Source organism: Mangifera indica, chromosome 1 (genome assembly GCF_011075055.1).
Source record: "Mangifera indica cultivar Alphonso chromosome 1, CATAS_Mindica_2.1, whole genome shotgun sequence".
Taxonomy (NCBI): domain Eukaryota; kingdom Viridiplantae; phylum Streptophyta; class Magnoliopsida; order Sapindales; family Anacardiaceae; genus Mangifera; species Mangifera indica.
The window spans coordinates 23,566,697-23,845,172 of NC_058137.1; the positions used below are offsets into that span (position 1 = coordinate 23,566,697).

Below are 278,476 nucleotides of genomic sequence, written 5' to 3' on the forward strand. Positions count from 1 at the left end.
AATTTATACATGATCACTAAACAAGATAGACGACCATGCTAATCTTTATGCTCTCTGAGTAATTATCGTTAAAATTGAATGAATACTATCAACTTAAAAACTCAATAAATATCATAACAAATATTGTACAGTTACCTAAATCTATGGTTTGATGTGACACATTGATACAACTAATCAAAGTGAACCATCAATTGCACTATAAAATGATGTTATGGATGAAATACCTTAGTTCTGGACTTGAGGTTAACAATATGAGAGGTGCTTTTTTTTTTCTTATGATTGGATGTAGATCTCCAAAAAATTTTGAAACTTTGGTTAATTCAAATGACAAATCCAATAACAAAGCATATAAAATTGGAAAAAAAAAAAAAAAAACACTTCTTACCCAAAACAATATCAATTAACCTTAGACGAAAAATATCAATTTATCCCTTGACGACAATGTCTAGTCAAATATTTGATAAAGCCACTAGGGGCTGCCTTCTTTCGTCAATAGACTTGATCAAATTTATTAGACAATTGATGCTTACCAACAAGATTTTAACAATTTCTCGTTCGAATATGAAATTTTTTACCAAATAACACGACCTAAACCTCCTTAAATTACTTTTTTTTTGTTTAACGATGAACCAATTTTAACTTAAAAAACAAAATATTCATAATAATAATAATAAAAAAAATCCTAAACCCCAAGTTAAAATGGAAAACACAAATCCTTTTCCATAAACATCACAACTATCACAAAAAACTCTAAAATAAATTGATCAAACGCTTTATACTAACTTTTATACTTATTTTCAACAAAATGTGATTAACAGACAACTAATTTTTGATCAAAAATTCTTTGTGAGTGTCAAATGCAAAATTCAAGTCTGGTCAACTTCAGTCAAAACTTCCTTATTATATCAAAACAAATTCGTTCAACCTTATTATACTGATTATATATATGTGCAACCTCGAAAGTGTTGGTAAAATCCATACAGCCTCTTAAAATACTCATGTACGTAACGATGTATACATGTTAATTTCATTAATAGCCTCAGGCCCAAAGGCCCAAGCCCAAGCCCAAGGGAGATATCAAATAAAGTGATCCTAAATGCACCCCACCTATTTGCTCAACCTCCCCCTCATTATTTTAATTTATTTTTATTTTAAAATTATATGATTATTTGTTATAAATACAAATAATTTTATTAAATAATGGTTAAAATTATTTAAAAAATTCAATATAAATTAATATATTTATTAATTGTTTGAAAATAAGTTATTTAATATAATTTCTTAATAATAAAATATAATTTGTGCTATTTGAAAATAAAAATCACGTTGAAACTATTATCTATCATTTGCCACCTAGGATAGATGTAGAAGCTTCAATGGATAACGCGCTAAGCTAAGACTACTGAGAGACAGTGAAAGAGAGAGCGCCCACAACGCAAAACACTTCCTTCTGTTCGAACACACATTACAGGAAAAAAAATGGCTGCACTTTCCACTCCATTGTTTCCCAACACTTCATCTCTTCGCAATTTGCCCTCTGCACGCCACCGTTTTAACTTCCTTGCACTTCGTTCACCCCTCCGAATCACTTGCTCTGGTAGGACTTCCACCTCTCTCATCAAACTGCAACTTTGCTTGCTTTGTTTATTCTTATTGTTGGTTTGAATGATAGAAATCAAGAAGAATGAAATACCCTTTTCGTATATTTTGTGTGGCTAAGCGTGTGATAGCTTATTGTGGAACTTGTAAATAATTGACTAATCTTTACTCTGTTTAAAGAGCAGCTAGAAGACATGTTTCAGAATCGAAAGAAATAATTTCTCATTTAAAGGAGCTTAGAGGCGTTGTTTGTGGCATTCTTGCTTCTTGGGCTGTGACTTCTGCCTCTCCTGTAATTGCTGCTAATCTGGTAAGGTTCCATTTCACTGTATATTGAGATTAATAATAGATAATTTTTATGTTTGTATTTTTGTTATAGATTTTGTTTCAGTTGTCCTCAAAGTTTAATATTATTAATTAGTTTATTTGGAGAAAATCTACAAATGGTTTTGCAAATGTATTAATGTCTTAGCCTTCTGGCCCCTTTGGCAGTTTGAAGTCAGAAGGTGTGCTATTAAGATTATGAGAAAAGAGACGTGTATTTTGTGTTAGGGATGCTTGAGCTTTGACATTTCATAACAATCACTTGCTTTTTGCTTCTTCGTTTTATAAGGGCTTAAGATCATGCTTCTTTGTTCTATTGAATTGGGAAGCGGTGGTCATCAATATCAGGATCAGTTTTGCACATTTCTAATGAGAAATTGATTTTAGGTCTGATATATTTGAAGGTGATTTATAGATTAGCATGTTATTACTTTCCTTTAGGAGTTTTCTAGTACTTTATGTTTCTCTTGCTATGCTTTACATTTAAGTTACTATTTCTATTTAAGTTAAATTCTGGTTCCAATCAAAGCAATTAGCTGTTGTGATGTGCTTCATTGAAACGGTAGCATTTGCTTAGAGTTTATGGAATCATATTATGTTTACCTTGCAGAGATTGCCTCCACTGTCAACAGAGCCAAACCGATGTGAGCGTGCTTATATTGGTAACACAATTGGTCAGGCAAATGGCGTTTATGACAAGCCAATTGATCTCCGCTTCTGTGATTACTCAAATGACAAATCCAACCTGAAGGGGAAGTCTCTTGCTGCTGCTCTGATGTCCGACGCCAAGTTTGATGGTGCAGACATGTCAGAAGTGGTGATGTCAAAGGCTTATGCTGTAGGAGCTAGCTTTAAGGGTAATTTTCTGCTACATCATTTTAGTATTGGTCTGTTAAATACCTACTTCTATGTATAGCGCCGCCCAGTTTTAGCTGTGACTTGATCTGCAGATTACAAACTTTGAAAAACTCACTTATTCAGATGCCCCTTTTTGGACCTTTAGAAATACCACGAAAGATCGTATAGAGACACTTCAAGTACAGTTGAAAATTCTATCATTTCCATGAGTTAGGTTGCATTACTGCATTTAAATTCCTATATTTAGTTCAATGCTATGATGCTGGTGTGAATTTTGATTAATGCAAGCAACAGAAGATTATGTGTAAGTTTTATGCTGATTTTGTCACATCAGGTACCATTCATAAGATACATTTGCTATATTTTCAGTAGGGCTTTGCATCAAGATTCGATTTTTGATGCAAGAAATCAAAGTTTCTTTCTTTATGTAGAATGATCTTCTTGTGCTTAGTCATCCTAATGTTGAATACAAAAAACCATAACATATTTTGTCCCCGAATGATTAAACAGGTACGGACTTCTCTAATGCAGTATTAGATAGGGTAAATTTTGAAAAAGCCAATCTCCAGGGAGCCGTGTTTAAGAACACTGTATTATCTGGATCCACCTTCAATGAAGCTCAACTGAAAGATGCCAGTTTCGAGGACACCATTATAGGCTACATTGATCTCCAGAAACTTTGTACAAATACAAGCATCAGTGATGAGGGAAGAGCTGAGTTGGGATGCCGATGACCTTAATCTATCTTCTGTTTTGCAGTTTTCCTTTTGATAAGATCATTATGCAGGCTACTACATACAATATTGGCAAATTTCTGTAGTCCGATAATGGCAAATAATGTACCCTGAAGGCAATTTGTCACTGGTTCTTCCGGTTTCTTGTTGGTTATTGCATTGATTGACTGAACAGCATGAAGAGTATTGTAATAACAGTTTGTGAACATGCTCTAATTAAAAACTTAATAGTTAAATAATCAGAAATTCATACATGTTTTTAACGTTTTTGTCTTCAAGACTTGAACTCAAACAAGAATAAGAACTTCGAATATATATATATATATATATATATATATATATATATATATATATATATATATATATATATATAAAAATTTACTTTTAGATATAATAAAGAAAATAAATAATCATTAGGAAGCTGTAGGTGATAATTAGCAGGAGCAGATGATGTGAGCGTATCATCGTCCATGGTGAATTTATTGGTTGGGTATATTGTTTCTATATACTATCAAACTCATCATCTGATTGGATGTATTGTCACTTAGTGTTACAGCCAAATTAGTTTGTTTGCCTGAATTATTTTAGGTTATTAGGTGTGCTCATTTGATTTTAAACTCTAATATTATATTAAAATATATTAAATTTATAAATATAAAATATAAAATTTATATTTCACAAAATTAATAAATTTGTGTTAACATCCTTTTATGCTCGCGGAGCTCTAGTCTCCAACGTAGGTTTAACCCCCTGCCAAAACCCAACCGATAGAAAACGAAGAGGACGAAGCATCCAGCTCTTGAAGAGTTGAAGCTCATTTTAAATTTTATTGCGATTTTATAAACTGGGCCGGGTAGTTCTCTTGTATTATCTTCAATCGATTTACAATCTATTCATTTCATCTTCTTTTCGCCACCGCATTTAACATGGTAAGTACTGATTTCTCTTTATATTTTCGGTTCATATCATGCCTAATTTTTTCTTCAATAGTTATTATCTCACTTATAAGAAGGTGGAACCTAATTAAGTTTTATATTTGCTGAATTAGAATTTTTGTTTCTGAGTTTAAAGTAGAAATTTGAAGTTGGTATTGCATGTCAATTTTCTATTGATGGATATGGAGTCGAGTTAGGGTTTTTTTTTTTTTTTTTTTTTTGTGGTTTCGTTATACGTTATATTGTGTTGTTGCAGCCAATTGCTACTAATTAGACGGGCTTTTTGACATAGCGAAAGAGTAGAATGTGACCGAAAATGTGTTTAATTTTATTCCCTTGTGGAAATTTCATTTCGTGAATGTTTGTAACATAATAGATGCGTGAATTTATACTAGTTAAGTGTTTAAAAATTAAGGTATAAGGGTACTAAGTGTAATGTTTACAGTGTGTTGTTTGTATTGTAGATGGAGCAACTGGTTATGGCATATGATTGCCCTGAATTGTGATTGTAAATTGAATTTCTACATACACAAAAGGAGCAACAAGAGTGAGGTTTGATGTTTCGTGGAAACTATCTTACTTCCTCAGTTACTAAAACTAACCCTTTCTTATCAGTTCTCTCCAAAATCCCATTGCTGTTGATGTATCAGAATAATTTGTACACTTACCGTCCACTTGTCCATTACCATACTTATAATTGTACCAAACCCATTATTGATACTCTGCACAATTCTATGGACAAAAGAACACATTTTTGCACCCTTGCTGTCTCCAGAACGTCATCCACTCCTGAATCCTCAAGGACAACTACTGTGACAGTCTCAAATAAATCAAAGAAGAAAGCACGCCGAGAATCACCTGAGGGTTTACTTAGAAAGAAGCTAGATATGTGTTCCAAGCATGGTGATGTTGTTGAGGCGCTTTCCTTATATGATGAGGCACGGAGTAAGAATATCATGCTTAGCCAACACCACTATAATGCATTGCTCTATTTGTGTTCCTCTGGCGCCAATGTTGAATCCAACAGAGATGGGAGTGATGTGGAAGCCTCTAATTTGGTCCTCAAAAGGGGCTTTGAGATATTTCAACAAATGGTCAAAGATAAAGTTTCTCCAAATGAGGCTACATTGACGAATGTGGCAAGGCTGGCAGTTGCAAGAGAAGACCATGACATGGCTTTTGATTTAGTGAAGCAGATGAAAAGTTTCGGCATTCCACCAAAGTTGAGATCATATGGACCAGCTTTATTTGGCTTTTGTAAGGTGGGGAATGCACCTAAAGCTTATGAAGTTTATGCTCATATGACTGAATCTGGGGTTATGGCTGAAGAGCCTGAGCTTTCTGCTCTTTTAAAACTCAGTGCTGATGTAAATAAGGTAGATAAAGTATATGAGATGTTGCATCAGTTGCGAGCTTCAGTGAGGCAAGTCTCGGAATCAACTGTTGGGATTATCCAAGATTGGTTTAACTCTGAGGAGGCTGCAAAAGTTGGGTTGGTGGATTGGGATGTCAGCAAAGTTAGAGATGGAATTGTTATGGGTGGAGGTGGGTGGCATGGACAAGGATGGCTGGGGAGTGGTAAATGGAGGGTTGAGAGAACTCAGATGGATAAGAATGGTGTATGCAGTTCGTGCAGTGAGAAGCTTGTTTCTATTGACATTGATCCGAAAGAAACTGAAAACTTTGCCTGCTCGTTATCGAACTTAGCTTGCCAACGAGAGGTTCAGGCTAATTTTATTAAGTTCCAGGTTTGATTTCTCTTTGAATTTTTATATTCAAGTAATGTTTTTCTTGTGATGCACATGAATCTTTGATGTATTACGCATGCTCCAAATCATCCAAATTTCAAAATGGAACTTGGAAGAATTATATTCTTACATATCTACAATTGAAGTAAGACCTGCAGTATGTGTTCATGAGTGTGTCTGTTTTTTAGGAACAGTTTTCTATTTAGAATTTAAATATGGGAAGTGAAGGAATAATGCTTCGGTGCAGTCTTTTGTGATTGTTTCCTTTTTCGCTTGAGTGACATATGTGTCTGTAACATGAAATGGTGATGAACCTTTCTAGTTAAGGTTAATGGAAAAGCATATGTGCTTATGAAGGCCCCTTATGAGGCAATGTTGTTCCTAATTGAGATATGACTCTAATTACTATATCTTTCACCGATAGGATGTTGTTAAAATTGTGGTAACAATGAGGAAAGATATGCTTGTTCATTTTTAAATCATTAATCAGATACACTCTTTGACTGCAATTATCCAGACTTTTATATTTGCAATGCTCAGTGTCATTCAAGTTCTGAAATTCCATTCAACATTTAATATTAAAATCCTTACAAAAGAAACAATCACTCATGCTTCAGCGGAGAGTAAGAGGACTAATGATCTCCTGGTTGTTATCAATACAATTAGCTGACTAATTTTAAATTTATATTAATATGTGATCATCAGCAGATTCAGAAGTACATAATGGTTTTCTAAACTATAAGGATGTGTGTGAGCCAAGCTGCTGATTTTAGCTGAGCTTGGCTTAGTTTGCCAAATAACCAGAATCCTGAACCCAATTGAAGTGTGGCGTGTACCCATAACGAAGTCACAAGAGACACATCTTGTATGATTTACTTCAAATTTATAATAGACTGATATGAACATTGTGCTATGCTAATACACTTCTTGTTATATTATCTTTTACTAAATTATTACACTTATAGTTGTTTGGGGAAGTACTTGCTCATTTTTTATGCTTCTAGAAAGTGATGTATCAATTTTTTAGTTGACATCCTGACTGATCTAATTTAGGAGTGGCTGGATCGGCATGGTCCATTTGATGCAGTTATAGATGGTGCCAATGTTAGTCTTGTTGATCAGCGTGATTTCAACTTTTACCAGGTAAAGCAAATGCCCACAGTAAGCTTATGAGAAACATATCTGGATTTCATTGAAACATATATTCCTAAGGGGTTTTGAATGGTTTCTTTGGTTGTAGCTTAATAATGTTGTAAAAATATTACGATCTATGAGTCCATCAAATAGATTGCCACTTGTTATTTTGCATAAAAGTCGTGTTAGTGGCGGTCCCGCTCGGAATCCTAAAAACATGCAGTTGTTAGAGTTTTGGAAAAAGTCTGGTGCTCTTTACACTACACCACCTGGTTCTAACGATGATTGGTAAGTCTCGTTTGGTGTAGGATTTAATTTTGCAAAGCACTATTGTATATATTACTTATCAAATATGTTTTTGTCAGTGCATCTTTTCATAACAATATGCTTCATTACCATTTAGCTCTTTAGCATTTTATATACTATAAAATTCTATGATTAATAACAGATGGTTGTCTCTGTTTACTGTGATATATGCTGTCTGTTATTTGTTATATACACAACTTCTTTAAGTTTACTAGAACTTGTGTTTTTGAAATTAGTAGTATGGGTCTTAGCAGTTGTTTGGTTGTGGTACTTTTAGTTACTTTATGAAATGAGAGACCAAACTGGGGCTTTCTTTTTCAATTGCCTAAAGTTGCTTCAATTAATTGCAGTTGTTGACTTTGAGTGGATCAGCAGCAGTTCCTAGAGTAAACAACAGCAGATCTCTGAATTTGTGTGATTCATTGGAAACTTAAATATCACATATTCTAGCGGTTTATTTTTTAAATATTTAAACCTGTAGTAGTTTTTCAATTGAGAGCTATGATTCATGAGATCAGTTCGTAGTTATATTAATTTTCATGGAATGCATATGACCCTTATGACATGCCATCTGTAATCATGAGATTCCAAGTTATCCTTGCTGAAATTTGTTGACATGTTTATTCTCAGGTACTGGTTATATGCTGCTGTTAGTAGTAAGTGTTTATTGGTGACAAATGATGAGATGAGAGACCACTTGTTCCAGTTGTTGGGGACTTCATTTTTCCCAAGATGGAAGGAAAAGCATCAGGTATTAACCTATTGCTTTTATTATTACATTATCTTCAAATTAATACACTTAAGTTCCTCAATTTTTTTTATTTGCACTGACTGAGTTCTAATTTGAATACTATTGCCAGAACTTGCAAGATTGTTTAGGAAACTTGTGGCATTTAATATTCTTTTATATTCATATTTTATGTTTTCTTTTTGGAGTTACAATGATGAATTCCTCATGTAGTTAGTCTGTTATGCATGAACATGAGAGTGTCCTTGGTGAGGTAATGCAAAAGCCTGAATTAGGATTCTTTGGTGACAATCCCTATTTTAGACTAATGGCCATTTATTGATAATAAACCAAGCTCCTATACTACTAATTGGTTTCTACTGTTACCATTTCAGGTGCTCAATTTTGGATTAAATATTACATAAATCATCTGATTCTGTAATAAATACTTCCCAAGATAGAAACAATCAAAAGTCATATTGGGTTTAGGAATAATCAGACTTGAACTGATGACCTCCAATGTCAAGGCGACACTTTGCTGATGAGTTATATCCGTTCCTTGCCCCCACTGAGAAATAGAATCCACTAATCCTATCGAGAACTAAATGCTACTGTTCATAATAACATGGAACTGCACTATGACATTTGAATTTAATGGAAAAAGTTGGATTAAATTTGTCAACTACTTGTATAATTAGGATTGACTTTGGATTTGAAACTATAGCATATGCCTATAAAACTGTGCATTTGTCCTAATTTAAATTTAGTTGGTGTTACAGAGATTTCGCTTGAAACTGATTGTTGCATTCTGAGATTTAGAAATTGGTTACAATAGAAGCTCACATTGTCGAAAGCTTGTTGAGGAAAATTGTCAGGACATGGGGGACACATGTCCTTCAATTATAAGTTAGAGTTTATTCTATAAATATTGTTTAAGTTTCAAATAGGGGGGCCACTTTTGTTATTAGGGTTTTTGTTATTTTGGGCAGCCACTTTTGGCTGATTGTGGAAGGTCTCTAATGCCTCAAACAATTGGAAAATTAGAGGCTTCGGACTTCTTAAATTGTTTGGTTTATTTTTGCAATCTTTTCTATTAATAAAATCTATGAAATAGTTTACATTTTAGTTTGTTTGTTGTTTTATTTTCATTTTTGTTGAATAAATTGTTGGGAATCCTAACAAAAATTATATTTGCTAGATGCCTAGAACTGTGGTTGATCTTAATGTTTGAAGTAGCTTGTACTTGCATGTTTGCTTAGTACTAACAATGATCGTAGTACATATTCCATGCAAGGCTACCTTATCTTAATCTTCAAAACTGAGGTGGAATTATCACCACTAAAAGGCACAGATAATCTAAATGTTGCTTCATTTTTTATTTCGAAAAGATATGATGAAAGTTGAGTATTTGTTTACAATTTGCAGGTTCGGCTGTCTGTCTCAAGTGGAGGACTTGAGCTGCACATGCCACCTCCTTATTCAATTGTCATTCAGGTGAAATAATCAGCAACTGTGACTTTGTAATTACTTACCATTATCAATACTAAAGATACATTTTCTGGCTACCGAGATTAATCATTCTTGGGTAATATAAATGCAGGAATCGGAGAATGGTAGTTGGCATGTCCCGACAAACATAGGTGATGACATTGAGGCTCCAAGGCAATGGTTGTGTGCCACCAGAAACAGAGATTAATTATTTGCATTCTGTGTAAACTGTTATGTATTCTTGCATCCATATAAAAGAGGTTGGTCTGAGGAAAAGAGAGAGCTTTGGCAAGATTCAATTGCAAGTTCTGAAGAATTATTTAAACTAAATATTCAATAAATAAATATTGAGAAATTGATTGAAGAATACTTGGAAGGTCAATGGAATCAACTTTAAGGTATTTATGTATTCTCATTAGTTTTGACCTTAGCCCCTTTGTTGGGCTAAGAAATTACTGCTTCATTGTTTTATTTGTATGTTTAGACTGAATTATTACTTTTATAATATAAAAAACTTTATAAAGAGGGATTCTTATTAATCATGTTTCAATTATTTTCATTTTTCATCAATCCATGTATTAATTTTCATTACTGGAGGAGCATTTTTGCCCAATGAGAATAATTTTTTTTTTCTTTCAAACCCCAATTTTTTAGAGTAACCCACTTAATTTTTATGAAGATTGAATGATGTTACATTTGTAAAATATTGAATATAATTTTAATCTAGGATTCTTAAGAAAATTATTCAAATATTTTCGATGTTGCATAAACCATTATCAGCTTACTCTTAATGGTGTCTTTGTCATTTTGGTTGCTTAGAGGGTATAGAGGACCACACTTTTCATGAAAGAACAGTTTATTATTATAAGAGGCAAGCATTCATCTTGAGAAACAAATAAAATCAGGATTAGTAATTGAGCAAGCCAAAATCCTACCAAATTGGCATTTTAAAGGTTAATAAAACAGATAAAGTATTAAAATTTCTTAAGAGAAAAAATAAGTTTAAATTTTTATTATAGTTATAAAATTTTAACTTATTTAATATATTGTTTGTTAATCTGATTATTATATTTTGAAGTTTATTTATTTAATTAATTCAGATAATAATAAAAGTAAAATCCTATAAAATGTTTATTGATCCTCAGAAAGAGTGAATTAAGTTTTCAGTCTTTTACCATTAGATCAAGAGAAAGTGAGGAATGTTTAGATAGAATTTGAGAAATCTCACAATACAAAATTTCATTTAAATTTTTTTGGGAGCATTATGAATATTTTTTTTTTAAATAAAATGAAAGGCAAATAAATGAAGCAAGACCATGTGATTGGGGGGAAAATCCTATTTGAAGACAAAAATGGATGGAGCCTACTGTTGGCAATCATTATTCAACGTACAAAAATGATTTTCTAACAACTCATAGTTCCTGAAATTTCTTGTCAGATGAAAGCAACAACTCAATAGTTTTCCATTCCTCTGGTAATGGGCAAGATAGAGATTCTTCATGGGTCATGATAGGGTAAGAGGATATTAATTAAATTTTTTTTTTTTCAAATTTTATATCTATCTGATCATTCTTGTCTCATCATTCTTTATATATATATTTCAAAAATATAAAAAATACTTTTAATTAAAAGGGGTGAAACATTATTTGAGTAGTTTATTTTTTATTAATTATATTATATTATTTAATTTATAAGTAATAAAAATTACAGTAATATTTTATTATCAATGGTAATGTGATAGACAATATAAGATATTAAAAAATTACTAAGATAATTCTAATTTTATTATATATATAATTTATTATTAATTTTTTATGACAAAAATAATCATATTTTTAATTAATATAATAAATAATATAAAAAATATTTTAGAATAATTATATTTAAGGGTATTTAAGTAAAATAATATATTAGTGTTTTTTTATTACCTTTAACTAAACACAATAATTATTTATACCTATCTATTTTTATCAAACATATTAATAATTTATACGTAGTAATCTTTAAAATAATTTATCATCATGGTAATTTTTTAATTGAGTAATGCTATGTATACCTATTTTTTATACATAATTCATGTATATAATGATATATCATTATATAATTATGTGATTTTAAGATATGTGTTATCATATGATAAAAAAAATCTAATCATATGATAACATTTCATTTATATACATAAATTATGTACAAAAAATAAGTATACATAATTTTATTGTTTTTAATTTTAATAATAAAATATTCTTAGAACCAAATGCGCTCAAAATGTCTAAAATACTTTTAAATTTTGTATTTATTCAACTAAGGTATAAAATTCATCCAAACAGTACATAGAACACTCTCAATTAAAGCGTAAATTTATTATTTATAGAATTAATTTGTAGTTATATGATATGGTTTACATAAAGTAAAAGTGGGTCCTCTAATTTCACTATGGCATGTTCTATGGAGCATGAAAAGGGTAAAGCTAAATTCTAACAACCTTGTTTTCTGTTTTTTTAGTGTGGGGTAGTTTTAAAACAATCTTTGCAAGGAAAGAAGTGAAGAGTGAACAAGTAGAAAGTGAAATATACAGTGAAAATATGAAATTCTTTAATGATTTTGATAGTGAAAAAGTTGGTAAGGTAGTTGGCTGGTCAATCAACTATCTAACTAATCAATTTATTTTAAGAAAATTAGTTGATCGAAGTGATTGGCCAATTGGCTAAGCATCGAATCAATCAATTTATTTTTAAAAATTTGGTTGACTAGATACTTAACAGGTCAACCAACCCACCCAGTCTATCCCAAATTTTAAAATCTTTTTCTTTTAAAAGCAAAGTTAAATTAAAAATTGCTATATTTGTATAATGAGAAAAAAGTGAATATATATGTATAAAAGATGAAAAAAAAAGTGATTATTTAAATTAATATCTTGTAGAGTAAAAGTATATTCTTGTTGAGTTTGATTCAATATAGAAATATACATTTTTTTAACCGAGATCTCACCCTTATTGATATACGGGTAATTTATGATATATATTGTCTATACTCATAATTTTTATATCAAGTAAACTAAGATTTTATAAACATACTAGGGATTTAAACCTTTATTAATTTTTAATGGTTCTATCATTAAAAAAATGGTAATTAATTTTAACATTGATTAATTTTTATTTTAGTAAGAAGTTGTTTTAATTAGAAATTCATTTATAGAAGAAATAAAGTATATATTTAAAAAATGGGAATAAAAAGTAACCGGAGTTTCAGTCTATGTATTGATACTTCCTCTCCAACTCCCTTCTGAACCAGTAAGGGTAAAACAGTAATATACAATTAATTTTTGTAATTTTTCATGGTTAATACCTTTACAACCCCTAAAAACTTGTAAACACTATTTTTGTCCCTAAAAACTCTCAAAAAAAAAACTATTTTTTGAACAAGTTTTACAAATTTTTATAATATTTCCTACCATTAATTTTTTTTTTGAAATTTTAATCTTGTTTTGGTTCTAAAGTTATCTTTTTAAAACGTGATTTTTTTTTCCTCTTTTGTTACGTTGAGTTGGTTAGACATGGTTGTAAGTCACATTGGACATATTAGATACAACTTGTCATGCCCATAAGCCGTGTTATGTCATAGCTTGTCAAATGGCATGTCTTATGGGTTGTAGCTTATTGTTATGACAAGGCTCAAGACTCCCTAAGTCATGCTTTTAGGGGCTTTAACAGGCAAACCAACATGTTTTAGTGGGTCAATCTATCATATTATGTATATATTTTTATATTTTGAAAATAATAATTTATAACTTTTTTAACATTAAATGAAACAAAAGCAATGCCTTTGAAATTTTATTTAAAAGATCTCACCATTATACAATAGAATAATAAAAATAAATCGTAAATAAAAAAATAAACATAATCATAAAATTTACAAGTATCAGTATCAATCTCACATACTTTTTTTAATTATCTTCAACATCAAAACTCTTGAAATCTTCAAATATATCTTCATCTGCTCGATTTTGCAACTTGAATTATGAAGTCAATCAATCTGTCATGCACATTATGATCTTAACTATATTTTAATGTAAATTTGACCTTTTATCATTCCGAAACTTATCTAACTGCACTAAAAACTTATTTTGATACACAATGGATATCAATGATGTTAGTAGATCATATTTAAAGTTGGAAAGTATAAGTTAAGTTTTTTTTTATGTATTTTCCACTATGCTAAAAATCATTATGATCAATATTAATATATTTTATAAATTTACTAAAATTAGAATTTTAACTTATTGATTGTTTACCATTTGTCAAAACTCAAAGCAGCACAAGCGCATCTTGCCTTAAGATAACCTATTGAACTTATCTATGGGTGTGAAGTGTATAATGTTTTTATGTTTATCTTCATAAACATTATACATTTTAAACAAAAAAAAAAAATTAACATATTCTACTGTTAAAAATAAATGTTCTAACAAAATATTACGTGTATAACTTCTAACAATTTTTTAACTTTGAATAATTTAGCCATATGATCTAATACAATAGATGCAACAAAGAATAAATGTGTATCCTTCCAAAAATTTTTAAATTTATCTTCCATTTGTTATCCATGAATAGGTAATGTTTCATGTTTCATCATTAAATTAATAATTTTATCTTTAGATTTAACATTATCAAATATAATAGAAAAAATATGATAATTTATTCTATATTCATTAAAGATTTCAACTAATGTTGTATAAATATACAGAGGATATTCTGATACTTAAAATGTGATTTTTTTTTTTTTTTACATAACTGACAATCAAAATTAATAAAATAAGCAATTGTACAAATACACCTCAAATTTTGAAATATCATTAAAATTACTTAGTTTATTTATAATTTTTATTTTTATCAATTCAAAATTTCTAACTATATCATATTTTAATGTTGTCCTAGGAACTCTTTCATACGCTAGTTGAATACTATTTTGTATTATTCATTCTAATATAGTATTATTAACATAAGGAAATTGTTGATCAATAACAATAATGTATCTGATCATATAGTCTTGTATTACTTATTGTTTGTATGTGAAGTTGGACATTTCTCCCATGATGGAACCAAATGGATTACATGAAGAAGATTCACAAACTAATCTTGATCTTATGAAAACAATTTGTTATTGCCCTTTCATTGTCAAACCAACTCTGGTTTGCTCGAGGTCACATTACAATATTTGGTCATATTTACCCTTTGTACTTGTTTAACCATAGATTGCTCTAAGTTTGTTTCTTGTGGATCGCACCCACTTTGTTCAACTGAGTGAATACACGAATAACAAGAGTCTAGTTGTTACACTCACTTAAGTGTAATGAAAAGTTTCATCGCTAATTCAAGTAGCCTATTTGTCAACTTCAGGTCACTGCTCTACAACAAAAAGGAAGCTTGAAATTTCAAGATTCACTCTGCACATGGTAAAAGAGAAACTAGACTTTTTGAAATAGGCCTTTAAGGACAAATTAAAAAAGTTTTTTTCTTTTCTTTTTTACCCCTTGAGCTAGACCTACTATGGTGTCCTACAAAAGGCTCAAATATTAGTAGAGGATGGAGAAATTTCAAACAATACAACGCCCAAGGAGATAACTAAAGACTTTTTCAAGAAAGAAATATGGAGTAAGAACAAGCACAAGAAGCTAGACAAAATTAAGGAGAGGGAAAAACAAGAAAAGAGATGAAAATTTGAAATTGCTAATGCGATAAAAGCATTAGAGAGAGACTTGTTTCAAAATAGAAGTGTAGAAAGAGTGAGTAGTTCATATAAAATTTCCCAAATTGAAGAATGAGCAAAGGGGACCCAAGAAGGATTAGAAAAGTTCGAGCAAGGGCATATGCTCTTACTAGATCAAGGAAGAATTTCACCTTTCACGGTCTCAAGTATTATCTCTATGCATGAAAATAGGGTTAAATTCGAGCAGAGCCGAGCTCAAGCTCATTTGAGCTCGAGTTCGACTTAATTTGTATGAAATCGAGCTTGAGCTCGAGCTCAGGCTCATCGAGCTCACTTCATATGAGCTCGAGCTCGGCTCGTTTCAAAAGAACTGAGTTTAAGCTCAAATCAAACTTTTAACTTAACTTATTATTAAAATAATGTTGTTTTAATATATATTAGTCAAAATAACGTTGTTTTATATTAAAATTTTTAAGTTCGTGAGCTAAACATCCCAAAATTTGAGCTCAAAACTGTTAAACTTTCAGGCTTGAGCTAAGCTTATTTTGGACTCGTTTGAGTCGAGCTTGAACAAGTTTGATTCGAATTTAACCCTAAATGAAAATATTGTTTTTGTTCTTTTTTTTGTTTTTAATTTAAACATTATTTTCTATTGTAAACATTTGCTAATACTTTAGGTGTTGTGCCTGTGACCTTGATTTTGAAATTGTGTTGCTAACTTGTTAGGCTAATCATTGCATGTCGTTGAAGTGCTGAAATCACCTTGCTAGCTTTGCCCTTCTTTTTTGTAGGTTGTGGTTGAGTGCCTGCCTGTTGTAGGTTCACGAGTTTTTTCTCTTTTTAACACATTTTTGTTTAGTAATGTATATATAAATTCTAACGGCTGAGAGATACCCAAATACTACCTTTAGTAGGTTTTAGTAGGGCTATTGCTAACATCTCAAATCCCAAACAAGGGTGGAACTTCGTATGGTTTTAGTAGGTGGGGGTTGAGGAAGCGGTTTGCTGACCATTTTAGTCTACTAGGTTTCCTAACTTTTTGTTCGATTGTGGAGAAGTGATTTGTTTGCTGATTATTATTATTTTTAATGGAAGCTATAGAGATGATTTGGTCAGTCAAATGGTTGGTGCGTCATGATTATAACGTGGGAATTAGAATATATTTTAAATAATAAAATTATAGATATAATTAATATATATAATTTTATATATAAATAATAATATATTATTATATAATTAAATATTTTTTTAATTTAAAATTATTTAATTATATTAAAATATATTATTATTTATATATAAAATTATACATATTATTTATACATAAAACATCCCACTATTTTAAAATGTGAAAAATATTTATAACCATATTTTAGTGAAAATTGTGAAAGAGATAATAGTATGAACTCATGATTACTCTTTGAAATTGTGATTTAATGCTTGATATTTTATGTAAACAATAATTTACTATATTTTATTCAACAGGTAAATCCCCTGCTCCCAAAAAAATAAAAAATAAAAAGAAAGAAATCCCCCATTTATAGTATGCATTTCGGTAAAAGTGTTATGCTTACGTCTAGAGTAATACTGTATAAATTGTATAAAGACACTGTTATATGTATTATTTTATTTATAAATAATGACATATTATTATATAATTGAATAGTTAAAAATTAAAGATAAATTAATATTTAATTATATGATAATATATTATTATTTATATATAAAAATTATATAAATAATAATATTATTATTATATAAATATATTTATATAAGTAGAGATAATAATATTTAATTGTATAATTATAAAAAAAGGAAATATATATAATTTATTTATACAAATAATTTTATACTTAGAAATAGGAATAGACATGGATAAAGTTGTTGCGACCAGTTCCTTGAACTGCCATTCCATGGACAACTACAATTCTTTCTATTTACGCTTCCCTTTTAAACAGACTGTCAACACTCAACTCTCACAGTATTTACATATGTACCTTCACCTTGAACTACAATTTTTGTTTTTGTTTTCCATATATAACCTCAATACCAACGGACCACAACTTCATAAGAAAGGTAATTTTGTCATTGAAATTGACCGCGTCACTGGACCACCACCTCCACCATTATCGCCGAATAATTCATTTCTTCAGGACTGATGGGTTTTTCGTAATTTCATATATCTGAACCTGCATGAGCCCCTCTATTTATTATGACAGCTTTGGACGAATGATGCAGAAGACAGACAAATTACAATACAAGAAGTCTGAGTTCACTTTGTAATGTTTCTTGCTCAAATGAGTATTCCAAAAACAGATAGCTATCTACCTTCTCCATATATATATATATATATTGCTGATGCTTCTGTTGCTGAGATGCTCATTTGAGCGAGAAATATTATAAGTGTTTTATTAAATATTTAATAATTGGATCGTCGTCACCGTCTTCTTCTTTCAGCGGTTAACGAAGGCGGCTTTGCTCTCAGGGTTTATTTCAGATAAGTTAATCTTAATCATCCTCTGAACTCTTTCTTCACTGATTACCTTCTCAAATTTCCTTATTTTGATGGTAAAACAATTTCCTAAAATTTAATTTAATTTTCAGTATCTCTTTGTGATTCCTGTGGATAATCGTCTGTAAATCTTCAAATTCCTAAACACTAGTGTAAAATTTAAAAATTAATAAAAATCATCTTTGGAGTTGAATCTGAAATTACTCTAAATTATTATATCAAATATATTTATAAATATTAGAATATTAAATATATATAATTAAAAATTTTGAATCACATTTTAGAATCTTAATTTGTATTTGCATAATTTTTATAACGTATTTTTCTTTGCAGGAGAGACTTAGGGCGACCGATGTCGTGTCTTTGTTTGATTTTTTTTTTTTTAATATTTCCCCTTTTGATCTGGAAGTTTTATTTATTATTTAGATATGCTTGAAAATTGATTGGGAAGAGAAGAAGAAAGACTTTGTAGTAAGACAGCTACTTACCATTAAAATAATAATTGAACGATTGTTGAGCAACCAGAAATATGGATAACGGTGACCATCTACTTTCATATTATTTTGGGGACGTTTTATTTGGAAAATATTTTATTATTAAAATTAAAAAATTATTTTAAAAATATATTATTTTAAAAATTATTTAGTATAAATTAATTATTATATTTATTAAAATTTAATAAAATTGGATATATATGAATAATTATTATATTTAATTAGATAACAAAAGAATATTAATATATTATTTTATTTAAATACTTTTGAGAATAATTATTCTAAAATTTTTTTATGTTATTTGTTATATAAAATAAAAATAATATTATTTTTATCTTAAAAAAATTTATAAATAAAGATATAGTTATAATATAATAAAGATTATCTTAATAATCTTTTAATACCTAATATAAATATGATAATTAAATTGTTTTTTATGTTATTTATTATATTATCATTGATAATATAATATTATTAAAATTTGTTATTATTTATAAATTAAATAAAATAAAAAATAAAAAATAAAAAATAAATTACCAAAATAATTTTCAACATCCCTGCCCAAACATCCTGTTAAATTCATTTATGGAGAACGCATAGCTGACTAGTCTCTTTAGTCATAGGGTGGGTGAATAGACAAGGGTGGCTACCAAACTTACATCTATAAAAAGTAGTTTTTAAATTTCATATATATATATATATATATATACACACACACACACATTGTGCTTCCATTGGATAAAAGATTGCCCAATTCACATGTTATTTATTGGATGATTATTGAACTTTTTGTGCATAAAAAATTAAGAATAAATTTATACATAAATGATAATATATCATTTTGTGATTAAATATTTTTAAATTAATGATAAAATAATATCTAATTATATTATAACATATATAATTTGTGTATAAGTTTATCATCATTATTTATATATATAATATTATTCTATGAACGTAAAAGTTGAATTTGCATTGGTTTGAAACATTTTCAGCAATCAATTTAATCCAATTTATGCCAATTTTCATAGTGATTAAGTTGGCAATGGTATTGACTATCGAGGGAGAGATGAATTTGAAAAGTAGTTCAACTCAAGCCTTCAAGCCTCTGTTTATTTTTCCTCCTTCAAACTTTTGTACTATTAATAAAATTATATATATCTATTTTAAATACATAAATAAATATATATTTATGTATATCATTAAATAGTTAAATAAATATAAATTAAATATAAAATAATATTTAATTATATTATAAAATATTTTTTATATATATTGATTTATATAAAAAAATAAATATACGTAATATTATCCTTATACTATTAATTAATTAATTTACCCAGAAAATTCTGGAAGAGCTAGCTTAAAAATATAGTATTTAACACTTTTTTAAATGCCATCTCCTCGCTGGTAAGAAAAGACTATTCCTTCGTTCAACTAAAGCAAATGATAAACAGTTTCTGATTTGACAAAAGTTTAGATACATATTCCTTCCTTGTACCTTTTAGAAAATATATATAAAATTTATTTATTTGGGATAAAGCTTGTGCTTGATGTTTTAAGGCTTTTAAACGTGCAAATTAACTGGAGTCTGACTGCTTTTTCAATGCATCTGATTTGACAAAAGCATAAACAAATACAAGGGAACAAGAAGACCATTATCATTTTTTATATAAATTAATCATTTAATGGATGCATTAATTTTGTTTAATAATAGGCCAAACGACTATTTCCCACCCAAGGTATGCTGTAATGACAAGTTTCCCCCCTTTAACTATGGAAATACCAAACACCCACCCATGGCCAGTTAAATTTAACAGAACCCTAACGCCTGAAAATTTTATCTCCTTTTGCCCCCCTAAAGTTTGAAAAAAAAAATTTCCCCCCAGCCTAAGTTTAAGAAAATGGCAGTTTCACCCTAGGGTTTGGTTTTGCAATCTCCGGCGACCTCTCCGGCTCCGTTGCCGACGGCTTCTCCCTCCCGAAGAATCCTCTCCTTCCGGTGATCGGTTTCCTCCCATTTGGAGGTCCGATCGTCGCCGGAAAAGCGGTGGGAGACGAAGAACTTCGTCGGGGAAGACGAAGTTCTTCGTCTTCCCAGACGAAGACGAAGCCGTCGTCTTTGTCTGGGAAGACGATCGTCTTCCCAGAAGAAGACGGTGACGACGAAGAACTAATTTTGACTTATTTAGTTTTGATCATGATCGTATTAACAATATAATCAGTTCTGAGTTATTATTTAAATTTGAATTTATAACCGATAATATTATAGCTCATTCATTATCATACAAATATAAAATATTACTAAAGAAAAATTGGTGATCCCTAACATAGATAAATATCATATATCTCTATACTTAAGATCAACATTGTTCTATCATAAGTTCGGCAACAAGAACCCTCGAATCCAAATACCTTTTTGAAGGTATCCCTTCACTTTTAATCCCCTATAAAATATTCTTTTGCAGTCTTTTATATTCTCACCACCGGTAATTCTTTTAAAGTCATCAAATAACCATAGATGTTGGTGGGAAAACGCACAAACATATGTAACATCCGCTCAATACCTTGAGCATTGGTACTATAACTGGCTTTGACAAATAAGATGATGGTGGTCACCAAATCTCTAAGTTGGACTTACCACTTAAATGCATGTTGGGCCTTTACGAAGAAGGTGGCTAAATGCAGATTTTTGGAATCTATTCTAGAATTGTAGAGCAAAACTTGCATTAACAAAGGTTTGTCCCCATATGTATATACCCCTTAAAAAGTGAAATTAATATATGTTTATAATTCATAAGAAAACATATGATAAATATATAATTATAAAAACATTAGAGTGAGTAAAGAAATATATGTATTTTTATTAAAGTTTGTCATGGTTATTGGTGCATAAAATTAATAATGATAACTGGGCTTTAGTACCTTCTTTTGATCCATCGGTTTTCCGGCTTGCAAGCTTAATATAAGTTTTATACATATTTTTTTAGAAAATAAAGATATAATAAAAGTGTATATGAAAAATTTTAAAATTTTAAGAGTATTTGTAATATTTTTATAGCAATTGACGTGTTAATTATAATTTATTATTATTTTATTTTTGAAAATATGTATATGATATATAATATAAAAAATTAAGTTTTTAATATACGGGTGTCATAAATTGAGCAAATGCAAATGGAGAAAAAAAAAAAGAAAAGGAAAAGCTAAAATTCGGAAGATGATTCCAACTTCTAAAGCAGACACATTGACTGCTAAAGTCTAAAGCTCTCGCACAACCCTACCAAATTCAAATTCCCCCATTCTCCAAGCAAAGAATCTCAATGCCCACTTATTCAATTTCCGTCCTGCATCTCTATCTACTCCCATGCACCACCACACTTCCAAATCATGGCAAAACTCTCGCCACCTTTCTTCTCTTCCACACCTCTCACACTTTGGCTGCTTCTACTTGCATTCATACTCACCCAAGGTATAATACTGTAGCTATTTGATTCTAATCTTGGGCCAAATATTATAGCTAATTTATAGCATTATTGTATGCAGGAGTTGAAGGATCTATCGGAGTCAACTATGGCACGGTGGCAAACAACCTCCCTCCACCATCACAAGTTGCAAATTTCTTATTAGAATACACCGTCATCAACCGTGTTCGCCTCTTCGATGCCAATGGTGAAATCTTGAAAGCCTTTGCTCATACAGGAATTGAAGTCTCAGTCACTGTCCCCAACGGCCAAATCCCGCAGCTCACTAAGCTGACCGCCGCTCAACAATGGCTCAAAACTTACATCCAGCCCCACATGCCCGCCACTAACATCGTCCGCATTTTAGTCGGCAACGAAGTCCTCTCAACCGCAAACAAATTGGTCATTGCCAGCCTTGTTCCGGCAATGCAAACGCTCCACACAGCCCTCGTCGCCGCCTCTCTTGACCTTCAAATCCAGGTTTCGACGCCGCATTCTTTAGGCATTCTTTCGTCTTCAAGCCCTCCTTCTTCCGGCAAGTTTCGACAGGGATACGATATTCATGTGCTTAAACCATTGCTCAGCTTCCTTAGAGCCACCAATTCCCCTTTTATGGTGAACCCATATCCATTTTTCGGCTGCTCGGCGGACACCATTGATTATGCTTTGTTTAGGCCTAATTCAGGAGTGTTTGATGAAAATACAAAGCTTCTTTACACAAACATGTTAGACGGGCAGCTTGATGCGGTCTTTTCAGCTATGAAACTCCTTGATTTTTCCGATATTGAAATTGTCATTGCCGAAACCGGGTGGCCGTCGAGAGGAGATGCTTCACAAATCGGCGTTGATCCAGAAAGTGCAGCTGAATATAATAGAAATCTAATTCGCCATGTAACATCAGGAGAGGGGACGCCACTGATGCCAAATCGGACGTTTGAAACTTACATATTCGCTCTTTTCAATGAAAATCTCAAGGTCGGACCAACATGTGAAAGGAATTTCGGATTGTTCGAGCCCGATGTGAAGCCGGTCTACGATGTCGGAATCCTCCGGTCCACGGTAGCCGCCGCCGCTGTTAATCACCATGTTGCATATTGTTTCTTAGTCATTACAATCGGCCTTCTAGTAATTAATAATCACGGTGAAAACTGAAAATCAGCTAGAATTATAGTACATTTTGTACAATTTTTATATGATAATTTGATTGATTTGTTAATGTGCTTGATTTTTTCAGGCTAGATCTTACAATCCCACCAATCCAACACCAGGGCCGATGGTTGCTCCTGTGACTCCGGTGCCTTCAGGGCCAAAGGATAAGGGCAAAAGGTGGTGTCTGCCGAAAACAGGAGCCGAAATTGATGCTCTGCAGAGCAATATTGATTATGTGTGTGGGTTGGGTTTGGACTGTGGAGCAATTCAAGAGGGTGGTTCATGTTTCCTTCCAAATTCAGTTCAAGCTCATGCTGCATACGCCATGAACATGTACTACCAAGCTATGGGAAGGAATGATTTTGATTGCGATTTCAAACAAACTGGAGCAATCTCAGACGTTGATCCAAGTATGTTATTTTTATTATTATTATTTTTATGGTTTCTTTTAGGTTTGGATTTGAACCAAACCCTATTTTTAACTTTGGTTTAATGAACTCAAATAAAACTATTTTTTATTCAAATCAAACTTGATTCAAAAGATGTTCAAACCCAGTCCCGATTGTATCTATTCCTAGTTTTTATATATATATACACTAATTAGCTGATCATATCTTTCTGTTGCCCTTTTATTGACACTGCAGGCTATGGAAGCTGCAAATATTAATTTTGATATGGAGTGCATGAATTGCAAATTTGCAATGAAGACCAAGGCATAATTTCTATGTTAGTTAATTTGTAATTTTGCTTTTGTTTTAGAATAAGGAGTACCAGGAATATCAAATTTAAACTAGCTACAGCTTAGCTTAAAGATTGTATTGATCAATGTTTTCCAGAGTCACAGCAACGTTACAGTTTGCTTTTTGTTCCCGGCATTTAAATATTTATTTTAATTTTTAGTACCATGAATATCATCAGTTATGTTATTATATATTGACTTTTTTCTATGTAAAACTGAATATTGCGCTTGTGCTATGAAAATTTTCCCACAAAAATCAGTTCCTTTTGTAACATTTCCCTAAATTGTCCTTATACATTGACGAAAAAATCAATAAAATTATGTGTATATATTTTAAGTTTATAAAATAGATATATAATTATGTGATTAAGAAATTTTAAATTAAAGATAAAATAATATTTAATCATACGATGATATATTATTTATGTATCTATTTTGTGTATTTAAAATTTATGTATATAACCTTGCTCAAAAAATATGATCATCTTTATTTATAATATTAATGGGTTTTCAAATATTTATTATTGAGTTACAAATTATGACTTTGAATTATAATTATAAGAATAATTAATTATGTAATGGTCATTTATTATATATTTGGTGTTATTGGATTGTAGATAATCATAATTAATTATGATTGTTGATAAATAATCTAGAATAATTGATTATGTATATTAAAATGTCTAATATTAGGGATGACAACGGGAAAAGGTGGGGAGTCTCAATCCTTATCTCTATTCCTGTAAAAGATATAAATCTCTGTCTCTGATCTGTTCTCGTTAAGGAATGAAAATAATTTCTCCTCTCTTCCCCCACAAAGAAAAGCCCTTGTTATAAATATCCTTCTCGTACTCACAAGGAAAAATCTCCTTGTTATACTCTCTAAACACAATATAAATATATTAAATAAACAAATTAAGTAAAATTAAAACAAATCCACTATTTGAAATGTCACAAATATAATATATTACCACTTTAATATGCACAACAAAAATCTAAATAAATTTAAAAAACATAAATAATCTAAAATTATAAAAATATGTTAGTATTTTAAGTAAATATATTAATATAAAAAAACAGAGACAGGGTCGAGACGAGGAGAGGACACATTTATTCCAGTCCTTGGACTGCCCCCTATTACGAAAATTTTTTTCACCCTCGTCCCGTTTCCTTTCCCGTTTCTATGGGAGAATCTCCTCCTCGTTAGGCTCAAGAGGGTTGAGACTCCTAAAATCAGATCGAAATTATCATCTTTATCTAATATACGTAATATTTTAGTTCTTTATTAGAAATGTACAAATCACATTAAATCTAATAATTCAATAATTAAAAAAATAAGAAAATATTAATCCTATTAATTAGTAGATTATAACTTAAATAATATAAAAATCTGATAATAATCCATAATTAGATTATTTACATTAACTATTTTTAAAATGTTATAATTGATATAATTTAGGATTAAATAAATTGTACTAAACAAACACTAATAAACGAACTAAAAATTTAGAGTTACATAAATGGTAATGTCCGAAAATAATAAATGGGACACTGAACTCCTATCCACACTCCACCCCCCCCCCCCCCCCCCCCCCCCCCCCCCCCCCCCCCAAAAAAAAAAAAAAAGAAAAAAAAAATTCCGTAGAAACGATTCCCCAGGTGTTCGTTTTAACTCATAAATGAATTTGCTTACATGCATGAGTAGGGAAACTTGAGCCCTCAAACCCAAGGGGTTGAGCCACGGACAACGTGTTTTGTAAAACACTAAACAAAAAAACATTATTAATATCTAATTGATAAAATATCTATTCTTCATAGATAGGAAGTGTTAACATAAGTAGAGTCGATTTGATAACTAAATTAAAAGTCTCATAAAAACCTATAACATATGGTTAATTAAATATGTATGCAATAAAACGAACCTTTTAATGGGTAAGAGGACCATCAACTTTATACTTGACCGTGAACACCTATTTTGAACTACCAATATTCATTCAAGGATGTGGGGGAACCAAACTCCAAGTCTAATTTTTGATCACAACATTGATCTCATCCTGCATTGCAACATGCCACTCCAAATCTTTGTTAGCTTGACTAAAACAAATAGGAATATGAATAGAGCTCACGAAACAAGCAAGCACAATAAATGGATGATTACGATAATTCGACTTGGTCGGATTAGGAATACAAATGAGAAGGACTAACAGGGGCGTCAAAATGAATATGCATAGATCGGGGAAAAGAGACGCGATAGGATCCATAAAGGCAGGATTTGTGGAGGCAGACGACAACGCAACAAATACAGAAGGAGCAAGGCTGAAAGGATATAAAAAGAAGAAGGATCCTAAGATTGATTAAGTTTGAAATCAGCATAACATAATGGACGAGAACAAGATGGAACATATAAGGATTGTAGCATGACCCAAGGTTGAGATGGAACTTTATTTAAATGGTAGGCAACATTATCAGGGACAAGGACATTGGAAATTCATCCAAAGGAACATGACGGGCAACATTTTTTTATTTGTAACGAGAAAAACTTATTTTAGTTGAACTATTTTTTTTATGTTGAATCAACTATGTCAAATAGGTGAAACTCAGGTTTAATGTTTAATTTTAAAATGTTTAATTTTAAAATATTTTTTCTTTTTTACTATTTAAACTATTTTTAGGCAAAACGAGTATCATATAATTTCCCTCTATTGAACTAAAAACACATATAACCCAAATGCAATGAACTATAATCTAATAAACACAAAGGGAAAATGAAAATTCATTTTATGAGAGGATAAGTAAATTGTTAAAATCAGGACAAACTAAACTATATGTTAATAAAGACAAACCAATTTCAACAATATGCTAATGTTGTCTTATTCAAGCTAATCATTTAGTGATACCAAAGAAAAAGAAAAGTTGTAAAATAAAAAAGAAAAATTTTTCGAAAAGATAAGGAGTCGTAGATGAAACAAGATTTAATGTAATTATACCAAACAACTATCTAAACCTAAACCGACTTCGTTTACGTCCACCCTTAGCTATGTACTCTTTTACCATTAATTTCAATATTTGAATATGAACAATGGGGTGGTACTATTACTTTTTGAGACTATGAGCAATATGAATGTGGAGTTAAAATAAACCAAGAGCTAGCGAAACTGATGAAGTATTAAAATTTTTAAATTGTAGACTTGAGTTCAAACCTTTATTATGATGATAAAATCTTATCTTATTTAACCTAATAATTATAGGCCTCACTATCCTTCAAATTTACCCAATCAAATTATAAAAAAGCAAGAAAAAGAAAAAAAGGCACATGTGAATGAATGGTGTGTCCTAAACCGGCTTCTCCTCGACCTTACTACTACCAATATATAGAGGATGCGCTCCGTTCCGACGGCGCCAAATTAATTCTCTCTCGCTTTGTCCACCGAATCAAATCCACTCTTCTTTCAAATTTCAATTTCATCTTCCAAGCCTCTCCATTTTCTAGGGTTAGGGTTCTTTTTTTTCAACTTATTTCATGGCTATGAGTGAGTGGCAACCACTGCTGCAATCAATTTTCATCGGCTTAATCTTCTCTTTTCTTGTCGCCAAGTTAATCTCTATTGTTGTTTCATTCAAGGACGACAATTTAACAGTCACTCGTAATACTGAGTCTAATTCTCAGTCTAACAAATCCGTCGTTCTACTTGATGAGAATCCTCTTGGGCTGGAGGCCGATTTGGGCCTGCGCCTTGCTGACGAGACTGAATCTATGATCGCCGAACTTGGGAGCGTGAGGAACGAGAGCTTACCTTGCAGTGATTATGGCGACGACGATGACGACTGGGAGGGTGTTGAGAGTACGGAATTAGATGAGATGTTCAGTGCTGCGACGGCTTTTGTGGCGGCCACTGCTGCCACTTCGTCCGGTCAGAAGGTTTCGAGTGATGTGCAGCTACAGCTTTATGGCTTATACAAGATTGCCACTGAAGGACCCTGTAGTACTCCTCAGCCTTCTGCTTTGAAAATGACGGCTAGAGCGAAGTGGTACGCTTCGTTAATTTCTTCTTTTAGTGCAGTTGAGTAATCTTTATTGGCTGATTTAATCAAATATAGGTGTGATTTAATTGATTGATTAGAAGCAAATAATAGATATGATTAAGTTATATTCACTGATAAGTGAAGTTACTCTGCCTGCAACCTCCAGGGTTTTAAGATACAGTTGTACTTAAAACAAGAATGTTGTTTGCTTAGTGGGGGTGATATTGAAAAATTTTCACTTAGGGGGAGTTGGTGTTGCGGTTGAAGTAGTTGAAATTATTGGGTTGGAAATTGAGGAAGAATTCATTTGATTAAAGTACATGATATGATTTTATAATGAAAGTTATCTATCAATTGGAAGTTTTAACAAGACCTATGTATAATTCATCCTTCATTGCAACCATAAGACTGGATGTGTACTGACTGTTTCGGGTTAAAGATCTTGTGGTTGTACATTTAATATATTTTATGTTTATTGGGTACTTTGATTCCTGAAGTAGCAGTGCAGAAATATATTGGTATTCTTGGAGCCTATGTGCATTTAATTGTCACAATTGTTTCTGGATTAAAGTATCATGGTTGGATGATGAAGTATATAAGTTTTTTTACTTGCTTCTAGGCAAGCATGGCAGAAATTGGGTGCTATGCCTCCAGAAGTAGCAATGCAGAAATATATTGATATTGTTACAGAGCTATATCCTACATGGGCTGCTGGCTTATCAGCGGTGAGAATTAATCTTTTTGTTTATCATGTTTCTGTTTGTCTGAAACTGCCACAAATCTGTTACTTTATCTAGGTTATTAAGTGATTTCTTAATCCCTTTTTTCTCAACTATGGATGACCAGAAGAGTAGAGGTGGAGATGATGATGCAGTAACTAGAGAATCTAAAGGACCAATGGGGCCTGTTTTCAGCTCTCTTGTGTATGAGGAGGAACCTGGAAATGAGTTGTAAGGTTTTAAGAACTTGGTTTCTGAAATGGTTCGTATTAAATGCATTGATTTTTTGAGTGGCATTGGGTATGGTCTTAACTCACCTGAAATCAGTTAAATGGTATGGAATTCTTTGAAGGTTAGGGATTTTTTCTTTCAAGTATATTGAATATATGGTCCATTTTTAAGAGGGGTTGGCTTTATTTTGTTTCAATTCATTTCCTATCTGCATCTGCTTTATGCTATGGCGAAATAAGAGCTGCAATTTTATTTTATTTTATTTTTATAAATTGAGCAGGATCTGCTTTCTATTTGACTTAATTGCTGCATTTTGATGAGTTATAGATTTATGGTTTTGTGGGGGTGTCTTTTTATCGGTGATATAAGTTGAACAAACATATATATGAGTGTACACTTCGAAAAGAAAGAGATATTTCCAAAGAGTAAATTAAAATTTGTGGCTTTTGGTTTCAACTTCATTCCTGCTACTTGTCCCAAAGACAAAGATCCTGCTAATATATTTTCCCTCCTTGTCATACTGTAGTGCATGCCTTCAAATATTATATTATTGAGTCATCAGTTGTTCTTTTGCTTGACTCTCAAGTCTTTTATATGCACACTTCTTTTATTCACCATGATATCAATTCTGCACTGCATCTAGAGCTGCTTAGCATTGAATTGTGTGCTTTAGGTGATCTTGCTAAATAGAAGGGAATAAAATGCTATGTAAAGGAGTATAAGCTGTACTTCTGCTAGGTTTAATGTGATTAGTCATTTCATCCATGTTGGAAGGGGCAGATCTATGGAACTCTTTGGTAGTTTTCTCTTGATCATATTTTCTAACTGTTATATGTGTAACTAATTATCCCAGAAAATAAAGAAGAAATAAGTAAAACAATGTATACTTATTTATTGTATGTTGTTGCTTGTTTAATATTTTCAATACGCTGTTGTTTCTTGGTGGTTTTATGGTCATTATAACTTTTTTCTTTAAATTAGTTTGATGTTATTAGTTGCCCTTACTTACCCAAAAAAAAAAGTTACCCTTGCACTGGGTTGGAGGGTTTTTACCAAAGCGAACTGCATGCCTGTGGATACATGCTACTATGAGGTTCTTCAACCAAATTTATGTATATTGGGGATTGAGGGAATAAAATTGAAATGCTAACCATCCATTGCCAAATGTCAGAAGTACTGAATCATGTTGGTATATAGAATGCTTTTGTTGAAAGAAGTAATGTTTTTGAAACAAAAAATTATGGTGAAAAGCTAAAACTTTGTCACCTTTCAGGAGAATGGATGCTATACATGCCTTTGCCAGAGAAGGAGATGTGAATAATTTGGTTACATGTATTGAAAATGGTGTTTCAGTGAATTTGAGAGGTAATATTTTTTTTTTTATTTTATCATAGTTTACTTTTTTCCTAGGCATTGGCATTGTTGACATGGATGACAATGGTGCTAACACATTGACATAATTCCTAGAGATGCCGAGCAGTCCAGCTGCTCATCTACAGAACAGCTCCCCTGAGCTTTTTGTGGAGCTCATTGACCTATTGAGTGAGCGAAACACAGTATAATGCCCAATACATAAATGTATTTCTGCCTAGTTTAATCAGAAATCAAGGAATACAACATTTATATTACTTATTTTAACGGTTTACTGGTGATATTCTAGATAGTGAGGGTCGCACTCCTTTGCATTGGGCTGTAGATCGTGGCCACCTCAATGTCTGTGAACTCCTTGTTAGCAGGAATGCTGATGTAAATGCTAAGGTAAGTGTACACACATATGTACGCACTATTTGTTATCAATATTAGGTTGCTTTTGTCTATTGAGGATTAAACATAATTGAAAGTCAAGTTTTCATCTGCCATTGGATTCTAATCACTTCTTGTGTGCTTATTTCAAAATTAGGAAATCTACATTTCCTATCGGTTGAACTTGAGGGATAATTTATCATCCTAATTTGGACTTTTAACATTAGTCAGCTTTCTTCTAGAAGTTGTTTGTGTAACTTATGAGATTCAACTAATCTGGTTGTTTAGTAATTAATGAAGTCATATTTTGGAAACAGATGTTTAAAAGCAGAACATCTGAATTTGCTTTGGTTCTTTAATCTTGGATAAGTAGAAAAGGATTGTGTGCTAAATAATTTTTGAGAAACGCATGAATGGCTTTTAAGTCATAAATTTTAGTCTGACGCTAATTTTTATGGAATGAATTTTTGTTTATTCCAAATCATGTTCTCCCAGTGTAATTGGAAGACATTATTTTAATTTTAAGAGCCCAAAACAATTTTAAAAAATACACTTCTATGATCAACTTTTTATTTCGTCATTTCTGTGTTACATATTTGCCCAAGGCTATGAAGATCAGGGATTTTTGCTAGTTTTTATAATATGAACACCCTCTGCAGCCAGTAGGCCTGTACATCCTTTACATGCTTGAGTTCCATTGTTTAAAAATCTGACGTATGTCTTTCAGGAGCTTGTTTAGAACTTATTTTCTCAGTTACTCCTTTGTGTTTTACTGATTAGTGATGTTTGTCAGTTAACATTTTCGTTAACTTTGGTATTTCATTTTTTCAAATGGAAGGACAATGAAGGCCAAACTCCATTGCATTATGCTGTTGTCTGCGAGAGGAAAGCTGTTGCTGAGTTTCTTGTGAAGCAAAATGCTGACATAGACATACAGGATAACGATGGCAACTCCCCTTGTGCGAACTGGCCTTGGATGCGAGGTGAAGTGAAACAGAGTGACTGAAGGTTGTGTTTTGTTGTGGTAGCTCAAGTATTTTTCTGCAAATTTCTCATGCTTGCACAGGGCTATAAAATGATATAACCTCTTTCAGCCTTTTTATCTTAATGATATATCAGGGTTTATATTTTCGGCCCTCTTGTAATCGTGATTCCTCATCTTCATCCTCTCAGTAAGTGAGGGAATATGAAAAACCAAGTTTTATCAATGATATATCAGGGAATATGTTTGATTTAAATAAATTATTACTGTTTAGTTAAATTGATGTGAATAAATTATTATTGTGTTTGATTGATAATAATAAAATAATATTGAGATATCAATTTATTGAAATGTCCCCAACCGTGACAAGTGGCGTGAAGGCATGGGATACTGCAATAAATTAAAGGAGACTTACAAAAAATGAAAATAAATGTGGAGACAGAGGGAAATGATAAGAGAAAACTAGACTAAATCAGAAGGTGGGGGTTGAATGAAAGAGTTTGATGACTTCTGCTTAAAGACTATTACTGGTGCTTTAGACAATAGATGCATGTGTGGCAGCGCCTAGGGCCTACTTTCCCATCATTGATGGACGCTACAAGAGCAATGTTGTGGAGGTCAATCAATTTGAAGGCAATTGCTTTCATATTTGCAGTGTGCAAAGTTGCAGGCTTGGATGCGATTAGACAAGGTGGTGACTTTGCACTTGAGTGCTTATGTAGGTGGCAACTAAACACCATTAGTTGGCAGGGGTGGCCATTGCGGGCAAATTTGATAGCCAAAAGCTCCTATAATAATCTTCTCATTCCTATCTCATACAATAAGGAGACCAGACACTCAAAGAGGATAAAATAAGTGAGAGATCCAGTGTAGATGCAGTAGCGTGGCGTGTAAAAGTGACACGACAAGTTTTTTCTTCTCAATCTCGTACAACAATGAGATTCGTCACTCAGAGGGGATGAAATCAACAAAATCCAATCACAAATTTAGATGCTTGAGGCTTGGGTGGCTCATTTTTTAATTGAAGTAAAAGTTTCTTTGCATTGGGAAGCTCATGAATTTAATTGAAAACAAAAATATTTTTCTCTTAAAAATTGAATAAGAATAAAACAGTTACAAAATTAAAATTTCTTTATTAATATTTTTAATATGATGGGTGAATAATATTCAAATTATCTTTTATATTATATTTTAAATTACTTTGATAATGGAAAATTATTAAAAAAAATTTATTATCCAGTAAAATAGACAAGATAAATTTAATACAAATAATTTAGGTTTATTACAATACTAATAAATTAGACTAAAACTATTTTGATATCCTATAAAGGGCATTTGACCATTTTCGAATGTTTTCGTAATTTTTCTATTATAAGGTTGAGTTTGTGCTAAATGTAATTTTCCCTTTTTTTTTTTTTAATTTAGAGATGACATTAAAAACAATTTATTTCTAGGATACACTATAATTATATTAAACAAGTTCATAATAAAGGGATAATTGATTAACATGTGGATAAGAAATAATGAAATTCAAAATAAAATTATACCAAATTATTATTCAAGTAATTAATTAAATTATCCATTTTTGTAGGGATAGATACAAAAATAATCAGGAACTCAAGATATAAATTTTAAGGTTTTTTTTGAATAAAAATTTATATTTTAGGTGATGATTAATATGTTAACAAGAATGGCAATGAGAAGTGTGTAAACATATTGGCACAAAATTGAATTTATCCTAAGACTAACGGTGCAACACTATTGAATTTCGGAGTTAAGTTGTGTGTAATAATACATTGAGATGAGTTAAGTTAAACATAATATCATCGAAAGAATTGACAGTTAAGAAGTTTTATTAACATATACTATATGCGAAAATTACGCTATTTCTAAGTTTTGAAATGCTAATATTTGTTCGAGTTATGTACATATGATGATGTTCGATAAATCACTAATTTACTAAATGTTTTTAATATTTATACATTTTTTTAATTATTTTACATATAAAAGATAAATAATAAGTCAATAGAGTTGATTTACACGAGAGAAACGAGAGTTTGTTTATATGTCATGACTTAACTGTAATTATGAGTTCAATATTCTATTTTTTTACGAATTATTTGCATATTTGTTACTTTTAAGAGTTTCAAAGTTTATTTTTTTATTTATTATGAATATTTATGTATATGAGACACATTTTACTCGTTTTTTAATTGATAAGTATTTTAGACTAATTTATTTTATAATTTATTTTTGCTCCATTTGAACAAAATATCTTAAAGATTCTTAAGAAAATAAATTGATCCATCTGCTCAAATTCTTTACAGTGAGTATGCATATAGAGCTGAGTGTCCTAAACTATTAAACTTTCAAGACAAGCTTAAAATACATCTCCATACACACTTGGCCATCTAGGTATTTTTGTGATGTTGATTGATATGATTATGCATATTTACATATGTATGTATATCATATTTGTTTTGTTGACATGTATGTTAAATATATATATATATATATATATATATATATATATATATATATATATATATATATATATTTATTTATATATATATACACACACGCATAATGACTTATTGATGTGTGCATATGGTATTATGTAACTATAATATTTTATGTTTCTAAGTATTAATATATATTATTAAAGTAGTAGGTTAAGTCGATGTTAGTGTGGCCCATTAAATCTATAAGTCAAGCCAGGTCTAAAACTTATATAATTATAAATCTTACGAGTCAAGTTAATTCGATAGAAGTATAAAACTTACGATCCAACTTTATATATATAGAGTTGGGTCAGGTCCTCTAATAACAAGTTAGTCTATTAATTTTTTAAAAGTATTTTTTATTAATTTTTTAAATTATGTTTTTTTAAATTATCAATAGTAACAACCCATATTGAGCTGACCCACGAGCCCTCTGTCTGATCCAAATGGTTCATACGCTGAATCTGATTTGTTAGAATAACTAGCCAGACCCTTCAATATTGGGTTTTTTTTCCTGAACCATTGGTCGATATTGGCCCTTTTTTTCGAACCGTAGGCCAACCTAACCCAATTAACGTCTGTATATATTATCAATATGTGAGTATTTTATTATCAATAACATTCCACGTATAATAATAAAAATCAGTAAAATATAAAAGAATTAATTGATAAGACATAACAATCAATCATCTATGGCGGTTAATTAGTAAGATATATATTTATAGTCCTTTTATTATCTTTTATTTTGAACTACACTTAAAAAGTATTATGGTTTATTTAAAAAAGAGCACAAGAGTATTTTTGGTCTTTAAATTTGAATTTTAGTTATGTCCATAGAGCCCCAAAAGAGTTGTCAATTTCTATGCGCCTATAATTTTTTTATCATTTTTATAAACAAACCCTTATTTGATCACTCTTGTTTTAATTACAAAGTACAGTTAACTTTTACTGAATTTATATTTTTGCCCCTATATTTAATGAATTGGGCTAGGTTATTATTATTATTTATTTTGAGAGGCTAGCTTTGCTCTGCCGAAATTTTGAAAAAATATAATACTGAGAAATTCTAGATCCACGTGACGTCTCCCTTTTTCGAGATATCTCCCTGCTTTTTAACTGCCAGTGTCAGCAGCCAACCGGACGTCGTTACCGAATTGCTACTGATCGTCCTCCGGCCGTCGCCGACCACCTAGCCGCCGGTAGTTTATGTTTAGCTTTACTTTATTTATTTATTTATTTTTAATTCCAACAAACTTACTTTCATTTCTTTAAAATTAATGTGTTTTTTCATTATCTTTTATGATTGTTTTTAGCTAAATTATTTTCTCCAGGTTCGATTAAACAGCATGAATGCAAATTAAAGAATAAAATTGGCGTGGTTTTTCGTTCTTAATTAAATTGTTTAGGGTTTATCTTGCTGAAATTTTGAAAATTTTCTTACCTGTTGTTAAAATGAAAACTTAAAAATTAGTTTGAGTTTGGAAAATGTTTTACTTATTTGTTTAGGGTTTGTGTTACTGAAATATATTAATTTGAGTTTTAGGGCTTCCCTTTGATGATATATTTATTCATATTTTTTATGGATTTTTTTTGTTAATGGATATGCAATGTAATAGATAGCTTTTTTGTAAATCTTATATCAGAGCGTGATAGCAATGATTTTTTTGTTATGTGAATGTCAATTAGGTAGACTCGCTTAGCTTCTGGAAGCAATTTTGTAAACCAAAGCGTAATAAACATTTCAATATTGCTAACTGCTCTAGTGCATAAAATAATTGTTAAACAAAGTTGCGCATTTTTGAATATTTTGATAAACTTAAGTCTTAGCGAAAATTCATGTCTGCATGACTTGTGTCAGCTTGCAAGATAAGTTCACTAGATTCTTTAAGCATTGAAATATAATCTCTGCAGTTTTTGCACACATATTGCCTCTTTTTGCAACCTCAAGATGTCAAATGGAACTGTGAGAAAGGTCTCACGTGATGATTTACAAATGGTAAGACATTGAACTTGTATATTATTGACGGACTATGATACACTGCCTACTTATAATTCTTGTATTCGTTTATTTAATTTACTTGTAAAACCGTGTGATTTCTTTTTTGGAGAGAAAATTTTCCTGCAACAATGGGGGGAATGAAGCAGAGAATGTTGTGTCATGAGTAGATTGTTCCATTGACATGTGACATGTGAGGATTTCTCTTTCAACTTAGAAAAATAAAGAATTAATTTTATTGGTGAAAGCCTTGAATAAAAGAAGTATATTTGGTCACCAATAGCAAAATTTTGATCAGGACTCTGTTATATATTTTGGTTTCCTTTTTTGGGGAAAAAAAAAATGTTGGAGCATATCCTGTACTAATTGAGCCAAAAGGTCTCCTTGTTTGTTATCCTCTCCAAAATGGTTCTGCATTTATTTTGGCCAGATGATTCAAAGCTAAATAGAGTTTCATTTTCATACTATTCTAGAAATATGATAAGTCTAAGACAATATCTTTATCAGAATTGTTAGGTTAAACTGTGTTGATATGTGGGAGTGTTTCTAGTTCAAGAACTGGAAATATGAAAGTATAAATACAGAGTTGTTGATCGTGTGAGAGAAAAAATATCAGACCCTGGAGAATGGTCCTTGAACAAGAACTATAATGAATTTTCTCATGTCAAAGTCTTAATTGATAAACTCTGCTTATAGTTTTGTCTCTCTAACATGCATAGTTAATCAATTAAAAAGTCGCTTCTCTTACCTGTTCTTTTTGGAACTGGGTTAACAGTTTCCTTGTCAAATATCCATTTATAAACCTGTATCTCCGGGAAATTATATGCTGGCATGATCTCTTTTTTGGTTAATTGATGTCTAATTTCAGGTGCAAAATCTTATTGAACGCTGTCTTCAATTATATATGAACCAGAAGGAAGTGGTGGAAACTCTCTTGGCTCAGGCAAAGATTGAGCCTGGCTTTACAGAACTTGGTAACTAGCTTATTGTTTTGTGGAACTTAAGCTCCATTTATGTGATTCAAAGTGATGCTATGATTGATTTTGGTTGCCTAATGCTTTGGTTTATAATTTTTGGCCCCTGAATTTTCTTGTTCAAACCTTGTCATTTTTGTTATTGTAGAAGAAAATGTATGGGTGATAGATTTTGCTTTAATTATCCATTCATGGTTGCATTTTGATGATTTAGATGATAGCATAACTTCTCCAAGATGTAATCTATTTAGGTGAAACCTTTGAATTATTATTATTATTACATTTTTGCTTTCAACATTGAAGATTCCAATGATAGTAGTGTGCTTTCCCTGGAAGGCAAGAGAAAAAAGCGTTGTGTAGCATGATGGTTTATGCTTTTCAGTGAATAGAGCTTTTTTTAGGTTTCTGATTTGATCAAGCGTTATCTGTTGATACAAAAAGTTATGAAAATGGTAACAGCTTAATTCTAAGCATCTATCTGGGAACAAATGGCTTCTGATAAAGTTTTGTAGTTAATGAGTCTTGTGAGGTGAAACTTGGTTTACTTGTGGAGATGGGAAAGGCTATTATGTACTCAAGGTGAATGCAAAGATTTGGCAAAATATTACTCAAGCTGCTAGACTTATGTCATAAAAAGTAATATTATTTGACTGTTATTTGCTCATTGCGAGAACTAGTATTCTAAGATTGATTTTTGCATTTGAAACTCATTTTTGTTATTGTACCAGCTTTGTTATTTATTTGTAAATAACTTCGTATCAAGAATATTCTTTGTTGATTTTTGGCTACTGATTGATGTTTTGGTTTTATCAGCTAACCCTTTTTCATGGGTGATTTGTCCTTCAATTATGATATCCATAAAGACGCTTGATTTTTAGCTCTCTTTTGAGTCTACTAAGATGGACATAAGCAGTGATTGTTTATCAACAATGATTAGCTGTATCAAACCATCTGAGAATTCAATTTTTCTCAATATTGACATGATAGATAATTTGTGATGCTGAGGATGCATCTTTATTTTTCACCCGTCAAAAAGTTGTATGCAATTTTTCTTGTAATTTTACTCTTTAATCTCCTCACAAAGTTTGAAATGTTTCGTGCATTCCAGTTTGGCAAAAGCTTGAAGAAGAGAATCAGGAATTCTTCAGGGCTTATTATTTAAGACTGATGGTCAAGCACCAAATTATTGAATTCAATACACTGCTTGAGCAACAGCTGCATTTAATGAGTCAAATTCACCCACAGGGAGTTGCTCCATTTCCTAATTCTAATGGGTCGCATGTCCCACCACGTAAGAGTGCTTTCTGTTGAGTTGAACATTCTTACCTTGCCTAATAGATCATCGGCTTGGTTTGCCTTATTGGGAATGTGCTTTGCCAAGTTGAAACCTTTTATCGCATATTTGTCACTTATTGTGCAGCTATTGATGTCATTTCATTTGTCAGTGTCCCAGAATTTAGCAGGCTATCCAATAGAGCACTCTGTACCAGCCATAAAGATGGAAAACATGCACCATCCAATAGGCTCTGTTGTACCTAACGCATTTATTGATGGAAGGTCATCATTACGCACAGGTTTACCGTCTGCTGTTGGAGTGTCTTCCCAGGTGAGCAGTGTTGATAACACAACAAATTTGCTTTCAGCTAAGGGCAGAGATCAGATTGAAGGGATGAATGGGGGAATGGTCAAATCAGAAGTGGAATATTCAGGAAGCTCCCTGTACATGTTTGGTGCTGATGGCAGTGTCCTGGAAGCCCGTCCATCAATTGCAGATGCAGCTGTTGCATCTTTCAGCAGTGTAGAGTCCACCTCTCAGGGGCTGAATGAACCACTTCTTGGTGCAGATACCTCTTCATTTGGATTTTTGGGTCAGATTCCTCGAAATTTCAGTTTATCAGATTTGACAGCCGACTTTTCTCATAGTTCAGGTTTGTCCTCTATGCATGTGAGATTTTATTTAATTTACGTTGGGAGTTTTGAAGGATTTTTTAACCAGTTTATGGGTGTTATAGTAGGATTGAATCTCATTTCTAATATTTCCAGATCTACTGGAGAGCTATTCTACGTCACCATTCCTAGGTACAGATACTGAAAATTTCCTTAATTCTTGTGAAAGAGAGAGTCAAGGTGAGTTCTAGCCTCTTTGCTTCCTGCTCATCATCCCCAACCTCTCCCAGTGTTCTTTTTGGTATATAAATGTGTTTCATGCAGATACAGTATCTAAATTGGGGTCTTGGCCTACAGGAGAAAATGAAAAGTTGGACATCAAATCTGAAGGCTTAGGTCATGGCGATTTTGGAAGTGAATAGTCTCTAGAAATTGGTAAATGTTCTCACTTTCCCCATGCTAATTTTTCTCAGTTGCCTTTGGGCATACGGTTGAGGTTTGACAATCTGATTATTGCTAAGCTATACATACTATGGTTTGCTTGGCAACTTCGTATTTAACCTGTGCCTGGGTGCTGTATTATATTTCTTTGAGCGAACCTTGCGGGGATGAAAATATTGGTTACACTTTTTCCATTTCACCATCAACAGTTTCAGATACCGAAACTCTTGTTTGAGGTTGCCATGATAGGCACATAAACATGTAGAGTATTTCAACCTAATATTATCCTAAGACTTGCACTTCCAGTGTGAGAAACTCTCACACTTATAAGTGTCTTTAGTGCAAAATAGCATATCTGCATCTATTTTTTATTCAGAGAAAAAGAATAATTTCAATAATGTTGACACCAAAAAAAAAAAAAAACCGATATGTTTTCATATGACTAGGAAGCTGTCAAATTATAGAAAAGGTAAATAAATTAAAAAGTAAGGATGTTTACTATTGTGATGCAGGTCTAACTGGCACATACATCTAAGACAAATGGGTCTGTATATAATATCTAATAGCTGCAGAAGATGAAGATGGAGGTGAAATTTTTGAAGATATGAGTTTATTTGGTTTGTTAAGAGTTCACTGATTTTGTAGATTGTTGAATTGACAAAGGTTGTTGATAAAAAGTAGGAATGTTAAATATCATAATATTTGTTTGCCTTTTACTTTATTAAATTAAAATTATTGGTAATATTTGTCACATTCAACCTTCTGTTGGAAGTTTATGTCACTTAATATTTTACATTTTGGATGCAAGTTCATGTGAGTGAGTGAGTTTTGCCATTTATGAAAAATTGAACTTTTTTAATTGTTGAATATCGTATCGAAACGAAGGGTGATGTTATTTATCCCCATTTGTTATCTAAGGAGACTTTGTGACTTTTTTTTTTAAACATAATTTCTTTAAGATTGAATTCAAATTGAGCTTATTTGAATTCAAATTTGATTTGAATACACTTAAAACGAGTTTAGTTTAAACAAGTTTAAGTCTAAAAGTTTAATATTTTTTAATTCGAATTCAAGTTTGAGTTTGAACTTTAGAGATGTTTGACTTGTTAAATTTGCGAGCATAAAAAATTTGATACAAAATGATGTCGTTTTAATCATTATGCATTAAAAGAACCTCATTTTAGTAATGAGTCACGCTTAAACCTTCATTTGAGTTTGAATTTGAGTTTAACTCTTTTGAAACGGGTTGAGTTTGAGGCTTTTAGAAACAAGTTTGAATTTAGTTCGAGTTTAATTTGATTTAAATTTAGCTCTAAATTTATCAAGTGATCACTTTTCCTCCCCACTTTAATGGAATTCATCAAGGGTGATGTTTATGTCCATTTAATTAAGGCCAAACAACTATTTCCCACCCAAGGTTTGATGTTTTCTCAAGTTTTCACCATTTAACTATAGAAACACCAAATACCCAATCATGGCCAGTTGGATTTAACAAAACCCTAACGGCGGTAAATTTAATCTCATTTTCCCCTCTAAAAGTTTAAAAACTAACATTTTTTTCCTAAGCTAAGTTTGAAAAGATTACATTTCCCCCCTAGGGTTTATTTCCAAACCCTTTCACTTTCTCTGGCATCATCACCAGCCGTCTTCCCTTCCCGACGGTTTCTCTTCCACCGACGGCCGCCCTCAACTCTTGCACTACGCATCCAATGCAGAGAGAAGTCGTCTAGGAAGAGAAATCGTCTTCCCAGATGAAGATGACTCATCTTCCTAGAGGACAACGAGTCGTTTCGTCTTAGTCTAGGAAGACGATCGTCTTCCCAGACGACAACGATTGGGAAGACGAAGAACTTCGTCTTCTCCGACGAAGTTTTTCGTTTTCTATGGCTTCTCTGACTCCGATCAAACGTCCAAATGAGAGGAAAGAGTTCGCCGGAAGGAGAGGAAGCTTCGGGAGGGAGAGGTCGTCGGCAATGGAGCCAGAGATGTCATCGGAGATTTCAAAACGAAACCCTAGGGTGAAACGACAATTTTTTAAAACTTAGGCTGGGGGAAAATTTTAGTTTTTAAAGTTTAGGGGGGTAAAATAGATTCTATTTTAGTTTATTTTTAATATTATAGCAAAAATAATGATTTTACCCTTACTACTGTTAGGATTTTGTTAAATTTAACCGGTCATAGGTGGGTGTTTGGTATTTCCATAGTTAAAGGGTGGAAACTTGACAAAACATCAAACCTTTGGGTGGGAAATAGTCATTTTGGCCTTTAATTAAACTCACCAAAAATCATTTTAAAACACATCAGTCACACCCCAAAATCTAACACCGTTAGACTTCAATTAGGAATGAGTGAGCATTGTCCATTTTACCCCTAAACTATACTTGAACCCATTCTTTATTGTGTATCTAATTTAGGCATATTGCACTTTTTTCGCTCGAGCCTTTTCAATCACTCAAAGAATTATATAAAATGTCTTGAATAAAGTGTTCAACTAACATTAAGTATGTTTATTTTTATAAGGCCAAAGGACTTTTATTCACCAAAAGATTACTTTTTTGTTTAACCTCTTATTTATCAACTTTACAAAATTTAAATACTGACTTATCTGTAAATTTTAACGATTATTATTAAAAATAAAATCATTTTTTGAAATTTTATTTGCAGAAAATATAATTTATCCTCGTTTTCCACATTAATTTTAAAAACTAATAATTTCTTCTTTATTTTAATTAAAAAAATTTACTTTATCACCCCACCGTTTAGGGTTTTTAGTGTTTCATATTTTAGGGTTAAGCCACCCTCTCAAAGTTTTAAATAAGCCAAAGGACTATTTCCCACCTAAGGTATACTTTTTCTGTACATTCTTATCCGTTAACTTTGAAAAACTCATTTACCTACCTGTGGGTTGTTAAAAAAAATGGATTCAAGGGCAAAATCATTATTTTATCTATAATATTAAAAATAAATTAAAATTTAATCATTTTTTCCCCCTGACCCTTAAAAACTAACCATTTTCCCCTAGCCCCTAGACCAAGTTTTGAAAAATAGCATTCCCCCACTAGGGTTTAGTTTTCAATCCCCGACGCCAAATCCAGTGCCATCGTTGATGACAAAGCCTTCCCGACGCACCACCATGCTCCAACGACTCTCTTCTCTCCTCTGGAATGCCAATCAGCCCAGATCTGGAGTTGTCTTCGCCTGAAAATTTGAAGAGCTTCGTCGGGAGACGAAGACGACGACCTCATCTTTGTCTGGGGATCGTCTTCTCAGACGGAGACGAGGTTGTCATCTTCGTCTACCGATGAAGCTCTTCAAATTTTCAGGAGAAGACAACGCCAGATTTGGGCCGATCAGCGTTCCAGAGGAGAGAAGAGAGGCTGTCGAAGCATGGTGGTGTGTCAGGAAGGCTTCGTCGTCGAATTTGACATCGGGGATTGAAAACTAAACCCTAAGGGGGGGGGGGGGGGAATGGTATTTTTTAAAACTTGGCCTAAAGGAAAATAGTTAGTTAGTTTTTAGGGGTTAAGGGGAGAAAAAGAGATAAAATTTTAAGATGTTAGGGTTCCGTTAAATTTAACTACTCATGGGTAGGTATTTGATATTTTTATAGTTAATAGAGAAACTTGAGAATGCAGCATACCTTTGGGGGGGGGGGGGGGGGGGGGGGGGGGGGGGGATAATCCTTTGGCCTTTTAAATATTACACTTACACTCTTAAAATTTTATTTCTTTTTTTATGACCATTTTTTTCGGCAATTTTTTTCAGTTTGTCGTGAACCCTACCACCAGTAATTTCTCTCCCTCACTAGTGGTTTTTCGATTTAAAATCATCAAAAATCTGATTAAAAATGGTAGATTTATCCCACGAATCTATGCGTCGACCAATACACAACTTAACTGGAAGACAACTCACGGAGCTAGCATAAGATTGAATATTATTTTATTTTTAATTTAAAACTATTCAATCACATGATGATATATTATTATTTATATATAAAATTATACATATTATTTGTATACATAATACTACTCTTTAAATATTAATTCGGGTATCTAGCGGAGTACCTCTTTTTATTTTTAATTTTTGTAACAAAATGATATTTTGTTGAAGAATAAAAGAAAGTCATTTTGTTTTAAAAAAAAAAAACCTCATTATTCTAATTCCATACATCACCCTTGCACATGATTTCCTTACCAATCTAAAACTAATTGATTTCCTGAATTAACTCAATTAAGCCTAAACTCGATTTCCCGACCTCCCTAAACCCATAACTCCAATTCTTCAAATTTTCCCTAAACTTGATTTCTGGAACCTGCATCAACAATTGTGGAATTAGTGAAAGATAATAGACAGGAAAAAGGCTGTGTTTTTGGACTTTGTTACTGAATACAGAGATAGAGGGTTAAGTCTGGACCTTCAACATAATTTAGAGGTTGTAAAGACGTCTGAGATGTATCTGCCAGGAAGAGTATATTACAGAAGTGGCAGAAATCGGTTCCGTTTGGATCATTCGTGTGATGTTTGCCGTCATTGTAGCCTATAGCTGCCACATGTTAGTACAAGCACAAAGCATGAACAAAATTATCACCCACCCACCTGGCGGCAACTTAGTGTTAATTCAGCTGCTTCTTTCTTGGCTTTTGAAATATAAATTTGGAGTCACAGGAACAATGGTATTAGCAGCTATGACGTTTTGGATTCTAGACATGGGTCAACTTTTGTTCATTATGTGCGGTGCTTGCAATGAAACATGAAAAGATCTCTCAATTTTGTATGGCAGATACTCTCGAGTCAATCTGTATTATTTCGTATATTATGTATCTTATTAACAATTCTTCACTGGTATTTCACATTTGTAATAAAATAAATGTTCTTAGGATAATAAAACTGTAATAGAGAATCTATATGTATCTTTGATTGTGAGAACCATATATATGCAAATAGTGGTCACGCCAGAAATGTTTGCAATACTGATTTTATTCAAACCTAGGATAAATAATATAGTTGGGACTTTTATAGTATTAAATTTTCATACCAAAAGATAATGACAGATCTATTATGTCACAGTTATTTATTGACAATCTATTATAACATATGAGTGCATGTTGAATAAATATATCCGTCAAAATGACCTATTAAAAAGATTTCATATAGATTGTAAGTTGGTAACCCAATGTATATAAAACATATCTCCTAAAAAACTATGATATATGTGATCGTTTAACTTAAGACCCCAAATCGTCTTGTACATGAGCAATTTAATGTAATTGTTGACAAATGGATATTAAAACGTTGGTAATTCCCTATATTGAGAGGCATATAAAAATTATAATGAATTAAATATACGACAATAGTGAGATTGAGTTGTTGCTAAGTTCAATACCATCTCTCATTACTACGAAAGTCAAACAATGTAAATCGAAGATAATTTGAGATAGATACTATTTTCTAACCTTAATATCAATGAGACATTGATAATTATTTTATTTATTAAAAATTATATCATATAATATAATATAATATTTGATAAATGATATATAAAATTAAAATTTTAAAACACCTATACAATTTAACTCCCATGTTCAAATCATCGGCCAACAATCTTCATCACTGCAAGTTGACGTCGGGGTTGGCATTATCAATTGCTTGAAAAAAATCTTTAGATCAAATAGGGGGAGTTAATGAGGACATTAAATACCGCATCATAGTCAAAACCTAATGAGTTGAACTTCTTCTTTTTTTTTTTTATAGATGCACGGATAAATTTGAATTGAATTTAAACTAATTAAGTTTAAATAATTTTGAGAAATGTTTAGTGAATTTAAGTTTAAATTTAAATTTGACTCATTTTAAATCAAGTTAAAATTAGTTTAACTTGAATTTGAGTTTTATCAAATCAAACTTATTATATATATATATATATTTTATAACAAAAATTCTTCAACCGATTGCAGGGTTTTCTTATAATTTTTTAGGTGGATCTAGCTCTTCAAGAATACATAAAATTTTATCTATTAATTTGTACGTTTCTTGTACCATCAATAATCGTTCTTTGCATAGAAGTTGAATATATATCATAATTAATAAAATTATATATATTTATTTTATATATATTATTATATAATTAAATAATTTTAAATTAAAAATAAAATATAATTCGATCAGTAATAATCATTCTGGTATAAACTTTAAATCTCATTAATAATGAAAACGATAGGGGATGTTTTTCAGAAATTTTTTATATTTTATTCAAGCACAATTTGGCTCCACTGTATCTTGATTTATCTCTAATGGACCCGGTATGCCACGGTTGCCAATATGCTAAAAGTCCACTGTTGAATAGTTTTCACAAAATATAGTCAGGATACCAAGCGTGGCTTCTTGTTTTCACAATATGCCACACGAACAAGTGTTTTGTTGTAATAAAGGTCTCAACCACAAGCATTGCAAGTTGTTAAAAATCTGGCTTCTTGTTGCATATATACTCCTCATATCTATTTGTTTGTTGTTGGTTGACGCATAGCTCCATTGTATGAATTTGTGCAATTTTGTTATATAAATTTGTACAATAAATCTAGTCATTTTCATAGGATTTTTTGCGGCTTTTGTGTCAAAAAACCACTAACAAGAGAGAAAAGATGTCGGTGATAGGTTGATGATGCATTAGAGTGAAATGTAGATAAAAAGAATTGTCAAAAAGAGAATAAATTTTATAGGACATAAGTGCAATATTTTAAACTTTGAGGAATGACTATTAACTCTAAAATATAGAAACCTTAGATAACATATTAAAAATATAACTTTTTAAAATAAATTTAAAAAATTATTAATTTTTAAAACTATATGGATAAAACTTACAAGTTTGTATAATTTTTTTAAAATCAAATTTTCCGTTGTTATTTTTAAATTAACCAAATTTATATTATCACACTAAAATTGGATCTAATCACTAATGTTGTTAAAAATTAATGGTATTAATTTTTGTTTTTATTTAAAATTAATGACCAAAATAATTTTCACTTAGGTAGATAATTTAGGGATATCCACAAAGTATCCAAATTAACTTCTTTCCCCCAAGTTTATTACAACAAAAACCATAAATATTACTCATAATAAACAAAATCTATCCCGAATAAGCATAATTTTCAACTTAAAAAAATACCAAATAATAGAAAAAAAATTTATATATGTGTTCCTTGTTGAACCCAAATAATAAATAAACTTCAAACTTTCAATAAAAAAATCCTTACCACTAAAAACAAAACAATAAGATAATTTTAATTGGGTTTTGCTTTATTTTGGATAGCTTCCGTTTATTTTAAGTGTATTTGTGGTTTTTATAGATATAAATTTGGGGGGAAAAAAAGGTATAATTTGAAATTTAAGATATGTTCCTTCAAGATTTAAAAAATAATAATTAACCCTTTCATAGAAAAAAATATATTATAATTCAATATCTCGTGTTTGTTATCTCTTTATCTTATTGGTTGAAAAAATTTACTTCTTCAACCTACATTTTAATTTTTTTGCTCTCTCTAAAATTTTTCTATCTAAAATTACAGTAAGTTTTAAATTTAAATTATATGATTTAACTAAAAATTATTTTTAAAAATAATTTTGATTAGTATTGTACCTCTAATAATTTGATTTCGTTTGAAAATAGAATTAAAAGATATGTTATAATATGTGTATGATTTTGAGAATTAATAAATAGTATTATTTAACTTTAATTTAAAATTATATTATCTTATTTATAGTCCAATGTAACCAAAACCATAACAATCAAACAAAGGAAAACAAAAATAAAACTAAATCAAAATAAACCAATCCCAAATAAATGCAGCTTCATAAGCCGAGAAGTTGTTGCTTTGGTCGGTCATAAAGCCTCGGCACCACAAGGCCCAAGGCTACGACAAGTAAGGGTGGCAGAGCAAGCTTCGGCATTTCAAGTTTATGGCAAGGTTAAACTTCCGAAATGGATGAGATGGAAAGGAAGAATGAATGGGTTCAAATTTTGAGACGAGAGGATGAAAAGATGAGATGATTTTGATTGAAAATTATAAATGAATTGTATTTCTTTTGTGTGTAAATTTATGTACCAAAAGTTATTATTTATACTAATATACATTGAGTTATAAGAAGAAATAAAATTCGAAAAATCGGTTTCTTGATTATTTAATCTTTGTGGTTGATAGATTATTTAATTTATGGAATTGATTGATGATTGATTATTAATTTGATTAGTGAGATTATTTAATTGCTTGATCTTTTGGCTTGATCTTCGAGATTCATTGATGATTGCTTGCTTGCTTGATTGATTATTGTTTGTTGGATTCTACTTGATTGATGATTAATAATTGTTTGCTTAATTTTTGTTTGTTTGATTTATAGTGCATTGAATATCTTCAACATTGACTATGTTTGAAATCATAGGGTTTTAAAGGAAAACATTGGGGTGAAAATGTTCTCTTTAAAATAAATTAAATTCACGCCAATTTTAAATTTAAAATATGTCACTTTTTAGTGGTACTTGACAATTTGACACCCAAAAAGTATAATGAATTGCGCATCTCTACAGGATTGTTTGATTTAAAAGATTTAAAGTTTATTTTGATAATATATTTTTTATTATTTATATTATCTTATTTTTATTAATAGTGATATGACATATAATATAAATAGTAATTTAATTATTATATTTTTTTTATATATTAAAAGATTACTAAAATAATCTTATTTTATTATATTATATTATTATTTATTAATTTTTTGAGATAAAAATAAATTTATTTTTAATTAATATAATAAATAATATAAAATTATTGAAAAATAATTATATCTAAAAATATTTAAATAAAATAATTTATTAATATTTTTTTATTATCTTTAATTAAAAATAATAATTATTTATATTTATTAAATTTTATTAAATATACTAAACATACCAAACGCCCTAACAGAAAAATTGAAATAATTAATTAAAAAGGCGAGCTATAGGAATCGCGCATAGTGGATGGGCTTTCTGTAACGTGATGCCAAACTTGTCTTCCATATCCATCTCTTCATCCTCAAGCTTCCAATCAAAGGAGTGAATCAGAGAAGCCAACATTAAATATAACATTTTGATTGCCATTAACACAGCGGGGCATATTCGCCGTCCACCACCGAACGGGATGAGCTCAAAATGTTGGCCTTTAAAGTCAATCTCCGAACCCAAGAACCTCTCTGGTATAAAAGAGTTTGGATTGTCCCATGTTGTTGCATCTCTGCCGATCGCCCATACATTCACCAAAACTTTTGCATCCTTTGGGACTGTGAAACCGCTGAGTTTTAGGCAGTAATAATGGAGTTGGCGGGTGCAACCGCAAAGTTTCTTTGATAATTGCTTGTAAATAAGGTAAATCGGAGATGTCTGATTCTTCAACTTGGCTCCTGTTGCCAATAGTTTGCTCCAATTCCAGTTGAGCTTTTGATAAAGCTTCTGGGTTCAGGAGCGGTTCTGCCATCGCCCATTCCAATGTGCTTGAAGTTGTGTCAGTGCCGGCCAGAAACAAATCCTGTTAATTAATTTTTAAAAAACACAAAAACCATTAATATTGAAAAATAATAGTAGAGATGGCAATCAGACCCCTAAATTGGGTTTTTGTCCCATTTTTATGCGGTTGGAGATGGGATACTTTGGTAAGAACAAAGATAAGGATGGAAATGAGAGCAGAAATAAGAGTAGAGTGGAAACTGAGATGAAAATATCTTGATTCGTCTTCTACTTGTCTTGTCCCTTTGTGGTTTATTCTTTCTTTTATACTTATCTTAAAGACTTATCTATTGAATTATCTTTAAAATATTGGATTATTACAAATATGTTTTAACAAAGGAATGAGAGGGAAAGTTTCTCCAAAGGGATGAAGAGGAGAAAGAGAGATAATTTTTCTTGTGGGAAAGAGACAAGAATTATCCATTATCTCCATATTAGGGATAGGACACACATGAGAAAAGGTTTAACTTACAGGAATAGGAGCAGAGACAAAAATTAGAGTATTCGTTTTCTATTTGGCCTGATACCATCTCTAAATAACATGGGGTTTTAAAAAAAAAAACTCTAAATAACATGGGGTTTTTAAATAAAATAGAAGTAAAAGAATTAACCAGAAATAAATGTTTGATGCAATTTATATCGATCTCTTGGGTGATATTGAGGAGAATATCTAGCATGTCTTCATTATTACGACCATCTCGTAGCTTCAAACGTTGATTAATCAAGCGATCAAAGAGCTCAAACATCTTTCCGATATTAGTTTCCATGCGCCGCCGAATACCTTGCGGGTCGATCATTTTCAGCACCGGAAAATGATCGGCCAAATTAGGTTTCCCCATGTCCATCATAATATTCCACACAAGCTCCTTAAACTCTTGAGCCGTATCTGAACTAGTATCCGCCAAATCAACAGAGAAAATTGTGCGAGACAACATATTAAGATTAGCAGTGAAAGCCGCTTGGCCGATATTTATTGCTCTACCAGCATCACAACTTTCTTCAACATAAGCAACGAGCTCTTGCACTTTCTTGCGCCTTAAATCTTGATCTTCTTCAACTTTCTTGCTAGAGAAAATATACGAGTTGCATATTTTTCTGAGATTTCTCCATTCTGCGGAGGCCGGCAGCCATGGCATGCCAAATTCATGGTGTTGGTGGGCAAGGAGAGAGTCAGGAATACTTCGGTCACAGAAAGATTTGTCATAAGTTTGAAGGACTTGTTTGGCCATGGATTTAGAAGAAATGACGACGGTGGTCACCTGGCCAAGTTTCAGAGTAATAATGGGGCCATGTATCTTGGCAAGTTTTGCTAAAGACTTGTGAGGTTTGTTTCCTAGATCAAAGAGGTTTCCGATGAGTGGATATTTTGGAGGCCCTGGAGGAAGCTTTCTTGAGCCTGGTTTGAGTCTTCTCAGGGATATGATTGACAGCCATGGCAAGAGAAGCCACAACATGCAGAAGAAAATATCCATTTTTGATTTTCTTATAGCTGAAAGCCTTGGAAAACAGAACACTGGCTTAACACTGGATTGGTTTCAGGCTAATGCCATTGGAGAATTAATAGCCAGGGAAAGGAGACAGCGGACATCTATGTTGAGCAAATTGTCAATTAATTTTGTTACCTGTAAAATTACAGATTGATGAGTCCATATCAGATGCAGGTATACGTCTTTGTAGGAATCGTATTGTCAGCGACTTCCCGATTAAGGTTAATTTAACATGAATAAATAAATAAATTATATAAATCTTATTTATAATTTAATATGATAACATTTGATTGAATAATTTTAATAATAAAATAAATAAATAAATAATTATATTACTCAAAGATAATACGATAAATGGATAGGATCAATATCATTTACAGATTAAGGTTTTGTAGGAATAGTATTGTTGTCAACGATTCCATTTAACTAATACAAATGATAATACAAATGAAGATTCCGTAATTTGTATAAATAAATTATATAAATTTTTATGTATAAGTTGATATAGTAATATTTGATTAAGTAATTTTAGTGATAAAACAAAGTAAATAATTATATTTGATAAAGCAACGACAAAATGGCTTTAGATTTTATATACTGAATAATTGTTTCTATAAATTAAAAGGGTACAGAGTGAATACATATATTTTTTCAAATAAAATAATAAAATATTTTATTTTATTTTTTGTTATTAATCGTGATTATCAAATAAAACAAGAGATAATCAAATATGGAAACCAACAAAGACAAAATTTACATAATTTAAACTGAAATTAGGACAACAATTGCAGAAAATATTATATAAAATTTGGAATATAAGTATAAGTTCGCTGATAATACCTAGAAACACCCACACTTTCTTTTGACTCACTGTTAAATGTTATAAAATTATGGTTAATATTTTATAAGATTCATTTCAAAAAACTATTTTGAATAAATTTTAAAGGTTAACAAATTAATGAAATATTATAATTTTTAAGAGAAGATATGGTTTAAATTTTTATTATGTTTATAAAATTTTAATTTATTTAATACAATAATTATATATTTAATTATTAAATCTAAAATTATCTATTCAATCAATACAGGCAACTGAATACAAAAAAATAAAATTAAAATGTTTTGAATGGCATTATTTACCATTGTTCATTATCATGTATCTATTTGGTAAAATGATTATCATCATGTTTATTATTAGACCAGACAAAAGGCACAACGAATATTTCCATAATTACGTGCTCTATAAAGGGTAAAAGCTTAAGTGTCGTGTAGTTATGAAGGCTAAATTCTGAAGCATGACATACATGATGAAACATGAACCAAGGCTGGTGGAAAGTTGTAAGATTAGTGTTTTAATTATTATTTAACAATCTACGGTGGGATCCACACGTTAACTCTTTTTTTAAAATTTGGATGTCAAATCAATATATATATATATATATATATATAAAAGGGGCGTTTGGTTTTTCGGTTTGATTTGTCCCGAAAAAAAAGAAAAAGTAACTCTTTCTTACTAAGGCCAAAAGACTTATATCCATCCGAGGTACAGTAAATTCTTACTTTTTAATTTTTCTAAACCTAAATATTTATTTATAAATAATTTATTATTAAAAAAATTTAGCTATATTAAAGATAAAATTATCATTTAATAAAAATTTTAAGTTTCATCACATTTTTCTCTTCATATTTAAAAAATTCACAATTTTTTTAACTGAAAGTTTAAAAAATGATAAATATCCCCTAAGATTTGTTTATTTTCTCTTCGACATCGATTAACAATCTCAGACCTTCGACTGTCCTCCCTCCTACTTTATCTCTCCTTCCGATCTCTCTCCCTTACCACTTCAATTGTCTTCGATTGAGACTAAGACCAAATTATATAAGAAATAAAGACGAGGCGCATTCGTCTCATACGAAACCATTCATTTTTGTCTGAGATAAAAATGACGTCTTCGTCTTGGTCAAATATAGTCAGAGAGGTAAGAGAGAGATTATAGGGAAATATAAGGTGAGAGAGATGACGACTAACTACCATAGATCATCACTTGATGTTGGAGATGAGAGAAACAAACCCTAAGAGGGTATTTTCAAACTTTGAGTTGGAAGAAAAATTGTGAGTTTTTTAAACTTGGGGAGGAAAATGTAATAAAATCTAATTTTTTATTAAATAACGATTTTACCTCTAAAATTAACTGAAATTTTTAACGAAAATTTACTTATAGGTGAGTATTTGAATTTTTGAAAGTGAAGAAATGAGAGTTTAAGATTTTACTATACCTTGGATAGGAATAAGTCTTTTAACCTATAACTAATAGTAATGTGATAGGTAAATAAGTGATTATCTAATTATCACTTTTATATTAGATATTAAAATATTAACAAAATAATCTTAATTTTATTTTAATTTTATACTTATTTATTAATTTATTAATACTAAAATACCTTCATTTTTAATTAATATAATACAAAGACATCTAAACGAAATAATATCTCATTTTTAATTAATTTTTTATAACAAAATCTCAAAAATATTTAAATAAAATAATATTTTATTATAATTTTATTATAATTTTTTAAATATAATAATTATTTATATTTATTTATTTTAATTAAATATAATAATAATTTATTATTAATTTTTAAAATAATTTATTTTTTATAGTAATAAAATATTTTTCAAACCAAAAACTCATTACATAGTACAATTTTTGGTCGGCTTTGTCCTCTGAATAATGTCCATCCAATTTTCTAAATATATAAATAAATTCAACGGTAATAGAGATGGCAACGTGGAGGGGCGGGGAGGGGATCTCAATCCTCGTCCCCATACCCGTAGGGGATATCAATCCCCGTCCCCGTGCGGGGATATGAATTCCCGTCCCCGCAAAGAAAAATCTCATCCTCTCCTTGTCCCCGTGGGAAAAAATTTCCTCCCCGTACCCATAAAAAAATCTTTTTTTTATACATTCTAAATACAATATAAATATATTAAATAACAAAATTAAGCAAAATTAAAATTAACCTACTATTTCAAATATCATAAATATAATATATTAACTACTTTAATATGCACAACAAAAATCTAAATAAATTTTATTTATTAAAATTTTCTTTTTTTTTTCTTTTTCTTAGAACATCACTGCCTTGGCCACATTGTATAATAAGAAATTTACAAGTAGACATTTTGATGTTAGTCATGTTTTAGCTTTTTTTTTTTTTTTTTCTTGGGTAAAACAAGAGACAAACCTCAAAAATAAAATAAATAAATAAATCAAGGAGGAGTTAAGATTCATCTAAAATCATATTTTAGGATTTGTTCAAGTTTAAGAGAAACCTCAAAAAACATTAAAAAAAAAAAAATCTGTGAAAGCAAGACACTTTTTTGCAATCTAATCTATTGCATGATTTGTTTCTCGAATAAATAAAAAATATTTATATTTTTATTCAAATAAAACATATTTCACATATTAGTAATAAGATTGCCGTTAAAATAATTATATATAATTAAGTCATATACCACGAATTCTTCTAATAAGTGGAGTATCAAATTGACAAAAATTCTTTTTGAGGTCTTTCTTATGCGTTAGAATAAAAAATTCCTCGTGTTAAGTTTTAGTGTTAAAAGACTATTTTCTATCCAAGGTTTGATAAAATAACAAATTTTTATCTTATAAATTTAACAAAGTTAAATTTTGACTTGTCTATGACAATTAATAGTTAGTTTTAATTATTAAAGATTAGTTAGTTATTTTATTTGAATATCATAATATGCTCTATAAATGAGGGTGTAAATGTTATTTTTTAAAACTTATAAGGGGCATATAGATATGTTTTTCTATCTTGTTTAAGAAATTACATCTTCCTTTCATATATTTTAAAAACATATTTATAGTTGTAATATTTTTAATATATCATTCATATCCCTAATTTGCTATAATCTATTCATTTATTTGGAGGTGTAATTGTAATTTTTAAAACTAAAGAGAGACATAAAATTTTTAAAATAAAAAAAACCCCTTAAAAATTTTTAAACTAGCAATTTACCCCACATAAATAATTATATGTTATTAACATCCATATCTATACTTATATTAGTAATTAAGGGTATAAAACTTGTTTAATAAACTTTTGTGGGTACAATATTATTTAACTAGAGGCTTTTTTTTTTTTAAATCTTTTCAATGTTTTTATAAATTATTTAACAAATTCAACATATAAGTGAAGAATCTATTTTTCAAACTTAAAATAAAAATCATCATTTTATCAAATCTTGAATGGAAAAAATCATTAGGCTTAAAAGAAAATAGTGATATTATATACATAATTTTGTATATAAAAAATGACGTATTTTATGTGATTTGATAATTTAAAATTAAAAATTAAATAATATCTAATTATATAATAATATATCATTATTTATTTATATAATTATGGATATAATTTTATTTAAAAAAATAAAAATGATAGCATATGTTTTCTACGTCTCACTATCAGTCTACAAACATTATTGAGAATTTTATGATTTTATTGAAACTTTAAAAAATTTAAAATTATTCTCAGATGATAAAAAAATCAAAATGAACTGTTGCTGACTTCCTGATAAAGGTAAAAGCGAGGGTGTAGAAAATATTTTAAATAGACCATCAGTATGCGATAAGTCCCTCGAATTTTAACAACAAATTTTCAGATTAGTTTTATGCAAGCACAGCTTCACTTGACGTCCGCGTCTCTCACTATCTTTCATCTTTCTTTGTCTTTCTCTTAGGGTTTCAGTACGCGCCGTTTCACTCTTCTGAATCAGTGACAGCATTGCCGCAATCGGTTTCGTCATCTGCAGGTGATTCCATCGTTTCTGCTTTTGAATTCCTAATCATGCTATTCAATAACCAGCATTCAGTCGGGTTTCAGTCCTTTTATCGCTTTTAGTTTGGATGAATTCATAATTGGATCTGAAACTTTCTACTAATTTAGCTGTATAGTTTCTGTTTTAATTGTCTATTTATTTGTCATATTTTAATTATTTTGACCCAATTGTAAGATGTTTTTCGGATCCAATCTGATTTGATCTTTTATTATAGTTTAATAAATTTTCTGGGTCTTAATGGATCAAGATTTAAATTTATTGCAGATTTAATTGAGCTTTATAGATCTTATAGAATTTTATCTAATTGATTGATGTTGATTGATTTATTCAGTGTTTGCTGTAGCTTAATTTTGGCACAAGAATTAAATAAGAATAATATTACGATTGATTGATTAATTAAAGATGATGCGCTTACTCTCTGATTTTGTAGTTTTTTTCTATGATAGTATGTTATTTCTGACAGTATGATAGTGTGATTGTGTGATTTTTTATTTTGATTTATGTATTGATTGCTACTAAGGGCTTGATTTTTAATAGTAGAGTATGTTGTTTGGTTTTTGTAGAAACAAAATGTATATAGCTGATTTTGTGATTCATGTGCAAACTTATGTGATACTGTTGTTGATTATTAGTTCATCTATTTAATCTGCTGAATTTATTTTCAACTTTCTCCTATTCAGTGTCCATAAGTTTAGTATTCATTCATATGTTGAACGGGTAAATAATGGATGACTTTTAGCCCATTCTGTTGATACTTTTAATTCTGCTCCATTGGGGCATTTGTATGCTTGGTCATTTCATCGTATTTATTCTATGCTGTTTTTAGTTCTTTATTGGTTTGTGATTGGGTTTGAGTGTTTTTTTCAAGTGTAGTAAGTTTTGAAGGAAATGCATCAGACTGATTAAATAACTGATGCTTTCAGATAAAATATGGCAATGGAAGTTACCCAGGTTCTTTTGAATGCACAATCGATAGATGGAACTGTGCGGAAACATGCAGAAGATAGTTTGAAACAATTTCAGGAGCAAAATCTTCCTGGTTTCTTACTGTCTCTCTCTGGGGAGTTAGCAAATGATGACAAGCCTATTGATAGCCGTAAATTAGCAGGTTTGATTCTTAAAAATGCCTTGGATGCCAAGGAACAACACAGAAAATTTGAACTTGTGCAAAGATGGCTGTCATTGGATGTCAATGTGAAGACTCAGATCAAGGCATGTTTGTTGAAGACCCTGACATCTCCTGTACCTGATGCTCGCTCAACTGCATCTCAAGTTGTTGCCAAGGTTGCAGGCATTGAGTTGCCACAGAAACAATGGCCTGAGCTGATAGTTTCACTTTTATCAAATATTCACCAGCTGCCAGCTCATATTAAGCAAGCCACTTTGGAAACTCTTGGTTACTTATGTGAGGAAGTGTCTCCTGATGCCATTGATCAAGATCATGTAAATAAAATACTTACCGCTGTGGTTCAAGGTATGAATGCTAATGAAGGGAACAATGATGTTCGCCTTGCTGCTACTCGAGCCTTGTACAATGCCCTGAGCTTTGCTCAGGCAAACTTTAGCAATGACATGGAGCGTGATTATATCATGAGGGTTGTCTGTGAGGCAACACAATCGCCAGATTTGAAGATAAGACAGGCAGCTTTTGAGTGTCTTGTGTCCATTTCATCAACATACTATGAAAAATTAGCACCTTATATGCAGGATATTTATATCATCACAGCGAAGGCCGTGAGAGAAGACAAGGAGCCTGTTGCTCTTCAAGCCATTGAGTTCTGGAGTTCAATTTGTGATGAAGAAATAGATATCTTGGAAGAATATGGGGGTGATTTTACTGGGGACTCTGATATTCCTTGCTTTTATTTTATTAAGCAGGCACTTCCTGCACTTGTTCCAATGCTTTTGGAGACACTCCTTAAGCAAGAGGAGGATCAGGATCAGGATGAGGGGGCATGGAATATTGCAATGGCTGGGGGCACTTGTCTGGGTTTGGTTGCACGGACAGTTGGAGATGATATAGTTCCCCTTGTCATCCCCTTCATTGAAGAAAACATAACAAAACCAGATTGGAGGCAAAGGGAGGCAGCCACTTATGCTTTTGGTTCAATCTTGGAGGGTCCTTCACCTGAGAAGTTAATACATGTTGTTAATGTTGCTTTAAATTTCATGCTCAATGCTTTAACAAAGGATCCAAACAACCATGTGAAAGACACTTCTGCTTGGACCCTAGGAAGGATTTTTGAATTGCTTCACAGTTCGACCATAGATACACCCATAATTACACCGACAAATTGTCAGCAGATCATCACAGTTTTGCTGCAGAGTATGAAGGACACTCCGAATGTTGCTGAGAAGGCCTGTGGTGCTCTCTATTTTCTTGCCCAAGGTTATGAGGATGTGGGCCCATCATCTCCTCTGACTCCCTTTTTCCAGGAAATTGTTCAGTCCCTTCTCACTGTCACTCACAGAGAAGATGCTGGTGAATCACGATTAAGGACTGCTGCATATGAAACATTGAATGAGGTGGTTAGGTCTTCAACTGATGAAACAGCACCCATGGTGTTACAACTGGTACCTGTCATCATGATGGAGCTTCACAAGACTCTTGAGGGGCAGAAACTTTCATCTGATGATAGAGAAAAACAGAGTGAGTTGCAAGGACTTCTTTGTGGTTGCTTGCAGGTCATTATTCAGAAGCTAGGGTCAGCGGAGCCAACTAAGTATGTCTTTATGCAATATGCGGATCAGATCATGGGACTTTTCCTGAGCGTTTTTGCTTGCAGAAGCGCAACTGTCCATGAGGAGGCTATGCTTGCCATTGGAGCCCTTGCCTATGCAACAGGCCCTGATTTTGCTAAATACATGCCAGAGTTCTATAAATATTTGGAAATGGGTCTTCAAAATTTTGAGGAGTATCAAGTGTGTGCTGTTACTGTGGGTGTGGTGGGAGATATTTGCAGAGCATTGGAGGAAAAAGTTCTTCCTTATTGTGATGGGATTATGACACAACTTCTCAAAGATTTATCAAGCAACCAGCTGCATCGGTCTGTTAAGCCACCCATATTTTCATGCTTTGGTGATATAGCACTGGCAATAGGAGAAAACTTTGAGAAGTACTTAATGTATGCCATGCCCATGCTCCAGAGTGCAGCTGATTTGTCTGCCCACACATCAGGTGCAGATGATGATATGACAGAGTACACCAATTCTTTGAGAAACGGGATTTTGGAGGCTTATTCTGGGATTTTCCAAGGGTTTAAGAACTCTCCAAAAACCCAGCTCTTGATTCCTTATGCACCTCATATCCTTCAGTTCTTGGATAGCATGTACATGGAGAAAGACATGTGAGTTATACTTAAAAAATCTTTAGTTACCTACAGTTTGTGGAGTGTGTGTGTGTGTGTATTATATTCTGTTATGGTTTATAACTTTCTTTTCTTGTTCAACTGTAGGGATGACGTGGTGATGAAGACAGCTATTGGGCTTCTTGGAGATCTTGCAGATACACTGGGAAGTAATGCAGGTTCTTTGATTCAGCAATCTCTTTCAAGCAAAGACTTCTTAAATGAATGCTTGTCTTCTGATGACCATATGATTAAAGAATCTGCTGAATGGGCCAAGTTGGCCATTACTAAGGCCATTTCTGTTTGAGGCTATTGCCACTGTGCATATTCTTTTCCTTTTACAAGTCCCTGCATGCATTTGGGTGTGTTGAGTTGTGGTCAAGCATTGCATGTGTCAGGTCATCACCATATTCAGACAACAGAAGTCATGTTCTTCTAGTTGTTGCTAACTCTTGCATCAGCACCAAGGGTCGGGTCGTTTTAAGTCATGGAGGAAGTGGGTAGTGGCACATTGATGAAGTTGGTGAATTCCTCCATACAAAAAAAAAAAAAAACTTAAATCAAAATAAAATTATTATTGATCAAGAAAGATTGAAGTTGGGGGAGTAAGAGAAGGAGCTAACAGCGAAATGCTTCGTTATACAAAGTAGTACATCATCAGTGGTAGATTTGTTGGCTCTAGTGGTGGCACCAAAACTTTATTACAGATTAGACCGTATTGGTGCGCATTACCCACACGGTTTTAGGTGGCTGGAATGAACAACTGCGAGGAGTTGGTTACCTAGTTGTGACACGTGAAAACCACTGGCATTTTGGAAATCTTCTTCCTTCAACCAGTCCTCATTACTGATTGAGTCCGCATCATCTGTCATGGTCGGGTTGTATTCGATCTCCTACATCTTATTTTTGTAAACTTGGTGGGAGTGTGTTTCACCCAAATTGACATCATACCAATTTGCATTTAGCTGCATCATTCATATCTCATATTCATAGCATCATCCTCAGTCAAACAGGTCGAATACATGCATTTTTTCATAGAAGGTTTTGTTTATCTTTTTTTCCTGCAGTTTGTCTTGCTTCATTTTTATCAAAGTACAGAATTTTATTTTATTCGGGGGTAAGTTTCTGTAATCGTATTCTGTGTTTGCGATTGTAGAGGGAGTGGTATATTGAAATGTCACGAACTGTGATGACATTTCTAGGTCTGAATGAGGCATTGTATTTGTGGTCTTGCCTCTTATCATATGTTATTTTTCAAGTTATGTTATGAAATTAAATTTTTGTGAATTCTTTTATCTTTGAATTATTTTATTTTATTTTATTGATGTTTAGTTGTGCTCGATGTTATGCACGTGTCAATAAGATTTAATTTGGGAACGTTTAAATTGATTTAAGAAATTTATAATCCATGTTTACGATGTTTTATTTAATTTTACTTCCAGCCTTAAGAGGGTCCATTTTAATATAATGTAATTTTCCATCTTCATTGAAACATTATTGTGAAGAAATAAAATATATATTTTCTAAATGGACCAAGATTTTTTAATTGAAAATTTAAAAGTTTCCATCGATTATTAAAAGGGAATTATTTTTATAAAAAAATTAGTTGGATAACCAAATTCTAAAAATAAAATGAACAATTACAATTTTACCTTGTTCTTAGCTGAAAATTTGAACGACAGTTTGGTCATAAGTGAAAATAGAGGTTTTTCATCTCTCATGGTGTAGGTTTGAGAATAACCTAAAAGTTGGGTAGAAAATAGTCTTTTTCTCTAAAATTATATATATTTATTCTAAGAATATAAACATGTATACCTAATTTTTGTCATTATATAATTGAATAATTTTGAGTTAAAAATATATTAATATTTAATTATATGATAGCATATATAAGTATATATTTATTTGTATATTTAATTGATACGAATAATTTTGTGATCATGGTATGGATTATACTTGAAACATGGTGTATTAAATCATATACACCCTTAAGATTTATGGTGGATAGATCCAAAAGTGTGATGAAATGAACTTCGAACCTAAATATTATATATAGTAACGTTTTCATCCAAATAAAAAGGACCGTTTGTTTAATGTGTTAGATGGGGGTAAAATTAAAAATAATCAGATTAAGAAAAAAAAAGGAGTTAATACCGACAACAAGAAAAAACAAACAAATAATGCACCCAATAACATATACCTATGTATTTTGTTTAAAATTTTTTATTTTCTTAATTTCTTAATTTACATATTTTATACTATTATTTTTAAATTTTATATAATTTAAGAATTCTATAATAAAAATAATTTTCTCTGATTTAAACACTTATTATTTTGTCCATTTTTTATAAGAATTATAATTAATTAATGCTTTGTTCATTTTATTTATAATCAGATCAGGAAAAAAAGTATTTATGTTTTTTGCCAGATTTTGTATATTAAACAACAATAATTATTTTCTGAAGACAATACAACTATATTACAATATTTGAATTTCTAATGTTACTTGTTTGAACGCAGAAAATGTAATAATTTTAAGGCTGAAGGACTATTTCCCACCCAAATTTTAATGCTAAAATAAATACACACCTATAAGATTTAAAAAATTCAAAGTCTAACCCATACGCTAATTTATATTAAAATTTTCAGTTAAAGATAAAAATAAAATCATTTTTTTATAAAAATAATTTTAAAATACAAATTTCATTATATTTTCTCCACTAAATTTTAAAAACTAACAATTTTCGTTTTGCGTAAAATATTTTAACTTTGAAAAGTCATATTTTTCTCTCAAACCTTGGATTTTTTTTCTTCTCCCCTGCAGCCACCATCTCCAGCTCCAACGAACTCCCTTCTTTACCCTAAAAGGTTGGCCAAAGCACTACAAAGGATGAATGCATTTTATGATTTTGCTTGTAAAAAAACTAATCAAAGAAAGAGAATAATTTTGAGCATCCTTCCACGGATCTTAATATCTAGTTCACCACATTCACTTTACAATCAAACTATGCTTTTAATTTGTTCACAATTTGAGTATACAAGTAATGAATCTTTATGTAATTTGATGATTTTGAATTAAAGATAAAATAATATCCAATCACATAATAATATATCATTTGTGTATTCAAATTATATACAAAAAATATATATACATAATATTACTTTTAATTTTATTCACTCGACTAATTGAAAGTTGACAATGGAAAATAGACCGATTATTAAGAGGTATGAAACTTGGATATTTGATGGTACCTTGAATGATTTGGAATGATGAATTGAAGGATCTATCTTTAGAAATGTTGAATACAACTTCTCAGCGACATCATATTGAGCCATGACCAAAAAGATCTCACTATTAATGGTCAATCTTTGCTACAAGATTTATTGCCAGTGAATTTCGTAAAATAAAAAATTATCATAGATACAAATTATTTAAATAATTACTAATTATAAATTATTATTATATTTAATAAAAAATAATATATATAAATAATTATTATATTTGATTGAATATAATAAAAAAATTAAAATACTATTTCATTTAGTATAATTATTTTAAAATATTATTCGCATAATTTGTAATATTAATAAAAAATTAAGAAAAATTATTTATTAGAGATAGTGATTTTTTTTTTTTGAAAATTCCTATTGGAGTGCTACAAGACTAACACGTCTTATGTTGTGAACAAACTGAGCCAGCTTCTAAAGGCTCCCACTCGGTTACAATGGTAGAGGTAGGCTCTCTTATATCAGTGGTTGTTGTGTGTTTCTTGGGAACAGTCTGATCCAATGTTCTTCTTGGAAGCAAAAGCTAGTAACCCTCTCTTCCACAAAAGCTGAATATAGAGCTCTAAGTTAAAACTCCATTGAAATAGCTTGGCTTAAAAATCTTTTTGCAAAATTTCAGGTGAGTTGTTTCTCCCAAGTTGTTATATGGTGTGATAATTTGAGTGCAAGAGTCTTAGCTTCTAATCCTATGTTCCATGGCAGAACCAAACATATAAAGCTTGGTGTACATTACGTTTAGTGATAGCCAAAATTCTTGCTGTGCATTGCTGAACATTGAGGACCCTTCACTGGAAGAACATCGAGAGGTCTTGATCAACATGAAAAGTGACGGAGAACGCAACAGATTTTCTGTGATTGATATTTTTAGATGGGTGGTTTGGAGTTTGGACACCATCTGCGGCAGGAATTCATTCGTTTTAGTCGAAGTGGAAGAGACTATTCATTTTGGATTTTTACAGTAACTACTTTTCTTCTCTAAATCTTTGATTCAATTTAGTTCACTGCATTGTCTTAGTGGGAGTGTGGTTCTGAAATCTCATAAAAAAGGACTTCAAAAAATGAACAAAATCGGCAAATCCCATCCTCATCCACTGCTTTACTACATACATACATGGTGGCACTCACATCACATTTATAATGGTAGCCTAACGTCATCTCTTTTTTTTTCAATCGCGTTTGAGTCGGATCACATCACATCAAATAGGAAAAACCTCAAATCTAGTAACCGACTTCATAACCACTACACTATATTAGATAAGTCAAAAGTTTAATCTTGAAATATTATCAGATGAGATTTAAATTTTTACTCTTAGACTTAAAATCTCACTCATTTACCACTTAAGTTATCCTTTAAGAGTAGAAGCACAACATTTCATCTTCTTCCTCAAAGCTCTACCCACAGTTTTGGTGGCCTAAAACGGTGTTAAAATGATTTGATTTGATCAAAATCATCCATTAAAACTGATCTGATTTTGCTTTGATACGAATTTGAATAATATATAAATAGGTTTTATTTCTCTTTGCCTTATCTTATACATAATTTAATCGACTTCACATTGATAGGGTCAAATTGTATCATAATTGTGTAGGTGTGAGCTTGTTTGCACTAATAAAGACCGTCATTTTGTTGCCGACAACCTAGAACTCTTTCTAGAAATAGAATCTGATCAAGTTTTATTAGTGAATCACCAGCCTCATTAGCTTAATTAAGCATTATAATTAAAAACATATTGTCTCCTAAAGATGATTATAACCAGACATTTTAGTGTCTAGATAAATGATTAAAAATAAATTAGTGTTGGGGAGTTCTAATTTAATAAAAAATTAGATAATGTTTTTGTTAAAAGCTTTTAGTAGTGCTCTATATATTTATCTCTAGCCCCCCACTAGATGAAAATTCAACCCTTTGAAATGGGTTCATGTGAAGGCCACTCACAATGTTTGCCTTGTCTCCATCTAATTCTATTGACTTAAAAAGTGATTATGAAAGCAGCGAAAAATGGCTTTTGGTACCACGGAAAAGGAAATCTTAGAGGAAGATTTGGGTTTGGACAACACTGCTTGATGGTCAGATCTCATACCATGTTCATATTATACACAAAGTTCATCAAATTTTGTTTGGAATGATAGCTTGAACGGTAAAGAAATGATACTTTGAGCATAAAAACAAAATTTTAAATTCTCTTTGATTGATTTTGGGCCGATTATTATAGTTAATAATTAATATTTTATTAGAGTTATTAGAGTAATAAAACCATAAATAATTTTTTAAGCCAATCATATAAAAACATAAATAATTTAAATACACTAAATTATATAAAAACACATTAATTATATACCCAATTATATAATTAAAAGTATACATACATAATTTTATTTTTAACCTATTATGAAAAAATAGAACTTACCTTTTTATTGTTGTCTAAAGTGCATACATTCTTAAGCAACTTTCCATTGTTTTAATTGTTACAATTAATGACTAAATATTCTTAAGTAATTAATTACTAAGCCACTTGAAAGCTTGAAACAATGGGAACCTGAAGTTTTACAAAGAAGACAAAATGACTAGCAATAGTGATTCGATAGTGGAGCATTATAATTAATTATTCGTCTTTTACAGAGAGATGGAGAAAAGCAAATTGACTAATGCAATTTGATTTTGAATAAGTTGATGGCAAACAAAAGATACATGCCCAAAAGCCTTGGCTTTCAATTGTGAGCCATGCAGGGGACTCTTTTCTTTGTCCACATGCATACAATTTATAAGCAAAATGGTGTGTTTTATTTATGTTATTCCTTTTTGCTTGATGTAACGTGTATAAAAAAATAATATTATATATACAAATAAATCTTATTAATTTATTCATATAATCTAATGTGGTAATTTTTTATTGAGTTATTTTGAAGTAACGAAAAAAAATAAATATTCATATCACGCAATCATATATTGTCACGTTAAATTGTATAAAAAAATTAATAAAATTTGTTTATAAACATAGTTTTCTTCGGTATGAAATAGTGCAGTTGACTTTATTTTGGCTAATGCATTTCATCATAATAATTCTGTTGCTATTGGGTGGGGTTCATCCCACCATTTCCCACCACCTTTTTTTCATATATATGAAAGCACATCTCCCTTCCCCAATCTCCTCCTCTTTGAGGAAATCCATAGCTTATTGCTTCATTCACTCATGGCTTTAAAGATCAATGCATCTCTTCTACTTTTCATCCTCCTCCTTGTTCCTTTGTTATCTTCAGGTAATCATAAATAACACTATAAGCTTAAAAATAAAACTAAACTATAAAGTTTATTTTACTTTTATTCGGATTGTGACAGCCAGTCTTTTCTCTCTTGCAGGCATGGATGAAGGCTTCAAAGATGGCATGATCCCTAAACACTCACTTTATAAGGTACCCTTAAACCCCATAAAATTTAGCAAAAGCGTTTTTTTTTGTATGTGTGCATATATATATATATATACACACGCACACACAAGTGATAAAAAAAAAAAAAAAAGGGATCTCTTTGTATTTATTCCTCACATACTTCAAATTTTTTAATGCATTAATATAAAATGTATCATTTCAATTTACTATCAAGATATTATCTTGAAATTTGTCTCTTTCCCATTTTAAATATCAGGGTTTAGTGTCCGTTTTATTTGATTTAAATCAATTGATACTCTTGATTCTTTTCTTATGATGAAGTTATGGGTTCAATTCAAAATGATGTACATTGAATCCCACAATTTGAGATGGGTAAGAGACAAATAGTATAACAATGTTTTGATAATAGATTTGTATATATATGCACCCCAAGTTCAAAGATGTATTTAGTGTTATGATAAACGATAAATCTATGTTGTTTTATTATTTGTAGTATGAAGGTGAGCGAATGAATATTGCAAGGAAGCTTCTGGTTTCAGAACATGCAGTAGGGCTGGATTATGATGATGCAGGAGCTAACACAAAGCATGATCCTCCAAAGAAAAAACCTCCAGTTGGTGGAGCCAAGCCTTGAAGATACTAATCAATCAATTAATTAATTAATTAATAATAAGATAATAGAAATTATTAATTACTGCTTCTCAGTGTCTCTGATCCCAGAGGTTTTGATCATCATGTATGGGAAGAGTCCAAATATTATTATTTGCATATTTTAAATGAGATTATTCGGTGACAATAATATGCTCATTCCTCACTACCTACTACTTGTGGGGTGTATAAATTAAAAGTCTTTAAATTATATATGATTTTGCATTGTATTTAATTATATATACAACATATGTAAGCTCTTATTTGGCTACTGCGACATGTTGTAATATTACAATAAATGAAGTTCTTGAATATCGGTGCCTAATATATTTTTTTAAAAGTAATTCAAATTAAAATTTTATAAATATGTCTAATTATATCTTTAGTGCCTAATATTTATATATATTTTAATATGTCATTATATGATTAAGTAATTTTAAATTAAAAAAAATATCCAATTATATAATAATATACATAAATTTATATTTATTTGTCTATTTAAAATAAATATATTTTTTTCAATGAATAAAAAAATATAATAATAAAGAAATAACAAGTCTATAAGAGAAACTCAAAAAGAATTCACAAGTCTATTTTTTTCAAGTACAACATGTTGTGAGAAAAACATTCCATAATAAGTGATTATATTGTTTAAATAATATTTTTATCGTTTTATCGACTCCATGGTTATAGTTATGAATATAATAAATTTAATTATATAAATTTAATTAATAATAATATATTATTATATAATTAAATGATTATAAATTAAAAATAAAATAATATTTAATTAAATAATAATATATATATTTATTATAAGCTTTAAATTGATACACATATAATATTATTCTAAATAATTGACTAATAGATAAAACCCACATTTTAAGACTCCAACTGGTGAGAATTGAGAGGCAAACATTTGGTGGAAAATAATCATTCTATTTTGTATTTTTTGGTTCGTACCAGCATAAAATAACCAGAGCAACCCCTTTCTTGTCCTTCCCACAAAAAGAGAGAGGGTGAGTCATTCTCCAGCACTTAGGAAAGTCCAAAAGGGTAGATTGGGAGTAGTAGTGTTGATGCAATAATTCAAGGCATAGGGACCAAAAATGTTGCTCTCCATAGATGACACCTACATTTTCCCACCTTTCATATCTTCTTCCTTCTCATCATCACATATTTTTGACTATATACTATTGACAATTGGAATTTCATTTGCTCAAGTCAAAATTCTACAACTTTTTATGTTAGGTAATGTTTAGTATTTGATAGTTCCCATCCAATAAATATAAGCTATTACAAAATTAATATTGATGTGAAATTAAGGTTAACTTAATTTAGTAACTATAAATACTATTTATACTTTAATTGGAATGATAGTGGGGGGGTGAGGCCCCAATCACTACACCATAAATTTGTGCTTTATTTTGTAAGGTATGGTAGTTCATTCAAATCATGTAACGAAAGTATACAAATTATGTATCAAAAATAGGTATATATAATATTATTTTTTTAATTAATATAACTATGTATACTTATTTTTTATATATATTTTGTATATACAAATGATATCTTATTATATAATTAAATAATTTTAAATTAAAAATAAAATAATATATAATCGTATGATAATATATTATTTGTGTATATAAATTTTTTTTTAAAAAAAAAGTCTTCTTGTTTTGAAGAACTCATCACTAGCATCCCTTTAAGATAACTTTGTCTAACAATTTTATATTTTTAATTTATGATATTATACTTAAGATTTGAACAAAAAGACAATTTTAACCTTAATCGGTGGGCTGGTCGCTTTCACGGTCTCACGGTCAAAGGTAATACTAACACCTTTGAATAAACTTGAAAAATACAGTAACATATAAATTAAGACTAGTTTCCACCTTGGAACTTAAAAAATGGGGTCATTTCATTCTTTGTCAAAATTTTTTGTTAATTTTAATGGTAAAAGGGTATTTAGGTAATGTTTACAATATAATTTTAAAACTTAATTTCTTTTCTATTTTATTTTATTTTTCTTTTTTATCATCTATTTTTCTCATTATCTCCTCAATTTGTGAGGTGTTAACGTGGACCAATGGAGATAAAGTTGACAATGCTGTTTAAAGAGCCAAGACAAAGTTGACAGGCTAGTAGGGGTGGAGCTAGCCTTACATGAAGTGGGATAGGTAGGCAAGAGAGTGAAGGAGGACAATAATAACAATTTTGATCTTGCTATCGGATAACTAAGTAAGACATATTCAATGAAAACAACATTGACATAGGAGTCTTATTGTCAAGTATGACATTGTTGTAACCAGTTTCCATGATTGTTGTGTGCTTAAATTGTTTTTTGTTAATATAGTGGCAATTTGTTTGCAAATTCTGATGTCGGTAATTGTTTTTGATGACTCTTTACATGTATTTTTTCATTTGTTAAACTTAGAAACAAAACTATTATGAAAAGTTGGTTTCGATAAGTTGGTTTCAAAATAAAAACAAAATTTTATTTCAAGATTTTTTATAGCTATCATTGAAATATGCAAACGGAAATTCAAAGGTTAAAAACTAAGAAAACAGAAGATCTAAATCTTTAAAGTAATTAAATTAATCATAAAAGGGTATTTTTGTTATTTTAACCTTATAATAAGTGTTTAAAAATAATTAAAATTATCACATTAATATTTAAACTTCAAAAGTCAATTACTGAAAGTATTTTTGTTTTTTTTATATTTTACCTTAAAATTTAGTAAAATTTACTAACAAAATATGACAAAAGCTATAGTTTGATGGTGGGCAAGCAAATTCAAAAAGGGTGGGAAATAGTCATTCTCCCATTTAGAAAATTATTAAACTAAATGAAATTAGTTGTGAATTTTTTAATTTATCACATTGGACCTTGCTCAATGGCAATGTGATAAATACTCTTTTAATAATAATACCAAACCTAAAAGATACTACTGAGAAAGGCAAAAGCAACAAAATCTAAATAAAAAGTTGGCAAAAGATTGCAAAAACATTTGCCAAACCAGACTCTATTTTCCTCAAGTCCTAACCCACATTTTTTGGCTACAATGAAAGACACTGAGAATTATATATTATCATGACTCAGAATCCCTTCCCACTCATTCAACCTGAGTCTACTCCTATTCAATTAGGTAAAGGAATAAACACCAAACTTTCCATCATTTGGCATTAGCCCTGAAAGCAGAATTTACAGAAATCCATTTGCTGCACAAAGTAGTAACATATCTATATTGACATTATTGGCCATTATTGCCAAGATCTCCTTCAGTCTGACCAAAACTTATATGCTAGAAAGATTACAATGAAATACAGAAGAACTGTATATGCATGAAATGTGTGTGTCGGAGCGCAAGCATTTCACAGTAATGAGCATTTGATTAATTTTCAAAGATGAAATGAGATACATAGAATGAGAATAATATGTTCTGTTCTTTTTTCTTTGAGATGGTTCTCAATCACCTAAAGCAATATAATGAAAGTGAGAGACTAGTACAACAATCTATATTGGCAAAAACATGGAATCTAAGTGATTATATACATTTCCAGAAGCCCCCACATTCACAAAGGAAGCTGAGACGACATCCATATTGCTAGCAACACAATTCCAATGGTAGCAAAAGCCTGCCCAAATTCGTACACAATATTTTGTTCCTGAAGTGGTAGATTTTGCCAGTCTGTTCGCCTGAGTGCCAGTCAAAGCAAAAGGTTACCCATATAGTATGGCATAGTAAAAAGTAAATATGAAGGTATAGAACATAGAATATGCTGCAATGACAGCAAAGAGAGTGATGAACAGAGTGCAACAAGAAAACACTCCATTTGCAAGTGAAGGCTAACAGCTGCACATTACTTTTTTGCTATTACCTTATTTTCACCTTTCAGGTAGGAGATAGTCCATGGGAATAAATTTTGAATTAATATCAAATTTGCAAATTATAGCTTAAGCTAGGCTGAAAATCAGCAAATACTTTCAAGTTCAGCAGCATAAAGGAAACATAACACTGTTACAGATATGTGCATACCCTAAGTCGGCAATGACAATACTGACATTATCTTGGGAACGTCGGTCCTGCAGAACATTTCCAGTTCTATCATATATAAGTTACCAAGTAAATTATGACTATTTTGTTTTGAAAAAAAGACAACAGAGAAATATTCCACATTACCAGAGCTGCCTGCGCAAGTGCTTCACAAGCTACCTGAAATCAGATGAGAGGAAAATGAACACCAAACATGGTCAAAGAACATTCAACAACAGAGAGATATACAATTAAAAATGAGCTCCACGTACAAGACTGTTATGAGGATAAACATAAGCACAAAGCAGAATGATTACCTGTACATCTCCATGTTGCCGAAGCTGATTCCTCACAAAAGTAACTGCTTCTGAGCTGAAACACAGATGGTTAACATGTGAGTGGTATATTTTGAGCTACCAAAAGTACCGCCTGCTACTTAGCGGGCACTTCAAAAATATATATTAAATCAAGACTGAAGGGTTGACAACAAACTTATTCATGTAATCCCATAATCCATCAGATGCCAACAGTATAAATTCTGCATCTGACCCAAGATCTATTTGGAAAATATCTGGCCACGCAATAACCAGGTCCTTGTTGAGTTTCACTCTGTACAATACAAAGAATGTATTCATAATCAAGACAATCTTGTAATTCCAAAAGTGTCCATTAGTATTATTTTGCTATAAAATATCACATATATTACTGCTGATCAACCTGAATTAGAAATTTAAATTGCTGAAACTCTGTGCGCCATTATTTACTACGTCAATAGAAAGCAAGAACAGTTTGGGCATTTGTTATAAAAATAATTTAAAATTTAGCTGACATGATGTGATTGTCAATATATGTGTATCTCAATCTAGATCAAGCTTAAACCACTCAATCAGTAGTTTCTGAAGTAAAAACAAAAGAACCACAATCAATTTCAGACTGTAAAAAACTGCATAATATTATGTCTTCCTTCTGGTGTTATCCTTTGAACTAGGCAAGTTGAACCTTAAAATATAACCCCTATGGTGCAATTCAAAGTTGGCCACAGGTAAAAATTTCAAATTTATATGTCTGCTCTGATTTTCCCTTGAGATGAGGTGGATCCAATTATCAAATAAGCAAAAATTTTAGACATAACACCTACCGAGAAACAAATTTTTCAGACCACCTTCCTTCATCGACACCCTTCTTCAGCATCCTGTGCCCATACAAAACATCCCAAAATCAAAGGATTACACATACAGCAGGCCACTCATATTCAATTTTAAGAACAGTGAGAGTCCATCCTTGAACAAACAGCATAAAGGGACATACTCATTCTTCTTTGTCTTGAACCGGATGTCACCAAAAGCACGAGATACAGCAATGTCTCCACAAATTCTCCCATTGGCAATCTATAGACATTGTATATGTAAATTAGCACAGCCATGCAATGCAAGTTAGACTATACATCAAGGAAACAACGGACTGTATGATAAGGATAAACACAAATCATAAGCATATCAGAGTTTTTTATTCAAATACCAACTCTAATAGCTCATAAAAGAAGACAATTAAGATTTAAAATAGGTGAGGATCATTTAAGAAAATATTCCTTCATAAAGCCAAAAAATATTTGGATATTCAGATTATGAAAAAGAATGGCATGTTGTTGTATGCAGAGACTGCACAAAATTGAATATCAAATCCTAAAGCTCTAGTTGTTACCATGTGATCATTGATAACACTAAAGAGAAAATTTCAAGAACCCAAAACAAAAACATCAAGCAACTCTGTTTGCACAATTTAACAGATCCTGCATCATTTTTTTATGCTGCAATTCCTCTTCACATTGAAGAGAATTCGACAGTAGAAGAGAAGGCAAATGAAAGAAGTGAAACAGAATTCAAAGAACAGAAAAACACACCCATCCACCTGCTTCTCTGATTCTTCTGATTTCTTGAAGGGAGACCTTGTTGCTTCCATAAGGCCGATGAGGATTTGTCAGTGTTTCTGCTTGCCCAGAACGAGATAGCACCTGCATCAAAAAATTAATTAAAGGTATACATTTTTATTTGAGTCCTCAGATATTATTATGCAAAATGAAGTTCAGAGCATCTTAAGCTGCACAAATGTTGGATACATACCAAACATGAGTCACCAACATGTGCAATGAATAGCATGTCTTTTCCAACCAACATAACTGTGGCCGTTGCACCAGATTCATCTTCCTCCGCATTCATTTCAAGCCTTTACAAAATGAAACACCATCTAAACCTTCAATGCAATAATTTAGAATATAGAATTATATTGAGAGTATATACTGTATACATATGTCTTCGAAGAAAAGAGCAATGTTTTTTTTCTAAAAGAATCCATCCGCTCACCAATTCAACAATTTCTTATCAGCATTTTGAAAAGCTTCCTCTAAGGCCTGTTTAATTACATTGTAATCTTTTCCACTCAACAACGATCCACCTTGTAAAGCTGCAACACACTCTTTGTATAGCTCATCCCTGTGTTGGAAAATCAGATTAATAACAACAAGAAAAGAAACTATATAATCGAATTAATTTCATATTAATTTTTCATTCCATTCTTTTCAGATGTCCCTAAAACCACAAATCACAAGAGATTCAGCACTAATCAAATTTAAAGCATCCTTCTAATTAAAGGTTACTTAATTTTAATATGGAAATCATCAACTGATACTTCTATTAATTAAGATTTCGCTTACTTTACTAAGAGGGTAGTACTGAATCTTAGTTTTGAACTCTATCATAAAACATCAAACATTACATTTATAAAATGAAATGTTATATGTGCAATAAAATAAAATATAAATGTTACAAGCTCTAAACTTATTCTTCCTAGCAAAATTCCCCACTCAAATTTCAACCTTATTCGAGCAACAAGACCCCTTATACGATTCCAAGAAATCCTAGCACCTAAATTAGTTTTACCAATAAACTTACTTAACCTGAGAACTACCCAGTAATCCAAATAATCTCCGTGATCGAATTCGAAGAATAGACCAACCTAAGAAAGTTGACAGAAGAGACACCGCCGTGGCCATCAAAAACCGCAGCAAAGGAGAACCCATCAAGGCCATCGGATTGTATAACAAGATCATCCTCCATCTCTTCACGCAGGCCCTGCAAACTGGCGGAGCCCCATCGGATACCGGCAACGCCACTCAAAGAAGAGGTAGCGTCGATTGCAATCGCGGAGCAGTTGAGAGTTCTAACTCTTGTAGAAGCAATTAAAGCGTTTGTTTTGTTGGCTGGCTTGAAGTTAGAGTTGAAGTTGAGCTTGGATAAGAGAAAACTCTGCAAATACTGTTGGCTTAACAAAGCCATTAAGACAGAGTTTCAGTGAATTGGAACAGCAGTGAGTTGAGGGAGTTAAGAGAGAAGAGAAGTAGTGGTGGTGGTGAGTTGGATTAAAGAAGGATAAGAGAGACAGAAGGAAAGCCTTATAACGGATTTAACGGATTATTTTCTCATGATTCGTGAGATTGGACTATGACTTTGTGTACTTCTCCTGTCTTAGTAAATCACTAATTTGTCATTAAAAACCTATAAATACAAACCTCAAAACTAATATAAAAACAGAAAAGTCTTTTTTTTTAACTTCTAAAATAATTTTTACCTGTGTAATTAAATTAAAAAATATCTAAATGTATATTACAATTTATTTTAAATAATTTATAAAAAACCGTTGTGTTCTTTTTTATCTTTTATTGGATTACTCTCAAATTTTAGCAGTATTTTAGATATCTCTAGTACTAAATTATAAATGATGATGATGTATGTTTGATGTCTAGAACTTGCGATATAATTGTATGAATTTTGATATGAAATTTTTTATTTTCTTTAATAGTGTTTTTATTGTGTTTTATTACATTTAGAGGGCTAAAAGTTGTGTACCCTCATTGTTAATTTAGTGAATTGTGTTTTTGGGAAATACCCCATGATTTTGCTTTTCTTATCAAAGAAATTTCATCTCATTCAATATATGATTTTTTGCCTTTTGGCTTTGTTTGTTTGTTTTTTTTTTTTTCCCCCTTTTAATCTATGTGAATAGGCTATTCAACTATGGCTTTGTGATACATCTTCTGAAATGCGAAGATCCTGATAAAATGCCCATCATCAACCACATCAATCCCAGGAACAATTACATTTCCTTCCAAGTATTTCTCTCTCAAACCTCTGTCTTATATGCACATATATAACAAATTCATGGCAAACACAGAAGAAGTGTAAATGTGAAATAGATTAACAATATTGGCTTTTGTTTGCAGTGTGACAGCATGATAACAGCAGAAAAAGACATTAGAAAAGATGGAGATATAATATATGAAGAGTGTAGAGTCTGGGAGGGCAGAATCTCCATTGGTCAGTTGTATCTTCACAACCCAGATGGCTCAATGATTGAGATGAAAAATCTTGATTTATTGGGCATAAATAACATAAGAAATTGTGAACTATTATCAGCTCATGATTCCAACATCAATGTTAGTTGAGATTTGTAAAGAAAAAGGAATGAATTTGTAAAATATGAAATATTTCTCAAGTGTGCTTGATATGTCACACTTTCTGTCGTGCATTTGGTTACACTACCCAAAAAGCACGCAAGTGTGATATGCTAAAATGAAAAAGGGAGCTATATTTTCTCCAGAAATCCTAGTATAATGATCCACTTAGAATTCAGGTAAAAGAAATGAAGAATATATTTTTATAGATTTCCCCCTTGTCTCTTTGAACCCTTCTATTTTCTTTAACTTTCTCGTGTTTTCTCAAATTTCCTGATCAAACAAACACTACAAACCGTTCAAAACTAGGGAAATCAATGAAGATAATCCTGGGATAGTCAATAGACAATGGAAAAAACTCCTGCATTTGCATTGATGAAATTTGGAAAATAAGAGTATAAGAGAATCCATATGCAATGTTTCTCTACTTAGAGACTAATTTGAGGCATTCTATTGCCGTTAAGCTTAATATTGTATTTCCATGACACAAAAATTTCATTATTACCTTTCCTAATTAAAGAATTTTTCCTGCTAGACTAACCCACATTAATATCAGGAGAATAAAGGCTAAAAACCCATTCCATTAACAAATACTCTGCTCCCTCTTCATCTAGTCTTTTGCCTCTCAAATGTACATCACTATAATAATGTTCTTAGAGATACAAGAAGCTCTAGGGAAGAACATCAGTAAAAACATATAGATTAATAAATCCAAATCCCAACTATATTTAGACTACATGTAATTACCAAAGTCAGCCCTACTGCACAAACAACAATAGGAGAAATTTTTGCAAGACAGGCTTTGCATCTATCAGCTAGTTAGTGGGGAGATAACTTACCAAGACAATGATAAAAAATCAGTCCGACCCCTCTGAGAAGCAGCAATTGCAGGGAATTCACTCTCTTTCATATTACTGCAATCTTTGGGATCCAAAGGGCACAGACAAAATAATCAATCAAAACATTTTTTTCCCAAGAGAAGGTCATATAAGGAATAGTATTATGCCCTTAATAAGCAATTTTTTGTTTGTATTTCATCCTGAGATTGGACAATCTTTTCAGCAAGGGAATTTTCTCATCATTCCTACCTAGTTTGTTTAAATAGAACACAACTTTTTTCAGAGTTGACATAACCTCCTCACTATCATTGCCAAATTCTTTTTCTTGAATTCTTAGAACCCTCTTGAGCATTTCCAGTAACTCAACCTCATCCTTCCCTAATCTTATCTGAATGGCAACCAAACAGTCAAGTGCCTCCCCTGCCATACCAATTAAATAACATAGGATGGACATATGAACAGAGTTAGGCAAGTTGAGAAAATATATCATAATACAGACACAGCAATATTAAAACAGAAAAGGCATACCAACAGGAAGAGAATCTTTTCCAAAGGCCTTCTCACGGGTGCGCAGAACCTCCAGCACTAGCTTTTCAGCTTCTTCAACCCGATTTAACCGGTAGAGAGTGACTCCAAGCTGCAACATTGGAAAAGTGATGGACTGATCATCAGGTCCAACAGTCTTCATCATGATCTCCAAACTTGTCCTAAGTAGTCGCTCAGCCTCCACAAAATTCTTTGATTGTGAATAGGAGGTTGCAAGATTTATAAGGTGTGTTACCGAACTGGGATGCTCCCTCCCCTTGTAATTCTCAGTAATCAGCAAGCATTCCTCTAGTAGCTCTCGACCTTCTTTTCCTCTGACAAGCAATACAACAAAAGCACTAAAACACTTAATTCTCATAAGCTTAGCAAAATGCAATAGTGAAAAACATAGTTGCTTAACATTGCAGTATGCAATCCAGAGTCATGAGAGTAAAATGACTTGTAAATGATAAGGTCAGCAGAGTAACCACAGGTCACCAGACAATGAAGTTACAAGTTTAACTCCAAACTTGAAAAGTCAGAAGGGATATTCATGAAAGATTTGACGAACCATCAAGGTAAAACATCAACTTCATTTAGCCAGCCCACCAATTCCTAGTGGATAATGCCAATTGCCAAGACAGACAATCTACCGACACATTATGAAGGTTGTCCCATTAGGAAACAAAACATATTATACAGCCAATGTGTGCTTATATTGGTCTGATCAGAATGCATTCATGTTCCCTATGTAAATCCAATCTTGCATCAGACATTACCTTCCAACCACATGAAGTAACTCCGCCAAATCAATCCTCATTTTCTCCATTATACTGTCATCCAAAGTCATATATTTTGAATCCTTAATGACCTGGAGACCTTTCTTGTACAGATCAATGGCTTCATCTGTATTCCCTGGCAAATTTACACACAAAGCGATACTTGAGCTTTGGTAACATGAATTTTGAGAGAGTGATAATACTAATTTATGAAATAAAAACAGTATAATGAATCTAAAATTCTAGAATAAAAGCTGTTACACATACAAATATTTCTGCAATATATATAAACACATCAAACAAGTTCTGTCCAAAAGTAGGAAATCCACCACATATGGAGAGAGCATAACCTTTTGCACAGTTTGCATGCGCTAGAGAACACATAGCCAATCCAACTCGTCCATCATGTTCCCCATATTTCTTTGTATAAATCTTTTGAATTCTGAAAAGCAAACATGGTAAATAGGAGAATTATCAAACCCAAATTCTGCAAAATCCAAAAATACACATGAAAAAGACAAACAACCTTATAAAAGCACTTTCTGCATCCACAGCTTTTCCTTCCTTAATCAAGAGATTACCAAGACCAAATAAAGGTAGTACCAAATCCTCACTTTCAGCACCTCTATTTGATTCCAATATGGTAATCACCCGATGGTAGATTTCTACTGCTTTTCTGACTCTTCCAACAGAGCCAAGAACTTTTGCTGTCCCCAATAATGGTGTGATAAGAAAAGTACTATCCTTCCCTATAAGGAAAACATCATTTTGAGGAAAACATTAATTTCTGGTTTGCTGCTTTTAGTGAATTACAAAAACAATAGAAGAAAACCCCAAAAATGCAACATTAGAGATAATGCACTAAAATTGGAAAAGAATGACAAATCAGCAGAGCAGCTTCACACTGGAAAGTGGAGGAAAACACATATTACTTGATCCAGTTTCTAGCCTATTTAGATATAGCATCTTAAGCAGCATAATTGCTAAAGTGTTCCTTGTGAAATTGCAATTTTGTACCCAAAGCAATCAAAAGTCCCATTTTACGAAAAAAAAAAAAAAGCTCCGAAAGAATTTACAGCCAGGTATGTATGACCCATCACATGAAGGACAAGTTGGCAATAACGTGATTTTCAATTTTTGAATTTGCGGTATGATCTTCCGGAACAAATAGTACTAAGATCAAAGCAAGCAATTTCTTGCAGTTTCAACCATTAAAAAAAAAATGGATTTTGAGTAGGAAATTAGAAAGAATTTAGAATCATAAGGCATACATTTCAAACTGTAAATTTGGTTTTGGAAAGCATCTTAAGAGTGCTTAATCCTAGTGAAAGGTTTATTTGACAACTAATGTAGAAGTACAAAATTGTAGTGATGCAAAAAGAGGCAATATAATGGCCAACTTTATAACAAAGAAATTGAAAGTCTGACAGCCAACAAAAGGCTAAGATTCAAGTTTTTATGCTACTTCAACAAGTAAAAGAGACTGCACAGACAAGTTTCAAGGCTGTACTTACCATATATATTCTCCAAAATACTAATAACTCTACGATAAACGAGAATGGATTTCTCAAACTTCCCCAATCTTGAATACATACTTCCCATATGGACGAGTATTCCATCTAGAAGAGGTTCCTCATTCTTCAGACAATCAACAACCTCACTCATCTGGCCATATAGACAACACATCAATAAGAGAAAGATGAAAAATAAAATTTGAGAATCTCAAAATTTACATATCATAAGCAAAAAATATGTCAACTTCCACGTTAATGTAGGACATACTAAATGAATTGAATATGCATAGAATTATAATATATATGCAGGTTTAAAAGAACCACTTTTTCAACACAAATCACAGACTATTATTGAAACATTTGACTAAGGCACTTTGAATGGTGGAGACTTAATGGTGAGTGCATAAGTAATGCATCTTAGAAATGGCACAAGTTAGATGCAATCCAACCATTTAAGTGCCTTAGCCTAGGGCTTAAAAATTGTGGTAAAACATGTGTACAAAAAATATGGGACTCTTGAACCAAAAGTCCTTTTGACATTACTCGCTGAGGAAAAGAATGTTACCATATTCAAAAGATACCCAACAAAGTTCAAGTCTCCAATAGCCATATATCCCAAGGCTATGATGTCAAGAATTGCAGCTTCTTCTATGCCTTTAGTGCCTGCATTTATCTGTTCTTTTACAGCTTCATAATTTGCTTGAAGTAGATCTATGGCATCATTTTTGTTTCCCATCATAATCATAGTTTTCACTTCCTCAAATAACTCTTGCAGCTGTCTCTCAAAATCATTAATGCCATTCAAATGGCTACTTGAGTGTTCAAGCAATGTTTTATACCTGTTAATTGCATATTTCTGGTAGTTAACTTTCTAAGGGGATATTATGCAAATTAAAACTTCCTTCACATTTTCAAATAAACGAAACATAGCAAAGCATTTATCTAGAGATAACAATCAACTCTTAACAGCACACCCAAAGTCTTCATATGTCAAAATATAGATGTTTCAGGGGAAAAAAAACCAAAATCAATAATTTCTTGAGAATGATACATTACTAGCCCTTGAGTATGATCTCACCTCTGGAAGTCATCCAGATCTGAAACACCAGAAGAAACATCTACATTGGTTTCTGGTGAGCCAATTGAAGCAAACTGTCTTGACCAGTGGTGATGGGCAATGGCTTTACCAGGTACCATGTAAAGCTTAATATTACAGTTCTGCTTTTGACGACAATTGTGGAAGAATGTAATGCAATTAAGACAGTGTTCTGAATACAATCGCACACCCACTTGTCCCTTCCTGAAGCCATATCAAAACATTGAGGCTTGTCAGATAACAGTATATAGGAAAAGTGAACCTTCAAACAAGGTCATGAAACACTCAAAAATTGAACCATGCAGACTAAACTGTCTCAAACTAGAGCATCAAATTCGAGCAGAAATGCATAGATAATTTTAAAAAAATCATTAAAGTGACAAGGGTAGCACACTGGCTTTTCAAAGACCACTTAATGCGTTGGAAAAATCAAGTTGTATTGTGCAGTACAAAGCCTGTCCGAAAACACTCGGAGAAACACAATCATACAGATTATACAAACTCCTCTTGCAAATATTTCTTTCTCCTTGACAAAATGATACACACTTTTAAAAAATAAAATAAGCAAAAACAAAAATAAATCACTTCTCCATGCTATCACTGCAAAATTAATTGGAACTACACCAACCAGAGACTCCAACTTAAGTTTTTTGCGATTCCTTTTCACATAATTTCTAGATGACCAGAACAATTCAACATAATCTAACAGACCTTAAAATTCTACGTACTCACTATTTACACACACACACAAAAATTATCAACATACCCTTTCAGTCAAAATCTCATATACTTCATCTACGTTTATAAAAATGAAAAACTAAAATTATTTTCCCTTTAGAATCTAATACATACTCTTAAAACGGCTGTCAAGGGTATAATGAAAGAAAGTGTATGCATAAACTGATAAGAATGTCCATAGCTCTAAGAGTAGCCACTTAAAACAAGCAAAAATATCATAATTCCGATTGTAGCAACTACAAGAAACTCAAAACAAAAATCATTTTATACATACAAGAATTAACTGAAGAATAGAGAGTTAAAAGAGTACATGAAATTGCTGAGAGAAGGAGAGAGAAGATGGAAGGAAGCTGCCATGGGAGAGTTGCGAGGCAGAATCTGAATAGAAGTTCAATATTGCAGTGAGTGAGTGCGTAAGTTGGCTCGGGTAGTCGCGGATTCTCCTTCTAAAAATCCTCAACTATAGAAACCCAATGAGCTACGCTTATCCTAAATTTCCAATGTAAGTACACAGCTTAGACGCAGCACTATATTTTCTTGGTGATTATACTAATTAACAATATTCGCCAAAAGCCCCTCCGACATTGGAAACAACTCTATTCCTCCGGGGGGTCTTTTGAGATATATAGACTTTGGTGGTTTATTTTTTTATCTTGAAGAATAATTCAGTAAAGAGTGAAGACTGGGGTTGAATTCGAATTAAATTTATTTAAGTTCAAACTCGATTCAAATGCGTTTAAAATAAGTTCAACTCAAGCAAGTTCAAGTCTAAAAGTTTAATATTTTCGAACTGAAGCTTTAGGGTGTTCAATTTATCAAAATCACGAGTTTATAAATTTTGATACAAAATGATATTTTAATCAATATGCATTAAAACGATGTTATCTTAATAACGAGTTAAATTAAAAACTCGATTTGTGTTTGAACTTGAGCTTAGCTCTTTTGACATGAACCAAACTCAAACTTAAACTGGGTTCCTTTGATAAGAGTCGAACTCCAACTTGAGCTTGACTTCTTTGACACGAATCGAATTCAAGTTCAATTCTATGTAAAACTTCTCTCAATTTAAATCTAACCCTAATGAAGACAGAAGAAGAAGGTTTGTCGAAACTTTCGAAAAGCAATTATATATATACATTTTTTTTTAGTGCATAACTAAATATTATACAATTAAATATTATTTTATTTTATTTAAAATTATTTATTACTTAATAATATATATCAATTATTTATCCAGTATACGAAATCAAAATGTAAAAACATAATTTTTTTATTATTATTATAATTTTTTTTTGCTTCAGTTTGAGTAGAGATGGGACTGCAAGTTTAAACACATGAGACATGGCTTTAAACACAGATCTCAGAGTTACCACTCGAAATTCTAACAGGAGCAAAACCCCTTTGAAAGATAACTAAAACATACTAATTGGAATAGTAATAACTCTCAATCACGGAAATTCTAGATACTCAAAACTAAATACACATTACAGTTACAGCAATCTTATTACATGAAACTTAAAGACTAAACTGCAGACTGCCTGACATTAAGTCCCTTGATTACATTTCTAATAATACTCATTGCTAAGCTGGAAACATCCTTAAAACATGAAACATTAACCCTTCTAATATTTGCGAGGGTATGAAGCTCATTGCCTTAAATTTGTGAAGGTTTGGTTCCCACTAATGTTAACCTTCACAAATACTGTAACCAGCGCCAAATTAGCTTAATCACAATGGATTCAGGAAAATCTGTAAGGCATTGGAATCAGTTTATGTCCAGTGACAATTGCAGGAATGTAACCAATAAAAGAAAAGAACTTGGCATTACAAAAAGGAATCATGGACATTACAGCACTCCAGACAGCTTCCTAGGGTATCCATACTGTCAGCGAAATTCAAAGTATCTAGCTCATCAGTCAGATTATTCTCAATAGAATAAACAAAAAAAAATCCTCTGATATAATTGGGAAATTCCCATCATTGTTTATTTGCCCCGGATTTTAACTTTGAGTGTCCATTGAACTTTTCCTTCTGGTAAGGGGATGGACTTTGGCAACCGCAAAGGCAGCTCATACTCTCCATAAGTTGATAAAGGCGAAGGTAGATGAAGATTTTCAGGTTCAATAACTACTGAAAGTTGTCTTGCCACCTGAAACGTTATAAAATTGTATCAGCACAGTAGAAGATGAAAGATAAATAGAAATTTGAATAATGAACTTGTGTAACTGAATCTAACATGATAAAATTGTACCAGTGCAGTAAAGGATAAATGATAAATAAAAATTCAAATAATGAACTTTCGTCAATGGAATCGTATGTGGTTCAAGGATCCAATCCCAAAGTTTTATAGTACTGATCTAACAAGGAAGAACAAAAGCTACACCTGGATTAAATACCAAGCAAATTCACAAGAAAATTGATAAAAAAATCATCAAAATTCAAACCACCACTATGTGATTCATAGGCCATAAATGACAAAAAACAGTGTAATCTGTGAAGAAAACCAGATAAAATTACCATAAAACTCAAATTTTACCTGCACTTGCATATTGAATTTTCAATTTAGATATACAGGAATTATATGTTCATAATGACTTCTAAATTTGCATTCCCATCAGTTTAATCATCCAGCAGCAACGTTCTCTAATCACTAAACTATGCTTTTTATCCAATTAAAACAAATCTGTAAATTTGTTTTTCTAGATTATGGATCAACACTGCAACTCTTTCTTATTTATAGTGCTCTGCATTCATCCACATACAACATGCTTAGCAATTATTTTAAAATTTCAGTATGCTAATCATTCGCAATTTTCTCCAACTTCACATACAAAGGTTGAGACCTAACAAATATACTACATAGTAAACACCAGACTCCTATGAAAAAATAGTTCAACTGTCTAAACTGGATAACATAATTAGATAAATAGAAGAGCAATCATTTCAATTGTTGGCATAACCTGAAATAATTAGATAAATAAAACAACAATCATCTGAATTATTGGTATGACCTTAAAGGTTATTTACCTGACTTATATGTAAATGTATGGGCTACCCTAAGAAATATGTTTTTTTCTGTATCCTATATCAATGTTTAACAGCCATGAATAGAAATTACAAATCACAGTTTCTGGGGTTCAGGAGATCTCCAATTAAATGATTACTCAAAGGTTGGACATGTCATAAGAACAAAGCTTGCTTTAGAATTCTATTAAAGAAACAATTAAAAACAAAGAACACACTAATACCTCAGCCACAATCTCCTCTTTTGTAACAGGAGATCGCACTTCTATCGGGTCATCTTTTGATGCACGAGAACGTAATTTTTCAATATTGGGGAACCTCCTCAACACCTACAAGTGCAAACTAGTTACATCAATCAATGTGTTCAACTCTAACAGCTTTATTCGTTTTCTTTTTTCTCAATTTTTGTAAAAGAAAACAAAGCAATCACATCTTTGAAGATATATCTCCATCTCAAGTATAAATTAAAGGAAGAAAATAAATTTCAAAAAGGCATGTATAAGACCAAAGATTTATACATCCAAATCTGAAATATGTAAAAGACAGGACACAAACCAGTCGAGTATTCAATAGTCGTTTTGCTGCCTTTTCATATTCCTTTGTCTTATCGTCCTCGGTCTTTTTGTCTACTTTAACCTCTTCCTCTTCCTTGGGTTGATAAATCTGATAAAAATAGATCACAACAATAGCAAGTTGCAATTGAAATTAAAAAGACAGGATGATCTGGAAAGAAATAAAGATTATAACAGAAAGTCAAATTTATAAAGCAGTTAAATATGAATGCTTTTAAGAATCAGAAGAAACTAAAGAAAATTTTCTGCATGAGTGAAATTAAGTTCTTAAGACAGTACAAGGTCACCAGCAAAAGGGAGAATGTGTATAAAAGAATGCAAATAACTAACACCAAAATAATTAACTCATGTAGTGAAAACATTAAATATTTCCATAATACAGCAGATAAGTTAACAGTTAAGAAATGGTATCACTTGCACCATAACGAACACATAATTTGAAAATTCAAGAATGCTCTACTTTAAGCCACAAGCTTGGGTTTTTTCCACACATCATACCCCAAAAAAATTAATTCATATTACATAACCAAAAATTATATGTGGTCAAGTACATGCACATGCACATTTGTATGGCGATAAGTGCTTGTGTACAGTTCAATATATTTAACAGACAAATACATACCCTGCGCTGCTCTCTGATGAGATAAGCATACTTCTCAATATTTGGGACTGCAAGCAATTTGGGCATCAAGTGGTTGCGAAAATATCCAGGTGCAACCTTCACCACCTCACCCGCATTTCCAAGCTTTTCTATTTTCTAAAAACATGAAACTAATCAACCAATTAGTTAAAAAAGAAATATACAACTTAAAATAAAAATAAAATAAAATCTTTAGTTGATTCAAAATGCACTCACCGTTGTGAGAATAACGTCCAATCGTCTATATCTAACTCCTTGACAGGCAAACAATATGGGATGATGGAATGCACGATCAGCGCCCTCTTTCATAATCTGCCTGAGGACATTTCTGCTGTGTTGAATATAAGCCATCCAATGCCTGTTTCAAACTACCTACTTCAACAAAAAAGTTGATAAATTAGTCGTATAATCCAACCATCTGAACATTCCAAACATAACTACTAATGAATTAATTTTAACATTTTACCACAACAAAATCAATTAAAAAAATTCTAAACATTCAATCAAAATTACTAGTCAAACTGATAAAAACCCACATAAAAAACGATCTTTAATTACTGAATATTCAATCAAATTAATTACTCACAGTGATAAACACTCAGAAGAAATGCTAATTAGAAATAAGTCAGAAAATTAAATATTTTCTTCAAATACCCAGAAGAACAAATCATTTTACACAGGCAAAAAGAGCATAACCCCATTATAATAAGCATACCCAAGGAGAAGAATATAAACCCGCTAGCAAAGCTCTTTTCAATGGAGTGAAAAAAAAAAAATTACTCTTTTTAGTGTTGTTGATATGAGGTTTTCATTGATACTGAAACAAGGAGATTAAAAACGAGATTTAGAGAGAAGAGATATGCAAGAGTTGTGAACACCGCTGTTATCCGTCACCGGCTAGACGGGGCAGTAAGAGGTGTAAGGCCAGTATGTTTGAGGCAGCTAGGGTTTTGGGTTGAATAAAAACAAAAGAGGAGCGTAGGGTTTTTATTAAAACATTTAAAAAAAATATTAATAATTGAAGTTTGTTTGTTATTTTCAATTAGAAATGACTAATATTATTATAATTATTTATTTTAAAATATTAAGATAATTTTAACACAAGAAATGATCATATCAAAATAATTTCAGTATTCTGACAACAGGAAATCTTAAAAAGAGTGATACTATTTTATCACTTTTTATTAAAAATTTTAAACACTTTGATATCAATTAATCACTTTTATAAAATATTATTTTGATAATAAATCAGATATAAGATAATTCTAAGTTATTAAAAATTATTATAACTAAATTATTTTTTTTAAAAACATTTTAATTTTAGTTATGAAATAAAAAGATTATTTTGATAATAAATTATAAAAATTTTAATAATTTTTTATTATTATTAATGATATAATAAATAATATATGAAATAATTTGATTATCACTTTCACAATCTTGATTTTCTTATAATTATATTTTTATTTATTAATTTTTTAAAAAAATAATCACATTTTTAATTAATATAATAAATAACATAAAAAATATTTTAAAATAACTATATCCATAAATATTTAAATAAAATAATATATTAATATTTTTTTATTACCTCTAATTAAACACAATAATTATTTATATTTATATATTTTTGTCAAATATAATAATAGTTTATACCCAATATTCTTCGAGATAATTTTTTAATTTTAACAATAAAATATTTATCAAACCAAACACCTCTTTAGAATAATATTATACATATTCATTTTAGATACACAAATAAATATATATATTTATATATATTATAATATAATTAAATATTAATTTACCTTTAATTTAAAATTATTAAATTATATAATAACATATGTTACATATATACACATATATCTAAAATAAATACTCATAATTTTATCATTATTTTTATTACCCATAATAGATTTAGAATCAATTTTAGAAGGCCAAAATTAGAGAGGATAAAGGTTAAATATCTTAATCCTAGTTTCATTCCAATGAAAAAAAATTTCTGTTTCCATCCTATTCTTATCCTCTCTGGAAAAAATTTCTTCTCACTTTCTCCCTCTGAGAAAATTTCTTAATATTTTCTTTTAGGAATTATCTCAAGAACAAGATTCAACTTAAGAAAGCATTGTGATTTAGGAATAAAACTTTCTCTTTACAAATTACTTCATACATAAATACAAACTGATTACATAAAGCCTCAAAATTTCACACATCATTTACTGAATTTGAACATCAACGACCTTGCGTTCAACTTTTGTCTTAGGAATGTTGATATAAAGAACACCATTCTTGAGCTCAGCTTTGATATTCCCCTTGTCACAATTTTCAGGAAGTTGAAGACGAGTATCGTAATTACTGACGCTTCTGCTCCACCAAGAATCGTTACCATCGCCGCCTTCCTCTTTTTTGTGCTCTCCTTTTATCACAAGGACATCATCCTCCACCGAGATTTTCACGTCTTCCTTGGTCAATCCTGGCATATCGAAACGCATTTTGATCTCGTTTTCCTCGTGTTTAATGTCCCATGGAGCTCGCACTTCCCCCATCGTTCGATTCCGGCTGCCGGGGAATGTCATGGTGTCCTCGAAGAGACGGTCCATTGTGTCCAACATTTGACGCATTGTCCTCATTGGAGAAAAAGGATCCATCAAACCTTTAACCACCAAAAATTTAAGAAAATTAGGTCAACAAGATTGAGTAAATTAAAATTTTCCCAAAGATTTGGAAAATTACAGATGACACTTACCAAAAGGTGAAATGTCTACAGCCAGTCTCCTCGGTCGCCGCTCCACAGAAGAAGAGTTCCCTTGTTGTCCTTGATTAACATGCACGTCCACGGCGTTTTCCTTGCCATCCCCAGCGGCCTCAGCCCTAACAACAGGCAGCCGAGAGCTCCTCCTCGACGATAGGACAACTCGACAGGGCGTTACGTTCTTTCTTGGTGAAGCTTTGGGCTTGGTTGAGAGGAAAGGTGAGGCTGAAATTGACAGCGCTGAAGCCATTGATCAATTTGTAAAGAATTTTGTTATACAAAATGATGCAACACGAACTCAAACTGGAGTATTAAATTCAGATGGTCTTGAATTGAGAAGAATACAAGTGTATTTATAGATAGGTTAAAAGAAAGTTGGGGAAGTTTGCAGAGAAATCTTGAAGGTTATGATTTGACTGTGGAGTCGCTGGGCCAACGTTTGCTTTGCTTTCTACTATTTTCTCGTTCTTTCGGGAAAACTCTGCATGTTGTGACATCTGGGAACAAATGAATGATTTTACAATTAGGTCCTTCTATTTTTTTCATTTTGGAAAATTGAAACCACTTTAATGGAACAATCTTTGATAAATTTATGATGATGAGAGAGGGTATAGCAAATCAAATTGTTCATCCGGACTTGTTTTTTAGAATCTCACGGTTGAGTACTTTAAAAAGTGTGTAAATAATATATATAATTATTATATAAATAAATAAATAATTTAAAATTTAAAATAAATTAATATCTAATTATATAATAATACATCATCAATTATATACAAAATTATATATATAAATTATACACATAATTTTATGACTCATGATAAATACCCTGAGTTCCTTAATTTTGTGTAACGGTAAAGCAGAGAAGCTAACCAAGCTCAACACAAAAGTTTGTATGAAGGAATAAGATGTTATCTCACCGTCAAAGTATTCTTTTCTTTATAACTAAAAAAAGTAATATTATATGTACAGTTTTATATTCATATAATAATTTATTTTTTATGATTAAATAATTTAAAAGTAGAGATAAAAAAATTTTAATTACATGAAGATAAATCTTTATTTATATACAAAATTATACATATTATATATGCATATTATTATTAAATATTAACCAAAATAAAAATTATTTATATATACCAATTATATTTTTTAATAATATATTTTTATAATAATATTTTTTATATCCGAACTAATTATACTCTTATTTATATTCATGGTTGAAGTGAGAGTCAATTAGAGTTAGATTCAAACTAAACCAAGTTTGAGTTTATCTAAAAGTGAGTTCAACTTGATTTATGTAAAACCAAACTCAAACTCGAATCGAGTTATTAGTTTAACTCATTATTCAAACGATATCATTTTAATACATATTAATCAAAATAACGTCGTTTTATATCAAAAATTTTAAACTTACAAATTTGATAAACTAAATATCGAAGCTTTAGTTTGAAAATGTTAAACTTTTAAATTTGAACTCATTTAAACTAAACTAGTTTTAAATTCATTCAAACCAAACTTAAATTAAAATTCGAATAAGTTCAATTCAAATTTAACTACACGGCCAACCATGCTTTCTACTATGCCCATTTCCTAAGAATTGTTCCAAATATGTTATTATCGAGAGTTGAGCCAAAATAAGCTTAACTTCACGTATTCATGAACAGATTCGAATTTTAGATTTTTGTACGAGTAAAATTAGCAAATCAAACATTTTGAGATTTGCCCAAAAATAAAACACAAGCTGAACAAAAAAATAAAAGGGTAATGACAAGAGGACCAAAAGCGAAAGATGCTTTGGCCTATTTTCGTTGATATGCTTGAAGACGACAACTTTAATCCTCCAGAAACTCCCCGGAGTCCACCCATGAGAATAACTATGCCATCAACCAAGTCCATCCAAGTTCAAATTTAACATTGGACTTGTGAGATGTAAAGACAACACATGTAAAAGCACAAAGACAAGGGAAATTTACTGCAATTGTTGTATTGATACACCAATACTCAAGTATTTAAACATAAACTTGGATAGGAGCCGTTTACGTTAACATTTACAGAGAAGCTCCTTCCCTCGATAATTCATCATCCAGAACACCAGCCAAAAGACACACATAATTAGCATTCTCGTTTCTTAGATAAAGGCTGAAATCATTCTAGCTCCGATAACATACATTTTTGGGTCAAATCATAGATATATTCGAACATCCGTTGCCGTTGTATTACCTGTGTGTGCATATTCAGAGGACTAACTTATGGTCCGTCTTCTTGTGCTGAATCAAAGAAAATGAGCTAATGAACATTCAAATGTTTACATGGAGACATTCGGGGAAAGAAGAAAAAAAAGAATGATTATCTATTGTTAGAGATGAAACTGAAACACTCACTGCTCAAAATAAAGCCTTGTAGTAAACTCTGGGCTTTCTCAGCTTGCTCCGGTGTACCTGATATTTGAATGATCTTCTGTGTCACCTCTGGTCTATCTTCTATAAGAGTAACCGTGGCACCAGACAGCTATTCCCATAATCCAGACACAGAAATACATATAAGTCAATCATACTAGACCGAATTAATAAGTAGATTGACAGCCTGCCAAAGGTAGGCTCACCTCACTGAAAAGTGCAAGCTTATTTTTGGACTTTGTTATAAGCTTTGGCACTGCATGCTCCGGTATGACAACTTCAAGTGTACTCCTAGTGACAAGCGGTATCGGGATTCTAACAAGATATTGAAATATGTGACAAGTTGAAATTACTTTCATTAATGACATCTAAATAAATAAAACAATGACTCATGCATAATTTTCAGAAAATATGAACTACAACTTAATTTGTAGAACACCCAAATAAAGTAAAACTGCATTTGCTACCTGTTCATTGCACTTGGCACGTCTTCGCGGCGATCAGTTTCATTCTGTTTCTCACTGATAGACCCTCCAGCTTCCTACAATACAACAACAAAAATCTAAAGATACAAAACAAGGAAGAAACCACCACATAATAGATTGATGGGTCACAAGTCATGCCAAGGAAAGTCACCTAGTGGCATTTAAATAAATTTTGACCTTAAAATAGAAGAGAAATGTATTCAAATTTGTGCTTCTCGTTTAAAATGAACTTGACATTTTACATTTGAAAACAATATTAGTAGTCTGGACCATCAATAAACTGGACTAATCCAGTGTCCTAATTTCCCAAAAACCAGATAATCAATCATAATTCAACAGTGAAGTGATTGAATGTACTGCATCCATTAAATAGAAAACAACAGAAAAAAAGGAGAAAAAAGAATCAGTGAAGAGAAGCTAATATTAACACAAAAATAGCTCCAGATCCACCAGTAAGAACCTTTGATAGTTGTGTTGTTGCCACAGTTTGCACATTCTGATTAGTAGCAGCAGGAGGATCACAAGCAGCCTGACCTTCACGAACAGGAGTATTGTTATTAGGAGAAGTGGCCTCCATTCCGGAAGAGCTACCAACAGGACCTGCCGCAGAAATAGAAGAAGGCGGTGTATCCTTCTGAAAGAAATCCCTATATAAGTAACTCCGCAATCTTGTCGTCACCTCAACAAGAGCATCTCGAGCGGCTTTGATATCCCCTACAATCTGTACGATAATAATATGCCTTTCAGACAAAGAGAGAGACGGAGAGAGAGAATAGGAAAACTAAAACAGTAGTGAAGTGAGCAATTTTGTCCAACTCTTTATTTAGTGACCTACAGAGACAGCGGGTCTTGAAGCCTTTTTCTTTTGTCAAAACAATTCCAATTGATGAATGATAATAAAGTCCCCATTGACAAACAAGCAGGTGTAAATAAGCATCACAAGAATCAGGGAAAGAAGCATATCCAGATATAAGAGAACTTCTAAATTATCAGTAGATTTTTTTTTCAATCTTTTTCACAAGAATCAGGGAAAGAAGCATAGCCAGATATAAGAGAACTTCTAAAATTATCAGTAGATTTTTATATTTTTTTCAATCTGTTCACCAAGAAAATTTTCACATCCACATGTGAAACAGGGGCTACTGTTAAATCCTATAACCTTTAGTAGCCAGGAAACTCATTGGTTGAACTTCCAAACTCTTAGTTCAAAACATGGGACTAATCATTCAAGTTCAACTCACCCACTTGGATTGATGAAAAAGTTGGATACAGATTAGAAATGCTAACATATAGCATCTCCTAATCATACAACAACAATCAGATAGAGAACCAACCAGGGAGTGAACAAAAACTATTACATTTGCCAGTTCAATTTTTCAAAATTAGAACTTCTAAATCATTGCTGATTCCCTTCCTCAGGTATTGATACATAACATGGAACATCAGTCATCTAACAAGTCAGAGCTACAAAGAAAATTATTAGTAATTAAATGAAAAACCTGTACAAGCTCATCTGTCCCAGATACACATGCTGGAACTTTTTCCCTTGGCAGAATCTGTATTTTTGCACCAGTTACTTTCCTCATTTCAGTTAAGCATCCATCTTTTCCCTCTAAACACCCAATTTCACTCGATGGTACAATTAACCTAGTAGTAATGAGATCATCCTTATCAGCAATGAGATCAACGATGCGGGTCTGGATATGCAGCAATGCTTCTTGGGCTGGAAACAACTCATCGTCAGGACCCTAAAACAGCAATCAAAAGATCTGTTAGAGCCTTCATTGAATTTTTTTTTCTCTATTTCTTTATTAAATCAATTCTTTAGTTCAGGAGGATAGTACACACAGCAAATAATACTCATTTGTACTTACAAAAATTTCAAAAAGAATTTGAAAGGCCTACGTTGGACATGGTCACTAGGCCAGAGAGGAATATTTTAAGACATACAAGCATTCTAAAAACCAGATAAAGAAAGAAACAGAGACCCATTTGTCCACAACATGGCAAAAAAAAAAAGCATGACATATACCTCCTCAGAAGAGACTGTGATTATTTGTTCATCTGAACCAGTAACAGGATCGGCAACCTTAACATCAACACCAATTTCATTCTGAAGCAATTCTACTATGCCCTCAGACTCTCCGATAACTCTATCTATCTTGTCGATTGGACAAAGCATTCGAAACACAAGGTCCTCACCATAAAAGGGCTGCCCACTTTCTGAACCAGGAGCAGCACCAAGTTCCATAGAATACCCAGAGTTGCGTGAATTATAGCTATGACTTCTATAGTTGGAGCCAGAAAATCTTGCCCCATCCATGGCTGACCGTCGTGCCGTGTTGTTCATATGAGGAATATAATCCTCATCAGGAAAAAATCGTTCTGGTGAATGTAATCGTCCATGGAAATGACTGCGGTCACGATGTTGACTCTCTCTCAAGCGTGAAGAAATAATTGCTATAGCATTTTTCACATTATTAATATCACCTACAACCTGCAAGAGAAAAGAAAGGTCATATGATGAATCAATTTCTAATGTGTCATCACTAAAAAGGAGTATTAAAAATCAAAAGGAAACACATAAAACTATCAGATTTTAATCTTTAGATTAGCAGATGGCTCTATCTAGGTACTGATAGAGGGAGAATGTACCAGGCAATACAGTAGCATAGAAACCTAAAATTGTTGCAACATATGCAATTATTGCTGATTACATGATTTGACCAACAAAATGGCATAGAACAGATAGTGAGAAATTGATATTTTTAAGGCTCGAAATGGAACAGTCATATCAGCAATGGCTACATAATATTGCAGGGAGGTATCCAGGATGGCATTGTAGTCATTAAATCTGAATGACGTTAAAACGCTATAGTTGATATCAATGAGCCCTTGCAGATCTAAACATAGAGCATTAAAATAAGTAACTCAGCATAAAAAATACACTGTACAACCATTCCTTTGTCTACAAATGGCAATTACACAATACAAACCATACTGACATCACTGTACAAAGCAATCAACCAAATCAAGGACCCAACAAAGTGATAGAAAATCCAAGGTAGGCGATCAAGAATTTGATCATCTGCACCAATACTTGAACATTGATGTCTAAGTATTGCACATCAATTCCTCCATTGTAGTACGGCTGATACCAACACAATACTATTTCAACATAATATATACAATTGCAACTGAATTCTAGATGCAAAGAAAAGGTGCATTATGGGTGTAATGTCATAAAAAACTAATGATGAAATCTTTTTGACACCAAAATCTTGGATAAACTTCATGTATGAAGCTCTAAAATCAGATCTCCAAATGGTAATAAAAAATTTAGCCGGAAAACTGTCCCAAGTCATTTCACACATCTGGTTTTCAATTCATTAACAACTAATGAGCAAATCAAATATATTAACCCTCTACAGGTGAATAAACACACCCACGGAAGAACCCAAACAGTCCATGGTTTTCCAAGGCAAAGCATACACTTTCAGCCAAGTTCTGGCAAGTAACCATCCATTCAGCTACAACTAACACTTGAAATGAAAATTCTAATGATCAGTCAGTAGTCACCAAGTAACTTGAGAGTTCAAATGGGCGATGTGGTTCTAATATAAAGTTCAATGCAGCAGAAATGGTTAAATCCAGTAATTTCATTCTTCAGATTCATTCACAAGAGATTCACCTGAACAATCTCCTCTGACATTGAAACACAACGTGGCAAAGAATGATCCCTAGGTAAAATCCTAATCTGAGTCTTAGTCTCCATCCTCATTTGCTCAATAATCTTCCCTCCTTTCCCTAACAAACACCCCACATGCATTCTCGATACCACCATTCTCGTCGCCACTCTATTCCCCCCTCCTCCTCTAAATCCTCCACCATACTCGTCCTCCTCCTCTCCACCACCATAACCACCACCACCACCACCACCATCACTCTCCAATATCCTATCATGAATCAAAAACAACGCCTCCTGTGCCGGACTAAACGCCGGCATTCTCCCCTCGGGGTCCCGCCGTCTCGTGTCCGATATCTCAATAATCCTCTCCTCATCCCCCTGGATCAACTCGTGCACGTTGATCCACGCGCCCGTGTGTTGCCTAATAGACTTGATAATGCTACCGGACTTCCCGATCACACCTCCGGCTTTCATATCGTGGCACAAAATGCGGTACGTGGTGGTCACCATCAACGAGTCCTTAGGGTTTGCGGATGCTCCCCTGTTATTGCTGTTGTTATTGTTCACCGAATTGGCCCCGCCACGCTGGCGATAGTTATTGGGAGCATAATGGTGGTTGTATCGAGGTTTGGTCCTTCCCATGGTCGGTTCTCCATCGTAGTCCTGGTGATCGTAGTAGTAGTTCCGCTTAGATCTAGATCTATCCATGGAAAAAAAGAAGATAATCGTTCTTGTTCGAGTTCGAGTTCTTGTTCGTGTTCGTAGTTCTGAAATTGAATTTAAGTAAGCAGTTGAAGTAGTAGAAGCTGTGATTTATCATGCAAAGGATCGTCTAGGGCTTGTTGGTGAAAATTGAAAATGTTAAAGCCTAGTAGTTCAGGAAATAAGTTCTTGTGCTTTTTCTGCTTGTTTCTCGAGAATATGCGAGGGACTTAAAACCCTAGGAATGAGAATCTCGATCTCAGAGGTGTGTCAGAGTGACACAGAAAAAGAAAGACCAAAGCCAAGCCACAGTCGATGGTTTTCCAGTGTAGTGTTGGTGTGATACTTTACTTCTTTCCTCTTTGGAATTATTGAAAGCATCCATGCAACGGTGTCGTTTTTAGAGAAACTAAACCTTACCCTTCCCACACTCCTCGTCCGTTGAAATACGTCTTTCTAAGATGAATTTCCAGATTCCAACAATGACAGAATTGAGGTAATAACTCAAAGTCTCTGCCTCTAAACCACGTCGTTTTGCAAAGTTATTTTCCATGATAGCTATTTAAAATTTTATTTAAAAAAATTAAGTTGTTTAATGACATTTCAGAAGTCTTTTTAAATAAGTTATTTTATGGCCAATAAGAAGCTCTTTTATATACCGAAACCCTTTTTGATAAATTAATATTAGAAAACTCTTTTATACTTTTCAAAACCAAACAACTAATCATTTTTTTCAAAAAAAAATCTCTAATTAACTCTTCTACCATAAGTTAGATTGAAAAGAAACTATATCAAGTATGTGGTTGGTTCTGGTCTAATGTGATGATCTTATTTGAATAAATTTTTTGTTTTCAAAAAAAAATTCATAAAACTCTATATAAGTTTTAACATCTTACAAACGTATAAAATAGGCCGAAGGACTTATTCCTCCCATTGAAAGAAGTGATGAAGATAATCTTGTTTTCCTCACCAAATGTTTTTGTCCAATGACAAAGATGAGAAGAAGTCATTGAAAATTATAATGAAAGGGAGGGATAGAAAACCAATCGATAATGAACCCCAAAAAATGGGAGAGCGAAGAGAAAAAACATAAAAAAAAAATATAACATTTCAAAATTTAATACTATAAAAAATTATTATTTTTTAAATTTAGAAATAAAATAAATAATATTAATTAGTGTCGTTAATTTTAACTACCGAGATGTTTTGAGTTTTCAATAATTAAAAGACACCGCTTTAAGAATACAATAAACTTTAGATGGGAATAAGTCCTTTGACCTATAAAATAATATAACTTATGACATTTTTAAAATAACATATTAAATTACCTTCTAAATTTAATTTAATACAGATAAATTCAATCCGATTTAATTATTTTATGATTTGTTCATTCCTCGGCAACACCTTTTAGGTAATTTCAATTTTACAAATTAACATGGATATTTATGAACCAAACCACAGTTGATGCTTCAATGTAATATGGTGGATATTTTACTTTCTTGCCCTTTATTAATAGAAAATAATTTAAAATAAAATTGAAGTGCATATTTTATTTTATGAGGGAAGATAAATGAGTACAAAACCAAATAAGAAATTGAGTTATTATTTAAGTTTGTTGTTGGGAAGAGAAACAGAATTGTTTTAATTTAAGAATTTATAAAATAAAAAACCAGTGTTAAAAAATGAAATTAAATTTACCTATAATCAAAAAATTATTATTTTTAAACGATATTTTCATGATAGTGTAAATGGTAGAGATATATACAACTTAGGAAACAATAAAATTATATGTATATAATTTAAATACATAAATGTTATATTATTATTAAAGATGATAATTTCAATCTGAATTTAGAGTTTCAACTGTAATGGAGAGAAAATTTCTTAATAAAAACAGAGAAAGAGATAAAAAATATCTCTACAATCAGAAACAGATATACATGTATCCCCTCCCCACTTGCCTCTTTCCTGCGTCGCCTTACCCTAATCTCTGTCCTCATCCTTATTTTTGTTTTTTTTATATTAATAAATTTATTTAAAATACTAATATATCCTTAAAATACTCAAATTTATTTATATTTTTGTTGTATATATTAAGATGAGTAATGTATGATATTTGTAACATTTGAAATAATTAATTAATTTTAATTTTAGTTAATTTTGTTATTTAATATATTTATGTTGTATTTACAAAGTACAAGGAGAAGATTTTTTCTCATGAGAACAAAGAGAGAATTTTTCTCTACGGGGACGAAGAGGAGATTTTTCTTATCGAAAAAGAAATGGAAAATCATTATCATTTATATAACAGGAACGGGGATTGATATCTTCTGTAGAGATGGGGACAAGAGTCAAGGATTAAGATCTCCTCCCTACTACCATCCCTAGTTATCATGTGAGTGATTATTTTAAATTAAATATAAAATAACATTCAATCACAAAATGATATATAATTTATATATCTAAATTATATATAAAAAAATTGTACACAAAATTACATTACCTTGAAAATGATACAAGATGTAATATCATAAATTAATTTTGAATAGTATTATATACACAATTTTATATGCAAATAATAACATATTATTATATGATTAGATAATAAAAAATACTATAAACTAATTCTAATTTTAATTATATTATATTATTTATTATATTTAATTTTGAATTATTTTATTTCTTCTCTACTCACCATCTCTTCTCTTGTCTTGTCTTCACTGCCAACACATTCTCACCACACACTAGTAGCAACCACTGGAGCTTTACAATCTTAAAGTTCCACAAAGGCTTTGGTGTTGAAGTTCTAGCACTACCTCAGTGCATTCACTTTTTGTCTTCCCAATTGTCAAAATAACATTAAAACAATTTAGTGAATACTCATTGTCTACGAAGAGAGAAGACAATTCTTCTCTCTTCGTTAACAAAGCGATAAAGATGAATTGTTTTGGTCTCTTTCTCAATAAAGACAACATCTTTGTCGATGAAAACGAAGACACATTTTTGTCTTTGTCAACTTTTTCTACCAATGAGGGAGGCGGTCGAAAGAGAAAAATGGTAGAGATGGTAACAGTGGTCATCCCGTCACAAGAGAAAAGAAAACCTTAGAGATGTGGGGAGTGGGGGAGTCACTGTTTAAAGTTGAAGTTGAAACAAAATTTTCAATCTTAAAAACTTATGAGAAAAATGAAATAAAATTATAATTTTTTTTAATATAAAAAGTAAAATGATGGTTTTACTCTTAACCCAAATAGAAAAATCTAATAAAAGCTGGATGATAGATGAGTATATAAATTTTTAAAACCTATAGGTGGGCATTGTATTTACACTAAATCTTAGATGGGCATAATTCTTTTGGCCCACTTTCAAACCATTGAAGTTATCTAAAGGTAAAAGAGTTTTGAAAAACCAGTAGGTAAATAAAGTAAAACAAGGTGAACAAATTTCACATCTTAGGTAAAAAACTAGGCCAGTTGTAAAGTTAGATTAGTTATAAATTTATGCCAATGATTCTATTTTAAGACTTTTAATTGTACATTTGCGCGTGTAATACTTTAAGTTCTTTTAGTTTAACAATTATGATTTATATATTTTAATATGTGCAAATCAATTTTAATAAGAGGTAATACTCCTAAAAATTATGATCATCAGAAGAAAATATGACAAGAATTTTCATGTCATACGTGTTTTTAAGAATAACTAAAAATATAACCTCAAAGATAATTTAAGTGATAAAAGAGAAATCTCAATTTATAATAAAACATAAGTTGTCTTATTTGACAATATATTAAGATCAAACTCTTAATTTATCTGATTTAATAATTGTATCTATTTAAATTAAAAAATCATTCAATCATATGATAACACTCAATATATCATTTACGTTATTCACAAACACTTACCAACAAAAAAAAGAATGCTACCTAAATGGGGCACATGAGGTGAAATGCAAAAGTTTGAGCAAACGAAGCATTGCATGATTGCTGTTAACTTATTCATGAGCCGAAACTGAAAAAAGCCCAATTTTTTATGGGGCAGAAAGAAAGCCCAAGATTCACCAAGCTACGCTTGTGAAAATGAATTCAATTATAAACAAGTTATTATTTGATGGAAATAGATTTTTTTTTTGGGAAATTAATACAATTAACCATATCTCATGTGCCAAAACGAAATTGACCACATTATTTTGGATTTAAATGAAAATGACCAAAATTCATAGGAGTTAAACAAAAATGACCAATATACCTAAGATTTACCAAAATTACTCTTCAAGTATACTATATAAACTCTAACCCTATATAAGAAAAAATGCATTAACATGGGGACTTCGAGTGAATTTTAGATTTGTTGGACGTAAATTGAGTGCCAATTATTATAAAGGAGTAAATTTGGCGTGACCCATCCTCAAATGTTACTCTCTTTTATAGTCCAATAATATTGTTGGGCCTTTCATAGCCCTTGGATCAATGTCAATCCAAGGCTATGACTGACCCATACAAAATTTCTGCCAAATAATTACCCTTTTTAACTTTTTCATTAGATCCTCACACAGCCCAAACTTCTTTAACTTAATTTATAATTGTACATTGATGTGCCAAAATAATGTTGAAGAAACTCAAATTTTCCTGCACATGATATAAATATTTACATATTTAATTCTTTGTATAAGAGTTGATCCCTAATTTTACTCAAACTTGAAATAATATCAAGAAGAACAAAACTAGGCTTCACTAGCATAAGAAAACTTTTTTTTTTATAATAAAAAAGCTTCTTTAAGTTAGATTTTTTTTTTATTTTAAACTGATCATCTCAAATAAGTAAAACTTCAGATCTTATAATTAATCTCATAATTACTATATTTAGATAAATCGATAAGTTTCATTTTAAAATATCATTAGAGAAAATTTAAATTTTCACCCACATACTTCAAATCTTATCACTCAAATTATCATTAGGACAACTAATACAACTTGGATAGTTTCCAAAGTTGAGGGTATTAGTCTTTTCACAAAACTTGGAGGGTTATAAGAAATTTCCCTTGGAATTTCGAGTCGCACGAAAGATTTCTGTCGATGGTGGCTGTCAGAAGTGTTCACATGATGTGGTCGTATTGGAAACGAACAATCATTCCACTCTACGGTAGGGTCCACACAATACAGTACAATTTCCACCATTCACGCCACTGATTACATTTCAAAAATCAAACTTTTTATTTATTTAATAATTTTACTAAAAAGCAAGTTCAAACTCTTAAGTAAAACCCATACCCACATGGCCGTCCATCTTATCAGATCAATCATCAAGAGCCGTTCTATTTTCTTCAACTACCCAAATGTAGGGCCATGATTGAATTTGAATCCTCCTTTTGGTCAAAATTTTATCAAAATTGTGGAAAATATATGACTTTTGTTGCCATTCGAGAAGAATTATAAGCTTCTTTTGCATCACCCAAATATATCAGAAACAATGCTTTTTTATCACTTTTGAAAAAGTTTTCATAAAAAAATGTACCTTTTTTTTCTAAATATATTTCCCAAAATAAATTAATTAATGTATTCCTTAATGTAGATATTCTAAAATTTTTATAATATATATTATGAATTTATGATCACGATGAATATATTTTTAAAATATTAAAAATATTAACATAATTAAAGTCTTTGAAGCTGAATGATCACCTTCGCCGCTTTTGTCTGTTTGCATTCACAGGACAGGACTGGGTAATTCCGACACCACGTCTCTCGAATTCACGTTACCCACTCTTCTCCACAGAACGTGAAGTCACGCTCCTTATTACCCTTTTATTGTATATTACAAGTGCATATATTAAAATTTAAAAAAGTCTTATTTAATTATATATTAAAATTGAATTTTTATTTATTTAATTAATAATAACAAGACTGATTATTAAATTTAAAATTTTTTATATTTTATATGATTTTTTTATTCTGAAAATAATTAACTAATTTGGATAAAGTCATTTATTATAAAAAAATTTAAAATTTTTAATAATTCAACCAAAATATTTTATTTATACTTATAACCTTATTCACTAGATAATCAAAATTTTAACTTTATAATATTTCTAATATTTGATATTAATCAAACCTTCATTTCGTATACTCAATGGTTGACGTTAAATAAATGAAAATTTAAATTTTTATCATTAAATAAGTTTATTTATATAAAATTATCATATTTTTTAGGTATTAAATATTTATATCATAAATATAACATAATATCTAAACTGTCTTTATTTTTAACTTTAGATAAAAGTAAAATTAATAATCTTATCAACTCATTCTTTCACAGATATATAATTTAGAATTTTAATTCATTATTAATTTTTTTCGATTAAATCATAGATCTAACTAAAAAATTCAATCATTGACAATCAACAATCTAAAATTTGGGTTCATTCTCGATGTCTTTACATAGACAAAAGAAATATACTCAAAAGATATGACAGAAATATAAAAGTTTTTGTGTGATTGAATAATAGTTTTGTACGGGTTTTACACTCTAGTTAAATGCCAAAATATTTTAAAAAGTGTTCAAATTTTATGGTATCAATGTTTAGTGTATAAAAGTATAATAAATTTGTATAGACAGATCCAAAGAGTACAATATTCAAAATATGATAATATATTATAATTAAAAGTAATATTTTATATATACATATATTTTAAATATAATTTAAATACATAAATAATATATTATTATGTTAGTATGTATTTTTTTTTTTAATTTATCATCTAATTGTATAATAATATATTATTTATAAGAATATGTAGTATAATTTTATTGAATTAGTAAATTCAAATAGGGCGACGAAAATTTTAATTTTTGTTTTTTGCTCTAACTTTAGATTTTTTGAAGCAAGGATGAAGGCATATATGTTTCCGATGAGATTTCAAAACTAACCTTTGATGGCCTCATAGAGAAATCTCTTAAATTCTTTTTTCATTTAATTATAAATCAAATATTAATCATAATTAATAATATATTTATATCTAGGGCAATTCTCTCCTGCTCACTTTTAATCTCAGAATATTCCAAGGATTCATATCTAACATGACACAGTCCTTTATACTCCAACCCTGCAGGATTTTTCGATCAATAAAGATAAATAAAAGCGGTGGGGAAATAAATTCTTAGCTTATACTTGAAGTGGTTGTGGCTTTAACTTGAGTTAAATAATGAAAATAACACTGCACCAGCAGCACCTAGCCTTCCGTGAGCCGTGCAACGATTAAATCTTTCAATAATTTAAACAATAAAAAGAAGTGTTAGAGATTTAAGAGAAGACTCTTATATTTAATAAAATTAAATAAATAAATAATATATAATTGTGATGGGTTAGATCGTAATATAAATTAATTAATTTTATATAATATAAATTTTAATTTTTATACTTATAAATTTAATATATTTTAATATAATGTTAGAATATAAGTCAGATGACAAACCTAATCATTTAAAATATTTTTGGATATAAGTGACAATACATTCATCCAAACAAATTGAACCAAATAGCATGTCTATTAACCTATAATGGTTGCACTTGAAACTTGAGAAAATGTATTGTAAATTAAAAAAAAATAGTCTCATATCTAATAAAAATAAGTAAAATGATTGGTATATAAGTGTGATAAATTAAACTTTAACACAAACTAATTAGTTTTGTGTAATATATAATTTAATCTCCATATTTATATGTTTAATATATTTCAACAAAAAGACTCTATATATTAAAGTGAATGAATTTAAGGCTCTTCACTACATATAAAAATTTAAACTCTTACTTAAATAAATAAGTAAATTAAAAATTAACTATTGGTATATATTCTTATTACAAAAACTTTAATACATTTGCATTAGAGATTGATTAAGAAAATTCTCAAGTACAAATGTCTTGATTATATATATATTTTTTTTAATATAACTTAATGTCTTTTAAATTGATCTTTAGTTAGACTAAATTGGAAAATACTAAGAAAGCAAAATATTACACTTTGTAATATAAAAAAATGTGATTAAATTTGTATACTTTAGTATTTAGAACATTAATACATCATTTAATAATACCATAAGCAAGAGGTTAACAATAATGTAAAGTAGAATATAAGTTTAAGTCTCTTTTAGTAACATATTAAAATCAAACTTTTGATTTATCTGATTTAATGGTTATGAGATCGATCATTAGATTTAGAGTTTATCTTATTTAATATAATTGTTTTTTATTCAATATAATAATTTAACTTATATGAGATTTCTTGTACTAAAAAAAAAACAAATTATATGGGATAAACTTCATGGCCATTTAGAACATGATTAATTAGAGATAGTTGAAAAGTTAAATCAATCGGTTAAAGATTCCACCCCAGTGAATGGCAGAAAGGCAGAATTGAAAGTTGAGAGATAGACCCACTCGACACCAGCTTATGGATATTTTATAATCAACCCTATTAGCTAGTATTATGTGTCAAATTTTACTTCATTGGAATAAAAATTAAATGGGAGTTTAGATGCATATAATATAAATTAGGGTAAAATATGAAACATCGGGTAATTGCCCCACTCACATAAACTTATAATATAGTAAAAATATCGTAAATATATAAATATTTTGTAACTAGGAAATTTTGTCCGAATCTTTAGTTGATTAAAACATCATAAAAATTAGTGGGGGGTCGTAATTCTGTTTGCCCAGTGGAATTGATCTCCTAATATAATAGAAATAAAAATAAAAGTGGGCAAACCAAATGATGAGCAATGGGTTACATTTTACCAATTTTAGTTTCTAATTCTCTTCAACCATGGAGCCTTAAAGGAGACTAGGGTTGAATTCGAGCCAAACCGAGCTCGAGCTCGTGGAAGTCCAGTTCAAACTAGGTTCGAATTCAATTCGGCTTGTTTCAAACTTGAATTTTTAACTATTTTGTTATTAAAACGATATCGTTTTAATATATATTAATCAAAACGATATCGTTTTGTATCAAAATTTTTAATTAAGAAATTTGATGAATAGCTCGAACTCGAGCTTGGTTGAGCCTATATAGGACTAGCTTATTTCAAGCTCGCTCGAGCTTAAACAAACTCGATTCGAATCTAACCCTAAAGGAGACTAATGCCTCAATAGTTTAGTGATTTATTTGCTTTGCCTCTTTTTCTCTCATATCAATTCAATCACATTGGTTACTAAATACATATTAAAACATCTCTTTTTAAAAAATGATAAAATTATATATATATGTTTTTTTATTACATAATTAAATATATATGATTTTGAATTAAAAATTTAAATTTGATTAATTATAAATAAAATTATATATAAAAATAAATTATATAAATTAAAATAATAAATTATAATTGAATTATATAATTATTTATTTTTTATTTTATTTTAAAATCATTTGGTTAAATATAATTTTTTTTGTAATAAAAAACTATTACAAAATTCTACTCAAGGGATCCATCTGATGAAATTACTCTACACCTACTCCTTACCTGAGATAATTTCACAATACCATTTAAAATTATGTTTTTTTTTTTAGTAAGAAAGAAAATATAATTAAAAAAAAAGGAAAAAAAGTCAGAAGAACTCCATTTTAAAATTATTTAATAAAATATACTTAGATAAATTTCAACTCCTATTATTCTATATATTCTATTTTAGAGACCCAGAACATGGAGACTTCGATGTCCTAGAATGAAAGGAAGAAGTGCTTCGTGATTCCCTGCTTGCCTAAACAGACGTGCTGGCCGTGATGATGATTTCTGCCGCTGCTGGCCCATCGCTTCCTCTTTCACTCTGCTTCTTTTTCTTCGTCTTCTTCTTCAACAACTAATAAAACTACCTCTCTTTCTCTTCTTCCCCTTTTCTTCTTCAACTCTAAACTTACCCCCTTGTCCTTTTCCTCTTTCTTTCTTTGCCGAACCATATTTGTCTCCATCACTTTCTTTGTCCTCTTCATAGTCCATTTCCCCGGCTTTCTTCACCACTTGGCCTTCACTCTTTTCTGACAATTAATCCTCATTGTGAATGGGTTTTGTCTCATACACTTCCTAAACAAGAACTAAATTTCTGTGCTTCAGTAAATCCAGGTAGTTAACTGTCCAAGTTCAGTTTTTTTGTGTCAAAAAAGTGAACTTTTGATGTTTTTTAGGATTATGTGTCATTTTCTTTCTGGGTTTGCATTTTTTTAGTATCTTAATTTGTAATTAGGGTGTTGCTCAAGACTTAGACAAAATGAGCTTTTTGTAACTGTTGCAGTTGTATAAAATGTCCAATTGTTTTTGCTTTCTTGGTTAGCAGCAGAACTGGCAATGTATTGTATGACTTATTTTATGTTGATTTTCCTATTGTTTTTTGAATCAGTTTTTAGCATAGTTTATATTATTGTCTGAAGAGGATTTTGGCATCTTATTAGTTGTAACTTGTTCTTGAAGACTGTCTCTCCATATCTCATGCTTGTTGGTTTTGTTGTTGTTGCTGCATCATTGTTGATTCTTTAAGGATTTTTAATTTTAAAATCCTTAGGGCTCAATTTAGAATTTGAGTTTAGGTTCTATCTCCTTGTCTTGTCTCTTTCACTTTTACTCTTTCACCCAACACACTCACTTAATTAGCAGTTGCTATTATTGTTAATTGTTTTCATAAAAATGTAGTATTAGGCTGAGGATCAATACCGGTTTGTCTCTTTTGCTTGGTTTATTTAGTTTTAGTTTTGGATTGGATTTTGATTCGATGGTCTTAATTGTTATAGAATAAGGGCTGCTGAGTACAATTTTATCCTTCATGGGTACTATGACTGCAACTTCTGCAATGTCCATGACTCGAGATGCTTCAAATTATGATGAGGTTTCTATGCAGCAGAGCTTGCTCTTCTCAGATAGTCTCAAGGTACCACTGTTTCTCTTGTGTAGATTTTATTCATTGGACTATAAAGCCTAAATATTCTTTCTTGGATTCTTTTTAAGATTGCTAGCTTTATTTATGACACTATTGTTTTAACAAAATATTCCACCTTGGCACCGTCAAAATTTGAATCCAATTCACCTTTTTGAGGAAAGGAAACAGGAAAGTTGCAAAGTAAGGGCTTGTGTTTCTCAAATTAGTTCTTGTTTAATCCTATGCTCCTTTTTTTTTTTTTAAATGATTTAAGTGGTGGAGAGTGTCATATCTAATTTATTCTCTCTATTCTCAAAGAGTGTTGTAGAAAGAGAAAGCATTTTTTATATTCATAATGAATGTAAATTAATCTATTTGCCATAGATTAATCGGCTTTAAAAAACTTGCACTAATGTTCTGTATTTTTATTCATTTGTTTGCTTTATTTCTCTCAGGATTTGAAGAACCTGAGAACACAATTATACTCAGCAGCTGAGTATTTTGAGCTATCTTACACCAATGATGATCAGAAACACATGTGAGTTACTCTAATAACAGCTGATGTTTTCAACCATGGAATTGATTTCATCTCAATCCTCTCATGCTCTTTCTTTTTGTTTGAACAATCTACTCTGTCTGCAGTGTGGTAGAAACATTGAAAGATTATGCCATCAAAGCTCTTGTGAATACAGTGGACCATTTAGGTTCTGTGACTTACAAGGTTAATGATCTCTTAGATGCAAAGGTTGATGAAGTCTCATGTACAGAGCTCAGAGTATCTTGCATTGAGCAGGTATGCTGAATTCTGCTGTGGATTTGTCAAATTATTCTGAGATAGAAATTGCTATCTTTCAGATTTGGAGAAGAAATTTTACTTTGATGATTATTTATAAAAAGAATCAAGTAACAATCTATTTTGTCTATGCTGAATTTTACTTTGATGATGATTTGTTTCTCTAATAGCCAATTCTTTCCATCATGTCAGTTGGGTGAACCAGTGGGGTCCATAACATTATTACAATTCTGAAAACTGTATAATCTCCAGGGTTAAACTGAAATTCACCTGGATAAAATAAATCACAACTGGGTCACTCACGTTTAAATAGAAAGGCTTTGCTGTTAGATTTACTTGATTGTACCAAGCATCCTAGCTGATGGCAAACCCTTAAATTTTAGACTTCAGATCTGGGCATAAAATTGTTATCAAATCTTAAGTAGATATCGCATGTATATTCAGCTGGGAATGACTGTTCACTGTGATTCTAGTTTTGAGTTCTGATATTACTGGATAATGTGTATGCATTGCATTCTGGCCAATATGCAAATTATGTGTGTCTCTGATTTGAGGCAAGCAAAATTAACACCATGCTCTGTCATTCCTGTTACACTGGTGTGGCATTTTAGAGACTTCGGACTTGCCAAGAGTATATTGATCATGAAGGTGTCTCCCAGCAGTCACTGGTGATAAATACTCCAAAGTATCATAAGCGGTACATTCTGCCAGGTAGTCATATTTCTCTTTTAGCCTCTTTTGCTTTTACCCCAGTAAACATTTTTTGTTCTGCTGTTTTCTTTTTGTAAATTATATTCTTCTTGTTAGCTGTACAGTTAAACATGGTTTGATGTTATGATGTCTTAAAATTTGTGGTCAGTTGGGGAGACCATGCATGGTGCCAACCGGACCAAGTCAAAGTACCTGGGATGCAGCCTAGATGATGAAGATGACTGGCATCAATTTAGAAATGGTAGTATGCCTTACTTTCCATTCATATCATATTTCATGTTGCAAGCAAGACTTTAATGTAATTTTATTATAATTTTCTTGATTCCTCGAAGCTGTCCGAGCCACACTTAGAGAGACCCCAAGAGAAACCCCTACGTCTTCAGTTAGGTAAAATTTACAGTTATGTTTTACATTGCATCACTTAACTAGAACCACTGCAGTTGACTGTGGCATGTGAGTTTGATGATTAATGATATCTCATGCAGGAAAGGGCAAACTCCCTCACCTTCACCTCAACCTCCACAGCGATCTGGAACATTTTCCTTTGCTAATACTATGCCCAAAAAGGATCTAGGTCCATATGCAAATTGAATTCTGTCGTGTCTTCGCATTAAAATATTTGGTATGTAATCATTGTTGTCTATGATGTTCAACTAATGGTTTTGGTTTTCTATACTTCAGAGAAACGAACGGTGTCACCACATCGATTTCCACTTTTACGTTCTGGTTCTGTCTCAAGTAGACCAACAACACCAAGTGCTAAAAGGCCAACAACCCCGAATTCTAGTAGGCCAACTACTCCAAATGGTTCTGATGCCAGACGACGGGTGAGCATAGGATATATTTTAATCTGTCATACACTAAGTTCAATCGGACATGCAAACTAATGGGACTATAAATTTTATTGCTCTGCCTTTTTTTAATGTTATCAGGAAAACATTTAGTGTTTTCCTGCTTCCTTTTCCACACAAAACCTGCTAAAATCTTGCAATTGTCTCTTCTACTTTGCAGTACCCTTCAGAGCCTCGGAAATCTTATTCAATGCGCCTACCAGCTGAGAGAGATACCTACAAAGAAATGGAACAATACCCTAGTAAAAGTAAGCGTCTTCTGAAGGCATTGCTTAGTAGGCGCAAATCAAAGAAAGATGACATGCTATATACTTATTTGGATGAATACTGATGAAATATAAGCTACAGATAAATAGTAAGAATCGAAATTAGACACATAAGGGGTCAACAAAGCAATGAACAACCTTATGCTTGCACTTTCTGCTCTTCCCTTTGTTTGAAAGTTTTTTCTTGCTTGTAGTTATATATTTTTTCTTGTATTGGAATGAATATATTGATCCTTCTAATTTACCATTATTTCGAGTCATCAATTGCTGGCTATTCACTATGCAAATTATAGTGCTACCTACATTCTTGTTAGGTTATATTGTAAGGGAATCTGCTGATTTTATCACTTCCTAGAATAATTACCAATCTTGTTTCCAGTCTTGTTTCATTTTTGGTTTTTATGTAAGCTTTGCTCATCCTTTGAATGTCTAACACATTACTAATATTCTTTCCTATTCATTTAACATAAAAAACAATGCATTTAGCATTTTTAGTATTTCTCATACTTATTGGCATATCATTTATAGAGAAATTAAATTAAATGATCATTTTACCCTTTTATTAAGCAAAAATGTCTATTTTTCCCATTCGTAAGCAAAAATGTCTATTTTTTCTATTCCTAAGCAAAAATGTCTTAATTTTTTTTTTAAAATACCAAAATTACTCTTCACCACATCTATATAAATCCTCTCACTCTCACTATTATTACATACACTTTTCATATCATTTAATTATTCACTCTCACTCTCATTTTTACTTAATATTAATTACTATGAGTTCGTTCGAAAGAAAAAAATTCGTATTTTTGAATTTGAATCGAAAAAATCAATTCATGAAAAAAAGTATTTATATGAATTTTAATGCAAAACTTAATTTTATTTGTTAAATATAATTTGTATGTCATGTAAAAGGGTATTTGGATATATAATAATAATTTAGGTGTTAAATGAAATGTTTGAAAAATATTGAAGGTATTTTGATATTACACAATATATAAAATATTTAAATAATATATTAAAAATAAATAGATATATTGAAATACCTTAGAATGTCAATAATAAAAAACTCACTTGAAAATCTAAAAAAACATATCTAAATTTTGAAAACTATACGTTTTTAGGAACGAGAAAACCAAAAAATGAATCTGAAATTTCGTAATTACATCGTAAAATGTGTCTAGAAAAGCATAAAACTAAAGAGATAGATGTTAAATTTGAAAATTACATATCAAAAAAGTCTAGCTTGATTATAAACAAGCTCAAAATCATAAAAATTACATAATACACACTAAAACAGTTTTATTTGGGTCTTCAAATTGGGCACAACCGGCGAAGCTAGTTGTCGTTATACAACTCGAAACGAGCATTACATTGATATATTACAGGCCCTGTAACTCCTCTTAAATGAAAAGTTATGGTCGTTTAAAGTCTGTCTCATACAGCTCCCATAGTTAAAAAAAAAAAAATCAATTTCCACCCAACCAATTGTTTTCATGGACTGCCCATAGTTTAGTGTAAATATTTTTACGGACTCCTATGGATTTCCCTCTCTTCCCCCTCCCCCTGAAATTTTGAAAACGCTAAATTTCCCCCTACCCCACGAGCGTTTGTGAGAGATTATCGTAACGCTGACAAATGTAACCCATTTTTCGATCAAAAATCGTCATTTCAGCCTCTAATTTCAACACAAATCAAATCTACACATCTAATAACATAAAATCCCTCAAGAAATTCAAACAAAACAATCAAGAATCAAAATATTTTATGCATTGTTCAAAATCGAAACTCTAAACATTCAAACCTCAAAATCTCTTTCAAATCTCAATACTTTTAATAATAAATTGATTTAAACAAGAAGTAAGATGATATACTATCCTTACTTGTCATTTTCGGTTATCGAAAAATATGAAAAATCGATAGAAAAAACAAAAACCCATTACGTTCGTGGAAGATCCAAAATTTTCTCTGAATTTAAATAGTAAATCGTGAAAAATGTGAGGTTTATATATAAAGACAGTTTAGTTAATTTTCAAATTAATGATATTTTTACTTAATTCTTAGAGTTTTAAATAATTTCGTTTAACACCATTTAATTGTAGGCATTTATTATAATTTTCTTTATTTATATGTTTTCATACATATTGAAATGACGGAGATACTTACCAGAAAGTGATGAATTGGATTCCTACCTTATAAAAGTACCTTTTCCTGCACAATTAGCAGAGTTTGACATTTTACCCTCTGTTTTTTATTTTTTTGTTATTTGACATTGGATATCTTTTGTTCATGAGGGAGGAATTTTGAATCTATTATTTTTGTATACTAATTGGTATAGAAAGTTGAATAATTCATATTGCTCATGGCTTATCTCATGTTTTACCTATATTCCTTTATTATTGGATAATAATACAAGAACACTATTACTTTCTAGTTTCTCCTAACATCTCGTCTCAATACACTATTAGTTTAAAAACATTCTATCAATTAATAAAATTATATATACTCACATAAATATTTTGGATTATACCCTATTATTTGTCCTCATCTGAAAGCATTTTTTTAACACAATAAAAAAATAATATTATATGTATAAATAATATATATAATTTTATACATAAAAAATAATATATCATTATATGATTAGATAATTAAAATATTATTATATACTAAATTTTATACACATAATTAAATATTTAAAAATTAAAAATAAAATTATAACTAATCGTTTAAGAATATATCATTATTATTTATATATATATAGTATTATTATTATTATTATTATTATTATTATGAGTAGTTGTGAGATTTCATGGCAATAGCACCTGTAATTTATAAGCGCCATTCCTGATGATTCTGTACCTAACCTGAAAAGAGTTACAAGCGCAAAACTACATATTTTATCTCGTCTTCAGCCACTCTCAGGCCAAGTCTTGAACCGTAACATTATGTGACTCAGTAAAGTTAGAGATTGCTCATGGAGATTGGATCCCTACAAGGAACCATTCCATTGATGATAATTATGAACATTTCCTACTGAATGAATGAGTTCAACAAATTGCCACCATAAATATAACAAGAATCTTACAAAGCTTTCCTATGATTCTAACTTCTTGGAGCCAATGGCCTAAGAGTGTAAACTAACACTACAAGTCTCCACAGACATACATCGCTAGGGGTACGTGATCTCAGAAGTTAAATTACAAATCATACTTAGCGTAAACCACAATAGCAGATTGCTGATTGAACTTGAGCTCAATTTGCTAATGAAGCATCACAACTGGTGATCCAAGTATCATTAAGCGTGACAATCCATTCCTTGACCAAACTGTTCAATTGTTTTTGTTGCAAGTGTAAGCACATCCGCAAAGGCAGAAAATGATGCACGAAGAAACCTAGCTTCAACTGCCTCGAAGTGTCTGTCCAGTAAGCAGAAAAAGAAGCAAAATGAGAAACCTACTACAATGCAAGGTCCAGTCCAGGCAAAAGAGAACAAAACAGGATTTACTAAACATGCCACAGAAATTTTTTCCAGTGAAGATAGATTCAAATAATCATTACATTCAAGACCTAACAAAATACATTTTAAACAAGACTACAAATTTACTTGTTCAGTAAGGTTATTCCATCCCAGAAGTATGAAAGAGAAGAAGCTCACACTGAAAGTTTGCCATTAGCAACTGACATCTGCCTTTTTACTTTATCTGGCTGCAACTGCACTCAGAAATTGAATTCAATAATTTAGCTTTAAATTAAAATTGATTAAGCAAGAGGTTGTCAGAGTGTTTGGATGTGTCACCTCCTTATCAACAGCTAATGCCGCAAAGATCATGGAAGCATTCTCCTCAGACTCATAATCTATTTCAAAGTCACTGCAAATGGGAATCCATTTTATAATAACATACCAAGCAAAGATTTTCAGTCCAAATCTACTCTATAACAACAAACAAGCCAACAGGTCAAGTTTGGTTTCCAGATTAAAATCTCATACGAAAATAATGAGCCTTTAACAGTTTGTGTACACTGCTAGTAATTTCACTTGACCAAAATCAATTTCATTTCTTTTAATCAAATTGAATTGGAGTTGTTCTATTTAACTTTAGAATGTTTTTCTGAGTTCCTAATAAGGTTTTAATGGCTAGACTTATGCCAAGTTTAATATTTGGTTTAATAGAAAACATAACTGTTTTTTAACTTAGGATCCCTCATCTATTCTATGCTCAAGAGATCACATAATATATCCATGGTACTTATACAACACAAATAATTGAAGCAGATTTTAATCCCAAGAATATCTCACATCTATGTTTAATTTAAAAACCAAACCAGGGCCCTATAGTATTTTCAACAATCTTAGGGCTTGTTTTGAAAATTAGAAGAAGCATTTGATTGGATAATTTGCATTTGCAGGATTAAAGTCCCAATAGAATTACTTTAGAGCTAATAATGCTGATGGCATATATATTAGGGGCCTTTATGCCAGTGACATTAAAAAATGTAATTCCATCAAGATGAATAATTACTGATCTGAGTATCATGAGCTAAGCATTTGCCATCAACAGAAAGCAACTATTAGGCAGTGTAGTTTATTTATAACTGCTGTGATCTCATATCGAATAGAGATTAGTCAGAATTTGGGTGTATAAAGACAAATAGACAACATCAACTAATATATATATATATATACACAAATTCATTATTATTAATATGTGAGCTACCTATTTCCATACTAAAAGCCTGAAAAGATGGTCTAGACAAACAAGGTGAGATACCAAGGTTGAGTAGGCCTAACTAAGAATAATGTCGAATGTGACATGGGATTGGCTAGGGATAGCACCAAAATCACATGGTTGGGCGAGAAGGGATGTTGTATTCTCATAGCAATTAAAAATGGGTGGCGATTTCGGTTTACAAGAGGTGGGTGAATAGCATCATCTAATGGACTAATCTTATCGGTAATTAGTAAGCACCTAACCATGAGAAAAGGCTATTGGACATTATAAGATTTCGTGCATGATATAATTCCTTGCTGTATATGCTGAAGGCGGCAAGACTAAGTAGTTTCTAAGATGAATTTTCTACTCTAGAATGAGGTCAGTGTATGCTTCCAAATGGGAAATTTTGAAGAAGAATTTGATCAAGGAGAACCAAGAAAAAAATGGAAAAGCTACCCACAATGAAAATGCATAAGAGCATGTTTAAAGGCAGCCTATCTTTAGTAAAAATTGTGGAATGACTAGTAGCAATGCATGAAATTTGTCTAGTTTGTCAACAAGACAAGGCATAAAACTAGATTAATGGCAATCCTTAATCATGCTCTTTTGCAAATTTCTCATCTCATACATGCACTCACCTCTCATAGAGAAAAGACTAACTTCAAACTGTGACTATTTGGCTTTACCTTTTTGGAAAAAAAAAAAAAAAAAACACAATAAGTTGCTTGTAAGGAATTGTGCTACATATCAACCAATATACTAGCAAATCTCCTTATATCACAAATTAAATGTTAACCAACTACCCAAAAGACTATTCTATTAGATGGTACAATCATTACCTTATAAATCCAAAATCTAACTTTTTTTTATCTAGTGTTGTATTTCAACAATATTCAATCATTTGATACAATCTTCACTCCATCCAGTGCTACATTTAACAAATTTGTCTCACCCTTGGCCAACCTTAACCTATCGGGTTGATAAGGACTTGAGTTTGTTATGATACCACTTAGTCATGTGCTTTTGTCAACTACCTAAAAGAATAACATATTAGGTGACATTATCTACTTGTCCTTACAACCAAAAAACCAACCTACTTGATTTGCGATCATGACATTCTCTGTCACCCAATCATGTAACACCCTTGTCAATTACAATGCTATTCTTATCATATTCCTTAACAAACAAATCATTGAAGTTCATAAAATTTTATTCATTCAAACCAAGATATTATAACTTTCCACCATGTTAATTTGTTCCCAATTTTTTTTTTTTTAAGAATGTGCCCCAATATTCCTGCGTAATACTATTGACTTTACGGGTGTTTTTAACACAACTTATAACATAAGAAAAGCTTCCTCAAACACTCCCACATACTTGTAATAATTATAACAAAATTGAATAGAATCAAAATTTTGAATACTATGCAATATACAAATATGTAAATATGTGCGTTTGTGTGTATATTCAATTAAAGGATTAGCTCTCTCGCATTTAAAAAGTACAACCAATATTTTTTAACAATTTCCATCAATTGGAAATAAAACAATGTAGAAACAGAATCATAAGAAAACCCACATCTAATCATCAACTAAAACCGTTTTGATAGGAGAAAGTAAGAAGATAGAATGAAATAGAGAAGAAATTTTACAACCCACACTCAAAATAACCAATTCAAGTATTAATTTAAATTATTGAGAAAACAAAACATAAATTCACTGTAAAATTAAAGCGAGGACAAGTACGGAGAAATGAAGAAATAGTCAGCAATAGGAGGGAAGAGAGAAAGTTATAACCAGCTAAATTCCCATTTGGAGTCATCTGAAGCTGCTGTAGAAGCCATTTCTTCTCTGCTTCAAGGGCTCAGTTGGAGGGAGAACTGAAGGCAACTGGCAATTCTAAAACAAGGCAGTAGGGTTCAAGATTTTAGTGGGATGAAAACGGCAGCGTATTAAATTTATGTCGATGGTTGACTAAAATATGGTTGACTTAAATAAAAAAATATGAATTCAAAATTTAAAATCGAACTCCTAATTTCATTGATATAATAATTAAAAAATTAATTATTAAATATAAAATTTTAGAGAAAACATTTGGTTGAGATGAAACCCGTCTTTATACCCTGAGTAAAATGGGGTGCGCAAAGTAAGGCCCAACACAGCCCACGGACGTGTCTGCTGCAAGAAGTGATGATGGATGAAATAGTAGGAGCCCTGATATTATTATTGAAGGTATACATGGAAAGAAAGAAAATGATAGGCATGGGGGTGGCTGCTTTTTATTGATGAATAATAGGATATTCTCAGGTATATTTTGCAATCATTTTATATTATTCTCGTCCCTCTCCCTCGGTACAAAAGCATATTACCTGGCACCACTTAATTATATCTTTTCCTCTCTTTCGTTGTTTTCAAAGCATTAGCATCTTGCTTTTGCTTTCGCTTTCGTTTTCAGTCTTCACAAGCTACCTCAAAGCTGTCATTCTGTTTCTCAATAAACCGCCAGGTATGTTTCTCTCCCTCTCATCTTATGCAAGCAAAGTTTCTTTGTTTTCAATCTTTTCCTTTTTCACTTGTATTATGTTTCCCTCCCTCTCATCTTATGCTAGCTAGTTCTGTGAACGAGATTTTTTTTGCTGAATTTTAAGCTTCCACAAACACTTAGATTAGATATTCCTATGCCTTCATCTTCTCACCACTTGTCTCTTAGCCTGATTTAGCTCTGGTTCTAGTCTGTTTTAATAAAATTGTAGAGTCGACTAGCTAGGTCGATTACTTGTGTCTACAGAAATACACTACTCAGTTCTTCAGTTAACAATGCACAGAATTATAATTATAATTTCTGTTTTAAACAAAATTCAACCAACTTTCTGGTTTTTGTTATATTTTTATTCACTTGAAGTATTAATCCATTGATTTTGCGTTTTAACCGTAAAAATATGAAGTAAAAACCTAATTTTTATAGTGATCTCAGCTAAAAATGAGAGTTTGGAGCAATAAGTTTTACAATTTTTATATCTGATGTATGTTATTATGTCAGTGAATTATTTTGATTTAAAGATAAATTAATTCTCAATCATATGATAATACATATGAGTATGTATACTCAAAATGAATATATATAATATTGCTCTTTAAGCTATCACTTACATATAAGTCACATGTTACATATATGTATTTCAATAAAACTATGAATATACATTTTTGAGAGTATAATTGAATACGAAGGTGATGTGTCATCATATGATTAAAATAATACGAGCAGCATATTTATACATTTTTGAGAGCATAATAATATATTATTTATATGTATTAAAAAATATATATACATAGTATTACTCATATATTTATATTACTCTTAAATTTTAAGATTCATTTCATGATAACATAAGAACTTATGGATACTTACAATTTCTGTTGATAAGCTTGTTGGAATTAATTTGATGCAATTTGTCAGAGAGCACAACTCTTTTACTCCATGGATATTAGCAGTAATATAAATTCACTGCTTCAAATACAAAATTGTTCCAAAATGGTGTCCTCTTTTGTGCATATGCTTTTTGGTTTTTTGGTTAGTCCTGGGAGATACAATGTTGTTTCTTATCATCATTTGTTGCAAGAAAACATAATCCAAGGGAAAGGGAGGGACTCATGGGTTATGCATCACCACTTCACCCTTCCCTTCTGTGTACATAAGTTTATATGTTTGATATGGTTGTGCTGGTATCTCCCAACCCAAATTCATGTTGTGTTCATCAGTGTATTCTTCTGTAAATTTACTCATATATCATTAAGCAATCCGCCTAAAATGCGAAGGGCTGCCCCACTAGGTTGAGAAATCAATGTAAGTATGAAACCCTGCGTAGGCCAAATATAATCGGTAAGGTTTCTTTCCTGACTTTATTTTTCTACAGAAGGATGTTGTTGAGTCTCTGAGATTTAGGAGACAAGAGTAAATACCTGTTAAAAGATAGGGTGTATTGGATATCAGATTACTTGAGGGAAGTTCCAACCTTTACTGGTTTCAGATTTTGTATACTCCTTCTTCCATACCCATAGGCTAAAGCAAAGAGACCAAAGAGGTATAATAGGAAAAGATGTAGCTTCTCCATCGTGCTTGACATGCAGCTCTTATCTTTCCCCAGAAAACCTGACAAAGAAATAAAAATCAGAAGATGATGCCAAGTAAAGGGAATAGTTGTGCATGACGGAAATATTGATATTGGCGATTGTCTCTCATTTTGAAAGTTAGTGCATCTATTTGTTTGCAGTCTGTCAGGGAGACAATATTAATACAGTAGTTTCAGCAGAATATCAATCGGAAGCCAGTTTAATCAGCTCACCTAATTTAGACCTGTAGGCAATTCATTCACAAAGGAATTTCCCTGTTTTGACAATGATCTTGTTTTACAGAGAGAAAGAGAGATGGGAAGACAATCAAGACAACACATTTCAGGTTATTTGATTTGGAACAATATTCCAGAGATTTGAGAATGTGGCTATATTCAAGCACTAGTTCATCTATTTCAAGTGATTTAATAGTTTGGAGATATCCTAGGAGCATTGTCCCTTAAGATCAGAGTATAGAATTATTTGGAACTACAAAGGATTCAACTATGCCGGGTAAGTGCATTATTGGAAGCCAAGTAAAAGCAGAGTTCACTATTTCTCATAGAAACTCCTCTTCAATGAAAAAAAAGAATGAAGGTTTGGCCCCGTTGTACCCCTTAGGCAATAATAACTCAGTATTCTCATTCAATCTAAAACACTTGGAACAAAAACTAAAATAAATTAGAAAGATATTCTTGAACTTGAAGTTCTTACCAGAAGTTTTCTTGGGCAAATTACTCCAGTCATGTGGGTTTATCTTCTTTTCGGATCCATTTATCAACTCAATGAGAGCTTGATTGACCTGAAATTACAAACAATAGTAAACAAATAATATTGATTAACCTTATTGTCTCAGTCAAGTCCAATTTAATAATCTAGTTGCCAACGTCTATGATGAATCTTTGCCAATTAATACCCAAATTTGACTATTTCCGTGTATGTAACTAAGCCTTACAATGGCCAACTCCATAAATCCAATGGTCCGAATCTATTAGCAAACCAATTACCTCTTCTGGTCTCTCATGACTCACAAGATGCCCTCCATGAAGATCTATCATTCTAGCAACAGGGTACAGCTTCTGGGCAAGTCTCCTTGCGTAATAAATTTGAGCAATGATATCATACCTACAGATTCAAAGCACCTTTTCAGTTCACCCAAATCAATTCATTAGAACATACTTACAATATTTCATCTCAACTAAGCTAATTTAAAAGTGAAACAGAATTTAGCAATAAATGATAAATTCTTATATACTATAATTGTATGTCTTCATGCAATTTGTTCAATCAAAACTGGAAAAGCAACAAGATCTCATGAAACGCAATACAGAGGACATAGCTTATACACAATTAGAGAACTATATTTGTCCTAGTTGCTTACCTGCCATGAATTACTGAAACAAGAAATCCAGCAGTACGGATTGCTTCAATTTCTGCCCGTTTCATTTTATGTGTCCAGCATGCATGTATTTGACCATCAAAACCAGAATTAGACTGCATTCCGGTTGCTGAGATACCTTCTACATATTCCTACAAGCAATATATATATATCAGGATGATTTATAATCATAATGTAATATATACAACAGATGCAGAAGCTAAAGTAAAATTAAATATTAAAAAAGAAACCGAAATGGTTAAGGATATGATAACATTAAAAAAATGCAAATCTTGCAGAGGGAACGCCAAATTAGAACTTAAAGTGGTAGAAAAAAGAATCAGAAAAAAGAAGATGATAGTTTCTCATGACCGACTTGTATTATTTTATCTGTTGTACTACAAGTATGAAGCCTCTTTAGTTTATCAGCATAGGTGACTACAAATTCATCTATGCTGGGAGTAGATCTAAATGGCAACATCTAACTGTAAATTCAGGATGCAAAAATGATCTTTCAACAAGATGAAAATGATGCAAGGTGGCTGGAGTTCGTACTTGATATAAGATTGATCGTCTAGTACTTGAGCCAACAAGTTCCTCAAGATATTCCTGCACATCATGTAACAATAAGATGCATAAGGTGTCTCGCAACTGCGCTTACAATATGACTATGTTTCTATGGCCATGATAAGAGTGTAGTAACCAAAATGAAATTCACACGGAGATTTACTTTAACAAAGGTGAGTAAAATATTCTTAGAGCAGGGAATCTTTGATCAGGTGAAGACAACTGATTTTTTTATACAAATTTTAGTCTGAAGAAAATCTAACTTCTAATGTGATCTTAATCTTATTCCCCTCCTCCTTACTAGTAAAAAAAGGGATGCAAATTTAGAGGGATAAAGGATAGTCTTTTGAACAGTTCACAATTACCAAAACACCAGGAAAATAGTTTTTGTCTACCTCTGTATAGTGAGTGTCCAAGTCCACAGCAGCCCTTTCCTCAGGAGTTTTTGCCCTTAGAAAACGGATTGCAACTGATAATGTTCGACGGTCAAACTGTACAAAAAGATGAAGCATTCCATCAGCACTAACAATTGGAGCAATCAACTACAGACCACTAGAACGAGTCTGTCTCATAAGTATTACTACAACCTAATGTTTTCAAAAACTGGATTAGACACACCCAACTGATACAAAAAACTTGAGGACATCCGGACAGCATTTAGAAGCCAATATAAAACTAAAAAGCCCATTGAAAGAAAGCTAACATAGAAGTTTAACTGGGAACTGGTACACTTGGTATGAGTTCCGCAAAACCAACTAGGATTAATTGTCTTAAAGAATAAATTGTAAGTTCTGTAACATGCAAAACAGTGCATTAATCTTGCAAAAGCAATTGTTTAATCACAATGCGTTGTACTCTAGAAAATTGTTAGATTGTCTTCAAAAATCAAGTAGGCCAGTCAAGCTCTAGCATAAAGACACAAAATTTCAAGCCTAAGAATGAAGTCAATTACCACAAACGTAAAATCAGCTACCTCACTATCTTTGGCAAGTACCCGCCACTCCCCAAATCAATCACGGTAACATATACGGTTTGACCATAAGAACAAAAAATTCAAATCTGATCCGGAACAGGTCCATCTTTCAAACTTCAAGGTTGGCTAATAATTTAACAAATAATATAAATAATTTATTATATAAATATATTCAATAATATATTATCATGTTCCCATTATAGTCAATAATATATTATCATGTTCCCATTATATCAAGAAGTTCTTTAAATTGACTCAGTATAAGTTTAAGTTGGTCAAATTTGAACATCACAAATTAGATTTGGTCAAAACCAACTACAAAAACGCTGGTCAATCACAAATTTCACCTAATTGTACATTCTTTTACTTTTTTCAGTCTGTTGACCGTTGGACCTCACTTCCTGGTTGCAGGAAAAAACATAAATCGTAAATGTTTGACATGCCAAGCAAGACTAAGCAAATTCACAATCCTGCTCTCTCAAGAGAATTTCATCTAGGAAGTAGTGACCAGATTTAAAGTGGGTTAGCAAATCACTATTCATCAACTTCTAGAAGCTCTGATGTTGAATGTATTCTTTCATTCTTGAATAGGAACTAAAAATCTCATGCTCAATATATAAGAATCCAAACTCACTGAACAGAAACAGAAATTAAAAACTATGCAATATGTTTCTATTGATTAAATGAAGCTTACAAAAATTGTTCTTGTTTGCATATGATACCTTCGGGAAACATTCAAAACCTCCACCAGTTACATTCAGTAATGCCAGAGAAAGAATCCTATCAGGCACCATTGCTGCTAACTTGCAAGATATCATAGCCCCTGATTTGATCACAATAAATTTAAGTAAACTTATATTAGAATCAATTCAAAAAGTAGTTAAGTAATTTTCTTAGAATGCTTGTATTTAGCTCACAGTAAATTTGAACAGGTTGACTTATTCACAGATTCTGATAACTTGATTATCAGTAAATTTAGTGGTTGGAGAAGCACTTTCAAATAGTTAAAGCACAAAATTAAGACCTTTCAACTAATTGGAAAGAAGCACTGGGCAATTGCTCATTTGAAAAGCACTTCTTAGGTAAGAAAAATACTTATAAACTATTCAAAACAGTGCTTTGCATGCACTGTTCAAAAGTCACAGCTAAAATGCTTTAGAAAGAAGCACTTTATTCCAAATGCACTTCCAAATACAACCCAACCTAAATATATACTCACCCATTGAGTGCCCAAAAACATGGACTTTCTTCCAGTCCAAATGGTCCAACAAAGCAATCGCATCCTTCGCCATAGTCTTCGTTCTGTTCTCCGTAAAATTTTCATGAAAAATAAATAATTAAATAAAACAAGCCACAAAAATTACAGCTGATAAACAGAACAAACGTAAACTGAAAATTCAATCAGAAACTCACGTATATTCGGACTTTTTAACGGGTACGGAGCTCCGACCCATTCCACGATTATCAAACGCACACACCTCAATTCCTCCACCTGAATTCCCATTCACCATTTCTTCAAAATTGCCGTCTTCGTCGTTGGGCTTAGTCGTCCCCGTGAGGCTCTTTATCTGCGGGCCCCATGAATCATGCGTCCCAGCCAATCCTGTACAGTTCATTTCATTTCATCACTAATCCAATATTTTCAATCACAATTCCATCAAACGAGAATGAATCATATTTAAAATCCATACCGATGATTAGAAGGACTTTGGTGGGGCCGCTGCCGTACGTTCTGTAGAAAATCTTGATCCCATTGTTGAGTGAAGCTCCGTCGGAAGAATCACCGCTCTGCTCTTTGCGAACCTCGCAATACGGCATCGTTTTTATGGAAACGCCTGTGATTGCAGAGGAAGAGAATAGAATAGGAGAGAAGAGAGGAAGGAGTTGGTTTCTGTGCCCGTCTTTTATTAAGCAAGTCTGAGGATGGTCGGTGACGCGTGTCAGGTAAAGAGTGGTTAATGCCACGTAGGATGGTCGGCTGTCACGTAGTGGGGCGGTTTCGGTCAAAGGCAAATATTACCACCAATTCAGTTCACACTTTCATCCACGTGATGGTATTATTTCTTGTTTGGGACCGCTTGTGACTTTGAGCGAGTTGAAAAAACAGACACCAAAATTTGGAAGAACTAAAGTATACCAATTTTTGTATACTAATTATGGCACAATTTTTATTTTATAATTTAAATACAATCTATTATTCATCTAATAATTTAAAAAATTATGTAAATTTATGTAAGAAAATGGAGTTTATAAATTCTAATTTTTGTTTTTTAGAATCTAAGGACTTGGCAAACATGTTAATTAAAATATTGTTTTTTTTTTTCCAAAGAGTAAAATCTTTTTTTTTTGGGGTAATTAAGAGTAAAATCACTTATTTTCTCTCAAATTGGCTAGAAATTATTTTGTGGATAAGATTTTCAGAATACAAGAATCTTTCCTTATCTAAACTTTTTTTTTCTTAAACCATATTTATAAGAATAATAAAAAAAATCCACAAAAGTTTATAAATATAATTATTTTCACAATTATATTTGACAATCTTTGATCTAATTATACTGTTTTCACACTTTGCATTTATAAATATAATTCCTTCAAGTTACAATATGCCTTTGGACATAAAACATCACTAATATTTTTTAAAGTAAATAACATTTTACCACCCTAGATTTAACCTAAAAATGGGTATAGGTAAAAAAACGTTTGGTTATCTAGCCTTACGGATACGAATAAACCCACGGGTTATCTGTAACTATTAATTTATTGAGTTTAATATTTCGTTTTTGGTTATCTAATAAAATTCTAGGAGAAAATCAATCAATCAATCAAATGTTTAGTAAAACCTAAAAGACAACGAAATGCCACTTCAAAGCTCTTGCAGGTTAATTGAAATGTCAGCATAATTGTAGGTTGTATGGTGAAATGCATATAAATAGTTGCAAGCATACTTACCTATAGAAATTATGGAAGAATAAATGTCAACAGTGACATGCTACAATTTGTCAAATTTCAACTTTCCATATAATATTGGCAATAATTTTGTCCAAATCTTGTTTTCAGGACAAAACAAGGGAGTTGTCCAAATTTCCTTTTTCAAATTTGTATAAATTTGTGCAGTGGAAGAGTAAATCTCACTCTTGTTAGAACTAAATAATTTTTTTAGTGTAAAAATTTGATCTCTTAGTATTTGTAATGTTAATAACACTTTTGGAAGCTACTTGTATTGTTAAAAAAAACTTGGTTAGAGTTTTGTCAATCAAATATTGGTAGAGTACTTTAAGAGTAGATATAGGTTGAGTTACTCTGAATCACTATATATCTTTTTTTCGAATCAATTAAATTTTTATGTTATTTTATTTATATTGATTATTTGCATCAACTCTTTACATTCTTATAAATTGTATTAAAAAATTAGTCGATATTTATTAAGTAGTCTCGATTGTATTAATTACATAGTTTTGAAATTGGACCGAATTGATTGATTCTTGATTTATTTGAAAACTATTTTTAAAATTAAACTGCTTTGGATTAAATTAAACTTCAATTAGACTAATAAAAAACTGAGGTTGCCTGGTTAACATAAAAAAATTATAAAAAAAATATTATTAATTAAACCCAAGAACTTACTTATAATATCAAACAAATTTATTTTAATATCAAAATATTTTTGATTATATATTTAATAATAAATTAGATAAAATTAATTTAAATATTATTTTTATACAATTAATTAATCTAATAATTAATCAATTAGTCTAACCATAGGTTGGATTAGATTGTCCCCCCTACCAAACAAAGCATGATTCAATTTTAAAAATATTGATAAATCATTTAAATTGGTATCGAAAGTTTTTAAAAAACTAATTCTACCTACTCTTAGGTCGTTCAAATTTGTCAGCTTAATTTATGAGGTGACTTTGTAATTATTAAAGCTGCTAACGAGAATTCTTTTTTGGAATAGGCCAGACGGCTATTTCCTATATAAGGTTTCGTGTGAACTCAACTTTTGTTAGGTAATTTTTAAAAATTTAAAATTTTTTTTATTTTTATTATCTTGAATGAAAATATTATTTAATAAAAATATTCTAAAAAATTATAAATTCATCACATTTATCTTAAGTTTAAAAATTAATAATTTTTTTTATTTTTTTTCTTCCTTAAAGTTTAAAAAATTACTATTTTCTCTCAAAGTTTGTATTTTTCCCTTACTGCTTCTCCAACAATTAGAGTCAATTAACCTCCACTCTCCCATCTTCCAAATGAGGACAAATTGTTGGCTGACCTCTTGTCACCTCATATCAGTGTGAAAAATTTAAGTCTTCGTCCGAGTGATCTATGGGTTGGCCAACATGATCTATGCGACGCATGGATCCTCGCTAGTGAATCATCAGTTAACCTTTTGTTGGTCGACAATTCATCCTCATTTGAGAGATGGGAGAGAGGAGGTTGGTCAGGTTCAATCGTCAGAGAAGCAACAAGAGAGGAAATACAAACCCTAAAGAGAAAATAGTGATTTTTCAAACTTAGATGAGGGGAAGATGAAAGAAAATTGTTAGTTTTTAAACATGGGGGAAAATGTGATGAGTTTATAATTTTTTTAAATATTTTTATTAAATAATGATTTTACTTCTGATAATAATAATAAAATTTAATAAAATAATAAATATTTATATTTTTAAAAATTACTAGATGAAAAATTGAGTTTACATCCAACCTTAGAGTGGGGGGAATAGTCATTTAGCCTTTTGAATAAATCGGTAATGGAGGTGCACCTAGGGAAAAAAAATATAAAAGTGTATGATTATGAAGCATATTTGTAGGTAAACTGTTTAGTCTGCCTTTCATAAATTCTTCTTCAATTAATTCCTAAGCCATTATCGTTATGCATTTTTAAGGAATAATAAAATAATTATATGGACTTAGAGCCAGCTCAAAATCTGGTAAGCCTAACCTGTTTTCCAGGCCTACTGGCAACCCATTGCAAGAAGGGCAAAGGACTATTTCCTATATAAATTTTAACGAAAGTTCAAAAGCACACTCATGATAATTTGAAAATTCAAACATTTATCCATAGATTAATTCTATTAGAATTTGTTTCAAGAGACAAAGTTAAAATAATCATTTTAACAATAATATTAAAAAATATATGATTTTATCTCATTTTTTTCATCTCAAATCTCAACTTTTAAAAAGTCACAATTTTTCTTCTAGGGTTTGAAATTTTTAGGGTTTTTTCTCTGGCGATCAGAGTCTGCTTTCTCCACCCATCTTTTATCGACAACCGAAGAAGAAGAAAGGACAACCACCCATCTTTCGATTAACACTCAAATGACCACCCATTTATCACATTTGGAAGATGTAAGGGTGATGTCATGCAATTCATCGATCTCAGCCACAACTCTTGATTTGACCACGATGACGATGAGATGATGTTGAACAACTACGAGAGATGTTGGGACGATGACAAAAGACGCTTGGACGATGCCAAGGAGACAAATTGTGAAAAAGAAGGGGAGACAATTTGCTAAAAAAATGGAGAGACATTGGTCAAGATTTGTCACCCTTAGAGCATTGGACAAAAGCTGGGTGGTCTGGAAGAAGGAAGACGATGATCGGATAGTACTAGTTTTCGGAGAAGGAGAGGTTTTGTTGGAAAATCAAAACCCTAAGAGGAAGGGAAATCTTCAAAATTTAATTATGAGAAAAAATTGTTAATTTTTAAATTGTGGGAAGGGGGGGGGGAATTTTATAAATTTATAGGGTTTAAAGTAAAATAACAATTTTACTCTTGTTTCTAATTCAAAACTCTAACATAAGTTAATACATAATTAGGTGTTTGAGTTTTTTAATCTATCGCATGTGTGTTTTTGATATTAGACTGAAACTTAGATGGAAAATAGTCCTTTGGCCTTGCAAGAAAAATAAATGTTTTTATTTTAATTTTTTTATTAATAATATAATTGTAAAATGTATTGACACATTTATCCTTTTTTTTAACGTAAAAAAGATGTGAAATTCTTCAAATTGTTTTTGAATAGCCAAAAGACTTATTCTCTCCCTGGTTTGATGAAATCTCAAACTTATATATGTTAATTTTCAAAAATTTAAATATATATTATTATGTTAAAATTCATTATTAGAATTAAGAATAAAAATGTAATTTAGTTTAAAATATTGAAAAAAACTAAAAATTTATTATATTTTCTCGTGAGTTTAAAAATCTAATAATTTTTTTTTTTATCTAAAGCTTAAAAAGTGATCACTTCCTTATAGGGTATTTATCTATCACTACTTTTGGGTTTCGGTAGCCATTGTCATTTTCTACTATGTTCTCTCTTCCTCTTGATCTTACTCTATTTAGACTTTGACCGTCTTTGTCTCAGACGAAGAAAGAGAGAACACGACCAAAGACGATGACACCCATTGAAAATGGTGTCAACTTTAAACCTTAAAAGAGAAATAATCATTTTTCAATTATTGAGTGACAAAAAAATGTTAAATTTTTTAACATAAAAAGAAATTTTGATAAAGTTTTAGTTTTTTAAATATTTTTAGTTAAATAACATTTTTATCCTTAACTTTAATATTGAATTTTAATGGAAACGTAGAGATTTAGATTTTTAAAAGTTAATGAGTATAAATTTGAGATTTTACCAAATCTTGGCTGGTACTTTTGAATTAATAAAAACGATTTTCAGACCCTTTAAGAAGCAATTATATAACTTAATTTTTTTTATAAGTAGATTAATATAAATATAGAACTAGTGTATGCTAAAAAAAAATTAGCGTTATCATGTATATCTTATAATAAGTTCACACATCAAAGACGTTACAAAATTTAATTATTTAAAAATTTATACAAAATTAAACAAGATTGAAATTAATTAACCTTATCAGACTCCGTCTCTCTCAACTTGTTTTATCTTCGTCTCCATGGGACCGCCTGTTTAAAGCTTTCACAAATGCTTGCCTACACTTCACCACAAAATTTAATTACATAATTAACTTAATTATAACATTAATCAAAACTTTTTTTCACTAAGAAATCAAACCACTTTTTCAACACGCACCAGAAAATTCAACGGTCAGTCTCATTAATAATAATACTAATAATAATAATAATAATAATAATAATAATTATTATTATTATTATTTTGCAAGCTGGTCAAAGTAAATTTAATTGATAATTAATTCTAAGAGAGTAGATAGCATTATTTTCAAGAAGGTTTGACTTAAAAACATTTTAGTAAAGAATATAAATCAAATTTTATGAAAAAATAAAATTATAAGAATAAAATAATAATTTTATAATTAAAATTTTTTTTGATAAAATTTAAATATTTTAAATATAATAATTTAATTTTTAAAAATATTTAAAAATTCACAAATTAATCTTTAAATTTGTTAATATTTTAAAGTTATTATATGACCCTAATTATTATAATATGACATTCATAACCATAAATTATTACATTATGTTCAATTTTGAAATTCTAATAACCTTTAAAATTTAAAAAAAATCTCAAATATTACAGTTCACCCTAGATATAAAATTTCTACCACGAAAACACTTCTATTTATAAAAAGAAGGGAAAGAGTAAAGGTGAAAAAAAGAAAATAAAAGGTTTCTTCTATAACTTAGATTTTAAAAAAGGTTATTTTTATTTTTTGTTAATTTATTTTTATATAATAATTTTTAAAATAAAATAATAAAGATATTTCTACTAATTGAAATACAAACCTTCGAAAATTTTAGAGGAAGTATTAATTGAAATTCTTTTTAAAAGTTATCAGAGTAATTATATTTTTAATTTTAATATTTATAGTTACAATATTTTTGAATCTCTATCCTTTATAAGCTTTCAAATTAATCTAAGTATTGAAAACTAAAATTTTTATATTTTATTTTCAACTCTCAACTAGTTTAAAACAAGAAAATAAATATTTTTATATCCATTTAAGTTGATTGAAAGAGTAGAAAATATGCTAAAATGAGAGAAAAAAAGTTAAAACTTTGAACAAAGATATCATGATACAATCACAAAAACATGCATGTAAAGTAAAGAATATTTTTTTTTCAACAAATTTTAAACATATTTCTTAATTATAGATTAAAAAAATCATAAAATTGATAAAAATAAAAATAAATATTAATAGAGCTGAAATTAGATACTTTGCTTACCCACATACGTGATGAACTTGTGTGAGACTTAAGACTTAAAAAACTCACTGATCTCTTCCTCATTCTTGTTATCTTCACCCTTCCACCGTCGCCGCTGCCACCACCACCGACTTCGGTTGACGCGGTAGAAGCTGAAATGTCAGAATATCTTCCCCCAACAGTCTCCTTATTTTTCTTGAAGCTGCCCCACCTTTTTGACGCAAACGAAACCCTCTCCTTATTCTCCCTCCTCATAGACCATCCTCTCCGAAACGACAGCGTATAAGACAGAGACCGGCCTACGTCTGGTCCGTCCAGTACGGTGGTCGGCGACGGAATATTAACCATTTTCGCTTCACATAACAGCCTCGGGGGAAGTTCCAGGCACCGCGCACTGGCTGGCTGAGGCTTAGGCTGAGTGACGTAACTTTTTCTCGGCTTCCCCGGAACTTCCTCCCACTGAAATGGAATCGACGCCGGGATGTTCAGCGGTGGAGTCAACATCCCCGGTGGCTCTTGACCCTTGCTTATCGGAAATGAAAATGAAAACAAAGGCAGTTTTGGTGTAGAACATGGATCATTAAAACTAAAATCAGGTTTAGAATCCATTTTCTCAGTGATTTTCTCGGGAAAATTTCAATGTTGGAGTTGAAGGGAGTTTGAAGATGGGGATTTATGGAGAGGAAGGTGATGAATGTGAAATGTGAAGGTAACGAAAACGCTCCTGGCGCTTCTTCTTCACGAGAAAATGTGGAGTTTAATTTCATACAAAATAAATATGTAACAGAGAGTGCGAGATTGGAGTTGGACCCACAGTTGGAAATTAAGTTTGGATGACTTTTGATCGGGTGATAAGGACCATCAACGGTCATATGTCGTTTCTGTCCTTGTTGAATTGATCTTCATCTTCATTATTTATCCTAATCACTAGTTTAATGGTAGTTTTGATTTTAAGTTGTTGAGAAAATAACATTCTCCCACATGATTTACCCTAAATGCACATTTTCGTCCTTAATTAGCACGAATAATATTTTTTCACCTAAAATTATATAAAAAACATTATGATAGTTGAATAATACATCGAAAACCTACTTTCTCATATTATGTATCTTACATTATATTATATAATAAGCCTTTTAAAAAATAAAATATTAAAAAATTATAACGAATGTATAATCATTTTAAAAATTATCAAAAACACTCTTAAAATTTTAAAAATTTTCATATACACATATTATATCATTATTTTTTTAAAAATGTATATTATTTTATATCTTTAATATATATTATATCGTATGATATATTCATTATATAATATTCATTTGATATATTTTATAATATTTATATATTTTATTTATATTATATCATATCAAAAAATACTAATACCTATTGTAACCGTAACAAATGTGATACACAATACCCAAATGAGTTAAAGTTTGTAACGGTTAAGAGTGTTGTTGGGTTTCAGTTAGAAGTCTGGGTGAAACTACCAAAGCCGGCTCATTTCTGCAACAAATTAATTAGATAAAGCAGTGAAGGTTACAATCTTATGAGAAAATATTTATGCAGCTGGAATTAGCGATGTGGCCAAAATATTGGAAAGTGTTGTGTGCTTTTCATCATCGATATCTTCTTCAGTATACAATTGCATGGCATACCATCTGGCAATGGAGACCAAAGACTTGGTCATTTTTACTATGGATTTTTCCCACACAAAACCGGTTTGCCAGGCTTTTTTTAAAGGAGTAAATCTTCGTTGAGTCAAATCGTTCTTCGACTGATCCAACCACACTAAGTAGATGAGATCCGAGTTAAAAAAATAATAATGATACTATTAATGCCGGCATTCTAAAAGACTGGCGTTTATGGTTTACAATGGATTGGCCAAGTCAACAGCTATAGTAACAGTTTATTATCTGGCTTTGGCCTTTTTTTTTTTTTTTTCCAAGCATGTTTTTGGCGTTCAAGTGTAGAAATAGAAACAGGTAACATGTCATTTGTCTTTGAAACCATTATGGGCCTTCTAACGTGGTATCTTAACTATCATTATATTCTGAACCCTAACAAATTTACAAAGAGAGATCACAATGGTACAAGTACTGGAAACAAGCCATTGAAAGCTGTAAAATAGGGCAAACAAACATTTAAGAAAGACAAATGTAAAGATGCTCAGAATTGGTCTTCAATTCTGTATATTTTCATTGCATTTGATGATTTTTATGGTATAAAAAAACACTTGAGTTTTAATGTTGTGCTCATAAAATTACATGCTTTAACTATACATAAAGATGCAGTCTCAATAGATGATTATTCTCAAATTAGAGTATGGAAGTTGAGATGCCCAAATTGTCACAAAGGTGAAGAAGTTCAGCAAAGATTTTAGAAATTATAAGTACAACCATAATGAAAATACATATCATTAATGAGAATCACAAGTTGTCTTTTTAATTTGTAAAAATAAATTTGTATAATTTATTTATACGCATAGTTTTATTTATTATTCTTGTACAAAATTAACTACAAAAATCAACACAAGTATGAATCATGTCATACCATTCTAACCTTTATTTGACCACATTTCAAGTTTACTGCATTCACAATTACCTCTTCAAATGAATCATCCCCTCACAAGCTAGAGTTCCTTCAAGGTCTCCAATGATTCGAGATATCCGAACTTCAAAACCCTTTTGGACCTCCTGAAAGAGAGTTTTTAGACTCTCAGCAAACCGCTTCTTGTCTAAGCAGGCAGACTTGTCAAGTTCTTCTGCGAACTCAGCAAAACCAGACGCAATCTTGGATTGAACTTCCATCAACTTCTGTCCTGTTGCAACGATGTGCCGCTGTAGCTGGAAGGTTTCCTCCAAGAAAAGCTCTAGTGCTTTAGTTTCTCCTTTCTTCCTTGCAGTACTCAAATCCCCTCGACCCTTGTCTAGATTGGTCTCATGCTGAAAATCAGAAGAAGAAACAACAGAAATGATCACAAGTTCAACCAAGAAATGAAGTTGTCTCGTCATGAAGTTAGCAGGTACAAATGAGTTTCAAAGCTCTTATCCCTGAATGGAACAAACATGCCTGGAAAAACATGTAAATGAGCAAACTTTGCCCTGCACAAGTCAATCAGAATGTCTGGGGTGCTTACCATACGCTTGCAAAGATCATCGGTCTTCCCCTGAAGGGACTGGTATCTATTTGCTTGTTTATTTACCAAAGACATCAACAATAGCAAGCCCTTCATTCCATTTTCGTTTCTTTCTGTATCCTCGCCACTTTTTCCGGTCAACCTCTCAAGCATAAGAAGTTGCTGCTTCAATCTCTTGATTTTGTAAGAAACTCCAAGAGCATGAAGATCCAATCTCCATTGAGAATTTTTGGTCTTGATCATGGACGGGTTAGACGATGTTGCCTTTTCAGCTGTGTCAACCCCCACCAGACTCACATTCTCCTCCTGAATTGGATTATGTATTGTTGCAGCCTTATTTTCTTCAAACTCTTTTTCAGGAGATTGGACTGTCACATTTTTGGGCTTATGAGATGGGTTTTCTTCCTTTACCTCCATATCTTTCTCTTGAGGTCTTTCCATTGAACTTGTTCTTTTTTCTTGCTCCTCTGCTGGTCTTCTCTTTTTGATCTTGACTTTGGAACCAATGGCATCATGGGTTAATGCTGGATCATCCAGAGATGAGTTTACGCTGGTCTTTTCACAACCAAAAGGTATTAACTTGGACAAGAATTGCTCTTTCAGAAAACTTAATTCTTCTTCACGCTCCAATAATATGGCTTCCAATTTGATATTGTTATGCCTGAGCTGTGATATCTCCTTGTTCAGTCCTTCAATGTGGGACTGCAGCTGCTTTGATTCGATTTCCATGCTCAGCAACCGCCATCGAAAACCTTCTAATTTTTCATCTTTCATTCTCAATTGTTCAGCAAAAGCCTCTAGTTCCAAGAGATGCCTCCTCTCAGTTACAGTTGCATACTTCTCTTCTTCCAAGCAAACCGAACCTTCCAATCTTTTGACATCTGTTGCCAGGAATTCAAATGTAAAATTAGAGAATTAAAACACAGATCAAAAAAGAATCCAGAGAAAAAATTCTGGAAAACTATGAACATCAAAACAGGCTTTAGTGCTGGCTCAAGTATCGAATCATGTAGTTTTCTTACCTAATTCCACACTTCCTTCTCCTGAAGAGTAATCAGAAGGCGGTGACAAAACATCAAGGTCATTTTTCAGCTGAGGATGCCCAAGAACATAATCAGTGGGCTCTTGTCTGATCTTTCCAGTGTGAGATGATCCTCTTGCACTGAAGGAAGCATCTAGTCGCGAATTGACTTGATTCACAAACATACTTCTCAATGAATGTCTCTCGTGTCTAGACTCGGATGCTGTCTTCAATCTTTCTGTTTCCAGTTCAGCTTGCTTCTTCTTCACGTTCGATAATTTATCCTCCTTTATAAGCATTTGCTTCTCATTTGTATCCAATTTAGATTTCCTCAGCATTGCTGACAAAACCTTGTCTTTCTGGTCCAAATCCTTGCGCATCTTTAGAATTTCCATGTATAGTTTCTGAGCCAACAAAACTGACTCCCTCTTCTGCTCCAAGACTGAATCAAGCTCTTGTTTTGTAGCTTCAACTTGCCTTAGTGCTCGACCCAGATCTGCTTCAAGTTGCCGTTGGTTCGACACAAGTTCAATAAAAGCAGCTTTGTGCTTCCTAATCTCAGTGGAATGATCTTGAGCCCTTTGCTTTGCAGCTTCTCTCAAATCTTCCGCAATACTTTCTGCTTTTGTTAGCTTCTCTTGTACCTCCTTCCTTTTTTGTTCCTCCTCCTCCAACATCTTATCCTTAGACTCCACCAAAATCTCAGTTTCCTTCAATTTTTCATTCAATTCCGAAACAGTTTCATCCTTTTTTTTTTGTAACACCCTTACTTCATTCGTAAGAGCTCCAATATGTTGGTGGAGCTTCTTCCTTTCGTTCAACCAGGTCTGCTCATGTGTAGCAAAAATACTAACAACCTTCTCATTAGCTTTTGCGTCTTCGCTTCTCAACTTTTTCAACTCAACAATCTTCCTTTCAGCAGTCTCAAGCTTATGAAGAACCTCACATTTGTGCCCAATAGCGCCCTCTCTTTGGACTCTCCACACAAGCAATCCCAACAATTGAGCACTTCCTTGAAGCATTTTATCATGCAACTCAGACCATTTCTCATCTTCCTTGCCAGAACTTGATAAAAGCCTTAAAGCAAACAAAGCAAAAGAAACCCCAAAATATATTGGATACAATCTATCGCTCTTCTCTTCAGAAACAACCAAACATGACTCGGAAACCTCCTTCTCAATCATTTCTCATACTTTTGCTTCTCCTCCTAGAATAAATTTCAAGAAAAAACTGAAATTTTGGGATTCTCTTGACATTGCTTCAACAACACAAACTTTAATTAGAAGAAGACAAGGGCTATTAAAATTATTTCATAGATACAGACAGAAATACCTAGTAGTAGTACAAATAATGCAGAGACATAATTAGGGAACAAAAAAATACCCAATACACGATAGCATGTATGGTCAAGATCATAAAGTAGAAATCAAAACTTACAGTTCAAGAGAGAAGAAACCAAAGCCACAAATTTCCGAGAAACAACAAGTGGTAACTTATGGAGAGGAATGTTGCAGCAGGCTTTCATTGAAGATCTTGGGCACACCAGCTGCATCTAACAGGGTAAAACTTGTGGCAGCATGTGGGACGTGGAGTTCTCCAAGGCCATAGAAAGTTAAAAGCAGAAGTTTTTACACGTGTATAGGTCTGCAAAATCAGAAAAGAAGTGCTTCTGCACTCATAAAAGAATTGTTTGTTCCCTGGATTTCAGTGAAAAGACTGTTCCATTGAAACCCCACTTGCTTTTTCTTCTTCGGCTCAGGCCATTGCTGTAAAGGGAAGCAAAAACACTAGATTCCTGGTGATTGGTCGACATTTGAAATTATAAAAAGGAAAAAATGAATGAAGAAAATAACATTTCAACACATTACTTAATTCATCAGATCATCAGAATAAAGTATTGTTTCCACAGTGTCTTCACCTGTTTAGGAGTTTACAGTTTATACAATTATATGAAAAAAATATATATATTCATAAGTTAACGTCAACTCTACAGAATCCAAAGTACTTTCATTTTTTTCCTTTTTATAAATTATGAACCCATAAGCTAGCTTAAAAATTTGACATTCACCAATTTTCCGTGCTACTTTTACCTTCCATCACATCAATAATGCAAGCACAAAGAAACCAAGTTACAACTGTTTACATGTTACATAATATTATTATTAGTCTAATATAATTGTTAGATTCATATTGTTTCTTTTTAGAAAGTTATAACTAGATTGATAACTTTACCAACTTAATCTAACTTAAACAAGAGTATCTCATGAAGTATAGCAAAAAAAATTATATGGTTAGTAACATTAGTAATCACATATAAATACTCAATAATACCCAAAATCAAGGAAGATCGATGGGTTTCTCACCCTTTGAAAGGAACAAATTACTCGATTTAGAGAAGGTTTATTATGAATGTTTTACTCTCAAAGTATGAAAGCGGATTCGTGGATTAATTGATTGTTGAGAGTGCTAGCTGGGGATCCAAATGAAGAAGATTTGTTCATTTGTAATTGTGTGGTTATATCATGGATCTTAAACCCACTCAATGAAAAGCTCCACAAAAGCGTTGTACACCATGACACAATACTAAGAATTTGGAAAGAGTTAGAGAAGTGTTTTTCTTAAAAAAATGGACTCGAATTCAAGAATTAAAACAAGAGCTCTCAAATATTCGACAAAGATACATGTCGATCTCTTTATACTATGCTAAAATGAAAGCTCTATGACAACAACTTGCTCGTTTTGCTAAACCATATAGAGAGTTGTTGTTTAAATTGTGTTTGTGGTGTTGTCACCAAGGAAAAAGAAGAGTAGAATTTACACCAATTCCTCATGGGTTGAATGACACATACAATGTTGTTCAACCCAATTTATCGTGCAAAGATCCCCTACTCTCTAACTCCAATGCATACTAATTCTTAGCCTACGAGGAAATCAAAATGGTAAGACGATCAAGATCTTTGGAATTAATTTATTTCTCTTTAGAACTACATAAAACTTGTAAACATACATACCACACTATGAGAAGGGAAGTCAAAGGCATGCGGGAATATGGCTAGTTACACAATATATAACCAATGTGTGGCACCTTAAACTTTAATAAGAACTAAATCGATTTCATATGTATACACTAGCGGATGCAGGGGGAGTCAAGGGGGGTCACTTGACCACCCTTGACTTTTAAAAAAAAATCTAAAAGTGTGTCTAATGTTTCCATTGTGTAATATTTGTTGCAATTGTATTAATTTCAAATTTAGAAAAGTTAAAATTTTTCTCTAACATTAGTTTTAAGTTTAAGAAAGTTAAAATTTGCCCCTTATATTAGTTTCAATTTTCAATTGTATAATATAACGTGTTCTCTTTCCATTTTGAAAAAAAAAAGTGCTCTACTCCTAGTCCATTTGATCAAAATAAAAGTATTAAAAATTTCAACACACTTCTGTAAAAAATTCCAATAGAACAATTTTTACAATACACTATAAAAATAAAATTACATTGAGGTTATTTTTAAAGGTGTGCATGGTCGGGTTTAGTAAAGTTTAAGGGTTTTTTCAAAATAAATTGAAAAAAATAATTTTAAAAATTTTCAACCGAAACTAAAAAATACATTTAAGTTTGATTTCAATTAAGATTTGAACATATTAAAATCATTCACTTTTAAATAAATTTGAATCGAATCAACTTTTGAGATCGAATCAAGTTGATTCGAGTCCAATCCTAATTGCTTATATAGAGAATGATGTATTAGATAGTATTAATAATAAAGTCATTTTACAATATTTTCAAAAAATGAAATCATATTGATGATAATTATAAATATACTAGTTAATAAATTTTTATTAAAACAAATATTTATATTTTTTATTTAAAATTTATTTATACTATTCTAATATTAACCCCTTTAAATTTTATTTTTGGGTCTACCATTATATGTATGCCAAGGCAGTTTGGATTTGCATAATCACCAAAACAATAATCAAATCTATCAAATTTAATTTATAAACCTAAACCCTTAACTTTGTTAAAACATTAAATATTTGCATTAAAATAAGTATTTATCTTAAAATTTGTCCTATGTAACAAATAAACAATCCCAGCTGAACTTTTTTTCTTATTTTGTGAAATCAAAATCAATGCACATCTTTGAAACATTGAATAGAATAGAAGAGAAATCTTTAAATCAATGAATAAATCCAACGAGAATGATTCGAAATTCAATTTATTTCTTGGGGTAATTTTGTCAAAACAAAACCCAGTGGTGATTATAAGTTATTTTTTAATTGAAATATATGTATACATTTTTAAATACATAATTTAATATATATATGATTAGTCATTAGTAATTGAGTGATTTTAAATTATATCAAATGATTATTTCCCCTTTAAATTTTATCTTAATCTCAAAAACATCTATACAACAAATGAAAAACTCAATCACTTTTCTATGAACTAACTGTCATTACAATTTTTAGTTATAAACAAAGGTAAAATTGTTATTTTACCACTAAATCCTTAATTTTAAAAGTTAATATCATTCCCCCCCTCCCCTGCCCCCCAGTTTTTAAAATTAATATTTTAACATATTCTAAGAGTTTGAAAAATTCAGATTTCACTCTTAAGGTTTGTTTCCGACCACCACCATTTTAGCCATCGATTAATACTTTCCATATATCTTCTACATCTAACAACAAAAGACAGTCACCCAACTATCATGAAGGACAATGATCGTCATACTCATATCTAGAAGACAGGACAAAGGATGATATTTTGTCATTCTTTTTCAAGTCATCCAGATGACAACACGATGAAACATCGTTTTTCGTTGCATCATTCAAACGTGACGGCAACGATTATCATCCTTTGTGTTGGTTGGGTGACTGTCCTTCGTCATTAGACTTGAAAGATAGGTGAAAAACGTTAGTCAATGATCAAAATGATAGTGGTTGGAGAAACTAAATAAATTATATGAGTGAAATCTAAACTTTTCAAACTTTGAGAATTGGGTGAAAAGTTAGTTTTAAAACTTAAAAAGAAAAATGATATTAACTTTTAAAAATTTAGTATTTAGTGGTGGAATAACTATTTTATCCTTACTTACAATTAAAATTGTAATGACAATTAGTTTATAGGTGAGTGCTTGAATTTTTCATCTGTTGTGGGTATGATTTTGAGATTAAACTAAAATTTGAATAAAATATTATTATTTATTTTTAAATTAAAAATAAAATAATATTAAATTATCTAATGAAATATTATTTATATATTTAATTATATATTATCGGAATTTTTTTATTTATTTATTTTACGAGTACAAAATCGACGTAGCTATTTTTTTTGACAAACTTTACATGAAGTGGTTTTTTTATTTAATATATAAAAAAAAGGGAAAATTAAAACCCATATATTAATAGGTAGTCAAATTTTGAATCCAGAAGCTCCCAGAAAAATTTCCCTCTCTTCCGCACAAATTCTCTCTCTTTCTCGTTCTTCCACTGACGCTCCGAAGCTCTCGACAACTCTGATTCACTTTAAATCCAACTTCACGGCTCAAGGTGATTATAAGTTTTAACTATTATCAATAATATTTTATTTTAGGGTTTTAACTTTTAATTCTTTCATTTCTACTTTCCTGTGTAAGCCCTAATTCCAATTGAATCAAGTTGTTGTTTGATTATTATATTTAATAATTAGATTAGTTTGTTAGTTTGATTTACTTTTTTCTAATAGAGTATTGTATCTGTTCTTTTGAATTTCGGAACTTGTTTTAGATTTAGAGTTTATACTAAATATGTTTTGGATTCTGAAAAATGGTAAGTTAAAGCTCACAGGATTGCATAATAATTTTATTATTTCAAAGTTCCATATTACAAATAATTTATAATGGTTGGATTGGAGTTGTGGGAGCAATTTTTTTTTTTCCCAGTAGATGATGCCTTGTTAGAGAAACCTAGAAGAGTTGTGAAATTCCATACGTGACTTATAACGTGAACTGTCAAACTTTTAGGACTATAGCTCATCAGACGTTTAGGTGTAACAAGTTCTCGTTGGTTTACTAAAGAGTAATGAAACCCTGCAGCTAGTCAATCTTATTCAATTTTATGATTTTGGTGTGTTACTGGGGCAGGGGCTACCTCTTGGCCTCAGATTGTCTTTTTTCCTTTCCTCCTCTTTTTCCTGTCAAAGAAAATTGGAGGTAAGTTCAAGGGCTAAGGATTGCTAGAATGCAGGTACTTAAGGAGAACATCCAATTTTTTAATGGTTTTTTAGGAAAATAATTCAAAGCTATCAGATTGGGGAACTAGTTTTTTGCTGGGTAGTAGCGTTGGGAGGCTGCTATTGCACTACTCTCTATTTTATAAATTTCCTCTTGTGCATGAGTAAATATCTTTGTGTTGCTCTACAGTAAATGTAATCCTTTGTCTTTAGGTTAAGGCTATATGCAGCCAAATAACATTCTTCACACAATGTTCTAAGCATGCCCTACTATTAATTTTTTAACTTGAAAGATATATTTTATTTGTCTTCCTAATCCAAATATACTTCCATACAAAATATAATTAAAATAGATAAATAATTAATTGAATGAAAATGTACGATCAAACAAAAAAAAAATCTCTGTTAGCTATGTAGATATTAAAAGAATTAATTCTTATGATGATTTTTATCAATTTTTGAAAAAAAAAGGGTTTAAATTTTATTTTAGTTATACTTTTCAACTGAATTGAGTTGTTAAATGAGTTCATTTTTGAAATTATGAAAATCAACTGGATATAGTTTTAGTTATGCATTTAGTAATGACTCTGGAGAGAAATTTTATGAGTGTAAATAGCATCATACTTTCCTAGCTTTAGTAACTATAAAAATTCAAGAAAAAATTTCAAAACTAAGTCATCAATGCTGACTCATCCTGAATTTTTTAGATTTTTGATCATTAGCTTGGTAAGTGATTATAAAATGGATGAGCTGCCGTTACCTGCACTCTTTGAACAAGCTCAGAAGATCCATCAGAGAGCAACAGATTCTGTTTGTGACCAGGTATGTTGGTGCATACATTTGTCAGGTTTAATCCTGGGTTGAATATGATTGATTTTGATCTTTGATTGGTACAGGATGTTGTGAGGAAAGGATGCCAAGCTTTGGCGAAGTGTGAGGACATGATAGGCAAGCTTGGGTTATTCTCAACAAATGAGACCAAAGAGGATATCAGCACTACCAATCTCAAATATATTCTGGTATAGTTTTGTTTTTAGATGTTTATTTGATTGTCAACACTATATATTTTAAATGCAATGTTATATTTTGCCGCCAAGAGAAGTCTAGAATGATAAGAGGCTATATTATTAGTTTACAAATTGTTACCCAGAAAAAAATCTTGATGTTCATCAAATTGTTAAATGCCTGTAGATACTTGAGAAAAGAAATTTGGTCACTTCATAACAAAGAATGAGCAAACTGTGATTTTTATGAGATGAAACTTAGGTCTTGATGTCATTAGTAGTGACTGTTTCTAATGATCATCAGGTGCCATATTATCTGGGTGAGATGATTGAAAAAATAGCACAGAATGACAGGATTCAAATTCTGAAGGCTTCCCAGGCAAAATTGAAGGTAAATAATTATTCTTATTATGATATATTTTGAAGCTTATATATCAACAAGCTGTCAAGAATTTAAGCATGATTATTCTTTTTGGGTAGTTCTTTTCAAAACTTTGGTTTTTTGTCTTTTATGCATATGAATTTATTGAGGGCTGACATTTTGTAGGAGTTCCTTTCATTTTGTGAGGCCATGGAACTCACACCGAAGGATGAGTTGGAAACCTCTGCACAAGCTGGTCCAAATGCTTTTGTAGATCAAAGAGCCCGAAAGGTAGCTTCCATTTATTTGGACATCTGGAAAACATGAATTTCGATTTTATTACAATTTTCATAAAGATGTCATCCCAGTGAATTGTGTTGTTAGTCCAATTGTATTTGTGCAAATTAAAAATTCCAGATAATGTGCTGTAGGCAGATTGCAGTTGCTTACTTTGTTTATCTTCTCAGATTGCTCGGTTCAAGCGCCAAAGAGCTGCAGAATCAAAACTTTTGGAAATAAAGGAGCGCAAGGAGCGGCGTGGCCGTTCAACAAGAGCAGCTGCCTTGTCCACTCCTGTTGAAGCTGGAGAGGAAGAATTGTTGGATGACGACGGAGAGGAAGAAAGGGAGGTTAGTTGCCATCCATTTTGAGATCTCAGAAGATTGCTTCTTTTTCCTTTTGTGGTATAGTTTTGTCGTGTTTCTTTACCGTGTGATTTTATTGATTCTCTAATCTCATTCTTTTCTAAAATTTTCAGGCTTGGCTTACTGCTATCTCGTTGGCTATTTGTAAGGTTGGTATATTTTACATTTACAAGTTCCTAAATCACAGTAATGGTATACTCATATTTTGCACTGCTTTTTTCTGATTGCCATGTCACTACATTTCAGGCTTTTGATCTGCTAGAGATGCTAAAGAAGGAGGAAGAAATGCTTTCTGCTGTAAAAGAAAGACAGTTAAAGGTATAAATAAATATATATATAAAATAAAATATAAGGTAGATTGAATAGTTATTTAGTCTATGATGCTTCTGGAGTTATGCATCTTTCTGGTCTGTGGGTCCCCATTAATTTAACCTGGTAAAAACAACTGTAACACAGCTACTAGGATCACAAAAGAACTTAAGTATTTTTTTAGTTGAAAATTTTCTGGTATTATGTGGTTTATACTTTTTGCCAAATCACTGTTACCAACATTTAGTTCTTGGTTCCTGATAGGTTCCGCCTGCCATTCTCACCCAAAGACAACAATAACAGAATCCAACCACAACCAAACACACACAAAATGGGGGAAAATGATGAATAAAGATCTGATTTTATTTTTGTCACTTAGCAGCACAACAATTTAGACACTCACTACTACAATCAGTCTATTCACTGCCCAAATCAGTTAAAAAATGGATAATTCTGGCTATTCAAGGGTCCGTTGCTGTCCACTTCTGGCTATTCGATGGGTCAGATTTCTCTTAAATTTGTCTTTCGACGGGCTACACTATTCTAAACATAACCCAATTTCTTCCTCTTTCTCTCCTTCCCCAATCTATTTTTTTTGCTTGCTCATTTCATAACTGCCTAATCCCATGTTTTTAACTGTCTAATCCCATTTCATAACTGCCCATACATGTTTTTAACTGTCTAAGCCCATTTCATAACTGCCCATACATATTTCATCTAAATATTAGTCCTAACAGTTTCTTTTGGTCTGCCGATGATGTGAGGCATGGTAATTTTGTTGAAAGGGAATAATTAGTTTGTGCTCCACTTGCAATATTGACTTCTTCTGATTGATAAGCTACTTTATTTACATGTATCAGTGCTCTACCATTCCATTCTGTGATGGTGGAATTTTATCAAAGTAGGTTGAGAATAATTGAATTCTTCATATTTTTCATGAATAAAATTATTGTGTCTGTCATACCTACAACTTGCTCGTCAGTGTCCTTTGCTACTTAGTTATTGTGCAAGGGTTAGTGACATTGCTTCCTTCAGGAAGGGGAGAAAGAATTTTCTCAGGCAGTTCTTGATGAGCGCATTAAGAAAGCAGAAGCTTGGCATCGTGATGCTGCAGTACGAGCACTATATACAAAAGCAGCACAGCCCATTACATGTGCTACTTTTGCTCAAGATGTTCTAGAAGGGAGAGCACAGGTTTCACAGGCTCATGAACACAAACACCAACCTATGATATTTGGACCTGCAAGTCTTGTGGGTGGAGGCCTAACTAGTGAGAGGGAAAGAATGGCAGCTCAAGTTTTCCAACCTCATCATAGGTACTTTTGCATCTTTTTATACAGCTTACATCTATTTTTTTTAATTCATTTTTCTTTAATGTCTGGTCTGAAAGTAATTGCCTCGATTTGCCAATATCTCTGTTTGCTTGTCAAACATTACGTTATACTATTCTACTTTGTTATTTAATCCACATGCTAAGTAAAATTTCATGATGAAAGGTTGCCAACGATGAGTATAGAGGAAGCTGGGTTAAAGGAGATGGAGATAATGAATAAATGGCAGGAGAGGAATATGAAACTAATGGAAGAAGCGAATTCTGCATGGCATAAGGACAATAAGAAATTGGGACCCAGTGAAGAGGATGATGAAGATGATGATGCTGCCGTAGAGAAGGCCAGAAGATGGGATGACTGGAAAGATGACAATCCTCGAGGTGCAGGCAATAAGAAGCTCACACCCTGTGGTTAAGGCTGGCAAATTTAATTTCTTTCAAAATTTGTTATGTAATGAATACTGTTTTCAGGGGCAATTTTCTTTCATAACCTATTATTTATGGGTACTGGCATTACAATTTTTGCTGGTTTGACAAGATCAAACAATATCATGTAGTATATGAATATTTGGGATGAGAATTTCTGATTTCTAAATAAGTTTTACCAAGTTTTGCTATGTAAAGTCAAAATTTTTAATTGAACCGTAAAGAGTAATATTATACATATTTACTTCGAGTATATAAATATGACACATTTTAATTATTGTATTTTTAATTTAAATTTATCTATTTATATAATTACATATATCAAATGTATATTTATTTGTGTGTTTAAATTAGGTATGCATAATTTTGCTGTACTTTAAGAATGACACTTCTATAGAGATTCATATCAGAATCTGTGGATCTGAAAAAACTCAAAGTTTGGAACTCTGAACTTTAAAGTTGTCTGATATATTTTCTACATAGTCATCTGTGGAGAGATTGACACCATGTCTCCATTGCTCATTACAAAAAAGAGAGATGACATTTTTTATAATGCACGGCATGTGAAGCTCTGGCTAAATGATTTGCCTAAACAAATTGCCCACTGCATTACATTAGATTTTCCCAGAGAAAAGCTTATAATCATCTTAGCAATGTAATTTAAATAAAGCTGTTGTGATGAAATTTCAAGCCAAAAGTTTGAGAAGTTAAATCTGATATTATATTGCAAGATTAATGAAAGTTGTAATTTCACAAGCTTGATCCCAAAGGTAGTAAAAGTAGTAGAGTACTAAAATTTTCAAAAAAAAACTTAGTTTGAGCTTTCACTTTTAAAACCTTAACTTATCTAATATAGTGATCGTAGATTTAATCATTATATCTCAGGTTTATCTGTCTAATCAATATGGACAAGTCTCAATTATTTTAAAAAATAATAATTTCACATGCTTGCACTAAAATCTACGTAAATTAAGATTAATCAATCCAATGTTTGGCTATTTTTGGAAAGAGTTAAAAGATGGTATCAACAATAACTACCCTTTTGTGGTAATAAAATACTTCGCTAACTCAATATGAAGAAACAATGAAAAGTCTCACCGATTAAATGTTAAATAATCAAGTCTTTAATAAGCCAACATTCAAAAACCCAACTTTACAGATTCACCAATGTATCATTTCTAACCTTCATCAAAATCATCATTTGGATTAGTGCACCGTAAATCTGTCTCACTTAATACTTTTGTTCAAATATAAAGTTTTCTAGCAATTTCATTCACAAAATAGGACAAGATGAAACAATCAATCCCCTCACGCAAATCATAAACATAATAGTAATAACAAAACTTAAAAGACCTACAATTCTGCCAATGGACAGCTGAAAGAAGTTGAAATTTTAAGACCGCCAAGTGTTCCTGTATAAACCTTTTATGGCAGATCTTTGTGATAGTGTCTGACACCGAAAGTTGTACGTTTCTTACTCCTACCCGCTTGCTAAACAATCACCAACAATCAAAATGGAGTGCCACTATTTAACCTTATCAAACTTCTTGTTCCACCTTTAAGTGACTACTGAAGAAATATAAGTTGAAAGAGGGAACACATAGAGAATAAGGAATTTTTGAAAGATTCTAAAATCCAAAGACAATCATGCAAAATCAAATTTCGGTAGCAATATTTAAACAATCAGCTCTTCTACAATGGATTGAATCTTCAACCAACAATGAAAAATCTGAACTATGATCTTCATGATAGGCTTGTTTTGTCAGTCACCATAGATAAACCACAAATAAAAAAATATACATAAAAGGAAAAATTATAGTGATGATTCAGCAGAGATAACCTATAAGCAAAACCAGTAAAACCAAACAATCAAACAAGAGACAAACCTATAAGCAAAACCAGTAAAACCAAACAATCAAACAAGAGACAACAATGAAGCCAATGCCAGCACAAGTTTTATCTGTAGTGAATAGGTATACACAATCGAACTCATTACAATAATGTGCAAGTAAAGAAATTTAATACAGAAGATCTATGACTTGTCTTGAAATTGATACAAACCAACCATTGATGAAAGAAACTAAAAAAATTACCAGTGGAAACCAAAAACACCCCATGAGAACTCATTGACACCATTTACTCTTATCCCCCCATTTATGGTACATTCTTCTCCAGCATACATCTTCTTTGTCATACATGTAGAATCCTCAATCAACTTGAGAGTTAAATCACTCATATACATTGAAAACAGACCCCCAAGAAACAAAAACTCAACCATCAATACATTGAAACCCCTGGCAGACCATCAGCCAAATCCCAAATAAAACAAAACAAATGATCAAGTCCAACGCCAAGACAACCCAAACATGTTTTTTCCATGTTTGTTTCACCTTTTGTCCATCAACTGCATACAAGGCATTCTTCTGCATTAACACATCATCACACACATCAACCTTCTTCTCCCCACTAACATCTTTAGCATCCCCCTCTGCAGCTCCTCTCTCAGTACTTGCTCTTTTCTTTTTCTTCAATCCTTTTGGCTTCCCGAGCAAAGGAGCCACCACCATCCTCCCTCTTGACGAATCCACACTCGAATTTCGAAGATCATTCGACCCACTTCTCGAAGAATTTAAAAACTCTAAATCCAAACCCATTATCTCACAAAAAACCGCATCAAATTGAGATTGTAAACAACGACTAGCCATATTATCAAAATCCAACACCGATCCTCTAGCAAAAATCTCCTCAAAAGACGATTTAAGACTATTCAAGAAGCCAAGCAAGTCTGATTTCTCAATATTCTCATCAAATATCCCGAAATACGTAAAAGGGTCATTGATTAAAAACGTATAAGTTCGATTAGACACCGTATGAGAGAACATTGAATGGTGTGGTGGGGTTTTGTTAACACATTGTCGAGCTAAAACTTCACTTATTTCTCTTGACAAAAATTCTCCAAGAATAAGTGAACCTTTTGCAATGCATGCGTAAAACACAAGATTCGGATTCGAAATCATGGTTTTATGCGCAAGAGTTTATCAAAAAATATTTAAAAAAACAACTAAATAACACAACACTAACATTGCAAATTGTTGCAAGTTTGATGGGCTGTTGATAAAAGCGTACCTTTTCCCTCAAAATTTCTTTCTTTTTTCGTTTGAATGAAGAAAAATTTTCACTTCGTTAGTTTGTGTTTTAGGGTGTGATGATTTGTCGATGAAGAGAAGAGTTGGATCCGTCGGAAGAAGAAGAATGACTCTTCCCCTGTGCCTTTGTGGGCAACTGAAATTACGAAAATATACTTGAAATGATTTCACGTAATGAAATGGAGACTTCTGATTTGTTTGATTCTTTGAAGTTTTTTTGACACGTGGAGAATTATTATCTGTACAGCCTGTCTTTGATATTAAAATGTTTGTCCAACTGAAAACAGGTGTGGATTGTAACCAGGGTAGATTATACCTAAGCATAGGGTTGTTGAATAATTATACATTAAAACAAATTATATAGAATTATATGTATAAATTAAGATGATAATACTCTTATTTATTGTATCTTCAAGCAAGAAGACTTGATGTAGAAACCCTCCTCTTGATCACCTGAATTAACTCTTTGAATGTCAGACAACTCTCTTTGATAACAAAAAAATAAAAAATGTACTAAAATTTTTTTTTAAACTGATAATATGATTGCCTAAAACAAGGCCAAATCAATTGAATAATGTCTTTTTTTAATAGTCTTGTCGCAATGGGTATCAAGATAGTGTGCCAAGTGATGAACAGTCATACATCCGTTACTAAACTTTTTAACATGATACATTACCCGTCAAATAATATTTGGATTCTATAATACATCACATTCATAATAGTCATTCAACAAGACATTAATTTTCCCTATAAATAAAATATAGTCGATATAAGAATATAACTCTTTTATATTCTCTTAAAAAAAAACTTGTACATATAGAATTAAAGGAAAAAGAAGGATATGTGAATATAAATAATGTCTTATATTTTTTTTACTTATTTCAATTAATCCTCTCTCAAATCCATTATGAATTTCTTTACGTTTTTTTAAATTTTAATTATTGTTATCATCCTTTATCTTAAACAAAATTTTGAATAATATACATTAATAATGATTCATCTAATGTCAAAATTAATGAAGGGAAAAAAAGTTATAATATCCTTTTAAACAATTTGAATCTCCACTTAAGAAAGTGATTCATTAACTAATTATATTTTCTATTTTATTCTCTCTATTATATATTTTTTAATATTTGTTAAATTACTGATAAATTGTCCTTAAGAGGGAATTGGAAGCCTTGATTATCTCTTTTAATTAAGTCAATTTATTTGTTACTTTTACCATATCTCATATATCGATAAAATTATATGAATATATTTTTAATATACAATTAAATATATAAATAATATATTATATAATTATATAATAACATATTATTTTTATAATCATTTAGGTATTAAAAAAGATACGTATATAACATTACGTTTCTTGAATATCCTAATATCTCTGTTCAACTTATGTTATAAAAAAAAAAAATATCAGATATATTATATATATACATTTTTTATATATAATTTACGTAAATAGATAATATATCACCATATAATTAGATATTATTTTATTTTTAATTAAAAATCATCTAATCACATAATAACACATCATCTATATATTCAAATTTTGTATAAAAAATATTACACATAATTTTATTGAAAAAAAAAAAAAGAAGTTTGTTTTATGGGTTTTCTACCACTTCATGTATTCCTTCACCTCAAGATTGCAAATGGAATCCTTCCTTTCTTCATCAAATAAAATATGCAACACTACTCCCCTCTATCAAGCCAAGTATTCATCTTTCTTATTGCTTCCACACCAACCAAAAACCTCCAAGTATTAACAAAAATCCAGTAATTTAAGTTTGATTTCATTTAAGAACAAGGAGCGAAATTCCATGAGCAGGATTCTTGTCAAATATAGCATAAAATCATGAATATGTAAATTAAACTATATAGCATACTCACTTTTTTCACAGCAGCAGTCTCTTTGTTTTGCCTGTTTTAAAAAGAAATACATGTTTACAACAGGATTCTTTTTCCCCTTAATGTATAGACCAAAAATGATCAACTGGTCAATAATGTGCACTTGTCGTGAAATATATTGACTCATCAAGAAAAAAATATATATATACCAGATTCGTCGAAAGCATACCCACCGGGCATGTTTGCAGGAATAATTGCTTCCTCAAAGTGATTCTTAATCCGGAAATATGAGCAAGATCAGCAGCATCATGTATAGAAAGAAACTAAATCATGAGAAGTTTGAGATTTTGTTGTTACTTCATACTGTTTTTGCCTTGTTTATCCTCTAGCTAACATAAGGAGGGTCGATGAAGACCCATTCGAAAACCTGCTCATATTGTGTTGCGGCGTTTTCCCATGTGTAATCTTCCTCCATACTTCTCTTCATCAACCCTTGCCATGATGTCTTGTATTCTCTGTAAGTCTTTATTGCATTTCTCAACGCCTGCCAAATGGTTAATTGATGGTTAAATACAGAGTGATAAACCACCAAAATTATTCCCAAAAAAAATTATTTATTTACTGCTATCGGTTTCATGGTGCATATTGTATCTCAACTACCAGATCAACTTGGTCACAGGTTAACGCCAAGATATTATATTAACTGCAATAATTCACACTGATTGTAGACATAATACAACCGTACTGGGTTTCAATTTACTAAGAGAAAAGATGACACAAAAATGTACATGCGTAATGAAATTACTTACAGCCAACATGCTTTCTTTGATTAGTGGCGAAAAAGTCCACCTGCGAATGCATTTAACAAAAACATTATTTTATAGAATATATTTTTTTATAGATAGCAAACATTGCTCCCAGCACCTCTCACATTAAATACATTAGATCAGTCCACCCCACCAAATATAAAAATAGTTGCAATAGAGCAAGAGCAAAGTGTCTACTGTTCAAAGTTGATGATTTCATACTAATAAAAATTATACTCTTAATATATAAAAAATATAATGCAGCAGATAGAATCAGAATAACCATGTTATGTCAGCTGTAATTGCAAGAATTTTCTACGAGTTCAATTTTGTGATTTAATTTCTAATCACAGATAAAAGCTCCTGCTTGTACAACATGATTAAACCTTTCATCCGTTTAGCTTTCCTTTTTTCACACCCTTCAAGAATCATGCATACTTTGTATCAGATACATTCCAGATTATTAACAGGAACAGATAAAAACAATAAGGTTTTCCTCACAAACAATTAAATCTTTCTCAAGAAATACTTTGTTTCTCAGCCGCAGGGTTAGCACAAGAACTAGACTCATAATTATGTTTAGTGGTTCAATACACATCAACGTGGAAGCACATTGTAAAACAAAAAAATATTTATATTTGACTTCAAATTTTTCTTGGAAAAACAAAAAATGAAAAAAAAAAAAAAGAAGCAAAGCCAACATACCCTGTGCCTCTACCACTGCCTCCTTCAGCATACGGATTGAAGTTTTCTACCGTGTCCTAGAAGAGAATTGCATTAAATACACAGATAAACTGTTGAAAAAAAACGAATCTTTATTTGATGGATGTTCAAACTCACTTTAAGTCCTCCAGTGGCATGAACAACTGGTATGGTTCCATATCTCATTGCATACAGTTGATTTAGTCCACAGGGCTCAAATCTTGATGGCATCAACAATATGTCACAGCTGTTCATTAGAGAACTTAAGTGGGTAACCGAAAATTCCTTGAGACTAGTGAACCATGAAAAAAGTTTTAATAGAGAAATTGGAATATTACCCGGCTGTGATCCTATGAGAAATTGGAACGTTAAATCCAACCCAACCACGGAACTTGTCTCTGTAAGTTGCCTCAGCAACTCTCATCCAGCTCTCATACTGAGGATCCCCAGACCCAAGCATAACCTGAAACAACTCGGAAGCGTCAGTTTCCTTATAAAAAGTTTCTATTCTGATAGTAAAACTTGATAAAGGGGTGATATGGCGAACATCTTACACATGCATACACATCACAAGCCTCTCTATTGAGGCTTAAGGAATCTAATATACATTTATATGTATGAACTAAAATTAGTGAAACACTTTAAGACATGACCAACAAAATCAAAACTCATAATTTCAATTGAAGTCATTGAATACAATAAGTTAATGATTATATGAAAAGCTGACTTACAAATTGAACATCTTCTTCCATAATCTCTGGGGTTGCCGCACGAATCAGGTCAATGCCTTTTTGGTAGTCCAGTCTCCCAATGAATCCAATCTAATGAGTTGCACTAGAAGAATAATTAGACATGTAGATATTTGCTACCATGTCTAGAAAGAAAAAGAGACTTGCATCTTACCAGAGGACAGTCAGGTCTAACAGGAAGACCTAATTCCTTCTGCAAAGCTATTTTGCATTCAACCTACACTTAATAGAAGAATAAAGTTACAGAGTGCTGCTGCAGAACAGCTAAACCTAGAAAATGAGATTATGAAAAACCTTTCCAGAGAGATCATCAGCAGAATAGTGAGCAGCAATATGCTCATCCGTAGATGGGTTCCACTCAACCACATCAATGCCATTTGTAATCCCTAATCATGATAACATAAATTAGTTGAAAAATTAAAAAAAAAAAAAAGCAACAATATCATAGATACAGACTAGTTGGTATGACAAATCAATAAAGAAACATCTTGCATATGATGTGCCCCATTACATTGCCAGTTATGATTGTTTTCCATTCTTACTTGCAATAAAGTTATCAAACAGGTGAGCTACTAAATAAAAGTCATATATTACGAAGTTGGTTCAATCAAAATGGGATCATAGTTATAAATACAGCAATCTTTAGCTTTTCTAATGTATACCTGAGACAATACTTTTTCTACCCTAGAAATCACCAGTTCAGAAATTTCCCAGTTATAAGCTCAAAAAACATACCATCTAGAACACTCTTTCGACTATTTAATAGCTCATGTAAGCCATATCCACCTTCAGGAGTTGTTATTTCCCATGAATAACCCTGCAATTAACAAAAGTAACATTGGCATAGATGTAATATAATATTATGAAGTATAAAAGGCTTCTGAATTGAATGGGACAAACACTATTAACCATATGTAAATTGGCTGAATGGCCTGATGTTTTTCATTAATAAGAATGACTTAAAAAGTAAGCAAATCAAATCAAACATTGAGATAAGAGCTAAACTTCAGAAGTCATTAATCAAACGAAAATTGCCAGAAAAGAAACCAGATATTTCATCAAATTGAACAACCCTAATGTAGGAACAAGATATGAACAACTGATTACCTTGCTAACTGTTAGTATTCGATCACATGTCACAACTGCACCCTTCAGAAGATTGACAGCTTCACCTGTGTCTAGAGCATGTGTCCTGGCCCATGTGGGAAATACCCACTCAAGTGCCCCATACCATTGTGGAGGCAATCCCAAATGCTGAAAAGTTGCAGCAGGTTCGACACCCTTGCATATGCAAATAGGTAAATATTGAGATTGGCAATGTAGACATGTATTTCTATATTTCAATAGAAATTATTTTCTTAACATTTGTGGACCAAATTTTAAGAGTGAATACTAAGTAGCATTTCAGGTAATACTAAAACTAAGAATGCAGTGAAAGTGATAACTACCTGATGTGAAAGGTTATGTATCACAAGAATACTCCGAGCTTCTCTATAAACTCCATATGGACGATACTTAGATGCCAAAAGCCTGAACCCAAAGACACAAAAATCAAGACCCTGACAATTTTGGACATATTTTAAATCATTTGCAATTGAATACGAAAAAAATTGTTGTGCAAGGAATGTATGACAACATGTGTTAATTGATATTTGAACCAAACAGGATATATGAGTCGATAATAAAATCTTTTAGGCATTGTTAACAATAAAACCTTTTAGGAGTTTTTGTGATAAGAAGGCAAAGGAGAATAAGTTTCTTTTACCACAAGAATACTTTTCTATTCTCACTTGAAGAGGAGAAGGGGAGGCATCTAAGAAAGAAGAACTAAGTTTAAATAAATGTATTAGGAATCAATTTATGGATCACTATATATAATCATATGTACTGGCCAGAAGATAAACCACTTACACTGGAACTAGGCTAGCATGCCAGTCATTGACAAGGAAAAGGCATTTCTCACCATAAGTAAAGCCTCCTAGTGGAAGCACTAATGGAGCTTCGCATGCTGCATAGCAAAGCAAAATGAACCTAAACTGCAAAACAAGATGACAAAACATCTTGTCATTACTGGAAGATAGAAATTCGGTTACTTGATCAATCTTAAAACCCCAACTCAATTACAAACCTGACCTGGTTATCACCAAAAGCACCTTTACTATCACCATATGGATTTCCGGGTCTGTGATATGCAGGGTGGTCCACAAACACCTAAAATCGAAGGAGACAGTTTGTTCATTTATAGAAAAGGAAAATAAAAAGTTTTTTCTCTAAAAAAAAAAAAAGTAATCATGAAGGCTCAGCTTAAACAAGACACAAGAGAAATTCTTACCCAGTCAACACCTTCTCTGTACTCATGGAAAAAGGAAACCTCTTGCTCTCCTTCAAAACAATATACCTTTATGCAACGACCTAAATCTATGGCATTAGCAAACTTCTGGTCTGCCTCAGTGCCATTCTGATATCTAGGAGAGACAACCATAACACGATGTCCATGTGCAGCTAAAGCTATAGGCAAAGAACCACAAACATCTCCTAGTCCACCTGTTTTGGAATAAGGTGCTGCCTCAGAAGTGACAAAGACAATATTATAGGTTACCCGAGTTTGAGCTTTTGATTCTCCTTCAGTGTCCTCAATTTTCTCTACATCATGACTAGCTACCTCTTCTTGAGACTCACTGACTTCCTGGTCCCCTGTAGTTCAAGTTCATGATTGGCAATCAGGTCTCACAAAATTCTTCAGTATCTACAATCGTGAGTAATAACCCCCCAATGGATTTGACAAACTTGCAAAAAATTTGATTGATTTGGGATAACCAGAAACAGTTACAACAAACAAAATGAACATCCTTCATTCAAGGGGTCAGCATGTTTCAGAAAATAATCTTTTCAGAAGAATCAACTGACCAAAAAATATTGGCATCTCAACACAGAAAGGTAAATAAGACATTACTTTATAAAAAGTTTACCAAGATACCTGAATATATGAATTAACAAGTTAAGGGATTTAATAATTCAATGAAAACAGATCTTCAAAAAAATAACCTATAAATCAATATAAATTCAACAAAAATTTTTATGGGATCACTACAATAAATCTTGCAGGCAAATAACATTTTCTAAGTCAAAGCATGTGATCACATGAATTGCTACCGGCAATGAAATTGGATCGTGAGTCTTACAGGTGACAGCCATGACATGATCGAAATATTAACTCTGCTATATGAACTCAAAGTTTCAATAAGGCCAAAAAACAAAAAAAGATATATTTTTGTGCAAATATTTTAGTCAAATGAAGGCAATTTTAAGAGAAAAGTAAAAGTACCAGATCATACTGTACTGTAAAAACAAACTAAACTAAATAAAGTAAAAGCGTAAAAGCAAACACTAATATTAAAACAAAATAATTAGTGACCATTAACAACATTTCTCTGCTTCTAGGCCTAAACTCTTTTTTTCTTTTCTTTCTTTCTTTTTTTATTTTTTCTGTTCCATTTGTTTTCACAATAACGTTAAAAAACAATTCTTTTTCATAAACGTGTTTGATTGAAATGTTTCCAATGCCAATTTCAGAAACACTCTTAGATTCCCAAAACATAAATATAAAAACAAAATCTCTTGTTTTCCAGAATCCAAAAAAATAGTTTTCTTTGTTTTCAGATATCTTGTAGAAAGAAAATCCCACACGCCAAAACTAAAAATGGTGAGAAAAGCATACCCAAATGAGGAAGCAATTGAAATCTACTAACAGAACCAGAGTCATCTCTTTCAGCACCCAAAATGCGACCCATTTTGTTGTTGACGCTGTTGTTTTTGATGTTATTGTTGATGTGTTTTTCGACCTCTTCTTTATCATCTTCAACGGCAAAAGAACCGTCCTGTGAACTGCCGGAGCCACCGGTGGCTCCTCCACTACCGCCATCACTTAAAAACGTCGAGCACCTGATAACCAAGCAACCATTTTTATTCGTTTTTCTCCACAAATAACCAAACCCCACTTGCGCTACAGGCCTGAAACTCGGAGCAAGTTTCGTCGTGCTCGAAAACGACAATGATCTGCAGAAAACAAAACGACTGACTCGCAGAGAGTCCATAGAAGAACCTGGTGAAAGTTACAGTTAAGAGAAATAGAAGGAAAGAAGTTTAAAACGATACGAAAGGGATCGTTCTTGTGACTTGAAGTTGAAAGTTTGAAAGTTTGAAAGTTTGAAAACAAAATCTAATAAAGATATCTAAAGAAGGACAGACAGTTGTAAGTTGACACAAAGATGACGATGAGATCCCTGGAAAGCGCGAAGGCCAAAAATGAATCCTCAGGAAACCGTCCTACAGGTGGAGACAATCAGTCAGAGACGTCGTTTAAAGAGTTGTTGGATTGATGAGGTGGCAGCATCCTTGTGTGGGAAGACTATTTTGGCAAGAAGATGGGAACACTTGGCATTTCCAAAAAGACGAAAAAGACAGAAGGGGGTCACGTGAAGAGTGTATTGGGCAGGTTGGTTGGACGTACCGTCTTGATTCGCAGGCCTTAAGTGAGCATTAGGGGATACAAAAAATTGTTTGTCTCAAATATGATTTAAATTTATCCAATTAATATTAAAAGAAATTTAAATTTAATTTAAATAAAAATAATTCAATTTAAATTTATAATTTAAATCTATATTTTGAATATGTGACTTAATTTATAATTTAAATTTTTGACTTATTAATAAAATACGGTTATTTAACAATTCTTTAACATAATTTAAATCAAATCATAAATAAAATTTAAATGGAATTGAACCATCTACTAAACTCAAGAGTCAAACTGAGTTGAACTCTTTCTAGTTTAAATTCAATTCGATTTTAAAAGACTCAAACCTCCTAACTCAAACTTGATTCAAATTCAAATCAAACAAATTTGAATCAAATTGAATCATCTTTTGAACCCAAGTCAACTCGGTTTAGATCTAACACCACTAGTGAACAACTGTGAAGGGAGGTCTAACCTTTCCATAAGGAATGATATTCTTGACAAGAAAGGGTAACTATCAACTAACACGCAAATGAAACAATTGGTTTGTATTCAAATTTATGTTTAGGTTAAATGAATTAAATTTGAGTTAAAACTCTCTTGATAATTTGGCTTAAGTAAGAAAGTTCATAAATATTGTTATATAAAACTCTTTTTTTTCAATAATTTCTTCTTTTAGTATCATTATTCACTATTTAAGTTATTTCGAGTTTGAATTAAAATTTTATCTTCCAAATTTGAGTTGAATTGAGATTAAATTTATTTTACTCAAATTCAGTTCGACCTAGCTTAAACCTGTCCTCTTCTAAAGGATCAAATAAATGTTCAATTGATGATAGATGAGATATATTTAATTGATCCATGACTCCATGGTGGGAGGTTGAGCTATGATACAAAGTGCATTTTTTAATGGGCGTATTAGGAAAACTTAGGAGATTACATTTATTGGGAGTTATGGGGCGAAAGTGTTAGATTTCAAGCTAATAGGATGTCAAAAAAACTGAATTCATGGAGACTGATATTTTCTCCATCAATTTTAAAAAATTTTAGTTGGGTTTTTTTTTTTTTTTTTCACATTCTTAGATTTCTGCCTACCCCATCTGTTCACCTGTCTCACTTCTTCCTGTCTAACCCTTGTTTATCTCACTCCTATCTGCCAACTTTTTTTTTGGAAAATCCAAATATTTTATTTTTTTTCTAATTTGGTCTAAACAACTAAGTATATTTTCATTTTAATATAAATAAATTATTTCTATCACTAAAATACAAAACAACATAAAAGAGAATAAGAACTTACAAATTTACAATGTAGGATTAAACACTATGCAATGAAATTTTAAATTTTCAAACAAAATATCAACTAATATGATAAAATATTATTTATTTGAATTAAAATAATTTTGGATAAAACATTTCGATGATTTTGATGTAAGATTTCTTTAATTTTGAAGTGATATTTAAATAGTAATATAAATAAAAATAAACTCAAAAGAATAAGATTTTAAGATTAGAGATAAGGATAAAATCTATACAAAATTGGAATCTTTGTTTTATCTATATATCACGTAAAATTATATAATATAATTAAAATAAGGTTAAATTAATTAGAAAATTGAAAATTATAAGTTTCCAAATGGAAACCCCTTCCACACTTTTGTTTTGCCCTCACTTTAAAACATATAATCGGCAATAACACAAATATAATACAATATCTCCCAAATATTAGATAAAATTAAATAATAATAAAACTTTGTATATACACATATGTGTAATTACATTATTAGGGGACTTTAAATTAAAGATAAAATAATATTCAATCATATGATAACATATATAAATGAGTACATAATTATATACGTAAAATAAATACATATAATACTGCTTATTAGATAAATGTAAGGATCCAATCCAATATTCAAGTTGAAATTGCATTTGAAAACCACTGTCAACTTGTAATCCAAAGGAAAAATTAATCACACAAAGAAAACATTATATTACAAAATTCAAAATTTGTTCACCTTACAATAATTAAATATATAATAATGTTTTAATTAACATGTTGCAACTTCAATTCATCACATCGCACGTTAATTATATAGGAAATTATTAAAAAACACAAAATAAATTCAATCAATTAATGAAAATCATGCCTCAATCCATGATGACCACCACCACCAATAGGCAGCCTTCCCCAATCTTCCGCCCCGCCCAAATTATCCGGACTCTGATTCGAAAGCCGCCTAGTTTGTACCCGGATCCCATTACTGTAACCTTGACTTGGACTTCTTGGAGCTTGATAAGTTGCTGCTCCACCACCACCAGAGGTGCTAGAAGAATCATAGCCGGAGCCAAAATTTGATGGAGATTTCTTTGTTGATGTGTTCCATAGTGGCGTACTCGGAGTACTCCTTTGCTTGATTGTCCCTTGGCTATGGTTTTGGCTTCTCACCTTCGCTTTTGCTGACTGCGTTGGCGCCATGTAGCTCGGTTGCTTTTGCTGCAGTTGGCGAGTTGAGTAAGAGTTGGAGTCTAGCGTGTCCCGGTTGAGCTGCATTGGCATGGCGGTGGTGGTGGAGTCGACTTCAAGGGTTTTCTCCGATAACATGTCGTCGGTCGTGGAGGTGGTGGTCAGTGTCACGTAAGAAGCTTCATGTTGGGGCACTGGACGGCTGTGATAAGGCTGCTCCGACATCCAACGCTCCAGCCAGTTCCATCCCCACTGGGCTCTTTCGTGCTCATGGCCGTAGAGTTCAACAGCATCTTTACCATTTGTGTGCTTAGGCTGTATGAGTTGCTGCTGCTGCTGTTGTTGGACGCAAATTATGACATGAAATTATTCATTAAGATTATATTTACACACTTTTAACAACATAAATGATGTTTTGAATTCATCTATTGCCAATTTATGTACTTTAGATTATTAGTAAGAAAAAAAAGTTTAATTTATAAGTAATGCAATGCATACAAATAAGAATATATTTATCGTGTATTATTAAGTGATTAATTATTTTTATATATATATACATTTTTATACTTAAAAGTAGGAATAGAAATGTATAATTTTATTGTTATTTCATTAATCTTAGATAAAAAAGCATTGAAACCAATTACCTGGTAGGCATAAGCATAAGCAAGGGCTCTCTCTCTTTTCATCAAAGAATCATGTTGTCTTGAGGAATTTTCGTTGAGTTTATCAGACATTTGATGGCGGCCACCGCCATGCTGCTTCAACGGGCTCCTGGGCCTGTTCAATTCTTCATCTTCTTGTCCATGTACTTTTTTCCCTTTCTTGTGATGCTTCTCGTCAGCCAACTGGAGCCGGCGGGCTCTTACTCTTGCCTGCACTCGTACCAGCGCTTGCATGCATCGCATTGTCATGTGCGCTTGCTTTCGCACATTGTGGCCTCTTACTAAAGCCTGCAGCCTCACCAATCCCTTCAACGCTCGCAATGCTCGCCGAGCCTATACAAATTCCGTCGTTTAATTTCCTATCTAAATAAAAATCTAAAACAATCAATGAATTGAGTCAAACTGAGAAAAGTGAAGATTATTACAAGGTAGCCTCTGTAATGGGATTGAATAAGAGTTGCAGCGCGTTCTTCCTTGGAGTGGCGGCCATAACCAGCCAATCGAACAACTTTGGCTGCTGCTTGTGCCGCGGCAACAGCTGCTTCAGCTGCAGCAGCAGTTGCTACAGCAACGGCAATTGCATGATCTCTATCTTCAGAATTAGTCACCGGAGTTGATCCTGTGCTTTCATCATTTGTGACATCCGGTGAACTCCCCGCCGGATAATGTTCAAACGAAACTACCTCTGGGGCCTCTTGTAATTGCCATTTCTCTGCATTATCTTTCTGCAAAAAACCATCTTATTACTCATTCTCAACTGCATTAATATTCATTCCAACTGATCACCCACCATATGAGTCATACTGTTCCAGGCCAGTAACATGACCCAATTTAAACTATGAGATACCTTAATTAAGTCTGACAGATTCAATTATCAGATTTACAACCAGTCAAGAGTTTAATATAAATATATCACCCAGATGCTTAGACTCAAGCTTCCATATTTGACATTATATTTCTTTGCACTCAATCCATCCCTTAGCAACGATTCAATATGGTCAAATATGTAATCAACAGGTATTGTGATTACATCCAATGGTTCATACTTCTCTGCTAACTTTATCAATCCAATAATTTATCCAACTCCATGTTAAAATTTACAGATTCTGAATAATAAGTTTGTTTAATTTAGTGATAGAATGGACAGTACTTGCAATTTGCATTGGAACTAAATAATAACTTTGATCAATTTTAGAATACTATATGTTAATTATAATAGCTAACAATAGAAAGGCTTAGATAGCCTTAGCTACTTATTTCGTTTTAGTCTTTCAATTCCAAACTTATAAACTTAAAAAAACAAAATAAACATTTACAGAATTTGTTTGATTTCCAAGTTTGAATATTAAAATAATAATAATTAAATTAAATAACCTAAAGTAATTAGAAAAAAATTAAACAGAAAGTTGAGAATCCGGTTTTAAAATTAAAATAGATGACAAAAAATTTATGGGAAAAAAGCAGAAATTTTTTTATTTTTTAAAAATAAATCTAAAAAGTCAAATTATTAATAATAAAAAAAGCCATTGGTTTTTCTTCATGCCAATAATGTAGCGGGTAGAGGCCAACATCAATGGCCAGATCTAGGCCACACCAAGTGTTTTTTTCCCAAGTTAAACAAAATTACTCTTTAGTGATCCTAAATTAATAAAATTATGCTCATTAATTATATCTATTAATAATTATGAGTATTATGAAATAAGATATCATTTAATTATATATTAACATATTATCATAATAATATAAATTAATACTAATTATTAATATATCCTAAATTAACAAATTAAAACTTATTTTTTAAAGTATGATATAAACAAAAAATAAATAAGTTAATAATATCTATTTATAAGACAAGTGTTTCCGGAAACACAAAACGTAGCATGATGTGATGAGACACAAAAAAGCACATGGATGAAGAAGAAGGGATGATGTGATGGGTGAGGTGGAATGATAAGAAAACGTTAACGGAGGCCGCAACATTTTACGGCCATGATGACATGACAGGGGACCATGCATTTGGTCTTAACAGTGTACATGCGCTAATGGTCCTGGATAGCTAGCTAGATTGAGTAAAGTTTTGAAGTCTTCGTGGTTGGAGTGAAATATGATTTCATGAGCCCTCGATGGTTGTTGCCTCGTCTATTTTTAGTGTCTACTTTCTATTTTTACATACAGTCTTTCATGTCACACATACAACATTGATATACATAGAAATTATTTGTATATTTGTTTACTAAATTTTAGAATTAAAAAACTAGACTTTCTTGAGGTATAACTAAGATTCTCTTAAATTATTTGAAATTAAAAAAAAATCCCTTTATTGATAATAAATCATTAAAATTTATATTGTTATGAGTGCATAAACACTACTGAATTTGTTTTTTATTGTTTATTTTGACAATAAAAAGATATTTATTATTTAAAAAATCTTAACAAATTTTTGTTACCTTTATCACACCTTAAAAAGGTTAAAACAATGATATTTGTCTTATTTTTAATATATAAATGAATATATATATATATATATATATATATATATATATATATTATACATCATCATATAATCATTTAATTATTTGATAATATTTATTAAATATATATTTATTTAAATATTTAAAATATATGTGTATAATTTTATAAAAAGGATAAATATTGTTAACTTTGAAAGTTAGAAAATATTTGAATATATGTATATTGAAAAAACTAATATTAAAAAGAAATATATATATAAGGACAAATTATTAACGTTATTTGAAATTCTACTTGACCCGGTATGCATGCATTGGCCGGCAAATTTGTAGCAAAGTAAAAGAGTTTCACCCACATGTATTTATTATAAATTAAATATGTTTTTTGATTTAAAGTTTCTTAGTTTTTAATTTTTCTTTTTATCAAAATCTAGAAATTCTTTGGTTGAGATATTTTTAAGAAATATAAAAAAGAGAAGAAAAAAATCTAAATTCTAAATTTCAATGCACAGTAGGAAAATTTTAACATACTTATGAATTATGATATGTAGCTAACGTATTTACTTAAATAAAAATGCTACACTAAAAATTTGGAAAACATTATATTAAAATATAAAAATTTAATATACAATAAATTTTGGCTGATGTGTGTGGAGATTAGGTGTAGGGTGAAAGTGAAAGTTAAGGGAGAAATAAATAACATAATTACCCAAGTCATCAAGAAAGAGAAAGACTGCTTAACAACCAATTAAGTAATTAAATTATTACTTAAACACATCTTAATTAGAATTAAAAAAAACAAGAAATTAATTACCTTTTTCTCTGGTAATTCTTTATTAGGAGATGATTGAAACACTCTCTTTACCGAGGAAAACCATCCACTGCCTTTTTTTCCCATCGAATAAGCTAGTTAATTAAAACGAAAATTAATCAGAAAATATTGGAGAGATGACCCACTGCCTTAAAACAAATATATATATATATATATATATATATATATATATATATATATATATATATATATATATATATATATATATATATATTTTAGAGTTGATAACACCATTGAATGCTTGAAAAAATTAAATATTCATGAGAAATTATGAAATATTTGTTTACTTAATTTCAGACTAGTATGAACAAGTGATCTGTGTATCAATGAAAATCACAATTTAATGGAGATTCAACATTGGGTAGCAGCGATTTGTTTAGCATTTAAGAAAAAAAATATATATAAACTTATACCTATGAGAAAACATATAATTTGCTAAAATCACAATTTTTAGTTGCAGTGATTTTCATAGAAAAATCTAAGAATTGGAAAAACGTAAATGAAAATTAAATGTCCATAAATGATACTCATGAAAAAGCATGATTTCAGTTTCCGACGATAACGTAAAATCAAACCAGAAAGTGATCCATAGATGAATACAAAGAAGAAGAGCTTAAAAAATTTTTTTTTTTAAAAAAAGAAAAACAGAAAGAGATGGAATTGGAGGAAACGAACCTGAGAGGGGCTAGTCATGGTGGCGGGAGATTTTGAGTATCATTTTCTTTACCTGCATTTCACACAGAGAGAGTCGTGGATGATCGATCTGAAGAAAAACTAGAGGAAGTAGTTGAAGTTGAGGGAGAAAGAGCTGTAAAAGAAAGAAAAGGAGAGAGAGAGAGAGAGAAGAGTAACTAGAAACCCCGCGCATCCGCCGTTGGTATTTATCGAATTCACGGGGGCTCCACCAGCTCTTCACAAATTAAAATAGTTGCCTTGAGCCTTTCTGATTTATTATCTCACCTCGCCTCACCTCACCTCACCTCACCCAACTTTAATAATCTCTACTCTACATGCAAATTTCTATGTTATTTATTATTAAAAATAAAAAATTTAATAAAGATATATTAATTAAAATATAAATAAATATAAATTATTATTATTATTATATTTGATAAAAATTAATAAGTATAAATAATTATTGTATTTACTTGAATGTAATAAAATATTATTTTATATAAATATTTTTTGGTATAATTATCTTAAATATTGTTTGTATTTCTTGTTATATTAATTAAAAATAAGAGTAATTTTGTACTAAAAAATTAAAAAACGAGGTTAAAATTATAACAAAATCAAAATTATTTTGAAATTTTTTTAATATCTAAGAGGAAGTAGTAATTATATCATTATTTGTAATAGAAAATTATTAGAATTTTTTATTATTAACAAACCAAACCCCTAAATATTTATCTTTAATAAATATTATTTTTCACAATTTATCCCTTTTTAAAACTATTATAAATGTACATAACATTAATCTTTGTTTATAATCAAAACTAAAAGATTATCTCAAAAATTAATGCGCATAAATTAATATTATGTTTTGGTAAATTTTCATTTATAAATAATTATATTTGTTTGGTTGGTGTTAATAATATAATATTGAGGCATTATTATATTTAAATGTCATTAATATATTAAAATAAATTTATTATGTAAGAGTTAAATTGTAACAAAGTGAAGATTACATAAATAATATTTTAATACATAGAGGAAATGTGGTAACATGATTAAATGTTTCCACTAATCCAATAAATCAAAATAAAATTTAATTTAATTTAATTTTATAAATACTGATTTTATAAATAAATGAAGGGAATTAATTTAATTTTGGTAATATGATTAACAATTTTCTCTAATGAAGCTCTTTCTTGTCAAATTGTACAATATGACAATGAACAGAATTTATTTGAATTATATAAGGATATTTTAAAATTACTTTTTACATAAGTAATTAAGTATGAGCAGATGCATTTAATATCTTTCCCTAAAGTTGCTTGAGTTCAAGACTTACAGGTTTCCTAGGTTGAATGAAATTAACTTTTGTCGATGCTACAACTTTTATGAAATAATAATATTAAGAGAATTCTTTTTCAACCTATATACATGAAAATTCTCGTGACAAATGAAACAAACATCCTTCTCCATCCCCTGAAGAAGTTTTCTCACACTTTCTCATCCCCAAATTTATAAAAGACATAAAGATATATTTATAATAATTTAAGATTTTTTAAGATAATTTAATATATAAAAGTTTAATTAGAAAGTATGTAAGAAAATAAACAAACGAATAAAAAGGACGTGTCGAAGATATATTTATCTCTATTTTTAATTATAGAGATTTTAGTGATTTTTATTTTCGTCCTTATTCTTATCTTTGTCTTTCCTTACTCCGTCCCCCAAAGAAGTTTTCTCATACTTTCTCATCCTCAAATTCATAAAATACGTTAAAAAATATTTAAAATAATTGAAGACTTTTAAAAGTAATTCAATAATATATAAGAGTTTAATTAAACAGTACGTAAAAGAATAAATAAACGGAAAAAAAAAATGGATTGGACGGAGATATATTTATCTCCTTTTATGATTACAGAGATTTTAATCATCCTTATTCTCATCTTTGTGTCTATCTTTATTAGAGAATTCATTTTTTATTTAAAAAAAACGAATCAAAGAGCTAGTTTCGTGAGCGCAATTGTTATTTCTATCACAAATATGGTATCCATAAATCATATAATTCTATTTTATAAATTACGTAATAGAGTTGGTATTACTTTAATTTCTATACTTTCTCTTTTGATAACTGAGAATCTCACCTTTATATTCATTTTCATACATGTTAATATCATAAGCCAAATGAAAGAAGAAAAATTGAAATTTTATCAAGAATGCAAGCTCAAAAAAGACTAGAAAATAAACAATATCACATGGAGTCCATGTACATTATTAATCCCGTGAACATTTTATGTTCTTTTCTCTCTTTCCAATTCTAATATGGCAATTGGACTTTTGTTATAACTTTGACCTTTCTGCGTTGATATTAATCACTTAACTAGTCTTAATTCCATTAATTACATATTTATCCATTTCTAGTCTTTTTTTAAAAATTTTCGGGATATTTTTTTAAAAATTTTTTTATACAAAACGGCGTCGTTTTGATTCATATATATATACAAAACGGTGTCGTTTTGATATAAAAAACGAGCCGAGCCGAGCCGTTACCGAGCCGAATTGAAAACGAGCCGAACTCGAGCCGAGCCGAATTCGGCTCAAGTCGAGCTCGAGCCGAACTCGAGCCGGCCCTCAAAAAGCCGAGCCGAGCCCGAGCTGGCTGCGAGCCGAGCTCGGCTCGGCTCGAATCCAGCCCTATTCTCCCGTGCAACTTTATTTGTTAAAAAATAGAATTTTCATTACAGAATTATTATACAATATTCTAAAATCCTTGATTTTAAAAATCGAATCGAATTGGATTGAACCGTCAACTGTCAATAGTTAATCAAACCGGCTTTGATTCACCAGAAAAAACGTTTTTACAATTAAAATGAATTAACCATTCAAACCGTCTTGTTAAAATCAAAATAAAAGTGGTTTTAATTGGGTCAACATAAAAAATTAATTTTTTTTAATTCGTTATGAAAACTTAAACCCAAAACATTATTTAGCATATTTAAATATATATACAATTAAACTAAACTTGTTTAATGTTAAATATGTCAAATTATATAATTAATAATAAATTATATAAAAAAAATTAATATTATTTTTTAACAAATAACCGGTCTAACCATAGGTTGACCAATTCAACCATTGATCGGACCAAATTATATCAAATCAATATCTGATCTGGATTTAAATACATTGCTAAAATCTTAGAAATGGCTTGGGGCTTAGTTCTAATATTTTAAGTTTCTTAATTTTATATTGAAAGATATATTATTTAGTTAAATTTTAAATATTTCAATAATTTAATAATGTACATATTTAATCCACTCCACTTTACCCTATCAGTATGAAATATTTAATCTACCCCAGTGCTTTGCATAACATAAGAAATGGTGAAGAGTTGCTTTTTAATGTTTTATTTTAGAATTAGATTACGAAGAAATTAGCTTAGTCGATAATTTAACTTTTAAATAATCATTTATATTTTCTTAATAATGAAAATAAATACAGAAATGATGAGTTTTAAAATATGAGATATAATGGAAATTTTTAATTTTATAAAAAGTAATATTATGTATCCCTAATTTAAGTATAAAAATATGTAAATACTCATACATGTCATCACATAATTGAATATTATTTTATTTTTAATTCAAAATCATATAATCACATTATGACATATATAAATATATACATATTTATATATCTAAAATAAATACACATAATTTTATTGTTTTATAAAGAAACATATTTAGAAATGCTAAAAAAAAAGTAAATCTACCTTAAATAAGTTATATTAGACATAGACCTTATTTAAGTATGTACATAATTTTGTTCACAAACAATAATATGTGATTATATGATTGAGTATTGTTTTATCTTTAATTTTTAACTATTTAATCACATAATAACATATAATTATTTATGTATAAAATTATACATATAATACTATTCTTTATTTTTTATTTAAAGATAAAATAGTTTTTTTTCAAACGAAAAACATAACAAATTTGAGTAAATGTTTTTTTAGTATTCTAAAAATTCAAAAATTATTTCAAGTATTACTTTATATTAAGAACGAGTCAAAATATTGCAACTTAACTTTGATAAACTTTTCATTGAATCAATCTAACCAAGTTGAGAGATTCTAAGTTAGTATCAAATTTAATTACCTTTATTTTCTCTTTTATCATCGTTGCATTGAATAAAATAAAAAAAAAATTAAAGTATGCAAACAAAAAAAAGAACTCAATTTTATAAAATTATTTTAAAATAAAAAACAAAAATGAAGCCCTGACATACCAATATTGATTCCTAACTCCTATTAAATACTAAAATCACAGGCAATACGGTGAAATTATATAAATCTATTTTAAATACATAAATAAATATATATTTAATATATGTTACCATGTAATTAGATGATTTTAAATTAAATATAAAGTAATACCCAATTATATAATGATATATATTAGTGTATACTCAAAATATATACGTATAGTGTTATTTCGAGCCATAAATGCAAAACTAAATTTCATTTCGGTTTCATCATTTTGTTTTGCTGGTTTTGGAGTATTAATAAATACAAATTGCTTCTGTTGAATGGCAAATCTCTTTCATAAAAGCCATATTGAGAGCAATATGGTTCCACCACAAATAAATGCCCTTTCTTTCCTCTTATGTAAAATGTTGGTTGAGATTTCAAAGAGAAAATAAAAGTGTTTAGCTAAGTTAGATGGAACATTGCTTGCATTAAACCAAAAATACAAGCAATAATAATAAGATGATAGGTTTAGTTGTATACCTTCCTTCCTTTTGATACCTAAACTTTATGACTCTGGTGACAATTGACAATTTGACAAATGCATTCTACCAAATTCATTATGTAATTGGTCAATTATTTAAAATGGGGCAAATTTTTTTCGTATACTTTGAGTATACAAATAGATATATATTTATATGTGTTATCACGTGATTGAATATTAGTTTATTTTTATTTCAAAATCACTTAAACACATGATAACACATATAAGTATATATTCATTTGTGTATTTAAATTGATACACATAATTTTATTTATTTATAATTTTGTCACTCTATGAGGGTTGATAAAAAAAAAAATTTATCCAATTTTGAAAAACTAAGGCTAACACCCTCTAATCAATGTACTATCTAGGGATGATATTGGGGCAAGGTAAGGTCGAATACCCCAAGCCCTATCCTTGTCCTCATGATGGAGAATCTTCTCTCGATCTTACCCTATCTTTTATACAAAGATAATGAAGAATCTTTATCCTTTATCGATATAAAAAAAAAATCATTTCCTTTCCCGATTTATCCTTGCCCCTTAAATCAAAATCTCACTATCATCCCAAAACTTTTAAATGAAACAGAATTAACATAATACCACACAATTGCATAATTACAAATCATAATTAGTCTACTCAATTTGTTTAATTTAATCACATTAGACTATAAAATCATATGATTCATGAATTAGAGAATAAGATAAACCTATTTTGTTGTAGATAATTAATGCAGAAATGATTGATTGTCAATCTAAAGCAAAATTTTCTTTCTCCAGTTTTCAAAATGTGCACCAGAATAGGGTGCCAAAATTTTTTTGCGTTAACAGGGAAAAGCGAATCTATCCCTTTAGTTTATTTAATACTAAAAGGGTCAATTAAACTCTCGTCAAAATCCCAACATCTTTCATTGGGTCACACTTATAATTCAAATTAATAATTATAATATGAAGTATATTGGCCTGTTTCCAAATAATCATATTAGACCTATAAAATAAATTCTTTTAGATTACATATTCATCCGATTTTATTAAGCGATTAAAAGATTTAATCTATGTATATTCACATTATTCTAAGATTAATCACCCTTGGAAAATGTCATTGTCCTCCTTTCACAGGCAAAGAAACATCCCCATGGCAGTGTGGTTTATTTTTAGTGGACATTTACTCCACAAATTTCATCATAAAACCTCACCATCCAACCCAAATCACAGTGAATCATCCACAAATTAATCTGCATTTAATTAAAATAATCAAATCTCTAATTAATTACATTGATAAATCAAACCCCAATAATTAGCCATGAAAAACCCTTCAAGCAAGCATTGTACGTAAGTCGGTGAAGCACACACTGCTAATAATATAATCAAACACCAAATCTTCCTTATTTGAAACAATAAATAATCAAAAGAAGCAAATAAATGGATCTGCTGGAGGATTAAAAAAATAATAACAATACTTTGGTTGTAATGTATCAAATTGAAGCCTATGAAAATCAAAAGAAGCAAATAAATAAATCTGAGGAATTTTCAAGACTCTGAATGATAGATACTGAAATTATAGACATAGTGTTAAGAAATAAAAAAAACAAAGAAAAAATAACAGAAAAGAAAATTTGACATATCATAGGCTTTCAGAGACAGAAAAGAGAAGACAATGTTGAGTCTCAATAACAAGAGATATATACTTATGACATTTTCATAATAATTTGAAACTCTTGAAGGCATTTAAGTAATTTCCTTAAGAGAGGGAATTGTCAAGATAAGATGGGTATGAGGAAAGTATATATCTTTTTTTATTATTATCTTGTTTCTAATCGTAAAGATTTCACAAATCTTACTGGCTCCTTTCATGTATGAAAAATTCCTTTTCGTTTGGAACGAGATAAGTTGGGGATTCATTTGAGAGGATTGAATTGTCAACTTTAACCCTATCAATTAGATATTATGAAGTAAGGAATAAAAAAGATGTTTTGAAGAAATGGGTGGCGGTTTTTATCAAAGGATTTATAATTTTTACGTTCAATAATTATAACGGTGTCAAAATAATTAATTGTTTAACCAAAACTTTTTATCATTTAGCCAAATATGTTAGTGACGATTCACTTAAACTATCTTTTTCTATCTCTTAAATATTATTCTGGGGATGACAATCTTGAACTAATGGAAGCATCCTTTCGTGGCTGAAAGCATTAATTTTCCAAAATAAAGATGGAAGGTTGTTTTTGTCAAATCCCTAAAATTGTGATAAATTTTTAGGGAATAAATTTGTGTGCCTACTTCAAAATTAAATGCGGTCATAAGAAATTATACGGGACCATTTGTTATGCTCATGATAAAGGGTACATATGGTGGTGGTGTAGATTAGACATGTTAACAATGTCGGCCGGCTCATGACGTAACTTAGACCATCTTATTTTTGACACTTACTATAGGAGCACAATTCGTAATTTTGTAGGCCATATCAGGTCCATGGGCCACGCCTAGACCTTAGGATAAGATCCGAAAGCTAGCACGATATGAGCCATAGAAAAATTAAAAAAATATATTTATAAAAAATAAATTAAAAATTATAATTTAGTGAGTCGATTTATTAAAAACCGATAAAGGATTACGAACTCTTTAATCATAATGGTCTTAGCCTGACCTCACTTATTGACATTGTAACTTGTGTCAGAGTTAGTCAACTTAACATATTTTTAGTGTGCAATGTAAAAAGATAATTTTAATTTAGAATAAAAATATTTTTGCCTGAATAATATAATTTAAGTAATGGTAAAATAGTTATAACAAAAGATTATGGTTTTTGGTTATTTAATGATTTTTTAAATATAAATTTAATAAAGATAATATTATAACAAAATTTAAATTAACTTGATAATTTTTAATTTTTAACACGGAAGTGTTAGACAGAGTATATCACATAGTATTTGTGTTCCCTTAATAATAAAATATTAATTAAAATCCTTTTAATATTTAATAAATAAAACAAAATAATATGAATGATAAAAAAATTTCTTAAAATAAAATAATTGTTTTAAGTAAATGAAGATTAATTTTTATAATAAAATTATATATATATACATATTTAATACGAAGAAGAAGCGGTTAAACATTTGTTTAACGAAGAAATGATAATTTGGAATAATAATATTACATATTTCGACTTTGACTTCGAATACGTAAAATATTTAATATTATATTATCATATAAAATATAGCATTCTTCGGCCAATAATCGTATCAATTAGAAACTCAATTTTACATGTGGAAATTTGTTTATTTTTATTTATTTATTTATTAATTTAAAAAAGACCATTGACATCAAATGATTGCCACAGCAGTACAATAATTAATTTAGGGAGAAAAAATTTAGAGATGATTTCAATTTCATTTTAAAATGTTATTTTTAATGGATAAAATTTCATCTTCAAAAATTTAAAATTCAATTTTTAAGATATTTTTAATTTTATCTGACAATAATAATTTTAAAATAGTTAATTTTAAAGAAAAAATTTAAATATGATTATTTTTTTTATTGACATTATTCTTCGATAACGTTGTTTTGTGATGATTTAATATATTGTTTTACTTAACTTCTGAGGACAATTTTTTTTACTTTTTGGAACAAAAATTTTCATCACATTTTCTGAAATTTGTTCTAGTGCAACAAAAACCTTTTTGTAAGACTGAGAGTAGTGGGTTTTAATTTTACCAATTGAAAATTGTAAACATAGTTTTTTAGGTATGGGTTATAAGCAATTAAACCATTTTTCTAACATAAAAAAATGTATTAATGAAGAAACAATGATTTGTTGTCAACCAAATAAAGTAAAAGTTCTCAACAACTTAATGTAATTATGAAAAAAAATGAACCTTTCTTCACATTGCATTAAGGTTTGGTGCAACAAATTTAAAACCATTTATATAAGCTTATGTTTTCTTCGTTTCCATTAATTTTAGTATTAATTAATTATCAAACAATAAATCAATGTGTACCTACTTTAAATATACAGATATGCTTATATTTGATATATATCATTATATGATTGTATAGTTTTAAATTAAAGATAAAATAACATCAAATCGTATGATGATACGCATTAATAAGAATTTATGTTGAGTTATTAAATTGAAATTCTAGCTTTAAACTCAATTCAAATTAATTTAATTAAGTTAAGTTAACTCGGTTTAAATCAAACCATGGTGAATATGCCATAAAAAATGTTATTTATTCATACACTTACCCCCTCAATGATGGCCTTGATAACGAGAGCTCGAACCAGCCCGACCCAGACTGGACTATTCTCCAACAGGCTAGTCCAGGCCCTTAGTCGGCCATAGGGCCTGGGCCCTTTTCCCCATCTTCATTTGGTCCATTTTGTTTTCATTTTTTTTTTTTTTAGAAATCTGCAAAATTTATTTCCACGCACCTTTTTGTTTTCATTTTTATTTGAAATTGAGAATACCCAAAAAAAAAAAAACTAAAAAAATTATGAAAAATAGGTTGTGGGTCCCTCTTTTATAAAAAACTTTACATATTTTCTGTTTTTCTTTTATTTTTCTGACACAGTACACTTTCATTTCACAAGATTACAGACGAAAACCAACAACTGACGTGTATGGGAACAAAACAAGCAATAATTGATCAATTTCGTATTTTTATTTTTTATTTTTTTTTTTTTTAACTTTTGGATAAACATGTAAAACGCGTTTTCATTTTTCACATTTTTCATTATTTTCAATTCTAAACAAAGCACGGAACAAAAACACAGAGAACACAGCGCAAACTAAGAGCTTACCTGAATTTTAATTTCTTCTTCTTAGATGTCTTTTTTTTAACTCTTCTTACTTACTTAAATCTTGCTTTCTTTATAAACGATAGTGGTTTTCTTATTGTAAAACAAGATATCCCATTTCTTCTGTAACTGGGGGTCAACCCAGCTCAAGGTTTCCAGTGTGGGAATTATTTTGAAATATGTTGAATTGATGATTCCTTTGAGGTACAAGTCCTTCGAGTTGAAGGAAAATGTCCGATGATGGTGGAACATGACCTGTAAAGTTTTTGTGAGAAAAGTTGACAACTTAAAGTGAATTAAGCTTCCCATGAAATCTATTGCACGACAAAAATCCATCACTTTGAAGATGGCTGAAATTCTCTACATGATCATGTGCAACTCCTTTCAATTTTAAATAATTGAATGACACTGGATATATGTCAACATTTCCCTCAATCGCTTGTTGTAACATGACAAATGTTCTCATTGTTTCCCAAATATATTTTACTTCTCCTTTGTCATCATCCCATGCATCGTATCTTTGTAAGGGTTCATGTTAGAAGCTCCAAGTATATACAATATGAGATTTAAATCCTATATTAAAAAGTATGAGTTTTTAATATTAAGTTTATATAATCTTAGACTTTTTAATCTTAATAGTTAATTTTTAAAGTTTGATTCTCAATATTTATATTATTTGATATCAGAAAAAATATGAGTTTCTTCCAATCCCAATAGCTAAATAGAGAACAATCTTAAAATAACAAAACACACAAATTTGCTTTAGTTTAACTTAATTTGAAGTAGAAAAACTATAAAACTCCTTAGGTTTTTATGAAGAGAAATCTCATAAAAATTCTTTTTAACTATTAAATCCCAAAAGGTGACATTACACTATATAATAAACCCTTACTATTGGTGGGGATATTTTTTACCATTTGGGATAGCCCATCTAAATTCAAATATGCCATCAATGTATCTAAGTTCAATGGCGTACTCTACAATGATTAAATCAAATAAGCCGAAAATTTTATCCGGAGGACTCATCCTTTTCTTTCTCTGTGTTGTATCCCATTTTTGCCACTCAAACAGTAAATCTATCCTGGTAAAGAAATTGTTAAACGACGACTACCGTACAATGCGCATAAGGAGTGCACATTAGCAACGATAGGGACAGGGTACGCTGCAAAATTGGCGCGTGATGCGATGGGACGCTGCTTCCATTCATATTTGATTCTTTGAATAGACAGAAATGGAAACGTCTTTGTGCTTCTTCTGTTTTAATGGTAAGTACTACTTTATTTTGCTTTTATTACTACTACTTCTGCGTTTAACTCTCTCACAATTCCTCTCCGCGTTCCTCTCTCTTTACTTTTGTTTTAAGCCCTAACGTTCACCGTTTCTTCGTGAGGTCCATTTAGTCGGACGCTCTGTTTACTTTCTTTTTGATCAAAGTAAGGCTGAGGTTTGCTTGTTTTGTTGTTGGTTTTTCTTTTTCTTTTTGTAAATTAGATGTTTTCTGTTTTTGTCTATGGTGGATTGTTTGCATTTACGACTTTACGTATCAGTCAAGGAACTTGCTCAATTGATAATTTTTTTTAAATATTATTTTGAACTAAAAAGAATTAAAAAAACAGAGGCTTGACTGTTTACTGACTTACGCAAATGTCAAGTCATTTGCTTAAGATCATATTATTTATATTTGTATGTCGTTTGAGTGAAAAAGAAAGTGTTTCATGTCATTATTATTATTATTTATTTTGAGTGACATTTCAGTTACACACTCATTTTGCTGAGTGCTTATATTATCAAAGTGTTAGAAATAAAATTTTCCATCACTTATTTACAATATTTTAAAATTCCATTATATTTTCAATTCAATTAAGCATTAATGTCTGTATCAAAAGTTTAGGTTTTAAGATTTTAGTACTGGGTCCGCTTAAATTCTTAAAAGATGATGGGTGCTGAGTGTAACATTTTTGGTCAAAAGTAGCCTCGTCCTTTCTGAAAGGCTACTATGTATTTGTGTATGCCTATGAGTCTCTGTGCTTTAGGGTTTGTTCTGTGTATTGAATAAACGTTGAGATAGAGCTGTTAAAGAGTGTATTTTTGTTTCAGAGATTGCAAGTTTGTTTAAATATGGAACGACCAATTCCATCCCAGAGGGTGAATAAAAGAGCAGGGGAGGAAGATGATGGTAATATAGGGAGGAAATATAAATTTAAAATTCTATTGCCAAATGGGGCTAGTGTTGAACTAACTCTATGGGATCCCTTCCTCCAAATGCCCTTTAAAGACTTCATTCAGTTGGTGAAAGGTGAATATTTTCGGGCTTGGCAGGAATGCAAATCAATGAGGCAGAAAAGAACAATAAATTGGAATAACGAAAGGCTGTACCTTGAAGATGCATACGGGAATAAAATAATAAATATAATGGACTTTGAGAAGTTCAAGCCACATAAGTACCATATTTTGCGGCTGTATGTGAGTATTAGTTGTCTAAGTGTTTATGCTGTTTGATTATAAGATTCTCATTTCACAATTCATTAATGCTTTAATTTGTTTATTTCTTCATTAGGATGGGTCTAGTGAGATTTCAGATACTTTTGAGGTTAGCAACCCTTAATTGTTCCGACTTTCAGCATATTTTTGCTTTATCATTGATTTTAAATTTCATTGTGGTTCTTTGTTCATCTTTTATGTGCTTCATGAAGAAATTGTTTTGTGATAGACTGGTTTCTTTACAGGGCATGTGGGATTTGACACCAAATACTGAGTTATTAATGGAACTGCCAGAAGAATACACTTTTGAAACTGCTCTTGCAGATTTGATTGTATGTTATTGGCTGCAATTGAAAGAATAGATGAAGTTTTGGCCTTTTGGTTTATGTAGTTTGCTTATTCTCTGCTGCTCATTTACCAGGATAATTCTTTACAAGCCGTATGGACCAACTGTGAAAGTGATAGGAGATTAATTAGGTATAACATTTGTTTGTCAACCATGTATATGCTTTGCTGCCTCTTATATTTACTTTTATGAGTTTGTTTTGTAGATGCTTGATTTTATGATATTTAATGCTGTTTTCCAATTATTTTACATAACTTTCAGCGAAATGTTATGCTTCTTTACCATGTTAACTTCAGATCTTTTATCATCAAACTGATTAAGTGGATATGCAAATTGATTAGGTCATATGTGAATTGATGAACCCCTTTATTTTTCAGAATACTTTTATTTATTGTTCACTTCATTGTTAATAGAGAAGGTAAGGTTTGACCTCGAAATATAATGAACTTGCTTTCTTTGGAAATAAAATTATCTTGTACCATAACAAAAATGTTTTTATAAATAGAATAATAGTGAGAATAAGGGAAAAAAAATCATCACTCTGTTTATTAACTTCTCTATAAGTTTTACTAACCAAAGCAAAATAACTTTTTTTATTCCCATTGTTTGCTTTTCAATGCTTTATTTACAAAATAACCAAAAAAACTTTGATAAGTTGTGTGATCATTCTCATCAAGATTTTAATTCTGTTAGTTCCATATATCTCTCTCTAGATTAAATGTGCTTTCCGTGTATTCCACAAGACAAGAGTGAATTTGATATCATTTTGTATCAGTCTAAGGAATGTCCTCAGTTTTCAACCTTTGGGACAAAGTTGATGCTGTTGTACAATTTGATCATGATATAGTATTCTATCCCCTTATTGTGTTTGCTCTATGTTTTGTTGTAAGTTTTTTCATTTATATTTTAAATGAAACATATATTTCAAAACCGACAGTGAAATGATCTCATATCTTAAAAATTTGCTTTAATCCCCTATTGCTCTCCATAGTAGAAACAGTTTTAAGCATATTTTATTGTTAAATTGTAAAATGCCCTGTAGTTGACAGTCACTTTTTTGTCTTCTTTACTTAGTCGCTTCTAGTTATTTATGGTGCTGAACAAATTTATCAATGGGTTCAATGCTTTCCCTAGAGTTTTACTCTTTGTGATGAAAATCTCCTTGATTTGACGTTTAGGAGTTCTTGAAATTAAGCACCTGTATATCTTCTTATAACTAGTTCTTTATTTATATATTCAATTGAGTTGATAGATATGATTGTTTTGGTACATAAATTCAGCCCATACAATTGACATATGTTGCTATAGCCCAGTTCAAATGTCCATTTACATTTTAATGCTTGTTATGAGACAATCATTTAACATCTCTGCAGTGTGGATATTTCGGAGGATAAAATTTCAATTTTTGACACTGGCCCAGGAATGGATAGCAGTGAAGAAAACTCTATAGTTAAGTGGTATGTTATAGAATTCTTTGTTTACTTTTGAACTTCCCTTCTTTTTTGAGTGTATGATTATGTGCTTGTTGGATATTTCAGAAGTTGGAACATGGCTTAAACTTCATTATCTGACTATAAGGAAAAAGAAAATTTATGTCTGCCATATTTTCAGCTTTGGGTTATTTTTTTTACAATTTTGTTGAACAATAATGTATTTCCTGGTAAAAGAAGGAATGAAAAAGTTTCCAAGAGGTTTACTTATAATGTATGATAAGAAGAAAAAGATAAATTTGTTAGAAAATAGGAACATAAACTTAAATCTAAGTAAAGGAACAACTTCCTTCCTATCTCCCCACCTGAAACCAAGTTTTGGAAGAAAGAAAGAAAGACTGAAAGCAAAAATAGCTGTTCAGTGCAGGGTAATGGTTTCAAATATGAGTTTGTAAAAATATCTGACTGACTGCATAAGCATTCAGCGATCATTTTCTTGCATGCTGTGTTTTATGTTTATGTAATTTCTAAATAATAGTTGCATGCATTGTTAAATATAATTGTTTGTTCCCTAGCGAGCACATTTTTAGTGCAGCTCTGATTTACATGAGGTTCTTCTTGATTATATATTATTCGTGTTTCGTTTGTTTAGGGGGAAGATGGGTGCTTCACTTAACAGGACATCCAAACAACGTGCTATAGGAGGCAAACCTCCATATTTAAGGGTAAAGTGTAATCTTGTTAGTACTTTTGTATCTTGCCTTTGTGGTATGTGCATATATTTTGTAGTGTTGTTTTTTAAATATAAATAAGCAGTCTTTCCTACTTTCCAATATTAACTTTGATATTGGTCGTATTCTCTATTGGAAGCTGCCACTCTTTTTCTTTACAAGTGTCTTTGTTTCTTTTGGCAACAATGCAGCCCTTTTTTGGCATGTTTGGATATGGAGGACCTGTTGCATCTATGCATCTAGGAAGGTATTATCTCTAGTAAACTTATTTTTTACCTCTCTTCTCTTCTCCCACAATGAATGACAGTTTCTTTTTTAATAATTTTTTATTTGCAATGAAGCAATGACTTTTTTAAATTTACTCAATTTTACTGCTTTCTAATAGGCGTGCCATAGTTTCTTCAAAGACAAAAGTGTCTAATAAAGTCTTTACATTGCATCTTGAGAGAGATGCTCTACTCAAGTGTTCAGATTCTGAACTTACTTGGCGGGTAATCAAGTTGCCTTAAGCAAATTGTTGTCTTTTTAATGGACATTTCTTTCTTTTGCACATATTTCTTTAATTCTAAACAATGTCGTGTTTTTATTATTATTGTTATTATTATTATTACGTTTTTGGTTGTATTAAGGTTGTGCTACTCTTTTATTTTTAGACTAATGGTGGCATTAGGGCTCCTTCAGAAGATGAAAGCAAAGAATCACCTCATGGAAGTTTTACAAAGGTGATCTCTCTTTCTTGTTTTGTCTAGCTGTTTGTATTCATTCCTTGGGGTTAAGTGTTGCTTACGTTTCTGAGCTCTTCAGTTTAAAGTTCTTGGTCCTGTCATTGAATAAGTGGTGCAGATCTTTGTAATTTTGAAATTTTACTTTTGTGACGCTGATTGATAGTTTGATCCTTGCTATATTTCCTCCAATTTTTGTCGAACTGTTGTGGACTATTCTCATTTTCCTTGATAAGTTTGCATCAGTGAAGCAAATATGCTATTCAGTTAATATCTTGAAATATCCTTTATGCATGAAAATACTTTCTGAGCTGTATTTAACAATTTTTTGTCAACCGATTAATTATTATTGTCTTATAAACCTTTATTACCTAAACTATTGTCGAAAGATCTGCATTTTATGTGTTCAATTAGACTATATAGTTGCAAAACATTGGTGGCACATATATCCCTAATATTTTAGTACTTGTCCTTTATGATCTGTTGTGGTGTCAGGATTGTTTCATATGTGGAATACTTACTGGGACTTCAATCTGTGAAGGTTTAATATGCTTATTGCTTTGATTTATGAATTCCGTTTCTGCATCACCTTGATTTGATATCCAATATTTATATATTGATATGCTAGTGAAGTTTTCCGGGGCTTAGGACAATCAGTGGACCTTGATTTGACGTTCAATATAAATATTGTGATATGCTACTGGAGCTATAGACTTTCCAACCTTCTAGCTTTAAGATCTGTCCATGCAAATTTAATATATTAAGATTGATCTTTTTTTGGAGTATAGCCTACATATTAACATCACTACAGGTTCCTAGCTCTTATCTGCTGGATATGGAAATTGTACTGGGTAGATAATTGATATTATGAAACTAGTGGGAAGTGAAACCTAAGTTGTGAGTATAATCTACTGGGTGGATAATTTATGTCCATGATAGGGAATTTCTTAAGCTTTTCTAAGCACTAGAATGTGTTCAATGTTCTTTTATATGAGATTCTTTAAGAATGTTACAAAGAGCATATAAAGCTTTTATCACTAGTTCTGTCCTTGTGCGGATTTTCCTGACTCAAATCTCCTTGATTTTACTGTGTTGTTGGATAAATACTGTTCTTTCGAGTCAAGCGGTTTGCTGGTGTTTAGTTATATGATTTTAATTATGGATGTTGATAAGGCCACCCAATTTCTGTTGACGGTTGTGTATTTTTAGTTTAAAAAAATAATGAGTCTGTAATAGACATTATTGATATAATGATAAAACTTCTGACATAGAAATGACAGTTGACACAAAGTTAAGCATGTTTCTTATGTCAACACTGTTAAGCTCCTATTTATTGATCCTTGTTGGTTTTTAATGGTCAGCTGTAGGCTTGAAAAGTTGAATCATTCGTGCCTTGTTTAATTTATTAAAATATCTTGAAATTGGAATGTAATCTTTGAATTAATTTCTGTATCTATGTTTTTGTGGTCCCCTAGATGGAAACTAATTTTTGTGGGCAACTTGTTCATTCTTTTGTAATTATTATAGTCAATGATATTGTTATGTTTCTTCTCTTGAATTATTTTCCATGTTGACCATATGTGCTTAATTAGCTTTGGCAATATGGCTATCTTTTTTTTTTTGCATTCATTTTTTCTTTGTCTGGAGCATACTGTACTTGATTGTAATTTTACTTTTTAGAAAATATTTCTCAGGTGGAAATATTTGAGCCAAAGCTAATAAGATCAAACAAGTTTCAACTACAATGCAAGCTAAAGGACATCTACTTCCCATATATTCAGGTGTCTTCACATTAAAAAAAGCCTCATTCATACCCGATTAATTTGTTGATTTGTACATGAATGAGTGTAATTGTATTATATTCATCAGAATTCTAGATTTGCTTTATAGCCTTACACTTTTTATTTATCTTCTTGTTGGTGTATAATGTGCAAAAGGCAGAAAAAGCATTGTTAATCTCACTCTTCTCAATCCAGGAGCAGTGAAATTGTGAAATAAAGTATGCTGAACTGCCAATTGTCTTGGCAGCCTAAGCCTGTCCTGTTTCTCTGCTAACCGAAAATTTTTGTGCCTTTGGAGGTGGTAGAAAAGCTTCTCCATCATTCAAGTGCTGTATTTTGGCTATTGTTTGAGTTATTTATCTGAAATTAATAGATGGGCATTTGAAGATGTTAGAGGACATTGATCTTTTATTAGATACAAATCATACAATAGTGATTTTTGTTGCTAAATTGGTAAGTTATTTTAAGTGTCAATATTTGGGAACACTGTGTGTATTGAAAGTGAACACTCATGGATCATTTCCATAAGCCCACCAGCCAATTGTTTTTGTTGCATATGGACTTTGGCAGATGATGTATGGCAATGCATTTGAATGCATATGGCATTGCCTTTATGATAAGAATATTTCTATTTTTTCTGTTTTTACCTACTGTTATTTCTCATATTTTACCTATCTAGCTCTTTTCATATTTTACTCATTATCATGACAATTAGGTTGACCTTAGAATATTAATTTGATTGTTGACAATATCAATATACAAAAATTTGTAGATATTAATAATTATTATGTCTCATATAATATCTTGTTGGTATGCAGTGTGATGAAGTATCTAAGACGGGGAAGACCACCACACCAATTGAATTCCAGGTTTGACTTGTTACTGTTATTTTACCAGAAGAATTTCTTTCTAATACTTCAAGTGATTAGTATACATACCTCAAAGTACTTAGGGATTTTTTAAAGAAAATTTTACTGGTCATGAAAAGTCATTTTTGAAGTTATAGAGATGGGAATGCAGTTTCAGTAAGTGCCATGTTCTTTTTACATTGTATTGATTCTGCTAGCTTGAGGTGGAATGCTAGTGTGTCATCTTTGTCTCTATTCATGTTATTAATATAATTCTTTTTTATGTTTATTTAAAAAAATGAAAACTAAAAAGTGATTTCCGACTTTGCAGGTTAGTGGTGTAGACTTAGCTGAAATTGCAGGTGGGGAGGTTGCAATAACAAACATGCATTCTTGCAACGGTCCTGAGTTTGTTTTACAGCTTCACTTTTCCCTTAAACTTGGTTGTTCTTCAGCCAAGAGTCCTGGTAGTAACTGGAGTTTCTTCTTTTGTCATGATTTACAATGGCATGTTAATTGTCAGCAAAATGCAATCTTCAGTAGATTTTAATATCTTAAGAATTGGTATTTGTCAGGTTCATGGAAATCTCAAGAAGCAAATGCACGCCTAAAATGTGTTTATTTTCCGGTTACGGAGGTATGTGCTATACAGAGCACAATTATTTTCTGCATGCTAAGTAAATTCTGAGACTGTTTAATACAGGGGGGAGAGAGCATTGATATGATTTTAGATAAGTTAAATTCTGAAGGATGTGGAGTTCTGGAAAACTATGAAACTTTCAGTCGTGTTACTATCCGTCGTCTGGGTCGACTTCTTCCAGATGCTCGCTGGGTAATTTCTAAACTCTATAAATTCAAAGAAGTTGATTGAGGTAAGTAGAAATTCACAATTGTTTAAATCACATATCGACTCACCTTAATTTCTGCCCAATATGGAGATATACATCCACAATGTGGTCAATTTTTAAGAGAAGCTAGAGTTCCTCAGTTTATGTTGTGTTCTTTATTTCCTTGTTTGTTGAGGATTATTCTTCTTTGTTGGCTTCAATTCCTAGACAATTTTAGAACACTTTTAAAAAAAAAAAAAATTTAAAACAGAGGTTGCAAGTTTTCCATCTTTGTGTGTAGTCTTATTATTTATTCATTTACACCCTTGTCCTTATTAAAATAAAAATACCCATAACATGGTCTGAGCTCCATTATTAAGCCTCTTTCTGTTTCTTAACTGAATATTGAGGATTGGCATTATCAAGCTCCATTTTCTCTAATGTTGATTGTTAAACTACTTATTGATATAAAAGTTTAATCTGCTAAGTAAGAGTCGACTAATAGGATTTAAAAGTGCTTATGCACTTGCAGTGAATGTGGATCAAACATAAGCAGAATTAATCATAATTACAGACATGACTAATAGGGTATGAGTATTCAAACACAGGTGTACATGGTCACTTGGTTCTGATGTCTTCTTAAATTACAACTTTTTGTAATAATTTAAACTTACAGGTAAGAGCTGTACCGTAGTATTTAAGCACTACTATGTCCACTCACATGAATTTGCGTGTGGACCATTATAACAAATGCCATCATAATCATAAGCACAACAAATCTGATTGATTAATAGTAGGATCCAAATGCAAGATCATTTTAACTTCACTCTAATGCCATGTTGGTTTCAATGTGACCTTAAAGCTTATTTAAGGCCCCATCTAATTCCTTGCTAAGTTTCAATGTGACCTAAAAGCTTACATCAGGGTCCAATTATATATTTTAAGCTCTAACTCTAACCACATTATGACATAATAATATCTAACTTGTAATTGTAAGATTGACCTAAAAGTTTACTTGTGCTTTCATTTCTTTATACATCTACTTATGCTTGGATGAATTTGCTGTATGTATTGAATGTTTGTGATATCATCTGCCACTTAATTTAATTCTCCAAGTTCTTTACATATTTGATTTACTCCAGCCGTGGCTTCCCTTTATGGATTTGAGGCAGAAAAAAGGGGATAAGGCCCACCTATTGAAGAGATGTTGCTTAAGAGTAAAATGCTTCATTGGTAGAGTAACTGAATTTTTTTGAATCACTATCCATATACTTTCTACTCACCAGGTTGAAATTTGTTTTCCTACAAATGTAAGACATGTTTGAGCAAAATCTCTTTGGTTGCAGATACTGATGCTGGTTTTAATCCAAAGCCTTCTAAGGTAAGGAATGTTGTGAAGTTTCCATGTGTTTGTACCATCTCATGCTGCTACCTGTCCTTTTTACAGTTTTGTTTGACAGTGAGTGGTTAAGGCCTCATTAGCAAAGTTACTTTACATATTGGGGCAGACTAGCATATTCTTAAAAAGCTATTGAATATTTACTTTCTAAGTATTAAATTATAAAACAATTTTTTTTGGTAATTCTTTAATTTTTTTTTCAAATGATGATGATTTAACAGACTGATTTAGCACACCAGAATCCATTTACCATATCTTTGAAGAATTTTGGTGTTAAGACTCTTAATGAAGACAAAGGTAATTGTTCTTTGCAAGTTGTATATATGGAGCTAGTTTTTATAAGTATATTTGAATTGTTATGCTATCTCCTCATTGGAAGTGATTTCCAACATGCAGATATCAATATTGAAATTTATAGAGATGGAAAACTATTATCGCCCCTGCATCTGGAAAAGGACTATCAAGACTGGCTTCTGCAGATGCATGATCATTATGATGAAGAAGTTAATTTTGGAGCAGATCAACCAATTTTTATCATCAGCCCCAAAAACAAAAGGTCACTGGGCATTTCATCTGATGGTAGGCTTTGATTGACAAGGAATTTAACTTATTTGTCCTACCATAACACTGTTTTCCATTTTGCATGGTATTCTTTCCATATACTTCTTTCAAATCCTGGGGTCTCTTTTTTATTTTTTTGTTGCTGATTTGTTTGTTTACCTGCTGTTTTTATCTGATGATTTTGTATCATATATATATATATATATATATATATATATATATATATATATATATATATATATTCAACTATAGTTGCAAGGGTGCATGAAGTACTAAAACGGAAGGGTTTAACATGGAGAAGAGGCCAAAGAGTTAAGATTTTCAAGGGAGCTTGTGCTGGAGTTCATAACAACAATGTCTATGCAACTATAGAATATTTTTTAATTGAAGGACTTCAAGGCGAAGCTGCTGGTAGGCAATGTTGTTAAGACTCTGACACCATTAGTTTGATTTTCGTTATTTTGTAATGGCTCAATCGTATTATTGACATATTTACATAATTGAATCTTGCAAATTTGATATATTTGACAACTCTTTTGTCCATTTCTGATAGGTGATGCTCGAATTATATGCAGGTATGTTAATCTTGTGAATTTGTGGGATTAAAATTTCAATCTTAGTTTATAAATATAATCCTTGTACTTTTTGTTTTATAAAGAACTGATGTCTAATATCTTTTCTTATCTGAAAGGCCAATAAGTCTCATGGAAAAGGAAGGATGTGTCCTTGTGAAGAACAAAGAGACTGTCCGCCTGGATATTTTTGGCTCCTTATCTTTACCTATTGGCATAATTGATTCTGGAAAGGTTTTCTATTTAGTTTCAATTTTGTCTTTAATGCTGTGTACATTTCTATTTCCTTGATATTGTGCAAATTTTACTTGAGATTAAGTATTTTTTGTTTTTGTCAATTGGCATTAGTGTGTACGTATTGACAATAGTGATTGGGAACGGCAACTAGTAAAGCAACGTCAGAAGGCTCCTGCTTTTATTGACTTGTTGAATTCGACCCAATGTCGAGAGTTAGATGTTGATGGGGTCTGTATTTATCAAACTTCCTAATTTTGGTTTATAAAGAATGAAACATTGATTAAGTTATCTCAAAATTTGTTAATATTGGAATGTCAAACCTTATATATATGGATATAAATTCTCCATTTCTTTTGGCACTCAGCTTGAGCAACAAAAATTCAATCCCTCTCTTCTTCTCTTCCATTGAGATATATGTAATCACAACTAATTAGTTTCTCTTTTCAGGAATTACCTCTCAGAGCTAAAGCTGGAGAAGTCCCTCCTGGAGAAATTGTGGCTGTTGTTCGGCCTGCCAATGTTGTCTCTTCTAGTGCTTCAAAGAAGTTGGACCAAAGGCACATTGTTAAGGATAATTTAGAGATGATCATGGAGGTCAAATTCGCAGGTGAAGGGAAGAATCTTCAAAAGGTTATCACCATCTACACAGCTCGTGTGCCACCTACTTCTAGGAATGGGTATCAAGGTTTATATATATTTGAATTGGGTTGCAAGTTACCTAATTTCTTTCAGGATGTTGGGATGTATAAGTTTTCGTTTCACCTTGTAAGTGATGCAAAGGATTTTCTTATCTGTTTTTGTTTGTTGCATAAATAATATGATATGGCTTCTTGTGTTTTATGATTATATAACCTGATGTGATGGAATTTTGTCCTTTAGCCCCAGTCAAGCTGTAAGAGTTGTGAGAGACAGGTGGTAGTGAAGGGATCTTCAAAGGTTGGAAATTGGAGATTGTTGAGTAGTAAACAGAGCCCAGGGTTCCGTGTTAGGTAAGAAAACTTTTAAGAAATCAGCTTATCAAATTTTGTATTCATGAAGCTTGCAATAAAACTCTTTCCATCTTCTGGCTGAGATAACTCATTCATCCAAAGTTAAGAAGAAACTTTGGATAACATTATTCTTTACTATTCTTTAGCCTAGAGTCCAAAATAAGGGATTATAATTAGCCCAACTAAGTTATCATGAAACACTTCCTGAATTGCATAAGAATGAATTGCACAATTTCTCATCCTAGGTATATTGTAGACAGACAGAAGCAATTATTTGTTGGCTCTTTCCTAGAATTTAAGTATAATATTTCGTGCACAGTTTTCCATCCCAGTTATAATGTGGTCAAACCAAAAGAAATTTGTTGGCTCCTATAATTAGTATAATAATCCTTTTCATCCAATCAAACCCAATACACTTTCTAAATAAGATTAATGACTACTAAAACATCCTCTCTGTGTCTTTTAACTTGAACTGCAGGTGGCGAGACATTTGAGCTTAAATACTAAACCTATGAGCTTAAACTTTTGATTAAAGTGGTTACATAAGAATTCTATGTGCCTTTCACATCAATTATGATGCATATTTTAATGCTTAGGGAGTTTAATCCCTTCTATTATTTTCTCCTTAAGCTAGCATTTCTAATTGGACTTAAACCACCTTTTATTCCCCCTTTTCTTATAAAATGACCACTTTCTACAGAGTTGGTTCGTGTTTTCCACCTTTATCTATAGCGTGCTATGACGTCTATGATAATAGGATTCCATTTACATCTGTTACGGGGGTGAATGTCAAACTTAATACAAGCATGGGTGTGAATGTACATGTAGACAAGTTCAAGATAGACCTTTCAGCTGATGAATTGACTCTTCATATTGAGGTATGAGTTCACACATGAATATTCTTTTACATGCCCTTTTAAAGTAGTCCCTGTTGTTAAGTAGTAGGAATAATATGTTTTTACTGTGCATTAGCTCCTTGTTTAAGTTTTTCTAATTGTACAGGATATTCTGATCAAAAGCTGTGAGTTGGACAAGATCAGGCCACATTATGAGGCCACCTTGGTGATATCATCACAAGATGAATTGGTGTCACTGTCAATTCCATGTCAAGGTATTCCAGTGATCTTAATAGATTTGCGTAAAAAATTATCTTGCCATTGCACTCATAAATTAATTGATCATTTATATATGTCAGTTATTCCTGGAGCTCTGAAGCATGTAACTGTCCAATCACCAAATTTCGGGAACAATTTGCTTCCGGGCTCTGTGGTTAAGCAGCTTAAATTTATGGTATTCTGCAGATGTTATCATTTTCATGGATAAGACTTCTTTTGGAAAATTTGTAATGCCTTATGATTGTAATTATATACACTGTAGATTAGTGTAGCAAACTGGAGAGGTTGACTAATCATTAGTTTCAAAAGATTAATCTTATAGAGGAGGGGCTTAATTGAACTCAATTTAAAGTTAATTCTTATATATTGGCATGGTCACATGGTATGATCTTTTACTGGTAACAGAACTGATAATACAGATAATTTTTTGTTATTTGACAGCCTAAAGGATATCAGTGGTATCTGGTAGATTCCTTAATACCACATATGGTCTTTCACAATTTGTTTTCATTTAACTTGTGGTAGTCAGTGCATATTGTTAATCTTTGGTTTCAGTGCAGAAACTTGATATATTAATTTTATTTTTTGTACGATTAGAGATTTATAACACTTTCTGGAATAATGACGAACTGCATCATAACATTTAATGAAAATATCCTTTGGCTCAACCTGGAAGCAACAATCAAATGTATTATCTTTTTAGTTAAAATAATTGGAAACTTGTGTATTTTTTGAGGTGGTTTCAGGAATGCGTACTAACCACTTTAACCATACATGTCTTACAGATGTTTGATGCATACAAAAATCATGTCAACAAAGGTTTGGAGGTTGAGTTTAGCTTGGATGGATTTTGGATTGAAGACCAATCAGGCGTAAAGCGTAAGGTCAGAATATTTACTGTATTAAGAATTAATGTATTTTTGACTGATTCATTCATCTCCTACACATAGGTTCTTTAAGGACTCTGCTAATACAGTATTGGAGTTCTAATTTTACTACTATGACCAAATCCCACTTCCCATTCACATTAGTGTATTTGGACTTCTTGTGGTCTGATTTTTTCCACAATGAGTCAGTAACTTGGTCAAGCGCTGGACCATGTCATATTAAAGTTTTAATGCTTTGCAATGCAATGTAACAAAGACAGTGTAAAGGCATATCTGAAAGTATTCATGTCTAAATTAGTATGCTCAGAAGTTCAAAGGGTTAATAAAATTCATGTTTCTTTGTACAACAAGATGTCCATGAGCCTGTTCTTATTGTTTATCTGACATTTTAAGCATGATAAGCTACTTCTGTAGTGTTGATTTGTTGTTCTATTGCATTTGGAGTTTACCATTTTTGTCTGTTTTATAATCTGATTGTCCTAAAAGAGTTCATAAATATAGGTGGACAATTATGGAAGTATTGACCTTAGCGGCCTCTTGAAAGTAACAGCTGGTTATGGAAAAAGTGGTGTGTGCCTTTATCTATGTACTTTTTTTTTTTTGGTTCTCTACTTTCAAGTACACAAAAGAAAATGATATTCTTTTATTACTAAATGTGGTATCATTCCAATGAAACAGTAACATATTTTAAGCTCAGTGCTATCAAGTACTGGTTATCTCATATTTGTGTACTGCAATTTCATGGATGTTGACATTGCTTGATGGAAATTCTTAGTCACTCATTACTATGTAGCTTTTGGTTTTATTGGTTTAGCAAAGGCTTTGACTTTTTTAATTTAACCATCTCTAGAACAATCTTCAACATTTTTAGATTTTGCTTGTGGATAATTTGATTGATTTGGTTGTTTCCATTTTGCTCCAACTCAACTGATATTTAGAGAATCATCTGTGTTTAAACTATTACAAATATTTTATCTGCAGTCAAATTTTGAATGTTATTAATTGTCATGTTGCCTGTAAAGATTTTGGCCAAAGACTAGTATAGCATGAACACAAGCTAATTCGAAAGTTTTACTTCATAGCTGACTATTTGAATTTCATGTTACCATGCGAAATAAATTTGAAGTTCTTTCATATGTGCCATCTCATCCTCTGTGCTATAAGCTGTTTCTGGTTTTAAAGGCAACACTGATGAGAAAATCGTGCATTCTCTAATCTAGGAATTAAACATAGTCTGAAATCTAGACTAGGAATTTAGAATGATGAGAATTTTATTATGAAACATTAAATATTAACAGTTGTTAATTGTATCAATAGATTTAGGTTGTCAAGTGTATGCATTCTAACATTTCTTGCCTTGCAGTATCACTTTCTATTTTATCCGATGATGAAGTTGTTTTTAAACAAGAGTTTCAAACTCAGAAAAGGGAGCTGAGAATTGTATCTGGGGTTAGTGCTTTACTTTTGTCATCCCTTTGCTTAATTATATGTCATTTTTACTAATATTTTATAGAATCAGGTGCCTGAATGTTGTCCTGCTGGTTCTCAACTCGAAAATGTAGTTTTTGAGGTTGTGGATTCTAAGGGCAATATTGATGTAACAATTCATGATAATGAGAAAGGTGGCCAATCCCATACACTCACAATAAGGCCAGAACATATTGGCACAGAAGATTCAATTCGATATGCTTTCAGGCATGGGCGCTGCACTGTTCCTACTATTCCCCTTCCTCAGTGTGAGGAGTACTTTTGTTTTGTAGCTGTGCATTCTCGTTACACAGAGGTACATCTAAACGTTAAGGTTGCAACAAATTTTATGTTAATTATTAAATAATATTGCTAAACTGTTACCTATAAGTCATGTTTGATTTTCTGGTTTTGGTGCTTGATCAATCTGCAGGTTTGTGGCTTATATCTTGTTGAAGGCTTGCACTTCCTTTTAATAAAAAGCTCAAAAACATTAAATCAATTAAAAAATGATTTACAAAGCAGTGAAACATTTTTTTTCATAGTTTTATCTATTTATGTATGGGTTAGAATACAAAAATAAACTAAATCAAGACATAAGAAGTCTTGAAATCTGCTCGCAAACTCTTTTAATTGAATGGCTTTTATGTCCACCGCTCTAGTATTAGCACTTCGTGATGATCATTTTTCAGCCACTGGTACTAAACAGATAACTGTTGGCTTGCGTGTGCAGGTTCCACTAATGCAAAATCCAAAAACAGAGTCCAGTGAGGTACCCTCATATTCTGATGGAAAGTTACTGCTTCTTGAGGGCTCAGCTCCCTTCAAACATGTAGGAAACCTCATGGTGTCCATCATAGAGACTGAGAAGGTATTGTGTTAAAATCTAGAATTTTAGAAAAACTATACTTTAAAAGTTATCTATTATAATTGGAGAGTCTAAACCTGTATAAATCCTACATTAGAAGTCTTTACTTTCCAATAGAGGATCTAAATCCTATACCTTATACTTGGGATCATAATATACCATCACACTCCGCAGTTATAATGCCCACATGGGCTAGCTATATGTTAACTTTTTGCTAGTGTTGGGCAAATACTGCAATGTTGACATCATTATCCGTGCCGCATGATTGTAACTAAGAGACACGGTGATGACTTTGATACCAAACAATATAAACCTAGGAAAAATCATATCTCAAAAGTTAACTATTGAAATTGGAAAACTTAAAGCTATAAATTCCACACTAAAAACTCATACTTTTTGTGATGAAATATGAGATAAAAAATAATTTTGAATTTTTTCTTCTAATTTTTGAATTGATATTATATAGTATTATATAGTAGATTACAAGAGAAAAATAGGAAACTAAATCACTCATAAATTTGGAAAATTGTTTAATTCCTCTATTCAAGGGATTTTAAATTGGATACTTCCTAATCTAACTTAATCCTTCCATTTAAGGGATTTCAAATTAAATTTCCTAATCTATTTACAACTCATTACTGTCTAATCTATTTACAACTCAACACTCCCCCTCAAGCTGAGGAATAGATGTCTTCCATTCCCAACTTGAATATAAGATCATGGAATCTCGAACTGTTCAACCCCTTTGTTAGAACATCAGCTAATTGACATTCTGATGGAACATAGGACATACACACTAATCCTTCCTGTAATTTCTCTTTAATGAAATGTCTATCAATTTCAATATGTTTTGTCCTATCATGTTGTATAGGATTATGAGCAATATTGATAGCTGACTTGTTGTCACAATAGAGTTTCATAGGACTTTCCTATTTGACTCTCAAATCATCTAGGATAATCTTCAGCCAGAGCAGTTCACACAATCCTTGAGCAATAGCCTTGAATTCTGATTCTGCAGATGATCTTGCCACCACATTTTGCTTCTTACTCCAAGTTACTAGATTACCTCCAAGGAAAGTACAATACCCTGTAGTTGATCTTCTATTCACTAGAGAACCTGCATAGTCAGCGTCAGTGTAAGCTTCTAAAGTAAGAGTATCATTCTTCTTGAACAGGATTCCTTTCCCTGGATTGCCTTTCAAGTAATGTAGCACCCTGTAAGTAGCTTGAAGATGAGGTTCTCTTGGATTATGCATGAATTGACTAATCACACTCACCGAGTATGCTATGTTTAGCCGAGTGTGAGCAAGGTATATGAGTTTATCGACCAACCTCTGGTACATTCTTTTATCAACAACTTGTTCTCCTTTAGCTTCTCCCAACTTATGGTTGGAATCTATTGGGGTAGAGACTGACTTACATCCAATCTTCCCTGTTTCTGTTAATAAATCAGTAACATATTTTTGTTGAGATATGAAGATCCCTTGCTACCGAGGAAGTATTTTAGTTTCTCCAACTCTTTTATCTCAAACTCTCTTACTAGTCTCTGTTTCAATTCATGCTTCTCTTTCTCATTATTCCCAGTTACTATGATGTCATCCACATAGACTAGAAGAGCAGTCACTCCCCCTACAGCTGAATGCTTAATGAAGAGAGTGTGATCACCTTGGCTTTGTTTGTACCCAGAATCCTTCATGACTTTTGCGAATCTCCCAAACCATGCTCTAGGAGATTGTTTTAATTCATAAAGAGCCTTTCTTAGCTTCTACATCTTGTTACCTGTGTTCCCCTTAAATCCTGGTGGGATGTTCATGTAGATTTTTTCCTCTAAGTCACCATGGAGAAATGCATTCTTAACATCATACTATAGGAGTTGCCAATTGAAGTGGGTAGCCAATGATAACAGAATTCTCACAGTATTTATTTTTGCAATCGGAGCAAAGGTCTCCTGGTAATCAACACCATAAGTTTTAGTGTACCCTTTGGCCACTAATTGTGTTTTATATCTCTCAAGTGATCCACTAGCCTTGTATTTTAGTGTGAAAATCCACTTACAATCAACAATGTTTTTCCCTTTCGGTTTATCAATAATCTCCAATGTTTTATTTTTTTCTAATGCACTCATCTCCTCTCTCATAGCATCCTTCCATTCCCTTTTTGACAATGTTAGGGATAAATATGGTATTTAAACTTGCAATGAACCTTTTGTGGGCTTGTGTCAGGCGTTTAAGAGAGACATAGTGAGATAGTGGATAGAGTGGTCGTTTAATGCACTCTTTGATACATTTTGTAATAGCAATGGGAAAGTCTAGGTCATCTGTTGGGTCAGTAGATGTTTCAATAGATTGTGTGTGTAAAGGTGGGTTAGATCTTACCATGATTTCATTCCCAGAGTCTGAGTTGGATTCTTGGACCTGTGTCAGTTCTGGAACAACCTTTCTCCTTGAATACACCTGAGAAAACCTTGAAAAATTGTGAGGGACATTGGTTGGGACAAGAGATGACTTGGGTTTAGTGACAGAATTGGGTAACTCAAATGTAATTGACTTAGAGGCAGAATTAGGTGACTGAAATGTGATTGGCCTAGAGGATTCGGATTCAACAACACTGGTTGGAACATAAGGAAGGTTAAAGGTTTTAAAAGGTTTAAATGACTCACGAGTATCGTCATCTATCATTGAAATGTTCCCCTGATGAGAGGAGTTGGAGAAAAAAGGTGTATTTTCTGTGAAGGTGACATCTATAGAGATGTAATATTTTCTGGATGAAGGATTGTAACACTTGTATCCCTTTTTTGTGGATGAGTAACCAAGGAAGACACATTTGATGGCTTAGGGGTCTAGTTTGCCTCTATGTTGGTCGTGGACATGAACAAAGGCAGTGCACCTAAATACCCTAGGTGTGAGGCCATTAGAGGTTCTAAAGTGAGGGTAGAAACTATTAAGGATCTCGATAGGACTTTTGTTGTCTAACACACGTGAGGGAAGTCTATTTATCATGTATGTGGCAGTAAGAACAACTTCTCCCTAATAGGACTTAGGAACATTTCCTTGAAAGAGTAAAGCTTTGGTTGTATTGAGTAAATGTCCATTTTTCCTTTCAGCTATCCTATTTTGTTGAGGTGTGTTGACACATGATGAATCATGGATAATGCCCTGTGAACGAAAGTAGGGTGACAAAATCTGGTTGAAGTAGTCTCTAGCATTGTTTGTTCTAAAACTTTTTATTTTAACCCCAAATTGGTTTTGAACCATTGAGTGAAAATTAGGTATAACAATGCTAACATCAGATTTTTATTTAAGAAGAAGGAGCCATGTAACCCGAGTGCAATCATCAATTAAGGATACAAACCAACGAGCTCTAGAAACATTAGGTATAGTAGAAGGACCCCATTTGTCACTATGAATCAAATGGAAAGGATGAGAACTTCCTTTATTGCTAATAGGAAAAGATACACGAGTGTGTTTTGCCAATTCACAAACGTCACAATGAAACTCAGAAATATCTACTCTTTGAAACAAATGAGAAAATATGACTTTTAAAACCCTAAAAGATGGATGACCTAGGCATAGGTGATACAACCAAATGGTATCTTTATTTGAGGAACTGAGAAAAGACAAAGACAAAGACAAAGACAAATTACTCCTACCCATTTGAGATAATTCAAGGTAGTAAAGGCTACTTCTTTCCTTAGCAAGTCCAATCCTCCTCCCCATGCCCTGATCCTGAAAAACACAATAAGAAGGGAAAAAAATTGCATAACATTTAAGATCATGGGTAAGCTTTTAAACGGAAACGAGATTGGTTGAAAGTTTTGGTACATGGAGGACATCTTTAAGGATAAGGGTAGGTGTGATATGTATATCTCCGAACCCTACAACAATAGTTAATGAACCATTGGCCACTACAAGTTTTCTATTACTTGGGCATGGGGTATAGGTGTGGTAGAGTTGAGATGTGGGGGTCATATGGTCTGTAGCACCAGAGTCCATTATCCAAGAGTTGATATAAAATTTATTAGAGCCATTCATGCAAAGAGGAAACAAAGGTTTACCTGAAAGAGCCAAAGAATAAGCTCCAAAAGGCTTCTCAAGAGAACCCAACAAACTTTTTAGCTTCTTAATATCTTCACTGTTGAACCCCTCTATCGCAAAATTTTCTTCAGTTTTTGGCTACTCTGCCATGTGTGCTTGAGGTCTCTGTTACCCCTCACGGTTTCCCCACTCTCGGCTTGGTGGCTTACCATTCAACTTCCGACATTTTTCTTTTGTGTGCTTTGGTTTCTTGCAATGGATGCACCAGAGATTGTCCTTGTTCTCCTTCCACTGGTTTTCTCTCCCTGGTATTTAGGCAAATCACTCTTTCCTTTCTTTTAATGATTTGTTTTTGCTACTAGGGCTGACCCTTCCACAGTCTGTGGTTCAAGCATAACACTCCTTCGGCTTTCTTCTGCTCGAATCAATGAAATTGTCTCTTCTAGAGATGGTGTGTCCTCCTTGCCAAGGATTTGTAACCTGACTTGATCAAATTCAGGATTCAATCCAGCCAAAAAATCATAGACACGGTCTTTTTCAATGAAGCTTTTCAAGATGGTAGCATCCTCAGGGCATTTCATCTCGAAAACTCAGTAATGATCAAGTTCTTGCCACAGATTTTGTAGTAGGTTTGCATACTCTGTAATAGACTTGTCTCCTTGCTTGGTAGTTGTAGTTTTGACCTTGATATGGTACACTTGAGTAGAATCACGAGCTTTCAAATATGTGCGGCGAATGAAGTCCCAAATCTCCTTTGCTGTAGCAAAAAACATGCATGTTTCACTAATCATGGGATCCATGGAATCCTATAGCTAGGACATAATCATGGAATCCTCCTCATCCCATGCTTCAAACGTTAGGTCATCCTTTGCTAGTCCTGTTCCAAGAAGATGGTTAAGTCTTCCTTTGCCCTTTAGGTATGTGCGGACAAATTGAGACTATTTGAGGTAGTTCTTCCCATTGAGCCTATAGGAGGCCCGAATGTTATGTAAATCTCCAATTGTTTGAATATAATTAGATTCTTCAGATGGGTTAGACTTGCTAGAGACAGTGATTTCAGAGGCTGACATAGTGAAAAAAAAAACACAATAATTAAGGCTGCTCAAACAAGAATTAAAGAAGAAAAAAAATAAAGGAGGAATGACAGCAATGAAGGCTGCTTGAAGAAGAAAAAGAGAAAATCTCAAAAAACCCTAGGTTCTGATACCATGTGATGAAATATGAGATAATAAATAATTTTGAATGTTTTCTTTTGATTTTTGAATTGATATTACATAATATTATATAGTAGATTACAAGAGAAAAATAGGAAACTAAGTCACTCCTAAATCTGAAAAATTGTTTAATCCCTCTATTCAAGGGATTTTAAATTGGGTGTTTCCTAATCTAACTTAATCCCTCCATTTAAGGGATTTCAAATTAAACTTCCTAATCTATTTACAACTCATTACTGTCTAATCTATTTACAACTCAACACTTTTCAAATTGGATTCAAATTTCATACCTTGTACTTGGGATCCTAATACTTTGCCTTTATTTGTATGCTCCAACTAGAGATTTGTTTGGCTTGTTCTTAATGCATTGGCCAAAGAACACTTGATTCTTTTCATTCATTAATGTAAAAGAACTTTCCCTACTGTTTTGAGTTTCAGTGCCCCCGATCTTCAACATTACTAATTATCTGAGTTATTGTTTGAGTTTTATTGTTTGGATTGCTTCTGTTGCAGGAACTTGGGCATGAAATTGCAGAAGTTTTAATATCTATATGCATTTTTTATGCTGAAATATTTCTAATATGTAAATGCATTTTTTATGTTGTAATAGGTGCACATCATTGCCTTAAATTTAGTTGTTCTAGCCATAGTAGTCGAATTGTGTACCAAACACCTTATTTTTTGAATCGTGGATCATATCATAGGATGTCTTTTTAAAAATAGAATAATAAAAAATTCTAATTGTCACATTATCATGTTAGAAAATATCATGAATTCCTTGTATTGTATCGTATTGATTTAATATACCTTAGGATATGTAGCCTTTTTCATTTATATCGTTTCGTATTATAGGATATGTATCGTATATCATAGGATATTTATAATCATAGTTCCAGCTATAGATTCTTTTGACTTGTTTTTTATGCCTTGGTCAAGAATATTTGAATTTTTCCAAATTTCATTCATGTAAAAGAACTTTTCCTACGGATTTTGAGTTTCATTGTCCCCATTAGTGTTCAACATTACTACTTGGCTGAGTAGCTGTCATGTGCCAATGTGGTAATTCTGCCTACAAGTTGTTTGTTGGTTTCAGAATCTGAGTTTTGTTGTTTGGATTGCTTCTGTTGCAGGAACTTGAGAGTGAAATTTGCAAATATGGTCGTCGAATCAAGAAGTATGAAACGGCCTTGAAAGTTGTTAATGATCAAATGACAGAAGTTGAGCAAGTCTTGTCTCAATTGCAAGGTTATTACTGACATACTTTTCTTTCTTATGTATTAAAAAATAATATGAAAATAAATCCTACTAAGAGTGCATGAATGGATACATAGGTATGGTCTAGAATTATGAAACTTCAGAAATTATTTGTCAGTTCCAAGAAATTTTTATATGCTAGACCTTTAATATAACACTTGCATTGTTCACTATTTATTTGTAGCTATTGTGTGCTGTGGGTCCTGTCATAGAAGTTATACTTCTAGGGGACATGAAGATATGCCTCTATTAAAAATCAATGTTGATGAAATAATTATTGTTTGATAATGGTACCTGTCTACCTCTTTCACTTATTTGTGATGAGGATGCTAAAATAATAATAATAATAAACGGAATATTTTGATATAAAATACTCTGCAATTCAACTCCGTTAGACTTGCCTATAATGAGCCTTTTGGAGTTCTATGTTTAAAATTTTCAACTTTGGTCCACAAAATTGTGAAAAGAACAACTGTCTGATTCTAATGTTGATGATCATGTAAAATCAAATAGTTAGAAATTTGGTTTTATTTTCTACTTGCTGCTCAAATTAAAACTGTATCTTCAAGGCATTGGTAAATGTGGCACCGACAATAAATGAGGTGGAAAACTGAATATGGATCTGTTGTTTGTTTCTTTTAACAGCTTCAACTGAACCTCACATTTTGAGTGATCCATACTGGCTTACGAAAGAGGAAATGTCGAGACAGATTCAAAGCAAGGGTCAATCCGCATCTGCTGTCCTATGTTGTGGGGGTCCACTCCATGAATCAAGGACTGATTTCATGGAAGATATAGTCGGTGTTGTAGCACTTATTGGAAAAGCTTGGACCAGAAACCTTAGCAGGTCAACATTCTGTTAATCTCTTCGAATTTCTTAACTGAAATGATTACTTCTCCATTAGTCTTCTGTGGTTTATAATCTCAGGTTTTTTCAATCTTTAGGATATTAGCGGAGTACTTGGGTGAAGATCAAATGCTTGCTTTGGTCTGCAGATCCTTCAGAGCGGCATGTGCTCTTGAGGAGTATGAACGAAATGGGGAAATTGATTTTTCACTTGGACTACATGGAAAAGCAGCTGCTCATGGAAAGTCTATAGTTGGCCGATTTCTTGTTATATGCCTTGAGGATATAAGGTGCAAAATACAGTTTCCTGTTTGCAATTCAAAACTTCTATAGTGATTGTTAATATGAATATCCTTGCAAAGCCATAAAAAATCTTTAAAAAATAAAAATAATCATATTCCACAAGAAGTTTGTTATATTACGCATCAATTTTCGAAATATGATTATTGGCTTGGCAGGCCCTACACAGGGGAGTTGGATGGCAGTGACCCTCAGAGGAGACTAGTTTTGCCAGATCCTATTTTACCATGTGGGAACGATCCACCGGGATTTATGGGGTATGCAGTTAATATGGTTGACCTAGATGAGGTTCATGTTTACACGAGGACAGATGCAGGTCATGGTCTTAGGGAGACTTTATTCTACCGACTCTTCAGTGAGCTTCAAGTTTATAGAACCCGTGAAGACATGATAGAGGCTCGTGCTTGTATAAAGCAAGGTGCTGTATCTCTAGATGGTGGGATTTTGAAAGAGAATGGATTTATTTCTCTGGGAAACGGGTATGTATTGCTTCTTTCTCCATTTCAATACTTTAACTGTAGAAACCTTTCTTCCATTAGCAAGAGTTGGTAAGCTAACAGGTACAACAACTAAACATTATCTTACTCGATAATCTGTCTTTCAGGAATCCAACAATATGCTTTCCAGTTGTTGGGCATGTAGAGTTGCTTCCATCTTCTGCAAGTATGGAAAAGTTGAACCAAAGTAAACAAAAGAAATCGGAGTTAGGTGAGCTTAGTTTCTTAAAAGAGAAATATACTAAGGCTCTTGAGAAAGCTTTTAAGAAGTTTAATAATAAAAAAGAAAAGTATAAGCAACATATGGATGAAATCAGTCCAAAGTTAAGAGACTACTTGGAATGTGGAAAATCAGAGAAACATAGTTGAGAAATCTATAGTCAGAAAAAGTATACATGTTTGTGGATAGCCATAGAACCATAGCACAGGAGGGAAAATTTACAGTTGTGAATGCCGTAGAAATGAAAGATTAGTTTGGAATATTTTAAGGGTTTATGCCATAGAAATAATAGATCAAACTCCAATCGACCAAAACAGCTTGGAAAGTTGTTGGCAGTTTTCCTATCAGTACATCCTTCGCATTTAATCTTAAATTGTTACTTTCTTTTAATACAAGCACCGAGTAATTTGTGTAACAGTAGAGTGTAGTGTTTGTTTTGGTATTTGATGATTTGCATTTGGATGATGATCTTCTGCATTTGTGGTTTTGATATATTATGTCATAGTGTCAATATTTATTTTTGTGTCATCAATGTGAATTGTCATTTTCCGGTGTCAATAAATTGAATTACGAAATGATGAGTTGATGATGAAAAATTGAAATTGAAAAACAAGATAACATGCCATATGCTCGCAACAATGTTGAGTTTCCAAGTTTCACTGTAAAAGCATAGAAATTTTGCATTAACATTTATATTTGTGTATAAGATTATTATTTTACCTCCCACAGTTTTGGTATCATTGTTAGTAGAAATCATGTTGCATCCAAGAAAATAGTTAGTGCTGGAATATCAGTGAAAATTCTTGAGGGAAAACATGACAGAAAAACTGTTAAGAGACAAAATTTTGGCCAAATTTCTCTGAGGAAATTGTAAACCTATGGTTTTTGATGCTGTAGGAGGAAAATCTATGACAAATCTGATGATAGCGAACTGCAAATTTTCAATTAATTTCAAGTACTCATTTGATGGATTATAACAGTGATTATAGCTTAATTGAACATCGTTTGCTACACCAGAAGCATATACTTCTAGTCTTTACTAGCATCACTGCTTCAGTTACAAGAATAGTTGCAGGGGATAAATATCTTGTTTTACTGTTCAAGAGCGAAAAATTTGATGCAGGAAAATTCTTCAAGACTTCACTTTCTGTTTGATTGATTGTTGGTTCAACTTCATTTGGCTTGAGGAACATGAAAACAAGCTTTTGTCCTCGCCTTGTTCACCTTCCCACCAATGGCTTTCGGATCGGAAAACCAATATCTGGAGATGACAAGTAATTTATGCCTAAAATCATTTTAATATTTTGTTTTTTCTTTGTCTTTATCTCAATATAAAATCCAATTTACTAAAATAACCTAATGGAATGTGAGAATTCGTAGGATATTGTAACCTTCTAGTATAATTCGAACAAAAAATAATCATATTCTGTAAAAATAAATCATGATAATTGATGTATTTTAATGGGTTGGTTAGGATATTTGTTATAATTTAATTGTATAAGAAATATTATTACTTATTTGTTTGTAGAGCTAATATCATTACATTAAATCTCGAACTATATGAATCAATTTAATTGGACATGAGTGTCATATTCAGTTTGATTAAGGATAAAATATGTTTAATCTATTATCCCATATTAATCCAAAGTTAGGTAAAATAGATAGTACTAAGTTATTATTTAATTATCAAGTCAGTTTAATTTGACGATGATGTCAATATCATATATCTAAAGTTTGTTTTATAATTTGAATTATTTTATATTAATATTGAGATTATGTCATTGATTAGAGTAGCTAATCAAATCGGTTGTTAACTTTGATCAAATTAATATATAATCCAGGTCTAAAAACATGGGATAACACTTGACAAGTTTTCAATTTATGATTTTTAAAATCAAATCATACAATTGAAATTGATTCAAATAGAATTGAGTTTAAATAAGTTAAACATAATCAAATCCATTTATAAATAGTAACTCTGATGGGATCAATAGAAAGCCCAAAAGGTAAATAGCATTACCTAAAAAATAAATAATAATATCGAAAAGTGAACCATTGAAAAGCTTTTAAACTTGAGTAATCTATTGAGTTGAAAATTTATCTCAGATTTAATTTTGATCAAACTAATTATAACTTTTAATCCGAACTACTTGACTTAAATACATTCTTACTGTAACAATGATGTCATGTCATTAGCATTTAACTTTAGATCTCAACCGATAGATTTAATAAAATACTTTAATTAAAAGATCCCAAATATTAAATTGAATCTTACCCCTAAAAATGATTGATCCAACGGTATAGATTTTGTTTCTGATACGAGCTAACCTTAGTCAATTACCAGAATGAAAATTGCAAAAGAAAAATCAGAAATTAGAGGGAGAAGCAGCTAGAGTCGAAGGAGGAAGAAGAAGAAGTTCTGTTTAATCATTTCACTGCATAACAGAATTACAGTGCCTACTTCCTTCTGTATAATGAATCTATGACACCATTGATCTATTGAAACCTGTCCAATACTGTTTATTTTGTGACCAACACAAACAAAACCGCACCGTTTCTTTCCTTTATTTTTTTGCTTCAGACGTCGTCGTTCCGTTAACTCTGTACGCAGCGTTTTGGTGCGGAATTCAAATCGTCCACTTCCCTCCTGAAGAACGTTGCCCTGCGACGCCGTTGCAGCAGTGTGGCTGTTCGAATTCGTTTCAGTTTCACAACTTAGTGTAAAGCAAAGTAGCTATCCAAATATTAATGGCATCACCATTAAAGCCAAGTAGATCCCGTATGTACACAGCTCTATTTACAAGCAAAAATTTCAAAATCGAAGAGAGAGTGAAGTTGAACTGAGTCAAGCTCAACTCGGCCATGAATGAATCTAAGCAGCAGGTGAGTTTCAACGCATTCCACGCTTTTAAATTTCAACACTGTTAATTTTCCGGACCCTCAATTCCATTTTCTATACTCACCCTTTCGTTCTTTTTTCTCTCTCACATTTTTCGGCATTTTCTTTGCATCCAAACAGTTAGGGTTTCTCTTGCATGTTCAGTTTGTTTCGTCCCTTATAATCACCTAAAGGTTTATGTGCTGTAAACTAAGGTTTTTGTAGAATCTAATTGTGCTATCTAGCGTGTATTTCTGTTGGGTCCCAAATTTCAAGCGGAGTTCTTTTAGCGAATCCTGGAGACTTCAGGGTTACGAAAAAAAAAAAAATTTGTGAAATATAATTTCTCTATACCGCTTGTATTAAGAATAAAATAGGGATTCGGTGTCGGAGTTTTTTTAACTGCACAAGACAAGGTAGAGTATTTTTTTAACGGGGAATTAAATTAATTGCCTGAAACAAAGTGGGGTTAAGCAAAATTGCCTAAAAATCTAAGGATTAACCGAAATTGTCTTTTTTTTGTGAAATGATTAAATTGCCCTTATATATAAACCATAAATTTTATATACCCCTTCCCACATTTCACTCGGTGAACTGTTGAAATTCAAAAAAAATCACTGATCTCCCATAGGTCTTCTACCAGTGTAGAAATTTTTGTCGTTTCCATCAACTTTTTGTGTTTTTCAACAACCAAAAATGACAAAGAAAGTTAGCATATTATCTCTAATTTTTGTTTGAATTAATTTATAGTTATGATTATTGAGATTTGATGAAGATTTTGAGATTTGAATGTTTAGGGTTTTGATTTTGAACAATGCGTAAAATATTTTGATTCTTAGTTGTTTTGCTTGAAATTTTTTAAGGTTGTTGTGTTATAGGATATATAGATTTAATTTATGTTAAAAATAGAGCTGAAATAATGATTTTTGGCCAGAAAATGGGTTAGATTGATCGGAGATCTGTCCTAGGGGACCTTTGGATCCCTTGGGTTGAATTAAACATCCCACAAGCTGGAACGATCGCCCATGGGATGGGAAAAAAATTAGCTTTTGCAAAATATTTCAGTCCAGGAGAAGAGGGGGAAATCCACAGGGCGCAGTTTGAAATTTTACATACCCGGTGGGGTGATCAGTGAAAGATGGGAAATCCAAGAAGGTTAAGGGGAAACTGATTTTTTTACACTATAGGATTGTAGGAAATTAGAAAATTAATAAGAGAGCAAAAGAAAAATATTGGACCTATTTGAGAGGAGAAAATTTATAAGGTGGTAAATTGATATTTTTCATACATAGAGTTTTTCAACGTATAAGTTTTGAATTTCATACCGTTTTTCCTGTTTTAAAGTTTTTTGATATTTAGTTTTCAAATTTGATGTTCGTTTCTTTATTTTTGTGTTTTTTAGGCTTGTTTTACGATGTAATTATAAAATTTTAGATTAATTTTTTGGTTTTTTTCATACTAGGCTAATTTAACATTCAGTATTCGAATTTCATATTCGTTTTTTCTGTTTAGGGCTTTTGGACGTGTCGTTTTTGAATTTCATGTATGTTTCATTATTTTTTTGTTTTCCACAATCATTTTCTTATGTAATTTTCTAATTTCAGTTCGATATTTTGGTTTTTTTTCTAAACTATTTCAATATTTAGTTTTCAAAATTCAGATTCATTTTTTTATTTTTGGTTATTTTAAGATATATCGACTTATACTTTTCAGATTTTTGAACGTTTTTTCGATTGTTGACAATCTAAGATATTTCAACATATAGAGTTCGAATTTTAATTCTGTTTTTTTATTTTTATCATTTTAAGATTGTTGGATATGTAATTTTAAAAATTTCATCCAATTTTTTTATTGTTATTATTCTGGAATATTTCGACTTGTGTCTTTCGAATTTTCAAGCAAATTTTCAGTTTTTGACATTATAGGTTATTTTTATATGTAGATTTCGAATTTCAGTTCCATTTTTCAATATTTGTCATTTCTAGGTTTTTGGATGTGTATTTTTAAAATTTTTTTCAATTTTTTGATTGTTATCATTTTGGGATATTTCATCTCATACTTTTCAGATTTTCAAGTGATTTTTTGATTTCTCACATTTTAGGGTATTTGAACACGTAAATTTCAAATTTTAATTCTGTTTTTTTAATATGTGTCATTTATAGGCTCATTTTACGATGTAATTATGAAATTTCAAATTGATTTTCTGGTTTTTGTCATACTAAGCTAATTTCATGTTTAGTTTTCGAATTTCATATCCGTTTTTCCTTATTTACAGTTCTTGGACGTGTCATTTTTGAATTTCATATCTGTTTCATTATTTTGTGATTTCTACGGTCTTTTTCTTCTGTAATTTTTTAATTTCATTTTGATATTTCAGTTTTTTCGTTTCTAAGCTATTTCAACATTTAATTTTCGAAATTCTAATCCTTTTTTAATTTTTGATCATTTTAGGATATATGACTCGTACTTTTCATATTTCTGAACGATTCTTTCATTATTGACATTCTAAGGTATTTCAACATATAGAATTTGAATTTTAGTTCCATTTTTTCGATTTTTGTCATGATATGTAGTTTTAAAATTTTCATTCAATTTTTTATTGTTATTATTTTGGGATATTTTAATTCGTATTTTTCAGATTTTCAAGTGATTTTTCAATTTTTCACATTTTAAGGTATTTCAACGTGTGGATTTCAAATTTTAGTTTAGTTTTTTTATTTTTTCAGTTTTCATCTTTTTAAGGTATTCCAACATGTTTCTTGAATTTTAGCTCTATTTTTTTCTATATTTGTCATTTTCATATCTATTTGTATATTTGTTTTTTATTAAATTTTTATAAACTTTCAAAATTTTTTACAGGATATTTCTTATAAAAGAAAATATTTCGATGATGAGTTACGAATCTCAGATGAGTCACGACACTTTCAAGCAAAGGTGATATGTCGTGCCCAGCACATCGCCATGTCAAAGATTAGGTCAACATTGACACCGGAGCAGCTTCGATTGTTTGAGAGGACATGTATCGGACATCTTCTTCGATTATCAGATATCAAGTTTTCTGGAGTGTTGGTGCACTCATTTTTGCTACGACAGCTATATCGGGGCTTCGATAAAAATGAGTTTTGGTTTAGAGTTAATGGGGTTGACGTGAGATTTAGCCCATTCGAGTTTGCTTTGATGACAGGGTTACCATTCAGTCAGCTCACTACACTTTCATCATATATTCCCCATGCATCCAAACATAGGATTGGAGATACCTACTTTCAAGGATGTCAAAAAGTGCAGTATCACGATATTGAGCGTGTTTTCTTGGCTAGGCCATGGGGGGATAACAATATCGATGCCGTCAAAATAGCGTTGTTGTATTGTCTACACATGGTGTTGCTAGGGAATGATCGACGCAAGAAGGTATCTGCAGAATACCTCCAGTTGGTTGATCACTTGGATGAGTTTAATTCTTATCCCTGGGGTGTTCCAGTGTGGCAGATGACATACGAGTCGATGTCCCAAGCAAGTAACAGATTATGCTCCGGTTAGATGCCTGACATGCGTAAATATGACTTATACGGATTTCCCATTGCATTTCAAGTAAGTGTATATTTCTTGATTATCTATATTAATAGCACAAATTAATTTAATGTAACTATTAATATTTATATTGCAGTATTGGATATATGAGACGATGGACACCCTGTATAATTGGGTGGATTTGGTTGATGTCCATGCGTCTCCACAAATTTTCAAGTGGCGTACACGAGATGTACTTACTTGGAGTCATATAGACACTATTTTCACCGGTGATAAGGTATGTAATCGTTATTTAATAAATTAATTAATACTTTGATTATTGTAAATATGTTAAATTATATATCTAAATGAATAGGATGATGTCACTTTTCCGCTCCTTCCTTCACCGATTGAGGAGACTAGACCATGGTACGCAGACATTATTCTGTACATGGGTATGTCAGATCGGCATTCCTCTTCATTGTCTTCAGCACCTCCCTCAACAGGAGATAAAGTTTCTCCAGCGATGCCACCTGTAGATATACCGGCTAGTAGTCCTAAGACACCTGAGGAGCCTGTTCAGCCCTCTGTTGCAGAGCATCTGTTATGTCCCCCTGTTGTTCAGGCCCCAACCACTGAGACCACACACCTTCCTGGGGTTCAGGACCGTGCTACCCATCCTGCCACACAAGAGTGTCCCCCAACTGCATCACCCATTTTATCTCGAGTAGATGCAACTTTGAACCACTGGAGCACTATGATATTATGTGAAATTTCCTGTTTACGAGATGAGATGTCTTCTCAAATGACTCGATTAGATGATCGTCTTACTCGTTTAGAGGAAATCGTCACGCGTACAAAACCAGCTCCAGTCGATCAGGTTATAAAGTCACATCTCATTTATTCCTTATAAAATTTGTATTTACTTATTTCTCTAACATCTGTATTTACATCGTGCAGGGTACACATGATGGTGTCCAGACGACCTCACCCATTGACCCTTTGATTCCATCTCATTACTCACATGAGGTTTGTATTTAATTTCTTAGAGATATTTAATATGAAATGTTGTTATTAAATTTTATATGAAATTCACTGATCAAGTTGTTATTATTATTCGCACAGGGTAGTGCTTATGAGGGGGTCTCGATTGACCCTTCTGTTACATCACTTCTTCCATCCGAGGTTTGTCATTTATCGTTGTTACTATTTTTTTTTAATTGTCATTGATTAATTTGTTTATATATTTATATAGGGTCATGCTCATGAGAGTGTTTCAGTTGGTCCTTCAGTTGGTCCTTCAGTTGCTTCACCTCCCCTACCTGAGGTATAAAAATTATTGTTTTTATTATATTTTATATGAACTATCATTTATTAATATATTCTTCTTATTGGTATAGGGTTCTGATTTACAGCTTTTGTTTGCTTTAACATGAAAAGAAAACTCATGTAAACATTTCACAAAAAAAGCAATTTATAAGTGAACACATAAAAGCCAACACATAAAAAGCAAATTAACTCCATACAGTTATCCGGGTGGTGAAGTAGAGGGAGAGGTTGCCCTCGTAAGGGAAGGGTGCTTGTTCGTGCATTCTTAATTTTCTTTATGTTGTTTACAAATCCAAATATCAGATGTTAATTAGTAACAAAATATGGTTAAATATTAATAAAAATAACAGCAGTTAACTAGTAATATGAGGGATTTTAGTTAGGTTACAATAGCTTAAAAACTTAGTTGCTCAGTTTACAAGATGAAATTACATATAATGACCACGGAATCTTCAGTGAAAGCGTGGAGGGAAATAATTGGGAGTTCTCCCGTACACCTTCCTCGACTATAGAAGTACTGTACTTCTTTATGTCATTGATCAATTTGTTATTAATATTATTTAATCAAAAACTATAGGACCTGTGAGAGTAGAAAATAACTTTTCCTATAGATTACCCGACTATAGATTTTTTTTAATTGTTTTTAATGCCCTGGTCAAGAAGATTTAAATTTTTCCAAATTTCATTCATGTAAAAGAACTTTTCCTACTGTTTTTGAGTTTCATCGTCCCAGTAGCATTCAATATTACTACTTAGCTGAGTAGCTATCATGTGCCAATGTGGTAATTCTGCCTACAAGTTGTTAGTTGGTTTCAGAATCTGAGTTCTGTTGTTTGGACTGCTTCTGTTGCAGGAACTTGGGAGTGAAACTCGTAAATATGGTTGTCGAATCAAGAAGTATGAAATGGCCTTGAAAGTTGTTAATGATCAAATGGCAGAAGTTGAGCAAGTCTTATCTCAATTGCAAGGTAACTCTGTAATTTAACTCCCTAAAACTTGCCTATTCTGAGGCTTTTGGAGTTCTCTGTTTAAAATTTTCAACTCTGGTCCACACAATTGTGAAAAGAATAATTGCCCAGTTCTAATGTCCATGTTCATGTAAAATCAAATAGTTAGAAATTCTGTTGTACTTTCTACTTGCTGCTCAAATTAAAGAACTATATTAAAGGCATTGGTAAATGTGGCACCAACAATAAATGAGGTGGAAAACTAAATATGGATCTTTTGTTTGTTTCTTTTACCAGTTTCAACTGAACATCACATTTTGAGTGATCCATACTTGCTTACAAAAGGGGAAATGACGAGACGGATTCAAAGTAGGGTTCAATCTGCATTTGCTGTTCTATGTTGTGTTGGTAAAGAGGTTCCACTCCATGAATCAAGGACTAATTTCATCGAAGATATAATCGGTGTTGTAGCACTTACTGGAAAAGCTTGGACTAGTAAGCTTACCAGGTCAACATTCTGTTAGTCTCTTCAAATTTTTAACTAAAATGATTACTCGTCCATTAGTCTTTTGTGGTTTATAATCTCATGTTTTTTTCAATATTTAGGATGTTAGCAGAGTACTTGGGTGAAGATCAAATGCTTGCTTTGGTTTGCAGATCCTTCAGAGCTGCATGTGCTCTTGAGGAGTATAAACGAAATGGGGAAATTGATTTTTCACTTGGACTACATGGAAAAGCAGCTGCACATGGGAAGTCTATAGTTGGCCGATTTCTTGTTATATGCCTGGAGGATGTAAGGTGCAAAATACAGTCTCCCGTTTGCAATTCAAAACTTCTATAGTGATTGTTAATAGGCCAATGGACTATTTCCCACCCAAACTATGCTGAATTCTCAAAGTTCTCCCCGTTAACTATGAAAATACTATTTACCCACCCATGACCGGTTAAATTTAACGGAACTGTAACCCCTAAAAATTTAATCTCATTTTCCCTCTTAAAAGTTTAAAAACTAAAATATTATTCCCTAAGCCAAGTTTGAAAATATCGCATTTCCCCCCTTAAGGTTTAGTTTCCAAACCCGTTCACTTTTTTCGGCGTCATCGTCGGCTGTCTCTCCATCCCGACGGTTTCTCTTCCACCGACAGCCCGCCTCAACTCCACCCCAACCCATCCGGCAGCGAGAGACGTCGTCTGGGAAGATGATTTCTCTTCCCAGACGACGTCTCTCGACGCCGGATGGGTTGGGGTAGAGTTGAGGCAGGCCGTCGGTGGAAGAGAAACCGTCGGGATGGAGAGACGGCCGACGATGACGCCGAAAAAAGTGAACGGGTTTGGAAACTAAACCTTAAGGGGGGAAATGCGATCTTTTCAAACTTGGTTTAAGGGAGAAAAGTTAGTTTTTTAAATTTAGGGGGGGAAATGAAATCATATTTAAGTTTATTTTTAATATTAAATATAAAATAACGATTTTATCCTTACTACCGTTAATTTTAACTGTTCATGAGTGGGTAAATGGTATTTGCATAGTTAACAGAGAGAACTTTGATAATTCAACGTAGTTTGGGTGGGAAATACTCCTTTGGCCTTGTTAATATGAATATCCTTGCAAAGCTTAGAAAAATTCTTTAGAAAATAAAAATAATCATATTCCTCAAGAAGTTTGTTGTATTACGTATGAATTTTCAAAATATGATTATTGACTTGGCAGGCCCTACACAGGGGGTTTGGATGTCAGTGACCCTCAGAGGAGGCTAGTCTTACCAGAGCCTATTTTACCATGTGGGAACAATCCACCAGGTTTTATGGGATATGCAGTTAATATGGTTGACCTAGATGAGCTTCATGTTTACACGAGGACAGATGCAGGTCATGGTCTTAGGGAGACTTTGTTCTATCGACTCTTCAGTGAGCTTCAAGTTTACAACACCCGTGAAGACATGATAGAGGCTCGTGCTTGTATAAAGCATGGTGCTATATCTCTAGATGGTGGGATTTTGAAAGAGAATGGATTTATTTCTCTTGGACACGGGTATGTATTGCTTCTCTCTCTGTATCAATACTGTAGAAACTTTTCTTCCATCAGCAAGAGTTGGTGAGCTAACAAGTAAAACAACTAAACATTATCTTACTTGATAATCTGTCTTTCAGGAATCCAACAATATGTTTTCCAGTTGTTGGGCATGTAGAGTTGCTTCCATTTTCCAAAAGTATGGAAAAATTGAACCAAATTAAACAAAAGGAATTGGAGTTAGGTGATCTCAGTTGCTTAAAAGGGAAATATACTAAAGCTCTTGAGAAAGCTTTTAAGAAGTTTAATAATAAGAAAAAAAAGTATAAGCAACATATGGATGAAATCAGTCCACAGTTGAGAGACTGTTGTTGGAATAGGGAAATTCAAAGAAAGAAAAGTTGAGAAATCTGATGTCGGAAAAAGTATATATGTTTGTGGTTAGCCATAGATCCGTAGCATAGGAGGGAAAGTTTGCAGTTGTGAATGCCGTAGAAATGAAAGATTAGCTTGGAACATTTTAAGGGTTTATGCCATAGAAATCATAGATCAACTCCATTCAACCAAAACAGTTTGGAAAGTTGTTGGCAGTAATCCAATCAATACATCTTCTGCATTTAATCTTAAATTGTTAATTTCTTTTAATACAAGCACCGAGTAATTTGTGAAACAGCAGAGTATATTTTGGTTGTAATTAACTGCTTCTTTTGATATATGATAATTTGCATTTGGATAATGATCTTCTTCATTTGTGGTTCTGATATATCATGTCATAGTGTGAATATTTATGTTTTACTATAACTGATATATATTAGTTAATATAATCCTAAGCAGAATCTTAATTCTTTTGAAATATAATCAGGTGATATTTTGTGGTAATAAGTTTCTTACCTTAATTGGGTCATCAATGTAAATTGTCATTTTCTTATGTCAATAAATTGAATAATGAAATGATGACTTGATGATGAGAAATAGAAATTTGAAGGAGCCAAATTTCCTGTAGCATTGTTGAGTTTCCAAATTTCCTGCAGAACCAAGGTCTATTGCAAGTGCTATAACTTTCCTCAAGCAAGGTAACATAGCCAAATACTTGCAACAATGTTGAGTTTCCAAGTTCCACCGAAAAAGCATAGAATTTTACATTAACATTAATATTTGTGTATAAGATTAGTATTTTACCTCCCACAGGTTTGGTAACATTGTTTATTGCAAAGCATTTGCATCAGAATATCAGTGAAAATTCTTAAGGGCAAGCATGGCAGATAAACTGTTAAGTGACAAAATTTTGGCCAAATTTCTCAGTGGAAATTGTAAACCTATGGTTTTTGATGCTGTAAGAGGTAAATCTATGATAAATCCGTCAGTAGCGAACTGATTATAGCTGTGATTATAGCATAACTGAACATCATTTGCAAAACCAGAAGCATATGCTTCTAGTCCTATTTTATGAGCACAAGTCACAAGAGTCGCTGCAGGGTACAAATATCTTGTTTTACTGTGAAAAGCAATATGAAATCTTTCAGGGGCAATAATGCCAGGAGCAAAAGATTTGATTGCGGGAAAATTCTTCAAGACTTCACTTTATGTTTGATTGATTGTTGGTCCAATTTCATTTGGGTTGAGGAACACGAAATCAAGCTTTGACCTCACCTTGTTCACCTCCCCTGCAATGACCGTCGGAAAACCAGTATCAGGGGATGATAAGTAGTTAATGCCCTAAAATAATTTGCAAAAAGTGCATTTTCGTCATTTTAATCTTCAGTTTTTTCTTTGTTTTTACCTTAAAATGCAAGAGAACTTATTAATAGAATCTAGCGGAAAGGGAGAACTCATCATTTTTCAATTTTAAGTTTAATAAATTATTATTTTAACATAATTCGTTTGGAAAATATTTATACGCTTAAGAATAAATCATTATTATTGATGTCTTTGCATGAGTTGGCTATGATACATGTTAAGATTTAATTGTATAAGTAATATTAATACGTCATTTGGATGAATATGAAACATCACTATTTTAAGTCTTGGACCATATTGGTCATTTTGATTGGAAACTGATGATAAATTTAGTTTGTATCATAGCTGAAATTTGTCTTATCTATTAGATCAGATTAACTCGAGATTAGATTAAAATAATAGTGTTAAATTATTGTTTGACCGTTGAATCGAATCGATCTAACCATTGTACTAATGTCACATGGTTAAAACTTGTTTTAAAATTTCAATTATGTTATGTTGACATTATGATGATGTCTTGATCAAACTAACCAATCGAACTGATCGATCTAAAGGGTGAAACTTTGATCAAGTTAATGTCTACCCTTAGTATAAAAACATTAGACAACACATTATATGTTTTAGATGTATCATTTTCAAAATCAAAGCATACAAGTGGAGATAGATTTGAGCCTAAATAAAGGTCAACTTGAGCTTAAATTGAATATAAATCTTCCAACTCCAAGCTAGTGAACAATATCACTAGTAGGATTAATGGTAACATTAGATAAATAAAAAGTAATACTGAAAAAAAAAAAATTAGTAACACTAGAGAAGTGAATCACGGAAAAACCCTCAAACTCAAATGAGCAATGAAGTTGGAGTTTTAACTTGAGTATAACTCCTTCAGGTTAATTGAAGATTTAAGTTTGAATGGCTTAGCTCAAATTTGCCTTTATTGTAACAAGGGCAATGCTATTTACACACAGTTTTTAATACACAATTGATGATAAAAATAACATATCATTATATAATTTAATATTATTATATCTTTAATTTAAATCATTTAATTACATAATAATGAATTATTTATATATCTAATTATAAACAAAAATATATATACTCATAATTTTATTATTGTGACAATGACGTCGAGTCACTAACATTGAACTTTAATCTCCACCGTCAGGGTTAATAAAATATTTTAAAACCAAAAGACTAATTCCCACCCAAAGTTTAGTTTATTGGCAATGTCTTATCCATTGACTTTGAAAAATCTAACTATTCAGCTATCAATTATAGCTATTTATGAAATCTGTTAATTAAAAGAATATAATTATCATTATATTCAGGAATATTAAAAATATAATTTCATTCATTTTCCCTAATTTAGTTGCAAAAACTCACTTTTTCCTCTTTGTTTGATTGTAGTTGTTAGATTTTTTTTTTTTCGCTCATTATGTCACTCCCCTCATCTTTCAAAAAATTATGTTATACCCCCATAATTGCATTTTCTATCTACAATGACCGTTTTTTTTTTCAGTAATTCACTCCAACACTGTAACCTTCATTTTATTGGCACCTTCTCCCTTTTCAATGATAATTTTGATGTCTTTGTTACGAAAAACAAATGAGAGATTAGTCTCTCTTATTCATTTTTTACAGTATTGTTGACCCTCTCTTTTGATGATTGATGACACAACGATGAAGATGGAAGGAGAAGGGTCAACTTCGGTGTAGTATCGTCAAACTACTGAAGGAGAGGATTGATAATACCACAAAAAACAAACAAAATAGACAAATCTTTTACTTGTTTTTCACCTAAAAAAAACTCAACAAAGACATCGAAAATATCACTAGGGAGAGAGAAAAGACTAGTAAGATAAAGATTACAACACTAGAGTGAATCACCAAAAAAAACGGTTACTAAAAAAAGAGAACACAACCATGAAAATGTAACTACAATTTTTTGAAAGATGAGGGGGTAACTTAATTAGTGAAAAGAGAAATTCTAGTAAAAATAAAATGTTAGTTTTCAAAATTAAATTTGAGAAAATGTGAGCTTTTGTAACTATGTCAGGGGTAATAAAATAAAATTTTATTTCTTTTTAATATTACTTAATACAATAAAAATTAATATGTGCGTATTTAAAATTTTCAAAATCATTGAGTGTGACTTTTTTAATAGTAAATTTTGGATAAGAATAAGTCTTTTAGCTAATATTTTAATTAAAAATCCCAAATATTAAATTGAATCTTATCCCTAAAAATGATTGATCCAACGGTGTATATTTTGTTACACAACTTACCGTAAAGCGAAGCGGCTATCCAAATATTAATGGCATTACCATTAAAGCCAAATAGATCCGGTAGTACACAGCTCTATTTACAAGCAAAATTTTCAAAAACAAAGAGCGAGTGAGTTGAACTGAGTCAAGCTCAACTCGGTCATGTATCAATCCAAGCAGCAGGTAAGTCTCAACTCATTCCACGCTTTTCAATTTCAACAACCTGTTAATTTTCCGGACTCCTAGTTCCATTTTCTATGCTCACCCTTCTGTTCTTTTTTTTTTTTTTCTCTCACATTTTTCCGCATTTTCTCGGCATCCAAAGATTTAGGGTTTGTCTTGCATGTTCAGTTTGTTTCGTCCTTTATAATCGCCTAAAGGTTTATGTGCTGTAAATTAAGGTTTATGTAGAATTTACTTGTGCTATATAGCGAGAATTTCTGTTGGGTTCCAGATTTAAAGCGGAGTTCTTTAAGCGAATTCTGGAGACTTCTGGGAATTATTTGTGTTTAATTGTGTACAAATTCTATATACTGCTTCTTAAGAAAAAAAAATAAAGTTTCAGTGTTGGAGCTTTTTTAACTGCACAGGACAAGATCTGGGCATTTGCTTTTCTGAAATCCCACAGCATTTATATAAAAGTAAAATAAAAAAGAAGTGTACTTTGTAAATTCTTGGATTTTTTTTTTAAGAAATAAAAAACTTACAAATATAAATAAGAGTAATACTATGTTTACACACTTTTGTATGCAAATTGGGTATACACCATGTTGCGAGTGAGATTTAATTCCAAGGTCCCTTTTATAACCCATAGAGTTTGAACTTGCTAAAGTAATTCAATTGCTGGCTACAATTGCTGTTGGAAGTTATTTTATGAAGTCCAAGAAACTGGGAAGTTACAATTTTTTACTAATAAATTCTCAGATATTGATAATACATATTGCTTATTTTCTTTTAATTTTTTTTTTTCTGTGAAGCTTCTATGTAAGTCTAGCCAGTGAGGGATGTAAAAAGCTATTTGATGTGAAAAACTTTTCTAAATCTTGGAAGTTTTCGCCTTCCTATACCAATGGTAGTAGCAAATAATTATAAGCCAAAAAATACAAATATAATCTTGACAATCCCAATTATTATATTTTTCTTAAGGTATAAATATCACTTTTGTTTGTATCCTTGAAGCATAGCATCTATTTGTTTGGATCTAGACTAGTGAAACCACAATTTGTTTATTAAATATAGTTCTCTTTTTTGTAGAGGCAACTTTGGGGCTGTCCGTTTTAGACTATTACACCTATGAATGATTCATGCATTATTGCAAACTGATATTGAAATGCAATAAACTTGAACTACCTAACCAGTTATATTTTCCTTATTTTGTTATTCTTCTTGTTGCTTTCTTTTGGATAGAAAATATGTGGCGAAGTCTAGGAGAGAGTCAAATTCTGTGCACGTACTAGTAATTTCCATATGCAATGTTTTCTCTGTAATTTGTTGTTTGCAAAGACATGATTGCCCTCTCTTTTGCAGCTCACAATTCAAACAAATGCTCTGCCTATCCAAGATTCATCAGCATCAGTGCAAGTGGATCAAAAGGAAACTTCTGTAGTTGGAATGCAAAATGGAGGAAATCCACAAGCAGAAGCCTTCATTTACCATTCGAAGGTGGGTTGTAAAAAATATATCTTGGAACTAGTTTAAGATTTATTCTACTTTCTTTGTAAAAGAAAAAGCATATTTTGATTTATACAGTTAACTAAGGATACCTAGATGCATTATATTTTAGCATGTTCTAAGTTTGTGTTGTATATGTGTTTTTAGTAGTATGTCCAACTTTGAAGCAGAATGATCAAATGACATATGCTTTGCTCTATCCTAATTCTGTAGAGACTTCAAGATGATCTACAAACGCTAGGCCTGAAAATCAAGCTGCATGAGGACCACATAAAACTTTTGAAGTCCCAAGGCAACAAGTTAGATGACTCGATACTTGAATCACAAGGTATATTTATACTTCTAAACCAGCGCATGAATCAATGTATATCAACTCCATCTTGAAATTTGCAGAAGAAAATGTAAAGGCAAATAGTTTGTATGATAAACCCTGCAATATAGCCTCTAGATGGTTCACGTACTATAACCATTGTATTATATAGCATATTATTGTAATTTGCACTTTAGCCACCAGATCAGGCTCTTGTCAGCTGGGAATGGTTGTTAGTAAACAAAATAACCACAATATCATGTAATGTTTTATTGAAAATCTAGGTGGTAAACTTAGTCACAGAGTTTATGCTTTGAAAGAGGGAAAGCAAAAGGATTTTTGGACTTCAGGTCATAGCTGTTTACTCAGAGAAAATCTTGCATTGACTTCAAATTTTGAAGTTTTTTGAGGTTTTGACTTGTTTTTGTTTTGTATGACACACTTTGATCTTTCTTTTATTCTCTTTTTTTTTTTTTTTGTGCATATGTTATCTTCTGATAAGCTTTCTTTCAGTTATTCTTGGCAAGTATCATTCTTCAAGTGGACCTAAGACTGAGAATGAGAACCATTTCAGCCTTCAAAGTGAGGAAGAAACAACAGGGCAGATTCTCCAGCATGAAAAGTCTGCTGCAGGGGTTTTTTGTAAGCTGAAAACACGTCATGGCTCTCAGGCATCACATCTTCAATCAACCAAGGATGTTCTTGGAATCGTTGCTTCACTTGGCATTGTCGAGGATGAAAATCTTAGCAGGTTGATTTATCGTGTATTCTTTTTTTTTTTTCTTTTCCCATCTTTCTCTGGTAATTTAGTGCTTTTTGTATTGGCTTGTTTCTGGTTGCTTTTTCTTGTTTATAATCAACTGATTTTTTTATTGTTCATCATAAGGACCCTTTTTAAGTTTTGCAATGGCCTAGCATTTGTTGTACTACATGATTTTCTATAGACAAATATATAATCCATGCAATTTGTTGCCAGCAGATTCGTCCTTACAGAGTGCATGGTGTTGTATTGTTGTTTGTTCCTGAGTGGTGAGTGAGGTTATGTTGTACATTGCTGCAGAGACAGTTAATGGTTAGAATGAAATGAATGTTTAATATCTAGATTTGTATTGCCAGCAAATGTGACAAAGCTAAATGTTTTTACTAATACCCCTTGCTTGATATTTTTTCTGTCATTTTTGGAATGCAGGATTTTCTCTGAGTACTTAGGACTGGATAATATGTTGGCAATTGTTTGCAAGACATACGAAGGTGTTAAGGCTTTAGAAACATATGATCAAGAAGGCTATATTATTAAAAGTTCTGGTCTTCATGGGCTTGGTGCTTCTATTGGGAGGACTATAGATGACCGGTTTCTTGTCATATGTCTTGAAAACTTGAGGCATGAATTTGATTTCTGCTTTCCTTAATTATATAGAGTTGTATCTGCAGACATTCTAAATTTTTTCTTTCTCCAGACCTTTTGCGGGTGAGTTTGTAGTTGATGATCCACAAAGGAGGCTTGATATTCTAAAGCCAAGATTGCCTAATGGGGAGTCTCCACCTGGCTTTCTTGGCTTTGCGGTGAATATGATTGATGTGGAAAGCAAAAACTTGTTTTGTGTAACTGCTAGTGGGTATGGCCTTAGAGAGACTCTATTTTATAATCTTTTTTCACGTCTGCAAGTGTATAGAACAAGGGCCGAAATGCTACTTGCTCTTCCCTTAATAAGTGATGGAGCTCTTTCTTTGGATGGTGGAATCATCAGAAGCACTGGTGTCTTCTACCTTGGCAATCGGTAAGAAAATCTGCCTCAAGTGGGTTGGTAGATTTTTTTTATTAGTTTTTCTTTAGAATCCTTTATTTTTTTTATCTTCTTTAGTGCATCTTATTAAGTTGTCCTAGATGCTAATCTTTATTTTTGGATGCTATTGCCTTTCAAGATGACAATCCCTCTCAATTTTGATGGACTGTCAAATAAGCTTAAACAATTTTCATGGCATCGGCTATGCGACAAATCTACATTCTTTGCTAGTATGTTAATTATGAATCCCAGGATTTCTTTTAGAGATATCATTTCCTTTTTACCAAGAAACAGAATTGGTCTGTATAACCGAGACATTGTTTGTTAAAAGGACCTGCTTCCGATTGATATTGATGATTAAAAAAGAATTATAGTTTCTGATTGTTCATCAAGATGGCATTTGCAGTACTATATACTTAATTTTCTTTTAGCTTCTACAATAAGCTGATGAATCATGATTACCAGATTTATAATATTTCTCCCTTTTGCCTTAAGATGCTGTCGTAGTCTACTGCAAAGATTCAAACCTTTGTACATGTTAATGCATCGACATAGCATCTATAAATTCAGTACTACTGTGGTTCATATTTAGAACCTGAGCACTTTGTGTGGTTAATTCTGTTATTAATTATAAGTGGATTTTCTTTGCCACCATATTCTTGCTTCTGAAATTTGGACATATCTGATCTTAGGCAAGATATAGATGTGAGATTTGCAAAATCCTCTGGGATGTTAAACAAGCCTGATTACTATGCTGCAACTGAGAGGCAGATCCAGGAGATGAAATGGAAAAAGGAGAATTTGATGGATGATTTGAAGAGAGAAACTTCACTATGGAAGAGTGCAAAAGATAGTTTTGAAAGAAAGAAGGAAGAGTTGCTCAAGTTTTTGGCGGATAGTGCAACCTATGCAAGCCAGGTAATTTGCTTATTTTATTTATTTATTACATGTTATATAGGAAACAAGAAGAATTGTTTTAAAACTAAAAGATGATGCAAAAACAAAAAAAAAAGGACGAGCTAACCACAAAGGTGTGGCCTTCTGTATAGAGTTTAGAGAGGTCATTCATCATGCCTATTGTATTTATGGTCTAATGAGGACTTATTTGTGCAACTTAAATGGCCAATTTCTAGGTTGGAAACAATTTGCTGATTCATCTATCTTGTTCCAGAAAAATTTGTGAGTTAAGATATGATTGCAAGCAGCTCTCTTAATCGCATTTTTGTTCAGGCATTATTTTTCTGATAGTTATTGTTTTTGTTTTAATGTACTGATCATAGCCCCTCTCTTCAAATTTCTCTGCCATTTTTTTCTTTTATTGTTTCCTAATCTGCTTTCCAGGAGAGTTTAGTCTCATAGGTAAAGATTTAATGTAAGACTGCTTTTTTCTGAAGTTTTTTGGCACCCCCAGTTAAAAGCGCTTTATTGGTCCTCCAAAATTCATATTCAAATAATATGTTTTAAAAGTTATGTTAGTTGGTTAACTCCTGTGAGTTGAATTACTTTGTCAGTGATGTGTTAGGCCCCCGACAAGTAAAAGCAAATTGTAATTGTGGCATTTAATTATTATTGGTGAAATTAGGAATAAGGGGATTTTATAAATAAATTTGGCATAAGGATGATTTAACATTTAGCAATTAGATTATTAATTGCCAATTATGAATAGGTGTCCAATTAGGGTTAGGTTCTTAATTGAATAAATAGTGGGGTCTAGGGAGGATTAGGATAAACTTTTGAGAATCCAATTTCAGAGTAACTCTGTACCTGGAGGTGGAGCACCACCGGTAATTGGTGTAGCTCTGGAGATATTGGGTTTTCCAATTGTAATTGCATTCTTCATTAAATAAAAATTCTATTTATTCTATATTAATTTCAATTAATTCTATTATAATCAACAAAGCACCGGCTCTGACAATCCAGGCTCGTACATGGTGTTGCTACAAACTGCAAAAGTATGCAAAGGCTTAGAAAACAAAGCAAGGTTGGAGAATAGAGCTCAGTAGGCCAGGCAAAAAAAAAAAATAAAAAAAATTGCTGCACAAGTTAGCCTGCTACCCCCTTATTTTTTACAAACAGCCTTCTTTCACTGTGAATTCGTTCCATTTTATGTTTTTTTTTTTTTTCATTATAAGCTCTTGATACTCACAAGCTTTCACTATTATTTCTTAAGCTTATTGTAATTTTCTTTTTAATTCTTTTCCCCTTAAATCTGATTAATTATATTTCTATCCATCAAGTTTCTAATTGCTATTCATCTTAACTATCTCCTTAAACTCTAAAGCTCTTGTATCATGTATGTTTGGGTTGAATTTAATCTTTGGTTAATCTAAAATCTGTTAGTAATTGATTTGATAGTTTGATTTGATTTTATGACAGATTTGAATATCTTGTCATATTGTACTGTAGGACACAACTTTTAAGTGGCTTAACTAGATGTACACAATTCATACATGAGCATTTTATTGAAAGCAAAAAGAGAAAGAAATAAAGTCTGCTCTTGACATTTCAATTTTTGTTTTTATCTTGCGCTATCTGTGGGTAAATTCTAATTATCTTTTTTATTTTTTTTTGATAAATGGTGTAAACAGATGCAGGCTGCTGCACAAGGGAAATTGACGCCAAGATGATTTTGACAAAGAACCAAGTTGACTCTTTAACAACAAAAAAATGGGGTAATCTTTCAGATTCTCAGTGAAGTCTGAAACTTTTAACTAGATCATTGTACTGATTATATAGTCATGGGCAGAAGCATGACTTGAAGGCAGAGTTTTGTGCTTTACCAAGCAAGATTGAGTGATGGCTTTTATTGGATTCAAGTCTTGGTGAAATGGGACTTAGGTGTTTCAGGTTTTGCTTGGCCTTCAGATTTTATGTAGGAAAACTAGTGCAATTCATGATTGTCCAATGATGGCAAATGTGCACTGAGGAAAAAAACAGAAATGATTTTTCAATTTTTGCTTAACGGATGCACATTTTAGTGATTTGTACAGTGAATGAAGGCTGTTTCAGTGCTGCATTATTGCCCTTTTCATGTACTCTGAAGTTTGAATCAATAGAAGGGTTTTTTTTTTCATGAATGGAAATGTTATATTTGTATATGTTATGAGTCATGTTTTATCATAAATTAATGTTTATTTTCATAGTAACTAGTCCTTCAACTTTATATTCTTAGTTAATTTATAATAAAGATATACTTTAATCAAATGGGACACACGGTTGGGTGGGATATTTATTTCAAAAATTAAAATATTTATTACTTTTTTTTTTCAATTTTAGATTTATAATTTATTAGAGTTTCTGTTTATGCCATGCCATGTTTCCCAATTTCTTAATTAGAAATGTTCTTAATATCCATTTTATTTAATAGAAATTTAAAATAACATTAACAAAATATTATCATCAAATAAAGTTATTTTAATAATTTAGAAGACTTATAGTACGGGTTTATAATTAATAATTAAAAGTTAAAAATTACAACATTAATATAAATTAGAAATTATTTTGTTATTTCTAATCAATAAAGTTTAAATAAATATCCCTTAATAAATTAATTATGGATTAATTAATTGATGGGGACAAGGCTAGATTTGAATCCATTGTAAAGCTTGAACTCGCTTGAGTTTGAATTCGGTTTGGTTTATATATAATAGAGCTCGAACTCATCAAGCTCGTTGAAATTAAACTTAAACTTGGTTTAAATTCATTTTGAGTTCGAGTTTTTAATTAGTTCGTTATTAAAACAATATCATCTTAATACATACTGGTCAAAATGACGTTATTTTGTATCAAAATTTTTAAATTCAAATTTGACGAATAACTCGAGCTCGAGCTTGTATAAGACTGCTCGTTTCAAGTTTATTCGAATCGAATTTGAATAAACTCAGTTTGAATCCAGTCGTAGTTGGGGATCTTAAAATGCAACATTTTCTCTCTCTCTCTCTCTCTCTTTTTTAAACCAATTATTATTTATATATTTTTTTTCCAGATTGATCAGAAGCAAAGAAAATTTCAAATGTGGGTACTTTTGTGAAAACCCTAAAGCTCTCTTTCTCGCTGGTCCACTTTTAACCTTATTCAACTCAAGTACTAGCCTTTCTTTCATAACTCTCCACTGATCTGCATCTTCGTTCTTCCGTAAGTGTAATTACGTTTAGCCTTTATCTTTTCATTTTATATATTATTTTTTCTTCATTTTTCTAGATAATCTAACAGAAAACTAGGCTGATGTTTGCCTCAAGTTTTAACCATGTCTGTGAGAATTGAGGATTTTAGGGTTTTGCGTTTTGGCTTTGTTATGAATATGAACTTGAGTAGTTGCGGTTGGTGATTGTATTAGCTGGATTTATAGCCATGAAAGACACTGTTTTGTGTTGTAGGTTTAGGAATAAAGTTAACACTTGTATTTCAAGTGTTTGATTAAATGATTGTTAGAGTTACAAAGGTTGGGATTAATTTGGTGCGACGATAGTTAGGTTTTTGACGCCTTTGAATAGATGTGAAAGATGTTAATTTATTGATTTTCATAATGCATCAACTCATGCTCTGTTCAATTTTTCAAATGAGGTATATTGGGGAGTTAATTGAATCGAAGGCTCCTTTTTGTGGTGCTTATTCACTGTTTAATGTATAGCTGTGAATTTTGAATGTGCGATGGAGCAATCTGGGCATTTGGCTACAGGTTACAGATTACCCAATTTCTGCCCTTTTAGTTATTTTGCATGGCTCGAAATTCTTACCTTTGGTGTGCTTTCAAATGTAGCAAGCATTAAATGCTTAATGTGTGCAAGTGCTCTCATAAAACAAATGTCCAAATGCCAGTTATTTTACTGGCTATTTTTTTGTAACACATCAATAAGAAGTTGTTTCCTGTAAAATGCTAACGGGCAACATAGCTCCTCTGTCACCAGTTTCATTTGTTTCTAGCTGTTGATATATTTTATTAGTGCTTACTGTTGCTAATACATATGTTAATATCTGTTTTGCTTTTAAGTAATGAATAGCCCCTGATTAAACTTTTGAAGTTGAGTGAAATAGTTTTAGACTGCAGAGAGCTTTTATCTAGAGCTAAAGGTCCTCATCAACATCCTGATAACTTGGTGTTTATATAGCACTTTGTTTTGTCCTCTCTGAACTCTTAATGTCTTTCTGAAGACATAGCGCTAATTGAAACTTTATTTTAACTCCGACTTGGACAAATTTATATTTAGAGCACTATTGTTTTTTAACCAATTTTATGGGGAATATGTGATGCTTGGACTCTGGGAAGCATAAATGAGAATTATTGTTCTGTTGCATTTGTTTCTGAACTGAGTCAAACTTAGTGATTAAAAGTGTCTTCTGGAATGATTTTAACACTTTTGCTAGAACTTCTATGTACACACACACTGCATTACAGAAAATTTTATGCTTTCCATCAATATTTTTCCCCTTAAAAGTGTCTTTCTTCATAAAAACTGTTAAGTTAAATGGACAAACCCTTGTGTTTCTTCTTCTGTGGACAATATAGGTTAGTAAGTTAATGGCTGGCAAAGCAGCAAGTTCTGTGGCAAAGGCAATTACAGAATACCAGTATCCATGGCGTGAGAAATTGGCAAAATACAAAGATGAACTATCAAAGGGTGTGTGGGGTTACTGGCACCTAGGAGCATGGAAGCCACTTGGCATCAGTGCTCGTCGTAGAGCTAGACTACGCAAGGAAGTTCTCATAGCAGGTGAAGATTGGCCATATGATCCAGAGAGGAAAGAGATGAAAACCAGGAGGAAGGGACACAAGGTTGACAGGCTAGCCGCAGAGAAACGAGAAAAAACTGCCAAGTTGATGGAGAAAATGCCAGAAATGTTGTTGGACTACAAGAAGCGTAGGTGGGAGAAGAAGATGAAGGAAGAGGAAAAAGCCAAAGAAAAATAAGTAAACTTTCAATTGCTGGGTGATTATTCCATTTCTTTGCAATTTTGCTTCTGGTTGAACTTTCATAACACCGAGTGATTTCGCATAATGTGGTGGTTATTTACATTACTTTCCATTCTTGCTTGGTTTGATGGAAAATAATGAGCTAAACAGTATTAGTAGACAAGAAATTTTAGCCTTTGTTTCTGCTTGATATTTGTATCCTTTAATAGTTGTGTACGCAAGTTTCTGACCTTATTTCTATTTTCTTAAAAAATTTGATTGCAGATAAATCCTTGTAAAATAATATAGAAAGCAATATTTTGGGGATTTAATGAAAATTTATATCCAAAAGGTTATTGTATTAAATTGCTTAATAAATTAATAGCCTTCACTGCCTCAAATTGGTGACTTTTCAAGTCTTCAAAACAATTGTTTCTCACCCAAACCTTAAGTAAAGGACTTATCGTTTAAAAAATTAGCCAATTCAATGTTGACACGTGGTCAGATAAAAATTGTATAAGATTTCTAAAATATAATCCTTTCAAATATGGTGTTCAGGGTTTTACCACTACATAATATGTAATATACAGTATAGTATGAGGGAGATAAAAAATAATACATATTTTAAAATATATTATAATTATTAAAGGTATTGAATGATATAATAAATATTATTTATATAAAATTATATATTTTTTGGATAAGTGATCATGTAGTAAAAGTGAATTTGACAAATTTTTATAATTTTAAACAGTTTTTGTGAAAATTTTTAAGATGATACCATAATAATTAAAATTATTTTTATTATTTTGTATAAAATGGTCTAGTGGCGTCAAGTTGAAAAATTATATGTATCATCGTTTTTTAAAATATATGTTCTATATATATTAAGGTAACCATCTATATATAATTTTTTTGATGGGTTAATTTAATAAACATGTTTACATAACATATACTTTTCGAAAAGATCATTCAATACTATGATAATCTTAACCATATTATATATGCTCTAATTTAGAATAATGCCATATTCATAAACAATTTTATAATGACAACTGTATATGAACTTAAAATTCTCACAATCAGTTGACATACATTACTCCTCTCGTCGTAGTTCCACTATCATAATAACATTTATCTTGACATACACTTATACTTATATAATAAATAATGACACAAAAATCTATTGATGTAACAGATTGACGGTAGAGTATCAATTCTAACACCATCAACATTTATTATTCTTTCAACGCATGTGGAATACACTTTCATCATGCATGTGCATTCACTTATAATTCTTAATATGTTTTGTATTTTTTAAAATATATTCTAGTTTTTTATATTATAATAATAATAATACTAATAAATTATTAAAATATTTTATTATTTAACAAATTAAAATAACAAAATATAAATTACTTGGATAATAAAAAATTAACCTAATTGTTCAAACAATTTTGAATACTTGCCTCTTTTAATTTTGCGTATATAATGTCGCTACTTTCAAAACCTATTATGGTAACTATATTTATTATGTCAATATCATTAATGTGAAAATGTTGGAACTAAAATTAACCCAATTATATATTATATAAATGGATAAAAATATTATTTAATCATAAAAATTAGTGTCCAATTTTGAAGGATGGGTGGAAATATAAATTTTTTAAATTAAAAAAATTATAACTTAATCAAATTTTCGGTGGGAAAATTTTGGCCAAAATAAAATCACCGATCTTTTGTACCCACACTATGAAAATGGTCATTTCACAAAATTGTTGCTTAATAAAGAATTATTATCATAAATAATTATTCAGTGTCACAATCGTTAATTTATTCTAAAAGGACAAAACAATTAAAATGTTAATGTATCAATAATTATGTTTTTTTCTTTTCCAATTTTGTACATTAAAATAAATAAATTATTTGTCTTCTAATAAGACATACCTTAAGTAACTCTCAAATTAATAACAAACTACCATAAATTATAAATTACCTATATTATATATAATTAAAATATAAATATAATTTTAATAAAATTTGAGAAAAAAAAGGTGGAGGGAAAAAATTAGAGACATGGGGTGGACTGTTCAAATCAAAGATTAACCCAAAACCAACAGGGATGAAAATGTTATTTTCAGCATCTTGAGGACATAAAGTGGATGTAGTTTTTTGACATTGCAACGTTACATCAGCGTGTCTGCTCGTGTGCTCCACTACATAAATGTATGCAAAAAAGAGTACTTCGATTTGCGTTTGCAATTGCATAGGTATTAACATTTTACATCATTAATGTAGTTTTTAGTGTCAATTTTATCTTCATTTCTTTCGAATTTCAATTTCCCAGCTCAGAATGTAACTCAAAATATCCCCTTTTTGCTGTAATTAACTTAGTCACTCACTAACCCTTTTGAGATTTTCAAGAAAATCAGCAATTTCTTGATTTTCTTCCCTTGTAAGGAGAGGGAACGATGAATAAGGATGTTGTTGATGCTGGCATGGGCAGAAGAGGCAGGTGTGGTGAAAGAGCTTTGAAGGGTAAACGCTATTGTGAGAAGCACTATGTGTATAGGGAGCAGTGGAAGGAGGAAATGAGGTTGAGGAAGAGGAAGAGAAAGAGGAGTGAAAATGGGGGTGGAAGTGAAGTGGGTTTGAAGGGAAAGAAGCAAAAGGAGGGGGAGGAGGATGTAAGTGAAGAAGAGAGTGCAGTAAAAAATGATGTTGATTTGAGTTTGGGAACTAAGTGTTTGGATTTTCGGCTTGAGGAAATTGGAGGTTTGTTTGGTGAAGGAGCTGAGAGTCGTCTGTGTTGTTTTTGTGAAGTGGGTGGAGGGAATGAAGGTAAAATCTTGGACCATTTTGGTGGTGATGAGGTATATCTGGGGAATGGATTGTGTTTAGGTGGAGCTTCAAGTGGGTTTGGTGGTGGTGGTGGTGAGGTTCTTGTTGGGAATGGTGAAGAAATGGGTGTTAGTAATGATGATGTGCAACTTGATATCAAGGGCTTGGAGTCACCTAAGGATGAAGCTGAAATTGGTGGTGGGGGTTTTGATTGTAAGATAATTGAGGGCTTGTTTGACGAAGTAAGTGGTGGAATTGAGGGTTTTGGGTCTGGCGATAAAGAAATTGAGAGTCTTTTTACTGAAGTGAATGGTGGTGGTGGTGATGGAAATGGGGTTATAAATTTGTTTGGTGAAGGGTTTGGTTCATTTGGAAGTCAGTGTTGGTGTGGGAAATCTGCATGTGTTAGTCTTGATGGTGTTGGAATTCAAGGCCTGTTTGGTGAAATATCATTTGGAAATGGAGGTGAAACTCCTTGCATAGAAGAAACTCAAGAAGCGCATCAACCTGTAAATGGAGTTGCAAACGGCGCAGAAAATGAAATGCTAAAGATAAAGCATAAGCGTGGGAGGCCAAAGGGTTCAAAAAATAAGATTAAAGTTTCTGGGCCTCAGGAATGTAATGAAGCGATGAGTAAAGCTGATGATGATACTAAGAGTGATGACCTCGTGAGCCCAAGGAAGAAGCTTGGTCGGCCAAAGGGTTCAAAGAATAAGGTAAAGAAAATTTTTGAAGGTCAAAATCAAGAAATGTCTGATCAAATTGTGAGCGGCAATAATGGTGGTGATGAAAATTCTCTGACACCAAAAATTGAGGGGACTACTGTTGGATTTGTAGAAGTTAAGGTTATGACAGGTGAAGTCACTGTTGTTAATGGAGATGTTCATGTGATTGTCCAGACAAAGCCTACGCGTGGACGACCAAAGGGTTCCAAGAATAAGAAGAATATAATTGCTGGTGAAGATCAGGGAATGCTTAGTGAAATCGTGGGCAGTAATGATGCTGAAGAAGATAAAAAGCATTATGAAGGGGAGGGTTCCGAGAATAAGGAGGAAGTTTTTGTTGATAGTAATCTAGAAATGCCCGGTGAGATTGAGGCAATTATTGGTGTTGAAATTATTGAACAGCCTTCCAGAGGGGATGAGATTGTGCAGTCAAAGAACAACCCAGGAATACCAAAGGATTCGCAAACCAAGGAAAAAAGCTGTACAGGAGAAGAAAATCACGGAGTGAATGATGGTCCTGATGAGAGGCAAAGTAGTAAGCGAGGCCGACCAAAGGGTGCTAAGAATAAGAGAACAGTTCTTTTTGGTGAAGCTTTGAATAAGATTTTAGTGCAGCAGAATCAGAAGCAAATGCCTCCTGTCGAGGTAGAACACAATAAGGAAAAAGATTTGATGAAGATGGATGTTCTGATTGGAGATGGAGTGGCTGTCAGTCATTTTGAAACAAAAGCACCCTTATTAACTAGCAATTCTGGGAATGCTCAAAAGAGGCCTAGAGGAAGGCCGAGGATGGTCTGCAACCAATCAGAAAACTCAAAGTCAATAGTAAGTTCTTCCAAATTCATCATTTCTCATAGTTCCTTTGAGGTTTTGCTACAGTCTATTTATATTCACTTATTCGGCCAAACTTTGTTGACCTTAGATAAGTTAGTGCTGTGGGCAAGTTATGTTTACTTATGAATTAAGCTCAAAAGAAGATGGTAGACCTGATATATAGCATTCTGAACGACTTATATCTAACTCTACTCAGGTCCTTGATTTGCCAATCATACAATTGAAACTTCTAAAATTTTGTATGCAACACTTTCTTAGGACATATACTTGAAACTAGCAACTACATGTGATAACTTTATATTCCTCATTTGAAAAAAATCTGGTGTGTTAAGGAGTTCTATTTTGTACCTGAAAAGAGGAAAAATTAGAATTGTGCTTGCTACTTACTGTAATGTATAATCTGGATCTTTGGTGAAATTATATTGTCATGTTGTAATGCTTCCAATTTTCCTTTGTAAACCATTCTGACTGGGTTTCTGCATTAGGTTGCTGGGAGCTGCAACATGGAGCAGAGAAGTTTGATGTGCCACCAATGTTTGAGGAGTGATAGGACTGGTGTAGTTATTTGTTCCAGTTGCAAAAGGAAGCGCTATTGCTATCAGTGTGTTGCAAAATGGTAATGAGATCTTACAAAGTTATATTACTAATGGAAACAATGCAATTAAAGAACTGTGAGACAGTAGATTAGTTGATTTTCACAATATTGTTCCTGGCTTTTATGCAAATCATTAATGTGATCTTAAAAGAGATATTTTGCTCATGATAAGTGCAGTTCATCAACCCTGACTTTTATAAGTAGATTTATTGATTTATCATGAAAGTTTTTCCTAAATGTCATTCTGCTAGAATGGTAATAAGTTCAAGTTCTCAACCAAGTTAAAAGTGGTAAAATCACTTTCTACTTTGTGTATAATATACTTAATAGAAAAACTGTTTTATTAAATGTTGATTTGTATTATTTTGATTTCTTGTGCAACTCCTGATAGTGTCTTTAAAGAACTAAATTAGGTACCCAGAGAAAACAAGAGAGGACATAGAGATTGCATGTCCATTTTGCAGGGGCAATTGCAATTGCAGAGTGTGCCTTAAGGAAGATTTGGTTGTGCTGGTGTGTGCCTTCTGATCTTTCTTTTTTATATTTCTGTTTACTTTGCTATAGTATTTTAGTGATAAGTAAAGTGAATGGTTTTTTTGATAGGCTGAATGTAAAGAAGCAGATACAAATGTCAAATTGGAAAAGTTGCTATACTTGTTAAATAAAACTCTGCCTCTCCTGAGGCATATCCAACAGGAGCAGAGCCTTGAATTGGGAATAGAAGCCAACATCTGTGGTATTATAATTGTATGGGATTACTATTTAGAAAATTTTGCAAGATAGGTGTTTTAAAATGCTCATCATGTGTTTTTCTTCTGCTTGTTTCATAGGATTGCAGTTGACAGAGGATGACATAATGAGATCTTTACTGGACGATGATGACAGGGTATATTGGTATCATCTCATGCTCCCTGATGTTCATAAATACCTGGTATCTTCAGTCTATATTTTATCTTCAGTAAGTTAATAATCTTTGGAAAATTGCGGTATCTAAGTGGAAACAACATTGTATCTCCCTGATACAGTCAACATTAGTAGACATGCGTTTGCCATCTCTCATGTGGCTCGTGCTCATGCTTCGACACCAGAAGAAAAACTAGTAACCTTTTTACCTTTCTGACCATATGCAAAGTCAGCAATGAAACTGTATTTAAGAGCCTTTAATATCTTTAAATCAGAAAAGAAAAAGAATTCAGGAGAAATGGGTTTTGGGTATTTCATCATAATTATCCCTTCTTTGTGCTTTGTGTATTTTGTGCATACTCTTTAGTGCCTATAATAATCCCTTTTCCCTCAGGTGCATTCTTTTTTGGGGGAAAGAGATCTTGTTTAAATTGATCTCTAAATTTGTAAATATTATGCTAAAACATATTATTGATTGTTGAAGATTGGATTTGAGGTATAGGACTGTCTACCATTGTTGAACGTTCTTACTTTCTGTTCTGATCCTGGCAAATACACCTTTCTGTATCCCTTAGGATTGTGTGGCAGTGTCTCGTCTGATTTCATATATTTGTTAATCTAAAATAGAAATATACTGGTAAAGAGTGCAGACTTCTAAGATATTTCTTCATTCATTAGTAGTTTTATTTAACCTAGGGACATTCTTTTGCATCAATAGGAGATTGGATGCTAGGGGTAGGTTCATCCATTACTGTTGATAGCTTTGTTTCTCTTCTGATAACCTGCAGTTGTGTCCTTTTCTTTGAATGGTTCTACTATGAGTTCAAGATACCCTAATTCATAATTTCTTTATATATTTATTTATATGTAGAGTGATGTTATGTGTACTTATAATGAACATCAATTTGAGTACAAATAATAATGTGTTATCATGTGATTAGATGTTAATTTATACATAATTTAAAATTATTCAATCATATAGTTACACATCATTATCATTAAGTACTAATGATGATGTGTTACCATGTGATATTATGTGCACGCGGTTTTTTTAAATTCAAAATCATTCAATCATATGATGACACGCTAATTTGTTTATACTTGTTAGCACCAAAACTTTTGTACATGAAGAGTGTGTGTGTGTGTGTGTGTGTGTGTGTACATATAATGGTTAAAATTATATTTATAGTGGTAAAAGTTTTCACCATGAATCTGTCTTTATTTAACAGTGACAATTGCAGCACGTCAATTGTTAATTTCCACAGAAGCTGCCCCAATCCTGATTGTTCTTATGATCTCTGCCTTACTTGCTGTGGAGAAATGCGAAAAGGTGTTCAACATGGAGGTATTGAAGAGGTGCTTTCTGAACAGCAGTTTGCTGAAAAAGCAAATGGTCAGGTTACAGATTTTGACAGCCAAATTTCTGCAGACAAGATAGTGAAGACATCATGCAACATTCCTGATTGGAGAGCAGAGGCTAACGGTGAGATTCCTTGTCCTCCCAAAGCACAGGGAGGTTGTGGTAGTCAGATGCTTGCACTAAGACGCATCTTTGATACTAATTGGATTGAGAAGTTGATTAAGACTGCAGAGGACCTGACTACCAATTATAAGTCGCTGGATGTTGTTTCTCAAGGATGTTTTTTGTGCAATCATGTAGATTCTGCTGAAAATGGGGTAAAATCTTTTGAAGTTAGGCAGGCAGCTTATAGGGCCGACAGTCAGGACAATTATCTATACTGCCCGAATGCTACTCAGTTGGGAAACAATGACATCAAGCATTTTCAAATGCACTGGATGAGAGGTGAACCTGTGATAGTTAGAAATGTGCTTGAAAAGACTTCTGGTCTTAGTTGGGATCCAATGGTCATGTGGAGGGCTTTTCGAGGGGCAGAAAAGATTTTAAAAGAGGAGGCTCATAAGGTTAAAGCCGTTGATTGTTTTGATTGGTGTGAGGTATGTGTTCTTGTTTTTATGTCCCAGAGTTGTGTTACACCTTTTTGTAGTTGTTGATGTTTTTCAATTGGAGGTATTACCTCTTTACTGGCCTAGTACCGTTACCAGGCTGATATTGTGCTATTCATCTTCCTTTTTAATTATAATTGGTTTTGTGAGGTTTAAATCTGCTCTATATTTTTACTCACACACTGTTATGTGCCTTCATATGCCTGTTGCTTCACCCTCAACTAAAATCACGTGCTTCCCTTTGGAAAATGAGCATATGACTTAAAATCTTTACTTGAAGAGTTGACATAAATTTTCGACTATTGACTCTATTTAATCTAATGGTTGAGATACAAAGTCAAAGGCTGGATTAATGTTGCCAACTCAATATATTTCTGTACTTTTGGGTTAAGGCTGATTTATGGTTGGAAGTTTACATCAACTACCAAAGATCCTCTCTCTAGAGAGAGAGAAAGTCTATCTGTGTCAAGTTTGTTTCGTGGATCCTGCATTGTCAGTATATTCCGTATGTTTGGCCTATTTCAAAATTGAAATTGCATGAGTAAGAGTGTTAGGGTATCTTACAATAAATATTTTGGTTTGATATTTTTTGTTTGTTGGTTGGCTTAAGATTTTAAGCACTCTTCTGGTTGGCAGTAGGCTTCAGTTATTGGATATGATCTAAATAATGCATTTCCTCTCGATGGTACAGGTTGAAATCAATATTTTTCAGTTCTTTAAGGGCTACTTAGAGGGTCGTAGTTATAGGAATGGTTGGCCAGAAATGTTGAAGTTGAAAGATTGGCCTGCATCAAATTCATTTGAAGAGTGTTTACCAAGGCATGGTGCTGAATTCATTGCTATGCTTCCATTTGCTGATTATACCCATCCAAAATCTGGTGTTCTGAATCTTGCTACAAAGCTTCCTTCTGTTCTGAAGCCAGACTTGGGACCCAAAACATACATTGCTTATGGGTCTTTAGAAGAACTTGGTAGGGGTGATTCAGTGACAAAACTACATTGTGACATTTCTGATGCGGTATGCAAGTTTGTGTGTAAATTGGCGAATTGGTTTTGGTCTATGTTGTTCTTGCTTTTCACAAGTGTTCCAAATCTATACATGCTATAATTTCATGACTTACTGACCTTTAGCACCAGTAATTTATTAAAAAATTGACTTTTCAGTTTTGCATTCTGGATCAGACTTAAATTTCCTCAAAGTGTGATTTTTAGTCACATTGCATTTAGAAATGTTTGCATAACAGATAGGGTCTCAGCTCACAGAACTTCGAGAATTTGGTGTTACTGCTTAGGGTGGGCTAAAAGTGGTATATGGCTTCATAGTTTGCTTTAAGGGGCTCACCACCAAGGTCTTGTTCCATGGTGAGTGATAACTGTAATGGCACCTTCCAATCTGAGGAGCCCAATGAAACTTCAGATTCTCTGTGATGACACTTGCTATAATGAGCCATGTTGAGATAATAAACAAAGTGTTCCTTGTCATAGCAAGAGGCCATGGGAAGATGGGATCTATAATAGATTATATTTTTTCCCCGGTTTTATGTGGATTTCCTCCTTAAAGATGTGTTGGTTAATTAGATCATGTATGCCTTATTCTGCAAGAATAAGAGACTAAACCCACAAAACACTGGAAAAATAGGAAGAAAAATTTGGATTTTCTTCCAGAAGCTGGCCTCCAATGAGAAAGAGAGAATCATGGAGAGTTGTGTTGGGTGAAAATTAGACAATGTCCACCACCAATGGCTGTTCTATAAGTTATGTTGTAAGAGCATAGAGAGGTCTTTGTTGAGTGAGAGAGGGTGAGAATTTTCCTGTACCCTGTACCCTGTTGATCTACAGTGAAGAAGTTTTGTTATAGTGATGTCATTTACATAACTGTATTGGAGTAATGAATCATTTTTCTTTTTTTTTTATGTTATATTTTTTTGCTGCTTTAATTTGATAAGAATTAGTTTTATTGATGGTCCTCAGATGGGACATGATAGAATTTAACTGTGTACCTCTGTAGTCCTAAGAAAAGACAACTTGCCTCTCTCTTTGTGCTCTATCTTTCTCAATATAATTATGTTAGAGCTTAAATAATATTTGATGTTTTACTATTAACTTTAGTTTTTTAAGTCAAATGAGCCGTTAACATAGTTTCAGATCAAAGTTGACCCAGTGTTCCTGTGTTTGCCATGTAGGTCAATATACTGACTCACACAGCTGAAGTGAAAATTCCTCAATGGCAACACAAAATCATAAAAAGGTTACAGAAAAAATACAATGATGAAGACCTGCAGAAGCTTTATGGTATGGTAAAAAAAGCATCAGGTAAAGTTGGAAGGAAGAGGCGGAAAAAACATAAGTCAAATACAAATTTGATTGAACAAACTGGATCTTGCAATTGCAGAAATTTTCAGGAGACAGATTTCTCCTCAGATGAGAACTCTTCGCCTGCCATGAAAGAATCATGTTCCATATGCAAGAATGTGGCCGGGAGAGATCTCCTGCTGCAGGGTGAGACAAGTTCCAGTCACAGTCATTCTCATGAGCCCTATGCTCAGAATGAAATGAATGAAAGTGATTCAGATCATCAAGAATATGTTATATCTTCGGGGTTCATGGAGACTAGCAAGCCTGTAAAGGGGAAAGATAGTTCTATGGTGACATTTTCTGGCACTGACAGAGATCAAGGCACAAAGTCAGATCAAGCTGAGACAGATGCAACTCCAGACTGTTTTGCTAAAAGCATGGATGCAGCTGGGAGTAACCTTTCCTTGCCAGACAGGGTTGATGCTGGGCAGAGCTACCCTAGAGTTGAGGAATTTCATCCAGTTCATGTAGTTTATGGTAATCAAGAAACAATTGAGGGAAGTCTGTATAATCAAGACTGTCATCCTTCTACTATAGCGGGGGAAATGAAGCCTGCCAGCAGTATAGATCCTATGGAGGCAACATGTTTTGGAAATGGAGTCAATTGTTCAGGATCAGACTCCCCAGGTACAAATGCAAATAGAGATTCTGTTGAAGTCAATCAAACTTCCGAGGTTGTATATGGTGGTGCTGTTTGGGACATTTTTCGTAGGCAGGATGTGCCTGATTTAGTGAAGTACTTACACAACCATCAGAAAGAATTCCGCCATATTGATAATCTTCCTGTGAATTCTGTACGTATCATTGTGAACAATGCTTGCAATAATTCAATATTACTTTGAGTTTTATTGTTTTAAATCAATGTCATGCTTGCCTCAGGTTATTCACCCCATCCATGACCAGATCCTATATCTAAATGAGAGACATAAAAAACAGCTGAAGGAGGAGTTCAGTAAGATATAACTTGTTTTTAGTAAGGCTATTGTACAAAGATGTCATACTAGCTTGTGACCCTTGCAAATGATTTTCAGATGTTGAGCCTTGGACCTTCGAGCAACACCTTGGGGAGGCTGTTTTCATTCCTGCAGGATGCCCACATCAAGTAAGAAATAGACGGGTAAGGTGTCTGCTGTAACAATTATGCCTACTTGTTGGAGCTTGGCAAAGCTACAAAAGAAACATTGTTTCCCTTCTTCTTTCATTTCTTCAAGCCGTGTTTGTGGCTTGCCATCCACGCAGGAGAATAACTTGACTAAACATGTCACATTAAAGATCAGGATATGCAATAAATTGTTGGATTAGCTTATGCGATCTTTTAACCCCTGTGGTCTAAGAAATCCCACTGAAGTCAAAGATATTGCTTGTTAGAAGAAATTTTGTAATCAATGTCTGTAAGTTTATAAATTATAAACGTTGAAATTTATAAGTTTAGAAAAGTTAAAATTAGTGAAATATTATAAAATTTTAGGTTTAGTCAACCTGGCAAACATCAACTTCTTTCTGGCAAGATTATGAGACAGCCTTCTGCCAAGTGCAAAATGAATCCAATGCAGGACATTAGGACTGCTTGAGATAGATATTCAAAGTTTTCTATATGGCATTATTATAGGAAATTTTGTGTCTTGTTATGCAACTCTGAGACTAGATCAGGCCAAAATCATAATTGCAGGCATGAAAATTCCTTAACATGATTCTTCTATTATAGCATTGCTTACCTTCATCTGGGCTTCATATGTATTAACACTATCTAATAATCTTTTCCAGTCATGCATTAAGGTTGCCCTTGACTTTGTATCCCCTGATAACGTCCAAGAATGCATTCGCTTGACAGAGGAATTCCGTTTGCTTCCTAAAGGTCATAGAGCTAAGGAGGACAAACTAGAGGTGCATGCTTCTTCTATTCTTCTTTTTGTGAAATCCTTGACCTTGGATCTTTACCTTCTTGTATCAGTGACAATTAAATCTTAGAGGTTTAGTTTTTGGTCTTGTACTAAACTATTTTTCATTGTGTGTATATAAACCAACAACGAGTTTTAACCAAAAATGCTTCACTGACTATCTTGTTTGTAGGTGAAGAAGATGGCGATTTATGCTGTTAGTGCTGCTGTTAGTGAAGCTAAAAGCATTGCTTCAAAATTAAAGTAAGATTGGTTTCTTTATCACCCTTATTACTATCTGCCAAGAATGTCAATTTCAACATCAGATCCAAATAGCAAGATAAAGTGTATTCCTCATGGTCGCAACATCTGCGCTTTCTATTTACTTTTCAAATCTTCATAAAAAAGGCTCCCTCTGAAGTTTCAAAAGGTAACCTCTAGAATTATCCTAAGAGGATATGCATCTTAACCACCGTAAAGGCAATTTAATTTCCATCACTATCATATATTTCATAATATGGGGTAAGTTCTGATGGCATTGTCACAGTGACCAGAGGATCTCAAGGTTTGAGTTTGTTCTTTGTATGTACGTTGAATCCATGTGTAATTATTCTTAGTCATATTGCAGTTCATCATCAGGAGACAAGCAAGCCCAGAAGCAGCTGTTTTAACAGAAGCTGTCAACAGTAAATTTGTTGCTGCGTTGAACAATTACTGTTAATCAGTAGTTTTGTGTTAATTCAGACCAGATTGTTGTTCAAATGTATCTCTCAACTAATGATTTTCTGGGACATAGTAATAGTGCTTCTGCTTCTCTTTACAGAGCAGTTTTTAGTAAATCAGAAGAGCCTAAATATGAGCTTGTTATATAGCATTTTATTTGATTGGCTGAAAGTAATATGCAATCTCAAGCTCACCAATGATTTTGAAAAGCATCTTAATAACATATTTTGGTCTTTTTTAGGGTAGTTTAACTTGTGCTTTATGTTACAATATCATGTTAAAATTCAATGCCCTCCTGTGTTCTGTTTGATCATTAATCAGTTAGAGCTATTTCTCTATGTTTGTTCTTGATATCCCTTATTTTCTTGCATTCCAAAGCTATCAAATGCACTAAATTTGATTAAAAAGAAGTAATAAATTTGTTTTATAATTATGAATTAAAAGTAATATTATATTTACCCAAGTGTTGTTATGGAATCATCTTATCTAAATTTAATGGATCCTGTAATATTATGTAAAATGATATATCATTTAGGGTGCGTTTGGTTCCAAGTTATTATCATAAATAGTTATAATGTGTGATAAAATTAATAAATATAAATAAATACTATATTTAATTAGATGAAATAAAAAGATACTAAAAATATTATTTTATTTAATGTTTTATATTTAATTATTCTAAAATATTAATGATGTTACTTGTTATGTTAATAAAAAATAAAAATATATTTATTTTAAAAAATTAATAAGGATAAAATTATAACAAAATAAAAATTAATTTAGTAATATTTTACTGTTTAAGATGGTAGGAATAATTAGATTATGTTTTATATTATTTGATATATCCTTGTTCCGAATAAAAACTTATTATAATATTTATATTTAATAAATAAAATAAAATAATATCAATAATAACATTTAAATACTTCCAGCCAAATGCCCATAAAAATTTGTGATTATATGTTATATAATATTAATATTAAATAGTAACATAATACAATAATGTGCCAATAATAAGAAATTTTGGGTAATAGTTCAATTTAATCCCAAAAAACCAATTTTATACCCCATTTTTAGTATTTAAATACTACAAAACCTACTAAGTTTAGATTATCAAAAAACTTTTCTTTTTTTTTTAAGAATATCATCCGTTCTGAAAGAATAAAATCAATCAAATTAAGTAGCTTAAATTTCAAATTCAATAACTAACTTTTATAACCATTTAACATTGGGAGATTAATATTAAAAAGATATTTGAATTCAAACTCTTTTATTTATAAAGGATGAAAACTTTTCTTTTATTACCCAAATTAGCTTTAGGGCTATTATCAAAAAAATTATATTCAACTTATCATAATATATTAAAAATTGTTATTTATAAAAACTCTATTTCCAGATATTTTGAATTAGATAGTAAAATCAAATAGACCCAAATTAATGAATGCATGCAACATCTTTTAGATTTTTTTGATATCATGAGTAAGACTACTTTTCAAGCAAGATTCTGTCTAAAATCAACTGATATTTTATGTAAATATGCCAAGCAGGAGAACATTGGTCTGCAATTAGCCAAGTCACAACGGTGTCGTTTTCTTTTAATACTCTTACATTTTTTTTATTGCATTGTCTCTCGAAGCCTCATAAAAAAAAAAAAAAAAATCTTGTCTAACTTTTCTAATTACAACAGCAGCAGCTATTTTTGTTTTATTTTATTTTCTTTTATCTTCTTCTTTGCTGTTGAGTGTTGACGGTCGTAGTTTTCTGTTTATTTCTTCGCATTCTCGTTCTCATCTTCAAAATCTAAAACCTGCCCCCTTCAATTCACCTCCTATTCTGTCAAAACCCTCAGCGAATTTTCCATATTTTCTAACTTTATTCCCCCTCGCTTTCCCGGGGAAATTTGGTAGGTTTAATTTTCCTGCAATTCTTGTTGTCATCTTTAAAATCTAACAGCTACCCACTTCAATTCACCTACAATTCCTTTGAATCCCTGGATAAATTTTAATTTTTTCAAACCTGAATTTCCTCCTTTTCCCGGTAAAATTTGTTAAAGTTTAATCCAATGGCTGCTTTAGCAGCAATCAAATCCAAATCCTCCAAAGCGACGGCTTGTTTTACAGTGTCTCAGTACAGGTACTTAATTTTTAATTTCATGCACGCTGGCCGCGTGGCCATGACCAGTTCTCAATGTGGGAATCGTACGAAATACGACGATCGCTTAAACAACACACCTTATCACTTCACTTCATTCAAACCCGTGTCTCTTCGTGGTGATTTGATTGAGAAGGGTTCTAATTTGAATGCGGTTGAAGGGTTTGATAGAAGTAGTAGCAGTACTACTGTAATGAACTCGTATGGGGAACCGCCAGAGGTGTGGCAGCCTCCTGGAGATGGAATTGCGGTTCGGGCCAGTGGACCGGGTCATAGTTTGGCCCGTGGAGGCGGATCCGGGTCTGGTTCCAACGATGGGTGTTGGGGCGGGTCCAATTTGGGGCACAAGTTTCCAACTCCTAAGGATATTTGTAAGGGGCTTGATAAGTTTGTAATTGGGCAGGAGAGGGCTAAAAAGGTAAAATTTTACGGTTCTCTGTGTGTGTAATGTCTGTCAATTTGTTTTTGCATTGTTTTGTTGCTGTAGTTGGAGTTTTTATTTTGTTTATTAGAAAATGTTATGCTTCAATTTCGTATGGTAAAGTCTTAAAAGCAACAGGTGTAGTTAGTGATAGTTTACCATTTGCTTATTGAGTTTTGTTTGAGTTTGAATGTGCAGCATGTTGTTTAATTGGGTTTTTCACAGGCAAATTGCATGTTTGCTAGTCTTTTGCAGTAGTTTAAGTAGAGTTTTCTTGGGACATTTTCATTTCGTGGAGTTTGTTTTGTTTATTTAGGTGGCTATGTTAGTTTTAAACGTGATTTCCATGATTTTGAATAGTCTGGATTTTGAGGAATATAGTGCAGATACTTGCTTTGCTTTAATGCTCTATTCCTATGGCAGAACGCAATGAATTCACATAGGGGACAATATGGAAAGATATTTCATGTACTTGTGTTTGTGATCATCTTTCTTGGACGAATTTGAAGTATGGCTTTATCATAGGATCCACATTTGTTTTCTATGATTTTTTGCTCTGTTTCTCATGCACCCATTGTATAATGTGTTGAGTAAAGCATTTTGATTTCTTCTATTTCTTTAATTCTTTTTTCTCAAATACAGGTGCTCTCTGTGGCGGTTTACAATCACTATATGAGAATTTATAATGACTCATTGCAAAAACGGTTAGCCCTATGCGCTCAATGCATACGCACCTTATTTTATTCTATTTTCTGTTTTCTTTGCCGTATTCTTATGTTGAGAAGTAAGAAGATCTGAAATACTTATAGAACTCTTTCAGAAAAGAAAAGAAGATAAAGTGAATAATTAAGGGCAATTCACTGCATTGCATGATTATAGATGTGGCCAATATCTGAAATTGAAGTCACACCAGGAAACTTGGTGTGGGTTAGGTTAACAATATTTTGATTCAAATGGTATGTATAAAAAGCTTATCATATCAACCAATGGCTGGGCTGGTCTAGGCTTGCCCTAAAACCAACTTAGGCAATTGGACAGGGGAACTGCAGTCGAACCTCTGGAACCATCCCAGTTCACGGTTTGACTATTGGGTTACCCCAGTCAAACCCATATGCTGACATCAGTGTAAAAAATTAGAGGATTTTGGTGGAGCTGGGACTGGGGTTCGAGTCCCAATGCATGAGAGAGCAAGCCATTTACCACCAAACTGATTTTTTCATTTGATTATATGTTTGATTTTTTTTTTTTTAATTTAACCTATCTTAAGTGAAAGACATTTTTTTAGTAAAATTTTGCCATTGCTTGGAGTCAAACCCAACATTTTGGCAATTGAAGATGGACACTTGACCACTAGGCCAAGTTCAATTTTAGTTAAATTTAATCCTGATTTAATATTTAATAATTAGTTAGACAAAAAATTTTTAAATATTAATTTTAATATTTATTTAAATTGTACTTTGGATTGACCGTCAGTTGACCTAGACCAGCTCTGTCACCGGGTCAGTACTCAGTCAAAGTCTGAAAACATTTGATATCAGCCCCTCTTAGTCATTTTCAATGTGCATATTAAATGTTAAACCTTGTAGTAGGTAGGAATTATGTTACATTTACTAATGCTTATTGTTGTTAACTTGGTCTTCCTAAGTAGAGATTGCATCATTTGATACCATTGCATCACAAGGTCAAAACTTTACTTCTGGATGAATACAAGTGTTACTACTTTATTTGCATCTATCTATGTTCCTATGAGTTACTTTTTCTTGCTTTGATAATGTTCTTTGAGAAGAAGCACAGTTGTTAACATGTTTACAACCACTTGGGAAGTTAGGCCAGCTGGAGATTCTAGTAGCTTTGGAGTAGAGACAGTGGATGACGATAACGTGGAACTGGAGAAAAGTAACATTTTGGTAATGGGGCCAACGGGCTCAGGTAACTTTTTATCTTTGTTTTGACCATGTAGAGTCTACTTGTATATTCCTCAGTTTTCTCCATTCTTTTGAATCATCTGCAAGTTTGGACCACACTTTCCCTTTTTAAAGAGGTGATATCTTATTCCAAAGGGATAGATATCAGTTACTTCCATGTCATGGGTTGCATTGCATACTCTTTTTTTTGGGGGGGGTTTATTGGGGGGCTGGGTGTTAACCCTTATTCAACTTCTTCCTAATTCATTATCTTTTTTCCTGTTCAATTAACACAAGTAGCAATGTTGATAAGGAATGTTTGTGAGAGTAGGAGCATTCTCAGTTGACTATTCTAGAGCCTTCTTTTCATTAGGTTCCATATTAATGTTGGGGCATTTACCTGCACTAAACATTTACCTGTTAACTTTTCTTCCTCAAATTTCATTAGGGCCTTTTTTCCATGAATTTTATTGTTGCTTTTTTTTCCAGCCAAAATTCAACTGGGAAATAACCCAACATGTAATTTGTGTTTTATTGATTATTACCATGTTACTGCCAGTTACTGGTCTCACTTGTTCTATACTGATGTTTTTTCAAGGACAGGGAAGACTTTACTTGCCAAAACCTTAGCACGGTTTGTGAATGTTCCCTTTGTTATTGCAGATGCAACTACATTGACACAGGCAAGTTGTATATTCTTGTGTTTTAATTTTTTCTTCCTTTTTATATTATTTGAATTTTGTTTGCAATAAAACTATGTGTATTAATAATGATTTTTAATTTTTGTATTAATAATGACATGTCACCATATGATTAGGTGATTTTGAATTAGATAAAGTAATACCCAATCACATGGTATCACATCATTATTAGTACATAAATTAGTACTCATTATTAATGCACATAGTTTTACTCTTGTGTATGAATTCCTTTCCTCTTTGGGCATTGTTGCTAAAATTTAAATAGTCTTGCAATAAAAACATTAATTTCCTGCACTCTCGAGAAGAGTAGCGTTCATGGACCGAGAGAAATTATTTTTGGTTTTCTGTATCTTAATTCTCCTGAAGTGTAATTTAATTCCTAGCTTGCATCTATGTTCAACTCTATATAATTTGTGTGTTACAATTATTTGGTGTCAGATGCTTTGCTTAATTATTCTGGCTGGGTGAATAATACCGCAAATAATTATTCATATTAGCTTCACTGATATACGAAAAAAGTGATGAAATTGTTTTTAATCAAAAGCTACTCATATTTTAGAAACCCTCACCCACTTCCTGGATTCTGGTGGAATAAACATAAAGCTAATTACTGTTTGATAAAGAAAACAGACTTTAGGAAAGTGGTTCCGGTAGCTCTGTGGGTTACAGCAAAGTTGAATCCTTGTGCCATTGGTTAGTTAGATTTTCTTTCAATTATAGTTGTGATATATGAGCTTCATTTTATGGCAGATTCAGTTCCCTAGCTTCTCTCTCTCTCTTTGAGACATGCATACATGTGCATATGTGCAGATACCATGTTTCACTTTCTATTAAATGTATTTTCTTCGAGCATCTTTAATTACATCATTATCAAATGATGATATTTTTATGAAGATATTATTATTCTTTATTGTTGTTTAGTCGCTGAGCTTCAGTTGGAAGTTCCCCAAAATTTTGTGACTGGCGCTCAAATTGTTGTGGTTATGTGCAGGCAGGATATGTTGGGGAAGATGTGGAGTCCATATTATACAAGCTCCTCACGGTAACTTTTAGAAACACAATTTATTACATTTGTAAATTAGAAATGTAGTGTGATCTGTTTGAGTGAATGTTACCTATGGTAGCATGCATCCAACCTTGCATCTTATCATAAATTATGATTTCTGCTTATGGTTGTAGTGCTTGACAGATTTTCACCATTGATACTTCTACCTAAGGAAATTTATCTATAAAGTGGTGGTGTAATAATGTTATGATATAAACTGTTTGGTGTTGTGACTCAAAGCATCCATGAGACTGAAATCTCAGTTTCTTGTAGATCTAGTCACAGAGCGATGGAACTGTTGACCATTTTTGTGAAGGGGACTATATCTTGTTTTTTATGCTCGTTTTGATGCTTTTACTATATAGGCAACTGTTATTTTGTAATCTTTTGAAGTCAAACATCATGCTGAACTGAAATTGAGTAAAAATTTAAGAGTTCTAGACTAACGCGGTCCATACTCAACTCTATAACCTGGACTAGTTATGATGTGACACCTCTGTCTGGAATTATACCAATAAGAGGTATGGTCATTTTAGTTAATAAAATTAGTTATAGATAAATGTAACTTTATTTAATATGTTGTGTTTGATTCACTAAGAAGCGGCATAAGCATTTATTTATTTGATCATGTTTCTATTAATCCTGCTGATTACTTGTGGTAGGGTACAATAGGAGATAAGTAAGTTTAAAATTGAATAAGAATTGTTTAGAAAAGTAGAGACAAGGAGCAGTTTTGTTGTAAAATGTTATAACTAAATTTACTTACCCAATCAACTAATGCCATGTGGCAAACCTGATTTTGATAAAAAGAAAAGAAAAGATGTAGAATAATGTTGTCTTCCAGAAGAAGCATTTTTGGTTAAATTCCAAAAACAAAACCATGAGGGTTGTGTGCCGAAACAGAGATATCATGCCTGGTGAACAAGGATCCATATGTTTAGTCCATGTTGTTTTTTAAATCTTTGTTGCTGGCATCTCAATGATTCTTTGTTAGTCTTAGAAGAAATGAGGGAGCTGCAATATAATCTTATATCAAAAGATGAATCTTTACCACTTGCAGTAGTTTTCTTTTGAATTTGTTTCATGCTATCCTAGTCTCTTCAATATATAGAAGGAAGACAAGATTATCATTAGATGCGCCTTGATGTGATAATATTTAGGTTCATATATGAAAGTTGATTGTGGTGAAGCTATCATATGTCTGATATCTTCATTAGATAGACACAAAGTCTTTTGCGTTAAGGAAATTTTTTTGCAATTGCAGATTTATGTCTATAACATGTAATTTTTTCTTCAATATGTGAATCTCAGGTTGCTGATTATAATGTTGCAGCTGCTCAGCAGGGCATTGTTTATATTGATGAAGTTGACAAGATCACCAAGAAGGTTCTCCTCACAGCATATGCAAAGCATTCTTCTTTGAACACTTCTTTATTTATTTATTATACTCCTACATATTTTGCTTATTTATTTTGCAGGCTGAGAGCATTAATATCAGTAGAGATGTGTCTGGAGAGGGTGTTCAACAAGCTTTACTAAAAATGCTGGAAGGAACAGTAAGTGACTTTATTTACATAAAGTTGGACAAATTGATTTATTGTTCTCTTTCTTTGTGATTCAGTTCTATCAACTTTGAGGTGAGTCTCTTTTAGGGACCTAATATGAATTTTATTAGTATTAAAATAAAAGCAACAAGAGGTGTCAACTTTTTCCAAATGCCATAGCCTCCATCCAAAATAATAATACTCTTCTCCCTCCTTCAATTCAATCACCTCTATTAACATTTCTTCTTACCTATTTGAAAAAAAAAATTTTCTATTTTGCTATTATTCCAAATGCCACTAATAAAAAAAAATCAACTTTGTACTTCCTCCTTCAATATACTCTACTTTTATCTCTAATGCCAAAAGCTTAGGCGAATGAACAATCTCTAGTAGTTGGGCTTCGTCGGAAACAACTGATTTGTCATCAAAATCAACTGAGTTACCCCCAGAATCTGTTGAATCACCCTTTTGAACCACCATTGGCTTTATAAATTCATTGGAACCTATCAATTCATGGTCAAAGGTTTTGAAATCTATCGATTTCCCCTTCTGGTCATGGGAATCTACTATTGTTTTGCTGAAAACCCCCATCTCAACAAAATTAGTTCCACTTTTCTCCACCAAATCCACTTCTCTCTTCTTTCGCTTCTCATCGTTCACAATCAAAATGACGTCGTCGTTGGATCCATCCTTGTCCACTCGTAACACTCAACCATCTGAAGCTATAGTCATAATCAAACTAGAGTTTGCTCTCACAATAGAGACATATTCCTTTTTCCGACATATCTCGAGCTTCCAATTCTTTCAGTTGTCGAAAACACAACCATTTTCTATTTTCATCCAACATAACATTGATTTGTCCCATGCTCATACTGCTTTCATACTAATTTGTGAGAGACCTAATGTGAAATATTAAAATAAAACAATCCTCTCAAAGGTTGTAGCCTCCGAATCAACCAAAGGCTGCCCAAAATACCAAATTAACAATGCTCTCCTCCCTCATTCAATCTAATCAGTTCTATTTATTCTACCTTATTTAACTTACAAATTCAAATATTTATCCTAATCTTAAATATCTCATCCTAATCAAATATATTATTCTAGTAAAATATTTTCTAAATTAATTAATATTAATATTATTATTATCTAATCAAATTCTAACAGTCTCTTTACAATTCTCTGTAATTTTTCTTAAAATCATTGAGTCTAGTTCTATGTTCAATTTCCTGGTATTTTCAAAGTTGACAAGATTTTAAATCCTATTTCATCACACCCTCAGGATCCAGTCCTACAAATTTTAATCTCTAGATTTAATGGACTTCCAGCACTTGTTCATAGTTGAGTAATCCAACTTAGTTGATTTATTTATATTTTGATGTGGATTTTTTTATCATCTAGGTTGTCAATGTACCTGAGAAAGGAGCTAGAAAGCATCCCAGAGGTGACAATATTCAGGTAAATGTGATGTGGTTTGTGGTGCTACTTCATGCATTTATTCTTATTTAAGATAATAGAAATGTCTGTGGTCAATGCCAGAGTGTAATCCATATCCAATCATATGTGTTAAATTATTACATCTCTAAAGACTTGACCTTGGCCAATTTTTTGTGCATTGGAATGATTTTCATACTTCCTTTAGGTCTAGAATCATTTTGTTATAGTTCAAATTATTGATGTTTTTCTGCAGATTGACACAAAGGATATACTTTTCATATGTGGTGGTGCCTTTAATGACATAGAGAAAACAATCTCAGAAAGGTTATACAAAAGCTACAATATCAAAGCTCTTGTGACATGTGTGATGTTGGTTTTTTCCTCCGTAAATTGAAAGTGTTTTCAATCTGTTATAGGCGCCAAGATTCTTCTATTGGATTTGGTGCCCCCATACGTGCTAATATGAGGGCTGGCGGTGTTATAGATGCTGCTGTGGCATCATCTTTGATGGAGACTGTAAGTGCTCATACTATTTTTAAATTGACAGCTTAACGGCTTTATTATCACAAGCACCATTTCAGAAACTCACTTTTCATATGAACTCTCATGTATGCAGGTAGAAAGTAGTGATCTCATTTCATATGGTCTGATACCAGAATTTGTTGGACGATTTCCTGTTCTTGTTAGTTTGTCAGCACTGACAGAAAATCAACTTGTTCAGGTACCATCTTGCTATTTCTTCAGAAAAATCTGTGTGATGAGCTTATCTATTTCAGGCCTTTCCTCTGGCTGTTAGCTTTCTTTTAAATGAAAAATAGGATTTGAATCTCTACAATTATTTAATGCATCATGCTAATACATCATGTTAAACAGCCAAGGTGGACCTCTGGTTCACTTGAATTAAGATGTACTTATTTTTTATCGATAACATCTTGAGTTTATTTTTAAAAATAATAAAAAGAAATAAAGAAATGGCAATTGCATATAATGAGTTGTATTGCTTCTCTTATCCGCTGCTAAAGCATGTTGACTGAGGTGATGTGCAATCTTTATATGATTTTTGGTTTTCCTGACTTCCAATGCAAATGCTTATTGTGGAAATATATGAATTATGTCATTCTTTGCTTTTACGGGTTCACTATTGTTACATTAATTTCCTATATGACTCCTTGTTGGCACAAATATTTGTAGGTCCTGACAGAGCCAAAGAATGCCCTAGGGAAGCAATACAAGAAGATGTTCCAAATGAATGGTGTAAGTTCTTTTCCGGGCCATCATTTGATTACTAGATGGTTCATTTCCTTTTACTATGTTAATGAATTTTTTGCACTTTTTTTTCCTTTTTCATGTGAGAATAGGTATCAACTCTAGCAGCTGTATAGGCTATTGTATTCTGAAAGCATGATTCCTATTTAGTCTCTCATTTCAATTTGGTATTGCTTTTCAGGTCAAGCTGCATTTCACAGAAACTGCATTGAGATTAATTGCAAAAAAGGCAATAAGCAAGAATACTGGGGCTCGGGGATTAAGATCACTATTAGAAAGCATATTGATGGATGCCATGTATGAGGTATGTTGTATTATTGCTGCTATAACAAAAGTATCCAAGGTTTGAAACCCTGTAAAATGCATAATGGGATTACAGCTTGGTGAAAAAGTTAGATATATGCTCTTCTCAGCAAGCTGATATGAACTTTGTAAGAACCACACTCAAAATCTAGTTATTGAGATTAGAGAGTTTAAAGCTATATAAACTCTACACCAAAAGTTCATACTATCCGTTATAAGATCCAAGTCACTTGGAATCTTAACATACCACCACATTTAGCAGCCTCAGCACCCCTGCGGGCTGGTTATGCGTTAACTTGCTGCCACCAGAAGCTCGTGATATCCAATATAAGATTAAAGTTTCATACCTTGTTTTTGAGATCTTGACAATATACTTTTTGTTTTTATGATTCTCTTTGAAGTTTCTCTTTTTCTAAGATTTCAGCCGCATCGGATGGAACCTCAGTCCATTAGCACTTTACTGATCTATTTTGCAGATACCTGATGTTAGGACAGGAGATGATGTAATAGGTGCTGTAGTTGTTGACGAAGAGGCCGTAGGATTGGAGGAACATGGTTGCGGAGCTAAGATTCTTTATGGTAAGGGCGCATTGGATCGGTATCTTTCACAAAACAAAAGGAAGGAGCTAGAGGTGTGTATATGTCACCAAGTCAAATAATATCTTGTTTCATCTGGTATCTGGGTTGAATTCACTATTCTTAAAGTTTGATATTGTGTTGCAGAAAAGTGTCGATGGAACATACGGAGAGGGTGAAGTGGAAAGTGAGATTCCATCAATTGTTGCCAGCATGTAATGGTGCTTTGCTTTTTATGATTGTTTTAGCTGTAACTTAATCTCCCTCTGTACATAATAAAGAAGTTTAAATTAGTTTAGCAAATTTAATTTGTGAAATTAAATATACAAAATTACAATTCATCCAAATTTCATCATGGTGATGTTTTTAGTTTTCTGCTGAAGAATTTCTGGATTAAATATAAGAATTTACCCAGAGTTTATTTCGTACACATCTTATTATGAGGATGTTTGATCTTAAACGCATCTATGGTTTTCAGAAGCATACGAGGGGGATTTTTAATAATCTTTTTTAAGGGGTATTTACAAGGCAAGTAGGGAGTTTTGTGATTTTTGAAAAGATAGGGTATTGTTCTAAATGCAATTTACTTTTGTTTGGTAGGTTTAGTGGAAATAATAATAATCTTTTTTTCCGACATGATAAAGAGTAGTGTTATGTATATGAATAATAATTTGTTATTATGTGATTTTATAATTTTAAATTAGAGATAAAAAAATATTTAATAATATGATGATATATCATTGTTTGTTCATAAAGTTAATTTTGTTATATGAAAAAGCTTTTTTTTTTTAATTTTCTGTTTGGAAATTGTTAGAATTTATGTAAAATAATCTTAACCATGAGTCTAGGAATTTCATGGTACAACCAAGAGAATAAGTTTTGTGAAAACTGTTCAAGTATAAAAGGGAGGTTTGTTTTTGTTTATCCAAATTTTCTATTTTTATTTCATTCATTTTTTATCGAATTGATTTTTAAAATGGGTTATAAGGGTAGTATTAATTTATTTATTTGATTTTTTAAATATTTATAGTTATTATTTTTTATTATATTTAAAATATTCCGTTTTTATAATTAATATCGAGTTTTTAAATTTAGAATTCATTAAACTAGGGTGAGACATTTACATTGGAATGATAAATATTGTAAAAAAAAAAAGGGATAGTTTTTCCGTCAAAAATAGGTTTAGGGTTTATAGTAAATTTTTTAAATTTGTTCAAGAAAGTATTTTTTTTAATTGAAATGGATTGTTAGATAATGGAAAATTTTTTGTATTTATGATTTGATTGATTGAGCGAAGTGATAAATTTGGTTGGAAAATAAAAGATTTTTTTGTCGGGAAAATGACTATTTTCCACCCATTTTTTATGTCATTCTCAAACTTATACCCACGACAGATTAAAACCATTTTTCCCATCCATGATCAAACTACCGTCTATTTTTTCAGTTAGAGATAGGGGTAAAATCGTTATTTTAATTATAAACCTCAAAACTTTAAAATTTCACCATTTCCCCCTCCAAGTTTTAAAAACTAACACTTCAACCTATATTCAAAGTTTAAAAAGTTTAGATTTCACTCCTAAGGTTTGCTTCCTTCTCTAGCCACCACCGACGACCGATGCATTCTACCGATCTCCCATCTCCGACTACAAAGGATGACGAAAGACGACCCTTTATCGCCCAAAATTGGATGACGAAGTGTCATCAAGATCTGAAAGAACAGACGAAGGATGACGCAACGAGTAATGAGGGACGACGAAGCGTCGTCCTTCGTTGCATTGTACGATGAAGAGATCTTCGTCTCTTTGTCGCACTGTGCGACGAGAAGATGAAGATCTCTTCGTTGTACCACCGTCGTCGCATCAGGAGAAGGAGAAGGCTGGTGACGACGTCGAAAGATAAAGTTGAAGAACGGGGGTAAAACTGCTATTTTTAAAAGTTATGGGGGGTGACTGTATTTTGAAAAATAAGGAAACCCTAGGTTTGGGGGTGAAAATGTTACTTTTTAAAGTTTAAAAACTTTAGGTATAGGTGAAATGTTAGTTTCTAAAACCTATGGGGGTGAAACTAATAAATTTTATAACTTTTTAATATAAACAGTAAAATGACTATTTTACCCATTTCTTTAACAGAAAAAATAGACGATAGTTTGGTCATAGGTGAGAAAAGTGGTTTTCGATCTGTCGTGGGTATAGGTTTGAGATTAGAGTAAAAAATGGATGGGATATAGTCCTTTTTTGTCATTTGGTATGAAAGATAGACCATGTCACATAATGACAAAATCAATAGATGTGACAAATGGATATTTACCAAGTTATATGTATTAAATAGTGAAATGATATTTTTTTTTTTACAAGAGTAAAATGATATTTTATATTTTTTAAAGTATTTTATAAAATATTTGTTTGTTGAAATTTCTGACCTTTTATTTGCATTAATAATTTATTTCTTTTAAACTAATACGAATTCAATTGCTTTATTCCTAAGATAAATTTTCCCGTAAGACAACCTTAAGGGTCTTTATACTTGGTTAATTTTGAGAAAGAGCAACATATGTTCCATGAAATGCACCATTTTAAATTACAATTAACTATAAAAGAACATAAAAATATGGTGGAAAAAATTTAAAGAAAGTTAAATTAGAGTCAAAGAGGAGTATAGGTTTAGTGTTGTGCTTATCTATTCAATTCAATGAATTAATCATGAAAATCTTACATTAGAGTTTTAGTTTCAACTAATAAAGTGGATGTTTGTTTTAAGTTTATACAATTATATATAATTAATAAAATATTTTACCATATTATATCACAATAATATTATATTTTTGAATTAATTAATAAAATATAATATAATATTAACAAAATTAAAATCAAAACATTATATTTAATGATTTTTTTTTAATTTTAACATGATTCAAACATATATATTTTTTTAAATGAATGGTTGTTTATTTGTATTGCTAAATAAATTGAGTAAATTTAGCAATAAATTAATAACGTAATTAAAATCTCAACCTAGAAAAGTCTTCTTTAATAGAGTACTTTTTACCTTCACATTCAATTAAATTCAAGTGAAATCTCAAAAAAAAAAAAAATCTTGATAAAATAAAGACAATAAATGACATCATATTCCCCTTTATATTTTGTTATTTGTCTCTACCTAATCATAATTCCCATGATATGATTGAGCACAAATAATAATTTTATTTATTTGAGAAGGTGAAAAATATCTCCTAAAAAATATTTTTATTTTTTAGTCTCAACAATTTACATGTTTTTATTAGAATTTAGGTAGATTAACAACCCATTTAGTTTGAATTTTGATATAATTTAGGCTTAATTTCTTTCACTCAAAAATGGGAAAGTTTCAATATAAAAAATAAGAAAATTCTATTTTTTAAAAATAAGAGTAGATGAAATTATCCACAATTTGAACAAAAATGTAAATTAAAATATTTTTTAAAATTAGTTTTGAATAATTGTAGCAAGTAATTACAAGGTGTTATGATTTTTAATTATGAAATTTTTTTTGAAAAATGATTAATTAATAATAAAATAATAAATCATGATAAGATAGATGCAACTCAAAACAAAAAGAAATTATTGAAAACCTGACAACCGTTGGATGAAAAATCCAACTCCTTTCAGAAAATGAACGGGGATCCGCACAGATCTCTTTCTCACACTTCACAAAATGTTCCAACCGGGAAATAAAATATATGCATATATGAAAAATTAAAATTGAAGAGGTAAGAAAGGAACCTCTTTTCTGTAAAGAGAGAAGGGTTGTTTGGTGTCCGAGAAAATAATAAAAAAATCCCATTTTCTCTCTTCTTCTACTTGCTCAAAAATTGATCTGAAGGAAGAAACTCGATAGAAGAAGAGAGAAAATTTCCCAAAAAAAAAGAAAGCCATTTAAGCTTTTTAGGTATTAAGATTAATGGAAGTGGATAATATTGAGTGTGTGACATCCACAGATGGAATTGACGAGGACGAGATCCATCACCACAGCAATCTTCATCATCATCAACATCATCAATTTTCGTCATCAAAGCCTCACAATGCAATCAACAATACAAATAACAATACCAATTCCATCAATAGCATTGTGGGTCCAACTGCTATTGCCCCTGCCACTAGTGTTCATGAATTGCTTGAATGTCCCGTTTGTACAAACTCTATGTACCCGCCAATCCATCAGGTATAGATTTGTTCATTTTGATGTGTTTTGAGGATTTGATGAACTGGGTTTTGTTGGCATTGTTGATTTGATTTGCATTTTTGTTGGTTTTTGGATTAAAGGTGAAATTTTTATGAAATGGTTGTTGTGAAGATTTTGTTTTTAGATTGGTTTTGTATTTTTCATGTGTTTGATTTTGGGTTGGTGACTGTAGGATTGTCACATTTGAGAACTTGAATTGGTTAAAAAGTTGTGGAGTTGGAGTTGGTATGATCATTTTGAAGGTTTTATTAATATTGTTTTTTTCAGAAGTTCTTATGAAGTTGGTATGGATTCTGCCTTCGAGTATTGAGAAATTTGATAGATGGAATTTCCATTTGGGAATTTTTGGTTCTGTTTTGTGACATATTTGTGTTGCTTTATTTGATTGCAACGAAAAATAATTCACAAATTTAGAGATGATTAGGTTAGGACAAATATTCCACATGTTATGTGTCAATTTAAATTGCCTATGAACTTTGCACTGGGATACTTTGGTCCAAATTCTCATTTTGTTATTTGAAGTGTCAAACTTGTTCATTTGTTTAAATGAAAATTTAATTTTTCTGTTTAATTCAATAAAGACCACATGCCAATTGTCCAACTAAAGTTATTAGTTACGTATCTATTCAAATCGTAATTATCAAATCCATTGTTCTCTTTGCTAATCCAGACAGATTATAGCTGGAACACATTTGCTGAAGTTATTCTTTCTACTGTTTTTGGAATTTCTGTTGATTTTTGTTATAGAAAACTGGAAAGAAAAATGACTAATTGTGTACAATCCATTGAAAATAAGGATCTAATACCAATTTAAATGGTATTATTGATTGAGATTTTCTCCTTGAGCATACTATTTATGATACAATAATCTTGGAATTATACCAATTATATGTGACTAGGTTAATGATGAATATCATCCTTTGCTTATAGATTTTTTTTTTCTTTTTTTGCTTGACTCAAGAATGTGCTTGGTATTAAATTAGGATCCCTATTTGAACTTTTTCCCCCCTTGATGTGTAACCTGACCTAAGCCAAGAGGTCGTGTGCTTTGGATTAAAAATGTTATTTATGCAAACTGGTACTTATTGCAAAGTATTTATGATATAACGAATTTTTTTTTTAAAAGTAAATGTAATATTTAGGTATTGGAGGAATTAAGTAGACTTGAAGCCATAGCGTCGTAATTTTCCCTTTTGATGTTCTTAGTCTTGTCTTGCTATCTCTTTACTTGTTTCATTTAATAGTAATGTTAATCTTGATGGTAATGAGAGTATTTGTCTTTGTGTCAGCAGAAGTGTTGAAAGAAGAAGAAAAGTTGTTTCAGAGATTCCAAATTGTATAGATATATAAATTAGTACAATGAATGTTAAATGATGAGCTGCCATTTTACACCAAGTTTCTTTTCTGCAGTGCCACAATGGACACACGCTATGTTCCACCTGTAAAATTAGGGTGCACAACCGGTGCCCCACTTGTAGACAGGAACTTGGAGATATTAGGTGTTTAGCATTGGAGAAGGTAGCTGAATCACTGGAACTGCCCTGCAAGTATTACACCCTGGGATGCCCAGAGATATTTCCATATTACAGCAAACTTAAGCATGAGGCTATGTGCACCTTCAGACCATATAATTGCCCTTATGCTGGATCAGATTGCTCTGTTGTTGGTGACATCCCATACCTGGTTGCCCATTTGAGAGATGATCACAAAGTGGATATGCACACAGGATGCACATTCAACCATCGCTATGTGAAATCAAATCCTCGTGAAGTGGAGAATGCAACTTGGATGCTAACAGTAAGTGTATCTGATTTAAGATTTATTATTCCCGGTCAAATAATAACTATATTAGTAATTTTTTTTCTAAAGTCTGGATTACTAACTACACCTTTTATTGTTATGCTTCTTGATCAATAACTCTTTATACAATATGGTACCTCCTTCTGTGCACCTTTAGGCACAGTTATATTTATAGAAATTCATAGTAATAATATTTTACATATATTATTAATATGAATTCCAATAAATATAACTTGCATGGTTTTGCATTCCCACTGATCATTGTGTTTTCTATTTGTTGGAATAAGTCATGGTGATCATACATTTCCTGGCTTTATAATATTGGTGGAAAGAATTAAGTCTAATTTAGTTATAGATTCACTGGGCAATGTTGCTTGAATTTCCTTTCATGTGATAATTTGTGGCCTACCTGAGAATGTGGATGGAGCAGCTATATATTGTATTCCAGACAGGTTTCTGGTGACTAGGATTGAGAATACCCGAAACTTTCTCACTGAATTCTTTGCTTTTATTGTTTTTCCTTTTGTCAGGTTTTCCATTGTTTTGGTCAATACTTCTGCCTTCACTTTGAAGCCTTCCAGCTTGGAACAGCTCCTGTGTATATGGCATTCCTTCGCTTTATGGGAGATGAAACTGAGGCGCGGAACTACAGCTACAGCCTAGAGGTTGGGGCTAATGGCAGGAAACTCATTTGGGAGGGTACGCCTCGAAGTATCCGGGATTGTCACCGGAAGGTTAGGGATAGCCATGATGGTCTCATCATCCAGCGAAATATGGCCCTTTTTTTCTCTGGTGGTGACAGAAAAGAGCTGAAACTTAGAGTTACTGGGAGGATATGGAAGGAACAGCAGAATACTGATGCCGGTGTTTGCATTCCAAACCTATGTAGCTGAGAGGATGATTTTGTAAACATCTCCATTATTTGTTTTGTACGTTTTTGTTGTTTTGAGCTGTGCCACATTTCCTAGGTGTGCTATAATGGAATTGAGGGCTTGTGCATTTCAACTTAAGTAAACTGTTCAAGAATCAGATTTTTCTTATTTAATGAATGATTAAATTACTTCATTCATATTCTCATTATAATCCTCATCCATAAGTCACCGTTTTCCCTGGTAGTGGCAGAGAACTAAATCGGTAAAGCTGAGCCTGGAAAACAGATCTTACAGAGCAAACAAGATTGACAGTGCTCAATCTATAGTAATAGGCCTAATGGAACTTAAACTTATATTGCAGCATCCTCTTTGTATAAGAAGGCAAAAGCCAACTTTCATGTTTATTGATTTTAAATGTCAATTCGACTTATTAAATACCATGGTCTTGAATTTTCATCTGGCTAAAACAGAAAATCTTTCAGGGCTCAGAATCGCTTCTATATATTAGTAGAAATAACTGTTATCATGGTTCAAGTTGTTGCTTCCACTGTGGAAGTTTCAATACATAAAAGTGCTACAATGGAGAATAAGAAATCTGTGCCAATCTACAGAAAAATTAGATGAACCCTCCAAGTTTCAAGCATTCCACATTACTGGGTATAAATTAACTAGAGAAGAAGAATCATTAGGTTCATGCTCTAACTATTTTTCAATCAAGAGATGAAACACAAAATATTACCATTCCCCGTAAATACTTTCATGCATTTAATCCAGTTTCACCGTCATTTTTACTAGCTATTTCTTCTATATCCTCACTATTGATTTCTTCTGAGTTTGCCGAAACAGTTGCTTCTTCAACCTCCTCTTTCCCAGCTTCTGTATTGCCAATAGAATCAGCAGTAGAAGCCTCAACCACATTAGCATTTTCAGGGTTCTCTGTTCTGTCTTTTTTACCGAACAATTTTGATGGAATTAAAGAAGATATGGCATCTCTTGCACTCTTCTTGGAAGCTTCCGCAGCTTCTGCTTCTTTAGCCTTTGCTTCGGCCTTTCGCCTTTCCTTATCTTCCATAAGCTTCACTAAATCATCTTCTCTACCTTCCTTCCCCAGTTCCCCTTTCACAAATTGCTGCAACTCCTCATTAAACTCAACCCCATCATCATCCAACATTTCATCTACAACCTTAAGCACCTCATCCAACTTGCCCCCATCACTCAATGCCTTCATGATAAACTTATAACTTGCATCATCCATCTTCAGCTTCTTCACCATTATATCAAAAAATGACTTCGCCTCATCAATCTTCCCCACTTTAACCAACTGATCAACCAATCTGTTATAAACAGCCAAGTTAGGCCTCAAGCCTGATTCAATCATCTTCTTAAAGTATGCTGCCCCATCATCAACTCTATCCTCTTTGAAACAAGTATCAATCAAAACACCATAAGTATACTCATCCGGATTCACCCCCTTCTCCCCCATTTCTCTGTAGAGCTTTTCAGCCTCGCCCAACATTCCATTCTTACACAGCTGATCAATCAAATTATTGAATGACAATGTATCAGGACTACACCTATATTCACCCATCTTCCTAAACACCTCAATAGCCTCCTCAAACCTCCTTTCAGCACAATACCCATCAGCCATCACATTAAAACTCCCCAAGTTCACCACCAACCTCCTAGGAGGATTATGCTCACCAATCATCCTATCAAACAATTTTAAAGCCTCATCAAACTTCCCATTCTTACACAAAGCATCAAGCACATTATTATATGCAACCGCACTCATTTTCACACTTGAATTCTCCCCCACAGCCTCATCATAACATGCCATTGCCTCCTCCTCCATACCCTTCATAAAATAACCCTTCATCAGGCTCCCATACACAATCCCATCACTCACAACACCTCCCAATTTCTCCTTCAATTCCTCATAAAGCCTAAACACCCCATCAGGATCATCTGCTCTAACACAACCCATCATCAAATAACTATAAACAGCAGGGTCTGCCACAACACCCTTAACAAACATCTCCTCCTTCAAATCCATAGCCTTCTCAAGCTTCCCATTGTCCACCAGCCCTCTAATTAAAATCCTATAAGTCGTGGGCGATGGATTAAAGGGAGCGTTGTTTATGAACTGCTTGTAATGTTCGAGCGCAGTGTCAGGTTTTTTACAATCTAAGTAAGTTTGAAACAAAAGATTATAAGTAATCACATTTGGCGCCACACCCGCTTGAGTAATGAACCTATGAAGAGACAAAAGATCGGAGTACTTTGACTGACGGAGCTGCGCCGCCATAACGGCATTCACGGTGAAAATCGTCGGACGGCAGTTGGAGTACACAGAATGCCGCGTGAAGAGCGCGGCTTCTTCGAGATCATTCTTTCGGATGAGGGTTAGGATCTGGTTGTGGAGGTTGAGACGGTTACCAGAAACAGCAGCAACGGTTTCAGGGAGTTTCGGAGCGTTAGGGTTTTGGATGGGCTTTGGGGGTAGTTGTTGTTGCTGTTGTTGGGAGCGGTGGAGAGAGGAGAGAGGTGGTTCGATGCGGAGACGGCGCTTGCGACGGCGACGCTCGGCGGCAGCTTCTTCGGGCGTGGCGAAGGAGAGGAAACGGCCAGTGATAAACGGCAGAGGGCGGCGGTGGTAGCAAGGAGTGGCTAGGGTTTTGAAATGGGTGAGGAAAGTGGGTTTGGAGAGAGCCATCATAGGGATTTGTTTTGGCGCAGATTATCAGATAGGATTCTAGTAGGGTTTAAAGGGAGAGCAATAGAGGTGCGGAAAAATGATACGATAACGTTTTGAAATTTGGGTGAGCTGGGCATTTATGGAATGGCAAATGAGTGATTGCGGCAGGCTTCGGCCTGATGTAATTTTTAAGAAGGCCAAAAAACTTACTCCTACCCCAGGTTGAGTGCTTTTTAAATTTTTTTCGTAAAATTTTTAAAATTTAAATATTTATTTATTATTTAATTTTTATTAAAATTATTTACTAATTATAGGAGTAAAATTATTATTTCATCAATAATATTAAAATAAATAAAATTTTATTATATTTTTTTAACCTAATTTTAAAAGTTCATAATTTTTTTATTTGAAATTTTAAAAGTTGTATTTTCTCTTATGATTTATTTTTTGACCATTGAAACAACTTTTGAAGGCCTTCTTCAACCCACCAAACTCTCCCTCCCCGACATGCTCTCTCTCCAACCAAAATCCCCTTGGTGTGGCTTTATCGTGCAGGAAAACGAAGAGTTGTTTTGTTTTCACGCATGATGGCTAGGTTCATCAATGAACAATGAGAGACGAAGATTGTGCATCAAAGATTGTGTGGGAAGAGACGACGAAGAATTGAGTGTCGACAAACCCAACTTTAGATTTTTTTTCATTTCAATATAAAAGATCAAATGAGGGAGATACCAATCTGGAGGGAAAAAGAATGTCAGGAGGAAGAGATAGAGTTGATCTTCGCTTGAACGACAGAGACATCGACAAACTCCAATCGTCAATAAAGATGAAAAAAAAGAGAAAACCCCAGGGGAATAGGTAAGTTTTTAAAACTTTTGGTGAGGAGAAATGGGTAGTTTTTTAAGTTAAAGGGTGAAATGAGATAAAATTTTATTTTTAAAATTTTTTTGTTAAATAATAGTTTTACTTTTAATTCTAATAAAAAATTTTAAGAGAATGATGAGTATTTAAGTTCTTTAAATTTTATAGATAAAAGTTTGAAAATATACTAAACTTAGGTGCGAGCAAGTCTTTTGGCCTTTCACAAATAAAAAGCAAGTAAAATAAATGAAACCCTAGTAGAAATTTAATAAATTATTAAAATAAATAATATTTTATTACGCCGTTACATGATACGATTCCACATTTTAATTGTATGATATCAAATGTCATTTTGGGTTTTTTTGGAATTTTATTTTTTTAACCAATAGAGACAAGGTGAAACAAATAAAATGTCTAATTTACCCTTTTCAAATTACTTCAATAAACCTCTTCAAAAGCTTATAGCATCTTCAAAAGACTAAACTATTTGCAATTAATTTCTATCAAAAAAACAATATAAACAACCCGAAAGATTGCAAAGTACAACAATCACAAACGATGTTCTAGCTCAGTTGTATTTCACGAGACTCACACCTTGCTTTCTTTAAGCTTTCTTCTATCTCTTCTAGTGAATCATAGATATGAAATCATGTGGAATCTAAGTTTGTTTGTAAGTTATATTTATTGTAAAAAAACAATAATATCGATACATATTAGATATGATATAAATCTAGATTTCTCCTCTTTCAACTTCAGTACTTACCACGAAGCTAGAAAAATATCCATATTATGTCCTTGTAGAATAAGAAAATGACATGTTATTTTTCTAAATATGAACTTTTATCGAAAAAATCAGCTTGAATTGATTTTATTAATTATATGATATCATGCATTTTTATGATATAAATGATACATCATTTAATTTATTATTAGTTTTAAAAAATGCAAATAAATTACGACTTATTTTAAATATAGAAGAGTCATGTTTTTCAACAGAAAGAGATTTTTTTTTGTATAAATTCTTTCCATTCTTTTGAGTTAATTTTTTCACTACCTTTTATATCTGCATAACTAAAAGTCTACGAAAAAAAGACAAAATTTAATATGGGAGGACCAAAATAACCAAAAAATTGTGTAGTTAAAAGAATTGAGTTATATGAACCTTATTCGCAATAGTTTTAACGACATCGTCTGAAAGTAGGAGATCTAATTCATTCAGAAGTGCCAATTCCATCTCCTTCCTTTAACTGTCAATTGATATCAAATTATAAGCTTAAGTTACTGAATGTAAAATATGGAAGTACGATTTAGAAGCGTTTACCATATTAGAAGGGTGACACTGTAATGGCCAAGTGACTGCAATATTTACCTCTACCCACTCAATGAAACCAGTCTGCCTTACAGAAAACAGCATATATTTATGAGTTTTTTTAAGTTTAGGTAGGACATGATGGGTTTAGTCACTCAAGTCATTATGCATGCTGATGATGACTGAACTGTTAGAAATCTTCAGCCCTTTAACTTCTTTGACATAGTTGGGTTTTAACCGTTAAAATGTCTAAAACCAATCTAACTTCGATACCCGTTACATTATATACACAACATTCTTATTTTTCTTCCCAAATATAAGACCTATATATATATTCAACATAACTGATACAACAGATTGATATAAACAAATCCTATAGTTTATAATGTTTCGATTGAACTATCTCCAATGCTATATTTCTAGAAATTGATGGAGACAAATGAATGTAGGCACTAAACCTAACAATTTGTATTATTGAGTTGTATTCGTATCATGTTAATTCAGATTTTGGATCAAGAGTCTAAACCCTAATTAAATCTAAAATAAAATCGTATTAAAATTTTTCAATCTTAAATTTAACCGAAATATGTTTTGGGTTGACTTAACTCTATTCGAATTAACCAAAACTTTATAATAAGTAAAGTTGTGTAAAACCATAACATGTAACAACATAATTTGTTACAAAGTAACACACTTTGTCAAATATCAAAGATAACACAATGGCCAAAGGTCTATTTCCCACCCAAAATATGCGGTTTTCTCAAGTTTCTCCCTATTAACTTTGAAAATCTCATTTACCCACCTATAGTCTGTTAAAATTAACGGAACTCTAACCGCTGAAAACTTTATCTCATTTTCCTTTCTAAAATTTTAAAAACTAACATTTTTCCCTAACCCAAGTTTTAAAAAACAGTATTTTCCCCTTTAGGATTTTCAATTTTTCAGAGTTAGTTTTTCGATGTTGTTTCTTCCTCTCTAGCGACCTTCAAGCAATGTCTCTTCCTCTTTGGTGCGGTCTCCTTCCGATGATTATCCTGGGCATGGTTGTCGGTGAAGACGAGGTCTTCTTTGATGACGAAGACTCTTCGTCGTCCTCATCTTCGTCTCTAAATGAAGACGATTCGTCTTCGTCGAGATGACGGTGCCCAAGACAACCTCAGAAGGAGGCCGTGACGGAGAGGAAGAAACGACATTGAAAAACTAACTCCAAAAAAATGAAAACCCTAGAGGGGGAAATGCTATTTTTTAAAACTTAAGTTGGGAGAAATTATTAGTTTTTAAGGTTTAGGGGAAAAATAAAATAAAATTTAAGTTTATTTTTAATAATGTAGACAAAATAACGATTTTACTCTTGAAACCGTTAATTTTAACCAGTTACAGGTGGATAAATAGGATTTTCAAAGTTAACGAGGAGAAACTTGAGAAAATAACATAAGTTGGGTGGGAAATAGTCCTTTGGCCTAACACAATTTATTATAAAATAATATATAAAAAGACATTTTGACACAAAACGATATTTTGTCAAAACAAAATTATTCTATTTCAAGTTAATATTTATAGTTCATTTATTGTTTCTTTAAATGATTACTTGTAAAGATAAAAAAATAAATAATCAAGAATTTGAATAAGTATACAACTTCAACTTCAAAATAACACAATTGACACTTAACGACATTAATAATTACTTATTAATAGTTAAAAAATTTAATTTTTAATCTATATAATGAACGTGACTTTTATTAAACAAGTATATTAATATGTCACACCAAATATAATAAGTTTAAATAAGTAGTATTTATAACACACTAACAAAAAAAAAAAAAACTATAAACAATTTGTTTACAAGTCTGTCAAAAAGAGTTATTAAATTAAAATGAATATCTTTGGATGATACATATTTAGTATTTGATGATGTAGTATTAATTTTTTTATTAATTCGAATTAAAAAATAGGGATTTTGTGAATTGAAATTATTTCTCCCAAATGAAGAAAATAAAAAATATTAAATTTTTTTTACTATTATAATGTTATACAATATTTTGTTTAAAATATTTAAATTAGTTTAGGTTAATTTACTCAATTTGGTTGATTTTGTATCAACCCAAATGTGACCCAATTTTTTAGGTCAATTTGAACCTATTCTAAATTATTTTTCCTATAAAAACTATAAAAAATTATAACACTATTCTAAATTTTTTTATCAAATTGATACATGGTGACAAATTTTCCGAGGACTAACAGTCACAATTATACTGTAGAGAACGGGTGGGACCAACTTCTCTTTTTGGACAAAACTAGAAAGAACTAGAGCTTCGTTACAGAAAAACATAAGCTCACCTCAAGAGTGGACATATGAAAATTCCAGCTCTTGTACATATATAGCTCTATACCTTTCAACACTGGTTCTAAATTAACCTGTTTGAAATATATGGTACAGTAATCATTTGGGTATACTGTCCATGATGAAGTGATAAAGAGACCCAAATTTTAGTCTCTTAGTCGCATTGTCAATGAGGGGACAAGATAACCAATAATGATAAGAAATTAATTGTAGTTGAAAGAGAAACCCAAAAAGAAGGAGAACACCATCGTTGTTGTCATTTTCGATCGTCGGCAGTTACTTGCAAAAACTTTAAAAGGGAATATAAGTTTTCCAAATTTTTGGTAAAGGTAACTTTATTAGTTTTTAAATTTATGGGGTAAAAAATGATAAAATTTTAATTTTTAAAATATTATTTTTAAATAATAATTTTATCTTTAATAATATCAAAGAAATTTAATAAAAATAAAAATATTTAAATTTTGGATAATTAACAAATAAAAAATTGTATTTACACTAAGCTTTGGTGGAAAATAGTCATTTAGCCCAAAAACAAAAGGAAATAAGCTGAAGGCCATGGCATACGAGCAATCCCTTGCTTATTAAATTATTTCTTCAACACCTTAATTAACTTTCTACCCAAACTCTTTCTTTCAACAGATTTTTGTCTCCATCGATGTAACACACTTAATTTACAAAGGCAGCAAAAAATTGACTTCTTTGTTAAATTAAGTAAAGGCAAAACGACTATTTCCCACCCAAGGTTTGATGTTTCTCAAAAGTCCCCCCTTTAACTATGGAAACATCAAACACCCACCCATGACCAGTTAGATTTAATCAAACCCTAAGTGTGATAGGGGTAAAATCGTCATTTTTGTTATAATATTAAAAATAAACTAAAATAGAATCTAATTCTGTCCACCTAAACTTTAAAAACTAAAATTTTCCCCCAGCCTAAGTTTTAAAAAATGACAGTTTCACCCTAGGGTTTGATTTTGAAATCTCCGGCGACCGTTCCGGCTCCATTGCCGACGGCCTCTCCCTCCCGAAGTAACCTCTCCTTCCGACGAATGTTTTCCTCCCATTTGGAGGATCGATCGGCGTCGGCTTGGCCTTGGGAGCTTCGTCTTTCCCGATGAAGTTCTTCGTCTCCCAAGGTCAAGCCGATATCGATCGATCCTCCAAATGGGAGGAAAACATTCGTCGGAAGGAGAGATTGCTTCGGGAGGGAGAGGCCATCGGTAATGGAGCCGGAATGGTCATCGGAGATTTCAAAACCAAACCCTAGGGTGAAACTGCCATTTTTTAAAACTTAAGCTGGGAGAAAATTTTAGTTTTTAAAGTTTAGGGGGGCAAAAGGAGATAAAATTTTCAGACGTTAGGGTTTGGTTAAATCTAACCGGCCATGGGTGGGTGTTTGGTGTTTTCATAGTTAAAGGGGGGACTTTTGAGAAAACATCAAACCTTGGGTGGGAAATAGTCGTTTGGCCTTAAGTAAATTACACTTTTCCACGTACGGTTTGGGTTGTTTGGCTCAAAAATACTTTTCCATCATTGAACGCATAAATTATATTCTTTTACCTAAATTCAAACTTCAATAATAAAAAATATAAAGTAAAAGGGCAAAGTGGTCTATTAAACATTAAAGTTAAGGTAAATTCACAATTAAAAATGAAAAAGAATATCTTCTCTTCTTCCTTACCACTTCTTTCTTCTCTCTATGCATCCAAGTCTTTCTAAGACACTTCGAAATCTCACAAAAAACATTATCACCAGGTCTTCTTTGTATCTCTCTCTCTTTGTAAATCAGGTCTCGTTTTGCTTGTTGGGAGAAAGGAAGCTTACGAGCAACCTTTCCAAGCCAAATAGTGGGTGATTATTCATCAATGAAAATGATGAAGAATAAATACTTATTTCTTACAAGAATCAAACTAGTATCTTTGACATAAAAGACAATATCCTAAGCATTAGACTAAATGGACCAAAAACTCATTCTTCATATGCCTCGACTCTGTGAGAATAGAAGTGATTTTGGAAAATGTATTTTGCATAATAAATTTGCTAAAATGTAAATACCTTTTGGCAAAAAATCTGACATTAAAAATATACACTCCAACAAGGCATTATACCCACTATAAATAGGCATACTCTTGCACTTTTTATCACAACTCAATTCCCTTTCACATTTTATTTTCTTAGAAAAAATTAAATTTTACAAATTATAATTAACAAGTTTATAATTAAAATTAAATTTAAAAAATTCTATAGTATGGAATTTTTAAAACTCCTCAAACTCAAGCTCGATTTCTTTGAGTCGAGTTAAACTCTAACAAACTCAAACTTAAATTTATTCAGCTTGAATTTGTCCAAATTTACTCTATTAAATTTATGCTAACCCATAAGATTAATTGAAAGAGATTTTATTGACAAAAAAACCTTAAGATTAGGATCATATTTTCCATGGTTAAAAAGTCATACAATCAAAATTATATTTAAGTGATATATAATTATCAAAATAACTCTACATGAGCTATTACCATCTTTAAAATTGTAGAGATATTTTTATCCTTTTTAAAATTAAATAGATAGATTCAAAGTGTGGTTTATTTTAATAAATTGGGGTTAAACAAAAATTCTAAGTGTAAATTGCTAGATTTGAAACCTGAAACCCAAATTTTTTTTCCAAACCTAAACTTAGAATAAATTACACCTAGTTCGATAGACCCGATTAACCTAATTTATATACCAATAAACTGTGTTGGCTTAACTTTAATATTATTAATCTTCAAATTTGCAGCTTAAATATGTGAGGTGACACCTATACCTAAATTACATACGGTTGATAGACAAAACGTATAGCTTTCAGTCAATCAGTATCATACAACTCTCTTTTAAAAGTCGAACCCATTGATGCATATCTAGGTTACATTTTTGCTCTCCCCATAGGGAAAGTTGTTGCACAATCTAATTGAGACCTCTTACTTTTGGCGCGTTTCGTTTACTTTTTTATTATTTTGATTAAGAATTGAGACAGTGAAATCTGAGAGAATCCTATTTTTCAACATTAAGGAATTGGCTTTACACTTTAGTCTGAATCAATCTAATTCAATCTAAGCAGCCATTTTGGATTTCTCAACTGAAGAAATTGTTCTTTGATCCAACGGCTGTTGAAATTTTGGAATAGTGCTTTTCTTTAAGGAAATTTAACAAATAAATAAATTTCTTGTACATATAAAAGGAATTGATAAAATGTAATCATGGGGTTTAAAATTAGTTGTTCTTATTGGAAACTATTTATTGAATTCAAAAATATATTTTTTATTCATAAAAATTGTAATTTTTAGTAATAAAATAGTAATACAATACTATTTTTATTAATTTATCTATGTAAATTAAACTATACTCATAAAAAAAGTTAATAAATATATAATTATTTAAAAATAAATATACTTCTGGAAGTAAGGCGCCGCGAGCTGCGTGTACGGAGCGGACTCGGTGGGGACAGCTGTACAGGAAAGATGGAAAAAGTTACAAGTAAAAGGTAACATTACACGTGACATGATAATTTGTTCGGCTTGTTGATTTAGTTTTAATTTAAAATAATTTAATTTTATAATAATATATTATTATTTATTTATAAATTTATAATAATTATGTCCATATTTTTATTAACAAAATTTTAAATATAAATTATATATAATTTTATATCCAAATAATAATATATTATTATATAATTAATTATTATTTTTATTTTGTAAAATCATATAATAATATATTATTATATTATATTATATTAAAAAATATTATTATTTATATATTTTCATATTTTTATTTTAAAATTTTTTCAAAATTCAAGCTTTCTTCCTCCCTCTCACTGTAAGTGTAATTAAATACGGGCCTTTCGCCACCCAATCTCATCTTCCAAAGCTCCGAAGCTCAATAAATCCTCCAATCAAAACAAATATTTGAAGACGATCGCTACCGCCACGCCCCGTTTCATTTCTATAAGCTGAAGCTCAAGAGTCAAATCCTGCACTTTTTCCTTTTTTAATCCCTTTTTCGCTACTCGCTAGGCACCAACAAAACTAGCTACATTTTCAGCTGTCTCACACTCAAGTTTAACCGGACGGCTGTTTCTATCCGGTTAGTTTTTTCATTTTCTTTTCTTTTCTCTCTCTCTTTTTTTTTTTCGCTGTGGTGTTTTTCTTTCATTTGCGTGTTCAAGCTGCTAAGAATTCGATGCTGTTAATGGAATTGGTTATTTTGAATTTGTGTTAGCATTGAATTTTCTGTTGAGAAATTTTGGAGGGAAAAGGAAAAGTTTGTATGTCTCAGTATTTTGTTAAAGGTAAATGTGGTTGACCAAAACGAGTGAAGATGCTTATGGTTTTCTTTTCATCAAATCATGACTGTCTGTTGAATTAGAAAATATAAGAGTAAAACTATGAATGCAAAAAGTAATTTATCCATATAAAGAGATGGTTTGTAACGGAGCGATTTTGAAGTAGGAGAATAAGTGATCAATCATATTTTCTAATCACATGATGTTCATATAAGATGGTATGAATAAATTAATAAAAATAGTTTTACAATTGCATACATAACTGTATTTCTTTCTCTTTCCTACAATTTCTTGGCAGCTAAACAGATTAGATGCGATCTTAGGTTTGAAAATTAGTATGAGAAGTCTGAAATGTTTTGTTCTGAAAAATAACTAGTACTTGAAAATAGTTTTTGTTCACAGATTCTTGCGAAGTTCTATGAAATTGTAATGATAAAATAAACTTTTGCATTTGGACCTTTCTATGTACACCTTACCACTTGTTCGGTTGCCGACAAAATCGTGTTTAGGGAGAAGAAAACAGAATGAACTTTGTTTCCTTAAATCGTAGAATTTTGCTCTTTCTGGTTTTTTTCATCTGAGATAATGATACATATAATAACTAAGAGCTGAAATTTTGATAAAAGTATTAATAGTTTACAATTCAAATTAATCTCTTTATTATAATAAAAAAAAATTGGGGACTGTATTGATTTAATATATTTTTCCTGGTTGATATGTGCTTGACTGGCATCATCAGACTTATCTTGAAAATTTCATAGTTTTTTGAGTTTATCAGGGACGTCAGATCTGCAGGCATAAGCTTTGTCTGCATTATGGGTTCAATTATTATTAAATTATGGAAGTTGCTGAAATTTCCTTGATATCTGTTTATATTTAAATATCCTACACATCTTCAAGTTGGTGATTAGGTTGTTGGTTGCTTGGTCCTATTAGTTGTGAAAGGATACTAAATTGTTGGTTTAGTTGAAAAGAGTTTTCTCAATAGTATTTTACTTTTTTGCTTTGTGTCTGCTCCTTCTATAAAGAAAGGAGCCGTTCAATGGTTCATAAGCAATATGAATTTTGTCCATTTGTAGCACTCTCTTCTGATTAATGGTTTTTATTTTTATTTTTTGATTTTATTGATGAAAATTAGGGGAATAAAGTATATCTACTGCTGAGATTTTTTTACCCAAATGATTACTAAAGTTAAACCATATATTTCAAATAGGTTATTTTAGAAGGGTAACTAGTGTTGAATAATAAAGAGTGTGAAAGGTACAGAGCTGGAATTTTTGGATGTCCATTCTAGAGGTGAGCCTCTGTTTCTGTAACTAAGCTCTGGTTCTTGCTAGTTTTGTCCAAAAAGACAAGTTAGTTCCACCTGTTCTCAAGTAGCATTGTGCCTACGTTCATTTGATTCCATCAATTTCTAGAGATATTGTATTGCAGATGTTTCAATAGAAACGTTATAAGCTGTAGGATTTGCTTATATTAATCTGTTGTATAAATTATTTTGAATATGTAAGTCTCATATTGAGAAGAAAAATAAGAATAAATGGTATATAATGTAATGCATATCCAAGTTAAATTGGCTTAAGTCATTTAAATAATTGACACTCAAAACATGTTAATTCTAACACTTTTAGTCATCATGCATGCTAGTCATCATCGGTATGCATGTTGAATTAGTGACTAAATCCATTGCCCATTTAATATCACTCTGTTATCAAGTTACCGTAAGTTTTGAAGCATTATTGCTGACAGATATTTTCTTGGCTATTGACAGGTGGTGAACTTATGAATACTATTGATTGACAAATGTTTTGTGGATAAATCGTGCTATTTCTGCTCATGGGTTGTGTCTTGACAAAAAATAGTAGACGAACCCCTGGTTATGAGGAGTCTACTGTTCTTGCTGCTGAAACACCTTGTCAGTCATTATCTCTCCCTGTACAATTCTTGCTACTTTCCCGACTTTTTTTGCCTGTGCTTAATTATTTATCTTCTGATGAATCCCTCCTGTTACTCCACCAGATCTCTACCTGCAAAACTAGCCAAACGCAGTCCAATCTTCCAAAATATATCTCATAAACAAAAGAGATTATGAGAATGAATCCAATTGTATTGATATCGGGAAACAAAGATTGCAGCAATGCTGCTACACCCGATTAACCAGTCTAACCAAGCTTCAACCTGGTATTATTGTCACAGGAGAAAACCTCTCATATCATCTTCCAAATCTGTCTGCTTATGAACCCTGCATTAAGTCTCTCAGTATTATTAAAGTGATAAAAAAGCATATATTCTACTTAATGTTAGAACGACACATAAGTCATGACACCTGCACCTTGAAACTTTGAAGTGAAATAGTAAATTAGTTGTTTTGGTTCATGGAATATCTTCTAGTCTTGGCATTCCAGTTGTGGAGTAAAACTTGACTTGAACAAATGATGCTACTGTGTGATAGTAGTGAGCCTAGTCTGTTGCAGCCTCTAGAATATCTTAATTGGGTTGGTTGAATTATTAAATAGATAAGATATTGCTAGAAACAATCATGATTTCACTGGCATTGAAATATAGAAAGATAACGTTCACAACATATCTGGCATAAAAAGAAATGAGAAAAAAAAAAAATAGAGAACTTGGCTTAATTAAAAGGAAGTTGCAAATTTCGTGATACAATTTTAGCTAGTTAATTTGTCTAGTTGCAGTAGCGAGTGTGCTGCTCAATAAAATCATACATTTGATTTCTCTGTTTGTAATCACCTAACAAAATTCCTTGAGACTGATTTTGGAAATACAATGATTTTCCTCTTCTTTGCAGTCACTGTTAGGGAAGTGGAGGCCTTGTATGAGCTGTTTAAGAAATTAAGCAGCTCAATAATTGATGATGGGCTTATTCACAAGGTGTTTTCCTTATTACTAATTTAGATTCTACATTCATTATTGCTGATTAATTTTAAGTTGGACTTCATTCTAAAGAAAGGCAATTGTATTTGGTTCTTGTGTACAGGAGGAGTTGCAGCTTGCACTCTTCAGGAACAGGAATAGGAGGAATCTTTTTGCTGACAGGGTGTGTATTGCTGGCTCTTGGTCGTGGATATTGATCTATATTTGTGTATCAATAACAATTTTAACAGCAAAAACCACTGCCATATTCTGCACCGATGTGAATCCTGTTTTACAATAATTTCTGGGTATTTTTCTTTTGCAGATCTTTGATCTGTTTGATGTCAAGCGAAATGGGGTCATTGACTTTGAGGAATTTATTCGATCATTGGGTGTCTTTCATCCAAATGCACCTGTAGAGGACAAAATTGCATGTGAGACCATTTCCTCTATCATAGAATTCTTTAAAGTGTTTCTGCCTTGGAAATGCATCATGTCCTATACATGCTGCTACTAAAACTCTCTTCTTTTGTGTGAATAGTTCTTGTGTAAGTTAAACTGAAAGAACTCATAAACATACGCTGTTTTCTGTGCTTCTTAAATACCTTCTACTAAGTTAGCAAAATTCTTTTGCAGTTGCTTTCAAATTGTATGATCTAAGGCAGACTGGTTTCATTGAGTGGGAGGAGGTAAATATCGCAATCACTTACCATTATAGTGTCACCCCTCTAATATGGTAAAGGCTGCTAAATTGTACTTCCAAAATTTTACATTCAGTAACTTAAGCTTATAATTTGATATCAATTTACAGTTAAAGGAGATGGTATTGGCACTTCTACATGAATCAGATCTCATTCTTTCCGATGATGTCGTTGAAACTATTGTGAATAAGGTTCATATAACTTAACTCTTTCAACTACACTATTTCTTGGTTATTTTGTCCTTCCATCCTAAATTTTGTCTTTTTTTTCTAGACTTTTAGTGATGCTGATACAAAAGGTGATGGAAAGATTGACTTAGAAGAATGGAAAAAATTCGTGTCAAAGAACCCTTCTCTGTTGAAGAATATGACTCTTCCATATTTGAAGTAAGACTTAACTTGTTTGTGCTTTTTAAAATTGATAACAAGTTAAGCAATGTATCGTGTACATCATCAAGTACGCATGAAATCAAATAATTAATAAAATTAATACTAGCCGATTTTTCTTGACAAAAGTTCATATTTATAAAAATAACATGTCATTTTCTTATTCTTCAGGGACATAACCTTGACATTTCCTAGTTTTGTGGTAAGTACTGAAGTTGAAGATGCAGAAATCTATATTCATATCATATCTAATATGTATCAACATTGTTGTTTTTGCAATAAATATAATTTACAGGAGAACTTAGATTCCGCATGATTTCATTTCTATGGTTCACCGGAAGAGGTAGAAACAAGCTTAAAGAAAGTAAAGGTAAGTCTCTTGAAACACAACCGAGCTAAAACATCATCAGTGACTGTTCTATTTTGCAATCTTACAAGGTTTTTATATTGTTTTTCAAGTATGAATTAATTGTAAATAGGTTATTAAGATGCCATTAGCCTTTGAAGAGGTAAATTTTCAGTCCCACTCTTGTTCCTTACGTAATAGAGGCAATGTTTTAGTATTGTAAAGTGTTTACTCGAGTTGCATAATTTGTTGGATCCATTTTTTTGTAAAATCAATGGATAGATTTGATCCTTTTAGACTTGCAAATTACTTTTGAGCGATACAATTTAGTTAGATGTTACTATTGAATTCAAAACAATAAAACAAAGGTGTGAAATATCTAAAGGAGAGGAGAAACAAGGGAATGAAAGGCCGTTTTGCGTAGAGATGAGACTAAAACTTATCTTTTATTTAGAACGTTGAAACCTTTAAATAGACAACTACATAGTAGAAACACCATCAACATAGGATCCATAACAACCTATGATCTGTACCTATTACTCCTAAAATAGAATAACTTGGACTGAAGCAACTAAGAAATAACAAACTCTTAAAAACTAGGACAACTGGGAAATAAATTAGTTGAACGTGCAAAAAAAAGAACAACCATTATTTTAACAATCCCTCCCTTAAATTGATGTTTGCTAACATTCAGTTTAAAATCTTGACTGGTTTCAGCATGCAAACATCTAGTAACCTTATGAGCTTCACAAAGGACTTCATTTTGAAGGCCTTGGTGAATATATCAGCAAGTTGATCTTCACTCCTGCAATAAATTGGATTAATTGTTCCATCATTGCTAAGATCTCTCAAGAAATAAAACTTTACATCAATGTACTTGCTTTTTTCATGTAACACAAGATTCTTAGAGAGTTGATTGTTGAATTGTTGTCACAAAAAATTGTAATAGCTCCTGGTTGCTTGAATTGCAGCTCCTCAAGAATTCTTTTTAACCAAATAGCTTGCCAAGCACAAGTTGTAGCAGCAAGCAACAAATTCAACTTCTGTACTTGACAAGGTGACAATTGATTGCTTTTTGGATGACCATGAAATAACACCTGTCCTAAACATAAAAACATAACCTGAAGTGTTCCTCCTATCATCTTGATCTCCTGCATAATCATTGTCAATAAATCCCAACAGATTGGACTCTTCTCCATTATTGTAAAATAGCCCAAAATCTCTAGTTCCTTACAAATAACGAAGAGTTCTCTTGGCAGTTAACAAATGCACTTCTATAGGATTCTCCATATATCTACTTATTAAACTCACAGAATACATTATATCTAGTCTTGTTGCAGTTAGATTAATCAAACTGCCCACAATTTGTTTGTAAAGTCTGTTGTCAACCTTTTTTCCTTAATGATCTTTGCGCAATTTTAAGCTAAACTTAATTGAAGTGTCTACAATATTACACCCCTTCATTTGAAACCTGTCCAAAATTTCTCCTACATATTTCTTTTGATAATAAAGATCCCAACATTTGATTATACCACTTATATGCCAAAAAAGTAATACATCATACCAAGATCAGACATTTTAAACTCTTCCATCATACACTTCTTGAATTCTTTAAACATGACATCACAATTTCAAGTAAATATAAGATCATCAACATACAAACAAACAATGAGCATTTTCCTTTTATCTCCAATCTTAACAAAAAGTGTGTGTTCATAAAGACATTTTGAAAAACCAACTTTAAGGAAATAAGTCTCAATGCGACTATACCAAGCTTGTGAAGCTTGTTTTAGCCCATAAATGGCTTTTTTCAATCTGTAAACTTTATGCTCATTACCTATTTTGACATAACCAGGGGGTTGTTTGACAAATATTTGTTCGTCCAAGTACCCATGCAAGAACGCCGATTTGACATCTAGTTGGAAAATAGGTCAAGAATTCGGTGTCACCAATGCAACCACCAATCTAATTGTGTCAAGTCTTGTAACTAGAGAAAAAACTTTTGTATAGTCGATCCTATATTGTTGCTTGTATCCCTTGGCCACCAAGCGTGCCTTGTACTTGTCAACTTCACCATTTTCTTTCAACTTTGTTTTGAAAACCCACTTTACACCAATGGTTTTGTGTCCATTCAAAAGATTGGATAGCTTCCAAGTATCATTTCTTTTAATGGCATCAATTTTATCATCCATTGCTTTTTGCTATTTTTCTTCTTTGGCAACATTCTCAAAAATTATAGGATCACAGTTTGAAAATAAAGCAAAATGAGTAATTGGATCTTCAATTCCAGTTACCTCATAATCTTCATCCAAGTAGGGCTTCTCCTAACACGATGATGAGACTGAGCTTTCACTTCATTAACTTCAGCAACTGTTGGTGAAGTTTTGGCAGCTATAGAAGTTGTATTTGATGAATTTTCAAACATACAGGGTGCCAAAATTTGGTCCTGTTCAGCATCATTATCATAAAGTACTTGGGTAGGTTGATGCATATTCCAATCCCAAGTGTTCTCTTCATAAAAAATAACATCCTTGTTGGTCACAATCTTCTTTGTGAGTGGATTGAACAATTTATATGCTTTGGATGCTTCACTTACAGTAAGAAAAACACATTTTTCAGCCTTGTCATCAAGTTTCTTCCTTTTCTCATCAGGGATATGGGCATATGCGATGTATCCAAAGATTCTGAAGTGATCTACAATTGGTTTTCTCCTACTCCAAGCCTTTTTTGGTGTCAATATTTTGAACAACAAAAGTTGGACTTCTGTTCAAAACATAAATATTCTAGTTTACTGTTTCCGGCCAAAAAGTCTTTGAAACTCTTCCTCTTGCCAACAAGCTTCTAACCATGTTGAGAATGGTTTTATTTTTCCTCTTAGATATACCATTTTGTTGTGGTATATATGCAGTTGTAAGCTCTCTTCAAATGTCATCCTCTACACATAAAACTTCAAATTCTTCTGAGCAATATTTGCCATCATAATCTGTTCAAAGGGCCTTAATGGTCTTTCCTATGTCATTTTCTAGACGAGCTTGGAAGCTTTTAAATGTAAAAAAAAAAAACTTCTGATTTTTCCTACAAGAAAAAAACCCAAGTTTTTTTGAAAAAATCATTAATAAAGGTAATTAAATATCTTTTATCTCTATTAGAAAATGGGTTTAATGGTCATAAATGTTCGAATGCACCAGCTATAAAACATCATTTGTTTTCCATGACTTCCCTTTGGGAAATTGAGAACGATGTTGTTTGTTAACAACACATTCTTCACAAACTTGGGAAGGAGAAGTAATTTGAGGAAGAGTTATCACCATGTTCTTCTCGTGGAGGGTTTTTAATTTACCAAACTCAAATGCCTATAACGAAGATGCCACAACCATGAGGGATCTTTCATTTTAGCCATCAAACAAGATTAAATACTTTCAATTTTTAATGGAAACAATCTTTTTTAATTCATCTGAATAACTACAATAGCACCTCTAGCAAGATCATAAATTTCACAAACACCATTCTTAATAGTGATAACATATTCCTTTTCTTGTAATTGACCAGCACTCAATGAGTTACTTTTTAGGTTAGGAACATACAACACATTAGAGATCGTTTCCTCAAAGCCATCCTTGGTTCTTATTTTAATATCACCTTTTCCTTTCACTTTCATAGTAAAACAATCATTAAAAGTTACAGTGGAATGAAAATCTTCATTTAGATAAGAAAAAAGAAGACTTACTTCCACTCATGTGGTTATTATAGCTTGTATTCATATACCAAATATCTAACTCGGGTTTCTTTCCATCTTGAACATCCATCAACAATGTTTTTGCTTCCTTCTTTTCAACAAAATTTGCACTTTCTTCCTTTTTCTTTGTCATTACGTAGCCTAGTATAACATTTAAATGCATAATGACCAAATTTTTAACATTTAAAACACTTTCCCTTGGATTTTTCAAGATCTCGTCTTCTGTCTTTGCCTTGAAATTGGTCGTTATTGGCTTTGAAATTCTTACTGACATCTTTATTTCCTCAATCTCCTCTTCCTTGACCCTTTTCTCTAGAATTGTTGGAATGAGTATTGGTAGAAGCTTTCAACGCATGCTCTTCTACTATTGAACTTTTGATCATCTTTTGTTCATGGACCAATAAGGAGCTTTACAATTCATTAAGAGAGAGTGCATCTATGTATTTTGACTCTTCAATTGAGCAGATAATATAATTGAACTTTGGTGTTAGAGAACGCAAAATCTTCTCCACAATGGTGACATTGTCCATCCTTTCGCTATGGAATCGCATCTTGTTACTAATCTCCCTTGTTCTAGCACAATAACTAGTGACAAATTCTCTATCCTTCATTGCCAGTGTCTCAAAATCCCTTCTCAAGATTTGAAATTGTGCACGCTTCACCCTAATAGAGCCATGATATTTTTTCTTCATAGAATCCCAAATATCTTTGGAAGTTTCTTTGTTAAGAATAGTTTCTGAGATGGGACGATCAATAGCTTGAAAGAGATAATTTTTTGCCTTTAGGTCCATTAGCTTTCTAGCTTCCAACACTGCTTTTTGGGAATCCGTCAAAGTCCTGCTTGCTGGTGGCTCTTGAATTCCAAATTCGATGACTGGCCAATACATCTTTGACTGTAAAAAATTCTTCATTAGCATGCTCTAATGGTTATAGTGACCATCAAAGCATGGGATAGCTACTTGCACAAAATTGGAATCTATGGCCATTGGGTAAACGAAAATATAAATGAAAGAAATTTGTTGCTACCTCACGTGTTTACTCTTAAAGGCTCTGATACCACTATTGAATTTAAAACAATAAAATAGAGGTGTGAAGTATTTAAAGAAAAGGAGAGATGAGACAAAAGCTTATCTTTTATTCAGAACATTGAAGCTTTTAAATAGACAAATACATAGCAGAAACACCATCAACATAAGACCCGTAACAACCCATGCTTTGTACTCATTATTCTTAAAATAGAATAACTTGGACTGAAGTAACTGAGAAACAACCAACTCTTAAAAACTAGGACAACTGAAAAATAAATCAGTTGAACATGTAGCAAAAAGAACAATCATTATTTCAACAATTATTAAATAGTGACTCATTCAAATAGTTATTAGTTTTGCCATTGACATAATGATAATGGAGTTTATCAGTTTTATAATCCATGAATTAGGCACATTTTTAGATGGATTGATTTCATAGCAGTTGTGTTGAATTTCTAGAAGGCATCAGAGATTGGAAATTAAACTTTTGGAGGAAAATGTTATTTTTTAAAATTTAATCTTAAAGATAAATTTTTAGTTTTTAAGATTATAGATGAAGAAAAAAAGATTAAATTTTAATTTATTTTTAATATTATAAATAAAATAATGAGTTTAAAATTAATAAACTTAATCTTTTATATGTAAATGTTTGAGATTTTTATGATTAAAAAGTACAAATTTGAGATTAGAGGGTAATTTAAGTGACAGTAATTCCTTTCGCCTTATGACAAAGCAGAAGGAAATAAGTGGAAATCTTGACAAATGGGAAATCCCTTGCTTATTATATTATTTCATTGACCTGATTAACTTTCTGCCCAAATCTCTTTCTTTCATCAGAATTTGTCTCCGTTGATGTAACATACTTGATTACAAACGCAGAAAAAATTGATTTCTTTATTAAATTGAGTAAATTACATTTGGCCTAAAAAACTTTTCTATCTTTTTGAAGGGTATAAACGTATTTTTACCTAAAATAAAATTCCACTGATTAAACCTTCATACGTGAGGAGCGAAAAAGTCAAATCACTTAAGTATGACATAAAAAATCAATTTTAGACCTAATAAAATTTGGGTCTAAGGTGAGCATGAATAAAAAATTTGTTTGTTAAATTATTGGATTTAGACTTAAACAAAATTTGTTCAAGGTCGATAAGGGTAAAAAGTGTAGTATTACTTGATTTGTATTAATGTTATATTTAGGTAACAATAAAACTATATGTACAAGTTTGCACATATAGTTCTACTCATTTAGGTAATGTTTATTAATTTGTTTAATGTTTGAAACAAACTAAATATGATATAATTTTAAATGTTACATACATAGGTGTAACTTTTTTTTTCCTTCAAGTTGAACTTTTTTTAATATATTCAATGGAATTATGTGATTTCTCTAATCAATCTTTTAAATAGTTTATATTGCAAGATTCAATTATTTTACATATTAATTTGATGTCTAAAACTATTGTTTTTTTAATTTTTGTTCATGTAAGTTTCAAAGAAGGTGAAATATAAATTATAACGGTAACTGATGATCATTTGATTTGATTTTGTTTTAATGAGATGTTTTTATAAGTTTTTAAAATTAAAAGGATATTTTTATAGTTTTTAAAGTTAAATAAGTTGACTCAAACCCGATTCAATTTAATGAAATGGATTATAACAAAAATTTTGAGATCTAAATAGATAAACTCAAAACTTGAATTCAAATTTTTTACAAGCTTGAACTCAAACAAATTAAATCCGATTCAATAGACCTTATTGATAGATCTAATTTTTTGTATACCTATAAATTGTTTTGACTTAATTATAAAAGTAGTAATATATATACAAATAATATATATAATTTTATGTATAAATAATGATATATTACTATATAATTAAATAATTTTAAATTATAGATAAAATAATACCTAATTTATGATAATATATTATTATTATTTATGTATAAAAGTATACACATAGTTTAATTGTAATTTTAATATTATTAATGTTCCAAATTTCAACTTAAATACGTGACGCCATACCTAGATGACATAATGATTCACCTTATTTTCATAATTTAATTTTATTGTTAAATTACTCACCATTGATGACAAAACTTGTAGATTTCAATCAATCAATGTCATACAAAGTAAACTTTAAAAGTCCAACTAATCGGTATATGTACGCTGAATTCTTAGCAATGATTTTAAAATTGGATAAAATCGAAAGATTCAACCAATTAAATTGAGAATTGGCTCGTTAATATAAAAAAACAGTTATTTATTTGACCCGGTCAAACTTGTTTAAAACCAAATTTGATCGGTCAAAATCAAGTTTGACTTAATTTGATTATTTTTTTTTTAAATTAGAGAATTTTATAAAGATTTGTAACGAAAAATAAGTTCAAAAATAAAATAAAAAGAAGAAAAAATGTCTCTCATATTTATTAAAATGTTTTTTATAGACAATAATTTATAGAATTATTTTTTTCTGTGTTATGAGATTGAAACTTTTTTATTTTAATTGTTTTATTGAAATTAAATGAATAATTATTACTCCTTAAAAATAATATGTTCTAATCTTCATAGGTATGAGTGTTTTGATTGATTTTATTTTTTACAATTTTTTAAACAAAATCTATTTATTATAATTTGATAATAAGTTGAATTGGTCAAATTATGAACTAGTGAGACAATCGGTTTAATTACCGATCTGATTTTAAAAACATTTTACTTATCCCATTGAGAAAGTTGTAGTACAATTTTGTCCCTAAGGTTTGTTATTAGTAACTTCATTCTTGAAATTGTATTTTGGCCAAAAGACATTTCCACTCAAGGTATAATGAAATCTCAAACTCTTACTTTTTAACATTTAAAAATCTAAACACTTACCTATAAACAAATTTTTATTAAAAATTTCAATTAAGGTTAGGGGTAAAATCGTTATTTAATAAAAAAATTAAGTTTTATTATATTTTCCTCTCTAGGCTTAAAAAAACTCACAATTTTTCCTTAATCCAAAGTTTGAAAAATGATAAATATTTTCTCAAGGTTTGTTCCTCCCCTCTCTGACATCGATTGACAGTCTTTGATCGTCAGTCTTCCTCCCTCTCACCTTATCTCTCCCTCCAGTCTCTCTCTTTTGCCTCTCCACCTGTATTCGATTAAGACGAAGGTGAAATCATTTTTGTTTAAGACAAAGACACGTCAAAAAGATGTCAAATGAAAACAACAAAATAAAGGTGTAATCATATGTTATCATATGATTTAGTAATTTTGAATTAAACATAAAATAACACACAATTATATAATAACACATTAGCTATATACCCAATTATATGCTTAAAAGTATGTACATAACATTGTTCAAATTTAACATAGTAATATTGCTTATACAAACAAATTTAATTTATCATATCAATAGAATTTAAAGTGATAACATGTGATTAAAAGAAAAAGTAAACAATTACATCATTCAATCACATATTGTCATATCAATTTATATAAATAAGTTATTTTGTATACATAATTTTATTCAATTTAAAATTGTATAGGTTGAAAATTTGTTACATGTCATAGGGGAAATTTTGATACAACTTTTATCATTAATAATAGAAGATATTAGGGATTTTTTTCCTAAAATGGAGTATGCTAATGAAGTTAGATCAAAAGATATTACACACTTCACAATCCTGAGTAAGTTCAATAGGTTTTTCTAAAAGTAACAAGCGTTTATGGGCTATTTGGATGAAAGTTAAGCAGTTGATAGGTTCAAGTTTTAATTTTGGTGAATTTACAAATTATATTAATATTAATATTTTATCTAAAATTATGAGTGAAAATGATAATTTTGATATTTTAACATAGTGGAAAACACATTAAAAACTTATCTTGTGCATCCACCATGACACATAATCTACTAACTCTTTTAGTAGCACCCTGATCAATTTTTAGTGCAAATGAATTGGCCTTGGATGATGAATGTCTTAGGCTTTGTTATTTCAAATAATCGGCATGATCTGTAAAGTATACGATTCAACATGTCTTATGAACCCTATAGACTTGACTAAATAAGACATGACACAATTCGCCTCAGCCATGAACACTCTTATGACATCTTTAAGCAAATAAGATTTATATGTAATGTCCAACGGCATGGCAACATATAATTTAATTGAAAAAAAAGAAGATAAAAATCAAATGGCTAGAAGAAACGGGAAGAGACAATTTCACAGTGGAAACCATCCACCAAAGCATTAGAAAATTATAGAAGAGTTTAGTTTACCACATGGTTCACATCATCAATTAATCAAATTGGTTTAATTTGTTTGACTTAGATTAGCCTCACATTTCTTATCGGCAAATTGCATTTTCTCAATCACAATTACCTTTATTAATTCAACATGAGTAGTTAGGGACGCTGTCACTCTGACGAACCACATGATTCATTTATTCACGTTCAATGAGATAAGCCCTTCTGCCGACGACGTCCTATGAAATTTGCCTTTTATTGCTTTGATTAAGAACTGAGCCAATGAAATCTGAGAGAATCCTTTTGTTTTTTTTGAACATTTCAGGAATTGTAAAGGGTTTACAAGTAGCCAATCAAATTCAATGCAAGAAATCTTGGATTCATGAAACAATCTAACTCAATCTATTATTTCTCCACTAAAGAAACTGTACTTTGTTCCCGGCCTTGAAATGTTGGGATAAGTTTATTTTGAACGAAACTATTAATTTAGGTAATATTTTATTATTAAAAATAAAAAATAATTATAAAAATAAATTATTTATGTGATTATTGGGTATAATATAATAAAATAAGATTGATTAAAAATAAAAAACTCTTTAATCTAATGGTCTCTCAAATCTCATGTAATCGGTCATTCATAAATACGATTTATGATTGATTATAAGCCAAAAAACTTATTCGTTTTTATATTTTACAATTTAAAACGTATCTTAACAGTTTATAAGCTCTATCAGACCATTTAATCAGTCTTCTATCATTATTGTCAAACGATACAGAGATACTTATATACATATAATATCTCTCTTGTATTTTATCATTTGCCAATATAAAATTTAAATAAGAATGTTATGATATGATAGTTATTATATATATACAAGGTAAGCTATACCAAACTAATACAAGTATATATATAGAAACATCGTTAACAAATCAGGTAGGCAAGAGTTTGTTGTAACGAGTGGAGGAGAACATTGCCCATGACCAATGCATTAAGATAGCATATTATTTAAGTATGAAATTGGAAGATTTGTTTCTGCCCTCATAAACCTAGTCATGCCCAATGTTATGATTATAATTTTTAGTATTTAAATTATATTCTATAAGTGATTTATTATTTTTAATTTAAAATTAATATATTATTTAAATATTTAAATTATTGATAATTTTATTATTTTCTCTCTTAATTTGGATACGTGAATCGGGGATATTAATTAAAATAGGCAAAAAAATTTTCGCTTATACCTTTTTAGGCAAACACACAGTAGTTTACTTTTATAAGCAAATTTTTTTATAACTTCAAAAATACCCTCCCAGCCCTGTAGCTGTAGGCGTTGGAAGGAAGGTGTGGTGCACGCGGTGCGTACGTAGTGCGTGCGGTGCGCGCGGTGCGTACGCAGTGCGTGCGGTGCGCGAGGTGCGTGCGGTGCGTACGCAGTGCGTGCGGTGTGCGATGCGTGCCAGTGTGCAATGCGTACAGAGTGCGCGTACCCTCATATAATATATATAATTAACTGCATGCACACTTTCTTTTATATATATATATATATATATATATATATATATATTAAATATTATAATATAATAAATATATATATTAAATATTATAATATTTAATATAATATACATAAATAATAATAATAAATTTTAAATATATATTATATATAATATTATAATATAATAAATATATATTATATTATTATATATATTTAAAAATTATTATTATTATTTATATATATTATATTAAATATTATAATATTTAATATATATTTATTTATTTAATATATATATATATATATATATATATATATATATATATATATAAGAGAAAGGGTGCGCGCACCCTTTCTCTTTTACATATATATATATATTTAAAAAATATAATAAATAAATATTTATATATAAAATAAATATTATAATATTTAATATATATTTATTTAATATATTTTTTAAATATTATATTATATTATTTAATATATATATATATATATATATATATATATACAGATGAGGGTATGCGCACTCTGCACGCACCGTGCGCACTGCTCGCACT

The 278,476-nt window shown here is 31.6% G+C and overlaps 31 protein-coding genes, 1 long non-coding RNA gene and 1 pseudogene across 63 annotated transcripts; 19 read left to right on the forward strand and 14 right to left on the reverse strand.

Moving 5' to 3' along the window:
• Positions 1–1,370: 1,370 nt before the first annotated feature.
• LOC123212866 (thylakoid lumenal 17.4 kDa protein, chloroplastic) lies at positions 1,371–3,769 on the forward strand. Its single transcript, XM_044632096.1, has 4 exons — positions 1,371–1,597; positions 1,785–1,909; positions 2,534–2,780; positions 3,292–3,769. Exons 1-4 carry the CDS (start codon positions 1,480–1,482, stop codon positions 3,513–3,515), a joined length of 714 nt encoding a protein of 237 aa, XP_044488031.1. The 5' UTR covers positions 1,371–1,479; the 3' UTR covers positions 3,516–3,769.
• A 335-nt stretch (positions 3,770–4,104) lies between these two features.
• On the forward strand, positions 4,105–10,217 carry LOC123226724 (proteinaceous RNase P 1, chloroplastic/mitochondrial). 2 transcript variants are annotated; one of them, XM_044651264.1, is made up of 7 exons: positions 4,105–4,444; positions 4,896–6,198; positions 7,252–7,341; positions 7,439–7,620; positions 8,269–8,389; positions 9,791–9,859; positions 9,966–10,217. In XM_044651264.1, exons 2-7 carry the CDS (start codon positions 5,008–5,010, stop codon positions 10,059–10,061), a joined length of 1,749 nt encoding a protein of 582 aa, XP_044507199.1. In that variant the 5' UTR covers positions 4,105–4,444; positions 4,896–5,007; the 3' UTR covers positions 10,062–10,217. The 2 variants fall into 2 exon arrangements, with proteins under 2 accessions (XP_044507199.1, XP_044507195.1); XM_044651260.1 differs by having other exon boundaries at positions 4,107–4,444; positions 4,915–6,198.
• An 11,459-nt stretch (positions 10,218–21,676) lies between these two features.
• On the forward strand, positions 21,677–24,077 carry LOC123217124 (glucan endo-1,3-beta-glucosidase). Of its 2 annotated transcripts, XM_044637908.1 has the most exons (4): positions 21,684–22,031; positions 22,106–23,082; positions 23,258–23,582; positions 23,817–24,077. In XM_044637908.1, exons 1-4 carry the CDS (start codon positions 21,950–21,952, stop codon positions 23,837–23,839), a joined length of 1,407 nt encoding a protein of 468 aa, XP_044493843.1. In that variant the 5' UTR covers positions 21,684–21,949; the 3' UTR covers positions 23,840–24,077. The 2 variants fall into 2 exon arrangements, with proteins under 2 accessions (XP_044493852.1, XP_044493843.1); XM_044637917.1 differs by lacking the exon at positions 23,817–24,077 and having other exon boundaries at positions 21,677–22,031; positions 22,106–23,164; positions 23,258–23,362.
• A 3,133-nt stretch (positions 24,078–27,210) lies between these two features.
• On the forward strand, positions 27,211–31,869 carry LOC123217088 (acyl-CoA-binding domain-containing protein 1-like). Of its 2 annotated transcripts, XM_044637856.1 has the most exons (6): positions 27,215–27,940; positions 28,554–28,659; positions 28,781–28,884; positions 30,158–30,249; positions 30,545–30,642; positions 31,466–31,869. In XM_044637856.1, exons 1-6 carry the CDS (start codon positions 27,432–27,434, stop codon positions 31,631–31,633), a joined length of 1,077 nt encoding a protein of 358 aa, XP_044493791.1. In that variant the 5' UTR covers positions 27,215–27,431; the 3' UTR covers positions 31,634–31,869. The 2 variants fall into 2 exon arrangements, with proteins under 2 accessions (XP_044493801.1, XP_044493791.1); XM_044637866.1 differs by lacking the exons at positions 30,545–30,642; positions 31,466–31,869 and adding an exon at positions 30,352–30,495 and having other exon boundaries at positions 27,211–27,940.
• A 3,245-nt stretch (positions 31,870–35,114) lies between these two features.
• LOC123217098 lies at positions 35,115–40,203 on the forward strand. Of its 4 annotated transcripts, XM_044637900.1 has the most exons (9): positions 35,115–35,309; positions 36,022–36,106; positions 36,219–36,299; positions 36,975–37,080; positions 38,189–38,371; positions 38,526–39,008; positions 39,124–39,207; positions 39,292–39,402; positions 39,921–40,203. In XM_044637900.1, the coding sequence occupies exons 4-8, from the start codon at positions 37,011–37,013 to the stop codon at positions 39,387–39,389; spliced, it is 918 nt and encodes a 305-aa protein (XP_044493835.1). In that variant the 5' UTR covers positions 35,115–35,309; positions 36,022–36,106; positions 36,219–36,299; positions 36,975–37,010; the 3' UTR covers positions 39,390–39,402; positions 39,921–40,203. The 4 variants fall into 4 exon arrangements, with proteins under 4 accessions (XP_044493835.1, XP_044493821.1, XP_044493815.1 ...); XM_044637886.1 differs by lacking the exon at positions 36,219–36,299 and having other exon boundaries at positions 35,969–36,106; XM_044637880.1 differs by lacking the exon at positions 36,219–36,299 and having other exon boundaries at positions 35,116–35,309.
• An 8,146-nt stretch (positions 40,204–48,349) lies between these two features.
• LOC123194616 lies at positions 48,350–50,551 on the reverse strand (annotated as a pseudogene).
• A 4,559-nt stretch (positions 50,552–55,110) lies between these two features.
• On the forward strand, positions 55,111–59,928 carry LOC123227495 (importin subunit beta-1). Its single transcript, XM_044652359.1, has 3 exons — positions 55,111–55,267; positions 56,218–58,641; positions 58,750–59,928. Exons 2-3 carry the CDS (start codon positions 56,225–56,227, stop codon positions 58,946–58,948), a joined length of 2,616 nt encoding a protein of 871 aa, XP_044508294.1. The 5' UTR covers positions 55,111–55,267; positions 56,218–56,224; the 3' UTR covers positions 58,949–59,928.
• Positions 59,929–65,053: 5,125 nt separating this feature from the next.
• On the forward strand, positions 65,054–66,276 carry LOC123227498. The gene is made up of 3 exons (XM_044652375.1): positions 65,054–65,187; positions 65,288–65,340; positions 65,810–66,276. The coding sequence occupies exons 1-3, from the start codon at positions 65,121–65,123 to the stop codon at positions 65,948–65,950; spliced, it is 261 nt and encodes an 86-aa protein (XP_044508310.1). The 5' UTR covers positions 65,054–65,120; the 3' UTR covers positions 65,951–66,276.
• A 3,064-nt stretch (positions 66,277–69,340) lies between these two features.
• On the reverse strand, positions 69,341–73,476 carry LOC123227499 (protein phosphatase 2C 57). The gene is made up of 11 exons (XM_044652391.1): positions 73,017–73,476; positions 72,365–72,493; positions 72,125–72,227; positions 71,905–72,015; positions 71,313–71,392; positions 71,143–71,196; positions 70,497–70,613; positions 70,322–70,376; positions 70,152–70,184; positions 70,008–70,054; positions 69,341–69,667 (listed from the first exon to the last, which is right to left on the reverse strand). The coding sequence occupies exons 1-11, from the start codon at positions 73,334–73,336 to the stop codon at positions 69,544–69,546; spliced, it is 1,173 nt and encodes a 390-aa protein (XP_044508326.1). The 5' UTR covers positions 73,337–73,476; the 3' UTR covers positions 69,341–69,543.
• Positions 73,477–75,195: 1,719 nt separating this feature from the next.
• LOC123227500 (nephrocystin-3) lies at positions 75,196–80,524 on the reverse strand. Its single transcript, XM_044652408.1, has 9 exons — positions 80,313–80,524; positions 79,247–79,468; positions 78,734–79,007; positions 78,169–78,319; positions 77,181–77,403; positions 77,005–77,096; positions 76,655–76,790; positions 75,879–76,210; positions 75,196–75,770 (listed from the first exon to the last, which is right to left on the reverse strand). The coding sequence occupies exons 1-9, from the start codon at positions 80,357–80,359 to the stop codon at positions 75,520–75,522; spliced, it is 1,728 nt and encodes a 575-aa protein (XP_044508343.1). The 5' UTR covers positions 80,360–80,524; the 3' UTR covers positions 75,196–75,519.
• Positions 80,525–81,740: 1,216 nt separating this feature from the next.
• On the reverse strand, positions 81,741–96,473 carry LOC123207555 (50S ribosomal protein L9). Of its 4 annotated transcripts, none has more exons than XM_044625254.1 (6): positions 96,463–96,473; positions 84,455–84,613; positions 84,221–84,355; positions 83,582–83,689; positions 83,251–83,355; positions 81,741–82,151 (listed from the first exon to the last, which is right to left on the reverse strand). In XM_044625254.1, exons 2-6 carry the CDS (start codon positions 84,587–84,589, stop codon positions 81,987–81,989), a joined length of 648 nt encoding a protein of 215 aa, XP_044481189.1. In that variant the 5' UTR covers positions 84,590–84,613; positions 96,463–96,473; the 3' UTR covers positions 81,741–81,986. The 4 variants fall into 4 exon arrangements, with proteins under 4 accessions (XP_044481189.1, XP_044481125.1, XP_044481011.1 ...); XM_044625190.1 differs by lacking the exon at positions 96,463–96,473 and adding an exon at positions 85,019–85,223 and having other exon boundaries at positions 84,455–84,610; XM_044625076.1 differs by lacking the exon at positions 96,463–96,473 and adding an exon at positions 84,954–85,223 and having other exon boundaries at positions 84,455–84,610.
• Positions 86,347–87,328, reverse strand: LOC123207478 (small heat shock protein, chloroplastic). Its single transcript, XM_044624982.1, has 2 exons — positions 86,985–87,328; positions 86,347–86,891 (listed from the first exon to the last, which is right to left on the reverse strand). The coding sequence occupies exons 1-2, from the start codon at positions 87,238–87,240 to the stop codon at positions 86,455–86,457; spliced, it is 693 nt and encodes a 230-aa protein (XP_044480917.1). The 5' UTR covers positions 87,241–87,328; the 3' UTR covers positions 86,347–86,454.
• On the reverse strand, positions 88,939–94,612 carry LOC123207423 (RNA-binding KH domain-containing protein RCF3). The gene is made up of 8 exons (XM_044624856.1): positions 93,566–94,612; positions 91,907–92,371; positions 91,374–91,622; positions 90,335–90,595; positions 89,857–89,930; positions 89,596–89,704; positions 89,375–89,501; positions 88,939–89,260 (listed from the first exon to the last, which is right to left on the reverse strand). The coding sequence occupies exons 1-8, from the start codon at positions 94,268–94,270 to the stop codon at positions 89,241–89,243; spliced, it is 2,010 nt and encodes a 669-aa protein (XP_044480791.1). The 5' UTR covers positions 94,271–94,612; the 3' UTR covers positions 88,939–89,240.
• A 7,446-nt stretch (positions 96,474–103,919) lies between the features above and the next one.
• Positions 103,920–108,157, forward strand: LOC123210615 (protein ABIL2-like). The gene is made up of 10 exons (XM_044629084.1): positions 103,920–104,371; positions 105,034–105,170; positions 105,614–105,696; positions 105,801–105,951; positions 106,563–106,662; positions 106,811–106,903; positions 106,995–107,049; positions 107,148–107,236; positions 107,344–107,489; positions 107,674–108,157. The coding sequence occupies exons 2-10, from the start codon at positions 105,066–105,068 to the stop codon at positions 107,842–107,844; spliced, it is 993 nt and encodes a 330-aa protein (XP_044485019.1). The 5' UTR covers positions 103,920–104,371; positions 105,034–105,065; the 3' UTR covers positions 107,845–108,157.
• A 2,656-nt stretch (positions 108,158–110,813) lies between these two features.
• Positions 110,814–114,440, reverse strand: LOC123221087. Its single transcript, XM_044643773.1, has 4 exons — positions 114,288–114,440; positions 111,576–111,648; positions 111,435–111,490; positions 110,814–111,195 (listed from the first exon to the last, which is right to left on the reverse strand). Exons 1-4 carry the CDS (start codon positions 114,332–114,334, stop codon positions 111,075–111,077), a joined length of 297 nt encoding a protein of 98 aa, XP_044499708.1. The 5' UTR covers positions 114,335–114,440; the 3' UTR covers positions 110,814–111,074.
• Positions 114,441–114,833: 393 nt separating this feature from the next.
• Positions 114,834–117,316, forward strand: LOC123221094. The gene is made up of 2 exons (XR_006503203.1): positions 114,834–114,996; positions 116,904–117,316. It is a non-coding gene; the product is annotated as an uncharacterized LOC123221094 (long non-coding RNA).
• Positions 115,930–121,409, reverse strand: LOC123221078 (putative aminoacrylate hydrolase RutD). Its single transcript, XM_044643760.1, has 11 exons — positions 121,210–121,409; positions 120,932–121,121; positions 120,738–120,820; positions 120,241–120,341; positions 118,941–119,036; positions 118,534–118,587; positions 117,982–118,130; positions 117,608–117,725; positions 117,315–117,402; positions 116,451–116,640; positions 115,930–116,348 (listed from the first exon to the last, which is right to left on the reverse strand). Exons 1-10 carry the CDS (start codon positions 121,334–121,336, stop codon positions 116,483–116,485), a joined length of 1,164 nt encoding a protein of 387 aa, XP_044499695.1. The 5' UTR covers positions 121,337–121,409; the 3' UTR covers positions 115,930–116,348; positions 116,451–116,482.
• Positions 121,410–126,306: 4,897 nt separating this feature from the next.
• LOC123193889 lies at positions 126,307–128,420 on the reverse strand. Its single transcript, XM_044606964.1, has 2 exons — positions 127,698–128,420; positions 126,307–126,485 (listed from the first exon to the last, which is right to left on the reverse strand). Exons 1-2 carry the CDS (start codon positions 128,283–128,285, stop codon positions 126,435–126,437), a joined length of 639 nt encoding a protein of 212 aa, XP_044462899.1. The 5' UTR covers positions 128,286–128,420; the 3' UTR covers positions 126,307–126,434.
• Positions 128,421–130,117: 1,697 nt separating this feature from the next.
• LOC123212323 (early endosome antigen 1) lies at positions 130,118–133,722 on the reverse strand. 3 transcript variants are annotated; one of them, XM_044631440.1, is made up of 4 exons: positions 133,274–133,722; positions 131,838–133,040; positions 130,816–131,696; positions 130,118–130,621 (listed from the first exon to the last, which is right to left on the reverse strand). In XM_044631440.1, exons 2-4 carry the CDS (start codon positions 133,018–133,020, stop codon positions 130,277–130,279), a joined length of 2,409 nt encoding a protein of 802 aa, XP_044487375.1. In that variant the 5' UTR covers positions 133,021–133,040; positions 133,274–133,722; the 3' UTR covers positions 130,118–130,276. The 3 variants fall into 3 exon arrangements, with proteins under 3 accessions (XP_044487375.1, XP_044487367.1, XP_044487361.1); XM_044631432.1 differs by having other exon boundaries at positions 131,838–133,043; XM_044631426.1 differs by having other exon boundaries at positions 131,838–133,094.
• A 3,506-nt stretch (positions 133,723–137,228) lies between these two features.
• LOC123194914 (PP2A regulatory subunit TAP46) lies at positions 137,229–142,302 on the forward strand. Of its 2 annotated transcripts, none has more exons than XM_044608422.1 (10): positions 137,229–137,385; positions 138,754–138,868; positions 138,943–139,065; positions 139,355–139,441; positions 139,598–139,702; positions 139,879–140,040; positions 140,169–140,204; positions 140,302–140,373; positions 141,400–141,680; positions 141,861–142,302. In XM_044608422.1, the coding sequence occupies exons 2-10, from the start codon at positions 138,788–138,790 to the stop codon at positions 142,108–142,110; spliced, it is 1,197 nt and encodes a 398-aa protein (XP_044464357.1). In that variant the 5' UTR covers positions 137,229–137,385; positions 138,754–138,787; the 3' UTR covers positions 142,111–142,302. The 2 variants fall into 2 exon arrangements, with proteins under 2 accessions (XP_044464357.1, XP_044464364.1); XM_044608429.1 differs by having other exon boundaries at positions 137,234–137,385; positions 138,769–138,868.
• Positions 142,303–144,053: 1,751 nt separating this feature from the next.
• LOC123211529 (phytolongin Phyl2.2) lies at positions 144,054–145,432 on the reverse strand. The gene has a single exon (XM_044630320.1). The coding sequence runs from the start codon at positions 145,135–145,137 to the stop codon at positions 144,391–144,393; it is 747 nt and encodes a 248-aa protein (XP_044486255.1). The 5' UTR covers positions 145,138–145,432; the 3' UTR covers positions 144,054–144,390.
• Positions 145,433–146,939: 1,507 nt separating this feature from the next.
• On the reverse strand, positions 146,940–153,681 carry LOC123193216 (starch synthase 1, chloroplastic/amyloplastic). 5 transcript variants are annotated; one of them, XR_006497036.1, is made up of 17 exons: positions 153,099–153,681; positions 151,713–152,074; positions 151,514–151,591; positions 151,292–151,416; positions 150,829–150,910; positions 150,488–150,661; positions 150,116–150,197; positions 149,675–149,766; positions 149,535–149,597; positions 149,363–149,452; positions 148,970–149,094; positions 148,770–148,878; positions 148,635–148,690; positions 147,933–147,972; positions 147,357–147,667; positions 147,166–147,196; positions 146,940–147,028 (listed from the first exon to the last, which is right to left on the reverse strand). XR_006497036.1 is itself a non-coding variant. In XM_044606056.1 (15 exons), exons 1-15 carry the CDS (start codon positions 153,472–153,474, stop codon positions 147,509–147,511), a joined length of 2,013 nt encoding a protein of 670 aa, XP_044461991.1. In that variant the 5' UTR covers positions 153,475–153,681; the 3' UTR covers positions 147,136–147,508. The 5 variants fall into 5 exon arrangements, 2 of the variants coding, with proteins under 2 accessions (XP_044461991.1, XP_044462012.1); XR_006497034.1 differs by having other exon boundaries at positions 147,166–147,667; XR_006497035.1 differs by lacking the exon at positions 146,940–147,028 and having other exon boundaries at positions 147,136–147,196.
• A 2,181-nt stretch (positions 153,682–155,862) lies between these two features.
• LOC123227344 (protein IQ-DOMAIN 21) lies at positions 155,863–161,280 on the reverse strand. 2 transcript variants are annotated; one of them, XM_044652125.1, is made up of 5 exons: positions 160,998–161,280; positions 160,305–160,396; positions 157,448–157,747; positions 157,005–157,355; positions 155,863–156,693 (listed from the first exon to the last, which is right to left on the reverse strand). In XM_044652125.1, exons 2-5 carry the CDS (start codon positions 160,386–160,388, stop codon positions 156,028–156,030), a joined length of 1,401 nt encoding a protein of 466 aa, XP_044508060.1. In that variant the 5' UTR covers positions 160,389–160,396; positions 160,998–161,280; the 3' UTR covers positions 155,863–156,027. The 2 variants fall into 2 exon arrangements, with proteins under 2 accessions (XP_044508060.1, XP_044508053.1); XM_044652118.1 differs by having other exon boundaries at positions 155,863–156,696; positions 160,998–161,272.
• A 10,404-nt stretch (positions 161,281–171,684) lies between these two features.
• Positions 171,685–197,756, forward strand: LOC123225535 (structural maintenance of chromosomes flexible hinge domain-containing protein GMI1). Of its 9 annotated transcripts, none has more exons than XM_044649585.1 (39): positions 171,685–171,852; positions 172,685–173,050; positions 173,145–173,177; positions 173,314–173,400; positions 173,490–173,545; positions 174,788–174,871; positions 175,497–175,569; positions 175,767–175,822; positions 175,961–176,066; positions 176,229–176,297; positions 177,992–178,078; positions 178,897–178,947; positions 179,258–179,393; positions 179,502–179,563; positions 179,630–179,758; positions 180,896–180,986; positions 181,100–181,134; positions 181,374–181,449; positions 181,549–181,731; positions 181,966–182,124; positions 182,267–182,288; positions 182,405–182,519; positions 182,634–182,750; positions 182,970–183,287; positions 183,402–183,511; positions 184,212–184,389; positions 184,514–184,622; positions 184,707–184,801; positions 185,412–185,510; positions 186,015–186,081; positions 186,877–186,962; positions 187,027–187,314; positions 187,714–187,851; positions 194,227–194,341; positions 194,996–195,197; positions 195,296–195,487; positions 195,656–195,976; positions 196,102–196,205; positions 197,112–197,280. In XM_044649585.1, the coding sequence occupies exons 1-39, from the start codon at positions 171,850–171,852 to the stop codon at positions 197,189–197,191; spliced, it is 4,698 nt and encodes a 1,565-aa protein (XP_044505520.1). In that variant the 5' UTR covers positions 171,685–171,849; the 3' UTR covers positions 197,192–197,280. The 9 variants fall into 9 exon arrangements, with proteins under 9 accessions (XP_044505520.1, XP_044505537.1, XP_044505510.1 ...); XM_044649602.1 differs by lacking the exon at positions 197,112–197,280 and adding an exon at positions 197,338–197,756 and having other exon boundaries at positions 171,687–171,852; XM_044649575.1 differs by lacking the exons at positions 175,961–176,066; positions 197,112–197,280 and adding an exon at positions 176,793–176,838 and having other exon boundaries at positions 171,690–171,852; positions 196,102–196,746.
• An 831-nt stretch (positions 197,757–198,587) lies between these two features.
• LOC123225568 (protein DEFECTIVE IN MERISTEM SILENCING 3-like) lies at positions 198,588–207,619 on the forward strand. The gene is made up of 12 exons (XM_044649625.1): positions 198,588–199,097; positions 201,952–202,680; positions 202,757–202,897; positions 202,976–203,479; positions 203,560–203,628; positions 203,725–203,784; positions 203,855–203,926; positions 204,782–204,896; positions 205,173–205,383; positions 205,482–205,673; positions 206,584–206,904; positions 207,024–207,619. The coding sequence occupies exons 2-12, from the start codon at positions 202,630–202,632 to the stop codon at positions 207,286–207,288; spliced, it is 2,001 nt and encodes a 666-aa protein (XP_044505560.1). The 5' UTR covers positions 198,588–199,097; positions 201,952–202,629; the 3' UTR covers positions 207,289–207,619.
• Positions 202,054–202,629, forward strand: LOC123224130. The gene has a single exon (XM_044647716.1). It carries the CDS (start codon positions 202,054–202,056, stop codon positions 202,627–202,629), a length of 576 nt encoding a protein of 191 aa, XP_044503651.1.
• A 3,337-nt stretch (positions 207,620–210,956) lies between the features above and the next one.
• On the forward strand, positions 210,957–217,729 carry LOC123225575 (protein DEFECTIVE IN MERISTEM SILENCING 3-like). Of its 4 annotated transcripts, XM_044649647.1 has the most exons (10): positions 210,957–211,070; positions 212,415–212,549; positions 212,772–212,886; positions 213,382–213,619; positions 214,058–214,249; positions 214,326–214,646; positions 215,345–215,570; positions 215,786–215,831; positions 217,241–217,324; positions 217,399–217,729. In XM_044649647.1, the coding sequence occupies exons 1-10, from the start codon at positions 211,050–211,052 to the stop codon at positions 217,404–217,406; spliced, it is 1,386 nt and encodes a 461-aa protein (XP_044505582.1). In that variant the 5' UTR covers positions 210,957–211,049; the 3' UTR covers positions 217,407–217,729. The 4 variants fall into 4 exon arrangements, with proteins under 4 accessions (XP_044505582.1, XP_044505573.1, XP_044505603.1 ...); XM_044649638.1 differs by having other exon boundaries at positions 217,241–217,729; XM_044649668.1 differs by lacking the exon at positions 215,786–215,831.
• A 900-nt stretch (positions 217,730–218,629) lies between these two features.
• Positions 218,630–220,753, forward strand: LOC123208783. Of its 2 annotated transcripts, none has more exons than XM_044626333.1 (2): positions 218,630–218,792; positions 220,159–220,753. In XM_044626333.1, exon 2 carries the CDS (start codon positions 220,171–220,173, stop codon positions 220,558–220,560), a length of 390 nt encoding a protein of 129 aa, XP_044482268.1. In that variant the 5' UTR covers positions 218,630–218,792; positions 220,159–220,170; the 3' UTR covers positions 220,561–220,753. The 2 variants fall into 2 exon arrangements, with proteins under 2 accessions (XP_044482268.1, XP_044482258.1); XM_044626323.1 differs by having other exon boundaries at positions 218,635–218,786.
• A 2,003-nt stretch (positions 220,754–222,756) lies between these two features.
• Positions 222,757–233,476, forward strand: LOC123221611. Of its 3 annotated transcripts, none has more exons than XM_044644470.1 (13): positions 222,757–224,933; positions 225,428–225,558; positions 225,951–226,050; positions 226,141–226,273; positions 226,368–226,431; positions 227,670–228,396; positions 229,097–229,423; positions 230,589–231,554; positions 231,640–231,712; positions 231,792–231,877; positions 232,525–232,644; positions 232,831–232,901; positions 233,266–233,476. In XM_044644470.1, the coding sequence occupies exons 1-13, from the start codon at positions 223,014–223,016 to the stop codon at positions 233,306–233,308; spliced, it is 4,761 nt and encodes a 1,586-aa protein (XP_044500405.1). In that variant the 5' UTR covers positions 222,757–223,013; the 3' UTR covers positions 233,309–233,476. The 3 variants fall into 3 exon arrangements, with proteins under 3 accessions (XP_044500405.1, XP_044500414.1, XP_044500424.1); XM_044644479.1 differs by having other exon boundaries at positions 227,682–228,396; XM_044644489.1 differs by lacking the exon at positions 229,097–229,423.
• Positions 233,477–235,020: 1,544 nt separating this feature from the next.
• Positions 235,021–245,135, forward strand: LOC123226637 (CLP protease regulatory subunit CLPX1, mitochondrial). Its single transcript, XM_044651160.1, has 15 exons — positions 235,021–235,929; positions 236,575–236,636; positions 237,761–237,861; positions 238,440–238,519; positions 239,529–239,579; positions 240,894–240,968; positions 241,061–241,138; positions 242,525–242,581; positions 242,814–242,884; positions 242,977–243,076; positions 243,177–243,281; positions 243,752–243,814; positions 244,008–244,130; positions 244,606–244,761; positions 244,853–245,135. Exons 1-15 carry the CDS (start codon positions 235,423–235,425, stop codon positions 244,922–244,924), a joined length of 1,701 nt encoding a protein of 566 aa, XP_044507095.1. The 5' UTR covers positions 235,021–235,422; the 3' UTR covers positions 244,925–245,135.
• A 3,298-nt stretch (positions 245,136–248,433) lies between these two features.
• Positions 248,434–251,788, forward strand: LOC123219725 (E3 ubiquitin-protein ligase SINAT5-like). The gene is made up of 3 exons (XM_044641711.1): positions 248,434–248,902; positions 250,334–250,720; positions 251,254–251,788. The coding sequence occupies exons 1-3, from the start codon at positions 248,642–248,644 to the stop codon at positions 251,614–251,616; spliced, it is 1,011 nt and encodes a 336-aa protein (XP_044497646.1). The 5' UTR covers positions 248,434–248,641; the 3' UTR covers positions 251,617–251,788.
• A 283-nt stretch (positions 251,789–252,071) lies between these two features.
• On the reverse strand, positions 252,072–254,389 carry LOC123219717 (pentatricopeptide repeat-containing protein At3g49240, mitochondrial). Its single transcript, XM_044641707.1, has one exon. The coding sequence runs from the start codon at positions 254,309–254,311 to the stop codon at positions 252,353–252,355; it is 1,959 nt and encodes a 652-aa protein (XP_044497642.1). The 5' UTR covers positions 254,312–254,389; the 3' UTR covers positions 252,072–252,352.
• An 8,273-nt stretch (positions 254,390–262,662) lies between these two features.
• On the forward strand, positions 262,663–267,735 carry LOC123218159 (calcineurin B-like protein 4). The gene is made up of 10 exons (XM_044639417.1): positions 262,663–262,923; positions 264,894–265,037; positions 265,932–266,014; positions 266,121–266,180; positions 266,322–266,430; positions 266,633–266,685; positions 266,808–266,888; positions 266,971–267,083; positions 267,255–267,285; positions 267,379–267,735. Exons 2-10 carry the CDS (start codon positions 264,959–264,961, stop codon positions 267,397–267,399), a joined length of 630 nt encoding a protein of 209 aa, XP_044495352.1. The 5' UTR covers positions 262,663–262,923; positions 264,894–264,958; the 3' UTR covers positions 267,400–267,735.
• Positions 267,736–278,476: the final 10,741 nt, after the last annotated feature.

Bases quoted from the DNA above. Each gene is read 5' to 3' on its own strand.
- LOC123193889 (XM_044606964.1), bottom strand. From the start codon at position 128,285: ATGGATTCTAAACCTGATTTTAGTTTTAATGATCCATGTTCTACACCA. The intron at 126,486-127,697 runs GTAAGCAAAGTA...GGTGAAGTGTAG, and splicing joins CAAGTTCATCACGTATGTGG to GCAAGCATTTGTGAAAGCTT.
- LOC123227495 (XM_044652359.1), top strand. From the start codon at position 56,225: ATGGCAATGGAAGTTACCCAGGTTCTTTTGAATGCACAATCGATAGAT. The intron at 58,642-58,749 runs GTGAGTTATACT...GTTCAACTGTAG, and splicing joins ATGTACATGGAGAAAGACAT to GGATGACGTGGTGATGAAGA.
- LOC123221078 (XM_044643760.1), bottom strand. From the start codon at position 121,336: ATGCCGTATTGCGAGGTTCGCAAAGAGCAGAGCGGTGATTCTTCCGAC. The intron at 119,037-120,240 runs GTATCATATGCA...CTTTTTGTACAG, and splicing joins GTTTTGAATGTTTCCCGAAG to TTTGACCGTCGAACATTATC. The intron at 116,641-117,314 runs GTAAGAACTTCA...TTTCTTTGTCAG, and splicing joins TTTGCCCAAGAAAACTTCTG to GTTTTCTGGGGAAAGATAAG.
- LOC123217124 (XM_044637908.1), top strand. From the start codon at position 21,950: ATGGCAAAACTCTCGCCACCTTTCTTCTCTTCCACACCTCTCACACTT. The intron at 22,032-22,105 runs GTATAATACTGT...TATTGTATGCAG, and splicing joins TGCATTCATACTCACCCAAG to GAGTTGAAGGATCTATCGGA. The intron at 23,083-23,257 runs GTAGCCGCCGCC...TGATTTTTTCAG, and splicing joins TCGGAATCCTCCGGTCCACG to GCTAGATCTTACAATCCCAC.
- LOC123207555 (XM_044625254.1), bottom strand. From the start codon at position 84,589: ATGGCTTATATTCAACACAGCAGAAATGTCCTCAGGCAGATTATGAAA. The intron at 84,356-84,454 runs GTGAGTGCATTT...TCATGTTTTTAG, and splicing joins TGGACGTTATTCTCACAACG to AAAATAGAAAAGCTTGGAAA. The intron at 83,690-84,220 runs GTATGTATTTGT...TATTTTTATCAG, and splicing joins TCATCAGAGAGCAGCGCAGG to ATTTATCAACCCAAGGAAGA.
- LOC123211529 (XM_044630320.1), bottom strand. From the start codon at position 145,137: ATGATTTCGAATCCGAATCTTGTGTTTTACGCATGCATTGCAAAAGGT.
- LOC123208783 (XM_044626333.1), top strand. From the start codon at position 220,171: ATGGCTGGCAAAGCAGCAAGTTCTGTGGCAAAGGCAATTACAGAATAC.
- LOC123219717 (XM_044641707.1), bottom strand. From the start codon at position 254,311: ATGATGGCTCTCTCCAAACCCACTTTCCTCACCCATTTCAAAACCCTA.
- LOC123226637 (XM_044651160.1), top strand. From the start codon at position 235,423: ATGGCTGCTTTAGCAGCAATCAAATCCAAATCCTCCAAAGCGACGGCT. The intron at 240,969-241,060 runs GTTCTCCTCACA...TTTATTTTGCAG, and splicing joins TTGACAAGATCACCAAGAAG to GCTGAGAGCATTAATATCAG. The intron at 243,077-243,176 runs GTAAGTGCTCAT...TCATGTATGCAG, and splicing joins CATCATCTTTGATGGAGACT to GTAGAAAGTAGTGATCTCAT.
- LOC123212323 (XM_044631440.1), bottom strand. From the start codon at position 133,020: ATGATTGAGAAGGAGGTTTCCGAGTCATGTTTGGTTGTTTCTGAAGAG. The intron at 131,697-131,837 runs GTAAGAAAACTA...TCCTGGCAACAG, and splicing joins AGAAGGAAGTGTGGAATTAG to ATGTCAAAAGATTGGAAGGT. The intron at 130,622-130,815 runs GTAAGCACCCCA...TCTGATTTTCAG, and splicing joins ATGATCTTTGCAAGCGTATG to CATGAGACCAATCTAGACAA.
- LOC123225535 (XM_044649541.1), top strand. The intron at 179,564-179,629 runs GTATGTGCTATA...TGTTTAATACAG, and splicing joins TTTATTTTCCGGTTACGGAG to GGGGGAGAGAGCATTGATAT. The intron at 187,852-194,226 runs GTATTGTGTTAA...CTTCTGTTGCAG, and splicing joins CCATCATAGAGACTGAGAAG to GAACTTGAGAGTGAAATTTG.
- LOC123218159 (XM_044639417.1), top strand. From the start codon at position 264,959: ATGGGTTGTGTCTTGACAAAAAATAGTAGACGAACCCCTGGTTATGAG. The intron at 265,038-265,931 runs GTCAGTCATTAT...TCTTCTTTGCAG, and splicing joins TCTTGCTGCTGAAACACCTT to TCACTGTTAGGGAAGTGGAG. The intron at 266,431-266,632 runs GTGAGACCATTT...ATTCTTTTGCAG, and splicing joins TGTAGAGGACAAAATTGCAT to TTGCTTTCAAATTGTATGAT.
- LOC123212866 (XM_044632096.1), top strand. From the start codon at position 1,480: ATGGCTGCACTTTCCACTCCATTGTTTCCCAACACTTCATCTCTTCGC. The intron at 1,598-1,784 runs GTAGGACTTCCA...TTTAAAGAGCAG, and splicing joins CCTCCGAATCACTTGCTCTG to CTAGAAGACATGTTTCAGAA. The intron at 1,910-2,533 runs GTAAGGTTCCAT...TTTACCTTGCAG, and splicing joins CTGTAATTGCTGCTAATCTG to AGATTGCCTCCACTGTCAAC.
- LOC123221087 (XM_044643773.1), bottom strand. From the start codon at position 114,334: ATGGCTTCTACAGCAGCTTCAGATGACTCCAAATGGGAATTTAGCTG. The intron at 111,649-114,287 runs GTTATAACTTTC...TCCCATTTGCAG, and splicing joins TCCAAATGGGAATTTAGCTG to TGACTTTGAAATAGATTATG. The intron at 111,491-111,575 runs GTGACACATCCA...TTCTGAGTGCAG, and splicing joins CATTAGCTGTTGATAAGGAG to TTGCAGCCAGATAAAGTAAA.
- LOC123193216 (XM_044606056.1), bottom strand. From the start codon at position 153,474: ATGGACTCTCTGCGAGTCAGTCGTTTTGTTTTCTGCAGATCATTGTCG. The intron at 151,417-151,513 runs GTCAGGTTTGTA...CTTGTTTTGCAG, and splicing joins GTGCTTTTGGTGATAACCAG to TTTAGGTTCATTTTGCTTTG. The intron at 147,973-148,634 runs GTATGTTGGCTT...ATGCATTCGCAG, and splicing joins GGCAGTGGTAGAGGCACAGG to GTGGACTTTTTCGCCACTAA.
- LOC123227500 (XM_044652408.1), bottom strand. From the start codon at position 80,359: ATGGCAGCTTCCTTCCATCTTCTCTCTCCTTCTCTCAGCAATTTCAT. The intron at 79,469-80,312 runs GTACTCTTTTAA...ATATGGCTTCAG, and splicing joins CCTTCTCTCAGCAATTTCAT to GAAGGGACAAGTGGGTGTGC. The intron at 79,008-79,246 runs GTGAGATCATAC...TGCAATTAACAG, and splicing joins GATCTGGATGACTTCCAGAG to GTATAAAACATTGCTTGAAC.
- LOC123226724 (XM_044651264.1), top strand. From the start codon at position 5,008: ATGTTTCGTGGAAACTATCTTACTTCCTCAGTTACTAAAACTAACCCT. The intron at 6,199-7,251 runs GTTTGATTTCTC...GATCTAATTTAG, and splicing joins CTAATTTTATTAAGTTCCAG to GAGTGGCTGGATCGGCATGG. The intron at 7,621-8,268 runs GTAAGTCTCGTT...GTTTATTCTCAG, and splicing joins CCTGGTTCTAACGATGATTG to GTACTGGTTATATGCTGCTG.
- LOC123227344 (XM_044652118.1), bottom strand. From the start codon at position 160,388: ATGGGAAAAAAAGGCAGTGGATGGTTTTCCTCGGTAAAGAGAGTGTTT. The intron at 157,748-160,304 runs GTAATTAATTTC...GGTTTTTTGCAG, and splicing joins AAGAATTACCAGAGAAAAAG to AAAGATAATGCAGAGAAATG. The intron at 157,356-157,447 runs GTAATAATCTTC...GAATTTGTATAG, and splicing joins CCCATTACAGAGGCTACCTT to GCTCGGCGAGCATTGCGAGC.
- LOC123221611 (XM_044644470.1), top strand. From the start codon at position 223,014: ATGAATAAGGATGTTGTTGATGCTGGCATGGGCAGAAGAGGCAGGTGT. The intron at 226,432-227,669 runs GTATCATCTCAT...TTTATTTAACAG, and splicing joins GATGATGACAGGGTATATTG to TGACAATTGCAGCACGTCAA. The intron at 231,713-231,791 runs GTAAGATATAAC...AATGATTTTCAG, and splicing joins ACAGCTGAAGGAGGAGTTCA to ATGTTGAGCCTTGGACCTTC.
- LOC123207478 (XM_044624982.1), bottom strand. From the start codon at position 87,240: ATGGCTTCAGCGCTGTCAATTTCAGCCTCACCTTTCCTCTCAACCAAG. The intron at 86,892-86,984 runs GTAAGTGTCATC...TGGTGGTTAAAG, and splicing joins TGTAGACATTTCACCTTTTG to GTTTGATGGATCCTTTTTCT.
- LOC123225575 (XM_044649638.1), top strand. From the start codon at position 211,050: ATGTATCAATCCAAGCAGCAG. The intron at 211,071-212,414 runs GTAAGTCTCAAC...TCTCTTTTGCAG, and splicing joins TGTATCAATCCAAGCAGCAG to CTCACAATTCAAACAAATGC. The intron at 212,550-212,771 runs GTGGGTTGTAAA...CTAATTCTGTAG, and splicing joins CCTTCATTTACCATTCGAAG to AGACTTCAAGATGATCTACA.
- LOC123194914 (XM_044608422.1), top strand. From the start codon at position 138,788: ATGGATGAGCTGCCGTTACCTGCACTCTTTGAACAAGCTCAGAAGATC. The intron at 138,869-138,942 runs GTATGTTGGTGC...TGATTGGTACAG, and splicing joins CAGATTCTGTTTGTGACCAG to GATGTTGTGAGGAAAGGATG. The intron at 139,442-139,597 runs GTAAATAATTAT...GACATTTTGTAG, and splicing joins CTTCCCAGGCAAAATTGAAG to GAGTTCCTTTCATTTTGTGA.
- LOC123225568 (XM_044649625.1), top strand. From the start codon at position 202,630: ATGCCTGACATGCGTAAATATGACTTATACGGATTTCCCATTGCATTT. The intron at 203,927-204,781 runs GTATAAAAATTA...CTTCTGTTGCAG, and splicing joins CTTCACCTCCCCTACCTGAG to GAACTTGGGAGTGAAACTCG. The intron at 204,897-205,172 runs GTAACTCTGTAA...TTCTTTTACCAG, and splicing joins AGTCTTATCTCAATTGCAAG to TTTCAACTGAACATCACATT.
- LOC123217098 (XM_044637886.1), top strand. From the start codon at position 36,059: ATGTCAAATGGAACTGTGAGAAAGGTCTCACGTGATGATTTACAAATG. The intron at 37,081-38,188 runs GTAACTAGCTTA...CGTGCATTCCAG, and splicing joins GCCTGGCTTTACAGAACTTG to TTTGGCAAAAGCTTGAAGAA. The intron at 38,372-38,525 runs GTAAGAGTGCTT...TTCATTTGTCAG, and splicing joins TGGGTCGCATGTCCCACCAC to TGTCCCAGAATTTAGCAGGC.
- LOC123227498 (XM_044652375.1), top strand. From the start codon at position 65,121: ATGGCTTTAAAGATCAATGCATCTCTTCTACTTTTCATCCTCCTCCTT. The intron at 65,188-65,287 runs GTAATCATAAAT...TCTCTCTTGCAG, and splicing joins TGTTCCTTTGTTATCTTCAG to GCATGGATGAAGGCTTCAAA. The intron at 65,341-65,809 runs GTACCCTTAAAC...TATTATTTGTAG, and splicing joins CTAAACACTCACTTTATAAG to TATGAAGGTGAGCGAATGAA.
- LOC123227499 (XM_044652391.1), bottom strand. From the start codon at position 73,336: ATGGCTTTGTTAAGCCAACAGTATTTGCAGAGTTTTCTCTTATCCAAG. The intron at 71,393-71,904 runs GTGTGTTTTTCT...CAATGTCTATAG, and splicing joins TCAGAGAAGCAGGTGGATGG to ATTGCCAATGGGAGAATTTG. The intron at 70,377-70,496 runs GTTTGTTGTCAA...TCTGTGTTTCAG, and splicing joins TTATGGGATTACATGAATAA to CTCAGAAGCAGTTACTTTTG.
- LOC123207423 (XM_044624856.1), bottom strand. From the start codon at position 94,270: ATGGATAGATCTAGATCTAAGCGGAACTACTACTACGATCACCAGGAC. The intron at 92,372-93,565 runs GTGAATCTCTTG...TTTCTCTTGCAG, and splicing joins TGTCAGAGGAGATTGTTCAG to GTTGTAGGTGATATTAATAA. The intron at 91,623-91,906 runs GTATATGTCATG...TTGCTGTTTTAG, and splicing joins TCACAGTCTCTTCTGAGGAG to GGTCCTGACGATGAGTTGTT.
- LOC123219725 (XM_044641711.1), top strand. From the start codon at position 248,642: ATGGAAGTGGATAATATTGAGTGTGTGACATCCACAGATGGAATTGAC. The intron at 248,903-250,333 runs GTATAGATTTGT...TCTTTTCTGCAG, and splicing joins TGTACCCGCCAATCCATCAG to TGCCACAATGGACACACGCT. The intron at 250,721-251,253 runs GTAAGTGTATCT...TCCTTTTGTCAG, and splicing joins ATGCAACTTGGATGCTAACA to GTTTTCCATTGTTTTGGTCA.
- LOC123224130 (XM_044647716.1), top strand. From the start codon at position 202,054: ATGTCAAAGATTAGGTCAACATTGACACCGGAGCAGCTTCGATTGTTT.
- LOC123210615 (XM_044629084.1), top strand. From the start codon at position 105,066: ATGGGTACTATGACTGCAACTTCTGCAATGTCCATGACTCGAGATGCT. The intron at 106,904-106,994 runs GTAGTATGCCTT...GATTCCTCGAAG, and splicing joins CTGGCATCAATTTAGAAATG to CTGTCCGAGCCACACTTAGA. The intron at 107,237-107,343 runs GTCCATATGCAA...TCTATACTTCAG, and splicing joins TATGCCCAAAAAGGATCTAG to AGAAACGAACGGTGTCACCA.
- LOC123217088 (XM_044637856.1), top strand. From the start codon at position 27,432: ATGGCTATGAGTGAGTGGCAACCACTGCTGCAATCAATTTTCATCGGC. The intron at 27,941-28,553 runs GTACGCTTCGTT...ACTTGCTTCTAG, and splicing joins ATGACGGCTAGAGCGAAGTG to GCAAGCATGGCAGAAATTGG. The intron at 30,250-30,544 runs GTAATATTTTTT...GTGATATTCTAG, and splicing joins TGTTTCAGTGAATTTGAGAG to ATAGTGAGGGTCGCACTCCT.